Source organism: Limanda limanda, chromosome 6 (assembly GCF_963576545.1).
Source record: "Limanda limanda chromosome 6, fLimLim1.1, whole genome shotgun sequence".
NCBI classification, from domain to species: Eukaryota; Metazoa; Chordata; class Actinopteri; order Pleuronectiformes; family Pleuronectidae; genus Limanda; species Limanda limanda.
The window spans coordinates 62154-350511 of record NC_083641.1 but is presented as its reverse complement, the minus strand read 5'-3'; the positions used below and the strand labels follow the sequence as shown (position 1 = coordinate 350511).

The window sequence follows — 288358 nt, the reverse complement described above, 5'->3', positions numbered from 1 at the left end:
AATCAGAAGCTGCATGCATACCTTTTCATTTTATTACATCATCATGTAGACATCTCACAGATGGTATTTTACAATATTTTAAAATTACAAAATATTAATCCATTTTCATCAAATCATTAAATAAAAATTACAAACTACTAATTTGTATTTCAAATATCATAAATACTGCCCATTTCTGAGTCTATTGTAGATGTGGGCATGAAGAGTTTACCCCAGACCTTGACTATTTATTTTGATATTTTTGGTTTAAAAAGAAGCAGATATTTTAAATGAATGTGACTATGGGGTGATCAAACTGGGTCCCAAGAAGCCGCATCTTCTGGTGCTGACATTTCTGTTTTGGAAAGGGTAATGCTCGAGCTGTCTCTAGCTGCTTGACCGACAAGTATTTCACTGTGCTTCTGTTGTTCCCACAGGTTGCCAGGATTTGCCATGGAATCTCAACGGTAAATTCATATTACTTTGTTACTTTAAAATATTAATAGATAGTTAACTATCTATCTAATTATTATCTTTAAACTGACAGCATTGCTTCTTTCGAGAAGTGATTCTGTTAAAGCTTACTTGAACTTTGTTGCCTTCAGCCTTGTGTTTTTTACTATGTATTTTTTATCTTTTATAATAAAGTTGGTTTTGAAAAATAAATCGGGGTCTAAATGCAGTGTTATGGGTAATGACTCGTAGACCGCAACTTCAGTTCACACAGTTAACTTTACTGTTAGTACATAACTTCGACAGCACTCTCAGAACAACAACATCCCTTTCGGTCAGCCTGTCGTACAACTGCTGTGCATACTTCAGTAACTACAGCCACAGCTGGTGTGGCTTATACACAACATGCGGGTCTAAAACATTATGAATTCCTTATTGAATTCTCTACCACATCCGGCCCACAGGACCGTGGGCTGCACTGTCACTTCACAGCAACAACGTTCATGGTTCGGTCCAGCTCTTTCGGTTTACGAACGATATCGATTTATATCAAAATATACATCAAATAACTACTTCTTTCATTACTGCTTCAGAAGGTAAAAAAGATTAGTGGTATTACCTGTCTTTGTGGGACCATGCTTTTTTTTTTTTACAACTTTATTTATCATTTCTCCATGTTGAAAACATTTACATCATTAATTATGCATTTCTTACAAAAGTTGCACACCTGCCCCCCGCCCCAACCAGATGGCATCCCAACAAATAAATCCACAAAAACACTCACGTATCACACTGACAGACAGAACACCAAAAGAAGAAAGCAAATATAGACAAATACAAAAAAGAGACAGGCCAAAGGAAAAAAAAAAATAATAATAATAGTAATAATAAATAAATAAATTTAAAGAAAAGACTCAAACCAATCTATGTTGATCATTATGTTCATAACACCAACATCCAGGACCTTTAACATAAGAAAAAATTCCCAACAGTCAGAATATAAGCATTGAGAAGACTAGGAAGGCAATCAGAGAAGGAAAGAGGGAAAGATAAATACATATTAAATAAGAACAAGGATTCAGGCAAAAGGCAAACTCTTGATATGTGTCATGAACTGTGACCAGGTTCTGTCGTATTTAACCTCCGACCCGTGTACTGTATATCTAATTTTTTCCAGAGCCAATCCCAACATCACCTCTCTAATCCAATGAATATAGGCAGGAGGATTCTTCCCCTTCCAATTCAGCAGAATCAGACGTCGGGCATGCAATGATGCAAAGGCAATTGCATTTTTATGGAGACGGGACAGCTTTAGCTCCTCCCTTACTACACCAAAGATAGCTATCAAAGGGTCAGGCTGCAGTGTTTTGCCAGATATTGCTGAGAGTGATTGGAAGACTGAGGACCAGAAGCCATACAAAGATGGACATGACCAAAACATGTGTCCTAAAGAAACAGGAGAATATTGACATCTAGGACAGTTTGGTGTAACATTAGGGTATAATTTAGACAGTCTATCGTTAGAATAATGCAACCTGTGGACAACCTTAAATTGAATCAAGCCATGTCTGATACAGAAAGATGATGTGTGTATACGCTGTATGGTATTTTTCCAGGGGTCTTCTGGTATTACTTCTCCAACCTCTCCCTCCCATGCTGCCTTAATTTTGTCCCACGAATGAGGGCAGCCATCCAGAATTAAAGCATATATTTTTGATATTGCTCCTTTATTGAGTGGATTAACATTGAGCACTGAATACAGTAAATCTTTAGAGGGTGGGGATGGGTACCCCGGGAAAAATTTAGAGGCAAAACTTCGAGCCTGAAGATATCTGAAGTAATGAGACTTTGGTAGATTATGATCTCCACATAAAAATTTAAATGATGCAAAGCCATCATCGGTAAAGAGATCCTGAAAGTAGACCAAGCCCCTTCTGTGCCAAACTGCAAATGCCTGATATATTTGAGATGGTGCAAAAAGATAATTAAACATTATTGGAGAGAAGCTACATATATTTGTCAAATTAAAATGTTTTCTGAACTGACGCCAGATCTTAATCGAATTTTGGACCACCAAATTTGAGTTCAGTCCAGGTGCTTTGATATTTACTGTGAGAGGGGCAGTTAGGACCGAAATCGGAGAAACTGGGAGTGTAGCTCCCAGTTCCATATCAGTCCAGACCGGACCCTCCTTATCTGCGAACATGGTAATCCAATGTGTCAGCTTGACAATATTAGCTGCCCAATAGTAAAATAAAAAATTAGGTAAACCCAAACCACCATCAGATTTCACTCTCTCCAGGCTTGCCTTCTTTATACGTGCAGGTTTTTTATTCCATATGAACACAGAAATAAAGCGATCCAGCCTAGCAAAATAGGATTTTGGGAGAAAAATGGGAATCATTTGGAATAAATAAAGAAACCTGGGCATTACAGTCATCTTCACTACATTTATCCGCCCTGCCAATGAGAGTGGGAGATTTGACCACCTATCCAAATCAGTTTTGGTACGGTCCAAAATCGACCTAAAGTTATACTGAAAAATAGCTTTAATTGAACCTGCTATTTCTATTCCCAGATAAGTAAATTTGTCATTTTCAATTTTAAAAGGCAAATTTTCATAAGTGGTCTGTTTTGCCAGATTATTCAGTGGAAATAATAAAGATTTTGACAAATTAACTTTATACCCCGATATGCTACTGAATTTTTGCAACCAGTGGAGAAGGTAGGGCATGCTCTCAGTTGGGTCTGATATTTGCAAAAGCAGATCATCAGCATAAAGCAAAGTTTTATGGTTTGTTTCACCCCTGGATATACCTTTTATCCTGTCATCTGATCTAATAGCAATCGCCAGTGGTTCTATCGCAATATCAAACAGAAAAGGCGACAGACAGCAACCCTGTCTTGTACCTCTGTGGAGCGGAAAATATTCCGAAATCAGGCCATTTGTCCTGACTGCCGCCATGGGTGTTGAATATAGGACTTTGATCCACTTACAAAAAGTTGGTCCCATTCCAAATTTTTCTAAAGCTGCGAAAAGATAGGTCCATTCAATTCTGTCAAACGCCTTTTCAGCGTCAAGGCTTACAATAACTTCAGGTTGTACTGTTGAATGGGGGGAAAATAACACATTAAATAATCTTCTCACATTAAAAAATGATTGCCGCCCAGGAATGAAGCCTGTTTGGTCCTCATTAATAATGGTAGGAATAACAGGGTCTAATCGTTTTGCAAGAGTTTTAGTTAAAATTTTATAATCACAGCACAAAAGACTTATTGGCCTATATGAGCTACACTGTACAGGATCCTTATCTTTTTTTAGTAAAACTGAAATTGTGGCCTGGGTAAGCGTTTGCGGCAATCTTCCATTAGCCAAAGATTCATCATAGACTGATTTCAGAATAGATGCGAGTTTTGAAGAAAATTCCTTGTAAAACTCTGTGGGGAATCCGTCCGGACCTGGCGCCCTTCCTGTTCGAGACAATCTGATGGCACTCGTTATTTCCTCAAGCGACAATGGCTGCTCTAGAGATGACTGAGCATCTGGAGAAAGCCTTGGGGTATCAAGAGAATCAAGAAACGAGTAAATCTCAGATGAGCTACCATCTACCTCTGACTGATATAGAGTAGAATAATATTGCTTAAACTGGTCATTAATGACTCTGGGACTGCGAGATATCGAGTCAGCGCCTGTATTAATTCCTGGGATAATTTGTGCAGTTGACTGCTGTTTAAGTGCAAGGAGTCTCCCCGCTTTATCTCCATGCTCATAATATACCTGTCTGGATTTAAAAATATTTTTCTCGGCTTTCCATGTCATAAGCTTATTGAATTCAGTTTGCAACAGTAATTTCTCCTTAAAAAGATCTGGTGTAGGCGAAAGAGCATAACGCCTATCAATATCTGCAATTTTGTCAGCAAGCTCTTTAAGTTGTTTGGAACGCTCCTTATTCCTATGTGCCACATAAGAGATAACTTGGCCCCTAATATAGGCTTTCATAGACTCCCATAAAATTCCCCTTGAAACATCCTGAGTATCATTAATTTCCAAAAAGAAGTCAATCTGACTGTTGAGAAATGTTCTGAAATGTGTACATAAAAGTAGCTGGGGGTCAAGCCGCCAAGTTCGTTGAGGCGCTTCATTGGCTGGAAAAACTAGATCCATCTGTACTGGGCTGTGGTCTGATAGCACTATACTGTGATATTTACTGCTGGAAATTAAGGGGAGTAGCTGGTTATCGACAATGAAATAATCAATCCTGGAATATCTATGATGAACGGAGGAAAAGAAGGAGAATTGCTTCGTAGTTGGATTTTTTGTCCGCCAGGGGTCTGATAAGCCATAAGAGTAGAGGAGGGAATTAATAACCACTGCGGCTGATGAGAGTATTATTTGCCCTTACACTTGACCTGTCTAGCTGGGTATGAAGGACGCAGTTGAAGTCTCCACCTAAAATTAACTTGTAGGAATTAAGGTCCGGAAGAGTTGAAAAAAAATTAAGAAAGAATTGTGCATTGTCCCAGTTTGGTCCATAAATGTTAGCCAATATTACTGGTGTATTAAATAGCTTGCCCACTACAATAATATATCTGCCATTAGCATCTGATATTACTTCAGAGTGTTCAAATGGGATCCCCTTTCTAATCAGGATGCTGTTCCCCTGGCTTTGTAATTAAAACGTGAATGATATATTTGTCCAATCCATTTACAACTTAGTCTTTTTTGGGAATTAATATTTAAATGTGTCTCCTGTAGCAATATTACATCAGGTTTTAGTGATTTCAGATGACTAAATATTTTGCTCCGTTTAACCATGTTATTCAGGCCTTTGACGTTCCAGCTAATGAACGAAATTGCTCCTTGTTGATTATTTGCATTATTCAGAATCATAGAGCAACAGTCTGTAGTGAACCGGTCCTGCATGTTGGCTATATCTGAGTACTTTAGTGCATGTTTGAGTCAAACCATAAACCACAAATGAAACCAAAAGAAAACGGACAAAAACAAACAAATAGACATATATAAACCCCTTACCATCCTGGACTCCCGGGCTGGTCTTCCTTAAACCTGAGACTGCCCTGAAAACTCTCCTCTCTCTTCTAAGCATATAACACGTCTACACTAACTTAAACTCTTGCATGAACTCTGCAAAGGCAGAACAAAAAATGTAAAAGGGCTTTCTTCTCGATACTATTCTTGCTGCGTGTGTGCTGGCACCATTTGTTCACAGGCTGATAAGGTTCTTAACACTTACAGTTGGAAGATTACCCCACCAGAAAAAAAAGAGAGTAAAATCAACTAGAATTAGTACTGCTTGTGGTGGGTGAATTGGGTGAAAGCGCTTCCTTCAGCAATTCGGCAACGGCACTCTCCGGTCGGATGTTTCCGAGTCCCTCTTCCACTCCAATCAGTCTGCAGTTATCTCGCCGCTGCCGGGACTCCAAATCATCGGTCTTATCTGTCAGCCGGGCGACTTGTGTAGACAGCGTATTAACTTTAGCTTCAAGTGCTATAACTCGGTTAGCCAGACCATTAGCTTCCTCCTCGAGATCACCAATGCGAGTTGAGAATGTGGCGTTTTCTTTCCGAATTTCTTCTGTCACCCTCGTAAACTCTGCGCGCACCTTCAGGATTTCTTTCTTTAAGTCACTTGCCAAGCTGTCTATTTCCTTGTGCAGTTTATCTGCAGCCGCTGTCACAGACGATTCGATCTTGGTGAGCACACTCCGCTCCGACTGCTTAATGGCCGCCATGATTGCCCCGAGACCCGGCCCTGAACTTGCTTCCGCGGTCGGATCAACATCAGGCGAGTCCGTGGCGTCCGGCCCTGACTTCGGCTTTTGACATTTAGGCATTCTGAGCAGCTTAGAAATAAATAAAAAACGACTAATTCGAGGGACCTGGCACTTTAGAGACACTTTCGCACCGGAAAGGACGAGAAGGAGAGGAGGAATATTAAGTAAATGTTCAATCTAAGCAGAGCTCACCAAGACACGTCTTCACATGTCGCTGCTCCGCCGTCCCTCCTCTGTGGGACCATGCTTTTGACACATTTTGCAGTGCATGCAACTCTGTTTGTTGTCGGACTTTAAAAAGCTAAAATATCTCCACACTACCGGAATCCTCTGCAATATCCTAGTCTATAGAGCCATGGGCTGTGTTTGGTGGGGTGTCTTCTTTGGTAAATGCTGTCACTCAAGTTTATTTTATCATTTTCTCTTTATATCTCGCAATTACTCCTGACATACTGGTGTGCAAGGCTGCAGTAGCCTATATATTAGCATGTCTGCTGCTGCAGGCTGCTACTCCTACACTCTGTGCTGTGTGCGTCAACCTGGCCTGATGGGGCTATAACTCTATTCCAGCCACATGATTGGTTCTGCGCAGCGCTATTTTCTTTATCATTGGCTGTTCGTGTTATCTGCCAAAACTGATTTTAAGATTATTTTAATAACTTTTTTAAATCAACATGGGCTGGCCCCCACATGCATTTCGCTGCTCTTGACTCCCTATAATCCTAGTCGTAACCTGATATTGGCCAGCCTGTCCCTGTTGGCTGTCCCAAGATCAGGGTTGGCTACTCAAGGTGACTTGGTTTTCTCTGTCAGGGCCCTGAGGCTCGGGAACTCCCTGCCTGATGAGATTAGGCTCGCCAACTCACTAACTATCTTTAAATCACTACTCAAAACTTCACAGTGCTTGCTCATTGTGGGACCTGTTGGGTTTTTCCATAAACTTAAGGTCTTGTCTTTATTATGTGACGATTTGGCTCTTAAATTGGACTGAACAGAATATCTTTTATTACAATCGAATCTTCATATCGCCATGTACTTTTGTGCGAAGCAATTTCTAACATCATTTAGATGAGTGCTATAGAAATAAAGTTATTATTATTATAAACTATTAACAGTCAGGGGATCCAGGCGGGTCAATGTTTAAATTCACTTGCTACAGAGACTTGAGCTCTGTGTGGAGTGTGTGAGATCGGGCGTTAATGTGAACCTCTAAACCACTTAGGGTCCACAGGTGAAGCTCCTGCAAGTGACTAGGAGGCTCCATGTGTCAGAGAAGATAGCTGCAGAAGCAGCCAGCACATAAAAGCACTACAGAACAAATCCTGAGGTGTTCCTCACCTATTTCAAATGATGTGTTAACATATAGATAGATAATTTACAAACCTCTCTGCATACCCTAATATAAAGTGTAATAGCTAATTTATGGGGCCCAGGAATGGAAAATCTGTACAATACAGATAAAGTGCGGCAGACAGACACACATCAGGTTTCTGGTCATTTGATTCTATACAACATAAGAAAATTTCCCTGAATCAGTTTCAATAACAGTGTTACAGAAGCATTTCACATTTCAACTGTAATTAAACAGTGTGCAAAGAGTAAACAAATGTTAACCTAGGGAACTGCATGCAAGATTTAACACAAGTAAAATAAACACAGACACAGCTTAACCTGCCACTTAGAGAGTGAGGGGTTCTTAACTTAATCTAAAATGCATTTAATGATTTTAATTGAATACTTTTTAAATTATTTAATAACCTTTTCTAAATTAGATATATCAATTATATGCCAGTTATTTAGGAGTTGTAAATAGTTAATAAGTGTAAGTACAATTTAATTCTACTTTTCTTTATGCATTTACATTACATTACATTTCATTTAGCTGACGCTTTTATTCAAAGCGTTTTACAATAAGCACATTCAACCATGAGGGTACAAACCCAGAACAACAAGAATCAAGAAAGTACAATTTTCTTCAAGTAAACCAATCTACAACGTTCGTTTCACCATTTAAGAGCCAGGACAGCAAACAGTCTTGATTTTGATGAGTGTTTAGCGCACAGTGATGGAGCAACTGTCAGGCCTGGACTGGAATGAGGACTCAGAAGCAGAGAATATCACGTACCAGCACACTATTGATTTCAGAACCTCAATGCAGAGTGACAAACAAGAAGGCTATGAAAATCTCACTAACTATATAATAATATAATACTTGGCAAGCAATAACTGGGGAAAAGAACTTCCTAATAAATACAAAACATACACTAGAAAAAGAAAAAGCTTTTAAACATAAACCACTCCCGAAGGAGGACAAACAAATGGCAAGAGCAAGAAATCAAAAGCGCTCCCGAAGGAGGAAAACCAAACTACTAATAAATGGGGCAAAAGAAAAGGCTCACCTAAACAGGAGGCTCAACAAACTAACTAAATCTCTCTTAACATAAATCGCTCCAAAAGGGAAGAAAAACAGTTTACAAACAACACAAAACAAAGCTAAACTGGAAAACTTTAACAAACAAAAAATCACTCTCAAGGAGGAAACAGAAAACAACTTACGTGGCGTAGCAAGAAACTCTTTGGCAAAAACGACAATCACTGTGGGTAAGGCTTAGGTGCACGAACAAGAACGAAACACTTCGGCACAAGACAAAGGGGAGACGCAGACTATAAGCACATGAGGGTGAAGGGAACAGGTGGAAACAATCAGAGACAATCAGACCGCTGACACATGAGGAAGGGCAAGTGACCTGAAACGAGAGGAGAGTTAGGATTTCAAAATAAAACAGGAAGTTACGAGACAAAAACCCCAAGACAAGACAAACCTCACCGCGGTGTGACAGCAACAAGCCGATTGGCAGATGCAGAGCGGAGTGAACGGGCTAGGGCAGGGGTGGGCAAACTTTTTGACTCGCAGGCCACAATGGGTTCCAAAATTTAACAGAGGGGCGGGGCCAGGAACAGATGGATGGAGTGTTTTTGTGAAGTAATATAAATGACATGGAAAAATCATTACATGAAAGGATTTGGCCTTTACCAAGTAGCAAAGCACTTATTTGCAAGGCTATAACAAAAACCCGCCTTCAGAAAACGGCTTGCTAGCCTTTGCTATTTTGAATGCCCCCCAAAAAATATGCCTTGGTGAAAAAAATGTTGCTGAGTCTGTAAATTAGTCGCCAACGTCTTAGCTGCAGCCACCCGTTCTTGCGTTGACTGCTTGCTAGTGTAGATAGCATGCTTCGTAGCAAAGTGACGGCTGATGTTGTACTCCATGAAAACTGCAACAGTTTCTCGGCATATCAGGCATACGGCCTTCGATTGGACATCAGTGAAAAAGTATTTTGTTGTCGACTCTGTGTTAAAAACTCGGCACTCATTGTCCACTTTTCGTTTCCTTGATCCTCTCATTTTACAGAAGGGCTCACAGGGCAGAGTGAAGGGAGATCATGTGACCTTTTGAGCCCTATACACCACACTCCCGGGTAAATTTAATTTAGCTGACGCTTTTATCCAAAGCGACTTACAATAAGTGCATTCAACCCCGAGGGTTCAAACCCAGAACAACAAGAATCATAAAAGTACGATCTCTTCAAAAATAAAGCAAAACTACAAAGTTCTATAAGTACGCGCCATTAAAGTGCTACGAAATTGTTAGTTTAAAAAAAAAAAAAATTACTTTAATTATTTTTTTATTATTTGGACAAGTTCGGCGGGCCGGATTAAAATATTCTGTTATACAACCTTTGAACCAGCGGTATGGTCCTTAAAAAGTTCTTTAAAGACATTTAGTATATTAGTTGTTGACCTATGACACACCGCTATACTGACTGTCCATTTCTCATTTCTCCTTCCCTCAGTTTTACCTTCAATCCAAAGGAAGGTATTGATAATCCAACTCTAGTGATCACTGATGATCCAGGTAACATTTGATACGTGCCTTTACATGGACAATAGTGTCTCTACCAGTGTTGATTATCTTTAATTAACCCTGTGCAGAATCCGGTCAAAATGTGGTGCCCAGACTGTGCCAGCTGAAGCGTCTAGAGGGACAGAGCTTTGGTTTCTACCTGCGGATGGACCAGAGCAACTGTGGATTTGAGATCAGAGATGTGGAGCCATGGAGTCCTGCAGAGCGTAGTGGCCTCAGAAACCGAGACAGAGTGCTGGACGTCAACGATGAATATGTGGGCAACATGGACTTGTACAGGGTCAGTGTCCAGTTAATAATCTGCTGTGTACGGTAAAGTAATGTAAGATAAGATAAGAAGTAATTTATTAGTCCCGCAATGGGGAAATTTGCAATGTAACAGCAGCAGAAGACATCACATAAGTAGCATGCAGTACTTGGGTGAAGGAATATAAAGAAATAGAAATATACAATATAGAATAAATTTCAATGTTATTAAACCGGTATATACAGTGTAAGGAAATATATTATGTACCAGAATATGTAGAATAAATGGATGGCACATAATGGTTTATATTACAGTTGAGAAGATTTAAAGTGACAGTCCATAGTGGTGGCGCACAGGCACGTGCACAGATAGACCCCTAGTGGTGCTCAGGCACCTGCCCTTTTGCCCTGGATGAGAAAAGTGCCCCTTCTGCTGGAGCCCAATTTTTTCTTCATTCATCAATATTTAAGAATACTCTGTCATCATTTCCCCCCCAATGTGTTTTGATATCTGACGGGGCATTAATTTGAGTTCTTGTGAGAATTTCACCCCGACATGCTCCGCGGCGCTCACAAGCCCCCGCCGGGCCCCTCCCCATTCCCTCCTCCTCCTCATGCAGCGCCAGGCCAAACGGCTGCAGTCTCTTCTCGTCTGACTGCAGAATCAGACATACAGGTAATGACGGTGTGTGTGTGCAATCCCCCGACGTTGTTTGGTGATAAATTAACCACAATATCACCGCTGCTGAAAACATTACGTAGCGACTGGTCCGACGTTTCCTTAGAAAATAAACTAACAAAAAACTCACGAAATCCGTGATTTCCAAGCCTTGTTCAGCTGTTTACTGACGTTTGTCATGTTTAATGAAGAGAGAGAGGGAGAGAGATACAGCCATGCAGACAGACAGACAGGCATGCTGGCAGACAGGCAGGCAGGCAGACAGGCAGATAATTTAAAGGCAGTCTTAAGTTGAGCTACATGACAGTCTGTTGAGGTATATTGTGGTATATTATTAGTGTAATGCTGCTTATACTTTACATTACATTATTACATTACATTTCATTTAGCTGACGCTTTTATCCAAAGCGACTTACAATAAGTGCATTCAACCCAGAGGGTACAAACCAAACAAGAATCAAGACAGTACAATTTCTTCGAAATAAAGCAAAACTACATAGTGCTATAAGTAAGTGCCATTTTAGTGCTACCAAAGTGTTAGTTTCAAAAGTGTTTTTTTTTAATTTTTTTTATTCAAGGTACAGTCGGAAGAGGTATGTTTTTCGTTTTCGGCGGAAGATGTGTAAACTTTCAGATGTACGGATGTCGAGTGGGAGCTCATTCCACCATTTAGGAGCTAGGACAGCAAACAGTCGTGATTTTGATGAGTGTTTAGCTCGCAGTGAAGGAGCAACGAGTCGTTTAGCTGAAGCAGAGCGGAGTGAACGTGCTGGTGTGTAGTGTTTGACCATGTCCTGGATGTAAACTGGACCTGATCTGTTTACAGCATGGTATGCGAGTACTAGTGTTTTGAACCGGATGCGGGCAGCCACTGGTAGCCAGTGTAGGGAGCGGAGGAGCGGACTCAGAAAACAGTAAACAAAAATGTGTGTGTACTGTGTTGTCAGCTTTATAGAGATTATGTAAGTCACTTTTCCACAATATTGATTTATCTCATTTACAAAATTTGCAGCATAATGCCAAGAAAAGAGAGACTCCAAAAGCAGAAGGACAGGGAACTGCAGCAAGCAGCTCAGGGTAGCAGTTGGATCAGGCCATCAACTAGTAAAACAAATAAGGGAGAATCAGTAAGTTTTTATATATTTATTATTACTATTTTTACTTTCATAAATAATTTTGGCGATGGGTGCCCTTTTTTTTTGGTTTGAGCACCTGCCCCCCAAAATGTCTGTGCACGTGCCTGGTGGCGCATTTAGTTTTACTTTTACCTGGAGCAGAGCAGGTTGTAAACTGCTGCAGGAAGGAACGAGCTGCGATACCTCTCCTTCAGACACTTAGGGTAGATCAGTCTGTTGCTGAAGGAGCTGCCCAGTGCTGTGATGGTGTCCTGCAGGGGGTGTAACTGGTTGTCCATGAGAGAAGACAGATTCGCCATCATCCTCCTCTGCCCCACCACCTCCACTGGGTCAAGCTGGTATCCCAGAACCGAGCTGGCTCTCCTAATAAGTCGGTCCAGTCTCATCCTGTCAGCAATTGAATTCTGCTACCCCAGCAATCTATTCTAAAGAATATGGCAGATGCCACTACAGAGTCATAAAAGGTCTTCGGGAGCGCCCCCTGCACTAGAAAAGACCTCAGTCTCCTGAGCAGATACAGTCTGCTCTGGCCCTTCTTAAATAGTGCACTGGCATGATTGGTCCAGTCCAGTTTATTAGGGGCAGGTGCCTGATCAAACCTAGTAAGATATGTTGTGCATTTCATGGTGCCCACAAGATAAGTTAAATAGACATCACAAAAACTAACCTTTCATTGGGCTTCACCATGGCAATTTCCCCAGCTCATTATTTATCACAGTGCTCAAGTCCTGGAGGGAACTGTTACTGTTACTAATCCCAGCAGTCATTCGGCAAAGCCGTCTCAACGACACACTTAAACGCTCATGCAATTTATGCAAAACTCACAAAGACGTAGGGAGAAAATGCTTATTCTGCACAGAGAGGCACTTGCTGGCAGTCAAGTTCATGATGAAAAAATTATTATATTGATTGATTTGCTACTGAATACATTTTAAGAGATTTAACACATAGGGGTAGATAAATAGAGAAGCAACCTCAAACAGTGCGTAGGATTCTTACTAAAAGTGTACGTTCGCACAAAAGCCGGATTTATAAAACTGTGTGCGCGAACACCTGAACGCAATGTTCGCTTTATAAATCACAGTCCACCTGAAAACGTTCGTACGTGGATCTGCCTCCAAATCCGCCCTCCACACGCCCCCTTTCAACCATAAATGGTCAATGCAAAGCACGGCATGAATATTAAATTATGCAGCTGACATCGGTTTCCACCGTGAGTCCTGACGGAGTCACGGCATCAAGCGATGAGAAGAGGAAGTGAAACTTTCTGACACTGACATTGAGGTGTTTGTTACTGAGGTGGAGGACGCGTTTATGGGACAGCAGTGATGTGACTAATAAAGAAAATACACTGATACTCTGCCGCTGCTGTGGATAATACAATGTGTGGGATCAGAAATCGCTGAACCCTCGCTTCCTCCTCGTCCTTCCTTTCGCATGCACACATCACGCAGAACCCCGCACCACTGTCACGGCAGTATTTATTTATGTGTTCAGGCCTGTTTTGTGTTGCGTACGCAATGGTTATAAATGAGACCACTGGGCATTTTGCTGTTTTTTTATCTCATTTAAAATCTCTTTTACTACACTTTGCAGATTAGAATACGGTTTGGTTGCCTCTGTTCTATTTAGATGAGCCAGGAAGCAAACATGCTTTCACATCTGTGTTTTGAAATGATCGAGTCAGGATCTGATCCAATTGGATGTAAATAAGTAGGGAAGAAATAAGCAGGGAAGATAACTCTGTCAGGAGTCTATGAGATGTGAGACTACAAAGATCATGTTGAGATAAAGAAAGAACAACAATGAGACTTCAAAGTGACAGAGGTCACAGAAGGGAAACTGAGCAACTAATGTCTACATTGAGTATAGCAGTGCCCACGCTCAGAGCAAAAACGCAACTACTGAAAAATGTCGGTATTATTCTGGCCTCTCCTTGTAGTGATCTCAGGGATCAACACTGGACATTTTATTTTCTATGGTCGTCGTCCACTAACCAGAAGGTCGGCGGTTCGATGTTAGTCTCCCCTATTCAGTGTTGAATTAGATGAACCCCAAACTACTCATGACAGCTTTGGCGGTAGTGTCTGCAAGATTTATGAAAGGAAAATTCCTGCACATAGATGTGTTTGGTGAATGGCAATGAGTGGTAATCAAGATAAGAAATGCTTATAATTATTACAGACCATTACCATTTTACTGAAGGTCAAAAGATTAAAGCACTCCCTCTTAAGAAACAGGCTTGATCCACTACTATTCACCTGTTTCTTTTACAGTTTCATGACATTTTATCAGATTAGACTCATCTAAAGGTTTTTGCAGGCATGTATTGGGTTTCCTTTATCTCAACCTGAGTTTAATCCTATGAATGAAAAAATAAATCTTGTATTCATTTGGCATTGACCTGATATTAAAGGAACAGGGATTTAGAGGCATTAGTGATAAAAAAGTGTATATTATCTGAACCATTCGTCTCTCTATGTTTAACTGCCAGTTGGTGAGGAAGATCCAGTCATGTGGCTTACACCTGTTTCTCCTAGTGTTGAGGAGAACAGAGTATGAACAGGTATGTATGAGGATGAAAAATACACTACAGTCAAACTAGGGCTGGGCGTTATGATTTCAAATCAATTTCACGATTATTTCAATCTTTTACCTCCATTACAGTTAATTAATTATTATTTGATAACCCCCCGGTGCATCACTCGGCTAGTTACTCTGTGTCAGTCAACAAGTGATTCTGTTCCTCTGTTCTTTTCGCATATTTATGTTGCTGAATAAATTCAGCATCACTTCTTCTGCAGCAATGAAGTTTGAACACATAATCTGTGGGAAGAACTGTGTGTGTGGTTTTTCTCTGTCACACTTCACTTACACTGATGATAGCATTTATTTGGTTATTAATAGATGATGTCTTATCATAAATCTGGATCATATTAGTCACTAACCCTGAAAAGGGCTCTTGTCGGTACCCTTTGATGTAGGAAGAGATGTCTAGATGATAGTAATGTGTGTTATTAATGATGCATCTCTTTTCCAGGCAGTTTCTATGAGTCTGGACCTGAAGATGCTGGCCAAGTTGTCAAAAGGGGACCACTGGTCCAGACCCAGACTGTGTCACATTAGGAGACAACCCGAGTGTGGCTTGGGAATGACCATCATCCCTGTCGAAGGTGCAGACACACTACTGTCATTGTTAGATACAGAATTGACTACTCATCCACAACAATGCATCCACAATCCACACCTAATCTGTGAGTTTGTATAAATTTACAATTAAATACCATCGGATGTGATGACCCACTGATCAGTAATGATTTAAATCCCTGCACAGATTTTTCTGCTTAAAGGGATAGTCCGCCATACAATTAAAATTCACCCATAATCCACTCACCACTATGCCGATGGAGGGGTGTTTGAGTCCACAAAACACTTTTGAAGTCTCAGGGGTTAAAAGTGTTGCAGCCAAATCCAATAAATTGTAAAAAAACAGCAGAAATTTTAATATAATGCCTCCGTACTGCTCGTCTGGTTTAGGCCAAGTGTCCAGAAGCACAGACATTGAAATTTGACTTGAAAATGCGCCACCGTGTTTTATGCCTAAATGTCATCTGATATCCTCCTCGGAGGCGCTTTCACATTCTCATGGACACACCAGAAAACTGCACACAGTCTCTCCCAAGGGCACACGTGGGGTGCGCGTTTGTATCGCAATGTTCTGTTGTTTTATTACGTCTGAAGAAGGGGTCACTTTGGCTGCAACACTGTGTGGACTCAAACACTTCATCCACCCCTCCATCTGCATAGTGGTGAGTAGATAATCAGTGACTTAAACATTTTGGGTGAACTATCCCTGTAATAGAAACACATACTGTGTTCTGCCTGAAGCTGAAATTATTATGTATGTCCACACTGTATCAAATAATAGTTTATCTGACTTGCATGTCTGTCTTTACAGCTATATCACAGGTTGCCTAGATTCCATCACCAAACAATAGTTCCAACTGTTGACATTTATCTGTGTTTATGGATTAAACAAAAAAGATACTGCATGTTAAACAGTGAGTTTACAAATGTTGATAAGTGAGTCTTTTTAACAGCAGTCAGTACCAAGCTTTATGCTAAGCCAGGGCGACTAGGTATTGACCAGCTCATACCCAACGCACTGCCCGAAGATATCCATCTTCTCATCTTGCTGTCAGAAAGAAGGCAGTAGTCATTCCCATTTACCAAAATGTTGAACTACAGCTCAGGTTTCTCGTTATCTCTGGTTAATCTTGCTTTGAAGAACAAGAATTGAATGCCACCCCGTACAGCTGCTGATGATGATGATAATAATGATGACAGTATGGGCATGTCACCAGGTTCGAAAGGCCAGTACACTGTGAGCACAGTGACTGATGGTCCAGCAGAGAAAGCTGGTGTCTGTACTGGAGACAGACTGATCTGGATCAACGGAGTCCTTGTGTCAACGCTTACATACTCCTCTCTCAGCAAAACTGTATGGGTCTAGTCTTTACAACCACATCTACCCTGTCTACTACGTCTAGCCTTAACAGGTATTTGACTCCTGCAGTGTTTTTGGTTCTCAGGTGAGGAAGAGTGGAGACTCAGTGACAGTGCTGGTCACTGACAGTGAGAGTGAAGCTTGCTATGTGAGGAGGAGGATGCCCATCCTGCCTGTAGTAGCAAAATGCAATTGCCTCCCCTACTCTGCCAAGACCATGCACCTAACTAAAGGACACAATGGATATGGCTTTCTTCTGAGACAAGAAAAGCTGGAAGGCACGCATTGTACAGGTAAGACTGACGGACACTGTTGAAAACATGACATACAAAGGCACACAATCACAAAAGCTAGGGCTGGGTGATATGAAAAAAACATCTTATCAGGAATTTGTTTTTCATATCAGTCGATATTGATATATATGACGATATAAATCAAATCACTATTTCTTTCATTTCTGCTTCAGATGGTAAAGAAGATTAGTGGTATAACCTATCTTTGTGGGTACATGCTTTCGATACAATTTGCAGTGCACGCTACTCTGCTTCTTGTCAGACTTTAAATAGCCAAAATATCTCCATGCTAACGAATTCTCTGATCCTAATCTTCAACAATGGCCTCATCTATTGAGCCTTGGGCTGTGTCCGTTGTGGTGTCTTCTTCAGTAACGTTGTTGCTCGAGTTTTTCTTAACATTTTCTCTTTTCATTTTTCTCTTATCTTGCACACATACTGGTATTCACGGCGGCAGTAGCCCAAACATTAGCCCGTGTGCTGCTGCTGGCTGCTAATCCTACACTGTGCTGTGTCTGTCAACCTAACCTGACGTGGTTCTAACTCTATTCCAACCACATGATGGGACCGGCGGCACGTTATTCACATTATGGTTGGCTAGAAGTGTTGGTGTCCATGGATGGAATGAGTTCTACCAACATTGTGTCGACCATGTCTTATATTTCTATAGAGGAAAAGTTATTTAGTGATAATTGTCTTTATCATTTTAATCGCCCAGCCCTAACGAGAGCCGCTATATAAGGACCATTTAAAAAAAATGTCAGTACAAAACCGGTTTTAGAGAATGAAAAAGTTATCATTCATTTGAAAGTTGATGCATTTCCTGCCAACTACATCACCTGGATAATTATTGTGCTGTAGAAATTTCATATATTTAGGAAATAGATTTTACCAAAGAATAAATAATCTCAACAATTTCAAAAGTAACAGACTCATTCACTGAGAGGACAATAACTGATTATTATTGAAAGCATTGGATTATAGGACACTGAAAAGATACTGCTCACCGCAAAACCAACAAATAACTTAAATGGACAGTTGATGTTATAAAGCAAAACATTTTTAAACTTCATTAAATTTCAAGAAAAGCTGCGAGTGTTTTTTCTTAGGAGTTCACAGTGTGAGAATAAGAACTATTGTGGGGACAATAATGACAATATATGCTGTAATTATAAAATAGTATAAGTATAAAAAAATGATCTTTTTTTTCAAACGGTGGTGCTAATAATTCCGTTACACTAATGTATATGTGAATGGCATAATTGAACTGTAAAGAGCTTAGAAATAAATATATATTTATATAGAGCTTTTTTTTGTCTTGATGACCACTCAAAGCAATTTACAATACAGTTTCGCCATCAACCAATTTACACACACATTCAATCAGTGGATCTATGTGCAGCAATTCATCTGTCATACATCACTCATGCACTCCCTGCACAACTGTGATACTTGGGGTACAGTATCTTAGCCAAGGACACATCGGCATGTGGAATTGGGGAGACAGGGAACAAATTGCTGACCTTCTTGTCCTGAGATACAGTCGTAGTCTTCCATTGTAATTGCACAGTATTTAAGACCTGTCGTGCCCAATTGAAACTTGGCTCATAACCAGAGCAATCAAGCCTTTGCAGTAGCTGCCCCAAACTTGGAACAGTTTACCACTAATCTCCATATTAGATCTGCCACCCTCTCTAGCACACTTAAAATCATTGTTAAAATTTTATTCTATTTAGTTTTCTCTTATTTATCTTTACTATTTGTATTTTAATGTATTGCGTTTTGCTGTTTTTTTGTTGCACCTCTTACTTTGTGAAGCACTTTGGTCAACTAAGTTGTTTTAAATGTGTTGTATAAATATGACATTAACATTGCGTGAAAGCAACCACATTGCATGTCATAATTTTAAATGCTGTAACATAGAACAAACCATGTAAAATAAAAACATTTTGAGACTTTTCTCTCATTAATAATCAGGTTAGTCTAACATGTGGTCCTTCCTACTTAAAGGATACATAGTATGAAAATTCGGCTTTTTTAGTGCATCTATACTTTCATTTGGGTATCTGGCATGTCTCCCAACCCAAAAAATCTGGAAAAAAACAACTCACGCGGCCTGTTGTAGTTTCTCTATGTCAGAAACGATACGCTTGAGTGCGTCCAATGGGATTATGACCGATAAGTACGTCATTGTCGAACCATGCCCATGTAGGGAGTCTCACTACATGGCACATCCCAGGCTCTATGTCATCGCATCAGCAGATCCGCCGCTGCCTCGGACACCCCCGGATCGCATCGTGTCACCGACGCTTCCCCTGTCGCTTTTGCGCCGCATGTTAACGCGCCGCTTACCTTCAGCCAACTACACCGTATGTCAAGTCCCGTCCTGTCCGATAGTCCTCCCTCGTGTGTGCTCTACCTTGTTGATTGTCTGCTCCTTCCCAATTGTTTGCACCTGTTCCTCATCACCTAGTGTATTTAGTCTGTGTGTTCCTGTGTCGCGTTGCCAGGCACTCAAAACAGGTCAATCTGAGGAGGACTGTTTTAGACAGGGTAAAAAGGGTGCTGTTTTAAATGTAAATTTAGGGCGGCTGTGGCTGAGGGGTAGAGTGGTCGTCCTCTAACCTGAAGGTCGGTAGTTCGATCCCCAGTCTGACCCATCTGCATGCCGAAGTGTCCTTGGGCAAGATGCTGAACCCTGAATGGCCCCTCATAGAATAACAAAGTGCTGCCAATAGATGCACTGTGATGGCCCAGCCTGTCAGCCGTGCCACACATGGCTGAGGACAGCCAGGCAGAGGCAATCCAGAGGCGTGGTGTTGGAGGGGCGGTACTACCCCAGGGGATCCTCCTGGAGAGCTCCTCCCCTCCCGGGTGTCTCTGATTGTCTCTCACAGGTGGACTGAATCAAGAGGCAATCAGGAGCCCTTTTAAAAACCAGAGGAAATGGGGACAGACTCTCTTGAGCCACTGAGGGAGTAGGAACCAGACGTTTTCACAAGGAGTCTCATGGTAAGAGGACAACGGCCAGCCTTTTGTCAGATGAAGAGGATTAACTGCTGTCTTTCTCTCTCGTCACCCCAGGAAGAGCCCGCTGGAGCCCCAGACCCCAACTGCCAGACCGGCAAAGCTATTTGAATTATCTTTATGCGCCCTCCTCCCTTTTCCCCCTCAGTTCTAAATAAACTCCTAATTTCTATTTACCATACACCCCTGCGTCTGACTGCTCTGTTTCCAGTTTGTATACCCACTGTTCTCCTCTTGCAAGGCCGGGCTCCCACATATGGTGGAGAATGCGGGCATTCTGAGTCTTCGCTATCAGTGGGTATACAGAGTTGGAATAGAGCACGTCTGATCGGAAGAGAAGGTCAAACATGGAAGAGATCCTGAGAGCCATCCTGGACTCACAAGCCACTCTGCAGACAGCTGTGGTAGAGCTGTGTAGAGCAACGGGGAAAGCGGAAGAGCGGAAACCAAGAGAGGTGCTGACTAAACTGACGCAAGATGATGACGTCGAGACCTATATTACGCTGTTTGAAAGGACTGCAACGAGAGAGAAATGGCCAAAAGCAGAATGGGCGAACATCCTTATGCCTTTCCTGACCGGCGAAGCTCAGAAAGCCTGTCGAGATCTTTCAGCTGCAGAGGCCGTGAGCTATGATAAGGTAAAGACTGCTATCCTAGCTCAATATGGACTTAGCCTCCCCGCCAAAGCTCAGCGAGTGCATGACTGGAGCTACGACCCTGCTCTCCCTGTCCGGGCACAGGTGATGGGGCTAGTCCGTCACACCAGGAGCTGGCTGGAAGAAGCAGAAGGACCGCCCATAGTGGACAGAGTGGTGATCGACTGGTGTACAAGAGGCTTGCCAAATGATGTCAAGAGGTATGTCGCCCAGCAGGGGCCTCCCAATGTGAACACATTAATAGCCTTATTAGAAAATCACCGAGTGATGGCTAATCTGATGCGGTCAGAAAACAAGCCGAACAATTATAAAGCCAAGACAGAGAGAGAGATGGTAGGCAAAGCTGTCAGTTCCCCACCAGCCCGAACGCCCCCTGGCTGGACCGGACCGGCTGCAAGACAAACCCAGTGGCCTCCTCCAATCCCACAATGTTTTTCCTGTGGCAGAGAGGGACACCTAGCCAAAGAGTGTCCGGATCGGGATGAGCCGATGCCGACAGCCGGGTCTACCGATAACAAGGGTCTCTACTGCCACCACCTCACTACCTGTTGGGCCCATGAGGGAGCACCAGCCCCAAAGTTTCCGGTGAAGATTGCGGGGAGAGACACAGAGGCCCTCTTGGACTCCGGAAGTATGGTTTCTCTCGTTCGACCACAATTCGCCAGTGCCCCCTGGGGTGAAGAGATGGCCGTGTCCTGCATCCATGGGGATACCCGGAAGTATCCAACCTCCAAAATCCAAGTGATTACTCCTCGAGGACGATTCACTCTGCAGGTTGGGGTAGTCGAGCAACTGCCGGTGCCTGTGCTTTTCGGCCGGGACAGCCCCCTCTTCTCCCGCTACTGGCCCGCAGAGGCAATGGACCCAAAACGGCAACCCAGAAGACGACCGGAGAAGAAGAGACAGTCTTCCGTCGCTTGTCCCGCCTGGGCAGCAGTATCCCCCGATGGCAGCCCAGCAGAGACTACTAATGACGACAGGGAGGAAGCCGTCCACACCCAGACCACAGCAACAGACCCCGAAAAGGCAGCTGAGATGGAGCCCCTGGAAGACATACAATCAGACGAGGTGTTCTCTCAATTTCCAGAAGTTGAAATGGAGGGAGGACTCAGACCAGGACAATTCGGCTCGGCCCAGCTGCAGGATCCCAACCTGACCCAAGCCTGGAGAGACGTCCAAGTAATAGAGGGTCAAAAGCAGGCTGGGGTGAGTCAAGTGTCGTTTCCACATTTCATGGTCAAGAATAAGCTGTTACACCGAGTAACTAAGAAGAACTGTGATATCTGTGAACAGTTGCTTATCCCCAAAGACTATGCTTCAAAAGTGTTGTACCTAGCCCACTCCCACGTACTAGGGGCACATTTAGGGAGGGAGAAGACGTATGAACGTGTTCTCAGCCGTTTCTACTGGCCGGGAGTCAAAAGGGCCGTAGAGGAGTACTGCCGACATTGTGCTGAGTGTCAAATCAACTCCCCAAAGATAGCGTACCGAAGTCCTCTAATACCCCTTCCCATTATTGAAACACCCTTTAGCAGGATTGGCATGGACATAGTGGGGCCCTTACCGAAGTCTAGCCGTGGCCACCGCTACATCCTAGTTATACTGGATTACGCAACCCGTTACCCGGAGGCAATTCCTCTGCGGTCTGCGACTGGGAAGGTGGTTGCCAGGGAGATGTTTCTGCTTTTCAGTAGAGTGGGCCTGCCGGATGGAATCCTGACAGACCAAGGGTCCTGCTTTATGTCCAAAGTGATGAAATGCCTGTGCCGAAGTCTAAAGGTGAGACAAATAAGGACCTCCGTCTATCACCCTCAGACAGATGGACTTGTAGAGAGGTTCAACAAAACCCTAAAACACATGCTGCGCAAGGTAATCGACGTTGATGGTAAGAACTGGGACCAACTGCTGCCATATATCCTGTTCTCTATACGGGAAGTACCCCAGGGTTCCACTGGATTTTCACCGTTTGAGCTTCTGTACGGTCGGAGACCCCGGGGCTTGCTGGATCTGGCCAAGGAAGCCTGGGAGCAGCAGCCGTCCACCCAGCGCAGTATCGTGGAGCACGTGGAACAAATGCACCACCGAATGACCCAAGTCTGGCCATTAGTCCGGGAGCACATGCAGCAAGCGCAACAGGCAAATGTATACAACCGGGGAGCCCAGGTGAGAGAGTTCAAACCAGGAGAGAAGGTAATGGTTTTACTTCCAACAAATGATTGCAAGTTTTTAGCCAAATGGCACGGGCCTTATGAAATACTGGAACGGGTGGGGCCTGTGAATTATCGTGTACGGCAGACAGGCCGTAGGAAAGCCAAACAACTTTACCATGTAAATTTGCTGAAGCCATGGCATGAGCCTCTCCCTGTCCCCTCTAATGTCCTGCTAGCTAACCTGCCTCCCCAGGTCCTCCCGCCAGTGAACATGAGTGACCAGCTGTCATCCAGTCAAGGACAAGATCTCCGAGAACTGCTCGATAGAAACCGAGATGTCTTCTCCGAGGCCCCGGGTCGAACAACAGCCATCGCCCATGACATCAGAACAGAGCCGGGAAAAATAGTAAGGCTACGACCATACCGAATCCCAGACGCCAGACGGAAGGCCATCAGAAAGGAGGTGAGGAAAATGCTTGACCTTGGGGTGGTGGAGGAGTCACACAGTGCCTGGTCCAGTCCGATAGTCCTTGTTGGGAAGCCGGATGGCAGCATTAGGTTCTGCAATGACTATAGAAAGTTAAATGAGATTTCTCTGTTTGACACCTACCCTATGCCCCGGGTAGATGAGCTGGTCGAGAGGTTAGGACCTGCCCGGTTCATCTCCACGCTAGATTTAACCAAAGGATATTGGCAGGTTCCACTCACCCCACAAGCAAGGGAGAAGACAGCTTTCTCAACGCCAGACGGCGCCTTCCACTATCGAGTCCTCCCGTTTGGTCTTCATGGAGCCCCGGCAACGTTCCAGAGGCTCATGGATAAAGTGCTCCGGCCACACCAGGCCTACGCTGCGGCGTATCTGGACGACATTGTTATCCACAGCACGTCATGGGAGAACCATCTGCAGCATCTAGCAGCTGTTCTCCAGGCCTTACGAGAGGCGGGACTGACAGCCAACCCTGGAAAGTGCTCCCTCGCCCTGGAGGAGGCGAATTACCTTGGGTACACTGTCGGACGAGGAAATGTGAAACCCCAGGTAAAGAAGGTGGATGCCATAGCAACCTGGCCCCAACCCCAGACAAAACGTCAGGTGAGAACTTTTCTAGGGTTATTGGGGTATTACAGACAATTCATTCCTAACTTTGCCTCTTTAGCGGCCCCCTTACATGAGCTGACAAACAAAAGTGCATCCAACCGGGTGAAGTGGACGGAACAGACACAGCTGGCCTTCCATACCTTGAAGAAAGCCCTCTGCAGCGAAACCATGCTACACACCCCCGACTTCGGCAAGAGGTTTGTACTTCAAACAGACGCGTCAGAGGTAGGCCTTGGGGCAGTCCTGTCCCAAGTACATGATGGAAGTGAATACCCCATAACCTTTGTAAGCCGCAAACTGCTTCCCCATGAGAAGAATTATGCAACAATAGAAAAGGAATGTCTAGCTGTTAAATGGGCCATAGAAAAACTAAGATATCACCTACTGGGTCGAGAGTTTACATTAGTCACTGACCACGCCCCACTGAAGTGGATGGCATTCAACAAAGATAGGAATGCCAGAATAACCCGTTGGTTTCTACAGCTACAGGACTTTAAGTTTACAGTGGAACACAGAGCCGGAAAGCTGCATGGAAACGCTGATGCCATGTCGAGAAGGGACGACTGCCTGTGGTCGGCCGCTCCCCACCGTGGATCGGAGCTGAGGGGGGGGGGTATGTGATGGCCCAGCCTGTCAGCCGTGCCACACATGGCTGAGGACAGCCAGGCAGAGGCAATCCAGAGGCGTGGTGTTGGAGGGGCGGTACTACCCCAGGGGATCCTCCTGGAGAGCTCCTCCCCTCCCGGGTGTCTCTGATTGTCTCTCACAGGTGGACTGAATCAAGAGGCAATCAGGAGCCCTTTTAAAAACCAGAGGAAATGGGGACAGACTCTCTTGAGCCACTGAGGGAGTAGGAACCAGACGTTTTCACAAGGAGTCTCAGGGTAAGAGGACAACGGCCTGCCTTTTGTCAGATGAAGAGGATTAACTGCTGTCTTTCTCTCTCGTCACCCCAGGAAGAGCCCGCTGGAGCCCCAGACCCCAACTGCCAGACCGGCAAAGCTATTTGAATTATCTTTATGCGCCCTCCTCCCTTTTCCCCCTCAGTTCTAAATAAACTCCTAATTTCTATTTACCATACACCCCTGCGTCTGACTGCTCTGTTTCCAGTTTGTATACCCACTGTTCTCCTCTTGCAAGGCCGGGCTCCCACATAACTGTATGAATGTGTGTTTGAATGGGTGAATGTAAAGCTCTACTGTAAAGCGCTTTGAGTGGTCATCACAAAAACCAAATGATCCCTGTGGTGTTTTGACCAAAATATGTAACAGACATTTCATCAAGATCCCAAGGAACCATATCAACTTGTGGTAAATTGGCATAATATGTCTCCTTTAAATCTGCTTTGACCCAGTTCATGTGTTGAGGGAGGTGGATTTGGGAAGTCCAGCTGAGGTGGCAGGGATGGAGGATGGAAACCTGCTGCTAGCTGTAAATGGGGAACCTGTTGAATCTATGGAGCATGATGACATTGTCCAAAAGATTAGAAAGAGTGGTGATGAAGTAATCCTCACATCATTATCCAAACAAGGAAGAGACTTTTACAGTGAGGTAAGTACATATGATAGACTCATACACATGCTGTCTTCGAACTTTTCTTTAACGACCTTCTGTCTCTTGCAGGTAGGCATTTCTCCACTTCTGTTCCATGAAGTATGTAGGCCTACACTCCAGGATGACAGGCAGCTGACTGTCTCCCTCTGCGCTAAGAACCAGAGGGAAACTCTTCTGACAAATGGACAACTGACAAATTCCACAGTGCTAGCTCAGGCCAGAGGGGACAGAGGCTCTGTGCCGGATCACTCAGGACCTGTGACTACAAAGGTATATTCCTGCTGTTCATTACCTCATCACAGATTGATATTTAAACAGGTACATATAACTGATTCGCACCTCAAACTCAGGGAACACACAAAGCCATCAGATTTATAAAGCTGGTAATATAGATTTTGTCCTTCTCAATTATACAATGGCAAAGATAATTGTCTGTTTTGTAAACTGTAATCCAGCAGCATCAGAACATCAATCATTACGCTCTCTCTTACCTTCTGTTTAAGGTGCTCAGTCTATCAGAACATGGGGTAATGTTGGTGTCAGCTGTTGTCTGTCTCCGTGTGTCTACTACATCAAATTACGCTTCTTTTGACCTTTCACCTGACAATTTTGTGTCATATAATGGGTTTAGAGAATAATTCAGACATTGCACATTTCGCATCAGGAACACCCTGTTATCAGTTTGCGTTGCAAATTCTTTTCAAAATAGAAGAACCCAGTGCAGGGTTACTCCTGATTTACACCGGAGGCGGAAGCAACGCCGAAGTGCCGCGCTAATCCCTAGCCCGCCGGCGCTTGGTTGTTTACACCGGACGCTGAAGCGATGCTGAAAAGCCAGGCAGCACTAATAATATCACTCGTTGACCCAGTAGTATAAAAGCATAAAGTCACTTGTTGCTCCAACATTAACTGCAACAGCGTCCCAACATTTGTCCTTTTTGGTGTTGTCTTTATACAACATGTGCAGAGGATCATACAGCTAACTGTACTTCTCCACTTCAATTATTAATTTAATGTCAACCATCTTCAATAAGCGCAGCGCGGTGCTTCCGCCTCCGGTCGGACCCGCACAAAGGTTTAACATGGGAGTAGATGGGAGACAGCTGTTATTTAAGGCTTGGCGCTGCGCTTACGCGTCGCTTCAGCGTCCGGTGTAAACCCGGCGTTAGGCTTATGATGTATGTTAACCGTTTCCAGACAATAGTGGAGCTCTTTGATACAGAAGAATGAATGAGAGATACCAGATTGTTGCTATATAGACAATACCTGTTTGTAGAAGATATTCATATTGGTTTAGTCTTTCAATGGGATGTGTTCACAGCAAGGTAAATATAGAATATCAACAGCTTCATCCCTTAACTATAGCCTACATTTCCGTATACAACAAACCTGCCTGTTATGCTCTTTGTTTGCAAACAGGTTTCAATCACAAAATGTTACTTAATTACTAAATTGTAAAAACAGACTTTCACTTTGCCAATCTTCAAGTCCTGCTGCCCAAAATCATCAGACTAAAATATAACACTGGAAACTGAAACAAAATATTTATCAATCAATCAATTAATCAAACTAGATGTCAACCACACCATCAGAGCAAAATAATGTGGTGAAAAAGGTCCTCGGCTGAAGAGTTTGAGTCCCATCCACATTTAAGGCTTCCTCTGTGTACATATTAGTAATCCTTTATAAATAATTTATTATATATTAATACATATTTTTTATGGAATCAATACTGGGATATCACACCTAGTATGTGTATGTAAGATGCAAATGTATTTTTGTGTTAATCTATCTGATAATTGTAGAAATCTATGTCTGAATGTGCCTTTTCAGAACCATTAATCTTATAACCTTCACACTGTGCTTGTGTATTGTTAATGGCCTGAGGAAGTGCACATTTGTATTTGGTGCAATAGGTTCAATATTAGTCAACTTTAAATAACCAGACAAATGGCTGCTTGCGGTCAGTGGAGCGTGACTTAATAGGCAGGCCGCACACTGAGTTAAACATCTGCAGCAGTTGGCAACTGGTACTATGCACTTGCATGCTATTTATGAAAAATACAACATAATTTCAGTAAATCTTTCAAACTAATATATGAACCACATACAACTCTAATAAGGCAAATTCAGTTCAAATGTATGAAAAACATTGACTATAAAATCTATCCAATCTGGTTAGTCATGGATACACAAAAGCTTAATTGCAGATAAATCAGGTAGGATGTATGCAAAGTTTTCTAATTTAGTCAAGCGTCACCAAACTACGAACAGGTCAACAGCTTTTTGTGCAACAACATCTTAAGGGTTCTGTGGACTGAGTTCTTTACTTGCTGCGGCTTTATTATTTCAGGCCTTTTTAGAAGTTTCATAAGGAAAGTTGCAACCAGCTAAGGTCAAGCATACAGGCCTAGTTAGAAGTATGAAAAACAAGTATGCAAATATCCACATTTGTGTAGGTAAAAATTGTGTTTTAACATGTGCATGTAGCTTAATTAATCAATTTAAATCAACAACATAGGTACACCATAGCAGGTAAGGTGTATCCTGATTTCCAAAATGTAATGTCCTGACACACCACAACAACTGTGACAACAAAATGACGGTTTTATGGTTATTGTGATTATTTGTTTTGTGTTTTTCAGCTATCAAAGCGAACAAGTGATGCTTTTCTGTAGGAGGAATAAGCAGAACAAAAATCACATAAGCCACCACTTGACAGAGGAAGATAAGGAGAGCTAAAGTTTAAGGACATTTCTTTTACATCAGACTTAGACGAGACACTCGGAGGAGATGTTGCTGTTTGCCACAAATCACCATTGCGTAATCAGGCGTGTTAAGGCACATCAAGGTTAAGAATTACTGAGATTTTTTCAGTCAATTATAACAACCATTGCTTTGTTGCGCGAAAATCCTTGTAATTAACTGTATGCTAAAAGCTGTGCAATATCTTTTGAAATATTCAGCTCCATATATAGAAGTCTAACATATAGAAACATTGTTTGTAATGGCCTCTGTTATCTGATCAGCTGTAACATGCACCTGTGTCTGGTTATATCAATGCATTAAATCATTTAATGATTAGTAGGTGATAAGATATTTTTGATTGAGGTTTTCATGAATTGTAGAAGTATTGTGTGAAGTTATCTTTAGTTTTTCCATTATGACAGAAAAATATGGACGACAAAGTTTGGCATTCTATAAATGTCATGTATTTAATGTTTTCATCAAGAGTCTTTTGGGCCTCACACTTTCCAAAAAGAAAACTGTCCATTGGATACGCAGTCGTTAGCTTTGCACTGCCTTAACCCAGAGCTAAATAGATACATTTATGTACTTTATATGCTGAAACATTTATTCAAATTTCAATGCACATGATTAAAACATAAAATATACCAACATGGTATAAGGAAAGTATATGAATACAAATAGTTGTTGAGTTGTTGTTAGTCTCTTACACAAACTTTGTCAGTTGTTACTCTACAACATTCCAAAATGAGCAAGTACTTAATTCCAAAACAAAATGAAAAACTCTAACATTTATTATCCCTTTCATACTTGTAATAAGGAAAATATAGTAAACATTTGATAATATTAAATTACAACACAAGAAAATGAATTACATTCGTTGTTTGTGAAGGCAGGTGATATAATGAAACACAGTGGAAATAATCCCTTACAATTGAACACAGCAATATAAAGTTTCCCGAAAACACAAAAAATGTATGAGCCCATTAGGAATTAGTGAAAGGGTTCTGCCATATTCACATTCTAATAGAGAAAGCAGGCTCCCTTTAGCTCAGCAGGATGTTAAGAAACAGTGCTGGAGAGGTTCTGTCACTATACATATTGTGTTTTTGTAATGAAGTGGCTGGTTGAACGCGAAGGCTCAGATTTCAGCAATCATTTTAGACATTAGCTGCATTCAAAGTTGCAGCTGAGGTAAAAATTCAACTAAACGGCTCAGGAAACCACACACCATATACACATAACACACATAGGAGATGGGTTCGGAATTAGGTTTTTTGCAACACTGTAGGCGTCAGCTATTATGTCCACTAATATCAGACTCAGACAATGAACATGTTACAAATTAAATAACTTGTGTTTACAGTGCTGTTTTGTATTTGACTGGCAGTGTGCCTGTTTTGTGTCTACATTTCTTTTTCTAAATGCTGATATGTTCCACGAAATTTCTATCTTGTTTTCTAGACCTTTCTGAGCTCACTGTATATTAAGGTCTTCAGAGGACCTTGTCGTCCTAGGTAGAAACATGCAGACTTTCCAACTATAAGGTTTCTTGAAAAGTGGGACAAAACATGATTCAATATTGAAAAAAATTTAACCTTAAGATCAGGCAAATTAAACTATTTAACTACATGTATTTATCTATCATGTACTAAGCTACTGCAATATGCATTGATACAATCTCCCAACTTTTCTCCTTTACCTTTATTTTGTGTCAACACCATCAAAAACACAGATTCATTTTCAATCGCATACAAAAAGTATAACAAAAAAAAAAAAAGGCACCTAAGGTGACAGAGCCCTCAAGAAAATAACTTTCAATATCTATGTATTTTTATTTTTTGGTTTCTGTAGAATAGAATTTTGACGACTTTAAACAGCAATTCAAATGTTTTTAAGATTTAAAAACACCATCTCATGCCAGGAGACGGATTACATTTTCATGTTTAACCAACAATTCCTCAAAAAATATGAAATTTACTGAAATATCATCAAATTGTTCATGTTACAGATTTGACATACCTTACGAAGATTACCCATATCTGAAGGTGGTGACAAAAAGTTGAATTTGTAGTCATTTTAGCTCTAAAATATTGAATCAGTCAAGTACAACATTAAAACAAACCAACAATGGATTAGTTGTTTGTGAACATTTTATTCACGTTTGTTCTTATTTCAAGTAATTGTGTCTTACTTGTCAGTGGTAATACATGCAGAATTACAAAAGATGTTTCGGACTTTTTCGTTCAATTTTCTGAAGGTAGTTGGGACTTTAGGTAGATGGCCTCAGACAAAATTGCCTCATTTTATTCAGCAACTAGTATTATTTTAAAAATCTTCCCTGAAGATAGAAGTTTCTTTGATTTTGCACAATATCCATGAATTGGTTCTGCTCTTTGATTTCATTCACTGAATTCTTTCATTAGAACATTTTGTAACAGAAGTGTTTTCTTAACTGATTCAGAGCTGTTATTTATACTACGCTGCTTTCTCTCTGTTATGGTTCTTGGTGATTCACATGCTCTTCTGTGTTTTCAAATTTGTATGCCATGTCTGCTTTCTTAATTTGGGCATTTCTGAGTTTTCTTTTTATATTTTCCATTTCTCTTGAAGGTATCTGCCTTTTTTTGACCCCCTCTTTTCATAGCTTTCTTTATTCTCTTTGGCTATGCTTCCAATTGTGTATCCTTTTCCTCTGTTCTCTTTTAGTTAAATCCATAATTTGCTTTATTTTTCTCAACTAAACCCTGATCAAGTTTATATCAGTTCACTAAAGCTGTATTTGACTCATATTACTCCAAAAAATAACCATTTTCTTTTTATCTTGCTAGATGCTAAAATAACCTACCTCAGGAGAATAAAATGATCTAAAAATTCTAAACAATTTCCTCAGAAATTGGAAGACTTTGTTGACATATCATGGTTGTGACACAGGAAATACAAACATTCAGATTTAAAATACTTTAAAACTATAAAATGTAATTGAACCTGTCAGCCACACATAGGTGGAACGTAAAAATGAATCATTGATAGTGACAGCTGCCCCTTGTATTGACTGATTTTAATACATTTCAATGAATAGAAAGACACTTAGTGTCATATATTTAATATACACAATTAATTGAAGGGGATAATTGTGACATTATATTAATAATCCCCCATAAAATCTTTATTTGAAAATATTTTCATTTTCAAATCCAATAGCAGTTTTAACTGCTGGACATGTTTTGTCCCGTGTCTCAAGAATCAGTGGAGAAATAAATGTGTATGGCTAGGTTCTGATACAGTTCCATTTTAGATTTCGTACTCTGTAAGATTATGGAACAACTAACCTATCGCTTACCCACTATAGTGAAGTGTTTGGTTTTAGTTACAATTGAGGCTTGTTGAAAGTCAAACCCAAACTTAAGATTTGAAAGGATTTTGATTCAATCAACCAGATATAATACTGGGTTTTGATTTGATTAAAAATGACTTAACTACTGCTCTACATTGCACAACCTGCTAAGAACTAATAAAACACAAGTCTACTTCTCAGAAGCTAAACATAAATCCAGGGAAGATATACTCAACTTGTTGACACTGTACTTTGAACACAGCCACTGTGGTTGGGCAGTGACTCGCAATCCTAATAAGGTCAGATTATCAGAGGCTGAAAGTTGACAGCCAGGAAACTCTTGGCTTTTTGTAAGCCTTTGTAATAAAAACGTCTGGTGATTCAAAATGTCAGGTAAATGGTTTACACTTGGCAAGTGCAGGAAAGATCAGGTAGTGTGGGTGGAGGGGCTCTGTATTTTTCTTATTTTAGTAGAAAAGCTTGAACAGACATTCAAGTGTTTTCAATTATTCCCCACACGAAATGTGGGGAACAAAAATATATTAAATTTACTTTAGAGCTCTGTTACAGTGTATGTGTAGGAGGTGCAGGGTGACACTTAACTATTACATTAGCATTTAGAAAAACACAGAGATGTCCATACCATCATTTATTTTATCATCCATGTGCTATTTGTTTCTTTTTTATGATGAGGTGCTTGAATGAAATAAAATTGCAAAAACGCCTTTGAAGAAGGACATTGCTGGTTTAAGTGTTTCTTCCCCATGTTGTATTTGGTTTTCATGTTAATGTTTTGTCCATAAAATGAGGACTGTTCAGTTATTCTAGTCCAGAGAAAAACAGGGAGAAGAGAGCTGACAAAGGCAGTCTCCAAGTAGAAGACTGGGGGTTTCCCACGGTGACCCAGAAAGCCACACCTACTATCATTCTTCTGTAAGTGTTTCTTCACTTTCAGTCTCAAACTGTTGGTCATCAGCACACTAGTTCTGTAAACAACTGGATGACTCAAAAAGCCTCAGTTTCACAACCAAAAGTACAAAATAGTGAAGAGCCAGACTACATCAAACCCTCATTTGAATGCTGCTATAGACACAATCTTACCTAAACACCCCAGTTTTTTTTTCTTTCATATGTGTGGGTGTGTGTAAGAGAGAGACTATTGATGACATGCGTCTGAAACTATTCCCTAAAATATGCTATTCAGATTACTTTTAGTTATTGATGATGGTCCCCTGTCTGTCTCTCAAGACTCTTTGGGTAATGTTTGTTTCATTTGGTTGTGTATGTGAGAGTTACCTTGCTGTCACAGCAGTGACATTAGCAAGCACAAATTCCTGCATAAAAATCAGATAATAGTATTCAGTTAAGCTGCTTTTTGAGATGCACTAAACTCCGGAGATCCTCCACACTTTTTCCGGAGAAAGTATATATCTATGTGTGAACGCAAATGTCGGAGTGAGAGCCTTCAGATTTTCAGCGGACATTCTCTGCCTGGCCACATAGTATAAGGCACAAAGTCTACAGAAGTCGATGTGAGAACACAGCAGGGATCTCCTGCTGGATTTACTGTAAGTGAGAGGGGGGATTGGTGACCCTTTTAACATGCAACAGATGAAAAAATGAAAACTAAAAGAAAACAAATATCCACAGTTGAAAGAGCAGAGCCACACTTAGAAAACACAGTTGAAGATGTCGAGAGATTGTGGTGATAAAAGCAGACGCCATTGTTGATGTGCTGAAAACAAAATAAATTGATTTCCGCAATGGAGTTAATACATTACATCCTGTCTATACATCCATCCTGCTCCTGAATCCTGACAGAACTATTTAGCCATAAACGGCGATGTAGAGGTGGCACTGTAGAATCAGCTGTGAGTCAGTGACCGGAAGCTTTCTTAAGACTGGTTAGTTGTGACATCTGGTTTGGAAGCTTTGAGTAGTATAATAACTTTTGGTCTTACCCCAATTTCAACTCATGTCCGGTTCTCAAAAAGCTTAAAAAACTAGGTGAATAATTAAATAAAAATTAAAGTGCATTGAAAAATCTTTTATCATTCCCTCTGGTCATCAAGGGCATACATTTTATCTCCGCCAAGGTGGTTATGTTTTCACTCTGTCTGTCTTTCTGTTGGTTAGCAGGATTAAACAAAAACTACTGGACAGATATCAACCAAACTTCCCCAATTTTTAAGGTCTCGACCTTACTATGCAAAGTGCCTTGAGAAATTGCATATTGTGATTGTGTGCTATACAAGTAAAATATAATAGATTTTTGTTGCACACCCGAATTTGGCAGATCAAGAAATTTTTCATTTTACTTTCTCTGTAGCGTATCCCACATTACTTATTCAATCCACAGAAGTAGTGGGGGGTGCACATACACAAACTTCATTCTCATGTGCAAAAGATTGTGAGTGACAGGTACACAGACTAAAGTGAGAGAGAGAACTTGAAGTTAAGGAGTGAACCCCCATTCTCTGAAACATGAGTGAGGTATCTCACTATGGGACACGCCCTCCGCGCTGTCCCCCAGAAGCAATTTTACACTCCGCCAGTCCTGACTGGCAGGCAGACGTGACGTCTGTCACTAGAGGAGGGACCTCCTACTCTATATAAGACCTGATGTCACTTCATCGCCTTTAGTCTAAAAAATAAGCACACCTCTTCCTCGCTCGAGGCAAGGAGGGTGATCTGGTGAGATACCTTACTCATGTTTCAGAGAACGGGGGTTAACTCCTTAACCTCAAGTTCTCTTTCAACATTCGTTTGGGTATCTCACTATGGGATATAGCGACTCCCGCATTGCCAGATCAGCTTATCAAAGACCAATAACTAACGAATCATTCCGTCAGACATGGACATTTGTGACTGACCCCACGCTCACTGTATGAGACCATGTAGGTACAGTAACATCCAGATTATAAAATCTGGTGAAGGGGCCTCCCCAACAGTACATACTATACAACTTCAATGCAAGCCAGAATTATTTCAATATGGTCGACTGCTAAACCGAAGCCGCCATGGTTTGATATTGAAGCAACTTTCTCCAAACCGTACTCTCCTGTCAACTTACTTGACAAACGCAGGAGTGAATTACCAATTATGGCGAAAGACAATTATCTAATTAATAATGTGTGTAGCACTTGGAATTCTTTACGGAAATTATTCGAGACTAAACATAAATTGAGTTGTTTAACAACACTGATTGATAACCCTGAATTAACCAGGGGAGGCACTGGACCTAACTTTCAGAACTGGTATGAAGCAGGAATTTACCATATTTATGACCTTTGGGATAGGGGAAAATTTTAAACATTCGAATCATTACAGGCTACATATAAATTACAAACAAAAGAATTTTACAAATACCTCCAGGTCAGACACTATGTGTATACTAAAATGGATACTCTCAGTCTTCCAGGTGACTTTAATGCACTAGAAAAGACTCTCTTAGATAGTCTTAAACAGGGTCATTTTGTCTCCAAATTTTACTCCAAATTGCAATATCTAAAAACAGACAGACTATCATCCCTACGGAAACTATGGGAGACCCAGATGAAAACAACGATAGACAGTGAAATATGGGAGGAAATCTTACTTTTACCATCGAAAATATCCATATGTAACAGATTCAGAGAAATGCAATATAATATCCTACAAAATGTCTATATATCTCCTTATATGTATAGTAAATACACAGCAGGGGCCTCTCCAAACTGCCTAAAATGTAAAACTATTTTAGGGACAAGATTTCACTGCCTCTGGGAATGTGAAAAGATTCAACGGTTTTGGCAAAATGTATGCGATGAGGTTGGTGAGATAATTAAACAGAAAATACAGCCTAATCCAATATTATGTTTATTGGGTTATATTCCTGAATCACTAAGACCACATAAAAACACTGTACATTTTCTGCTTATGTTGGGCCGGAAGGCTGTTATGACCAAATGGGTAGGAGATGAACCTCCTTCAATATATCTATGGAAGTCTCTGATGTTAGATTATATTTCTCTGGAAAGACTAAGATTTCGTATCAAAGGTCAGAATGACCTTTTTACAGCTAAGTTTGATAAAGTGGTGAGGTACCTGGGAGCTCAGACTGCAACTGCCTGAAATGTAAGACCTAATTAGGACTTTTGAGATCATTGCTGTAGATGTATTTTGGATTTGCTACATATTTCATATAATCTGTATGTACTGTGCTGGACTGTTATAATTTCTGAAAATGTTCAATAAAAAGAATGTTCAAAAAAAAAAATCTGGTGAAGGTATGAGGCGTTGCCCAGCTGGCCGCCTCACATTTATCTTCAACAGGCACGCGCCCTGGAACAGTGCCCATGACGCAGTCATCCCCCGAGTGGAATGTGCGCAAAGGCCTATGTTTTTTTTTAATCCCCTCCCCTGCTGTGGCAATTGCCTCAACGATCCAGCATGACAAATGCTGCTTCGTAAGAGGCTTCCCCAAGTGCGACGTAGCCCAAGACACAAACAGCTGCTTTGATTTCCTGAAGTCAGATGTCCGGTCCACATAAGTGGGAAATGCGCGCACCGGGCAGAGCGCATTCAGCCGTCCCTGCTCTAGCGTGGAGAGCCTAGGAGGATGGAATGCCGACAGTTCAATAGGGTGATATGCTAATGCCGAGTTAAAAACCTTAGGCACAAATGCAGGATTTGGTTTGAGAAAAACCTTTAAACCCCCCCTAAAAAAATACATTCATGACGGATTCACTGACAGTGCGTGAATGTCGCTTACACGCTTTGCAGATGTCAGCGCCAGAAAGAGAGCCGTTTTAAACGAGAGCATCTTAAGCTCTACCTGCTGCAGTGGCTTGAAAGGTGCGCCAGACAGTGCTTGGAGCACCAGTGATAAATCCTACGGTACGGTTAAGCTCCTTGACACCGGCCGCATCTGCTGTGCGCCCTTCATGTACTGGCAAACGAGAGGATGCTGTCCTGCCATTTTGCCCCCAAAGCCTATGTGACATGCTGAAATAGCAGCTAATTACACTTTGACCGCGGAGAACGCCAGCCCCTTGTCCAAGAGTTCCTGTAGGAATGTCAAAATGCCAGATGTAGGGCTCTGAAAAGCATCCACACCTGGTTTTGCGCACCAATCCTCGAACGCATGCCATTTGCCATCATATGCAATGCCTGTAGAAGGGGCCCTGGCGCTCTGAATGGTTTTGATTACACTCTGTGGAAGTCCACACTAGACGAAAAGCAGTATTATTGTCACAGTGAACCTCTTCGGACAGGCCTAATCCCCTGCTGTAACCAACTGTTTCCATGATGTTACCTCGGCGTTCGCCAGTGAAGATAAGGTGGGTCTATCGGCGTTTGCGGACCTTAAGGGGGATATGGAGAACAAAGGAGAGAGCCGTGGGGGGGCTCGCTCCTCCGCGCGGACCGATCGCGACGTGTGATCTAATTAGCATATGAATCGGAGTCCAGCCGCTGGCTAGAACCTCTCTCTACTCACCATTGGAGGAAACCACAGACCCTTGAAACTAATGTCACTCGTGATTGGTTGGTAGAAGTGTTGCTATTGGTCACCTTATGGGTCATTGCAGTGCACACGTGGGGTCACAGCATTCCGCACGTGGGGTAAGCCCCTCCCACACAATATTAATAATAAAAATTTATATATTAATAATTATTATTATTTATTAGTAAGCCTTTACTAAAAGCACTGCAGTTAATTAAAACTAAACATTCATGTGATGCTTGATGTTATAGGTGAACATATTGTACAGGGAACAAATGTGAACAAGGTATATGTGGAGTCAAAGCTTTATTTACATACAGCAAATATATTGTACAAAAACTCAGGTGAGGCTTGAAATGTTTCTCTGCAGCCTCTGGGTCATGACTTCTTTGTGGGACTCTGTCTGAATCTTCTCCAGTGTGTAGACGTCTGTGGTGTGTAGCTGTGAGATCAGTGTAGCTTCCAGTCTTATATGAAGTGTGGGACACAGGTCGGTACGCTCCTGGCTGTGGAAGGATGGATCCATGTCATTTGTCCCGCTTCAATCAGCTGTAAACACATTCATTAAAATTAGCACAGTTCAATGACAACATACACCTTTACATGTAACTGGAAAATTATTTAATGAATATAACCTTACCCTCTTTCTTCTCCGACAACTCCTCAATGCTGATGTAAGGTCTGTTCGGATCATACTGGCTCATAGTGTGTCTTTGTACGTCATGGACAGGTAGCTGGAAAACAACGAGAGTAACATGAGTTTATTATTAATAAACGGAAATAGCCGCGCTGCATCACCGTTGGAAGATCCACAGCAAAAAAACACCAAAAACAATTCATAAACAGTTACTTACATTCAATGGCTTAATTTTCTGCACTTTAAATCCGGTCTTTCAGCGTCTCAGCCTCACGCCTCTTTGTTTGTGTGTGTGTGTGTGTGTGTGTGTGTGTGGGGGGGGGGGGGCTGAGGCTGTGAAAACATACAGAAAAGTCACGTTGATGAAAAAACTTAACGAGAACAAACTGTTACATCTAAGTAATTCATACATATTTACACATGCACTAGATCTGCTCCAGCACTCGATGCTGTATTCGTATTTTAGCAACTTTCTCGCTATCCCAAAGTTGCTGGCATGCTTTTCAGATGAACGAGTTAGCTTGGTAGCTAGCAATGGCGGCTCCGTTTAGCTTAGCTCTCACCTTAACTCAGGGACTTTGCATCCGTCTTCTCCGCCTCGACTCGTCCACACCGGGCCGCGGCTCTGCTTACCAACGCACTCATCTTCTCCTCCAGGGAAAAGCGTCGTGTCGACTTCAGCAAGTTATTTACCCCGAAAACAGACTCACTCGTACGGAACAAACATAACACGAGCGACACTCGATGCTGCAATGCATTAACGAGGCTGTGATTGGTCGAGCCAATCAGCTGATGACGTGAGCGGGTGACGTGAGGTTTTCACAGTAAATGTCCACAAGTAAATTTACATACATGATTCTCGCTGTTCTGTGTTGGTAACCTCATAGTTGAATGCACTTATTGTAAGTCGCTTTGGAAGTGTTGACTGTTTTAATGGAATACTGAGAAAGTTTAATAACAACAATTAGACAATTGAAGTTCAAATTATGAAGGAATTTCAGCTCTATATTGTGTCTTCTTTATATTTTAAATAATAATCGAACTGAGTGGAGATGTATGTTGTAGCCAAACAGCCGGCTGCTGTGTTTTGTCACTGTGCAGTCCATGGGGGATTAAATATTACACTGAAAAAATAAATCATTAAATCAATGAATGTTTCGTAGCAATTTTGAAAGTAGTGGTAAAAAGGTAGAATTTATAATTCATGGAAAACAGCTTAGTGTGCCATTGACATAAATGTCAACGGCAAATGAATATGATGCCAGTATTTTGGGAGGACAGATATTTTTATGGAAAGCCGGGAGAAGTTTGGAGATCACAGGGCACAGACACATCATACCCAGCCTCATTTCTTCCTGTTGAGCGGATTGCTGGTAGATGTGTGGTTAACAAATCCTCTGTGTATTTAACCAGCAAAATTGAAAAAGTGACTGTAATCATGCCACTCTGTACAGTGGTTGAGATTCAGGATTGTTTTGGATGACAATGAAATAAAGTGAATTGTTTCATTTGACAGCATTGACCTTTGTGCGTGGTAAACAATGTAATTCATTATAGCACACTTACTTACTTAAGAACAATTTAAAATTCAGGTTTAATATTTATTTTAAGCCTGGTTTACTCAGCCAGATAGTTTGTTTGGTGCCTCTTACTAAAAGGTGTTATCTTCACTCAGGGAAACTGATTTGCATTTGTGAAGCTCAGAGCACTGTTGCTCAGTGTAATTTGCATGTGAAAGCGTCCTCTAGGCGTTGGAGCAGGGGGGGTCACCTCACAACAGCTCTGAGGCTTGACAACTGCAGGAAACTTTAGCGTTTCCTTTGCTGCCTGCAGATACGTGTGAAAGCCGTTAACCGAAGGATGTGCCAACACTTCTCTGCGACACAGATTGACACAAACGCTTCTTTTCATGCAGTGCCAGCTGTGGTCAGATTCAGCCTCTCACGGGCCAAGCCCATAGCGCCATGCGCTCTAGATGAGGGTAAAAAATCTCTCTGTGCGCCTGTGACAGGAGATCCCTCCGTAGATGCAGAGGCCACGGCAAAGCGCACAACAGCTGTTAGATCTCCGCTAGCCATTTTTTTCCCAGCCAGCGGGGAGCTATAAGAATTAAGGCATGACTACTCTCCCGCACTCTGGCCAGAGTAGGTGTGATCAGGTGGCATGTGTAAACGACCCAGTGAAATGACCAGCAGAACTGAAGCCATCAGCCCTAAAGGTCTGAGGCACTACATGAACTTTAGCAACGCCCCCCTGTGAAAAAGTGCCAGACAAGCTTGGAAAGCTTTTATCCTTACCGCGGACAGACGCGCTCTGAACATAACTGAATCGAGGGACAGTCCTATGAATGTGATTCTCTGAGTTGTAATCAGAACACTCTTTTCCCAGTTTATCGCAAAACCCAGGGCCGCCAGATGCGATGTGAGCTGACTGGTGTGGGCCTGAGTTTGCTGGGGCGACTGTGCTGCTATGAGCCAGTTGTCTATATCCAACGCTGCCTCGGTGCATTTCACAAACACTTGTGGGCTTAACGAAAGACCAAACGGGAGCACCCGGTATTCGTCTTTTATGCCCTGGAAGGCAAACCTGAGATATTTCCTGTGAGGAGGGTAGATAGGGATGTGAAAATATGCTTCTTTTAGGTCTATGGCCGAAAACCAGTCGCCTGGACGCACAGCGGGTCAGCGCTGAATGTGTCAGCATTCTGAATTTGTACCGCCTCATGTGTGTGGTTTCAGTGCCCGCAGGTATACTATCGAGCGTACACCCCCGTCCTTCTTCGGGATCAGAAAGTACCTTGAATAGAAGCCACTCTGGCTCTGTTCTCGAGGAACCACCTGAAAAGCCCCTTTGTTCTGCAGAGCCGCGATTTAGTTCTGCAAGATATGCGCATTTTCTCCCTGCGCCTGTGACTGCAATATCCCGTTGAAACGGGGTGGAGTGGACGCAAATTGAAGCCTGTAGCCCCTGGTCATATTCTTCATTACCCACCTCGATACCCCACAGGTTCGCCACTGTCGGGTTCGAGCATCCAGCAGCTCTAGTGCCTGAGTAGCGGTGGGTAACGCAAGCTGTGTGGTTCCAGTGCTCATATTTCCCTTTGCAACATGCCGGCTGGGTCGCTGTGCCATAGGTGGAGTCATACTGCCCCCTCGTGGCGTTGTGCGAGCCCGCACCCCCCTGTTCCGTTCCTCTATCATTTTGATAGTTTTTGTCATTTTTTGTTTGTTTTATATGAACAAGTTAGGCTGTGCCCTCAGCATTTGGCCTGGGTGTGCACCGCATATGACATTTATTCAACATCAACACAGTGGGAAAATTAATTTTGTGATTGTTTAGGCACAGTCTTGTGCTTGTGCACCGTGTGCTTTTGGAAACACACGGCTGCGGCTCCACAGAGCTCTCTGCCGCGCCGATTTTTCCTTTCTTTGATTTTACATGAACTATGAGTGCCGACATGGCCTCCGCACGCCTTTTTTGGGGTCTGGAATAAGCTCCTTGGAGCTGAACCCCTTCCGCCGGGAGGGAAGCAGGTGTCTGGCTGAACCTGTTCCCCCCAGCTGGCGGAGGTGTGCTAGGTAACGCGCCTCTTCTTCTTGGCCCCCAGAGTGGCAGGATGGGCAGCTGGATCTCCCGCTGTCACACTGGAAGCGAAAGGTTTCTTCACCCAGACGCCCTTGAGCTCCTGCGTTTTGTTCTGGCCCAGACCGCCTGCCTGAGGGTGCGTCTGACGTTTCGGGAATTGGGAACCTGGCCGTGCCACTGCTTGGGTGAATATTTGCCAATGTGCGGCTGGGGAAGTGGCCGGCACCTTCCTGGGGAGGCAAAGCTGGAGCGCTTCCTCCTCTCTCTTTTTCTCCTCACAGCGTTTTTGCATCGTAGCTAACGCCAGGCCGAATAAGCCTTACGGGTCCACGGGAACATCAAGGAGCTGGCTGTCTCGTCTGCGAATTTGATTGAGTTGGAGGGGTTGATGGTGGTGCAGTCATGTGTGAACAGTGTGAGGAGCATGGGGCTCAGCACAAAGACCTGTGGGGTACCCGTACTTGTGATGATGGTGAATGAGTTATGGTTGCCAATTCTCACATACTATGGAAAGTTTGTGCGAAAATAATGTTTTCATGTGTACATAGAAGAACCAAGGCCCAGTGTGTCCAGTTTGTTGACCAGTTCGTGGGGGATAACAGTAAAATGCAGAAGTGAAGTCCACAAATAGCAGTATCACGTAACTGTTTGGGTCTTCAAAGTGTCAGTTTATTTATTTATGTATTACACAGAAGCATTTACTTAACTACAACAGAGAAACACAAACACATTTGACGTGAACAAAAGAGGACCAAAACAAACAATAAAAAAGACTACAAAAGGAGGGGTAAGGGCAAACATAGCAAGATATGAATAAGGGAGTTGTAAAGAAGAATCAGCTCTGAATGAAATGCAGTAATGGGGATCAGGTGTTGTGCAATAGTATGGATTGTCATTACGGGTTGATGCGAGCGTTTCTAGGTTTGTATGGACTGTAAACATAGAGCCAATTGTTGAAGTGAGTGTGGCCTTTATGGTGTTAAATTGGAAGCAGCTTTTGGTTTTGACTGATTTATCAGTAAGTGCAATAGACAGAATTGGGAGGTCCTTGCAGATGATCTGTTCTATATCAAGCCACGAGGAATTGGAGTTATTTGGCCAGTGCTGGATATACTAAAGTTGGTAAGAGAGGAAGTAATGGTAGTTTGTGCATAAAGTCCACCAAATTGTTTAGATTTCGAGTGTGGTTATTTTTATCCTGAGCCTTTTGCCTTTCCAGTAAAATGTGCTCGCATTTGTGTTCAGAGAAGAGAACAGGGGTTGGATTTACAGGGGTAATGGAAAACAACACTAGACGAAAAGCAGAGTTTCCATTCAAGGAAAGCTCTTGGAACTCACCTAATCCCATGCAGTTAGTGCCTGTTTACAGGACATGAGTTCTGCTTCTCCAGCGAAGATAACGGGCGGAAAAGGGAGGAAACATACCATGGGGGGGTCTGGAGAAGAAAGGGGGAGAGCCACAGGGGGGCCGCGGAGCGAAGGTTCCAGCTAATTAGCATATGAATCGGAGTGAAGCTGCTGTTGATAGCTTCTCTCGATTCACCATAGGAGGAAACCACAGACCCTTGAAACGAAAAGTCCCCTGTGATTGCCTGATAGATCTGCTGCTATTGGTCACCCTGGGTCATTGCAGTACACACATGGGTAAACCCCTCCCACACAATATTAATAATAAAAATGAATATATGTATATGTGTTAGTGTCGTTGCGTGTTCGTTTATCCTAAATATGAGAAGACCCGGTTTGGTCTTATTCAAGTATTTATTAAGAAGCAATGAAAAGGGGGCGTCAATTGATGCAGCGAAGCTAGGTTGAGGCAGACCCACAGGCTCTTCAAACAACTCCATTTTAAATTATTTTAAAACACCCAAACTCAGTCCAAACCTGGTCGGTCAGCTTTATTATGTTCCGAAGAACCAGAAACAAGAAACTGAACTCAGCTGGTGAGCAAAACTCGACATCTATCGATGAAACAATTCCCAGCGGGGACAGCGACGAAGAAGCACCTGTAATGGCGGCGGCAGAAGAGCACCTGGACGGTGTAAAAGACTCCCTCAATCTTCAAGAGATACGAAACGGAAATCAAGCTCTCTCCAGTAAACTCGACGCTAAAACGGCAGAAATTAACCAATCTATCTCTGGAATAAAAGCGATGCTGGATACATTGAACACCCGCACAACCGAGGCTGAAAGCCGCATCAGCACCGCGGAGGACCAGCTGGTGAGCCTCGATTCTCGCGTCCAAAAACTGAGTGAAGAAAATTCACTCAGTTTTCTTACTTTTTATTGGAGAAAGTCGACCAGCTGGAAAACTACAGCCGTAACAATATACGGGTCGTTAACCTGAAGGAAAACTGCGAGGGCAAACGACATTATGAACTTTCTTGCTAGTTGGATCCCAGCCACTCTCGGACGAGAGCATTTCACTGAGCCGCTGATCATAGAGCGAGCACACCGAGCCCTTACGCACCGTCCACCTGCAGACCAGAGACCAAGACATGTGTTGATACGCCTGCTTAAATGCCAAGACCGGGACAAAATCCTGCACATCGTCGCACAGAGGTCACGGAAGAACAACGGTCCTGGCATGTAGGAGGACAAGCCTGTATTATTCTTTCCTGACCTGAGTGCCAGCTTGATGAAACGCAGAAAGGAGTTTGACCAAGTTAAGAGGGAGCTTCGATCCAAGGACATCCCGTTTGCCCTGCTTCATCCTGCAACAGTGAGGGTCACGCTTCCCGACGGAGGAAGAAAATTCTTCAAAACACCAGAAGAAGCGGCGGCATTCCTGCGCGACTCCCCGGAACGATCATGACGGACCAGGCAGACAGAACCAACAGGTGGCTGAAACCCAGCGGCAGCCCCGGAGCTGTCCATCATTAACACTGCCGTCACTGTTGTTATGCTAAAGGTGCTGAGATATAAAGTAAGTGATGGCAGCAATTCAAGTTTAAGTTTACTTCAGATGGATTGGTTTCATGTTAACCCAGCCTGTTTGCATTATAACAATTTCAGAAAAGGGTGTTTTCAGCGTTTTTTTCATAATTTCTTGTTACACCTAAAATGGATACTATGCATATTGCAAAAATCATTTTCAGACAGAGCCTTGGGCTGGTTTATTTGTTTCTGAACCATGCCAGACGTGTCATACTTGACAAGTGCAAAGTGCACAACCCAGTTCGATAGGGAAGATAATGTAAAATGTTCAGGATTAGACACTTGGGGGGGAAGAGGGGTGGCTGAAGGGGTTTGTTTTCTTGTTGAATGTTGGTGCTTTCGTTTATCTTTTTTTCTTTCATCACAGGAGATGCACTGGCTCTTGCACAGTGCATTTACAAGGAGGCTATGACACTCTGATGTACACAGTTAGTATTAATGAATAGGGTAGTTAAGTTTGTTAGCTTTAATGTGAATGAGCTAAATGGACCAGTTAAGAGGAAGAGAGTTTTGACACAACTTAAAAAACTGCAAACGGATATCGCTTTTTTACAAGAGACCCATCTTACCACACAGGAGCATAAAAAGCTGAGAAGAGAATGATTGGGACACGTGTTATCATCCTCATTTAACTCTAAAGCCAGGGGGGTTGCTATTTTAATAAATAAAAACAATCCCGCAGGCCGCTATATCCTAGTTGATTGCCAAATCTACTTGGAACCCTGGACACTGTTAAACTTATACGCATCCAACTATGATGATGAATCCTTTATTCAAGATATTTTTATGAAATCGATGGTATAAATTTTATGACAATAATTTACAATTATTTTAGGCTATACTGCACAGCACAGGCAAATGCCCACATCAACACAGGTGGGACTTACAGTCAGCAATTAATTTCTCAACATAGATCTAACTTGTAAAACATAAAAAATAAAAGTTCAAAGCTTACAATAAATCACATAAATCTTCCATTATTATTATTTAAAGATTGGCACGGCGGCCTATTAATAGACAGTATGCTCACCATATTTAGTTGTCCAAAACACCCCACATCACGACCATGTCCGGATTCTCCTCCTCCTCCCTGTTTCGGGTTTTACTGCGTGTGTCTGTGGCAGTTCTGTGTCCTTTGGCCACCCACGACCTCACGTACGGGACTGGATTGAATTTAGCCAGGGGGGGTCCAACAAGATTTAAGAAGAGTAACGATGATATGGTGGATGTGAGCAGGGAGGTACGGTTGGGAGTGCAAATTAAGTTCATTTGCGAAAATCCGCGCTCACATTCAGCACTCGCAATAGGAATGCTGTTGACAGAAACAAGTAGCTCCATCAGTTCATCGGGGATGTCTTTTCCATCCGAGTCTCTGTGTTTCCTGTAGGCCCGTATGACTGCGCGCGGGTTGGTAATGTTAAAGCGCTGGCACAGCGACTCAACCTCAGTCTCTCCATACAGCGCACCTGCGTCCTCGGGCCAGTACTGTGCGTAATGCACCTTCAGCTCCTCAATTAACTTGTTATATCCAGTTTTATCAGGCAGCCGGCCTCCTTGAGACAACATACGTTCCTCCAAGTTCTTAGCCACAGTTAGGAAAAACTGCTTCGGGTCGAGTTTTTGGTCACTTGATTTTCCTCCATTCAATGTGACACCATGGAGAGAGTTTTCCTCAATTCCCCTCTGGCTCAGTTCAGTGTAGCGCCCTGGCCGATCCGACATGGCCTCAAGTACCCTGATTTCCCGACAAATTGTCTTGTGTGCCGAAATAATGGTAATGTCTCGTTTTTGAAGCTCGACTGAGAGCTCTGATAATTCTTGCAATGCATCGCACATGATGCCTAAGTTGTTCACAAACGCCTGCGAAGATATGCGCATAGCAAGTCCACTGTATGTTTGCTTCGTGACGCTATCACGGGAGGGATCTTCTGATGCAGTTTTGAAATGCTTGTAAAGTGCTGGATAGTTCTTCCACACTGCTTCAACGGTTCTAAAACTTGATGCCACCCATCTAGTGTCTAAAATCCGACCTATTTTGCATAGCTGGACATCTAGGCTCTCTGCAGACTCCCTCAGCTGCATTCGGTTTGTGTTAGATGTGCTATACAGTGAATATAACTTGTCCATCAATATTTTAAAGTGATTTATAGCTCCCATCTCTTTCACTACATCCGCGACTGCGAGCTCAAGCCTGTGGGCTGAGCAGTGCCACACTGTAATGTATGGGAAAATGGCCTGGAGCCTACTCGCTAATCCGTTTTTGCGTCCTAACATGACAGAAGCGCCATCACAACTTACTCCAATAAGGGTTTTAGAGAGAAAATCCTGAGTCAAATGCAGGCGCTCTAGAGCAGATAATAGTTGGTGGACAATGCCTTGAGCAGTTAGATCATCTAGCTCTACCAGTTCAGTAAAAATGTTTGTAGGCTTGTCCATATCTGGTAGCTGAACCCTAATATATATTATCAAGCAACTCTTTTTGCTTAAACTGGTTGACTCATCCAGCATTATACTGAGTTTGGGTGCGCACTGTACTATTTTTTCAAACAGTTTTCTTTTCATTTCTTCCGAAATATGTTTCTGTATGTTGCACACGCAAAATCCTCCCCATATCAAGACCATTTAACTCTTGGCAATCAATCTCATGTTCAAAGCCATAAGCGGGACGGTGGCGTTTAGCCTCCTTATACGCGGTCCGAAATACGCGAGCTGTGGTGGCAATCTGTTCAGACTGACTATTAATTATAGCCTGTCCTAAAGTGTCTTTTTTAGCATTCTCAAGAATGCTTGCTGCTGCCATGTGAGCCTTGGTACGGGCATGTTCAAATACTTTTTTTCTGAGTGCGCGTTGCTGTTTTTTAATATCTGGAGCAGATGAGGTTACTGTGCATGAGACCCACTCTTTTGCGAGTTTCATCCCCCCCGTCTTCTCTGGCCCCAAAGTCCCGACCGCCTTACACGTTGTACAGCCCAAACCTGAATTTTCCATAAGAAGCCAGGGGTAGCAAGTCTGTTTCACCTTGAACTGAGCTGCTGTCAGTGTGCATCCCATCCCTGACCTGTCGCTGGATGTCCCACTCTCTTCTCCACTCAAAGCGTTCTCCTCTCCTTCTGAATCCTGCTGTGAGGTTCGCACCTGTTGCTCCGGCTGTTGGTGGACCACCTGGCTGACTGCTGGCGCTGTAGCTAGCTCCCGCTCCCCCTGACGGGGATCCTGACCTGCTGCTTCCGTGGTACCGGCCTCCTGCCCTGGCTTGGTTAGCTCCCGCTCCGGCTGGCGGGCATCCTGACCTGCTGCTGCCGTGGTACCGGCCTCCTGCCCTGGCTTGGCTAGCTGTCGGTGAAGCTGGCTAGCAGTCGCGGCGCTGGTCTCCTGCTGCAGCCGGTTTTGCTCGTCAACATGACCGCTGCAACTGTCCTTGTCGAGGCTATTCTTACTCGTTTCGAAGCGTCATGCAACTCTTCCTTCTTTTTGAAAAAGGACAGTAAATTCAACTGTCTTTTTGACATGTTTGCATTGAACAGGTAACTCTTTGTTCCTCTCTGCTGCTTGCTCCCCAGATGCGGCAAATTTCAAAAGGTTTGGCTGCGAAGCGGGGTGCATCAACAACAGATCTCCGAGTCTTTCAAATGACGTCGTTTTATCTTAATAAACAACATGAAATACATGGGATTTGTTCTGTAAATTATTATATATTTATATGAATATTATTGTTTTATTTTATACATTTTTTTAATAATAACAGAGCTGCCAACTTTTCAAAAAACCTTGGAGTGAGATTTTTTTCGGGGGTGACCGAAATATAGCCGCGCAAGCAGAAACACAAGTTGCAAACACAAAAATTAAATGAGAGATTTATTACAAAACGTCACATCAGCGGCGGTGTGTCTTTAGCCGCCACCCCCCCCCCCCCCGGTCCGCCGCGAACCTTGTCCGCGGCGGACCTCCTGTCAGGGGGGGTGGGCGTGGCGGCGCCGGCCCACACTGACTTCGCGATCGCGACGTATTGGCCACTTGTAAGAAATCACAATTGTTTTTGGTGTGAGAAATTGGATGTGTGTCTCACGCCGAAAGCGCAAGAGTTGGCAGCTCTGTATTAATATTTTTTTCTATTCGAGAGGTACCGGATCAGCCCAAATAAGTCCCGGAACACGGGCAGGCCAAAACCAAGAGGTGCCGGATCCTGTTCCGGCCGGATCCGGCACAAATTAACCCCTGTTCATAAGCCTTTGGAGAGTAGAAGTGCAGCATAGTAACGATTGCTTCAAAGTTTCTGAAAAGACAGTTTTTTTCCTCTTTTGTAGTCGCTCTGGGAACTATAATGGAAAAAGTATGTGTGAAACCTATGTTGTACTTAAAAAATAAGTTGTATGACCTATATCTACATACATATACAACATGTCCAAATACTTTATGACCTACACTGTTTTATGATCTGAACCATGCAGACCTGAAAACTGTCAGACCCTTTTTATCACTTATTTACTCTTCAAAGAACTTGAATATATGTCTTCTTATCTCCAAAGGAAACATATGTAAATCAGTTGTCTGTGTTTAGATTCCTCTTTCAACCTGCGCCTACAGAACCAGTCTGAACTGGTTCTGAGAGATAGCCTAAAGGCTCCAGTATGCTACTCCGAATCCGTTACGAATGGACACTTTTTCATTTATAGTTCTCCGGTGCTGAAAACAATTCACCGCCAGAACAGTAGGTGGCGCAACGGAAGACGACCTTAGAGAACGCTACCCCTATGTGCGTAGAAGAAGTCCACGTTTGTTTGTTTACCTCCTCCCGGCTTTCCTCACACACAGTGACGATTAAATGAACACAATTAAAGTTGCGACAGCGGGTTTTTGCGCTGTTACCATCGCAGTTATATAGGGAATAATTAAGTTAATAAATTAAGTTTGAGGTCCGGAAATGATGTCGTTATGAAATGCTGTCTTTAGCGGACCAATCACAGCCAAGGGCTGTCCCGAGGCTCTCCGCCATGCCGCCGTGTAGTTCCAGGGTTATTGCACAGTGCCACAGTGGGTTGGCTATTCAGAAGTGAGACGGCGAGAGGGAAGAAACTGTTTTTGTGCCTGGAGGTTTTGGTCAACAGAGATCTGTAGCGCCTCCCAGAGGGGAGGAGATGTAATAGGTTGTGAACAGGGTGAGAAGGATCTGCAGTGATCTTTCCTGCCCGTTTCCTGACTCTGGAGGTGTTCAGGTCCTGGATGGTGGGCAGGTTGGCACCGATGATCTTTCCTGCAGACCTTACTGCCCGTTGGAGTCTGTTCTTATCCAATTCGGTGGCCGATCCAAACCAGACAGTTATTGATGTGCAGAGAACAGACTCGATGACAGCTGTGTAAAACAGGATCAGCAGCTCCTGAGGCAGGTTGAGCTTCCTAAGCTGGCGCAGGAAGTACAACCTCTGCTGGGCCTTCTTGATGATTTTATTTATGTTGGGTTCCCACTTCAGGTCCCGGGAGATTGTGGATGCCAGAAACCTGACGATTCCGCAGCCAACACAGTACTGTTGAGTATGGTGAGGAGGTGCAGTGCTGGGGGGCTCCTCCTGAAGTCCACTGTCATCTCCACGGTTTTGAGCGTGTTCAGCTCTAGGTTGTTTCGACCGCACCACAGGGCCAGCTGTTCAACTTCCTGCCTGTATGCAGACTCATCATTATCCCTGATGAGGCCGATGACTGAAGTGTCGTCTGCAAATGTAAGGATTTTAACAGATGGGTCTCCTGAGGTGCAGTCGTTCGTGTAGAGAGATTAGAGCAGTGGGGAGAGCACGCATCCCTGAGGTGCACCAGTGCTGACTGACCGGGTGATGGATGTTATTTTACCCAGCCTCACCTGCTGCTTCCTGTCTGTCAGGAAGTTTTTGATCCACTGACGGGTGGAGACAGGCACAGTGAGCTGGATGAGTTTGGTGAGGAGGACTTCTGGGATGATGGTGTTAAACTCCGAGCTGAAGTCCACAAACAGCATCCTTGTATAGGTCCCTGGTGAGTCGAGGTGTTGCAGGATGAAGTGCAGCCCCATGTTGACAGCATCATCCACTGACCTGTTTGCCCGGTAAGCAAACTGCAGGGGGTCCAGCAGGGGGCCTGTGATGCCCTTCAGATGGGTCAACACCAGTCTTTCAAAGGATTTCATGACCACGGACGTCAGGGCGACGGGCCTGTAGTCATTCAGTCCAGTGATGCAATGTTTCTTAGGGACTGGGATGATGGTGGAGCGTTTGAAGCAGGACGGGACTTCACACAACTCCAGAGATCTGTTGAAGATCCGTGTGATGATGTGGGCCAGCTGATCGGCACAGGCTTTCAGTCAGATGCTTTCCTTGTCTTTTGTCTCTGAAAGAGCTGGCACACATCCTCTTCAAAGACCGTCAGTGCCGGTGGGGAGTCAGGGGGGAGGGGGGAGGTGATTACAGGGGGTGCAGATGATTGTGTGAAGTCTGGGTTGGAGCGAGTGAGAGGTGTAATTGTGGGGTCATCAAACCTGCAGTAACACATTCAGATCCTCAGCCAGTTTGGGGTTCACCATGGGCTGGGGAGAGGTTTTCCTGTAGTTGGTGATGTCCCGCAGGCCTCTCCACACTCACTACGTTTACATGATGGCATAAACCCGATTTTGGCTGAAACCCGGTTTCTCTATCCATGGGGGGTTAACTGCTCTATCTCAGGGTACATGGCACTGAGAAATCCGACTCTTGTCCGAAAGCATTTCATACCCCGCTACGATAGGTGGCGCTATTTTCATTACAGCTAGTGGTGACTACCAACAAAAAACAACAACAGCCTTCAACTCAGCATGCGAGAAAGATGACGAACGGAGAGCAAGGTGAAGCTACGTCCCTCTACATGATGTTGTGCATGTTTACTCTAGGAGTACTGCGAATGCGAACGGCGCATTTGATTAGAATGGTTTGTTTGTGCCGGGTGGCCGGCACCGGGCAGCGACATTGTATCTAACTGTCGACTTCCGGGACACGGCCAGGGAGGGGGGGCAGGATCTCAAGCATGCGCAAAGACGTCATCTCCAGTTGTTTTCTAGCTTCCAGAGTTACATGCGCGCGTTGTCCGATATACAGCCAAATCCGATCTACTTATCTGGGGGTGGTTATCCGACTTCAGTCGGACACAAGAAATCTAGATTTGTGGAGTTACATGAAATGGATCTTCGATTGAAACCAGACAACGGCAGAAATCGGGTTTCAATCGGACACATGTAACCGCAGTGACTGATGCAGGGTCGTTAGCTGAAAACCGTTTTTTCAGCTTTTCAGAGTAGCTTCTCTTTGCTCCTCTGATCTCCTTAAGGCCGGCGCATGCTTCTGTGTTTTCATGGGCCCGGAAGTGTAAGAGCCCTTCCGGGCTCCTTAAGTACTTACGTATCCCTTCTTACGTGCGTCGCCCAATTTTTCTAACTAGACGGCAAAGTTCCGCAAGCATCACGTAGCCGGCAAGGCAGTGATTGGTATGCTAACTACATCATTTCCGGAGTCGTATTTCCGGTTCATGCCCAATAATACCTGCTGAAACCACGGAAGATTTAGAAGAACGAATATGGACCAAATAGAAGAGCACTTGGCAGAAATGATCCGAAACTATGACCACTAGTATAACCCAGTCACTGACCGGCGGATTTGTCCGCCAGAAAAAGGCTCTGAGGAGCCGCCGTGGCGATGTAAATAAACAGCTCTTCTTCGTGCCACACATGAAGAAGAGCAGACTTCGACAAAAAACATTGCTCCGCCTATTGTTCTGGCGGGGAATTGCATGGCAACACGCGCAACGCTTGGAAAACCATGAATGACAACGAGTCCTGCGTCACAACTACGTGAAAAACGGCAGACGCCGTTGCAGAAGCATGCGCCGGCCTTCAGTCAGTGTGTTTCTGGCCTGGTTGTACAGGATCCTGTCCCCACTCCTGAAGGCCTCCTTTTTGGCTTGACGAAGCCGCTTGAGCTTTGCTGTGAACCACAGTTTATTGTTATTAAATATGCAGTACGTTTTGGTGGGTACACACATGCCTTCACAAAAACTGATATATGATGTCACAGTGTCAGTGAGTTTGTCCAGTGATGTAGATGCAGCCTCAAAAACACTCCAGTCAGTGCAGTCAAAGCAGGCCTGTAGCTCCAGCTTTGACTTGTTGGTCCATTTCCTGACAGTTTTTACCACAGGCTCTGTAGATTTTAGTTTCTGCCTGTAGCTTGGGAGGAGATGAAGCAGGCAGTGATCGGAGAGTCCCAAAGCTGCACGGGGAACAGAGCGATATGCATTCTTTAATGTTGTGTAGCAATGGTCCAGTGTGTTTTTGTCCCTGGTGCTGCCTGTATTTTGGCAGTTCACGGCTGAGATGTGCTTGGTTGAAATCCCCAAGGATAATCAGAATAGAGTCTGGGTATTTTCGCTCCGTGCTGGTTATCTGGTCAGCCAGGTGCCGCTGTGCCTCGCTAACGCAGGCTTGAGGTGGTATGTAGACACCGAACAGAATACAGGAAAACTCCCGCGGTGAATAAAATGGTTTGCAGTTAATGGAAATGGATTCCAGCTGAGGAGTGCATATCTTCCATAGCACTGTGGCATCTGTACACCAACTTGTGTTGATATAAAAGCAGATTCCTCCTCCCCTCGTTTTCCCCGTTAATTCGGTAACGCGGTCCGCGCGGTGGAGTTGGAAGCCCAGCAGATGAAGGATGCTGTCAGGGATGGACTCACCCAGCCAGGTTTTAGTGAAGCACAGGGCAGAAGATCCTGATAAATCCCTGTTTATCTTCTTTAGGAGCAGCAGTTCGTCCATTTTGTTGGGCAGAGAGCGGACATTTGCCAGGTGTAACGCCGGGAGCGGAGTTCAGCGCGCTTCCCTCGCCTGCGTCTCCTCCAAGCTCCAGTAAAGAGCAGCTACAGAGGCTTTTCAGGTGGCAGGGGTGCAACATTACAGCTAACTATCTAGCCAGCACCCACAGCGGTTAACAAAAAAAAACAATTTTTTGCTTACCAGTAGTCATCCGTTAAATATAACATTAACATTTCCTCGTGCTGCCTGTCCAGAGTCCTGCATGGGTCCAGTTTTGCATACCCCGCACCTGCAAAGCTCAGTACCAGAACCGAGTTGCTACGTAAAGTTATCTCCAAGTAAAATCCGGACCCGTGACTTACTCGTGATTAGACAGACTGTTACTCACTTCAAGACCTTTATTTTGTCTTGTGAAATTTAAAGGTACAGAAATACAAGGATTTCAACTGTGTTAAATGTGTCAAATTTTTTGCATTCATTATTCTCATACTGACATGTTGCTGCTCCTGAAACTGAGGTTGCTGTGCAGAAGATGAATAGCCTGTTTGTTTACTTGTGCCAAGCAAAACTATTTTAGCCTCTTTGGCAGAATAAAATACTAATGTCAAAAACAGAAAATCATCAACACTCGCTTGTTTAAGCTGTGTTCTGCGTTCTTCAATCACAAATCCAGCCAAGGAAAATTGTCTTTTGATGGCTGCACTCAATGTCGGGATGGCGAGTACATTCTGTTCGATTTTAGCATGCTCCCTCCACCAACACAAAACATTGAAAGCATCCCTCCTTGGGTGTTTTAAATAAGATGTAGGATGCCTATTCATCCAGAGCCAGCATACTTTCATTGTTAGAGTCCTCCACCTCAGGTAAATCCTCACCTGTTGATATGGGACGGGGTCTATTCTCTATTGGTATGCATGGGCCTTTGGTACATTTCAGAAGGCTTCCATGTTTTACCTTGAGTCCTTGAGAAAATGGGTGTTTTCATGGTCATTTTATATCTGCTATACTGGCCATTCTACCAAATTGATGCAAAGTATGGTCCCCCAACAAGAAAAAACTATTTACAAAAGAATTAAGTATTCAGACATAGATATTTACAAAGAATGTTATGGTCTTTTTAAACCCAAGACATTAAATGAGATAGGGATAAGCTAAATATATACAAAATCACCATTTATAGGGTACTTTCTATTGGGAAGGAGCTGTCCCCCACCCTGACATCTAAATTTCAATCTGTGTAAATAACACTTATTACATTTTTTAGATTTTTTTCAATGATCTTATTTCAAAGATCTTTATGATTAAGTTTAAACAGAACTTGGAAGATTTAGATTTATTGTGGATATAATTTTTAAATTAAAAAACGATACTCAAAAAATCATGTCCCCAGTTTTCATGTCACTACCGAAACACAAGAGTTTTAGTCCATTGGCTGAGCCTGGTTTTAAGCCACAACCCTGCATTTTTGACCAGGCAGTGACACTGCATCCCTGTCCCTTATGGCTGGATGGTAAGTAGCTAAATCCCATACTTTTGATATAAATGTGTTCCACAGTCTGAAAATTAGCGTGTAACCTTAAGAATTGTCACTACCGAACACATATTCTCTTCAATTAAGTAAACTTTTTTGGGGTTTATGCAAAAGTATTATGATTTGATGTGTGTACACCTCTTCAAAGATGTGTATACTAGCCATGTGCTTGCTAGCATTCTTTAGTTAGCTATAATTGTCACTACCGAAACAGTCACCAAAACATATGGTAAAGTTCCAACTAGTTTAACTGCACATTATTCAACAGTCTGAAGCCAATCTCACTGCTGCAATTTGCCAACTCATGAGATGCTAGTTCTGCACAAATACTTTAATGCTGCAAACTGCTCACTGGACCATTTTTACATATCCATTATTCAATTTTTCCAATTATCTGATCAAAATTTTGACCTTGAGGTTAAAGCCACGCACAACATTGGGCGAATCCGCTTTTATTGGCCGCGACTAGAGGACAAGATCTGGTACACAGTGGACAAGGTCGTCACCTAAATCCCTCCACCAGAAAACGTCACACAGAGGCATGTCCAGATCACCCCAAGAGTGTTCACCACAGTATGTGAAAAGTTAAATTTGTGAATGGATTTGTGATGGTGTCTGACACTGAACCCCCTTAAACATACAGTACTACATATTATCAGTTGTTTGTCAATGTTTTCTTCTCTTTTACTGAACCCACTTGGGGTAATGTTTGTACTTTAAATGGTTCTTGATGAACAATTGTTATGTCCTCAAGAATAAAATGATTCTATTGACCACAAAACATTTGTGTTTTTAATATTCCCAACCTAAAGCATGTTATGAGTTAAGATGAATCAATAAGGTTGAGGAAATATGATATAACCTTACAAACAAAATACTGTTCTCACTACCAAAACAGTGCAGTCACTACCGAAACACTGGATGTTTTGTAAAAAATAAAGTATATTGAGTTATCAACTAAAATGTTAAGATACTGATTGGTTTAATGTATGTTCAATTTCATCAATCATCAACTCTGGAATCAATATGATCAGTTTTATGCATTTTGCAAAGAAATATTGCATTTAGATTTTGATGAATTGTATAAATTGAACCTTGAAATTTGGTAAAAATTTAATTTTTATTGATTTAATTGTGAAAACCTTCAAGAAATATTTGTAAAAATACTCTTCAGAGAAAGGAAGGAAACACAATCTTAACAGGTTAATAATAATACTTTTTTACTATAGTTTATTACTATGTTTGGGTAGTGACAATTTTTGTCACTCCAACTCAGTCTGAAAATACAACATAAAAATTGACGGTTCTTTTACTACATATGTGTACTTTAGATATGGTACAATATATATACAGAAAAAGTTTTGGGAATAAAACATACAAAATTTCAAAATATTTCCAACCTGACTTTGAACCAATTCGGTAGAATGGCATACATCAGAAAATGTTAACAGTGATTTAACATAGGCACAAATAGTCTGATCTTGGGCTTAATTAATACATCATTCATACATTTCAAAGTTGTTCTCACAAATGGCTTATAACTGAGCCATAAAATATAAATGATTAATCAGCCATTCCCTACAGCTTGTCCTATACTACGTCTTACAGCTTAATTATTATCATTATTGTTGTTGACGTTGATGAGGTGCAGAGTTGGGCTGCAGAGACGTTATGGTTGGTTTTATTTTGAAGGGGACTGCCGGAAGTGTTTGTTTTGTGATGTCAGAGTACACTTTTTCAGTGGTTTTCCGGCAGCTCGTCCCCTGCCACGTAGAACTACGAAGGACCAGCGGCTTCGAAGTGACTTGATCCTTGATTTGATAGGACCTTTGTTGGAGACCAGTTGGTTCAAACTAACTCCGTGTCCCTCTGACTTCAACTGTAAGATAACTTTCCATACCTTTCTCACTTATTGAACCGTCAGCAGTGCTTTGTCATTGCTGCAGCTCATTTTCACAAACTTATTCTACCTATCAAGAAGAGCCACTGGAATTAGAAGCTTAATGTTCACAGACATCCTGAGCAGGTTAGTGTAAGGCTTGAGGAGAAGTTGCAGCTCAGAATTATTGTGTACTGAATCTGGAGCAGCGGCTGGTAAAGTCATTACCGTGTGTGTGTGTGTGTGTGTGTGTGTGTGTGTGTGTGTGTGTGTTCGTGTGTGTGGGGGGAAGGGGGGGGGGTAAAGTTACAGCTCACTTGAAGCTGTTGTTGACGAGACTAGGCGAGTGGCTATATAGATTTCAGTTGCTATTAGTAAAATATCATATCATTTTATTTAAACACGTAGGATCCTGCTGACTAAATGTGTTCAGATTGTGTCATGTGTTGCTGCTGGTAGCTGAGCTGCTATTGGTTTCTCACTCTGTAGGATTACAGATTACAGGAGTACAAAATATTTATGTTACTCTGGGGACACTTAAACTAATCCTCATTTCAAGTTGTCTACATGTTATTTGACATTGTGTTTGACATTTCTGAAAAGATTTAGCTGGTTGTGGATTTGAAATTGCTGTAGCATATCATTCATAACCTTTACTATTCGACTACAAGTTTTCACTGTGTTTGTATGTGGCTTCTAGAGAAAGAGAAAATAGTGGAAAAGCAGCCAAACTTAATCGTAACATTACATAGTCAGTTTGGAATACTGAAAGCCAAGTTATAGTTTTACCATTTGACGGGTCATATCTCCCTTAATATAGGTCATAGAGCAATGGTTACCATATCATTGCAAAGCTGTTCACAGTTGTCATGTGATATTGTATCCAACCTCCAAATGTCTGTCTGGAGAATTGGGTCCAGACTTTACCATCAGTTCATGTCTGAAAATACAAAAGACTTAAAAATGAAAAAATGAATAAAAATAAAACAAATATATCTTTATGAAAAAATGCATGTACTTGTATTCAAAAGACTCAAAAGTATTTGTGGTAATAAGAACTGATGCTGGTGTTGATGTGCTGTAAACAAAAACGTGATCTCGACGGAGGAATTAATATCTTTGAAGATACACAATGTACTTGATTTAACCAGCTCATAGCAGCAAGGTTACTGAATTTATACTCTCTCCTCTTTCTCTACCTGCCTCTTTTTCCACAGCCAAAATAACTTTTTACCAAACTACAATTCAATCCTCATTTTCTAAAGAGAGGCTATAATATAAAAAAAACAAATCACTTCAATGTTAGAAATCAATAATTCATTTGTATAGAATTCTTTTTCCTGGGTGGAAGTAGATTTTATTTTGAAGTCTTCTAGAGGCTATTATGTGAGAACCAGGGCTGTGGTGGTGGGGGTGGGTTACATACCTTTTTTAAATAATAAATAGCATTTACACACACTTTAATCGTAGTTTACTCATTTTGTGAAATTCAATAGCATTGTTTCCTGATAATTACATGACAGTTCAGAGCACACTCACTTTGGCACCTTGCCTCTTCTCACTGTTGCCTGGCCCCCGACCCCTGCTCTCCATCTCCTTAGTGTACTCTTTTGCACTAGTAAACAAGCAGGGGGCGCAGTTAGGGCTGGGCGATTTTTCGATCCCGATTCGGGATCGCGATAAAATTTTGATCGATTTCGATTATCTCCTCGTGACATGTATTCGATCTCACGTGGCAAAAGTAAGCGCAACAACAGTGTCGGAGTCTGCCGTCTGCAGTTAGGACACGACACGCCCCCTTCCCATTGTGAGAGCTGCTGCAGTTGCGAGAGACAGAAAAAGAGAGAACGAAGTTGGAAAAAGGAGAAAAAATGAGTGAAACTGAAGTCGGGGACAGCGAAAATAATGCCGAATGTGAGAGCGACATCACTACATCACCCGGAACCGAAGACATTGTCGAAAAAAAGCGTAACGCGACGTCAGTTGTGTGGACGTGGTTTGGATACGGCTAAAAGGACGAGGAGCAGACGAAGCCGGTCTGCAAAATATGCCGGCGGTCGGTACCAGCCAGGACGGGAAACACCACAAACCTTTTCAATCACCTGAGACGGCACCATCCCAGTGATTACACAGAGAGTATGACTCTGCGGGCTCAAGTTTGCACGACACCAAACAAAGAGACAGGCAAGACCACTACGTCTCCCGTTAGCATCGCTAACGTTAGTGATGCTATGTTAGCAAAACAACAGTCCATCCAGTCGTGTTTTGCAGCCATTGCCCCATATGAAAACAATCGAAGCAGGAAAAAAATATAACAAGCCCTATTACTTATTGCTTAGCTACAGATATGATGCCCCTGAGCACAGTGGAGAGGGACGGCTTCAGGAAACTGATCAAAAACTACATATCGTGTTAAGAATCGAGATCGATCAATATGGAAAAACATATCGTGATACATTTTTTTCCCATATCGCCCAGCCCTAGGCGCAGTAACTCACTGCACTCTATCATCTTTTCAATGACGTTATCTTTGTGAAGTGCCATAAAAATCCATCAAGGATGATGAATCTGCAGCAGCATCACCCACTGGGTCGTAGTCTTCGTTGCCGTCGTAGTCTTCGTGGTCTTCTTCGTGGTCTTTGTCTGCTTCTCCGTCCGTTTGTCGGTCTGCTTCTCCTTCCTTCTCTCTGTCTGCTTCTTTGTCCGCTTCTCGGTCCGCTTCTCGGTCCGTTTCTCGGTCCTGCTCTTGCGAGTCCACTTCGGGATCAACTGATTGTTGCTGGGAGAATAGCTGTGCTAGAACCTGTTTTCTGGTGAAACGCGCTTGACGTGACATTGTGTCATGGTCAGGGAGAACGGCACTCAGAGAAACACTACGTATTCTCTCTGGGTCTAATCGACCACCCGAGAATACAATAGGAATCAGCTGTGGGTCTACAGGGTTGCCCCCAGAAAACTTGCTAAGCCTGGTGGTAGGGCTGCTTTAGAAGCCTTCTCGCGGTCACCTCAGCTACGGGGGGGGGGGGGGGTTTGACGTATACTCAGTGAAACACTGTGTTGAAGGAGCGTTCTGATGTCTGAGTGTCAGTGAAGGGGTCGGGGTGGGACATGTGACTGTGTGGACCAATAGGATGGGCTTGTCCGGGGATCGGGGCTCAATGAGGAAGTAAAGTGTTGACGGAAGAAGCTATGTTATTCAGCGACCCTCGGAAGAGGCACAATTTCTTACGGTGTTTAAAGTTTTATTAAGGTGTACGGTGACAAGGACGGTTCAATAAACGACCTGAACATCAGTTAAGTCTCATCAATCTTTCGGGGGATCTGCTACACCGCCTTTGGTATCATGTTTCTGGTGCATAACATTTCTTTTTTTTTTTTTTAAATAAATAAACAAGCGACGCTTAGCCTGGCAGGGGGGGGAGGGGGAAAGCCTGGCAGCCCGCCAGGCCTATAAAGCACTGGAGGAAACCCTGGTCTAAATGACCCCGCAGAGAAGCAAGTGTAACCCCCTGCTTGGGCACGGATTAAACCTTAGAACCCACACAGGGATAGAGTGAGGTCCCAGGGGCTCATCCTGTGGATGGAAAATATGACAGATTGTTTTAGTAGTAAAGAAACAGTGATTGCGAGGATCGAGAAGTGTCATGCTGATCGTTGCGATGTCCGGGTTTCACCGCTCCTGACAGAATACACTCTACACGATTTCAGAAACCTGGTTTACGGTGACACAAGGCGGGCGTGCCAGGGCTGTAAGCACTGTGAATAGGGCTGCAACTAACGACTATTCTGATAGTCGATTAATCATCGATTATTGAAACAATTATGAATGACACAATTTCTCAATTGCTCTTATTTAGCAAACAGCTTTTAAATTTAACTTGAGGTTGTTTGAGGCATGTAGGCATGTGATGACTGAAAATAAAGATCATGACTTCATTAAAAAAAAATGTATTTTAATAAACTGCTGCATATAAGTGTACTGTTGACACAAAAGCAAAGAAAAATCCAGTTTTTGTCCATTTAAAACCAAGGACAAAAAATTAATTTAAATTCAAGTTTCCCTTTTTCCTGTGAACCAAGAACAGGCCAAGTGCTGATACTAAAAATAAATTAAAAATCAGGTATAAATTTTTCCTGTTAACAAAAAGGACAGGGAAAGTATCACCAACGAAACTACAGTCTTCTTCGGACTAAATATTTGTGATTAAAAAAGACGTTTGTCAGGCAATAGGATAACATTAGGCTTTTAAACTCGTTAAAAAAAAGTTTCAACCATATTTTTGATATTTTATGATTTTTCTGTAATTAAGTGTGAATGTTTATTTAGATGCATTAAACCACTTAAACAACACATGGATGTGATGCATATTATGGTACTTTGTTTTAAACTTATGATTCTGTATGAAATATCTGTTATGTTTTGATTATATTTTAAGGTGAATACGCAAAATGTAACATAGGTGAACCATTAAACTTAGATATTAACAAAATAAACCAGAAATATCTGGAGCAGGTAATAACTGCCTTGGCATTATATTGTATATAATGACTTTATTAATATTAGGTTTTAATATGCACAAAACTAGTATATTTGTATTTACAGCAAAATAACTTTCGTAACACAAATGCTGTCCTGTGGCGTGACATGGAAAATCTGATTTTTGAAACGGCAGTTACATGGACAACTATAGGGGCCCTTAGTTTATCCCACTACCAGGAAGCCCCCCAGATGTTGGAATGTACTGTGTATGTTGAAAGGTGACTGTTAACCTATGATTAATTTCATAAATTTCACTCTTTCTGTCAGACAATGAATGTGTCATTTTTTGAGAGTCCTGTAGTGTGACGGCTGCAGTTAAAAATTTGTAAAAAAAAAAATTGTAATTTTTTTTTTTTTTTTTTAAATTTAATTAAACATATTAAGGTTAAACTGTGTTATTATTCAGTTAGCATAATAGCTAAGGTCAGACTTTTATAGCAATGACTCAAAATGGCCACAAGGATGAAAATGTCCTGTGGTGTGACAGCCCTCAAAGGTGCCTCCTCCTCAAATGCGCGTGTCGTGCTTCCATGGAGAGCAGGTCCGCCGTACAAATATTGCAAGGTAGCTTTTTTCGGGCTATGTTAAGGATGAAGTTCTCCTGAACTTTTGACTTCCTGCAACGGACACCGCCATTGGTCCATGTTTGGTCGCTATTGCATATGCGCGACTTTCAGAGATAGGAAGGAAGCGAGATGGCTCACTCTTACTGCCATCAGATTCAGCACCTCCGGTAAAACAATGTTTTGTTCAGCTTCACGGCACGAAAAAAACACGCGCTGTGACGTAACCAACGGATCATCGACGAGTAAATTCGTGGGCGACTATTTTGGTCATCGATTTATGTCAACGACGTTGATTAATCGTTGCACCCCTAACTGTGAATCAGCCAGTGTGGATGGAGAGAGATGCCTGGATGGTCCTTGGAGCTTGGGAGAAGAGCTGGAGCTCGGTGGATTTGTATCCGAGCTTTACGGACTGTGACTCAGCCGCTGTGGGTGGTGAGAGGGGTCCCCACGGGGAAACATGAGCTCCTGCTGGGTGTAAATAATGGATAAAATCCGTCAAGGGCATACATGAGCTCCTGCTGGGCCTGGAGAGCGAGCCCGGGCCTGGTGTGTGATGTATGGGCCCGCAGAGACACACACATACTCTTGGTCTATCCAACCCAGGAACAACACGAGGGTTAATGGCGGATAGGCACATGGTTAGGACACTCATGAAGAGGACGATGTCCGACTTGAAGGACATGTATATTTGGGTGTCATAGGCATGGTATGATAGCCCATTAAAATGGCTGTTGACGTTTCCTAATGGGATCATGTAGAGTGAAAATAGAATCTGACCAAGAAAGGAACCTTGTGGCACTCCACACAACAGTGGAGCCAAGAATGAGTTGTTATTTCTGATGGAAACAGAAGTTTGTCTTTCTGAGAGATATGACTTGAATGGTATAATCACATTCATGTGAGCAAGAGCGATGCAGCGAAAAAGAGATATGACTTGAACCAACTAAGGGCAATGTCGGATATGCCAATGCATTATTGATCAGAATGTTATGATCAATTGTAGGGATGAGCGAGTACAGCATTATCTGTATCTGTTAACCATATGAATTATCCGTATCCGTACTCGTAGTGGGCGGGGCCTAACCCGGAAGTGGGCTGGTTCAACATAACTTTCTTTTTTAACTTTGAAATTATTTTATGATTTTTTAATTTGTATTTTTTTTAAATTTATTTCCACACCGCACGCGTGTGTGTGTGTGTGTGTGTGTGTGTGTGTGTGTGTGTGTGTGTGTGTGTGTGTGTGTGTGTGTGTGTGTGTGTGTGTGTGTGTGTGTGTGTGTGTGTGTGTGTGTGTGTGTGTGTCTAAGAGAGAGACAGAGAGAGAGAGGGGGGCGGGGAGACTGTGTTCTACAGGACAAGATTGACAGGAGACGCGGGTCTCTCCTGCTTCGGATGAGGATAATTAAACCAAACACGGTATAATCACATTCATGTGAGCAAGAGCGATGCAGCGAAAAAGAGATATGACTTGAACCAACTAAGGGCAATGTCGGATATGCCAATGCATTATTGATCAGAATGTTATGATCAATGGTAGGGATGAGCGAGTACAGCATTATCTGTATCTGTTAACCATATGAATTATCCGTATCCGTACCCGTACTCGTAGTGGGCGGGGCCTAACCCGGAAGTGGGCTGGTTCAACATAACTTTCTTTTTTAACTTTGAAATTATTTTATGATTTTTTAATTTGTATTTTTTTTAAATTTATTGCCACACTGTGTGTGTGTGTGTGTGTGTGTGTAAGAGAGAGACAGAGAGAGAGAGGGGGGCGGGGAGACTGTGTTCTACAGGACAAGATTGACAGGAGACGCGGGTCTCTCCTGCTTCGGATGAGGATAATTAAACCAAACACGGTATAATCACATTCATGTGAGCAAGAGCGATGCAGCGAAAAAAAAAAAATCTCCGACAGGCAGACACGCAACGCGAGTCGCTTTCTACCAGCACCATGTCTGAACAAACCCACGTGTAACAGAACTCTACTGGTTAATAAGTAAGTACAAACTGAAATAAAAACAAACTTCAAGCTGAAGAAACCCTAAACGTTAACGGAAAGGACCCGCAGACCTGAGTGACTGAGAGACAGAGCTGTTCAGTGAGTGTGCGAGCAGAGCGGTGTGTGAAGGGGAGGAGCGCTGTGACGCTGTGTGAGGATTTTCATTCAGTCCGAGCACAGATATTGACGAGTATTACTCGTATAATACTCGTGCTCGGCAAAAGTGCTTTATCCGTACCGGATACTTGTTTCAGCCGAGTATCCGGCTCATCTCTAATCAATGGTGTAAAATGCTGCACTGAGGTCAAGGAGTAATAATACCATGCAATCACTAACATTAGCAGCCATTAGTTAATCATTAGTAATTTTAAGGAGAGCGGTCTGGGGCGTTTACAGAATCCTGACTGGAATTTGTCAATAATGTATTCTGTAGCAGGTCCAGTAATTGGTTCAGAACCACCTTTTCAAAAAAAATGTATATATAAGGGGATTTTGAAATGGGCCTATAATTTTGTGGGAGTGATTTGTCAAGATATGGCTTCTTCAATAAGGGTTGAATGGTGCCTTTCGTAAAATAATCAGGTACTTGGCCAGAGGAAAGGGAGCAATTAATTCTAAGAAAGCTAGGGCCAATAGTACTTGTTACTTCTTTTAGGAGTGATGTGGGTAGGATGTCCAGAGGTCTTTAGGATGAGCGCATGAGCAACACAGTGTCGATGAAATCAAGAAGTGAAACTTCCTGAAATTGCTTAGTAGAATGGGACGGGCAGGATACTCTGCGGTATTTGATTGTGGTCACTAGTGCAATGTTGATTCTAATATCATGGATTTTTTGCTTAAAGAAAGATAAAAAAAAGTATGTACAACAAAGGTCCCGCACTGAACAGCTCCATATGATAATATTTGATAAAAGTCATAGCGGCCCCATAGCTGTAACAGGAAATGTCATGCATTACTTTTAAGTGTCCTGCAGCTAACCCTTTCACCCGATTCATGTGAAATTTTTGTCAGGAACTTGTGAGTTTTCATCAGGGGCATTATGGCGAATCTTGATGTCTCACTAAGAACTTTCAAGTAGCTGTAACTTCCATGTTTTTGCTCCAATTAATGTCAAACTGTATATTTGTGATAAGGAACCCGCCCTGAGGAGTTTGTTTACATTTGCATAAACATCAGGTCTGGTGAAAATTGATGTACTATAATGTGCTCAGGAACATTCGTCCAGAAATGTTTCGATAGCGCCCCCTACATTTTTTCAAAGAGGGTCATCCTAATCCTTTACTTTCACTTAGAGCAGGGGTTTTCAACCAGGGGTCTGCGGCCCCCTGGTGGTCCGCCACGGCATTGCAGGGGGTCCGCGAAAATCGCTTTGACATTTCCAGATTACTCCCTTATGCATGCCAGTTAAAGGTAGATGTAGAAGAGCAGTTGATCTAGGTAGAAAAACTCTCAGGAGGTCTTGGAGATGTAGTTTGTATGATGGGAATTTTTATTTTCCCCAAAAGAATGCCCAAAAGGGCAGAATTAATAATGAAAATATTAAATAAAACAAAAGAGAATTGCAATAACAGTCAACTTTACCACGTTCGCTGGTTGAGAAACAATTTCTTAGGCGAGCTCTAAAACTTACGTCTATCCGGTAGCAGTTCTCCCGACAGAATGTGAATATGTATGACACACAGCCCCTTTGTTAAGTTCTAGATAAGTTGCCAGAAAGAATTTCCACAGCTTGCTGCAAAAGCAATGAGGTATCTTATGCCCTTTCCAACAACCTACCTGTGTGCAGTGTTGGGGAGTAACGGAATACATGTAACGGCGTTACGTATTTAGAATACAAATTATGAGTAACTGTATTCCGTTACAGTTACAAATTAAATAGATGGTATTCAGAATACAGTTACATTGTTGAAATCAGTGGATTACACGACGGTACTTCTCTGTTTCACGAGTTTATTCACTCTCTCGTAAATCCACCGGCGGCAAAGCCCCCAGGAAGCAGCTGGAGACCAGGGCTGCCGTAAGAGCGCCCCGGTCCCCAGCGGCGTGAAGAAGCCTCACCGCTACCGGCCCGGGACCGTTACAGGCCCGGGACCGTGGCTCTGAGAGAGTTCCGTCGCTACCAGAAATCTACGGAGCTGCTGATCCACAAGCTGCCCTTCCAGCTCCTGGTGAGAGAAGACCGACGTGCGCTTCCAGAGCTCCGCTGTCATGGATCTGCAGGAGGCCAGCGAGGCACGCCTGGTTCACACCGGACGCTGAAGCTCCGGGCAGCGCTAATAATATCACCCGTTGACCCAATAGTATAAAAGCATATGGTCACTTGTTGCTCCAACATTAACTGCAACAGCGTCCCAATTTAATGTCATCCATCTTCAAGAACTTAGCCGCTGTTTGCTCCGTTCAATGTCGCGTGTCGAGGGTAAATTACGTATTCTCCACTCAAGCCTATGGGGAGACCCCCCCCCCCCCCTAATCAGAAGAAGTCCACTCTGTTTATTTACTTACTCCCCACTTGCACACAGTGTAGGCTACGATGGCAACTAAATAAAATAAAGTGACACCCAGCAGGTCAAAATGCTGATGTAATCGTTTCTTAGCGCAGCGGTTCCCAGGTCTTGTTTCCGAACTGTGTTGCTAATTCCACAGCTTGAAGCTCCATGCAGCTTGAAGCTAGACGGAGCTAGCTAGCTCCCCTCCCAGCTAGCTTCAACCCCAGCTTCCACACACAGTCAGCAGGGACTCCTGACACTAACTACTACCCAGTGTTTGCTTCTAACCTGACGGTATTATAGAAACAGTGTCATGATAGAAGTGGATTTAAAGTCGTGACGGCGGGTTTTTGCACTGTTACCACCGCAGTTAGCATGGTGGCTAGCCCGCTAGCCTAACCCGCTAGCGCCGTTTTGAAAGCTCGTTATAACCGTATGTGACCGTGCACACATACCGTCAGTACTCTAACAAGCCACCGGTAGCCGGACAACTCCGCTGGCTTAACACACACATCACATTAATCATAGAATCGTAGTTGTGTTTGTGTTTATTGTGAAGCAGAAGGTTTGAGGTCCAGAAATGTGAAATCCGGAAATTACGTCGTAGGGAAATGATGTCGTTAGCGGACCAATCACAGGCAAGGGCTGTCCGTGGGGTCTCCGAAATATACACGGACAGTTAGAAAAATCAGAGGTGCACGAAAAGCTGTCCGAGGCGCTCGGAGAGGGCGTTCCACGACGGATAGGGCGGTCTTATCTGTTCGTTTTTTCTTAAACGGAGAAGTATAAAGGAGCCTTTAAACAGCAGATCATGCCTGTTGTATAATGACAGTTCGAGTGGTGGAGTGAGGTTTGAAGCACTTATCTTAGTGCGTGTTCTCCTGCGGTGGACAACCTCAAACTTAGCCCTGACTGGAGTTGATGTTTTGGGCCTTGCCCTGATGCATTGCCAGTCTGACCTAGTGAAATATGACTGACATACGTTCGTACTACATACACTCAGGGGTCGGGTCAGCTCAATTTAGGCCAGTGACACAAACTCGGAGTCGGCTCAATCTGGGGCAATGAGGCTTTCAACTCTTCTCATGTACATTTTTTGAATGTAGAAGTCAAGAGTGCCCTGATCCATGCGATGAGTTTGACACAACAATTCATGTTTACAGGTGATGTTGGGGAGAAACACAATTTCCTCTTGAGGCTTGGGGTTTTCAATAGGGGAGCTCATCATCAGACGTGCTTGGATCAAACATGAAATTCACAGTGCTGTTGGCAAAGATCTTTTTACATGTCTCATCTTTGGAAGGCATCTGATGAACCTCCCTCTTCCTGGGTGTATGCATTTTGGGACTCGAATCTAGAAAGGTTGAGTTCAAAGATGATTTTTTGGCATTCCTGCCTTAGTAAATAGTGACAGTAGAGAACTCCGGATTTGAAGTACAGGGCCCAGTTTTCATAGTAGGAGTCAGCTTTGGACCGACCTTCATTGGATGACTCTTCCTTCCCCATTCACCATAGTTCCTCCGCAGTGTATTCGGGTTCATTTAATACACTTTAAAATAGTTTTCTTCCATAGCCATCAGATTATTGTCTTTTAGTCGTTGTTCTGAGGTGTTGATGGCGTTGAAAATCTGGGAAGTACCCGTTTAAGTCATGATGGAACTTGGTCATTAAGGACTTTGCATGTAAGGAGGAGAATTTTGAATTCTATTCTATTCTGGAATTTACTGAGAGGCAGTTCAGAGAGGCTAATATGGAGAAGAAATATGATCTCTTTTCTGACTTCCTGTCAGTACTGCTGCATTTGGACCAACAACTGGAGGCTTTTTACAGACATCCTAATAGTAAAGAATTATACGAATCAACTACAGTACTCCTATTCCTGTAGAGGAATTCTGAAAGTCTGTCAGAGCAACTGTTGAGTTACTAAAGTAAGAATTGTGGTTCAAAACGTCTTCTATCAACTGGAGCCAGGGTGACAGAGTGTCATAGCTCTACCGATCCATCTATTCCTTTAACTCTGAGGAGCAATGATTAAATTCACCACATGCTCCCCATGAATAGTACAGATACACTGTTTAGTACAGAAACCCTAGAATCACATCTAGCACCAGATTTATATTAAAGGGACTATTCATCTTAAAATGATCTCATTATCTACTCATCACTTTGCCGATGGAGGGGTGGGTGAAATGGTTCAGTACACAAAATACTTTAGGCTTGACAGGGGAAAACAGTGTTTTAGCCAAGGCGACAGCATCTTTAGCCGTAATAATACAACAGAAAGAACTTAACATGCCTCCATACTGCTTGTGTGCTGCTATCCAAGTGTCTGTAACCCCCAACATTCATATTTGAAATAGTAAGAAGGTAGTTTACATCGGGTTTCAAGCCTAAATACATAATGTTGTTTAATTACGTCTGAAGAAATGGTCACGATTGACTTCAATTGCATTGGATTTGGCTGCAATGTTTGAGTGTTGGAGACTCAAACACTATATCCACCCCTCCCTCGGCATAGTGGTGAGTCTGAGGAGTGTTGTAGTTCATTTGTTTTGTCTTTAGTAAGTGTACTGGTGTGTTTAAGAGTTAGCTGACTCATAACACAGACAACCCAGAGCGTCAATCTCGTACACTTCCAGCATCTAGGTCTCCAATATTCATCATGAAGATTATGAAACAAGATTTCTTGCACAATATTATGAAAATTAGGAGCGACCTGTCTCAGAAGGATGCTGAAAAATGAGTCCATGCATTTGTCATTATTACTGTAATTCTTTATTATCAGTATGTCCCAGTAAGTCTGTGAAAAGTCTCCAGTTCATCCAAAGTGCTGCAGCAAGACTGCTGACAGGATAGATCATATTACTCCTGTCTTGGCTTCTCTACATTGGCTCCCTTTAAAATTTTGAACTACTTTTGTACAAAGCTCTTAACAATCAATTCCCTTCATATATGAAAGAGCTCATAACACCATAAAGTGACCCCGGATTACCCCGTATAGAAAAAGGGCTGCCCATAGATCCACTGTATGAATGTCTGATTTGGTGTACGTCATTGTACTGTAAAGCACTTTGAGTGTTCATCAAGACTAAAAAACTTCAATATAAATACAGACCATTTACATTTACTCCCGATCTGCAGGATTCATACAAAAATTATCATTAAATGTTGCAATCATTAATGACATATTTACATATTTTATACTGTCCTTGCAATGAGTTGCATATCTTCAACGCTTGAGAGCAAGCTCAAAGTGTGCAGTCCTCCAATAAACCACAAGGAGTAACTTTTTCTTGTTTACTGAAGAACCTGTACTGTAAAACTGTAACAAAGCATATATTCAAAAAAAGAATTGGAATACAAAAAAGGCACAATGTAAGAGCATAATCAAAAGATACAAAACAAGCTGAGTCACTGTGCTAACCACCACTAGCATGCTAGCTTTAACCCGTTTGTACATGTTATTGAACAAAGGTACAGCAATTGTGATTCATTAGTTAAAGTTTACTACCACTCTTTTCAGAATTACGTAAATTGTTTTTAAGTAACAGCCAGTGGCCAGAGGAATTCTTATGAACACGATATCTCAAGGATGTCTTTAGGGAATCTCTTCAAACATTGTGGGTGCACGGTAGAGAAAGGTCGCACTGACAATGGCTCTGCATGCACTACGCAATTGTATGTTTATTACTGTTTTTAATACGCAGACGGAGGAGGAAAAAGAGAGGCAAGCGTGCCGCTATCCTGTGTAGATCTCGGACGAGATACTGCAATCACCCGCTGCCAAGCATTCTACTTGCGAATGTTCAATCACAAACTGCTGTGTGCTAGCGTTCACTGAGACCTGGCTGGATCCTATGGTGTCTGACTCATCCATCCCCTCGGCCGGTTTTTCCATCTACCGGTAGGACAGAACCTCGAAGTCGGGTAAGAGTAGAGGTGGAGAGGTATGCTTGATGGTTAACTCACGCTGGGGCTCGGATGTTGCTGCGCTTTCAGCACACTGCTCACCAGACCTGGAGCTGCTATCGATGAAAGTCCGCCTCTTTAGACCTTCCTCTGGAATTCAGCTCTGTTATAATCATAGCTGTGTACATTCCAACGCAGGCAGACAAAATATGCGAGTTAGAGGACCTATACGGAGTTATTAATGGACTTGAGGATGCTCACCCTGAGGCAGTCTCTATTGTTGTTGGTGACTTCAATAGGTATAGTATGAGGAAAGTTCTGCCGAAAATATCATCAACGTATTAACTTTCCTACCCTGGGCTGACCAGATTCTTCATCATTAATGCTCGCAAATATACAGAACCGCTACAAACCCCTTTCAGCTCCGCTTTTGGGAACAACAGATTGGCAGATGTTCTGTGTTGCAGCGTATGGGGACATTGACGAATACACAGACACTGTCTCTGGATATATCTCTAAATGCATCGATGATTTGGCAGCTGTGGCTGAGGGGTAGAGTGGTCGTCCTCCAACCTGAAGGTCGGCGGTTTGATCCCCAGTCTGAACCATCTGCATGCCGAAGTGTCCTTGGGCAAGATGCTGAACCCTGAATGGCCCCCCATAGAATAACAAAGTGCTGCAAGTAGATGCACTGTATGAATGTGTGTGTGAATGGGTGAATGTGAAACTGTACTGTAAAGCGCTTTGAGTGGTCATCATCAGACTAGAAAAGCGCTATATAAATACATATCCATTTACCAAATCCAGCATGCTGTTCGTGGACTACAGCATGCTCGGCATTTAACACTATGGTGCCTGCCAAGCTCATCCCTAAGCTCAGGAGCTTTGGTCTTAAAATCTCCCTGTGCATCTGGATCCTGGACTTCCTGACGGGCAGACCCCAGGTGGTAAGAATGGGCAACCACACCTCCTCTTCACTGACCCTGAGAACCGGGGCCCCTCAGGGCTGCGTACTCAGTCCCCTCCTTTACTCCCTGTACATGTAGGACTGTGTGGCAACACACAGTTCCAACATCATCCTTAAATTTGCGGACGACGCTCCCATCCTTGGTCTTATCTCTAACAACGATGAGACCGCTTATAGAGATGAGGTAAGGGGCTTGGTAACATGGTGCCAAGAAAACAACCTTTCTCTCAACGTCTGCAAGACCAAGGATATGATTGTGGACTTCAGGAAGCTGCAGAGGGGGGGTCACGATCCCATACACATCGATTGAGCTATAGTGGAGAGAGTCTCCGACTTCAAATTCCTCGGTGTGTTCATCAATGATGACCTTACCTGGTCCAGGTGAAGACAGCGGAGCATATCATTGGCTGCCATCTCCCTTCCATGCAAGGCATCTACAACACAAGATGCCTGAGAAAAGCACGGAACATCATAAAGGACCACAGCCACCCAGGCTATGGAATTCTCACACTGCTGCCGTCTGGTAGACGTTACCGGAGCATTCGAGCACGGACTACTGGACTCACAAACAGCTTTTTCCCCCTGGCTGTAAGGCTTCTGAACCAGCAACCCTGACCCACTGAACAGTCGCCATCACCATGGACATTCTGCTCCCCCACTCATACAACTACACCTACTACTTACTTCCTACACATATATGCATATTATTTAACTTAATATTCCTCACTCCTTCACTCTGTAAACTGCTGCTAGCCCTTCATTTAAATTTAAATTGTTGTACTATGCTATATGTTACTATGTCATATGTTATTTTTTATATCTTGTATTGCCCGTCGATGTTGCCTGCCAGGTCAAAAGAATTTCACTGCTCTGATGACGCAAAGTTATTTGGTGCATGTGACATTAAACACTTCATTTGATATGGTTTTGATTTGACTCAAGAATGACGATTTTGGCTGGTTATGTGATCTCATGGTTTAACACACACTTCCTCATAAAACAGGTGTCATCATGAGGCTTTATTGGTTAATTTGTGTAGTTAAGTGACTGTTTAGTGAATCTGACTTGTGTACGAAAAATTTAACAAAAGTCTGAGTTAAGGAGAAGAATATGAAGATGTGTACCTATACTGCACAGCTGCTTAAAACATGGCTTGAAAGCTTGTTCATTATGTTAAGTTTCTTTCTCTTTCAGGTTCTGTAAGTACAGAGAAGACATAGAGCAAGCTGTTGCAGAGACATCATGAGGCAGCTTAAAGGCAAACCCAAGAAAGAAACATCCAAGGATAAGAAGGATCGTAAGTTGGCCATGCAGGAAGCGCGACAGCAAGTGGCCACTGTTGTCCTCCCTACATTGGCTGTGGTGGTGCTGATCATCGTGGTCTTTGTCTATGTGGCCACTAGGCCTGGTGCTGTTGAGTAGACATTTAAGTTCCATTAAAGAGACATAAAATCCTAAAGTACTGGGCTTTGACAAACCGACAGGCTATACCCAAAGGACCAATAATATGGCCCTGTTGTGGCCGGCCTACCATTTGTCTTCATTAAAGCCCCCTCCAAAGTGTTTTTTGTTTTAAGTGCAATTCAATCTGCGAACAGAAGAAGTCCAGCTGAGTGCAGTTTCATTTTCACCCTGGTGCCTCAAGACAAATGAAGATGACCCGATCATCTACAGCAGCAGATGGAATCATGTTGATCTCTTACATAATTATGCAACATCAGGCATACCAAAGGACTTGCATGCAACCTGTCAGGAGTTTCAAGAAGTGATTTTTTTTTAAAAGATTCTGGTCTCATGTTGTATTCTGGCCAGCACACTCTTGCAGTATCTGCATGAACAATGTTTGGAAAAAGAACTTAAGAACGATTCGGTAGTAGTAGAGTGTTTTTTCTAAAGCCCAGTATGGTCATACTTCAGAAATTATTCATGTATAATGTCAGAATTGCCTTATGTTATTGAATCATTCTTGACATTTGTTCAGAAATAACAAGGTGCCTTAACAGAGCTGCAACTTTTACTACATTACTTTTGTTCTGTGTTTTAAAGTTCTTGATTTCTGCATATTTATCTGTTTCTTTGTCCCCAAACAAAATTTGTCTCGGTCATAAAGAGTAATTAGGTAGTATCTGACTTGACTTGTCTCTGTTATCCCAGTCTATCCAGTAGCCTAGTAAACATTTTGCAACCAAGTGTACAAATCCTTTGCTATGGGCTCTGTTTTAATAACCTTAGCACATGGTTTACGACTACATCCACACTTATGTTTTATTTTTATACCACATCACTTTTGCTAGATTTCTGCCTGGCATTCACACTATTCCACCATTTTTTGCCCAGAAACAAGAGTTTTGCTAACTCAGGTGACCCTGTTTAAGGTTGGAAACTCTGGGGAGTTTACTCTGGACATACCGTAATATATACTTTTGGAAACGATGATGCAGGCACACAAATTTGCTTCCTAGCTTGGTCCTATCAGTCATGGTGTGTTCTTCCCTTATTTGACCTCATATTAGACTTCTAGAAGAAAACAGAGAGAGAACAGTTTTTTACAGAGAGTGGAATGCACCTGCTGCTCAATGATGGTATAGAGGCATCGCTTCCACCAGCCCCCCACCTGTTTTTTTGAGGTTTTATTATAATAATTTTTTTCTTTTGTTATTCTTATGTCCTGCCAACTTCTCTTATTTTCATCGGCTATTCTTTTTGTTTTACCCACTGTATTTATTTTCTCGCAGATACTCTCCCATATCGAGTTATATTATTTTTCTTTGCTATAGCTCAACAACATGTTTGTTTGCCTCATCCACTAACACCTCCAATTCCATGGCATTAAACTTTGCTTTGTGATTGCGGTCACTCTGCTCTCCGTAATGCTCCATGGAGGAAACCAGTAATGGACGCAAAACACTCATTTAAATACTACTGCCTCTTCCGCACTTGTTATCATTACCGCAATGATTTTTTGTGTCACCCGCAAAACGGCCACCAGCCTTGCAGGGATTGGGCCTTCTCTAATCTCCTCTGCCCTGGTCTACAGTGATAGTGGGGCGTGTTGTTTTGTCCATGATGGCAGTTTGGAGGAGGGGAAGATCTGTGTCTGATGAGGGACACTAGACGAAAAGCAGAATTACTGTCAGAGGAAATCTCTTGGGACTCACCTAATCCCTTGCACTTATTGACGGTGTCCATAACGTGACTTCCGTACGCCAGCAACGACAACCTAAGGGGAGGGGCATAAACAAACCGTGGGAGGGATCTGGAGAACAAAGGGGAGAGCCACGGGGGTTAGGGTTAGGGTCAATTATTGTGTGCATGTCGTTATGCAAGGTTTCCAGCTGTAGAATGGTTTTGTGGTGTTGGTTGATGATAGCTCTCTCAGCCGACAGTTGAGCCGAAAGTTCTGCTATGATGCACTCCTCCATGGACGTTATCAATCTCTCCATATCTGGCAGGGCTAGCAGGTTGCTAGCCTCAGGGTCCGGTTGTTCCACTGCTAGCTCATCTCTGTCGGCTTGTTTTGTCTCTTTAACTTGTTGGTCTGCCGATTGGCCTGCTTTTCTATTCGTCTTCTTCATCTTCTCAGTTAAGATCAGCGTTAGCACCGATAGTTGGATGTAATTGGATGGATTTAAGAAGGAATTTGACAGAATGTGAACAGAGTATTCCCGGCTTGCAACCTACTCTGCCATGCGTCAAACCGGAAGTCCTCCCAACACATAGTTTTGATAGAACAACAACATCCATGCAGAAGTTCAGGTAGTAGGGTCGCATGTATTGTTTTAAACATAATTGTATAGTCTTTAAAAGCTGTGCTATAGTGTGTGCTGGTTTTACTGATCATTTCCGGCTTCATCTTATGTTCTTGTGAGGAATATTTTATACCAAAAAGCGCATAATTCATTTTAATTCTGTTTCAACGTTTGATAAAAAATGTTGGGATGTCCTTATTTATTTCAAGGGTGATTTTAGATGGAGAAAGAGTGATTTTAGCAGTCTGAGGCAGTGGTGAGACCTTTGTTAGACTCAAATAATAATCTCGTGTCAGCAGCACACCCTCAATGTCACACGAGACATCACCAGATCTATGAAATATCTAAAGACTGACATAGTGCAACTAGGACATTTAAGTGAGTCCACAGAGAGTGGGGACTGTGCAATTAGGAGGCAAAGGGATTTAGGAGAGCTCCATCTCCGTTCTAGAGAGGGGGCGTTTGTTACTATTTTTTCTTTTCTTTATTTTTTTTGTTTTGATGGCACACTAGTCTCGTATGGTAGAAGAGGAGTTGAAGTTATAACGATAATATTACTTAGGCTGGGTTATGAGTAATGCTTCCTCTCTCAATATTACTTCATGGAATGTTAGGGGAATGAGAAAATTAGTTAAAATTAAGCAAATATTGTCCAGACTTAAACACCTCCAAGCAAAAGTCATTTTTCTCCAAGAAACTCATTTATTATCAGAGGAGATTGTGCGCATAAGGAAGAGATGGCCTGGTCAAATTCTAGCTTCTTGCTACTCCTCACAGGCAAGAGGAGTAGCAATCCTTATCCATAAATCAGTCCCCTTTAGGATTCACAAACTTATCCAGGATCCTGCGGGTAGATTTGTGGTGGTTGGGGGAACTCTTTTGAATCAAGAAATTATTCTTGTAAACGTTTATGGGCCCAGCAATGACGATGCCACATTCTTTAATAACCTCTTCATGACCGTTTTCTCTCTTCGAGGTGAAATAATTATGGGTGGAGATTTTAATTGTGCTCCTAACTCCCTTCTAGACCGCTAATCGAGAATTGATTCCTCCCATACAAATACCCGAAAGGTGATAGGCCACTTCATGTCAGAACTGCATCTTTGTGATATCTGGAGAATTAGAAATCCCACCACACTAGAATATTCATGCCACTCAAATACACCCCAAACACAATCCCGCATAGATTATATTTTAATCTCTGGGACTCTGGCGGCCAATGTACAGGACTGTGGACACAAAGGCATAGTTATTTCAGATCATGCATTACTGTTCTTGCATTACCGCCTTACTTCACATGCCAGGTCTCAAACAGTGTGAAGGCTTAGCCCGAGATGGCTCCATGATCAGAATTTTCTACACTTTGTGGAAAGGAATATTGAGCTTTTCTTTGCTACAAATACAGATGAAACCTCAGCATCTATTAGATGGCAAGCCTTTAAAGCCTATATTAGAGGTGTAATGATTTCTTATACTAGTAGCAATATAAATAAGACGCATCTCCGTATGACTGAACTTGAGCGAGATATTTAAGATCTAGAAAGGGACCTCTCAGTGAATAACACACCGGATAATGTACAGAGGCTCTCAGAATCAAGGGCTAAATATAATGATGTTACAGTAAGTAAGGCCTTAAACAGTATCACTCGGTTAAAGCAGACTTACTATGATCAGGGAGAATCAGCGGGTAAATTACTAGCATGGCGGATTAAAACACTGCAAAATGAAATGGCTATAACTGCGATTGAAACTGAAAGCGGGACAACAACTAATCCAACAGAAATTAACAGAGCTTTTCAAAAATATTATATGAACCTTTATACATCATAGTCCCTGGACACTAATGACCTACACCCCTTCTTGGACCAGCTCTCCTTTCCTACCTTAGAGGAAATGGTAAAAGAGGAGCTAGACTCTCCCATTACAAAAGAAGAACTGTTTGAAGCGCTGTCCCATATGAATGGTGGGAAAGCATCAGGTCTGTCTGGACTACCCATTGACATCTACAAACGCTTTAAGGAGATGCTTGTTCCACCACTCTTTGACATGTTAGTCGAATCAATTGAAGCCGAACATATACCACCCTCCCTATCCAATGCCTTAATAACATTGAAACCCCCCATAAAATGTTGGTCATATCGTCCTATTTCACTAATAAACTCAGATGTTAAGATTATAGCAAAGGTGTTTGCGAGACATCTTGAAAACCACCTTCCGTCTCTGATCGCCTCTGACCAAAATGGTTTCATAAAGGGTCGTCAAGGTTTTCATAATATTCTAAGCCTACTAAATATTATAGACGTGAGGAAGGAAAACCCAGACACAGCAATAGTCTCCCTGGACGCCGAAAAAGCGTTTGACAGGGTGGAACACAATTATCCTTTTGAAGTGCTCCAGAGGTTTGGGTTTGGTGAATACATCTGTATGTGCGTGAAAATGTTATATCACTCCCCTAACGCATCAGTCATGACAAACTTTGTAACATTCCACCCTTCAAACTCCAACGACGGACCAGACAGGGGTGCCCCCTTTCGACCCTTCTGTTTGCTTTATCAATCGAGCCACATGCAATGGCAATTAGACAAAACAGCAGTATAACAGGTATCAGAATAGGGAATGTGGAGAATAAAGTAGGACTATTCGCAGATGACATAGTTTTATTCCTGACTCAGCTAAAGAGCTCAATTCCAAATGTCCTTAGATTAATGAATACTTTTGGTTCAATTTCAGGATATAAACTTAATGAATCCAAGTCAAATATCCTCTTTCTTAAACAATCAGAGATAATTTCCCCCCCAATACAAACCACATTTAAGAATAGATTCTGATTTGTGGGGGGGATCTGAATGTAGTTTTAAATTTTAACATGGACACAACGAGCCTCAAAAAATCGAAAATACAAATATCAAAATACCTAAATACATTATTGGAGGAGATGGGATTGGTCGTCATATGGAGGAATCTACACCCGATAGAGAAGGATTTCACACACTATTCGGTGGTGCATAAAGTACATTCTAGAATAGATTATTTGTTTGTGGGTCCAGGAAATGTTCACAGGGTTAAAGAATGCCACATGGGGGGTGCAGATGTGTCCGATCATTACTCGTTGTACCTTGACATAGGCATCAGTAACCGGAAAAGAATAACTAATTGGAAATTTAATGTGGGTCTACTGAATAATGAACAAAGGAAGGACAAATTCAAATTGGAAATGCAAAACGATGTTACGTAAAACGACAATGAGATGGTGGAGCCAACGATGGTTTTGGACGCATTGAAGGCAGTTATGAGAGGCAGATTAATCTCGGAATCGACCTACGCAAAAAAAAATGAAACTAGAAACGTATACGAAAAATATAGAAAAACTGAGAGAATTGGAAAGAGAATACCAGAATTCGGCTGACTTGGACACACAAAAGAAAATTAAACTCGTAAAATTAGAGATAGATCAACATCTAACAGAGGAGATAGAGCGGAAGATTCTTTTCTATAAGCAAAGCAATTATGAGACCACTAAATTATTGGCGAGACGGACCTGTAAGCAACTCGCGACTAGTCAAATCCATAAAATTAGGGACCCCCTTACGAACCAATTGATAACAGAGCCAGAGGAGATAGAAAGAACATTCCAGAGATATTATGAGGAATTATATACACAGCCAGAGTCCGCACAAAGAGAGGAGATTAAGACTTTTTTAAACACACTAGACCCACCAAAGACTGACACAGAATGATACACTAACGAGGGATATTTGGGGGAATATATTGAGGGAATTATGCGGAAATAATCAACCAATATCGTAACTAAATTTGGACTACAAATTATATACATCTATTATTGCTAGACGATTACACACCTTTACATGGGATTTGATCGACGAGGACCAAACAGGATTTGTGAGCGGGCGACAGACACACGATAACATTAGGAGGACTCTGCACATTATAGATCAGGCAAACAAACAGAAAAGAGACCAGTTCTGGTTAGCGTAGATACCGAAAAGGCGTTTGACGGTAAATTGGACTTTCCTATTCACAGTGTTAGAGAAGTTTGGATTCAACGATAAATCAATACAGATTATTTGGACTCTATATCAACGACCTACAGCTAGAATCAAAATGAATGGAAGCCTATCTAACAAGTTCGATCTACAGAGATCAACCAGACAGGGATGCTGTTTGTCACCAACCCTGTTCGCATACTTTATTGAACCATTGGCCCAAGCCATACGCGAAAATGGACGAATCCAAGGGGTGACAGTGTGCGGAGTAGAACATAAGGTCTGCCTCCTCGCAGATGACGTCATTGCATTCCTTGAACGGCCTAGTGAATCGTTGCTTGAATTGCTAGATCTCTTGAACGCATATAGACAGCTATCAGGATACAAGATAAATATTTCTTAAACCCAAGTACTCACTATCAATTATACACCACCAAAGGAGATCAGGGAAAAATACAATTTAAATTGGAATCTAAAGAAAATTAATTATTTAGGGGTAGAAGTGACTAGAAACTTATCAGGATTATATAGGGCAAATTATGATACGATTAACTGAGAATTATTAAAAGATATACATAGATGGACCACCCTAACATTGGATTTTAGCTCAAGGATTGAATTAATAAGAATGAATGTATTACCCAGACTTTTATATTTGTTCCAAGCATTACCAATAGAGATACCTCAAACACAATTCATATCATGGGACAGGATGATATCAAGATTCATATGGGGGGGGGGGGGGACGGACCAAGAGTGAGATTCAGAACTCTCCAGCTAAAGAGGGAGAAGGGGGGCTGAGTCTGCCGAATCTGAAAGAATACTTCCACGCGGCCCAGCTGAGATATGTGCATTGTTGGTGTAAACTAGATTATGAAGAAAAATGGAAAGAAATGGAAAAATCATTTGGAATGTGTCCGATACAGTGTATTATAGGAGATAGGGAAACATTTAAGAAGGTTAGAAATTCGATCACAAAATTTACCTTGGAATTATGGTTCAAATTACTTAGAGATAATAAGGCGGAGAAGGATGCAAATTTATTGAAATGGGTGGCTTTAGATAGCAGTTTTAAACCAGCTTTTCAAGACTTGAAAACGATTAATGGCCTGGATTGGCGGTAATTTTACAAATATTTACAGATACGGGATTATTATGGGAAACGGATTGGACAGGAGCTCTCTCTAGAAGTGAACAAGGTGGTACAAGTAATGATTGATACATATAAATGGAAACGGGTCAGGACTATAACTACATTATATAAGGCGTTGATGGATGGCAAAAACACAACAGGGTATATAAAAGAAAAATGGGAAAGAGAATTTGACATGGAAATATCTGAAGATGAATGGGATCAGATGTGGGAAAAACATAAGACAACAACCTGTTCGCGAGCCTGGAGAGAGTTTTCCTGAAAAATCTGATACGGTTCTTTATCACACCTAAAGTATCAAATAACTATTCTGAAACAAGAAAGACATGTTGGAGGAATTGTGGGTCATCTGAGGCCAACCACGCCCATATATTTTGGAATTGTCACAAAATAATAGGGTTTTGGGGAATGGTCCATAGGATAACACAAGATATTCTGGGATACGAATTTCAAATGAATCATGTGCTGATGTATCTATGTATGTACACAGAGAATGATGTTCATGATGGGGACTTGTATCTATTCAAGATACTCATGGTTGCAGGTAAAAAGGCCATTACAAGGAAATGGGGGACAGAAGATCTACCCACTCAGACCCATTGGGTGGACACAGTGGGGGAAATAAATATTATGGAAAGACTGACACACAGGCTAAGGCTGACAGGACCACAGATGGACAGTAAATGGAGGAAGTGGACTCTATGGCAGTTGACACAGACTTGACATGACAGCAGGTTTTCCATTTTTTGTTTTTTATTTCTGGTTGTCGATGTTGTTGATGACTTGTATTGTTGAATAAAAAGAAAATGGTAAAAAAAAAAATCACATGAATAAATGTATAGCTGTCAGTAACTGCAGAGCCTTTGGTAAAGGCTTACTAATAATTCATATCAGTAAATCAATTATTAGTAATAATAACTATATATGAATTATTATCGTGTGGGAGGGGTTTACCCACGTGTGTATTATAATGATCCAGGGCAGGGGTGGACTGGGACAAAAATTCAGCCCTGGCATTGTCTGTCCAGACCAGCCCACTACATTATCAGCGGACACCACATAGAAGTCCACAAATCTCGCTAAACTTACCAAATTCTAACAGTGGTCCCAAATGTCCACATATAAAACAGAGGGAGAATGACTCCTAAAATATATCACAACAACCTGTAATGGAGAATAATTGATCATTTAGTGTACATGATCACACCATTAAGGATCAACACATAAGCACAATAAAACTTCTGAAAATAATTATTAAAATGACAAATAATGAATTACTACATCCATAATGATTATCAATTATTAACAATGACAATGTGTGATAATAACAATAATATTAAATATTTCTCACCTTATCAGTGGAGCAGCTTTTTAAGCAGCTCACTCTTCTCTGCAAGTCTGTCTATCTAGTCTAGGTCCTGGGAAAGATTTGTATGTGCTTCATTTACCGGAGAATATCTCAACTGTTTTAGACTTATATGACCCCACTGAACAACGTGGGATGTGTGCCAAAATCTCTATCCGGGACGAAAGTGCTGAAAATGACCACTATAGGTAAGGCTGGGCGATATGGGAAAAAATGTTATCACGATATGTTTTTCCATTTTGATCGATCTCGATTCTTATCACGATATGTAGTTTTTGATCAGTTTCCTGAAGCCGTCCCTCTCCACTGTGCTCAGGGGCATCATATCTGTAGCTAAGCAATAAGTAATAGCGCTTGTTTTCATATTGCCTGTCTCTTTGTTTGGTGTCGTGCAAACTTGAGCCCGCAGAGTCAAACTCTCTGTGTAATCACTGGGATGGTGCCGTCTCAGGTGATTGAAAAGGTTTGTGGTGTTTCCCGTCCTGGCTGGTACCGACCGCCGGCATATTTTGCAGACCGGCTCCTCGTCCTTTTAGCCGTATCCAAACCACGTCCACACAACTGACGTCGCGTTACGCTTTTTTTTCGACAATGTCTTCGGTTCCGGGTGATGTAGTGATGTCGCTCTCACATTCGGCATTATTTTCGCTGTCCCCGACTTCAGTTTCACTCATTTTTTCTCCTTTTTCCAACTTCGTTCTCTCTTGTTCTCTCTCTCGCAACTGCAGCAGCTCTCACGATGGGAAGGGGGCGTGTCGTGTCCTACCTGCAGACGGCAGCCGGCAGACTCCGACACTGTTGTTGCGCTTACTTTTGCCACGTGAGATCAGGGGCAGCTCCTGGCATAGGCGAAGTAGGCGGTTGCCTAGGGCGCAAAATGCCGAGAGGGCGGCACAAGGGACTGATTTATTAAGACGTGACACATGCAATATAAACCAATACATTCTCATCACAACATCATCTTCTAAACCCGGGGATGCACCGGAGATAGAAGCGCCGCGAAAGCTGTTCGCTTCCTTTCCGCGCCCATGTTAAATAATTGGGCTGTTCGCACCGGCAGCGTCGTGCCGGGAAGCTGCGGGCAGCGCCGCGGCCGCTCGCGATCTGCAGCGATGGTTGCGGGGTCTGTTCTATTTTTTTCGCTCGCTGCGAGCAAATCGGGCCGGAAAACACATTGAAAATTGATATATTTCAAACGATATAACATAAGTGATATATTATATACATGATTAAATATACATCCCATACTTTCGATTTCTCCGCTGTTCTCCTGGAGTTTAATTTCCTTGTTTATTGCCGCCACATGATAAAAATGTCCCCATCTTCAATTATGTACTTAATCCCAGTGTTTGGAGTGTAACGCGTTACTGTAATTCCACTACTTTTAGCGGTAACCAGCATGTAACAAAGTATTTTTTTTTAAATCAAGTAACGCAGTTACAATTACTGAAATTTAAATGAGTTTGTTAGCCTCACTACGGAGTCCCTCTGGAACGGACTCTGGTGACATCAGTAGATTTTTTTTTTAATTAACGAAATTAACGAATTGTTAATATGTGGCCTCAAATTAATTATTGCATGGTAAGTTACCAGCAAGACGGAGACGAATGGATCCCAAAGCTCCATTACGCACACGACGCGCTTCTGTGCGCTTTGGAGAGGTTGCTTTGTTATTTAAGATAAACATTAATTCGTTAATTAAAAATAATTCCACCGATGTCATGTCACTACAGTTATGATGTCGGAAATGGCAACAGAGTTGTTAGTGCTGTTGTGGCGATCTCAGGGTAATCTGCCGTGACTTTAATCCAGGACACCGGCAGAGTTGTTTATATTTTTAATATAACTGGTTTGTCACCTGGTTTGTTGACAAATGGGTCCGACAAATACCGTGCTGGTTTGTGTTCAGCAAAAAAGTGACGTGACCGAGACAAGCGTCTTGACATGCATAAAGCAAGAGTCATAACGCAGAGAATCCGGTAATTTTTCAAAATAAAACGTTTTTATTTTGAAAAATTACCAGATAATAGATAAAACAGAAAACATGTAAAATGTTTATTCTTTCTGTGCGGCCTGGTACCGACCTGGTGTTAGACTGTGGTATGAGTTGAAGATGAATCAAAAAAGGATTAAATTATCAGGTGCACGATTCAGAAAGCGCAGCAAAGTAGGGGAGGAGAAGAAAGAACAATATAGAGGTAGAATCACCCCAATTGTGGACATCATTAATGTTTATTTTTGTCGACATGACATGATATGCTGTCAGTACAGCTGATTTCAGACTTTTTATATTTTAATTATATATTTTTATTATTTTTTATAGCTTAGAATTTTGTCTGCCTGTGTGTGCATCTGTATACAGTCCAAAAGTTCTTGGGGATGCATGACAATTTGCGTGTGTATGTTGGGGGGGCGCCATTCTGAAATCCCGCCTAGGGCGCCAACATTGCCAGGGCCGGCCCTGCGTGAGATCGAATACATGTCACGAGGAGATAATCGAAATCGATCAAAATTTTATCGCGATCCCGATTCGGGATCGAAAAATCGCCCAGCCCTAACTATAGGTGACACTATTATTACACTACAGGTGAATGGGACTTTTTTTTCCCCTTTATAAATATCCTCACCAATTTCTACCAGATTAATCTTCATATTAAGAGAAATACTTTTTGTATTACACTTTGTTTAAAAAATAAAATAAAATATGCAATATCTCATTAAATATGGTACTTATAAACTCTTGAAGCTACAGATTTTCTTAGGTGATCACAATGTTTACAGTGTAAGAATTCTGGTTTGATATTTCTAATTGTGTCTCTGTAGATGTCCAGGATGGATTTTGTGTGTGTGTGTGGGGGGGGGGATTATAAATACAATTGTATACAAACACAGGACTTTTTTAAAAGAAAGAAAACAAACATTTAATTGATAAACAGACATTTTATATCCTACTATGCTATTATCATTGGAACGTTAACTTAAATTGAAAATACAAAACAGCAGTTTTATTCCCTGTATTGCAAGGTAACACTTCAGGTCTGGGTACTGGTAGGAGTCCAGGTATGGGGATGATGATGAGAGCTCATTAGTCTAGGTCCTGGGGAAGATTTGTATGTGCCTCATTTAGCGGAGAATATCTCAACTGTTATAGACTAATATGACCCCACTGAACAACGTGGGATGTGTGCCAAAATCTCTATCCCGGACAAGTCCTGAAAATGACCACTATAGGTGACACTATTATCACACCACATGTGAATGGGACTTTTTTTTTTCCTTTATACATATCCTCATCAATTTCTACCAGATTAATTTTCATATTAAGAGAAATACTTTTTGTATTACACTTTGTCTCAAAAATTAAATAATATATGCAAATTAGGCAATATCTCATTAAATATGCATACATATAAACTCTTGAAGCTACAGATTCTCTTAGGTGATCACAATGTTTAAAGTGAATGAATTCTGGTTTGATATTTCTAATTGTGTCTCTGTAGATGTCCAGGGTGGATGCTGTGTGTGTGTTGCTGTTAACATTGGAACGTTAACTTAAAGTGAAAAATACAAAACAGCAGGTTTATTCCCTGTGTTGCAAGGTAACACTTCAGGTCCAGGTACTGGTAGGAGTCCAGGTATGGGGATGATGATGAGAGCTCATTCAGAGATAGGATTTTTTACAACTATTGCCTCCCTTGCATTTGCAGTACTTGCAACAACGGATACCAGCTACCCGACAGGGACTTCCATTCTTGTGTACACACTTGCCACATGAGCAGGGATCTGGCAAACCTTCAGGTTTTGAGATTACAATCTCAGGGACTAATAAACTGCCCTTTCTTACAAAACCATAAGCATCTGCATTAGAGATTGAGGTGGCGTCTGTAAATGGTGCTTTGACCCAAAGCTGCTGTTGATAATAGGCTCTTTGTATATGTTTTCTTGCATTAGTTGAGGTGCAAGCAGTCCTCTCAAAGTCCATCTTGAGGACATTACTATCGAACGCAGCAATGCGCAGGTCGTCAAATGTCTCCATGTCTGTTAATGGTTTGAGACATTTGACCAAGAATGTTTCCGCCATTTGTATTGCACTCTCTGTTAGCTGTGGACAGTTGACATTGAGAATCAGAGAAGAGTTGTCTGGTTTGTGGACAGTGTTCAGAGCTGCAAGTTTAGTTAAATGTTGCTGGTTGTATCACACCCAGTCAGCGCATGTAGTGCTTGGAGGAACCTTGCTTGACAGCCATGTGCTCTGCTATGACCTCAGGTCACTATCGCTGCCAAGGAAACTTTTGTTGAAAAAAAAGTTGGAGGTGATGACGTGATGACAGCAATATTTAGAACAGCTAGGAAATGTAAGCTTTTAAAGTTTAGGTTAATAAATAACTGGCGATTCCTGTATGTTGCTAGTTGTATGTAATAGGTAATAGCCATTTTATTTATATCAAATCAGAATGCTTACACTCTTCTATGACCTTATAATCATGGTCATTGTGAACATTGTGATCACCTCAGAAAATCTGTAGCTTCAAGGGTTTATGTATGCATATATAATGAGATATCGCCTCATTTGCATATTTTAATATTATTTTTTAGACAAAGTGTAACACAAAAAGTATTTCTCTTAATATGAACATTAATCTGGTAGAAATTGATGAGCATATGTATAAAGGAAAACAAGTCCCATTCACATGTGGTGTGATAATAGTGTCACCTATAGTGGTCATTTTCAGGACTTTCGTCCCGGATAGAGATTTTGGCACATATCCCACGTTGTTCAGTGGGGTCATATTAGTCTATAACAGTTGAGATATTCTCCGGTAAATGGAAAGCATACAAATCTTCCCCAGGACCTGTACTAATCACCGAGTCAGAGTCCAAGGCCAGTCTTTCTCTGTGGCCATCAACATAAATGCCTCCAATTTGTCAGGTGAGAGGGTGCTTCTGAGTCTGTTTTTAATAAACTTCAGGATTGAAAATGTGCGCTCACAAGCCACCTGCTTGAGGGATAATGTAAGCAGGTATTTATAAGCAAGGCCTAGGGCAGGGTATGCATCTGTTAGCATGTTGAAACGGCGAAGTATCTGGTAGCAGCACAGTGCACCACTCGCTCATCATTGTCGAGTCCTCCTCGCTCGTCTCCCGGCGCACCTGCTGCTGCTGGGCTGGTGAACCCGGCACCAAATAGGTCCGTCAGTTTGGCACATTTAGAAGCCTCCACCTCCAGAGACTTCAGCTTTTTTTTCCAATGCTTCTCAGCGCCACCCGGGCGTTTTTTACTCTTATTATCCATTTTAAGTTTCTGTCTCAGCAGCAGCCCGTCCTGCGACTCCCCCCCCCAATGCCATAAGGCCCCCCCCCACCCTGGTTTGTGTTGTGATTGACAGCACTGTCAGGGCTCTCTGAGCCTTTTAGCCCATGATTGATTGACAATGACAAACAATAGACCAATTATATGTGTCGATGCTGGCAACACACTGCTAGCCCTCTGTAGCCAATTGGCCGGCCCAATTGGAGGGAATTTAGAGAGGAAGAAGAGAAAAAAAACAAAAAAACAAAAACAACATAGCGGACCAGACCAGCCCACATTGGGTCAACGGCCCACCGGGACGATGCCCGGTATGCCAGATGGCCAGTCCACCCCTGATCCAGGGTGACCAATAGCAACAGATCTACCAGCCAATCATGAGTGACTTTTCTTTACAAAGGTCCGCGATTTCGTCCAATTGTTGAGTGAGATAAGTTCTCACCAGCAGTTGCACTGCGATTCCTATGCTAATTAGATCGCTCCGCGACTCCCTGCTGGCATTGCACCCCTCCCCAGCCCCCCACTGCCCTACCAGGAGTACTTTTCCGTCAATTTGTGTCACAGGCGAACGCGGACTTCACATCCTGTAAACAGGCACTAACTGCCACTCGAGCAGTCTCTTGATGACACTCTATGCCTGCCTTCGACTAAGTGATGAAAATTGATGGTTACATGGTGCACCCTGACGATGCGAAAATATTCCCATATTTTCCGTGGATCAGGGACAGACAGTACAGAGTGAGTAGTGACACTCAAACAGAAGGAGAAATCACCCAGCTACTGGTGCCTAAAAGCCGTCCTGGAAAACCACTTCCCGGCGGCTCATTACAAACCAATAGGTGGTCACGTTTGGCCATACGGGGGGATGAGCGCCAGTAGTGCACGTCTTGCCCGTGAATGTCAACTTGAGAACCAACTACCCATTCTAAGAGCACCATTAGGCCTGTTACCATTAATGGAGGTTCCATTCGAGCGCATTGGAATGGTCCCCATTGGGCTGCGCACCATCTCTTCAAAGAGTGTTCCGCAGGCACTGCGTCAGGTCATTTCCTGAGTTGGGAAACCCCAAAAGAGATACTGACTGACCAAGGCATCTCGTCTATGTCACCAACACTAAGGGAACTGTAGGGATTACTGGAAAATTAAATCTATTCAGACCAGCGTATAGCATCCACAGACTGATGGTCTCCTTGAAAGGTCATTCACAAGGATGAACGTAATTGGCATAAATGGCTTGACCCTCTGTTCTTTGCAGTGTGGGTGGTGTGCCAGACCTCAACAGGATTGTGTCCCTGTGAGCTGCTATTTAGCAGAAAAACATAAGGCGCGCTGGACCTACTTAGAGAAAACTGTGAGGAACGTCCAAGCCAGTGTTAATTTTGGCAGCTATTTTTGATTTAGTCTTAGTCTTTAGACGAAAATGCATATTAGTTTTAGTCACATTTAGTCATTTTTATCCTTCTTAGTTTTAGTCTAGTTTTCATCGACGAAAACTCAGAACATGTTAGTCTAGTTTTAGTCGACGAAAACTAATTACATTTTAGTCTCGTTTTAGTCACATTTAATAGCCACATTAAACTCCTTATCTTCCCTTCTCAGGCCCAGGGACCCCCTGTGTTGTGTCTACAACTGCATACTAGTCTAGCTTTCAGTACTTAGGTTGTCCATTAGATATCCCTCCTATAGGTCTATAGCAGGGGTCGGCAACCTTTACTATCAAATGAGCCATTTTGCCCCCTCTTCCCCCAAATAAAATTTGTCTGGAGATGCAAACGTATTTGATAACAAAGCTAATACAATTTTTATATAAAGTTACACTGTGGCGTGCTATACTAAACTGTAGATAATTGCATTTATGAAAACTGTTGACATTTTATTGCTATTTTTTACCTGTTACAACATAGGAAAACAGCAAATGCTTATGAAGAGGAGAAGAAAATACACAGGCAAGTGTAGGTCTACTTGGAAAAAAATTAAACGCAGAACTGTAGGGCTATTTGAGTCATCCCCATATTTCTGGGAAATGTATGAAACAGTGTTAATTTCGTTGACGATAACGATAACGAAAAATATTCGTTAACGCCCCTTTTCCCATGACTAAGACGAGACGAAGACGTAACGAAATGGATCTTTGAAAATAAAAACTATGACGAAATCTATTTTAATTTTCGTTAACGAGACGAGACAAAACGAAAATGTTGGCGGTTGACTAAGTCACAACAATTTTTAAAAACATAATCGTATCAGGCCGTCATGAAGTACCCGGAGCGGCGAGTGTGTGTGTCTGTGTGTGTGTGTGCTGCCAGACAGCGCACCGGTCCCGAGGCTCCGCCCCCGCGCACTCGCTCAGAGAGACACAGTGAGATCAGAGCTTGTTCATGTGAAGCAGGCCGCTCACTGACTCACCGGCTGCTTCTTAACTATGGAAACAGTGAAAACACAGAGTTCCTCTGGTCTCAGCTGCTCTGAGATCAGCGCCGCAGCTTCTGGATCAGAGCAGAGGCTGCAGTTGGTTTCTACCGAGCTTCAGTTTCCTCCTCCAGTCTGATCTGCTTTCACTTTTTGTTTTCACATTTCGCCAACTAAAATATATAGGCTGCAGCTATATGTTTTTATTTATTTCAAAATAGGGTTTTTCTTGTTTCATACATTTCCCACAAATATGGGGATGACTCAAATAACCCTACATAGTTCTGCGTTTAATTTATTTCAAAGTAGGCCGACACTTGCCTGTGTATTTTCTTCTCCTCTTCATAAGCATTTGGTGTTTCCCTTTGTTGTAACAGGTAAAAATAAATAAAATGTCAACAGTTTTCTTTATTGTTGTTCTATAATTTCATAAATGCAATTATCTACAGATTAGTATAGTATAACTTTATATAAAATTTTATCAGCTTTGTTATCAAATATGTTTTGCGGCTCCAGACAAATTTTATTTGGGGGAAGAGGGGGCAAAATGGCTCTTTTGATAGAAAAGGTTGCCGACCCCTGCTATAGACCTATAGGAGGGACATCTAATGGACAACCTAAGTACTGCAAGCTAGACTAGTATGCAGTTGTAGACACAACACAGGGGGTCCCTGGGCCTGAGAAGGGAAGATAAGGAGTTTAATGTGGCTATTAAATGTGACTAAAACTAGACTAAAATGTAATTTGTTTTCGTCGACTAAAACTAGACTAAAATGTAATTTGTTTTGTCGACTAAAACTAGACTAAAATGTAATTTGTTTTCGTCGACTAAAACTAGACTAAAACTAAGAAGGATAAATATGACTAAATGTGACTAAAACTAATATGCATTTTCGTCAAAAGACTAAGACTAAATCAAAAATAGCTGCCAAAATTAACACTGGTAGGAAATAAGAAGTTCCCTATTTTGAAATAAATAAAAAACATATAGCTGCAGCCTATATATTTTAGTTGGCGAAATGTGAAAACAAAAAGTGAAAGCAGATCAGACTGGAGGAGGACACAGAAACTGAAGCTCAGTAGAAACCAAATGCAGCTTCTTCTCTGGTCAAGAAGCTGCGGCGCTGATCTGTGTTTTCAGCGTTTCCATAGTTAAGAAGCAGCCGGTGAGTCAGTGACCGGCCTGCTTCACGTGAATGAGCTCTTATCTCACTGTGTCTCTCTGAGCGAGTGCGCGGCGGCAGGGGGCAGAGCCGCGGGACCAGGGCGCTATCTGGGAGCACACACACACACTCACAGACACACACACTCGCCGCTCCGGGTACTTCATGACGGCCTGATACGATTATGTTTTTAAAAATTGTTGTGACTTGAGTGTGACTGAGTCAACCACCAACATTTTCGTCTCGTCTCGTCAACGAAAGTGGAAATAGATTTAGTTGTAGTTTTTATTTTCAAAGCTCCGTTTTCGTTACCTCTTCGTCTCGTCTTAGTCATGTGAAAAAGGTCATTAACGAATATTTTTCGTCATAGTTTTCGTCAACGAAATTAACACTGGTCCAAGCCCCAGTAAAAACAAAATTCAGTATGTCCTGGACCTGCAATCAAAACTCCACACACTTGGGCAGTTATTGCATGAGAATTTGCTCCAGGCCCAGTCACATGAACAGCACCTGTACAATAGAGGTCCTAGACTGAGGCGATTTAAACTGTGAGAAAAAAAGTACTTGTATTGCTTCCCGTTCACACGGCAAATGGGGGTGCCTGGAATAGTAAAGACCCAAGAAGAGTCCAACAGTGCCTGCAACAGTATAGACAAAAGGATGGGTCTATACGGTTCCAGGTACTGTGTGGACTACGTTTGGACGCGTATCCAATGCCCCGGGTCGACGAGCTCCTGGATAGGCTAAGTACTACTGGTAGATTCTCCTGTCTCCAGAGTCTAAGGAGAAAACGGCCTTCTTCACTCCTACCTGGATGATGTCATCATCCACAGTGCAGGGCTCAAGGCCAACCCAAAAGAAGTGTGTAGTTGGATGGAGGGATCTGGGGTACCACTTGTGTGGCGGCCTAAGTCCAAAAAAGAGGTGAGGCGGTTCTTGGGTCTGGCGGTTTTTACAGGCGGTTTAGCCCCACGTTTGCTGACCTGACCAGTCCACTGACCAGAAAAGGTGCCGCAGATCCAGTCCAGTGGTTGGAGCAGTGCCAGCAGTCATTTAAGAGGGTCAAGCAGGTCCTCTGTGGGGAACCACTGCTCCACACATCTAACTTTTCTCTCCCTTTTATCTTGCAGACTGACACTTCGAACAGAGGGCTGGGTGCTGTTTTGTCCCACCAGGTAAGAGGCTGGAAAAGTTCGGATAAGACGTAAGAATAAAGTCACAAACTAACCTGTACCAGAGAGTCTGGCGCTTCATTGATGGGGAACCCTTGGTATACATTAGCTACTGTTACAGATGAGTTTTAAAAAGTTGGTATACTTCTCTCTTTTACTGACCTGTTTTTTTTTTTACTGCTTTTCTTTTTCTTTTATCCATGTGTGATTTTAAAAATGGCACTTGAAATCTGAACGGAGCCAGAGCTGATTTTAAAAGAGCTGCTCTTTTTAAACTCATGGATATTAAAAGAATGGATGTAATGTTTTTACAGGAAACCCACAACACAAAAGACAATGAGAGTGACTGAAGGAGGGCTTTTAATGGGGAAGCGGCTTCAAGGCACAAGTCCACCTGCAGTGGAGGGCTGGGAATAACCCTAACCCTTCTATAAAAATGTGAAGCCTGTGTTTTTAATGTCTAAGTTGCCCACCAATGGGTGGACAGGATGGCCTTTTAAAAAAAAATTATGACACCTGTAGAAGTGATGATTTTATGTTTTTAGGAGGGGATTTTAACTGCACATAAAATCGCACCTTAGACAGGAATCATTTAGAGCCACATCCCACATCAAGTCATAGATTGAAACAACTGACCAAAGCACATGAGCTGTCTGACGTGTGAAGGGTTTCTAAGTATAGTCAATCACAATACACCTGGAGTCACTCAAAGGAAAATGTTTTATTCATGGCCAGACTGGATCACCACTATTGCTTTAGACAGCATTTAATTTGTTTTGGATTTCCCACAGAGAGAACAGGCCTGCCTTTAACAGCATTCAGCAGTGGTGGGACTTTGAGAAAATCCAATAAAACAACTTTGCCAGCAGTTCACCACAATGTCACCAGAGATTTAACCTGGACTACGTGGGATCTGTAGAGACAGGTAGAAGAACTACAGGCTTTAGTAGCTTCTAAAGAAAATCGAGGGTATTTAGATTCCTTCAAGTCCAAACAGTCAGCTATAGCAAACCTGCTGTGCGTTTCAGAACAGGGAGCTCTGGTCAGGTCTCGGGTTAAGAACATCTCAGATGGATTCCCCCTCCCAGTTCCTCTGTGAGTTGGAGCAGAAAAATGGACAAAGGAAGACCATTCACTGTCAAACAGGTAGCGGCTCTGAAGTCTCAGACTCGTCCGAGATCAGGAAGTTTGCTGTCGGTTTATATAGAGACCTCTTTAAGCGTGAGTGGTCAAGTAATCCAGATGTGCACAGCAGCTTTCTAAAGAGTCTCCCTCAGTTCAGCATGAGTGACAACACTGAGTTGGCAGCAGAGCTAACACTGCAAGAGCTGCACAGAGCCAACATGAGCCTGCAGATCGGCAGTGCTCCAGGGATAGATGGCCTTCCTACTGACTTCCTTAAATCCTTCCGGTCCATTATAGGACAGGATCTGCTCAAGATGGTAAACGATAATCTCCAGAATGGGAGACTCCCTCAGAGCTGTAGGAGGGCCATCATCACCCTGCTGCTGAAGAAGGGAGATCTACAGGACCTGAAGAACTGGAAGCCGGTCTCTCTGCTGTGCATGGATTATAAAAATCCTGTCCAAAGCTCTTGTCCTCAGACTGAGGGAGATAATGGCGTCTGTCATCCACCCTGACCAGACTTACTGTGTGCCGGCAGGCTCATAAGTGACATTGTCATTTTGATTCAAGATGTTTTGGACCTCTTCAGTAGGGATGAGCGAGTACAGCATTATCTGTATCTGTATCTGTTAACCATATGAATTATCCGTATCCGTACTCGGAGTGGGCGGGGCCTAACCCGGAAGTGGGTGTGATTTAACCCGGAAGTGGGCTGGTTCAACATAACTTTCTTTTTTAACTTTGAATTTTTTTTATGATTTTTTTATTTTTTATTTTTTTTAAATTTAATTCCACACCAGGTGTGTGTGTGTGTGTGTGTGTGTGTGTGTGTGTGTGTGTGTGTGTGTGTGTGTGTGTGTGTGTGTGTGTGTGTGTGTGTGTGTGTGTGTGTGTGTGTGAGAGTGAGATGCAAGGGACGTTCACTGTCTCCCGGAGAAACAAACACTCTGTGTCCCCAGCACAGAAAGACGCGATCCACATTCGTTCACAAGTCACACAGACTGGCCTTGCTATTTTCACCTTACATTAACACTTAAAGTTTAGTGCAGTGTAATTGTTTGCCGTGATAATGAAATGCCAGTGTGATAATAAATGACAATTTCAAACCATACAAACTGTCATGTTGTACTGTATTTAATAGAGGTTTACTTTACTGTAAAGTAAGTGTAAATGTAAAGTGAAAACAACAAAACCAGTCACCATGACCCGTGAACAAATACAATTCACGTCTTTCCATACTAAAAACACAGAGCGTTCACTTCTCCGGGAGACAGTGAACGTCCCTCGCATCTGCAGCGCTCCTCTACTGAGCCAATGCAGGTCTCGTGAAAAATTTTCCAAAGACTCGTACCCGAAGACCCAGTCAGGAAATGAACGAATCATTTCTGCTTCCTTGACTGAGCCTATGGAACAGTCCCGATGCGCAGTGAACCTGAGTGACTGAGAGACAGAGAGCTGTTCTGTGAGTGAGTGAGTAGAGCCGTGTGTGACGGGAGGAGCGCTGTGACACTGTGTGAGAATTTTCATTCAGTCCGAGCACAGATAATGACTCCGATTACTCGTATAATAATCGTACTCGGCAAAAGTGCTTTATCCGTACCGGATACTCGTTTCAGCCGAGTATCCGGCTCATCTCTACTCTCCAGTTTATTGGCAGTAAAGACTGGTCTTATTTCCATAGACCAGGAACACTTTTGACCGGCTTGAACACCAGAATTTATGGCAGACCCTGGCTGCTTATGGGTTCAATCCAGGCTTTGAGCTACTCTAACTGGTTGGCTGGGTGCTCCTTTTAACATCCAGAGAGGTGTGAGGCGGGGTTGCTCTCTCAGGTTTGTTGTCTCTGCTACTTGAGCTAAAGAGGTTTTAAAAGGTGTGTTTCCCCCAGTGCAGTGTATCTATTAAATTGTAAGTTTATGCAGGTGATCTTATCGTGCTTGTAAACACACTAAAAGATATTGATATTTTAATTGACATGGTAAATCACTTTTGTTCCGTAAATGTCTTCTGCAAGGTTTAACTGGGGAAGAAAAAATGCTCTGATGGTTGGAAAGAGACTGGGGGATCAGCTCATGCTGCCTGGAGGCCTGGTCTGGAAAAGGTAAATGGTTTTGTATATATATAGCGCTTTTCTAGTCTTGATGACCACTCAAAGCGCTTTACAGTACAGTTTTACATTCACCCATTCACACACACATTCATACAGTGCATCTATTCGCAGCACTTTGTTATTCTATAGGGTTTCAACATCTTGCCCAAGGACACTATGGAGATGGGTCAGACTGGGGATCGAACAGCCAACCTTCAGGTTGGAGGACAACCACTCTACCCCTCAGCCACAGCCGCCGAAGGTGAGGACTCAAATACCTTGGAGTCTTCCTGGGAGTTTAAAAGACACTTATTCCAAATAATCTAGTCTCATCTACCCTGTGGCACCGGCTGGCCTGTGTTGATCCGCCACCTTCTCTCCTGACAATAGTAAAACAGTCTTTAATAGATTTATATTGGCGCAGGATGCACTGGATCCAACAGAGTGCCCTTTTTTTACTGAGGAGGAGGGGGGCAGGGTCTGGTCCATCTTGCCTGCAGAGGCGCTGCCTTCCGCCTCCAGTTCCTTTAGAGTCTGCTGAATGGACCAAGGGACACTCTGTGGAGACCTTCATCCCGGTGCTACCTGTAACATTTGAACAGCCTAGGTCTGGATTTTAGCCCGTTTACTTGATTTTACAAAATAGTTTTTACAGTCTTGAACCTGCTAAAAAGAGCAAGGCAGCAGTGGCTGCTGCAGGAGACTGTCTTCTACGGGACTGTGTTTGATCATCCCCGCTTGGCAGAGGTCCCCTTGTCCAGAGTGCTGTGGGGGGTCACCACGCTGGGCCAAGTGGTGGACCTGGACAGGCCCCAGCTGGAAAACCCCACAGGACTGGCCAATAGACTGGGGATCAAATCTACAAGGGTTATGGAAAAAGAACTTGACCATTGGAGACATAATCTTACAGGTCAGGACATACTCCTTGGAGGAGCTATCTTGGTCTGGACCAAGGATCCAGACCTCGTGTTTTTTTATTTATGGTTTTAGATACACTCGCCAGCACAAACAGAAAAGCTAGCTTTTAAACTTTGTTTTAGGGTAGGCCAAGATGGCAGTGTATGTAAACAGGAAAAGGAAGGCAGAGGAAAACCTCCATATTGAGTCACTCCCTGTCTGTGTTAACATGATCAAAACCAGAATATTGGTTAATTTTGGCTTTTTACAAAGCAACAGTTGACCTCGACTCTTATAATGATCTCTGGTGTTTCCAAAAGATTTTATATTCTTTGGCTGCTGGACAACTTGTTCATGCTGATTACTTGTTTGAACTATTTATTAATTTATATATTTACTGCTGAAACGTACTATTTAAAATAATTTATTAAGTGGTGACTGGTAAAATGTGTACAGTTAAAAATAGTTTCTAATAAAGTTGTTTTAAATCTTTATATCTCTATCTCTGTTTCTCTCTCTTTCTTAAACTGCCCTCAAAGCCACTCAATGCCATCCATTCTCACAAGGTAGGACCTATAGTTTTTAGCTGCGCTAGAGTATAGACCTCTCTTCCCCAATGGGAGTAAAATATGACTAATTAGTGAGATACTCATGCAGAGGAGAGGGGCCAAAGGGGGACAGTTGAACTCTTAAGTAAAAACTTTCACCGCTGTTTATCAGCAGTGTGTTTATTTCAGTTGGTCAATCACTTGAACAGTGAATCGGTGGTTGTGGAATCAAAACCAAGTGATGGCAGAAGTTTTATTTTGCCTTTTACTGCTGCTGCTAAATAGAAACATACTGAGTCCTCTCTCTAATAGTTGCTGAATTCAAAACACCCCCCCCCCCAGATGGTTACAGGATGTTACCAGAAAATCAAGCCTTCTTCAGGTTTCCTGGTAACATCCTGTAACTACATGGGGGGTTTTATTTTGAAAATCCAGCCTCTATTAGAAAGAAAGGACTCTGTTACCAGGTAAGCTGAAATTAGGCTGGATTTTAACAATAAAAGACCACAGATAGTCAAAGATCCTTAGCAGGAAACATGAATAGAGGCTTTTAATTTGCCACGTGTAATGGAGAACATCAACATTGATTAGAATAGATTGCAACATGAAAGTAAATTAATTGAAGAGTTATTGTCAGTTATGGTACAGTATCTGAGTAGACATATTGTGTATCAAGAAGTGTTGTTGAAAATAATAGTGCGACGATCAGCTGCCACCCCGATCAGGATCCACCACTAGAATCAGATGCCACCATATTCCACGACCCATTGTCACGATCACTGATAAAGCTTAGCGTAAATTGAGTTAGGAAGACTTAACCTGCATGTTGATCAGCTGATTGTGGACGTTCCTAAATGTCCAATCAGGTCTGCAGCTCTTTCAGACAATAATTCAGCAGCTGTCAAACTTTAAAATCCCTTCTCCTCTCTTCTGTAGCCAGCCGTCTTTCAGTAACGCGCATAACCCCTCCGCCACCCCAATCTCCTCCAATATTAATCAGAATATTCATCACCTCTTCCGAATCCCGACCTCAAATGATCGTATGCTTATTCCCACATTGTGTTGGCAGCGATCATGGACCTTGATGATGGATCCCAATAGTATCAGTGGATCATGAGAATGGATCGTGGATTTCGGCGGCACCCGATCATGATGGCAGCTGATTGCAAACTAAAAATCTACAAGACTGCCTGACAACATACCTATTACTCGTGGCATCCATTGCACTTCTGTGCATCCTGGAAGAGGGATCCCTCTTCCTGAGGTTTCTATGTTTTTCCTGTCAAAAGGTTTTTTTAGTTTTTCCTTACTCTTGTTGAGGGTAAAGGGCAGAGGAAGTCACACTTAGCGAATACCAATAGGTCAATGCTCATAAATATGAGCCATCCAAAACAATCGATTGACTGATGAACCACCACCAGTGTGTAAACCCTGGGGGATATTCCTGTTCGCACTCTGCTCCACCTCTTCTAATCCTGATGACATCACACAGGGGTCTAAAATGCCAAAGACTATAAATATTCACATTACTTTTGTGCATTTGTCAAAATAAACATCGTTAAATGTGAATCAAGTCTCTTCTGATTTAACTGCTATTAGGATCCACCATCAGATGCTACCTCAATCATGGTCCACCACCACTATCCATGATCGGCTGCCAACACGATTTAGGATTCGCCAATATGATAACAATCAGCCAACAGGATACAGGATCTGCCATTACGATCACAGCCTTTGATTAGCAATTCACCATCATGATCCATGATGTGGCCACAGCTGCGGCCCTGGATCTACTAACGATAAAGCACAAGGACTTTGGGGTAGAAGTCAAGTAAGTGGGATTCATTGATGAGACCTCAAGGTCTTTAATGTGATAATGAGGGAGAAGAGGAAAGAGAAACTCTATGTGTTGTTTGTCCCCTGAACAATGTAGACCTATAGCAGCATAACTAAGAGCAGGTCCAGAACAACCTGAGCCAGCTCTAACTATAATCTTATCATAAAGGAAGGTTTTAAGCCTATCTTTAAATGTACATAGGGTGTCTGCCTCCCGAACTGAAAGTGAGGGATGATTCGACAGGTGAGGAGCTTGACAGCTGAAAGCTCTGGCTCCTACTCTACTTTTAGACTTAACCGTAAGCCATTGTTGTGAAACTAAAACTGAACAAATGTGTTCTCTTTCCTGGTTCTTGTCAAGACATGTGCAGCAGCATTTTTGGACAAGTTGCTAAGTTTTTAACAACTTACTGCTGGAGCCTGATAAAAAGAAATTGCAATAATCAAGTCTGGATTTTCAATATGCGTGAACGAGTTTTTCTGCATCTTTGTGAGAAAGGACATGTCTGATTTTTGAGATGGCACTTAAGTGAAAGAAGGCAGTCCTAGAAATAAGTTTTAAGTGAGAATCAAGGGGAAAATCAAGATGAAAGATGACTCCTAAATTCCTGAAGCAAGGGCAGTGTCCACAACTGCAGCTATATGATTAGATAATGTATCTCTTTAAGCTTTTTAGGGCAGAGTATTATAATCTTTCTTTTACCTGAGTTTAATAAGAGAAAATTGCGGGTCATCCAGGCTTTTATATCCTTGAAACGTGCTTGGAGTTTAGTAAATTGATTACGATGTTCTGGTTTTATTGACAAGTATAACTGGGTGTCATCCGCATAGCAGTGGAAATTTACAGAGTGTTTCCTGATAATGTTTGCGACCCAAAGTCGCTGTAAAACTACCCTGTTACCTGTGTTAAAGGTCAAAGTATTAGCTGTTACATGACTTGTATGGTGGCCAGGTGGCTTACCAACATGATTTTCATGTTTTGTCTGGAGATACCACTGAAGATGTGCTGGCTTCATGCCACTGTTGGCTGATCTCTCCCAACAGAAAAAACACAGTGTAATAACCCAATCTATGTTATTGTTAATATTGTTGAAGTGTCTTTCCGTTATTTTATTTTGAAATATTTTCTTGCTCTAAGGTCAAACAATTTCATTTCCGTTTTGTATTACATGATTTTATTTTGAAAGTGTTCCGGTAGAGACGCGGACTTCCTGTTATGAATCTGTAACTTCACAAAGGAAAAGCTTTATGTTTTAGCGACCCTCCGAAGGCTCAAATAAACCTGAAAACATTCGTTAAAGTCTCGACCCTCTTTTGGGGGATATGCTATGAATGGATGATAATTTTAAATATATATATAAAAAAAATAAAAATCTTGCGTACCCCCTGGAGGGCCTTCACGTACCCCCAGGTGATGCGTACCCCCATTTGAGAACCACTGATCTAGGCAACCATGCTGGTTATGCTGTTGTGAAACAGGAAGAAGGAGGGTTCAAACCGACTGAGAGGGCTGATAAATGTGACCAGCCATGCTCAGCCCATTTGGCAGAGCTCAAAGCCTTAATCGAAGCCTTTAAGATGGCTAAAGGCAAAATCGCTATTGTGTACACTGACTCCGCCTATGCTCATCGCGTCTGTAATTTTGGGGGAACATGGTTTTAAAAAATCAGACGGTACTCCAATTCTACACGAGGAACAAATCACTGATTTAATATCTACTATGAGACAGCCCAAACGCCGTCATCAAATGTCAAGCTGTGTGGAAAGGTAATGATGACATTATTAGAAATAATAATGCTGTCGAGGCAGGAAAACTCGCTACCAAGAACCAATCACCGTTGGTGTGATTAGAGCCTGTTACAAGACCAGAAGACATCATTCTGATACAGCAAACAAAGGAACAAGTGAGGACAGTGTCTGGCTGCAAAGGGGGGCAACAAAGGACGAAAAGGTACTACACCCTTGGTCAACACGCCACAAGTGCAACCACCAGTTGCACTTGTGGCGTGTTGACCTTGTTCGTATCTTAATCGCACAGGTTTGGACACTGTGAAGGAGGAGGTGATAAGGAAAATAAAGCAACAGTCATTTATAAGTCGCCATATTCACAGTCAATGGTTGATAAGGTGTTAAATGAGGCATATTATGAAAATTCCACTTTTGTAGTGCTTCTACACGTTAATTTGGGTATCTGGCATGTCTACTGTCCCCAAAACTCTAAAAAAAAACAACTGTAGGGAAAGGTGTATATTATCAACATATTCTGTCTTTGGTTTTTATTATTTATTTTTGAATTTTCTTATAGTCTTTAATATTTTTATTCTCTGGTATTTCTCATTCTCACTCATCTGCTGCTGTCACAAGGGAATTTCCCCGGTGTGAGATCAATAAAGTCTTATTTTATCTCTTATCCTGTCTTCGGGAATGACCAAGATGCTCATCTGTGTAAATGAATACCCAGAGACAAAAACCACATCACTCAAATAAAGAAACATCAGGATACAAAAAGAAAGAGAAAGAAAGAAAATAACAAAATAAACAAAGCCTAAAAGAAAGAAACTTTGTAAAACATATAAGAAAACCAAAATTATAACTTTTTTTAATAAAATGACTTGCCAGCTCATTCCGTTTCAAACTCCACTGCTAGATGAAGGTGAAAAGAATTTTGCCTTCATTGTATCCAGGTCTTTCTCATAGCTGTTGAAGAACAGCAAGAAAATAAGTGCTATATGACACAGTTGGCTTCTCCTTTTACATCTTCGGTGGTGGGGAGTTGGCTTGGAGAGACAAACTTGCCCAAATAACGTTGTAACGCAGGACTCGTTCTCATTCATGGTTTTCCAACCGTTGCGCGTGTTGCCATGCAATTCCCCGCCAGAACACTAGGCGGAGTAATGTTTTTTGTCGAAGTCGGCTCTTCTTCGTGTGTGGCACGAAGAAGAACGATTTATTTACATCGCCACGGCGGCTCCTCAGAGCCTTTTTCTGGCGAAAAAATCCGCCGGTCAGTGACGGTTATACTAGTGGTCATGGTTTTGGATCTCTTCTGCCAAGTGCTCTTCTATTTGGTCCATATTCGTTCTTCTAAATCTTCCGTGGTTTCCGGGCATGAACCGGAAATGCGACTCCGGAAATGATGTAGTTAGCAGACCAATCACAGCCCTTGCGGGCGGGTAACGCTTGCGGGACTTTGCCGCCTAGTTAGAAAAATTGGCCGACGCACGTAAGCACGTAACAAGGGCTACGCTAGCACGTAAGGGGCCCGGGAGTGCTCTTGCGCTTCCGGGCCTGTGAAAACGCAGAAGCATGCTCCGGCCTTTAGTCCGAATAGACAAGTTTTGGTATATTGTTGTTCGAAAGATTTATTCTGGTCTAACATAAATTCAAAAGTAGCAAATGAAAATGACCGGCAACTAAGTTCTGTCCAGTCTCTTTCGTCTTTTTCTCATGTGTTTTTCTCCATTTGGCAGCTCTCCTGCTGGCTGCCCTTTATCCAGGGAGAGTATTTAGCCAACTAACCTCAGTTATGTTTATTAACTCTTCCTGGTTCAGCAGGAGGTGTTCACAAAACCACCTCCACGTACACATGCCCACCTGCAGAAACAGGCGTCGACGTCCCAGCTGACGCGATCCGAGGACAGAATTGGGGGTCGACATCGTCTCCGACATGGATCCGGGCACAGGACCCGTTGTCGGCGTCGCAGCCGACATCGATACAGGAGCCAGCATATCCTCTTATCCAGGTAAAGTAATTGGCCAAATAGCCTCAGCTGTGTCAATTAACTCTCCCTGGTTAAGCTGGAGGTGGTCACCTAACCACGTCCATGGAATCATTACATTATGTACTCTTCCCCTTCACTGAAGGATCCTTTTTCTCCAAAGGGCTATGTAATTTTACTAAATTCTTACTCCAATTAAATAGTTTTGTAGATAAAACATTGGGGGATTTGAGTTTATAGGCATTACATTTGCTTATTGTATCACTGATTACAAGGCAAAAATACCTGATGTTGAAAAGGGAATTTCTGACACATGACACAGAGAGCTTCTCTTTCCAGCTTCTCCTTCCTCTTCTCCATCCTTATTACATCAAAGTAACTCATATCACATCAATACATGTTTCTAACTTGACCCCTTCCCCGGAGTCCCTGTGCCTTATCGCCCGCAGATCCAGGGCTACAGCTGTGGCCACATCATCATGGATTGTGGATCGCGTGTCAGAGGTCGTGGTGATGGATCCAGTTTGGCGGATTCTATATCAGGCAGGCTGATCGTAGTGGGAATGGCGGATCCTTTGTCGCGTTGGCGTCGGATAGTGGTGGTGGACCAGGACCTTTTTCCCATGAGGGCTGAAATGCCCGGGCATTCAGTTTTTTAGACAGCGAACATGCCATCACCAATACACCTGAGTGGCTGCACTTCTCAGAGATTCATGTGGGAAACTGTGAGCAGCGCCGGCTGGGAGGCTTCTCATTATTATTATTTAATGGCGATTGACACCCAGCCAATGCTGCATTACTGGCACCTAGTGGCTGGGAGTTGTTAACATCAGTCAAGCTAAATAATACAGGCTGCGTGACGGCAAAACCTTTGAGCCTTAGGTTGCCGACCCCTTGTCTACGCTGAGGTACTTTTATATCTAACTCAGAGGCACCAACTTCAACCCTCATCGACTTCAACCCCTTTGCGTAGTTCACCAGTGGCAAGACCTAGGACACAATGTGATTTAGGAATGCATGCTTTAGGCTTAACTCTCCAATAGGATTGGAACACTTACATGTAACATAGAGAGTGACAGAAAATCTAGCCTTTCACGGATGTGCTGTTGGAAGGGGTAACGCAAGTAGAGGAAGATATATGCGGATGCTGGGGGAGACATCATTAGACTAGGGGGTGACAATTGCTCATGTCATTCTGTACGCTTTTATATATTGTTCCTGTTATGGAACTTGAAGGAGCCGCATTTAAGTTTATTTTTATGTTTGTAATATATTTTTATGTTTGTAATGGGGCATGCACAAGTGTGCACTCCTCCACAGTTGAGGAGGATGCCCCTATAAGTTGGTGGGAATTGTGCATGGTGGGAGAGAGAAAGTGGGCGACAGCAGATACCGTCTTTGACCTCAGCTTCAGCGGTATGAAAGCTCATGGTATGGGATACCATGAGCCATAGGTTGTGCAGGACACATCTAACGACCCCTGAGCTGCATCCATGGCTTGTGTGGTCATGGATGTCATTGTGAGCACCTCTTGAGGAGTTTGAGGGTTGGAAAGTTGGAGCAGAACTATGTGGTTAATATATTTATAAATATTTGTATAAGCTCTCATGGCTGCAAATTAATCAGTTAAAATCAACTACAGATGCGCAATTTCATGGCACTAGAAATTGTTGGGAGCAACCGATCAATTATGGACCAATAAACATTTTAATCAAAAGCCAAAACTGTTATATTTCAATAGGTCTGTTTCTCAAATACTCTATTGTAAACTAATTAAACTCTCTCAACTGGATTAGTCTAATGGTTATTTAATACATTTGGTCATTGCGTTAGTAAATCACATTTACTTCACCACTACCACATGAGGTAAATTTGACTTAAACCCATATTTATACATATAATATGTAATGCCTATTCTCCATTTAGATTTAGAAAAATCTGATTATTGATTACACTAACACATTTAGCTAAGAAATGCATGCTTTAATTTTGAAAAAATGAATCTCCTCCTACCCTTAAGTTGTTTTTGGCTCAAATGTAAGATTTGTTTTCCATTGAAGAGATTAAGTCTGGTGAAATATAACAGTGGATATATCTTAAAAGACCTTTGGTCACCATTATATTCTAACTTTGAAAACTTTTAGAGTTGAAGAAAAATCGACCTGTACCCTTTTTGAGCCTAAGCTCAATTTGCAGTTTTTTAAATTTCTGTTGCTCTTTATATATTTTTAGTTTTCCACTGTTTGTTTATTTATTATTATTATGAATAACGTGTTTTCCCTTTCCTTCATTGGGCTGTCTTGTCTACCTGGGTGCATGGGGGATATGAATGAGATATAGATAGATATAGATAGATAGATAGATAGATAGATAGATAGATAGATAGATAGATAGATAGATAGATAGATAGATAGATAGATAGATAGATAGATAGATAGATAGATAGATAGATAGATAGATAGATAGATAGATAGATAGATAGATAGATAGATAGATAGAGTACTTTATTCATCCCCGAAGGGAAATTAAGTTGTCATAGCAGCCGGTATATTTGAATACAATAAAATACAATACAATAGAATAAAATAAAAAATATTGAGGTAGAAAGAATAAAAAACAGAAGCACAAGATAAAATAAAATAAAATATGTAGATAAAGTGCAGTGGCAAGATGATGTTAATAGTACTGATGATATGATGGTAATGTTATTGTTAGACAGTATATAAGAATAGTACAGTATATATAGTATATAATATAACATAATATACATTTATATATGATAGTAATTATACCAATATAAAAGCAGTATATAGTAATAATGTCAGCAACAGTATATATAATAATAATAGTAATAGTGATATAATAATAGTAATTATAACATGTACACATGTATAAATATGTGTATATAGACTTATGTTTACAAAGAATATACAGAGAGTATGATATAATATATGATATATAGTAGAGGTATGAATATAAGTATTTGACTATACAATAGGTAATATAATATACTATGAGTGTAAGAATATGTAGACAGAGTGTGCAAAAGACAATATTATTGTATAAAATGATATATAATATCAATATGGTTTATATGAACACATATCACATATGATGTGAAGTAAGTGTATATGGAGCGGAGTGTTGTACAGGGTACACAGTGCAAGGAGACAGGTTTAGTGCAGTTCTGTGATGGGGGCTCTGACAGAGGGAGAGCAGTTGTACAGTCTTATTGCAGTTGGGAGGAACGATTTCCTGTATCGTTCCTTAGAACAGCGGGGTTGAATGAGTCTGTGGCTGAAGCTGCTCCTTAGCTTGTCCAGTGTTTTGTGGAGGGGGTGAGAGGGATTGTCCATGATTGCCAGCAGTTTTGCCAGCATCCTGTCCTCCACCCCCTCCTCCAGAGTGACAAGCTTAGAGCCAAACACAGACTCTGCTTTCCTTATGAGTTTTCTCAGTCTGTTGGCGTCCTTTGCCTTGATGCCCGCACCCAAGGACACCACAGCAAAGAAGATGGTGCTCGCCACAACAGACTGGTAGAACATCTGCAGCATCTTGTTGCAGACATTGAAGGACCTGAGCCTCCTCAGGAAGTAAAGCCGGCTCAGGCCCTTCTTGTAGACGGCCTGTGTGTTGGTGGACCAGTCCAGTTTATTGTCCAGTGTGAAAATGAGTCAATGTACTTTTAAACTTGTAACCTGTTAACCTATTGATCGTAGCTATCGCACACTTAAAAAGTGTCTGCTCATTGTGGGAGCTGTTGGGTTTCTGACAACAATATTGTATAGTCTTGACCTTATTTTGTTTAGTGCCATTAGATAATGTATGTTTTTAATAATAATAACAATAATAAATGTATTTGTAGAGCACTTATCTAAACAAGGTGTGTTTGCTGCCTTGTAATTTAAATTACTCAACACATGTCAATGTGAAAACTGTATTTAATTAGCAAATTAGCTGATTTTCCGGGCTTCACCTCAAGATAACTTTTGCGATACAATGTTCTCTGCTTGGTGCTACATTATGTCATTTACATACCTCTCATTTCCTTAATATCCTATACTTTAAATACTGAGTGCTATTGCTTGAGAAAAGTCTGGAGGACTCTGACTTTTAAATGAAAACAATACAACACTATGATAAGTCTGATCCTATTTTCATGCCATTGAAAGACGCTGTCAAGTACCACGAGTTATCTACATAAATAACGGATGTAAAAATGAACATATTTCAAAGTAAAACAAAATAAAGTCACAAGAATAGGTGTGTCGCAAGTAGTTGAGCAGAGCATATGATCAGGTACACTATGTAAGAATATTACTGAGTCCAGATGTGTAATTTGATGCTTTAAACTATTAGAACTAGAGGAAAGCAAGAGGTTCAGACCAGACCTTACGTGTTTACATTGTAATAATAGCTTGTAGACACATTTGGCCAATAACAGTGAATATTTTGAATGCAGCAGGAAGTTGTGTTTGTCGCTGCAGTTAGCTTGACCGCGATCTCTAACACAGCCTACCAGTCTGTGTGAAGAAGACTTCCGGTGGTGTGTCATGGCGGTGGCATGGTGAATTCTACAGAAAGGGATAAATCTTATTCCCCGTCCTGCTCTCCAGCCAGTTCAGGGAAGATATTATTGTAGAAAGAAGCGTGTCCGCTCCGGCCTTGCCCCTTGGATCAGTCAGCACGCCGCTGCAGTTTCCATCCGCCCGGTCATGGCGGCTCACAAACCCGTGGAATGGGTCCAGGCCGTGATCACCAGATTCGATGAGCAGGTAAGATGGGCTGATTCGGGGTATGGGTGTAGCAATCTGCGGCAGTCCCACGGGCCTAGTAGTCGGGTTGACGGTGCATCGGCGCAGACAAGGTCCATTTAACTAAGTGGTTTATGGAGTGATTTAGCTTATGCACTGAAGTGATGTCTGTGTTAGTCTGAGCTACATAACGACGGCGAGGATCTCTCTGTAGCTACCACATTCTCCACCGTCTTACAGCACATTTATCCCACATCTGTCCCATATGTGTCCCTTGCTAATGACGGAGCGAGCCGTCAGCTGATACTTCATAACGGCAGCACACAAACGTCTGTGAATTTGTTCTAGTTCACAGCCAATGGCTTTTTACGATAGCACGAGAGCTAATATTAACAGGCCTAGCTGTCTAATGTAAACAAATAAGATGTGACTGAGTTAGCACCGTGCAGCATCACTGAACCGGGCATCCAAGAGATCAGGGGGGTCGGCCCCCAGTCCAGATCCCCTGTTTGAAGTCACTGTTTGCTTTTTTTATTGATAGCCCACAGTTTAGTGAAAATACTTAAAGGCTTCTGCACACTGGAGGACAATTGGCCCTATTATAGACCCGATGTGACCCTTCCGACAATCATGAGGGTGTTTCCAACTGGAGGTCAGTTGTTGCAGATTATCTGCCCAAATAATCCCATAGTATGAAGGGTTTACAAAATGGTCTTAATGCTACTGATCGAGTCTGATCTTGAAACTCAAATATCAATCATGTTTGATATTAACGAGAAATGGCTGTGACAGAAACCTGCAAAAGCCAATAAGAGTGAGCTGTCAAGGAAGCATCACCAACCTGATGTTGTGTACTGGTGCATCTGCGACTAAAGATACCAAAACATTACAAAGTCACCTCCAGCTAGCGCTGCAAAATGTATGAGCTGTGAAAGACATGATTTCATCCAGTTTTTGGTTCTTTGTTTCCCGCTGCAACACATGATATTGGGCCATCTATGTTTTTCATTTGAAGTGACTTTCAATCACGCAAGTTTTCCAACCTCCAGTTCAGAAGATGGCAGTAATGCACCCAAAAGTTGTTTGCCAACCGCCATAAAAAACAGAAGAAGAGTCTTGTGAGTTTCAGTGAGATTCCAAGTCTCTGGAATCTCCACTTTGAAATCGTATCCTACAAAGGGAAAGTGTGTGGTCTTACGTTCTTGCCAAAGCATCTGGTGTGTGTGTTCTGACAATTATAAGAATTAAAGATTGGTTAAATCTGCCATTATGTCAGTGGACTAGCACGTTTTTAAAATTGGTCAAGAGTTGAAAATCGTCCCCTCAAAGAAACACAGAGCAACTGCAAAGAATGTACCATTTGTAGCCGTTATGTTTACATTTTTTGTTTGGATATTTAAGAAGTACAGGTGTCTGTATTCTTATAGTACATCCCTGTATGTTTACAGATTTGAGTTACAAACATAAAGTAACATCAGTAGTAAGGGTTAAAGTTTATCCCGCAAGCTGCCTTCTCAATTATCACTTTCAGGTAGTTGAATATGAAAGGTGAAACATCAACAGAGAAGCTATATCTTTACATTTTCAAAGAGCTTGAAGTTCCAGTGGACATTCCCAATGAGCTTCATTTCATTGTTACGCCGGGTTTACACCGGACGCTGAAGCGACGCGTAAGCGTCGCGTAATCGCTAATCCATAGCGCGCCGGCGCTTGGCTGGTCACACCGGACACTCTTAACTCCGTGGCGGTCATCCTGCGACTCCTCTCCGTGATCACACATACAACTGATATTTGTTTAGGGGTGGAACGATTAGTCGAAGTCGTCGACAAAAATCGATGACAAGAATAGTCGCCAACGAATTTACTCGTCGATGATTCGTTGGTCATAGCACGTGTTTTTCGTGCCATGCAGTTGAACTAAACGTCGTTTTACCGGAGGTGCTGATGAAAGCAGCTGAGGAGTGAGCCCTCTCGCTTCCTTCCTATCTCTGAAAGTTGCGCATGTGCAAGAGCGTCTAAACACGGACCGATGGCGGCCTCCGCTGCAGCAGCATCGCGCACCAGAAAGTAAAAAGTTGAATTTAAATTTAACATTTTTTATTAGCACTTTGCCTGTCCTTGCTTTTAAATGGACACAAACTTGATTTCTTTGCTTTTGTGTCAACAGTACCCTTATATGCAATAAAGTTTATTAACAGAATTTTTTTTGGATCGAAATATCAATCTTTATTGCCTTTATTTTCAGTCATCACATGCCTCGAACAATCTCAAGCTAAATTTAAAAGCTGTTTGCTAAATAAGAGCAATTGAGAATTTGTGTCATTCATAATCCGATTAGTCGATTAATCGTTTCAATAATCGGTGACTAATCGACTATCAGAATAGTCGTTAGTTGCAGCCCTATTTGTCATTAACTGCAACGGCGTCCCAGCATTTGTCCTTTTTAATGTTGTCTTTATACAACATCTGCAGAGGATCATACAGCTCACTGTACTCCTTAAATGTAAATTACGTATTCTCCACTCAAGCCTATGGGGAGAGTACGTAGACACCCCCCCCCCCTCTCTCTCTTTTTATCTTTATGACTGCTTGTGTGGCTGTAGTGGGGGCAGAGGGGGACATTTAATAATGTGATCGGTAAAATTGGAAAAATTAAAACTCCAGGACAACAGAAGGGGAATACAAACCATGGGATGCATATTTGATCATTTATATCAGATAAAATATTTCATCAATATCATTGAAAATCATTTTTCACTGTGTTTCTTGCAGCGATACACTCGCGTCAAGCGCAAAAAATAGACTCGACGCCGAAACGATCGCTGCACGGCGCTCGGCAGCCTTGGCGCAGCGCTGCACTTCAGCCTCTGGTGGGACCCGCACAGAGGATTAACATGGGAGTGGATGGGAGTCAGCTGTTATTTAAGGCATGGCGCTGCGCTTACGCGATGCTTACGCATCGCTTCAGCGCCCGGTGTAAACCCGGCGTTATACAGTTCACACTTACTGGTTGCTATTGTATTTTTGATATATTGGCAGGATTTGAAGCAGGGCTGCACGATTAATCGTCATAAATCATGGCCGCGATCCACACCCAGATGCGACCTGATTTCTAACTGACAGTAATTAGTCTGCATTTTAGGGAGTTTAGCTGTAATGAAACAAGAGCTCCTACTTCATACAATGACAATGCAGTGATGTAGAGTAGCACAGAACTGACAGTGAGATAGAGTAAGTGAGAGAAAAGTTTTGGGACAAAAAACCACAACTAAATGTATCTAGAATTAAACACAGTTAAAGGAGGTGAGAACCAGATAAGCAACCTCACTGTGCTTGTATGTGGGAAACAATGTTGGCCTTTTGAGACTCAGTATGAAAATCTGTCTTGAATGTGTCTCCTTGTCCACTAATGATCAGATCTCAATTCCCTCCTCTACAAGAAAATAAACACCGGTCATTTAGCATTGCAAAGACCAAACAATACTGATCCATCCCATTCTGAGTTAACAGAAGTGTCTGATGGCAATGCTTGTGTCTGTGTCAGTTTGTGTGTGTCCGCACAAGCAGAAGAGAGAAAGAAAGAGCAAGTGTCAGGAAGGGCTGAATGAATAATGAGCTCCACACTGATCTGCAATGAAGAAAGATTTTACCCATTAAAAAAGATAGAAATCGTTTTGTGGTCAGTGTTGATACACAAACAAGTCAACATATCGGCACTTAGAAGTTTTAAAATACTTTTGATTCTTTGTGACATAGGTCTGGGTGGGGGAAATAGGCATCATACATCATTAATGTACAAATATTTGTTACATTCTCTAAAATGTGAATGACTGGGTTTTATTGCGTGTGTGTCTCCAATAGTCTCAACGTCCAGAGTTCAATCCGTATATTTACAAAAACTGTTCCGTCTCAAACGATCTCCAAACTTCCTTCCCCCAAAATTGCTACAACGTGATATCTGCGCCACTTGGCAACACAAAAAATTTATAATGAGAGGAAAATCTGGGAAATTGAAACTCCAGGACAACAGGAGGGATATTCAAAGTATGGGATTCATATTTGATCATTTATATAATATAAAATATGTAATTTATATCGTTTAAGTAATTTTTCAGATTGTTTCCTGGGGCGATTCTCAGTTACAAAGTGTTTTTTTGGAGAACACTGAATAAATGCATCATGTTTTCAAACTCAAAAGTAAACGTTTGAATAATCATGATTTCAATATTGTCCAACATAATCGTGATTATGATTTTTTCCATAATTGAGCAGTCGTAGATAAGGGGTAGGGCTGGACAGGTATTGTTGCTTCTTCCTTATCCTTTCAAAACATAATTTGTTATATATATCTTTCTCATTGAATTTCTGTTTATTATTTATTGTTGTTTTTATTCTAAAGGTATTTGTGTGGTATGGTTAAAATTGTATAACATTGAACTATCAGTTGATATGGACATATAACGCTATTTAAAATAAATAACCAGAAAACAAATTGTACATTTGTGTTTATGTACAATGTTCTAATGTACAAATGTTTTTTCTTATGCACAAAACTGATTTTTTTACTTGCTAGTACAATTGTCCTGTGCCAGTGCACTTTACCTAAAACATTGCGTGCGTGGGTTTATGTGTGCTTATCTCTGTCCCTCTTTACACACAAACTGATGTTCACATGGAATTATTCACCATCTAGTCCTATATTCTAAAATAGTTATTCCTCGATGATGTTGAATCATGTCTCTGGATCATTCCGGTCACTTTAACTCAGATATCCTGTCTATACATGTCACGTCTCGTGTTGTGTAGCAGGTTTAAAAATGTGTCTCATAAACTCTATAGCAAATAAAGTAAACGTCAGTCATGTACGTGTTCTATTTACTTAAATCAGGGACGGTGTTTATTGTTAAAGTGTAAAGTGAGCGCAGGTCAGAGAGGGAGTGAGGAAGAATCAGATGGCCATGTTTTGAATGGGCGTCTGGCCTGAAGATGCGGTGGTTATAATTATTTAACGGTGGAAACCCGGTACAACAATGAATGTTGCTAAAAACCTGAATAATCATTATGTTGAGTGTTGTGCCAGTTCACACCTAAAATGAACTAGTTCATAGTTAATTTTTAAAAATGTTGAACTATATTCACGTTTCCAAAAATTAATTAGCTCACCACCATTTGTTCCGTTTTTTTTATTGGGATGATTTAGATGACAAACTTACAACCTTATGATCCTCTGGTCACTTTAACACTGTGCCCTGAAAGTGTGTCACGTCTTGTGTTGTACTAAGCTGTAAAATGTTGGCCAGTCATTTTTCATGATGTTTAAATGCAGCCTCACACACTCTGAAACGAATCAAACAAACGATAAGGAAACATCTTCCTGATCGGGTTCTAATAACTTCTGATGAGTGTTTATTCGTTAAAGTGAAAGCAGGACACTGGAAATATTCATCATCTGTAAACTGATTCATTCAGTTCAGCGTTCTCAAAAAATATCAAGGGCTCATTGAACACGTTCACGCACAACAACACTGCCCTGGATCAATACAACAAACCCCTCTGTTTTTGTAGTTCTAAGGGACGCACAATAAATATCTGCCCAATATATTATCGACTCAGAGACTGAACATATTGTTTATTCAAATTTTCAGCTAGGTTTATTGTTTTATTGGTATTCCACCGTGCTCAATAATTATAACTCCCCTGCTTCAGGAAAAACGCTCATTAAAGGTCCAGTCGTCCTGCTCTCAGAGTCTCTGTCAGAGTCTGTTTCTTCCTCACTCCCCCTCTGACCTGTGCTCACTTTACACTTTACCAATAAACAGCTTCACTGATCACAAGTTATTAGGACACATACAGGACTGATGTTTACTTTGTGTTCCTTTGATCCGGTCTAGGGTTTATGAGACACATGTTTAAACCTATTATACAACATGTATCGTAATATGGCGCACATAGTCAGGACATCAAGGTTAAAGTGAAAGGAACGATCCAAAGACATAATCCGACATCATGGATTAATAACTAAATACATGTGATTATCTGTTTGTGTGAAGAGGAACAGACAAGAGGGGGCACACACATACACACTCCTGCAGGGAGAAGTTCTTCCCGCATGATACGATGCAACCCAGTGTTTTTACTTCACTCTTGCAGAAGAAGCGACAGTTTATCCAGGAACATGAATATGAATTCATCAGTTTTTATAAAGAACAGTTCTACGTGAGTGATTAGAAAATATCAGGGGAGCAGAGTCACTGGTTGACCAGTGGAGTAATCAGCCACAGTGCAGTGGAGCTGATGTCATATAAGATAAAATAAAACTTTATGAATCCACACAGCAGGAACATTCAGTTGTTACAGCAGCATGCACGTCAATATGCACATTATACACATCTTTTCGCTGTGGTGGTTTGTACATAAGAACATTGTACATAAACAAAATGTGCAAAAAAGTTATAGATATTTCGCGATATCGACTCATATGAAAAAAATTATGGTGTTAAGATTTTTTTTCATATCGCCCAGCCCTTCTCTCAATGGATTATTTTTTTCTCAAAGACAATCTCTGGACCTACGTATGACTCTTAAATATAGTTAAATAAAGTTAAATTGAATGGACCACTGCCTCTTGGTCTCGGAGCGGTGAAAGAGGAAGCTGCAGTTGCAGCTTGATTGACATGTTTCGCAATTCACATTTCCGCTCTTGCCAAAGCGCATCAACTAGTTTGCCTGTTTGGGCGCTACGAAACTGGTCCCAGACCATCTCCAAGTGTCGTTTGAGTGATCAGATCAAGTGATTTACTGATTGGATTAAGGACACATTTGGGTGAAGTCAGACCTATACATATCGCAGAATAATAGTGATCAGATCAAGGTTACCATTCAGTGGTGTGGATTTAGATTTTTGATTTAGACGAGACAAAGTAAAAACCATGTACATTACAAGTTTTGTTATAGTAGCAGCATATCACATTTACACCACAAATATATCACCTTAAACATGACAACATTGCAATGTAAAACAAAGCTGTAGGCCAAAAAAACAATGAAAATGCCTGCCGTCTGACAAAACATCATGCACAATCATATTTTTTAACATGTTTCCATTTTGCAGGCCAATGAGTGCACTAAACGACAATATTGAGACAAATATCGTGATCTCAGTTCTGAGCAAGAAAATTGTGATTCTCATTTTTTCAAATCAAAATGTAATCTTTTTGAAATTGAAAGGGCAATCTGGCATCCAATTTGTGTTGACAAGCAAAACAAAAAACATTTGTATTTTGCATTTATGGAGTAGGATTTGTGCAGTCAGAAGTAGTTGCATCTGGTGTGAGTTGACATCAGGGTTGGGCGATATGGGAGAAAAAGGCCTATCAAAATCATGATCCATCACTGTGATTCTCTAATGGGGTAGAGTAGTCATCCTCCAACCAGAAGGTCAGCTGTTCGATCCCAGTCTAGCCCATCTTCTGCATGCCGAAAGGTCCTTTGGCAAGATACTGAATCCGGAATCGCTATATATATTCAGAACATTTATTTCTGTAATTTCTGCCTCCAATGGTAAAAAAGATTAGCGGTATTACCTGTCTTTGTGGGAACATGCTTTTGACACAATTTGGATTGCACGCAACTCTCTACTTCTTGTCAGACTTTAAATACCAAAAATATCTATACACTACCGAATTACTTGGACCCTTCTTTCAACAATGTCCTCATCGTCTGTTGGGGTGTCTACAGTAATACTGTCGCTTGAGTTTTCCGTTAACATTTTCGGTCTCAGACTCAGCTGGCATCTTTGACTTTCTACAACAGTGAGCAATCAGACACGTGTAAACTCAGACCAGGTAAATAGAATTTGTAAACTAAATCGTGGAATGTAGAGCTGGAGGAAATGGTGTGGGCACTCTTGGTTTGGAGCACAGGTGATGAAGACACAGAGATTACTGAAAGAGATGGTCAAATTTATAAAAAATAACTTTTTACGGTCCAAACATGTAGGAGAAGACTGGAAAAGAGAGGCACTTCTTTAATAAAACCCTGTTGTTGGAATGGTAATAATGCATTTCCTTTTTTTTGGTGTCTGCATAGACCACTTACTGTGTGAGGTCTATGTTAGCAGTGAAACAAAGCAGAAATACTTTAACACTGTATACTTAAGCATTTGTTTATTTATCGCAAGTCATATCGTCATCGCAATATTCAACCACGCATATTGCATGTTTTCCTAATATCGTGCATGGGGTGATGGGGGTGGGCTATTCATGAAGGCCGCAGTCATCTCACCTGCTTTGAGAGCATTGAGCTCCAAGTTGTTGTCACTAAACCAGGTCACCAGGTGGTCAGTCTCCCACCTGTAAGCAGACTCTTCCCCGCCAGAGTGAGTCCGATGAGGTAGGGCTGCACGATTATAGCCAAAATGATAACCATGATTAACTTCCATGTTGTGCTACATTCCAGCTAATGAACATGTCTTCGCAACAAGATAAAACTTATACGGTTCTTATTCACCTGAAGCAAAATATAAATAAACCCTAACCCTGATTAAGTTGAACTATTTTGATTTACATATTTGAAATCACTTGTCTGTTATAATGCAGACAAGTCTCTCCTCCTGCAAGCTCCAAGAGGCCATAGCTTCCCTGAGTCCCTGGGCAATCGACTCTCCTGTGTGGTCTTGTGGGAAAAATGACGTCTGCAATAGGGTTGTCACGATACCAAAATTATGACTTTGATACAATACCTGCCAAAATAACACGATACCCAATACTTAGGATACCATAAATACGATACGATACCACAAATCGGTACAATACCACAAATACGATACAATACTGGTATATTTATCTATGATGGTAATAAATAAAACATCTGTAAGGTTCCCTTTTTCACAAGCTTATTCCTGGTCAGCTTTTTGAACACTTAAGAAATGGCTTTCACATTAGGATTAGCCTACAGTAAGATATTAATGAAAACTACATGGTGACATTATAGCATTGATTATACACGGCTATGTAGGCCTATTGTCCGTATCTGACTGTGGCGGGGTCTCTCTTAAAAACTCCTCAAAAGAGTGTGAAAACACAGGCTTAGTCAAAAATATTGTTGTTTAAAATTTATTTCAACCGGCTCCAAGATGCTCTCGTGGACATTTACAAGAATTACTCAAAAACAAGAAAATACTTTTAAATCAAATCAAATCGACAGGAAAAACTCTTGTCCCATGCTCTCCTGACCTCTGATGTTACCTTCTCTGTAACTCACTTCAGACTCACCCTCAAGGGCTTTGAGCTGCCCTTTTAAACCTGTAGCCCCTCCCACAGGGCTTAATTACCAATTTCACACATTTTTCTTAAAACTAGTGCTTGAAACAAACATTACGAGTTTACAATGACCTCTTTACATTTCACCAAAATAAAACATCTTTAAACAAATCACATGACTTCTCTAAACAAAACTGTATCAACATAAACAGTACAACTCTTGTTAATTATCTTAAGACAAAAAACAACCGAAAGCTATTTAACTGGACAGGAAGTTGTGTCCGGGTTGTCCCATCCAGCGTTACGCTGACGGCGAGCTGAATGCACCCTCGGTCGCTCCACAGCTAAACAGAATAGATGATGGTTAGATAGTGATCAACCAGGAACTGTAACAGGAAGAGTGAAAATGTTTGTCTGCGTGTGCGCTTGTGTGACTGTGTGCGCGTGTGTGAAGACCGCTGGCGGTCAGTGACGGAGCCGCTCCGTCACACTGACTATATGACTACATAGTTATTTCCATAAGTATGGGTTACATAATTTTACATATGTGTGCAGGGTTTCCTCCAGTGCTCTATAGGCCTGGCGGGTCGCCAGGCTTTTCTCCCCCCACCGCTAGGCTAAGCGTCGCTTGTTTATTTATTAAAAAAAAAAAAAAAAAAAAAATGTTATGCACCAGAAACATGATACCAAAGACGGTGTAGCAGATCCCCCGAAAGATTGATGAGACTTAACTGATGTTCAGGTCGTTTATTGAACCGTCCTTGTCACCGTACACCTTAATAAAACTTTAAACAACTTAGAAACACCGTAAGAAATTGTGCCTCTTCGGCAGCTGCAGCTTCAGTATCTGTGTTCGGATCCTGTCTGACCTGCTCTTGCTTTTTGTTTTAATATTTCGCCAACTAAAATATATGTTTTTAAGCTATTGTAGCGTCCCCGCTTCCACAGGACACGGAACTTCTTCGTGGTTTAGTAACTTTTATTATCCTCTACACGAACATGTGCACTTCTCGCTCTTATTCCGTCACTCGCAAACATCAACAACACTTCACTTCCTCATTGAGCCCCGATCCCAAAACAAGCCTAATCCTATTGGTCCAAACAGTCACATGTCCCACCCCGACCCCTTCACTGACCCTCAGACATCAGAACGCTCCTTCAACACAGTGTTTTACTGAACGTCAAAACCAAACATAAACATAAACCCAGTCCGTTACACTATTAGGTAGGGATGGGCATTCGATTAAATTGTCTTCATCGATCGTCGGGAGAGTTGATGACGAATTTTCGATTAATCATTAATATTTTTATATTAAAATTCACTATTTATGGGCTGTTAAAATGCAGTGAAAATAGAAAAAACACAGCGTGTTTCCTCATTGAGATCTTTATTACAAGATGAACAACTCTTGTGGCAGTTAAACGGGATCGTTCAATGGTTACACTTGAAAATATGCGCTGCTGTACTCTTCAGCCCCGCTGAGAGAGCAGCTAGCCGCTGAGAGCTAGCTCGATCTGACGGTTCTCGACCTCCTACTCCGGCCGTTGTCGCGTCCTCACTCCCGGAACCCCTCCACCAGACCCGGCCCTGTCCAGAACAGAACAGAACAGAATTTCGTCGAAGACAAAAAAATGTCCTCGATGAAATTCTTTATGATCAATTAATCGATCGTCGATTAATTATGCCCATCCCTACTATTAGGCTGCAGCTATATGGTTTTATTTATTTAAAAATAGGGTACTTCTTATTTTATACATTTTCCACAAATATGGGGAGGACTCAAATAGCCCTTCAAAGTTCTGTGTTTAATTTATTTCAAAGTAGGCCGACACTTGCCTGTGTATTTTGTTTGTTATCTTGTTGCTTGTCTGTTTGAGTAGCTGGCTGAAAGCAAAGAAGTAGTACGCTTACCTTTTATTGGTAACCTAACTGTTATGGTTCTTTGTTTTTGAAATAAGAGGCCTGACTGCTATGTTAACAGCAAACTTGAATTTTTTTTAATATTAAGCCATGGTTTAACTGCACTATAGGCTGAGTCCTTGTTCACCTGAAATGTGCACTTTATAATTTTATTTTGTACCGCCCTGTTTGGCAATGTTGTTTTTCAATAAAATAAAACATTTGCATAAAGCAAGCCAATCCACTTTTCCATGTTGATAAGAGCATTAAAACGGAAAAAAAAATGATGGAAAAAAAATAAATGAAGGGACAGTCAGAATAGATACACATTTGCGATTAATCGCGATTAAATATTTTAATCGTTTGACAGCACTAGTTAATAAGTATTGTTAATAAATGTCTTACAATAACACATAATTGTCATAATTTCAAATTTCTTTCATCTTTTAACATTTTTTTTTTTTACAAAAACACGGTCGGCCGTCGGTCGCCGTCGGTCGGCTTCTCTAGCGGCCCTACCACCAGGCTTAGCAAGTTTTCTGGGGGAAACCCTGTGTGTGTGCACTGTATGGGCGCGTGCAAACACACACACACGCCCGCGCCTGTTTTTTTCATGCTGGCATGATATGATACTGATTTGACAAATTAACGTGACGTTACCTCTAGGCCTGTCGCGATATGCAATAAATCAATTAATTGCGCGATAAATTAAAATGAGCGATAATTTTTTACCGGCTGCAATAAATTCAGGGATTAAAGTTTTCCGTCGCTATGACGGATGTCCGTCAACTCCGCTCGCATAAGGCTAAAAATGAGATCGATGCAGATCCCATCCGGCAGTCGGCCGCGGCTGCCGGTGGACAGACTCTTGTCTCCGCGCTGCCCACGCCCCGCGTGCGTCAGGGCTCCCGTGCAGGTGTGGGAGGATCTCCTCGCGAGCCCTCTCCCAAGCGCTGGTTGGCCCCGCCGGGCGCATTTCCTCCGTGGTGCGCCGCGACGGCTCCGGGGCGTTCGGGGGGACAAAGGCAGGCGGAAGCCTGCCTGCGACAGCCCCAGCCGCGGAGACACGGGGGTCTCCGAGCGGTCTGACACAGGGGTCTCCGCGGAGACACGGGGTCTCAATTGGCTCAGGCACCGGAGTCACGAGTCAGAGTGTGTCTGTTTTGTATTTATTTTTATTTATTTAAGTATAGTGTAAACTTTTGTTAACAGTTCATATATTATTCATAGTTTTAAGTTAAAAAGTTTTTGTATTTATTTATATTTATAATCTACTTTAAACAGTTCATATATTTGGCAATAAAAAAGTCTTTCTTAAATGTCTTCCAGATGTCCAGTTCCAGTGTTCTTTAAAAATAAAAGTTTATTGATCTTCGAAAGGGTGTACTTGCATTATTATGCCATTATCATTATATAAGTTGAAAATGGTGTCAAAACGGCAATATTATCGCTTATCGCAATAATTTCTGGGGCAATTAATCGCACAGAAAAATGTGTTATCGTGACAGGCCTAGTTACCTCACTTTACCGTTCAACATATGAACACTGTACAGGGAGCCACTGCAGAGGGGCTGAAGAGCCAGATGCGGCTTCACAACCGCGGGATGCCGACCCCTGGCTACGGGAAAGAACGATTGTTTTAGTGTTCTGCCGTTAAAGAGATGCGGACGTCAAAACATTAGTTCTGCTATAACATTAGTTTCGCCTCACATTTCCCCCTCCCGGTCGAGCGCCCCACCTGTTATGTCTCCGCGCCGGTGGCGCCACACAGTTTGAGAATCACTGCGTTAACAACACTGCATTATGATCATGTACTACTCATTGTCAAAATTCTGTGATGGGGAAAATCACTTGTGGCTAAACTAGGCTAAGGCTACTCGTGTTGGGCTGTATATGGGTGAGCTTGGGGGTGTTCATGTTTATTATCACATTTGCTAACCTGTCGTTCGTTGAACTCTCTGAAAAGTTCGGGGTTTCTGTCTGAGAGGTGCTTAGCCATATTTGACGTGTTGCCTCCCTTTGCCTGAGTGGATTTGAAGCATGTTTTACAGAGGGGTCTCTGTGTGTCGATGGGCTTTCCTTCACTGTCTGCTTCGTATCCGAAGTACTTCCAGATCTCACTTCTGGCATCTCTTTTTTCAACAAGCCGAGGATGGTCAGAAAGAGCTCCTGCACATGAGGCCATGTCTCCCCTGAGATCACTCGCTGTGAGTTAGGGCTGCCTGTTGCATGTGTGAGAGTTGGGCAGCCCCGCCCTTGCAGTCAATGCGTGCAGGCAGCCTGACAGGGAGCAGAACAGTGAGTGCGCTCTGATTGTATGCTATTTTAATGAAGAACCGATACAAAACGTATGCAAAATCGTATAGTTTTGAACGTAACGGTACTGGGAGTACCGTTACACCGTGCAACATTAGTCTGCAAGCATCAACTCTTCATTGCAAAATTACCGTTGATGTAGTGAATTGTCACGGACATGTACGGCTCCATTGTTCTGCTTGACCATTGTTCAGTTGTAGTTGCAAAATACTCAACAGATGTGACATCCCTTTGTATTTCCCCCTGACGTTTTTCATACAGTGCAGGTAATGGCTGTTTGGAGAAATAATCGCGCGAAGGGATCACGTATCTCTTGTCTAGTCCCGTGACAATTTTTTCTAAAGCCTTCATTGCTCACAGTATTTATTGGACACATGTCTTTGACCAGATGAAATGGGATTGCATCCTTTATGTCAGTGTGTCTTTGGGAGGTGGATGGTTAGGCTGTTGCGCTATGCAGGGTCACAGTTATGGTTTTCTGGGTTGACGTTGGACATGGACGAAGATTCAGTGAGGTAACGTTAGTTGGGTGGTTCAACAAGTTAGTTGTATTGCTGTGTGGCGCAGACACAACTCTAATGCACTCAGTGCAAATGATTTGTTCTGGGTTAACATCACTTGCCCTAAATCCCAAAAACTTCCAGACAACGGATGATGATCCTTTTTGAGGGAATAGCTCCTCGCCTTCTGCTCCTGACATTTGATTAACCCTAACCCTAACCCTAACCCTAACCTTTCACATGACACCTGTGACGGTCTACTCTCTGTTCTGTTGTCTGTCTCTCTACTAATATCGGAGTCGACTGCAGACAGAACTTTTTTTGAGGCAGCTGCTGCAGGGTGGGCGCATGACACCTCCCACCTCTCGTTCTCTCCCTGGTGGTTGGCTGTCTGTAAGTTAAGGAAAGGGTTTGATTTGATATTTAGCAGAGCACGCATTTTAAACGTCAATATCGCTGACGATCATGCTCATTTAATTGTGGCAGCCAAAATTGTGATCGCGATTAAAATTCGATTAATTGTGCAGCCCTATGATGAGGGTGGTCTCGTACACGAACTTCAGGAGTTTGACGGATTGGTGACCGGAGGTGCATCTCTTCGTGTACAGGATGAAGAGCAGGGAAAGAACGCAGCCTTTCTATATTATCTATGTTATACATTTAGACAATCTCAACAAATATTAACAACTAAACCGATTTAACACCTTTTCCCACTTTCTTTTGTTCAGTGAGAGAAATAAACTCTTGCGTGCTGCCAGAATTGACTACAATAAAGATTGAAAAAGCTGTGCAGGTTTAAATAACTCTACTGTTAATGCGAGAAATGTTGTGCAGGTTAAAATAGAAATGCTACGTCACAATTTCATTTCTTTCTTCATTTCTACAATTTCTTAACAGGTCTGGTTCCGTATAGAGCAGCGTCTGGGTCTGGTCCGCACTGCGGTCCAGCTATTGGTGACCTATGCTAGTGATGATCGTGGGCAATTTTTTTTCGTCTGCAGCCACCTTAATTACGAAATGTGGACGCACATTTCGCAAGACAACATATTTACGCAATATGACGTCGCTCAACTAATATGCAAGCCCAGGCTGTAAAACATTGCACAGTTAAAGCAGCTGTTTAAATCCCTTGAAGGTGAACTTTTTGACATAGTTGCATCGCAGACCGCTAAAGTAAATGTAGAGACCCAAGATGAGGCACAAGGATAACGGAAAAGTCAGAGAACCCAAACACTAAACAAAAAAGTAGAAGAACTCCATTATAATAAATGCAAAAGGCTTCAGCATCGCTTCATGAAATGTGATTGATTGAACATAATCAATCAATCACATTTTATTTTTATAGCCCATATTCACAAATCACAATTTGTCTCATAGGGCTTTAACAAGGTGTAACATCCTCTGCCCTAACCCTCAAGAAGAGTAAGGAAAAAAAGGACGGAGAGAAGTTCAATAGAGGTTTAAAGGAGAACATCATCAAGATAAAAGTAGTTGTGCAACATTGATTAGAATAAACACTTTATAGAATAATGGGAGGTCAATGATTTGATGGATTATTGTCAGTAATGGTTGAGTATCTGAGGAGAAATATTATATATCTACCAATCTTGTTGTAATCATAGTACATGTCCGTAGATAAGGTTTTGTCCTTATTTTCTATAAAATTTAAACTGTAATGCTATGGTAACTGTTAGACAAACAAAAGCATCCTTACTGACTAGAAGGCTCAGTTATTTCCAATTCTATTTGTTACTATTTTGGACCTGTTTGGACTTCCAACTGCTGTAAGTTCAGAGATACAATCTTTGCCTCATTGCAGGGCCAGCTAGCTGTCGCTTGTATTCCTTCTCAACCAGGTCTACAGACACACGCACACATACAGTGCTGTGTACTGTTATGTTGAGTCATTGTTATGTTGAACAGGAATACATTTACTTTGCAAGTAATTCTGGGACTTATTTCTTCTTTCATAGTAATTTTCCTTCATACTTTTTTGCCAGTATGGCCGTGAAATAGGTCTTAAATTCTATTCAAAGTGGTCTTAAAAAGGTCTTCTAACAAAGTGGTGTAAGACATGAACAGCCCTTACGCTTCCATAATTGTTCAAGTATCACCCAATGAATCACCCAGAGACTGAAATTCTTGTATATATATGCCATTTTGGACTGTCAAAGTGACACCACCTTCATTTTGCAAGAGAAGGCAATTGTACACTGAAAATTCCTGTAGAATTAAAGTTGTCCATGTTTTCCTCCAAAGGTACAGTCGTCCCAAGCCAGAAGCTAACTGGGCTAAAGATTAGAGGCTTTTATTCAGCAAAGGAAATCCCTCGCCCTGGTACCTATACAAGAGAGATCATTCCTGCAAATTTCATGCAAATTCAGACCCCCAAGACAGCAAGGGCATGGCCTCACCTGGAGCACCTTGCTCTTTTATAGATTGCTCTTTTAATCAAATTTGACGTTGCTCTGCTTATAGGCCACAACTGTTTTCCAGCCCTGTTACCAAGAGAAGTAGTGGCTGGCAAGGACCTTGAGCAATTTGTTCAAAGAACCGACCTTGGCTGGAGTATAGTCGGCTGTATCAATCCTTAATAAGCCAATTATCCAATACCATAAGGATTACATAGCTTTCTTGTTCAGCGAAGGCTGTAGGCGTGTTATTGAATGATCACTTGCTTACAGGACCAGAATTGACAAATACCCTACTAGGTTTCCTCTGTCGGTTTCGTAAAGGGCCAGAGGCAACCATGTGCGACATCGAACGCATGTTCCATACATTTCACGTAAGAGCAGAACACCAAGACTACTTGAGACTTCTCTGGTGGGACAATGGAGACAAGCCATCAGTCTACAGGATGAAAAGTGCACTTATTCGGAGCAGCCTCATCACCTGGCGGTGCAAGCTACAGCTTCAAGCACATTGCTGCCCAAGGCCAAGGTCGCTTTAGTGAAGCATCAATCTGTTTCAGCGAAATAAACTTTTACGTAGATGATGGGTTTGTTAAGTGTGTCGACAGAAGGAGCAAGCCTTCTAGTCAATGAAGCAAGGCAGCTTTGCAGCTCTGGCAAGCTACCAATTCACAAATTCATTTTTAACAGCCAGGGGTAATTGCATCAATCCCCAAGGAAGAGTGCACTGAATCCATAAGAAATTTGTGTCACTTCAGATCAGTTCCAAGTTAGAGTAGTTGTGCATGTACACCCACTCTCAAGAAGGAGAATCTTGTCGACCATGGCATCCATCTACAACCCACTTTGCTTTGCCGAGCTTTTCATTCTCGTCAAAAGAATGAAAAGTGGCGTATTGTTTTGTATCTTGGTATTTTAAAAATATTATAACATACTTTCTCTGAGACATGCATTTTCGTGGTGACGTCATAAAAGTTAATATCGCTTTATACAGCCTCTGATTGGTATCTACTTTGCTTGTTGCAATCTGAATATTGAGGTTCAGAAAATGTCTGAGCCATCGATCTTTAGCATAAATTGCTACAATTTCTTTTGGATCCCTTGGCTTGATCAAATTTACAGTGTTCAAGCTAACTATAATACCTGAGTAACGTGAGCAGCCATCACAGTTAATTTTAGCTTCTACAGCCGTGGTCAAAAGTTTTGAGAATATACAAATACACAAATATACATTTTCACAAAATCTGCTGCCTCAGTTTTTATATTGGCGATTTGCATATACTCAAGAATGTTATGAAGAGTGATCAGACGATTTACAATTTATTGCAATGTCCCTCTTTGCCATGAAAATGAACTTAATCCCCAAAAGACCCTTTCCACCCTTTCCATTTCAGCCCTGCCACAGAAGGATTAGCTGACATCATGTCAGTGATTCTCTTGTTAACACAGGGGAGAGTGTTGACGGGGACATGTCTGGAGATCACTCTGTCATGCTGATTGAGACAGATTAGCAGACTGGAAGCTTTAAAAGGAGGGTGGTGCTTGAAATCATCGTTCTTCCTCTGTTAACCATGGTTACCTGCAAGGAAACACGTGCAGTCATCATTGCTTTGCACAAAAAGGGCTTCAGAGTCCAGGATATTGCTGCTAGTAAGATTGCACCTAAAGCTACCATTTATCAGATCAGGAGAGAGGAGAGATTCAATTGTTGTGAAAAAGGCTTCAGGGCGCCCAAGAAAGTCTAGCAAGCGTCAGGACCGTCTGCTAAAGTTGATTCAGCTGCAGGATCGAGGCACCAGTTATGCAGAGGTTGCTCCGGAATGGCAGCAGGCAGGTATGAGTGCATCTGCACGCACAGTGAGGCAAAGACTTTTGGATGATGGCCTGGTGTCAAGAAGGGCACCAAAGAAGCCATTTCTCTCCAGGAAAAACATCAGGAACAGACTGATATTCTGTCAAAGGTACAGGGATTGGACTTCTCAGGACTGAGGTAGTAATTTTTTCTGATGAATCCCCTTACCGATTGTTTGGGGCATCTGGAAATAAGCTTGTCTGGAGAAGAAAAGGCGAGCGCTACCATCAGTCCTGTGTCATGCCAACAGTTAAGCATCCTGAGACTATTAATGTGTGGGGTTGCTTCTCAGCCAAGGGAGTGGGCTCCCAAACAATTTTGCCAAAGAACACATCCACGAATAAAGAATGGTACCAAAACATCCTTTGAGAGCAACTTCTACCAACCATCCAAGAACAGTTTGGTGACGAACAATGCCTTTTTCAGCATGATGGAGCACCTTGCCATAAGGCAAAAGTGATAACTAAGTGGCTCGGGGAACAAAACAACGAAATTTTCGGTCCATGGCCGGGAAAGTCCCCAGACCTTAATCCCATTGACAATTTGTGGTCAATCCTCAAGAGGCGGGTGGATAAACAAAAACGCACAAATTCTGACAAAGTCCAAGCATTGATTATGCAAGAATGGGCTGCCATGAGTCAGGATGTGGCCCAGAAGTTAATTGACAGCATGCCAGGGTGAATTGCAGAGGTCTTGAAAAAGAAGGATCATTACTGCAAATATTGACTCCACATAAACTTAATGTAATTGTCAATAAAATCCTTTCACACTTATGAAATGCTTGTAATTATACTTCAGAATAACATAGTAACATCTGATAAAAAAGATCTGAAAACACTGAAGCAACACACTTTGTGAACCAATATTTGTGTCATTCTCAAAACTTTTGGCCACGGCTGTACTTTCAGCCTATGCTAAGATTTTATCGGTTGTGCATGGGGGAAAAAAACTATAGTGTTTCAGAGTTGTTGCACCATTACTTTATATAGCAATGAGATAGTTTAACTAAATAAACCCACACGTGTTTGTTCCTTATTGCCTTATTAGTTGGCAATTAATTTAGCCATCGATAAGTCGGGTCTGTTATAATACACAATTGGTATATGTACCCTAACCCCCCAGATATCACAATTATCACTTAATTTATCTTTTATAATGTGCCAAATAATTGCTATACTGTTGTAATGGGCCTCTTTTCTACAAAATGTTGTTGTAATCCTGAGCATGGAAAGTCATCAAGGGTTTAGAGAAGCTGAGCCGCCACCTCCATCATCCTTGTGTTTTGCTATTCTATTATTGTAAGTTGTATGTTGCGATCATATATTTTAACCCCTCGTGTTGTTCTTGGGTCGGATTGACCCCAGGTGTGTGTGTGTGTATGGGTGTGATCATCCGCAAGCCCTGGCTGGTCAGGTAGAGGGTTAGGGTGACCCAAGGATTCTCCCTATCCAATTCTCCTTGATGTGGTTGACACCAATGGATTGTCATTCTCAATTCTTCTGGTGGGCCAGTTAGACAGACACACACACTGGGGGTCAATCCGACCCAAGAACAACACAAGGGTTTTAGATAGATAGATAGATAGATAGAGTACTTTATTCATCCCCGAAGGGAAAGTAAGTTGTCATAGCAGCCGGTATATTTGAATACAATAAAATACAATACAATAGAATAAAAATAAAAAATATTGAGTTAGAAAGAATAAAAAACAGAAGCACAAGATAAAGTAAAATAAAATAGGCAGATAAAGTGCAGTGGCAAGATGATGTTAATAGTACTGATGATATGATGGTAATGTTATTGTTAGACAGTATATAAGAATAGTACAGTATATATAGTATATAATATAACATAATATACATTTATATATGATAGTAATTATACCAATATAAAAGCAGTATATAGTAATAATGGCAGCAACAGTATATATAATAATAATAGTAATAGTGATATAATAATAGTAATTATAACATGTACACATGTATAAATATGTGTATATAGACTTATGTTTACAAAGAATATACAGAGAGTATGATATAATATATGATATATAGTAGAGGTATGAATATAAGTATTTGACTATACAATAGGTAATATAATATACTATAAGTGTAAGAATATGTAGACAGAGTGTGCAAAAGACAATATTATTGTATAAAATGATATATAATATCAATATGGTTTATATGAACACATATCACATATGATGTGAAGTAAGTGTATATGGAGCGGAGTGTTGTACAGGGTACACAGTGCAAGGAGACAGGTTTAGTGCAGTTCTGTGATGGTGGCTCTGACAGAGGTAGCGGAGTTGTACAGTCTTATTGTGGTTGGGAGGAACGATTTCCTGTATCGTTCCTTAGAGCAGCGGGGTTGAATGAGTCTGTGGCTGAAGCTGCTCCTTAGCTTGTCCAGTGTTTTGTGGAGGGGGTGAGAGGGATTGTCCATGATTGCCAGCAGTTTTGCCAGCATCCTGTCCTCCACCACCACCTCCAGGGTGACAAGCTTAGAGCCAACCACAGACTCTGCTTTCCTTATGAGTTTTCTCAGTCTGTTGGCGTCCTTTGCCTTGATGCCCGCACCCCAGGACACCACAGCAAAGAAGATGGTGCTCGCCACAACAGACTGGTAGAACATCTGCAGCATCTTGTTGCAGACATTGAAGGACCTGAGCCTCCTCAGGAAGTAAAGCCGGCTCAGGCCCTTCTTGTAGACGGCCTGTGTGTTGGTGGACCAGTCCAGTTTATTGTCCAGTGTGACACCCAGGTATTTGTATGCAGACACCACCTCCACATCCGTCCCACCGATGCAGACAGGAGAGGGCAGGGGCTTGTTCCTCCTGAAGTCCACCACCATCTCCCTCGTCTTCGCCACGGTGAGCTGCAGGCGGTTCTCCCCACACCACTTCACAAAGCGGTCAACCAGGTCCCTGTACTCAGCCTCCCTCCCGCCCTCAACACACCCCACAATGGCTGTGTCATCAGAGAACTTCTGCAGATGACACGACTCAGTGCAGTGCTTAAAGTCAGCAGTGTATGTGGTGAAGAGGAAGGGGGACAGTACAGTTCCCTGGGGGGCCCCGATGTTACTGATCAGACGATCAGACACACAGTTCTTTAATCTCACAAACTGTGGTCTGCCCGTCAGTCATCGAACCAAGTGATGAGGGGAGCACTCACCTGCATGCCCTCCAGTTTGGCCTTCAGCAGTCTGGGCTGGATGGTGTTGAAGGCGCTGGAGAAGTCGAAGAACATGATCCGGACTGAGGTGTTGGGTCTGTCCAGGGAGGAATAACCCTTCTGCAGCAGGTAGATGATTGCATCATCAACCCCAACATGGGGCTGATATGCAAACTGCAGGGGGTCTTGTGATGGGAACACCAGCGGCCTGAGGTGTGCCAGGACCAGTCTTTCCATGACCTTCATGATGTGAGAGGTCAGTGCCACCGGCCTGTAGTCCTCCAGTGCAGCAGGACGTCCTTTTTTTGGCACTGGGACCAGGCAGGATGTTTTCCAGAGCACTGGCACTCTCTGAAGGTGTAGGCTCAGGTTGAAGAGGTGCTGGAGAACTCCACAGAGCTGGCTGGAACATGCCTTCAGCACCCGAGGGCTGATGCGGTCCGGTCCTGCAGATTTCCTCTGTTTGAGCCTCTCCAGCTCTCTCCTCACCTGGCCGGCAGTGATGTGGAGTCCAGACTGGGGGGTGGGGGATGTCAGTGGTGGGTTTGAGGGTGGAGGAGATGAGGGTGGTGCAGAGAGGTGTGTGTTGCAGGAGGTGGTGGGGGGCTGTGGGTGATGTGAGGATGTCCTGGGGGTGGGAGGTGTGAGAAGGTCTATGGTGAAAGCCGGTGGGGGGAGGTGGTGACGGGGGTGGTGGGGGGCAGGGGGTGATGGGGGGAGGTGGGGGGTTGTTGCTCGTTGCTCGGAGAAGCAGAGGAGGCAGTTGAGGGTCCGCTGGGGGTGGGGGGGTTGGAGTTGAACCTATTGAAGAAAGTGTTCAGCTCGTTCGCATGTCCTTCATCCCCAGCTGCCCCCCCCCCCCCTCTCCTCTGGAAGCCGGTGATCTCCTTCATCCCACTCCAGACGTCCCTGGTGTTATTGTCTTCCAGTTTTCTTCTGAAGTTGTCCTTGCTCTCCCTGATGCTGTGCTTGAGCTCCCTTTGTACACGTTTGAGTTCTGCTCTGTCCCGTGATCTAAAGGCCCTCTTCTTCTCGTTCAGAAGGGCCTTCAGGTCGCTTGTTACCCACGACTTGTTATTTGGGTAACAGCGAACCTCTTTAGTGGGGATGGTGTTGTCAATGCAGAACCCAATGTACTCAGAGACACAGTCAGTCATGCCATGAATGTCCTCACCATGTGGCTCATACAGAGCATCCCAGTCTGTGGCCGGGATGTAAAAACTAAAAACTAAAGTAAAAACTAAACGACTAAGGTGGATTCAGGTAATCACAAGAAATGAATAGTTTGAAGGAATTATTTTACAGATTTTGTGGGTGACTTATAAGGCGTTTTCCAATGACAGCAGTTGAAAAAATAGTATTGTACTAGGGCTGAACGATTAATTGCATTTGCGATTTAATCGCGATATGATAAAACGCGATTTCCTAATCGCAACGTGCGCGATTATAACGTGCGAACGAGAGTAGCGCACTGGGCTGCCGTCCGCACCCGCAGCCAGAATGCCGCGGGACAACACAACTCCGCTGATCCAGAAGATAGCGAAGCAGGCCGGCATCACCTACGTGGCGCAAACACAGAGCGCGCTCATCTCGCTGGTGATCGCGTTGCAGGCGGCGGACCTGAAAATCCCTCCCCGAAAAAGCAAGCCGAGCTCCGGGGAGGCGGGGCTCCAGAGCCCCCCGGTCACCTACACGCACATCTGCGAGACAGAGGTGTTCAGCATGGGGGTGTTCCTGCTGAGGCCCGGCGCCTCCATACCGCTTCACGACCACCCGGACATGAACGGGATGCTCAAGGCTTTACAGCGCCTCATGTCTGCTGTGTTGTGGCTCCACACACACTCTGTCTGTTACATGACTTGTGTTCGAAAGGGTTAAAAATCACAGTCTGAGGAGTGGGACCATTTCATTAACTTCAGGAAACTGTTCATACATGCAGTTGTACTGTTTGACTTTGTGGCCTGTGCATTTCTCCATTTTTTATTTATAACTATTTTCTTTGATTTTACAAAATATTTTCAAAGTATAGTAGAGGCAAATTCTATGTTTCAGTTGTGTGAAATGTTTCTGACTTGGGAGCAGTAAGACACCTATAATTGTAAATATTATTTGACACTAAATGTATCTAATATTGTGTTATCTGTGTCATATTTAAATCATTCATTACGTTTTGTTGGGGAAAAAAATTTGGATCAAATTAAAAAATCGCATATTAAATCGCAATCGCAATATTGGTGAAAAAAATCGCAATTAGATTATTTCCCCAAATCATTCAGCCCTATATTGTTCACTGCTAAAAAAAGACTTAATCGTCACAGTTTAACAAGTCAACTAAACTTCATGAATATCAAGAGGACAGCACATCAATGTGATAAAGGACAAACATAGCAAGTAAATGTGGTAATTGGCTACTGAGTTTACCGAGAGTTTGCCTTTCACACATGCACAACATAGCTGTTTTGTTTTTTCTGCACAGACGTGTTCAAAACAGCAACAAACCCTCTGCATAATTCATGCCAGGGGCGAACCAGCCAGGACCCACCCCTAGGGCTGGGCGATTTTTCGATCCCGATTCGGGATCGCGATAACATTTTGATCGATTTCGATTATCTCCTCGTGACATGTATTCGATCTCACGTGGCAAAAGTAAGCGCAACAACAGTGTCGGAGTCTGCTGGCTGCAGGTAGGACACGACACGCCCCCTTCCCATCGTGAGAGCTGCTGCAGTTGCGAGAGAGAGAACAAGAGAGAACGAAGTTGGAAAAAGGAGAAAAAAAGAGTGAAACTGAAGTCGGGGACAGCGAAAATAATGCCGAATGTGAGAGCGACATCGCTACATCACCCGGAACCGAAGACATTGTCGAAAAAAAGCGTAACGCGACGTCAGTTGTGTGGACGTGGTTTGGATACGGCTAAAAGGACGAGGAGCAGACGAAGCCGGTCTGCAAAATATGCCGGCGGTCGGTACCAGCCAGGACGGGAAACACCACAAACCTTTTCAATCACCTGAGACGGCACCATCCCAGTGATTACACAGAGAGTTTGACTCTGCGGGCTCAAGTTTGCACGACACCAAACAAAGAGACAGGCAGGACCACTATGTCTCCCGTTAGCATCGCTAACGTTAGCGATGCTATGTTAGCAAAACAACAGTCCATCCAGTCGTGTTTTGCAGCCATTGCCCCATATGAAAACAATCGAAACGGGGAAAAAATATAACGAGCACTATTACTTATTGCTTAGCTACAGATATGATGCCCCTGAGCACAGTGGAGAGGGACGGCTTCAGGAAAGTGATCAAAAACCACATATCGTGATAAGAATTGAGATCGATCAATATGGATGATCGATAGAAGCCCGCAGAAACTGCAGAGGATCTCACTTTGACGTTTGCGTTCACAGATGCATCTGAAAGCAGCTCTAAAGAACAGTGGCTGTAGCTTAAAGGAAAATGACTGCCTCATCATCCTCTCTTGTATTTTCTTTCAGCTTCCCATTAAAGTTGGCCACCAGAATACTCACACCAAAGTCAGCACAGAGCACAACAAAGAATGTCTGATCAACATCTCCAAGTACAAGTTCTCCCTCGTCATCAGTGGCCTTACCACCATCCTTAAAAATGTCAACAATATGGTGAGTGGACTTCTTCTTCTTCTTCATCATCTCCTTCTCCTCCTCCTTTATCTCCTCCTTGAGTTTAGCCGAGGCATGTGGACAAATTCTGTAGCACAGTCATCAACTGTCATCACTGGTTTTTGAAATCGTTCAGACATATTAATGTTTGTAACACTTCAGAGCATAATGCTGTCAAATACATTATTAGCTCAATGTGAAATGTAGAACTGAATTAAAGAACACTGAGCATTATAAGATTCAGAAAACACACTAAGAGTATGAAGAGGAAGTGGGTAAAGAGATAAGGGTTGATGACAGAAGTGTGGGACATATCTTTTTTGGTATTAATTATTGGCAGAATTTGTTAAATACAACTTTCAAGATTAAAATAACTAGTATTGAAGTCTAGACTCGAGAGGTGTTACCTTTGTATCAAAATCTAAAACCTGATGAAGCTGATATAGGTCCTCAGCAAAAGAAATAAGTGGCAATTCTTAGAATAATACGGAAAACATTATTCTTAGATATAAGAATATAATTATATAATTGAGCTTTCCCATTGCTGTGTCCTGTCATTGATATCACAGCGGATATTTGGAGAAGCTTCTGAGAAGAACCTCTACCTCTCTCAGCTCATCATCCTGGACACACTGGAGAAGTGCCTGGCTGGGGTGAGTCCGATCTTGTCGTAAACAGATTTTGGAAATTGTGTGATCTCATCTCTTTGAAGAAGTTTTGAAGCAAGTTTTCACTCTTCTTGTGCTGCCAATGAAATCTAATGTTGAAATGATGAAAGATGTTATGCTGCTGGGTTCTGCTCACCCAGTTACAAACCTCTTGCAATGTATTCATGGTATCAATCAGGGTCTCCTCCACTCTGGGAGATTCCTTGGTTGTTTTTTTTTGTTGCAGTCATTTGGTGGTTGTCAAGTCCACATTTTCTAATGAAAGCCAGGTACCTTTTGGATAAAGGTCCAACTGTTAAGCTTTTATCATTAGTGTTAAATTATATTGTTAAAACCACTGTGACTATACTTCTAAGGATATTGTTTAATGTAAACATATATGGCAATTAAGGATGTAACGATTCATTGATCTGGATCTATATATTGATTTAATGAGCAGTGATATAATGTATGGATTCAAAAGTGAAAACATTGTTGAACATTGATTCATACTTCTGTATTGTCTGAAATGTCTGAGTTTCTGTGACCATTTCCTACTCCCTTGCGTTTGAGGCTGGAACACTTGTTTTAGTCTACGAAAAAGACAACACCACAGGAAAAAGGCAAAGGATAACAAAACCACAAGCACTGACTTATTTTCGCTATGGCCACCATTTCAGGCTGGTCTGCACTTGTTCTCCCTGACAAACTGGTTACTGAGTTTATCCATAGTTTCCTGCAGAATGTCTCACATTCAGACAGTCTCTGTAATCTTTCTCAATGAGACTATTGAGAATGCCTATGCTCCTCATCAATGGCATTATTGATGGATCATACTGATATTGTCAGATATGGACCTGTCCATTGTCTCTTTTCTCCATCCCTTAGAGCAGTGATTTTCAACCTTTATTGGGCCGCGGCAAATTTTTTAAATTTACAAAATCCTGGGGCACACAACCAAACAAAATGACACTCTATGGCCTAACACAGTACATATAATACATATAGTTAGTAATATAGCTTCTAAATGTATAAAAAAGTACTTTTTGATTTGAAACAGATTTATGAAACAATCTTTGATTTAACTAAACTTTATTTAACGTAGACATATTATGCCCATTTTACCACAAGTTGAAATGGTTCCTTGGGGTCTTAATGAAATGTCTGTAACATATTTTGGTCAAAATACCACAAGGATCATTAAAAACAGCACCTTTTTACTCTGTCTAAAACAGCCCTCCTCAGATTGAACTGTTTTGAGTGCCAATAGTTACTCCCGCCGTTTACGTTTATTTCTTCACTTTGACATTCAGAGCACTGGGCAGAAATCACATTGCGTCAACACCCACCGTGGGCCTTCGCGATTCTTTGTTTTAATTAAACAGTCGGATTCCCTGGTCCGCCGGAGGGGGCCCCCCGCGCGAACGGAGGTTTCCCCCAGCGGGGGCCGTAGCTGAGGTGATCCGCAAGAAGGGCCCTACACGCGTCCAGAGTCGCCAGCGCCCACCGCCGCGGACGAGGAGCGACCCCCTAAAAAAAAGTCGAGGCGGGCCGCACACCGAGCCTCCGGCAACGTGGAGAGGAGGGCGACGGGGCGACTGCTCCCCCAGCCGCGGCACGTGCCCAGCGGTTTAACCACAAATACCAATGAACATCGGCCAATGATATTGGTGAAAGTCAAGATTATAACCGATGTGTGGATGTCAGTAAACGAGGCGAATATCGGCCGCTACCAATGTTCGGTGGTTACATCGGTGCAACACTAGATATTAGATAATTTCCCACGGCACACCTGGCGATCTCTCACGGCACACTGGTTGAAAACCACTGCCTTAGAGAGCCACAAAGAAACTGTACCTGCTTCTCTGTGCTAATCATTTTAGGTGAAACCCTGCAAAATGGACAAAAGAAAAGGAAAGTTGAGGCCAAGAGATTGAGATGTAACTCATTGTGTAAAATGGCCATTTAATATTGAAAATTAAATGGAGTAGTTTCGTAGCAGATTTTATAATACGGGCATATTTTGGTCCAAAGAATTTAAATGGTTCATTGTTGATTTACACCCTTAATCAGAATATGTTGCAGTGTATATACTCCTTTTAGAGTGGAGCTCATGTTTAAGCAATTAACTGTATTGTACTTTTGAAGTTCTGCCTAATCTGAATCTGACTTGTTTCAAAAACTATATACAGTTGCAAGCAAAATCATTCAACCCCCATCGGGTATTAGGTTTATTGGCAGATTGTACAATTTTGCTGTTTGCAATAAACAAAATAGACAAGAACAGTTGAAATACTTCAATGAAACTAATATTACCATGGTTTCATCAAAATTCAAGTTTGACTAAGTCAAAAGAATTGTCGAAAAAGTTCAGAGAAGAAATCATTGCCTTGCACAAACAAGGAAAAGGATACAAAAAGATAGCCAAAGCACTGAATGTCTCTAGAGATACAGTTGGAAGCATAGTTCGCAAGCTCAAAGTTGATGGAACAGTGGCTACACTACCTGGATGTGGCAGAAAGAGGAAGCTATCAGAGGCTGCCATCTGATTCCTGAGGAGTATCAGAATATATTAGGAAAAAACCTCATGATGAAGCTGAAGCTTGGGCGTCAGCCTCATGTCCTGTTGGACCTTCCAACAGGACAATGATCCAAAGGGGGGGTCTTCAACGTTTTTCAGGCCAAGGACCCCCAAACAGGTGGAGAGATGGAGCAGGGACCCCCTACTATATATTTTGTATAAAATTGTGTTTTATATTAAACTGGGCCAAGTGCCATGTATAAACATAACTACCCTGATATTGTGCATTCAATACTAAGCTATTCAAATATTACACAGGTTCATATATTCATGTTTTTAATTTAAACATGTGCAAGGTACAGGGTGGCCATGCCACTGCCATTTATACACATACAGTGGGTACGGAAAGTATTCAGACCCCTTTACATTTTTCACTCTGTTTCATTGCAGCCATTTGCTAAAATCAAAAAAGTTAATTTTATTTCTCATCAATGTACACTCAGCACCCCATCTTGACAGAAAAAAACAGAATTGTAGAAATAAATTTTTTCAAATTTATTAAAAAAGACTGAAATATCACATGGTCATAAGTAGTCAGACCCTTTGCTCAGTATTGAGTAGAAGCACCCGTTTGAGCTAGTACAGCCATGAGTCTTTTTGGGAATGATGCAACAAGTTTTTCACACCTGGATTTGGGGATCCTCTGCCATTCTTCCTTGCAGATCCTCTCCAGTTCTGTCAGGTTGGATGGTGAACGTTGGTGGACAGCCATTTTCAGGTCTCTCCAGAGATGCTCATTTGGGTTTAGGTCAGGGCTCTGGCTGGGCCAGTCAAGAATGGTCACAGAGTTGTAGCTGTCTGCTTAGGGTCATTGCCTTGTTGGAAGGTGAACCGTCGGCCCAGTCTGAGGTCCAGAGCACTCTGGAAGAGGTTTTCTTCCAGGATATCTCTGTACTTGGCCACATTCATCTTTCCTTCAATTGCAACCAGTCGTCCTGTCCCTGCTGCTGAAAAACACCCCCATAGCATGATGCTGCCACCACTAGGGCTGCAACTAACGACTATTCTGATAGTCGATTAGTCACCGATTATTGAAACGATTAATCGACTAATCGGATTATGAATGACACAAATTCTCAATTGCTCTTATTTAGCAAACAGCTTTTAAATTTAGCTTGAGGTTGTTCGAGGCATGTGATGACTGAAAATAAAGGCAATAAATATTGATACTTCATTAAAAAAAAAGGTATTTTAATAAACTTTGTTTCATATAAGGGTACTGTTGACACAACAGCAAAGACAAATCAAGTTTTTGTCCATTTAAAAGCAAGGACAGGCAAAGTGCTAATAAAACAAATAAATTAAAAATCAAGTATTCATTTTTCCTGTTAACAAAAATGACAGGGAAAGTAACAGCAATAAAAACATCAACAAACGAAACTACAGTCTTCTTCTGACTAAATAATTGTGATTTAAAAAAAGACGTTTGTCAGGCAATAGGATAACATAACGCTTTTAAACTCGTTAATAAAAAGTTTAAACCATATTTTTGTAATGGATGCTAGAGTCCTGCGCGCAGGTATATACGTGTATATATATACATCTGACAGAGGCGAGTCCGCATCGTCTCCGTTACGATGTCACACGTGCCTCCTCCTCACACGCGTGTGTCCTGCTTCCATGGAGAGCAGGTCCTCTGTACAGATACTGCAGGTAGTTTTTTTCGGGCTGTTACGGGTGAAGTTCTCCGGAACTTTTTACTTTCTGGTGCGCGATGCTGCTGCAGCGGAGGACGCCATCGGACCGTGTTTTGACGCTATTGCACATGCGCGACTTTCAGAGATAGGAAGGAAGCGAGATGGCTCACTCCTCAGCTGCTTTCATCAGCACCTCCGGTAAAATGACGTTTAGTTCAACTGCACGGCACGAAAAACACGTGTTATGACGTAACCAACGAATCATCGACGAGTAAATTCGTCGGCGACTATTCCTGTCATCGATTTTTGCCGACGACGTCGACTAATCGTTGCACCCCTAGCCACCACCATGTTTCACTGTTGGGATTGTATTGGGCAGGTGATGAGCAGTGCCTGGTTTTCGCCACACATACCGCTTAGAATTAACGCCAACAAGTTCAATCTTGGTCTCATCAGACCAGAGAATCTTATTTCTCATGGTCCGGGAGTCCTTCATGGGTTTTTTGGCAAACTCTATGCTGGCTTTCATATATGTCTTGCACTGAGGAGAGGCTTCCGTCGGGCCACTCTGCCATAAAGCCCCGACTGGTGGAGGGCAGCAGTGATAGTTGACTTTGTGGAACTTTCTCCCATCTCCCTACTGCATCTCTGGAGCTCAGCCACAGTGATCTTTGGGTTTTCTTTACCTCTCTCACCAAGGCTCTTCTCCCACGATTGCTCAGTTTGGCTGGACAGCCAGGTCTAGGAAGAGTTCTGGTCGTCCCAAACTTCTTGCATTTAAGGATTATGGAGGCCACTTTGCTCTTAGGAACCTTGAGTGCTGCAGAAATTATTTTGTAACCTTGGCCAGATCTGTGCCTTGCCACAATTCTGTCTCTGAGCTCCTTGGGCAGTTCCTTCAACCTCATGATTCTCATTTGCTCTGACATGCACTGTGAGCTGTAAGGTCTTGTATAGACAGGTGTGTGCCTTTCATAATCAAGTCCAATCAGTTTAATTAAACACAGCTGGACTCCAATATTAGTACAACCATCTCAAGGAGGATCAGAAGAAATGGACAGCATGTGAGTTAAATATGAGTGTCACAGCAAAGGGTCTGAAAACTTATGACCATGTGATATTTCAGTTTTTCTTTTTTAATACATTTGCAAAAATTTCTACTTTTCTGTTCTTTTTCTGTTAAGATGAGGTGCTGAGTGAACATTAATGAGAAATAAAATGAAGTTTTTTGATTTTTGCAAATTGCTACAATGAAACAAAGAGTGAAATATTTAAAGGGGTCTGAATACTTTCCATACCCACTGTACATCTTGCATACAACACTGAGCTATTAAAGTAATTCACAGATTCGTGTTTTTATTTTTAACATACATGTAGAAGAGACAGTGAATCCTCAAGCTATCTGTGGATTGCACACATCCACATTAGTGAGATGTCGGACCCTGATGGGTAGCACACAACTTATCTAATCTTGGATGGATGGAGGTTGTCAGGCAGAGGGTCAAAACAGCCTCACAATATGTTGGATGCATGTTAATGTGTATTGAAAGACATTTAAACTCGGAAAAAAAAAAAAAATTATAAAAATTTAAAAAAATTGTCTAATCAACCAAAGATTTCGCGACCCCCCTGCAGTACCTCCGCGGACCCCCTAGGGGTTGCGGACCCCCTGTTGAAGACCTCTGATCCGAAGCATACCTCAAATTCCACCAAGGCTTGGTTTCAGAAGAAGAAATGGAAGATTCTAGAATGGCCGTCACAGTCGCCTGACTTGAACCCCATCGAAAATCTCTGGTGGGATTTGAAGAAGGCGGTTGCAAAACGCACACCCAAGAATATTACTGAACTGGAGGCCATTGCCCTTGAGGAATGGGCTAAGATTCCTCAGGAATGCTGTCAGTAGCTGGTGTCTGGCTATGCATCACGTTTGCAGCAGGTCATAACAGCAAAGGGGTTGAATAATTTTGAAAACTGCAGTAGTCATTAAAAGTAGCATTTTGTGTTGAATTTGGATAAAAACCGTTGTAATATTAGTTTCATTGAACTACTTAAACAGTTCTTGTGTAATTTGTTTATTGCAAACAGCTGAGAAATTTTATATTTTGCCAATAAACCTAATGTGCAATGGGGGTTGAATAATTTTGCTTGCAACTGTAGAACATTGCAAGTTTGCAGGTAATCAATCAATCAAATTTTATTTGTATAGCCAATATTCACAAATCACAATTTGTCTCAGGGCTTCAACATGCTGTGACATCCTCTGTCCTTAACCCTCAACAAGAGTAAGGACAAACTACTAAAAACCCTTTTAACAGGGTAAAGATACGTAGAAACCTCAGAGAGAGCCACATGTGAGGGATCCCTCTCCCAGGACGGACAGAAGTTCAATAGATGTCAAGTGTAGAGGAAAACATCATCAGGATAAAGGTTTTAGCAGCATTGATTAGGTTAAACATTTTGAAAGATAGCTGGATGTCAGATACTTGAAGGTCAAGTATCTAAGGAGAAATACTATATGTCAAGCAGTCCTGCTGCAATCATAGTCTATGGTCAGCAGCCACCACGATCATGATCCATCAAGATCGGATGCCACCATAGTCCACAGTCATTGTCCACTGCCACCAATTACGATCCATAATCAGCTGCCACCTCGGTCGTGGTCCCCCACCATTATCTGATGCCAACGCGATAAAGGATCTGCCATTATTATAACGATCAGCCTGCACGATATAGAATCCACAATACTGGATCCACCATTGCGACCTCGGATACGCGATCCACAAATCGTAATCCATGATGTGGCCATAGCTGCGGCCCTGGATCTGCGGGCGATAAGGCAACGGGACTCCGGGGACGAGGTCAAGTCAGGAACATGTATTGATGAGATATGAATTACTTTGATTTGATAAGAATGGAGAAGCTGGAAAGAGAAGCTCTGTGTGTCGTGTGTCATAAATTCCCATTGCACCTTAGCGTCATCAGGTGTTTTTGCCTTGATACAGGCTGAACTTGAGGGTACACTGAGGCTCAAGGTAAATCTGACTGGCTACTGGTTTGTATGGCAGTACTATGAAAGCCATGTGGCCCACTCAGTAGATCAGACATCATAACTCTATGTCTTTTTAAACTAAACGCTTCCCATTTTAGAACAAAGGACAAGTTACGTTTCGCCGCACTAATTAATGCATACCAGTTGATGTTATTCGACGGTGTCAAACTCAAATACACAGTGGGCCGAAATTAAAAAATTGCTACAAGGCAAGGGCCAGAAGGGTTCAACGTTTATGGAAAACTTTTCTGAAAGTACCATGGTGCACATTTTGAACCTGGAACTAACAAGGCCCAAAGAGTATTGCCGATAAAACAACATTAAAGATCAAATAAATGAAATAAAAATAATAAATAATACATAAATAAATATACAAGTAATAAAATCAGTTTCATTAATTTCTTATGGCTCTATCTGCAGTATTTCCAGAGTAATTTCAAGTGAAAACATTTTCTACAGGCAAACAGCCAAAAATAATTTACTTCAAAGAAAAATCAAATGTCCTGTAGTAGCAGTAGAAAAAATATGCAAAAATGCAAAAATTAAACTGCATTCAAAACTGAAAATGCGTCAAAGCATTGTTCGCTGCTCTGTGATGCTCACTGCTCTGAGCCAGACACTTGGTGTCTCATCTTGGATACAAGTTCATCAATTCCTGGGGTCAGGCTCTGAGCTGAGGAAATCCTCAGGATTGAGCGAAGGTGCTCATCAATAAGACGAGTCCTGTGTGAAGTTTTGTTTATCTTCATCAAAGAGAACAGTTGTTCACACAAATATGTGCTGCCAAACATAGAGAGCGTTTGAGCAGCCTGGGAGCGCAGCTGGAGCATTGTGTCATTGGGATGAAATGTGGAAACTGCAGTGCCCACAGACTCATATTTTGCATTCAGTGTTTCACTACATCGGAGCTCAATCAGCTCCATTTTGAGGTTTGATGGTGCGTTTTCCACGTCAGCTGCAAATGGACTACTGAGCAGTTCAAACCTGCTTTTTTGGGCTTCAAAAACTGCAAAGGGCCGTGTTAAGTCAGCACCAAGTATGCCGAGTTTTTCAGCAAACTGTAGTTGGGAAGGCAGCGACCTGCTCTTTCATTGTTTGGAAGTGCGGAAAATGGCTCAAGTTTTCCTGCAGGATCTGCGTCTCCCAAGGGGGCAGCTTGATTTTAAAAGCCCTTACTGTAGCGTACATGTCAGTGATGACACGGCCCCGCCCCTGAAGCTGCAGGTTGAGCGCATTCAGGTGGCTCGTGATGTCACACAGAAACGCCACTTCACACAGGAACGTTTTATTTCGGAGCCCTGTTGGGCCTTTCCCTTTGCTTTCCATAAAGTCACAGATCTCCTCACGCAACTGGAAAAATCTTTCCAGCACCTTTCCCTGGCTTAGCCATCGCACCTCTGTGTGATAGGGCAAGTTAACCTATTCTGCACTAAACTACTCCAGAAAAGACTAACTGGCGGTGATTTAAACCTTTGGCTCTGATAAAGTAAACTGCTAATGTTATGATGATCATCACATATTTCATTTTCAAGGCTTTGCCACACAACGACTCCTGGTGTATGATGCAGTGATAAGCTGTCAACTCACTTGTTACGTTTTCGTCCTTCATCTTTTCTCGGATCCTCCCCACCAATCCACTCTTTTGACCACACATCGCAGGCGCTCCATCTGTTGTCAGTCCCACAAGTTTATCCCAGGGCAGCCCCATTTTATTTACACATCTGGACACCTCTTCAAAGAGATCTTTCCCCGTAGTTTTGCCATGCATTGGGTGTAATCCCAAAAACTCTTCTGTTATGCACAGGCTTGAGTCCACTCCACGGATTAAAATTGACAGCTGGGCAGTATTAGAAGTGTCGGTGCTCTCATCCGCAGCTAGGGAGTATGCAATGAAATCTTTTCCCTTTCCCACAAGTTGTTGTTGGAGATTGGCAGCAAGGTGACGCACACAGTCAGCAACGGTGTTTCGGCTTAGGCTCACATTAAAAAATGCTTGCCTTTTTTCTGGGCACACGGCGTCGCAAACTTTCATCATGCAGTTTTTGACAAATTCCCCCTCGGTAAAGGGCTGGGCTGATTTTGCAACCTCTGCTGCCACAATAAAACTGGCCTTAACAGCAGCCTCGCTTTGTGATTTGACTTTAGTGAACATAGCCTGCTGTGGCACCAGACTTCTTTTTAACTCCTCTACCTTCTGTAGCCTCTGTGTCGTGTCCAGATGCTTGTATCGGTCTTGGTCGTTTCATGGTGTCTCCTCAGGTTGTATTCTTTCATTACAGCCACACCGTCGCCGCACAGAAGACACACAACTTTGCCCTTTGCATCCGCGAACATATATACTGTGCCTCCCACCTGTCTTGAAAACTCCTGTTTTCAAGACAGTTCCAATTCCACCTTTCGTTTAGCAATTTTTTGGCGATTGACGTGCCGACACACGTGCAGTGCATTGTGGGTTTTGTCATTCACCCTTGACCCGCCAACTCATCAGCCAATGAGAGCCTGCCATCCCACACAACCCCCCAGCCATTGGTCTTGAACTGTCACCTGCCCCATCCCGACGTGTTCACTGACCTTCAGGAATTCTCAATACTTATTTTGTATTGAGAACTTGCAAAACACTGCCAGCGGGCCACCTCTAATAGTGAATAGATTTGATCATGCGGGCCAAAGATAATTAATTTGTGGGCCGCATGTGGCCCGTAGGGCTTGAGTTTGACACATGTGTTTTAGACCTATAGCAGCATAACTAAGAGCAGGTCTAAGACAAGCCTGGACCAGCTCTAACTTTAAGCTTTATCAAAAAGGAAGGTTTTAAGCCTTCTCTTAACAAACAGATGGTGTCTGCTTCCTGAACTGAAAGAGAGATTATTCAACAGGAGAGGGGCTTGATGGCTGGAAGCTCTTGCTCCTATTCTACTTTTAGAGACTTTAGGGACGACAAGTAAGCCTGAATTCTGGGAGCGGAGTGCTCTACAGTAGTGGGTTGATAAGGTACTACAGCTCTTTAAGGTAAAATGGCGCCATATTATTAAGGGCCTTGAAGGTGAGGAGGAGAATTTTAAATTCTATTCTAGATTTAACCGGAAGCCAGAGTAGAGATGCTAATGCTGGAGAAATGTGGTCTCTTTTCTTGGTTCTTGTCAGGACACATGCTGCGGCATTTTTGACAAGCTGCAGAGTCTTTAACTGCTTACTGCTGGAGCCTGATAATATGAAATGTCTGATTTTTGAGATATTACGCAAGTGGAAAAAGGTGGTCCTAGAAGTTTGTTTTAAGTGAGAATTAAAGGACAAATCAGGATCGAAGATCACTCCCAAGTTCCCCCCTGTTTCATTGGAAGCAAGGGCAATGTCGTATAGCGCAGCTACAGTGACTATAAAAAGTCTACACACCCCTGTTAAAATGCAAGGTTTTTGTGATGTAAACAAATGAGACAAAGATAAATCCTGTCTGATTTTTTTTCATCTTTAAAATGACCTATAACGTGAACAATTCAATTGAAAAACAAACTGAAATCTTTAAGGCGGAAAATTTTAAATTAAAAAACTTACAATAACCTGGTTGCATAAGTGTGCACCCCCTTAAACTAATAATTTGTTGAGGCACCTTTTGATTTTATTACAGCACTCAGTCTTTTGGGGTTTGTCTATTAGCATGGCACATCTTGACGTGGCAATATTTGCCCACACTTCTTTGCAAAAAGGCTCCAAATCTGTAAGATTGCGAGGGCATCTCCTGTGCACAGCCCTCTTCAGATCACCCCACAGATGTTCAATTGGATTCAGGTCTGGGGCTTGGCTGGGCCATTCCAAAACATTAATCTTCTTCTGGTGAAGCCATGCTTTTGTTGATTTGGATGTATGCTTTGGGTGGTTGTCCTGCTGATAGGTGAAATTCCTCTTCATCTTTCTAACGAAAGCCTGAAGGTTTTGTGCCCCAACTGACATGTATTTTTTTTACTGCTCATAATTCCCTGCACCTTGACTCTGACCCTGTTCCGGCTGAAGTAAAACAGCCCCAAAGCATGATGCTGCCACCACCATGCTTCACTGTGGGTATGGGGTTGTTTGAGTGATGTGCAGTGTATTTGCGCCAAATATACCTTTTGGAATTATGGCCAAAAAGTTCAACCTTGGTTTCATCACACCATTACACTTTTTCCCAGATGCATTTTGGAGACAGCATTTATGCTTTTGCAAAAAATAGCCAGGTTTGGATGTTTTTCTTGGTAAGAAAAGGCTTCTGTTTTGCTACCCTACCCCATAGCCCAAACATACGAAGAACACGGAAGATTATTGTCACATTTAGTACACAGCCAGTCCTTGCCAGAAATTCTTGCAGCTCCTTTAATTTGGCTGTAGGCCTCTTAGAAGCCTCCCTGACCAGTTTTCTTCTCGTCTTTTCATCAATTTTGGAGGGACGTCTAGTTTTTGGTAATGTCACTGTTGTGCCATATTTTCTCCACTTGATGATGGCTGTCTTTACTGTGTTCCGTGGTATATCTAATGCCTTGGAAATTCTTTTTTACCCTTCTCCTGACTTACACCTTTCAAAAATGAGATCCCGCTGATGCTTAGGAAGCTCTCTGCGGACCATGGCTCTTGCTTTAAGTTTCAATTAAAAGAATGTCAGGAAAATCCTACTAGAACATCTGAACGTTATTTTGGATTAATCAGAGTCACTGTACTTGATGGCAGGTGTGTACTGACTACTATTTTACATGAGTTTGAATGTGATTTGTTAATTTTTAATACAGCCACATCCCCAGGTATAAGAGGTTGTGCACACTTATGCAACTAAATTATTTTAGTTTTTATTTTTCCACCTAAAATATTTCAGTTTGTTTTTTCAATAGCATTGTTCATGTTAAAGGTCAAATTAAAGGTGGAAAAAGTTCTGACTAGATTTAACTTGGTCCCATTTTTTTACATCACAAAAGCCTGGCATTTGAACAGGGATGTGTAGACTTTTTATATCCACTGTATGTCATTAGATAATGAATCTCTAAGGTGTTTAGGGCCAAGTATTGAAGTCTCTTTAAGATCAGCTTGTGGAATTGTTTTCAAATTCTGTACAGCTTTCAGCTCCTGTACCTCTCTCCATGATTGTTAGTTTTTAGTTCAGCCATGAGTGTCCCTCAATTTTAGGAGGATCATATCAGCAGACCAAGGCGTTTTTTCTGACTGGCCTCTTCCCTCCTCTTTATTCTCTTCCCCCTCAGCAATCCAAGGACTCGTTGCGTCTGGATGAGACCATGCTGGTCAAACAACTTCTGCCAGAGATCTGCCATTTCATCTATACATACCGTGAGGGCCACCAGCATGCCGCTGAGCTCCGCGCCTCGGCCTCAGCTGTCCTCTTCTCCCTGAGCTGCAACAACTTCAATGCCGTCTTCAGCCGTATCTCCACCAGGTAGCTGTGATAGTGTAACCCAGTCTTTCAGAACAGCTCACCGTCCTTTCAATGAGAACTGCAAAAATATTTTCTTTCAGATCTTTGCCATCAAATTAATGTTATATCAACAGAATACTTATTTTCTTGTCTCACAAAAAAATGTTTTATCAGATAAATGCTGCATTCTTTAGCACTTTTTTCAAGCCCCTACATTTAGGTTTGTGTAAACTTAAATGTGTAGGGAGAGGCGGTGGACTAGTGGCAGAAACTTGGACTATGGGCAGAAAAGGTCTCTGGTTCGTCTGTGGTTCAACTCCACGGAGAAACAACAAAAAGACGAACCTGGATTAATCTGTCCAAAAATCCAAGAGGATTCTCCCTACCCTGTCTAGTGCCCCTGAGCAAGGCACCTTACTTCCCCAACATCTGCTCCCCGGGCACCGTACATGGCTGCCCACTGCTCTGTGTGTCCTGCACCAGATGGGTTAAAAGCAGAGGTTAAATTTCCCTCCTTGCACGAGTGTGCTTGTGCATGTCTGTGCATGTCTGTGCATGTGTTTGGGACAAATAAAATAAAATAAATGTATGTATGATAGAGATGTCTGCACACGAAGCACCAAAATAAGAACCCACTGTGCTATTTTCTGGGAGATTGCATAATCATAAATGATTTCTTTACACATTGGGAAATATCTACAACATATGAATATTGGCCTTATATCACTCATACTGAGTGTCATTATGTAGTTGATCTTAGTTCTTCCGGAAGTTCCCCATCTGTTTCTGTAGAGCTGTCTTAGTGATCAACAGTAGCACAATTTACCAGGGTAGTGTCCAGAAAGTGGAAATTATCAATGAATTCTTAAGCTGATCATTATAATAGACTGTATTTACAGTAGATTTTGAAACCCAACCAGAAGTTAAGCATGAATTTTGCAACATCAACCATACAAAAATTAAAATGAAACTTTCATTGATTTCCCTGAGATTGTTTTCTGAATACTCCATACCTATTAATGTACACTTCCAAATGAGGGCTAAAAAATATTTTTTTTTCATTTCTTGATCTGGTTGACTAAATCAAGTGAGGCAGAATTCATGTGTCCTTGTGTGTTTTTGGTAGACTCCAGGAGCTGACAGTGTGCTCCGAGGACAATGTGGATGTTCATGATATAGAGCTGATGCAGTACATCAATGTTGACTGCTCCAAGCTGAAGAGGCTGCTACAAGGTTTGCTTATGACGTTCTTAAAGGTTTCGGTTATTGAGCTAAGACTTATTTTCTAAAAACTCATTTTCTGAGAGCTGATCTTGGGGGTTCACCACTGGAAATTCTACTAGACTGTAACAATGCTGTCCATGGTTAGGGCCGGGTAGAGTATTGGGTTAGTTCTTTGCTGAGTTGTTGCTGCAAGGGGGCCTGACCTTTTTAGATTCGTAGAAACGAAAAAAGACACTAAGATTGAGGTTTGTGATGTGTATTTTGCGTTTGTTTCTGTTTGTTCTAACTTTTATTATCTTTCAGAAACTGTACTAAAGTTTAGAGCTCTCAAGAAGCCTGCCCAGCTAGCAGTCATCAACAGTTTAGAGAAGGTAATTGTTCTACCATCTTGTAATCATTTTGAATCCGGACAAGATTTTGAAATATACAGTGGATATAAAAAGTCTACACACCCCTGTTAAAATGCAAGTTTTTTGTGATTTCGCCTAAAAGATTTCAGTTCGTTTTTCAACTGAATTGTTCACGTTATAGGTCACATTAAAGGTGGAAAAAGTTCTGAGAGGATTTATCTTTGTCTCATTTGTTTACATCACAAAAACCTTGCATTTTAACAGGGGTGTGTATACTTTTTATATCCACTATATATATGTATGCTCTACCCCCTGGCACCTTGAGCCCAGGGTCACATTACCCAGGTTATTGGTCATTGTATGTCATGAAAAGTTTAGAAGACATTACTATTCTCCCTATAGGTTCAAAAAATGCTGAAAAGGTTGTCAATGACCAGCTAGTCTGCTGTAAGTGAAGGTTACTCTGCCCCATCTGTATTTTGTTGAGCAAATCAAAGGCTATCTTGACAGAATTAAGAAAAAACAAGGTGCTCAGAAACCCAGAACCAAAAAAAACTTGATTCATTAAACACAATTAGAGAAATATTTTACTGCATAAAAACAAGTTGTGTACACTATGAGCTTCGCAATAATGGCTAGTTTATTCCTTGCCTTGAAAAGAAACAACCTTGGCTCCATTATTTGAAAACTTCTCTTGTTTTTTAGTTGCTTTTATTCTCAAGGATCACGAGTAACAAGCCAGTAGGAAAAATAGGAAGCTAGGGGGGTCCTAGCCTGAATTTGGTGCCGTAGATACCTTCTAATGGTGCTGTGCATTCACAGACACTGATGTCGCCTGCAGACTGTGGATATAACTAATGGCTCTCATTCACCAGCAGTTTTTAAGAAGAAATGTATTCTTAAAACCCACTTAAGCAGTTTTTACGAAGATTCTAATACTCACCAATGTTTTTTTTATCTGTGACTTGTTCTTAGGTAAGAACAGAATGTACGCACACTGAAGAGCACTCTTACCCACAGATGCTTAGCTGAAGTTTCACCCGTAGTGCTGTGTTTCCAATGATTCAAGCTCCAGCTAAGATAATATTCAGAAAATTCTTGAGAAGATATTGGTCAGTGAGGCCCAATGAAACTATCCCTGTTCTGTTCGCTTTATATATGCTTTTGTTTGTTGAACAAGTGGTTTGATAAAGAAAGAAGATTGGCCTCTAACTTTTTTCTGCACAAAAACAAACACGCTCTCATGTTGAGATGACGTCACCTAAACTAGTTCACTTTGTCCACTGAGCGTGTATGTACACATGTGCTGATCCAAAAATAGCTTTGTATTAAAGGTCCAGTGTGTTAGATTTAGGTGAAAGGGATCCATCGGCAGAAATTGAATATAAAACTAGACTTGTGAGCAAGTACAATGTGATCCCGAGCCTCGCCACCGCGGGGAAGGTACGCCAAGAGAGAGGATGTCAGAGCTTGCCCCTGCATCCATCTGCTGGTGCAGGAGAAAAGAGATAAGATCGAAAATGTGAAGTCGATCTTATGAAATCTCTAGAAGTATGAATTTGAAGTATGTGTGAAAACACCAAAAGTCGCGCCAAATATAATTTTCAAGGTTTTTCTGTGCGTCTTGGCATGATACACATGTGTGCCTATTTTCATAACTCTAGACGAAAGTAAATGAATAGGAAGACTCACATTTAAAATTTGTAGGGGGCGCTATCGAGGCATTTTTGGACACACGTTCAGGACTCTTTCGAGTTCAGTTTCCCATAAAGGCATTTCAACACGCAGAAGAAGAAAAAAAATCTTAGCATAAACAATAGGTCCTTGCACTGTCGTTCTCAGGACCTAATAAACACAAATGAAAACAATAGGTCCTTGCCTGCTAATCCTAGTTTTCACTTGTGTGTTTCCTCTAAATTGTACTAATTATTGTTTTATTTACCCTAGAATGGGCACTTATATTTACATACTTTATAATTCAATCAAGAGAGGGTCCTCTATGGAGGCCGCCATGTTTTTTACAGTAGCCCAGACTGGACAAACTAAACACCTTTTGAGTTTTTATGATGACTGAAGACTTCCACAGGTTCTCTTTCATGTTTGGAATGGGAGGTTGAGGTGAGGGGTGTTCAGCTGCTACATGCAACTTCACTAGATGTCACTCAATACTACACACTGAACCTTTAAAATATAACCAATTATACAAATCAAACAGGGCGTTAGGATTAAAGTCCCCTGTCACTGGTTATTTTTAGTTTTGTTATTTATACTCATACTGTGATTGGTAAATCTTGGAATGTGCATTATTCTACTACTGTGGTACTTTCTCTGCAGGCGTTTTGGAACTGGGTGGAGAATTACCCTGATGAGTTTACCATGCTCTACCAGCGACCACAGGCCGATATGGCAGGTATGAACGGAGAAAAACATTTAGTAACACTATCTTTTAATTCAGATTCACTTTGATCAAATCTCACATTTACTCTCACATATTAATTTTGATGTTTTACAATATATCGTAGTTTTACCTCACACAGACTGCACATATTTGGACAGTTAAGATTAAGTTTCAAAAAATTTAAAGTTTCAATAGTACCTGAATACTTGGCTTCTTGGGCTTGGGCAGCTGTTTATCTGCTCATTAGTTTGTGCACAGAAGAGCTCAGATCTGGCTCAGAGCTGACTGAGTATTATGAATGAGGTTGGTTTCCCTGTCAATATGAGTAATAAAGCAGTTACTATGCAAGGCTTTCTTGGGTGTGTGACATAATTGGTGAGTTTTTTAAAGCATGCAAAGCCCTTAGAAAAAATTGTTTCCTATTTCATGGTGAATTGCATCATCACTAACACAATTTCTTGAAGATTTAAAAAAAAAAAAAAAAAGCTTCATTAAGGTGTTATGACTATTCCGACTAGATTTGGGGCACACATGTTGAACCTACAAAATGAAAATGCCTAGTTAAGCAACCTATGCTGGGACCAAGATCGGAATTTGGTCTGTAGATATCCTCAGTCCTAGACAATTTGAATAGTTTACAGCTTAAAATGGAAAATGGTCTGTATTTATTTTGAGTTTTTCTAGTCTTGCTGATCAAGTTAAGCGCTTTACAGTATAGGTTATTGATATTCACACACACATACCTACAGTGCATCTCTGGGCAGCCTTTTTACTATGACTGGCAATTCTGGGTTCTGTATCTTGCCCATGGACACTGGGATCAAACTACTGACCTTCTGGTTAGAGAATTACCGCTCTACCCCCTGAGCGACAGCAGTTGTAACTTGCTGTTGCTAGCAGGTTGTCCTATGGCCGTGACTCAACAATTATAATTCACAATTATAATGTAATGAATTAAAATAAAAAAAAAATAAAAAAACACTAAAATTTGACCAGTTTCAAAGCCAGGGAGTAAAACACGTTTTTAATATGAGTTTTAATAGTATCAAGAGTCTTGATGTAGACAGGCTGACTGTTCTAAGGATTTGGGGCAACTACAAAGATCTGACCAAAGAAAAACAATAACTACAAGATAAATACATTTTTTTAATGCTGCTTAAAGAGCACAGTGGTTACCAATTTTTCCTTATACAGAATTTATATTTCAATTAAAATTGATGTAAATATGTATTTTCAATATATCCTAACCCTAATCCTAACACATTTATGAAGAGGTAGAGTTTAGATTTCTTATGGCCCAGGGAAAGAAACTGTTCTTGAGACTATTTCTTCGACATCATTATATCAGGTGATCATTGATTGGTGATATGTAACAAGTTGCACATTTTTACAAATGACAAAGAGTTTTAAGATAGATTTTGTGTTATGAATTATAGACAGTACAGTCAGCTGTTCAGGTTTTTATTGAATAATGGCACATAAGGGTTAACATGACTGTGGTAATGGTGTTTTGGATTCCCTATAGGAAATCTGTGAAGTTGCTTGTATTAACTGTGTCTGTCTGTATATATGCATGTTGGTGTGTGCTCAGAAGCTGCAGAGAAGTTGTTTGATCTGGTGGACAGCTTTGCAGAAAGCGCCAAGAGGAAGGCAGCTGTGTGGCCACTGCAGATCATCCTCCTCATCCTTTGTCCAGAGATCACTCACACAATCTCCAAAGACACTGTTGAAGACAGCAAAGTGAACAAGGTGGGAGGAAAGAGCATGTACGCATGCAAGCACGCATGCATAGTTAGAGCAATGACTGACTCCAGAACTAATATACACCTTCCTGTCCTGTTTTGTCTGCAGAAGCTGTTTTTGGACAGTTTGCGGAAAGCTTTAGCAGGTCAGGGTGGTGGCAAGCAGCTGATGGAGAGTGCTGCCATCGCTTGTGTCAAGCTGTGCAAAGCCTCCACCTACATCAACTGGGAGGATCACTCCACCATTTTCCTCTTGGTCCAGTCTATTGTCATAGATCTCAAGGTCTGAAATTGGCTTTTCTATTGTCATGTTGTGTTTTTTTGTTTGTTTTCCCTCTCTGTATACAATTTGTTCAGCAGCTAGGAAATTATAATATTCAACATTAAATAACAGCTATGCATGTGTGCAGAAGAATAAAAAAGTCAGTGTAAGAATATCACTTTAAATCCCTTATAGGGTTATTGTTTGAATCATATCGATTCTGTTTCTGCTTATTTGATTCCAGTTTTAATCAACTCTGATATGGTAAATAATGTATTTATAAATAATAATATGTGTCAAATATTAAGATAATATATTTTGAGACCTTTAAGAAACAAAGACATGAGAAAAGTGAGTCACTGCATCAAATACTCTGAAGGAGCAGACTTGACCATGTCAACATTCAAATGTAGTTTTGTAATAAATTAAATTAACTTTAACTAAAATAAGTCGTTCTCCACGCATTTAGTATTTCTTTGAACACACTATCTAGAAGCTTCAGTGCATATCATCAAATAAGTGCAGTGGTATTCTGCTTGCACCTGACCATGTATTGATTCCCAACTGCTCTTCAACCACATCAAGAATAAATGATTTGATGCCAAGTGATAAATCTATCTCAACAACTCAGAAATCAGAGACCAGTTTTTGGAGGTCTTGATGACATAAGTAGAGGTGTGCATCTTCACTAGCCTCACAAATCTTTTCGATTATGATTCATAAGTCAACAATTCAATTCACAATGATGCATCTCGATGCATTTCAATGTATCGCATCCAAAATTTTCTATGTTACTGCACATGGCTGCTTTTTCATCCATTAATTAAAATTGCGCGTGCGTTCGTTCGTCGGTGTTTGTTTGTCTGTATGTGTTTGTTCGTCTGTGTGTTCGTTCATCTTTGTGTGTGTTTGTCTCTGTCCCTCTATAAACATAAACTGATAATTACGTGTATTTAGTTATCAATCGATGATGTCGGATCGTTCCGGTCACTTAACTGTGATGTCCTGACTTTTTGCGTCAAGTTATGTTGCATGTGTCTCATAAACTGTAGACCAGGGGTGTGTCCAAACTTTTATTCCTGAGGGCCACATACAGAAAAATCTACGAAGGACTGGGCGACTCGGTAGACGTGATCCGCTGCCGCCCTGTCGCCCGGGGCCGACTGTTGTTAGTGCGCCTCAACCGGGGGTGGTGGCGGCAATGTCGCCAGCCCACAGGGCCTGTATTGAAAAACGGACAAAGGAGTCTAATGTGCGCAAGAGTTTTGAAACCCCATTGCGCAATGAAGAGTGCCAACGTTTTAAATTTTTATATTGCGTATAGCATTCTATTTTGATAAATATGGAGCTGAAATAAGTATATAACGTGTATATACATATATATATATAAGGAGATATGACCAGAAAAAATCCGTCCTTACGAAATGCTTACTTTGTAAGCCCATATCTCCTTTAGTTGTTATCTGAGACAGATTCATTATCGGTTTTACATGTGGGAAAATCTGCATGAACATTTTCAATGTTTGGCCCTAAAGTGTTATGATTTGACACTGGAGGTTCTTGTGAGGTGCTTGTGCTGGCTGCGCTGGCTGACACTTGCACACAGACACGGCAAGAAGTGTTTGGTTATATTCGAGGTGCAACCCAACCTTCAGCTAGTTAATGCCCCACATCAACTGCACTTTTTTTTGTTGTCGCTTTCTCTGTCTGAAAGTACTGATTGACTCATGACCGTTTGCTGCAGTTCAGCTTTTTCACTGCGGCTCGGACATTAATGCTAAGCTCATTTCAAGTCATAGGTACTGTTGTGTTGATTACAGACCTAGACAGACAGGTGCTGGCTGATCAATAAAAAACTCCTAGAAGATAGCCACCTCCTTGCAGACATATGTAGCCTTCATACTGTTTACTTTAACTGTCTTACCGTTTAACTCTGTCTGGATGGTAAATTCTCAAATTATTTCTCCCTTTTTTATGATTTCCCTTCATATTTTCAGGAGGGGTTGTCATTCATAGTGTTCCATAGCAGGGTATCCGCGGTGTCTTGAAAAGTATTAAAAAGTTGATATATCAATTTAGGGAAAATCAAGACCCTTAAAAAGTCTTGAATCTTTTTCAAATTCAAGACTCTTTCGATGTCTAGCCGATGGTTTTGACACGAGAGATGGTTATTGAATCGGGACATCGCACCCTTTTATTTTCCTTCACACTTCAAAACTTCTCTCTCGACAATACCCCCTTCCGTTAGAACCCTCCCTTCAAAACAAGAGTCCCAAACAACACCCTGCTTATAACAGGAACTACACAGGCAACGTCTGTCTCAGTGCGCGAGACCGCAGCGCGAGTAGCGCTTGTCGTTGTTGAATCTTCCATGTAGGGGACAGCTAGCTGCAAATAGTGCTCTATTAATTATCTTTATGGCTGCAAAGGAATAGGCAATGGGGAAGTGGAAATTCGCAGAGTCGTGGTTGGAACACGAGCAGTTCAAGCCCTGGTTGAAGCCTTTCGCTGGGAATGACCGGGAGGCTTACTGTTCGGTCTGTAGAAAGAAAGTGAGTGTAGCTTAAATGGGGATCAATGCGCTCCGGTCACATATGCAAGGCGCTAGCCACAAATCTGCTGCGGCACGCAGACAGCGGTTGTCCATCGAGCATTGGGCAGCACCTTCCTCGGCTAACGTTGTTACACGACCCAGTACGAGAACGACAGCTGAAGCTAGTATCTAGCTGCTAGCATTGCTAACGTTAACTCCGTTGTCGCCGCTTCAACTTGTACAGACCTCAGAGTGACGCTGGGAGCCACACCACCGCTTCGCGCAGAAGTGTTGTGGTGTCTCGACACAACAGTAACACCATGCACTGAGCTGCTGCAAACTGAAAAGTTGTTGGAAACCAAAGCAACTGAATTGAGCCACTCCCACAGTTCAGTTAGTTTCGTCCATGTTCAAAGTTTACACGCGTTACATTTCTGAGTTCTATTATTATATCATAATACTGGGAGAATGAAGCAGATGGCAATTTCCTTCAGGGCAGATACCAGACTAGTTTCCCTGTGTATGTCAGTTAAAGACTTTGTTGCACTAAAGACATGCCACATGGTGGTTCTTTTTGAGCAAGTTTAGCATTATATCAGTGACAATGTTGATCTGATTTGTGTTTGCAAAATAGTTTTATTATTTAAAGTATTAAAAAAGTGCCTATTGCAGAGTTGACTGAACCATTTATTGCTCAGTGTGTCTGTGCAGTGTTTCTCACACCACACGTAGATTCTGACTGCTATATTAATATCAATCTAGCCTCTTAATTTGTCTCTCAAAGTGGATCAGATTGATGCATCTTTACTTTGAAATGTACCATTTCCTCTTCCAAGAGGGTCCATCCACCATGATCTCTACAAATCCTGTGGGAAACACTTTTGTGTGCATGTGTGAGTGAGTGAGCGAGCATGTTATTGTTATAAATCAATTGTGCCTTTTGGCTTGGTAACTCAATTTATTCTTTTGAGCTTTTCATCTGAATTCTGTTGTGTTGATACAGTGCTACATTGAAGTTCTGGCAAACTTTATTTAATTTTGTAATCTCAAACTCAATTGTGTTGCTGATTTTTTTTTACAGCTCCTAGTGGCGCTGGGGTCTTGAAAAATATTAGAATGGTCTTGAAAAAGGTCTTGAAAATTATTGAATTTATTCTCAGGATTGCTGCAAAAAATTAAAGTAACACTAAAATCATATGTCAGACCTTCAAGAACGTATTATTCAAGTTAATCTTTACTGATGTACATTGTATAATTTGTTGAGAACAACATGACGTAACAACTGTCAATGGAAACCAAACTCATCGACCCATTAAGGACTGGATTAAAAACCAAACCGAAATTAAGTGAACATTTTAAATAACAGAGTGATCTAAATTTCATCACACCAACTCGCAATGTGACCCAGTCCCTTTGCCTGTATGCACTCCTGACGACTTCTAGCCATGCTCTGATGAGTCAGCGGATGTTCTTCTGCGAGATCTTGTCCAAGAACTGGATCAGGGCATCACTAAGCTCCTGGATAGTCTGTGGCGGTACCTGGCGGCGTCGGATCAACGATATATAACGTCACATAGGTTTAAGCCAGTGGAACGTGAAGGCCAGTCAGTGGCATCAATGCTTTTGTCATCAAGAAGCCCCCTACCCAACCTCGCTACAAGGGGCCGGGCATGGTCCTGCACCAGGAGGAACCCAGAGCCCACTGCAACAACGTAGGTCTGACAATCGCTCAAAGGACTTCATCCCAGTATCCAACAGCAGTCAGGGTAGCCTTGGCTATGACATGAAGGTCTGTGGACTCTCAAAGAATATGTTTCCCTAGACCATCACTGACCCACTGCCAAAGCTGGTCATGCTGGATGATGTTACAGGCAGAATAACATTCACTACGGCGTCTCCAGACTCTTTCTTTCCTGTCACGTGCTCAGTTTCAACCTGCTTTCATCTATGAAGAGAAGGGGGCACCAATATGATCCTGCCAGTTCTGGTGTTCTCTGTCAAATACCAATTGAGCTGCACAATGCTGGCCTGTGAGCAGAGATCCTTATAGAGGAAGTAAGGCCCTCATGCCACCTTCATGGAGTCTGTTTCTGACAGTTTGATGAGACACATGCACACCTGTAGCCTGCTGGAGGCCATTTTGTAGGGCTCTGGCAATGTTTCTCATGTTCCTCTTTGCATAAAAGAGCAGATACAAGTCCTGCTGCTGTTGATGCCCTTCTACAGCCTTCTTTGTCCAACTCTCCAGGAGTGGCCAGTAAAGGCCTGTCTCCTGGTATCTCCTCCATCCTCTTAAGACTGTGCAGGGAAACACAGCTGGACTACCTGTGCAACCTGATATGGCTGCAGGTACCGCCTCATGCTACCAGTAGTGACAAGGACATTAGCAGAACAAAAAACAAGACAATAATCAGTCAGGAAGGAGTGTACAGTTGTCTGTGGCCAGCACATGCAAAACAATTCCCTTTTTGGGGGCTTGTCTTGCTTTTGCCTCTCCATTGCACCTGTTGTCACTTCCATTTGCACCAAAGCAGGTGAAATTGGTTCACAATCACTTGTGCCTCTTAAATGGACAAATTGAAATCCCTGAAGTTTATCTGACTTGTTGTTCTACTGTGACGAAAGAGTACCCTTAAATATTTTAAGCATTATTAATGCCCCTTTACCAGGGGTCAAATTAGAGATCCAGATAGGGATGGATTTCCTCAAGGAAAGGTCCAGAACATAATAATGCCATTATTTCTAATACAAAAAATGTCCGTCCTAGAATGAAGTGTTTCATTTTAGAGGAAATAGTAAATTAAATAGTCCCTTCTCTTCACATTGCCGCTTTTAAAAAATCTTAGAACATATGAAAAGTGCTGGTTCTGAACTGCCGATCGAAAGAGTGAACATTTATCATTGTATGTTGTCTGTCCAGTCTTGATTAAAACGTTGTTTTTATGGGGGGGAATATGCAATGTGAAGTAACTTTTCTCGGACTCTCTTACGATATTCTCCCTTCTCTTGCCTCTCCCTTACTCTATGTGAGTGAGATACAGACATGGTCAGAATTGTCATTGTTATTCACAGATTCGGTTGTGGTCATGTGAGTTGATTTACAACACTTGCAATTGGTCTGCGAGTCTCCATGGCCACCAAACCAGTGCTGTAAAGGCTTGAAAAGCTGCACCGATCAAAATAGAAACACACTGTCAAAATTGTACAATTCTCAAAACCATTTGATTTTACAACCAGGTCTGATTAACACAGTGTCTGTGTCAAGATCTGCACTGTGGTCATCCTTTTACTGGCCTCTGCAATTGAAATTTGTTATTACATTACCTAAAATTACCTTTGGTCCTCTCTGTCCCACTAGGCACTGCTGTTCAACCCAGCCAAACCTTTCTGGAGGGGCACAGGCAGCCAGAATGCTGATGTGGAGCTCATGATGGACTGCTTTGTCTCCTGTTTCCGCATCAATCCTCACAACAACCAGCACTTTAAGGTGGACTGAAAAGTTATTTTATCGTTAAAATAACTATCGTTAACAGCATGTAGCAGTCACTCTGATTTGTGTTTCCCCCTTGTCCTTTAGGTCTGTTTGGCCTCCTCCTCCCCCTCGACCTTTCACTTTGTCCTGGTCAACTCATTGCACAGAATTATCACCAATGTAAGTCTTGACATCTTTTACACAACGTGATGATAGAATGATTTGATGTGTTATTTTACCTCATTTATGGTCCTGTGTTGTCTACTTTTAGTCCCATCTAGACTGGTGGCCTAAGATTGATGCAGTGTACTGCTACTCTGGAGAGCTTCGCTTTATGTTCTCAGACACTCTCAATCGGGTGAATCAAGGCATCGGTACCCATGCTCCACTACGTATGACACCGGTGAGTAGACGTAATGCTACATTACTACTAAGGCTGAACAATTTGGCAAAATAATCAATATTGCGATTGCGATTTAATATGCGATTTTTTTTTATTTGATCCTCTTTTTTTCCCCAACAAAACGTAATGAATGATTTCAATATGACCAACACAATATTAGATACATTTAGTGTAAAATATTCTTTAAAATTATAGGTGTCTTACTGATCCCAAGTCAGTAACATTTCACACAGCTGAAACATAGAATTTGCCTCTACTATACTTTGAAAATATTTTGTGAAATCAAAGTAAATAAAGTTCTAAATTAAAAAAACGGAGAAATTTATTTCATTACCTATATTATTAGTTTTCTATTAGCTGTATATTGCTTGTGTCTTTTTCCTTCTATAATATTGATTATTGTTAAAACCATGAAACCGATTCTTCTTCATTTTGCATGCCAAAGTGCCCTAATGTAAAATGCTGTTTCTGAACCCCAAAATTGCTCCTTCTCATAGAGAAAGTGCTGCAAAGACTGTAGATCTAGTGTATGAACGTGTGGGTGTATGCCAAAAACTGTACTGTAAAGCACTTTGAGTGGTCATCAAGTACAGACCGTTTTCCATCACTTGGACTCAGAGATTAAATTATTTGATTTCAGTGTTTAAAGGTTAAGGTCACTGCTACCTTATATGAATTTAAAAATAAAATGATAGGTAGATGAAAACTGCGTTTGTTGGCAGAGACTGCAGCCTAGAACCTCCTAGGTTTAAGCATGGTAATTGTCTGTTTAGATTGTCAGCCTGTCAGTGTCGTTTTATCCCCTTTTTGCATGTGTCTGCATAGTGTCATGACCCGGCTCAAGTGGCCAAAACAAAAAGGGAGACACACCAGTATACAAATTAAATCAAACCAAATAAACATGCCAAATCAAGAGTTAACAAATAGAGATGTGGAAGTCAGTAAAGTCAGTGGTGGAGGATGTGCATGAGTGACGGATGTAGTTGCAAATGCTGTAGGGTGTAAGAAAGAAATGAAGATGACCTAAAAGAACAGAACCAAAACGTCAAGTGCCTGGGGAGTGGAGCAGAAAGAGACTGATCTAGATCACATCACTTAGCCACCTGCAGAACAGACAGATAGTTCACTCCCATATCATAACCCAAGAGGGCACCATGGGCCATCACAATAGTGATTGTCTACCAGAACATTTTATCCAGTTTCAGGCCACTTTTTAGATCTTGGGGATTTTTAGCTTTTTACTTTAAATGGATAAAGAATCAGTGGATGTCTGTAGCATATGTTTTATTAGGGACAAGCTAGGCAAACATTAGTTGCACCATCAGTCTATTTATAAATTGAGCACACTACAGCAACAGTGAACAATAGGTATTCAAAACAGCTGAAATGCTAGACTTATACCCTTCCCTCAAGTTTTGGGAGTATCATACAGATGCTTTGCAATTCTGTTATGGTGATAAACTGTGATCAATCTGACACATTTCAGACACTCTACGAGAGAGAGAGAGAGAGAGAGAGAGAGAGAGAGAGAGAGAGAGAGAGAGAGAGAGAGAGAGAGAGAGAGAGAGAGAGAGAGAGAGAGAGAGAGAGAGAGAGAGAGAGAGAGAGAGAGAGAGAGAGAGAGAGAGAGAGAGAGAGAGAGAGAGAGAGAGAGAGAGAGAGAGAGAGAGAGAGAGAGAGAGAGAGAGAGAGAGAGAGAGAGAGAGAGAGAGAGAGAGAGAGAGAGAGAGAGAGAGAGAGAGAGAGACCCTAATTCAATATATTCTATGGATGCAAAACAATTAAACAAGGCTCTCAATGTAGAAATATTGAATATATTTCTGGATGCTCCGACACTCTGTTAACCTAACCGGTCGGTGTGTGCTCCCACCCACAGAGTCTTACATTCAAAGGGAAGATGACAACCAGCCTTAAGTTCAAAGAAAAAGCCACAGACCTGGACACTCGAAGTTACAAGTGCCTCCTTCTTGCTCTGGTTAAACTCATCCATGCTGACCCCAAACTCATGTTGCACGTGAGTATGCACAATATGACTCCTTTTCCAAGACATAATACTTTTCTTAGTCGCAGGTTTGATGCAGTCACTTTTTTCAGTGTTCATTGGTGTTTGGAATGACTAAAAGCTTGCTGAACTTTTTCTTGTGTGTATTGTTGTGAGGTAGAACCCAGTAAGGCAAGCTCCAGAGATGCAGAGCAGCACAGCAGAGCTCATCACCGGCCTGGTACAGCTAGTGCCTCTAACCAACACCACCCAACTATCACAAGAAGCTATGGAGGTCAGAGACCATAGCCACCAGTAACACTTCTCATTCAAAGGCACAAGACAAGTGTACCATGTGTCCGATTCTGACATGAGGAATATGTGTTTTCTCACCATTAACCTTTTTCCTCAACAAAAATTAAACAGATTTTCAATCAATAATTGCACTCTTTAGACTATAGCATTGAAGTCCTTTGAATAATAGAAATTTCAAGTGCAGTTTACTAGAATCAGTACAGGCTGTGATATGCTGACTTTTTTCAACACTACCTACTGATGTTTTATATGAAAAGCCTGACAGGAGTTTGAGGAATAATGCCTTTTAAACAGCTGAAATACTTATAATATAAAACAATTGCAGTGTTTCCCCTATTATATAATACAGGCCTGGTTGGCTGCCTGCCAGGCTTAAGAAAAATATCCAGTGATTTCGACAAACGCTTTTTGTCTTCCACCCGGTGTTGAATCCCAGTCAGTTACTTTATCGAGGCTCATTGGTGACTTTAATTCTTATTTCCTTATTGATTTCTATAAGTGGCTTGATTAAAAGTCGTGGGCACACTCTCAAACACACACCATGATCAGAGCAGTGACATGAGCTGTTTTCTGGAGGAAGTTCAGAGAACTGGTCTGGATTATCTGTGGAGGTTGCCTTTTCACACAGCAGGTGTGTGCCCTTATCTCCAAAACTTCTCCCGACATCTTCGTCGGTGTCAACTTTATGTACGGCACGGCTTTTTTATCCGGAGATGTTTGTTTTGTATTTGTTTCTTTCACTTTTGCGTGTTAGAAACATCATCAACACGCCTCTCACTCGTGGTGAATTCTGCGGATTACCGTCTGCTGTGTTCTCATATAGGCTCCTCCAAACTCTATACTAGGGGGCCAGCCAGGAAAAGTCAGCAGAAAGTCTTGAGGCTCTCAGTTGGACACTTGCATTCACACATACGGCCCTCCAGAGAAAGTCAGCAGGATCTCCGGAGTTGAGTGCATGTCTGAAAGCAGTTTTAGTGGACATAGTCAACCAGATGAAATTAAAGTAATTTGAGTTTAGAACTATGCTTGCCAATGTTTGTGCAGTAAAAAGCAAAAGGCCAGTTAAGATCTTGATCAAACTAGCTGTTCAACAAACATGTTGGAAGGGGTAGTTTTTAACTGTTTGGTCCGCAGGCTATAGGAGACATGTTCTAAACAACCAGATCGCAGTGGTTTTATACCAAATTGTTATTGAGAAGCTAAAACAGAGAGGAGGAAAGACGACTGTATTAACAGGTAATTCAGATTCATGTTTTATAAAGTAAATCGAAACCAAAATCATCAACCCATTGAGGGCTGATTCCAAACCACATCGTAAATCAAAGTAAAAAATGAACATCGCAGGCTGATCCAGCTACTGGATCCCTGCAACTTATAATGTAACTCAGTGGTGTGTTTGGCCCAGTGTACCTGTATTTACTCCCGACAACTTCTGGCCATGCTCCTGATGAGTCGTTGGATGGTGTCCCTCCCAAACTTGGATCAGGGAGTCAGTGAGCTCCTGAACAGTCTGTGTTGGTACTTGGTGGCGCCCGATGAACCAACACATACTTCACATAGGTGCTCAATTGGGTCAGGAGGAGATGAAGGCATCAATGCCCTTGTCATCCAGGAACTGCATACACACTCTGGCCACATGAGGCTGGGCATTGTCCTGCACTAGGACGAACACAGGGCCCACTGCACCAGCGTAAGTTCTGACAATCGCTCTGAGGAATTCCTCCCAGTACCTAACAGTAGTCAGGGTGCTGGGCTGTGGTCAGAAAGATGCACACCATTAGTCCTCTGGAGGTAATTTTGTAGAACTCTGGCAGTGCTTTTCATGCTCCTCCATGCACAAAGGAGCAGATACAAGTCCTGCTGCTGGGTTTGATGCCCTTCAATGGGCTTCTCTGTCCAACTCTCCTCCATGCTCTTAAGACTGTGCGTGGAGACACAGCAAACCTTCTTGCAACCACACGTATGGATGTTCCATTCTGGAGGAGCTGGACTACCTGAGCAACCTGATTGGGCTGCATGCACGGCCTCATGCTACTAGTGGTGACAAGGACACTGGCAGAACACAAAACTAGATAAGAATCAGTCAGGAAGGATAAGGACAGATCAACTGTGCCACACATGAAAAAACATTCTCTTTTTGGGGTTTGTCTTGCTTTTGTCTCGCCATTGCACCTGTTGTCACTTCCATTTGCACCAAAGCGGTTGAAATTGGTTCACAGTCACAGGTGCTTCCTAAATTGGCAGATTGATATCCCTGAAGTTTAACTGACTTCTTGTTAAACTGTGACGATTAAGTGTTCTCTTCATTTTTTTTAGCAGAAGCAAGCAAGATGAAGTGCAGGAATGAATCAGGTCATAACACAGCTTATTTAATGCAATGAAATATTTCTTTGATTGTTTTTAATTTGATTTAAGTTTTTTGCTTTTGCGAGCACCACTGGGCCTGAAAAATATTCTAGGGGAAACACTGTATTGGTTACAAAGTTTAAGGTTGACCAGTATTTTTCATTGAGCTAAACAGTGATTGAAAACTGGCACATTAAATCCAACTGGAAAAAAATAAACATACAAACAAAAACGGAGTCATATGAATCTGTTTGGTCTGGAGGATTTAGAGATGTGTATAGATTTTTGGTCAATTTGGTTTATTAGTTTTTTTATATACACAATAAATGGAATATGAAAACAAAACTTAATAACATGGAGCCTGCTTACGATATGGCATGATTAAACATACTTGTGAAACACAATTATATGTGAGACATTACATTGATGAAGTAAAAGAATGTGATACTTTGTCAACAATTAAAGATCTTAAGGCTTTTTAGCTTTTAAGTATTATTTGCTATAAAAGTGTGTTAAACAAAGCTTTGTTTGGCTCTCCTAGTTATTTTTATTCTGTCTGTCTCTATTTGCTATAAAAGTGTGTTAAACAAAGCTTTGTTTGGCTCTCCTAGTTATTTTTATTCTGTCTGTCTCTAGGCACTGTTGGTTCTACACCAGCCAGAGACGATAGAGCTGTGGAATCCTGATACCCCCATTGAGACCTTTTGGGACATCAGGTAATCATCAGTCTTATCGTGTTTCTATAAATATATTAATCAACAATGATACAGATGGAGTTACTATTTCTGCTGTGACTGTTTTTGATGACATTGGCGCTTTGCAGCATCTTTGGAAACCCCCCCCTTTAAAAATATTTTCTTTTGATGACATTGAACTCGAAATCAGCATGCACAGTATGTGTACAAAGAGAAGTATATTAGATGGATGGGATTTTAACATTGCCACAATGCTTATCTATCCAGTACATGTGCTGCAGTTTGAGTACTTTAAATGATCTGAACCTGAATGTGGGAATGTCTGAACAAGTAAAGATGCTGCTCTGACCATTTCAGATTGAATTTATGAACATGCCTATAACAATCAGCTGGCTAATGGTTACTGGTTTTGTTAATCCTGTGTGGGATCTATGTTGGCTGAATAAATAACACAACTGAAAACTATCTGACATATTGTTTATGTGCGTGCTGCCCCCCCCAATCGCACACAGGCTCTTCCTCTGATTTGGGAACAGCAAAATGCATCATAAATGAATATCTTTGTCAAAAATTACTTTCATCTCGACTTGGACTTAAATACCAATGACTCAAGACTTGACTCTGATTTGACCTTGTTTACTTGTAATGACTTGACATCTTTCATTGGAAAAAATATGACATTTATTTATCCCTGGGATTTCCCTACTTTTATTTTGCAGCTATGTCCTGTGCCGTATTACCCTGCCATATGTCCTCCCTCCTCACTCTTCCGCTGAAGTGCTCACTTCACATGTTAACAGTTAAACAACCATTAATCAGAAGTTATTCAGACATGTACAGAACTTGAAGTTTACTTCGTGTTTGTTTGATTTGAGAGTTGAGATTATATGATTGAGATTCATGATCCCACACCAATGATTAATGACTATAATAAGCTAAGGAAACATTATCCTAAGAAAACATGTATTTCCTCCTGTATCCTGGAGTCACTCATCAAGAAAAGTAGTGGATGGAGTTTTCCACTATTACATCTTTGAAACTTTGATCTTCTGCGTTGTGTTTTTCCAACGGGAAGCCAGTTTAGTGCTTTATTCACCTGTATGTGCGTAAAAAATGTGTTCTAAAAACCTTGCGTGTTCTTGTTTGTGTGTGTAGCTGCATGTGTGTGTGTGTGCATATGCATGTAAACTCAAAGAAGTGCAAATACAGAAATGAGTCTGTCAGGCTACTTAGGGCCCGAGCTTCAACATGCTCAAAAATCTTTTAAATCTTGCATTAAATTAGAAAGTGGTGAAAATGTACGTATTCTGGAGTATTCGGAAATGGGCCTGGCAAACTGGGTCAACAGCGCCACCTGGAAGGCAGCCCTTAGGTTTCCACATAACCGATTTTCACCAAAATCGGGACACAGGTGTATCGTGACCAATCATCAAAAAAGCCTCAAGGAGCATTATGAAAAATGCAACAGGAAGCCCACCATTTTAGATTTAGTGGCCATTTTGGCCATATTCCACATTTTTACTTTGACGTACTTGTCGTACAGCTTTCATCAGATCAACTTAAAATTTAGGTGAGTCTAATCAGAACAAGATGGAGATCTAAAGTTATTAGAATCTCAACTTTTCGTCATACTGTGTGACCGTGGCGTGGCGTCAAAGTTTGATTAGGCGCCATCAAAACACAAGCTTCTGTATCTCAGACATATACGGTCCAATCAAGTCCGAACTAGACATGTAAGACAAGACTCGCAACCTGATGACATCTAAAAAGAAATCATGACTTAAAATCACTGCGCCACCTTCTGGCTACAGGAAGTGAAGCGTTTATCCTTGCTGCAGAGTGCAAAACGCATGCAACGCGGAGACGTGCGCTTGGTCATCGAACGCTCTCTCTTCACCGACCGCAACAGGCTTGAAACTGCCTGGGCCTGTTAGTGCTACAACGTAGCCCTAGTTGTAAATTGGATTTGGGGTTGTTTTGTTCAAGTTTATATTTTTAGGCCATGTTTTGTGCCTAAGTTCAGACAAGAAAGGAAAAATATCCATCCTTGTTCACTATTTTCTCATATATACATATATATATATTTAGGAGTAAATAAAAATGAAGATTTCTTCTCTTTTCTGCTTCTCCTTTGCTATGCATTTCCATCCCTTCTAGCCTTCCTTTTAAACAGTGCTTTACAACAAATGGGCATGTGTTATGACTTTGGAACAAATTCCAAAGTCATAACACATGTCAAGCATTGGTTAGTTTTTTTTGTAATAAGTCCTGCTTTGATGAATGAGAACATTATCAAATACTTTAAAAGCAACTGACTCACTCACTCCCCCACACAGACCTCACTCATTCATTCAGTCATTCACACCTCACCCACACCTTGCACCTCACCTGCCCATCCACTCAGATCAACTTGCTTTATTAGCATGAGTGTTGGATTACAGTAAAGTAAGTATTCAGTAGTGTTTAGAAGAAGTACTTTGAAAATATGCTGTTTCATCAATGAAATGATAAACATTTTGTAAGTAATTCACTGTTTGTGTTAATTTAGTTCACTTTAGGCCGGCGCATGCTTCTGCGTTTTCACGGCCCCGGATGCGTAAGAGCCCTTCCGAAGTCGCATTATCGGTTCAAGCCCGATAATATCGGCGGAAACCACGGAAGATTTAGAAGAACGAATATGGACCAAGTAGAAGAGCACTTGGCAGAAGAGATCTGAAACTATGAAAAGCCGCAGACGCCGTTGCAGAAGCATGCGCCGGCCTTAAGAGTCGGCAAAAAAAACCCAAAAAATATTCATTAGTCGAAGAGTGAGCAATGACTTATTAAGGACTTAAAAAGTAAGGTAAAGCACTTGGACTTGGTAATCCTTGACTTGGGATTTACTTCTCTGTCTTTACGTTGGTCTTGACTTAGGACTTGATTGTTAGGACTTGAGACTTGATCAACAATGACTTGATACCAACTCGGGTAACTACAGTAATAAACAGTTTGGGTCACACCCAACCAAACTTGATCTCAGAAAGCGAATTGTGGGGACACTTTTATGATCTTTGTTTTCAATTTATTCTTAGTCTTTAGATTACAGGAGTCTGACCACTCCTCTTCATTCTTTTTACGTAGTGGTCAGTATGTCCATATGTTTGTCCAGCCATCTTTAACCACTTCATTTCTGGAGCATAACTCAAAAAGCCATTGGAAAAATTTCATGAAACTTATGTTCATTACATAGTGAAGAGATGCCTTTTGATAATTTGGATTCATAAAAATGTTTCAATCAAAATTCACGAAACATAATTAAAGTAATATGTTGACAGTGACGGTAGTAATCAGGCATTAGGCAGTGATGTGTTGCATTTTTTCAAGTTTTGTGACAATTAAATTACCCTCTGAGCTGGTGTAGTTGGGAGCAGGTACAGGGTATGCTTTGTGTATTTCTACAAGTTTAACTTTCATTATAGTTTTATAATAATTACTACTTTAGTCTGGCAAGTCTTTTTTTCAACAGTCTGCATTAAGTGAAATATTACTACTTAAAGTGTCATGGCTCCAAATGATCTACTTTCAGGTTTTGTGGATGCCAGTGGAATATCTCCTGGTGACTCCTTTGTGTCTTGTTTGCTTCGCTTCAGTTCACAGGTGCTTTTCCTCATCTGCCGTAAGCTGATTGGCCAGCAGATGGTTAATGGGACAGAAGTTCTGAAATGGCTGAGGGAGATCCTGATCTGCAGGAACAAATTTATGCTCAAGAACAAGGTACAGTTCTGTTCCTAATTGCAATAACAGGTGGAATTTACCAATCAATAAGTCAAGGAATGTGTGTACTTTATATTTGGTCCTTGATCATAACAGGAGTGTGCCACTATGGGTAGTGGGATTCCTATTTGCCGGCAAGCACAGACAAAGCTGGAGGTGAGTCTCTACATGTTCCTGTGGAGTCAAGACACGGAGGCAGTGCTGGTGGCCATGTCATGTTTCCGCCACCTCTGTGAGGAGGCTGACATCCGCAGCGCCGCTGACGAAGTGCCTGTCCAAAACATCCTGCCCAACTATGCCACCTTCAGTGAACTGGCCTCTGTAAGCAACATGATGGGAACAGGTCAGTACTGTTAGTCAATCTGAGGTCTTAAAGGTAACCATTTAATACTACACTACTAAATAAGTTTGTAAATGTGTCTTACAAATTATGCTCTAGAAGAGTGAAGTGAAATGTTAAGCATGAGAAAACAGTTACAGTACATGTGTGCATCTGTAACTAGACTTCCTAGTGATTTTTTTAGGGTTTCCCTTTTCATTCAAAAGTCTTCTTCAGTTAGGGCTGGGAGATATGGAAAAACATATGACAATTTTTTTTTCATATCAATCGATATCTATATATATAGTCAAATAACCAGAAAATAACTTTTTTGCACATTTGTGTTTATGTACATTGTTCTTATGTACAAACATTTTTTCTGATGCACAAAAAGATTTTTTTTGTACAATCGTCCTGTGCCACTGCACTTTACTTGTAACATTTAATACAAACCACTGCAGTGGTGTTGATGTTTATTGTTAAAGGGTAAGAGAGATGGTCAGCAGGAGATGAGGGAGGACAAGCGGCAGGGTAATACAGCAAAGTACAAGGATACTGGGTCTATAATGAGCGTCTGCCGTGACCCTGACGCAGCAGAGGCAATAACTGAGCGTAGCTGAAACGTGTGGGGCAGTGTGGCCTAGGGGGTAGAGTGGGTGTTCTCCAACAAGAAGGTTGCCGGTTCAATCCCCACTCTTCCCCATCTGCATGCCAAAGTCTCCTTGACAAAGATACTGAACCCCTAAATGGCCCCTCATAAATGTTGAGTGTACTAAAAATGGAAGTCGCTTTGGAAAAAAGTGTCAGCTAAATGACATGTAATGTAATGTAATGAAACGATGATCTATGAATGAGATTTATGACATGAACTGTTTTTTATAAAATGGATGCTACAGCCTTTTGCTGTGCACATAGAACAAATCTACACATTGTCTCTTGATGGATGGAAGAGGACAGGAAGATAAGCTCTCTCTCAGAGGTATAAGAGCAGAAGTATAGAGTTTAGTAATACTTAATTGCAATCATGATGAATGTTATGAAGCTTCGTAAAGAAGTATATATTAGATAGCTGCTGGCGTTTCTGTTAACTGTGTGGTTCTTGTTTTCACAGGACGATCCACCTTGCAGAAGAGGGTCATGGCCTTGTTAAGGAGAATAGAGCACCCCACACCAGGAAACATTGAGGTAAGATTCTGTTCAAATTCCAGTTTTTTTAAATAATTCCCCATAAAATCCATATTCACCTTATGTTATTATAATTAATGTAATTCAGACAAACAGAAAAACAAAAGCCAGGAAAAAGAAGTCATAATAAAAAGGTCATGGGATTTCAATAAATAAAAACAAATTTTCAATTTATATATCCATATATAGCTCAGTAAGAACGCTGTAACGTGCCATCGGAAGTGTCCATATTCACCTTCTCAATATACCAACGATATGGTTCAAACTAGGGCTGCTCGATTATGGAAAAAAACATAGTCATGGTTATTTTGGACAAAAACGAAATCACGATTATTCAGACGATTATTAATATGTGCCCTTATTTTTTTAAATGACTAACCGGAAGTACCAGTCACTTCCGGTTCCGGTAAACACGATTACGGCTGCGTGTCTCACTCCTCCCTGAAACCATGCAGAATATCGGTGCCTGGTTATTCAAACCCTTAATGATGGCAACATTAACACTCTCCATAAAAACACTTTGAAACAGAACTTTGAAATTTCCTCTCAATATTAAATGTCCCCATCTGCCCCCCCACTACAAGCACACAGACAGAGAGAGAAAGAGAGGGGTGGGGGGGGGCTATGAGGACCATCATAATTTACCCCCAAACCCCGACATTGAACAGGTTCCATAAAACAACAAGGGGAGAATCGCGAGCTGAGCCGGTTCGGCTCAGGTGGGTCCGGTGTGAACAGCCGGGCGGATGCACGCTGGAGAATGAACGCTGCGCGGCCGCTACACTGTGTGGTGCTGCTGCTCGTCGGATTCGAAGAGTCGATCAGATGAGGCTGCCCTCCCTCTGCCATTTTCCACTCGCGCTGTTTTTTAAATACCTCCGGTCCCCACGCACACAACTCGCCTCCTTCACTTCACAGCTGCTTGAGAGTGAGTGCCAGTCAGCGGGACCGCGCTGAATGCTCCGGGGGAGGGACTGAATTGCGCATGCGCGTCGCTTTAGAAAAAAATGCCAAATAATCGTTTCAACTCGATTATAGTAGTTTGGAGATCGTTTGACCCAATAATCGTAATCACAATTATATTTCGATTAATTGAGCAGCCCTAGTTCAAACCCATATACTTCAATGTGTGTCATATCAATTTTGCAGTGTGCATTATCTCTACTTCTATATTGTATTATAGACTTAGTTGTTTATCTGTTGTTTTTCTACTTTCAGGCTTGGGAGGACACATACACAAAATGGGACCAAGCCACCAAACAGATTCTCAACTTTCCCAAAAACAAGGCTGATGATGGGCAGGTAGGGATGTTACATAGTAGATAACTAATCTCTTTTCCTCTTTTAAATGTGAACTGAAATTCATTAGTCTGTCTATCGTATGTGATCAAGCAGCACCCTGACCTGCCAGGGTGGTGCCATCATATAGGGTCTAGAGCAGGGGTAGTCAACCTTTACCATCAAAGTGCCATTTTACCTCTTCTTCCACCAAATCAAATTCATCTGGAGCCACAAAACAAATTTGCTAACAAGCAAAGCACGTCATGAATATTAAATGCTGACCACTGGGTTTCCACGGCGAGTCATGATAGTCACGGCATCAAGCGATGAAAAGACGAAGCAAAACTTTATGACACTGACATGGAGGTGTTTGTTAGTGAGGAGGAGGTGAAGGGACAGCGGTGATGTCACTAATAAAGAAAACACACTGATACTCCGCTGCTGCACACAATGTGTGAGAGTGAAGACGATAGAAAGAACCGAGCCTGAAATATAAAAAGATCATTTTCAAAGGTGGGGGCATAAAAAAACACCCTCTCAGAATGTGAGGGAACTTGTTGTATTGCCTGTTTGTATTTAATTCATCCAAAGCAGCAGGATTATTAAATTCAGAGACGGCTGTGATGTCCCAATTCTATAGAATTTAACAGAGCCTAAATAAACTGTTGGTTTTAATGTAAATAATGAATTGGATCAATAGTCTGGCTTCAGTTCACCATGTCACATCTGCGTCGCCACTCTCCCGTCTCCAAAATATTCGTATGCATGGGTCAGAGTTTGCATGAAAATATGCACATTTTCCCATCAAGTTTGTCTTTACAAATCCCAACGTTTGCATGAGAAGTGGCGTACGCATGTTTCAGACCCCGTTTTGTGCTTACGCAACGGTTCTATATGAGACCTCAGGCAGTGGTGTATAAAGTACTTGAAAGCCATACTTGAGTAATAGTACAGATATCTTACCTGAAAGTGGCTCCGGTAAAAACAGAAGTCACCCGTCAGAAAATGACTTGAGTACAATTCTTAGCTCAAGTAGCTCATATTAAATGTACTTAAGTATAAAAAGTATCTGGTGTTAAAATGTACTTAAGTATCAAAAGTAAAAGTACAAGTACCAAAAATTTAAAATGCAAAGTGCTTTTTATAGCCTACATAGACAGAAAAACCACCCAAAATTCTTCTTCAGGATTTATTTCAACTGACTGAAAAATTGAAACAACAATATACATATAATGTATAATTTTAGAAATTTTGAACCCCAGATGCTAAGGTTCCAATAGTATTGGACAAGTGCATCTGAACTTCTAGGGTCAACAAAGAATCAACACAACAGAATAAATAAGTGGCTCTTGTGTCTGCCTTAGAACACTACTAGACCACAGTATAACCACTAAACAATTCTGTAAATATCACTAATCATGCACCTTTCACTTTCTAATCAGTAGCAGGAGTGATACATAATGCCCCTTATGATAACTCAGCAAAGGGAAACAAGTTCTAGGCACACAAAATGATAATTTGCCTCTTTTTTTTAACAACTTGCACAGTGCTAGTATATAGAAGAAAAAATCACATGCCACAGTCTAGTTTTGCTGCCAAATTTCAGACCGAATAATAAAGACTGAACTGAACCGAGCTCCTGCATGAGCAACTGGATAATTCTAAAGGGAATAAATGGAGGGGGAATGTGGTCGCTTTGATTAAGTCCCTGCCCTTTCTACACACATCGCTACTACCCATTGGATGGTTTAGTGAGGTCCTCGGATTGGCCCTGCCAGAGTTGGTCACTGCCTTGGCGGAGCGCCAAGAAGACGATCAAACTTGACTTGAAGTAAAATTCGTAACAAAGTTTCTGAAGGTGAAACTGCGGAGGGATCTTACCAGTACAGCCTGCTCGACCCCGGTCGACTGACCAGCCTCCGGACGCTTAGGGTCTCGCGCTGCCCCCCCCCGATGGCAAACACGCCGCCGGGCCTGCACATCTTCCGAGGCAGGGGGCACGCGAGTGAGAGAGAGAGATGTGCCGTGCGTAAAGATGTGCGTTGCGCCAACCCTGCTTCTCAAGTAATGAGTCAGTTTTGAGAATGTAAGAAGTAGAAAGTACAGATATTTGTGTTCAAATGTAGCGAGTAAAAGTAAAAAGTCATCAAGAAAATAAATACTCAAGTAAAGTACTACTTCGTTACTTCCCACCACTGACCCCAGGTCCTGATAACTAGTGATGAGTGTTAAAAAGCTCAAGTGAGAGTGGAGGAGAACACAGAAACTCAAGCTTGGTACAAACCAGCTTCATCTTCTGCTCTGATCATTTAGCAGCGGTGCTGATCACTGAGCAATTGTGACCATAGAAACTATTTCAACTGTACGTTAACATTAACAACTTATCTGAAGGTGCATAGATAAAGAAAGCCCACTGCTTCTAATAGGCTACTCCCCACATCAACATTCAAATTTGCTTTTCAATAAGCTGAATTTATATTTATTTAAAATATTCAGATTCACACACTCATGGCAGTTATTAACGTCCTTGCAGACATATGTAGCCTTTGTATCCAAAAATAGAAAAAGTATTTACCTTTTAGGAACCGTTAAGCAGACCCAAAATTCTTGCACATGAACATGTCTTTTCTGAACATAGACATTGTGTTGAATAACACATGTATCGATTTCTTGTCTTCGGTGATGTGCTGCGGCCTCTCAGTATCTTTGTGTCCCCCCACAGCAGGAGTGGATCAACATGACAGGCTTCCTATGTGCTCTGGGTGGTGTGTGTCTTCAGCAGCGCAGCACCCCAGGCCCAGCCACTTATAGCCCACCTATGGGCCCAATGAGTGAACGCAAACACTCCATGATATCCATGGGCCCCTGCGAGGTGTCCAATTCCATGGTCTCAGCTTCATCTTGCTCCTCATCGGCGTCCAGTGAGACGCCTGTTAGCCGCTTCTTGGACCGGCTGCTGGCCCTGCTTGTGTGTGGCCACGACAGGGTTGGTCTCCATGTTCGCACCAGTGTTAAAGACCTGCTGGGGCTGGAGCTCAGCCCTGCCCTCTACCCTATGCTCTTCAACAAGCTGAGGAACAGCATCGGAAAGTTCTTTGACACACAAGGACCAGTAAGTGCAGATGTAGCTGTTTGTAATCATGTTTTTCATGCTCACACCCTGGCTTGCACTGTATTGGTATGAAAACAGTGAAACAGTTGAGTGTAGTCAATTTGTAGTCATCTTTTAGATGCTCACATCCCAAATTTGTCTACACTTATGTAGTGTTAGAGGAAAGCACTACTAATTCATGTAGAAATTAAAGCTACAAGCAGTTGGCTGGGATGTCAGGGATGCTGACAGAATGTTAGTTGACGCAGCACTGTGTGAATGAGTTTCCTGTGTGTGCAGCATGTAGCTGCGAACGTGACATATTGACATTTCGAAATAATGGCTTTGTCAGCTTTTCTGTACAAGAGGTACACCAAATTTCATGAGAATTATATATATATGAAAACATTTCAAATACTGAAAAAATGTAATTCTAAGTGTTATTTTTTTTAGCTTCACATGCTGTAGATGGCAAAGCAACAAACACAGGAGGAGGAGTAACCACAGATAAGAGGAGCAATTTCTAGTGATCAACCTTGCTTGACTGCAATGGTGCATTTAAATATATAAGAACATATTGTTGCCATGTCAAAAGATTTCATTTTTGACATAGCCCTACTTATACATGATTTAAATTGTGTTCTGAGCACAGCTGTTATTGGGAGCTGCACTGAATCTCGTATGTGGCCCCTAGCACACTGGGGCTAAGTTTTAGAAGTATTTTAGGTGCAGTGGTTAACAGGTTTTAATACCCCTCCTCTCACCCAATATTGACTGGGCTTGGCTCCAACTGGATAGATGGATGTACTAACTTAACGAAAATATCCACATATCTAACAAGAAATTAACTGAGGTTATAATACAAGAAAGAAAAAGAAGAATGTCAATATGGGAAATATTTATATAGATCTTTTCTAGTCTTAATGACCACTCAAAGTGCTGTACAAAAAAAAATTGCCCTTCACCCATTCACAACCACATTCATACAATTAAACTATGTGCATCACGTTCTCTATCACACATTACTGGCACAGCCAACGGAAGCAATTTAAGGTTCAGTATGTTTCCCAACGACACTAAGGTATGCGTAATGGAGACTGGGTTTGAACAGCCAACCTTCTGGTTAGTGGACGACCGGTTCTACTTACTCAGCCACAATTGCCCCTGAAAAAAATGAAATGATAACAATGACGATAAACAAAACATTCAAGACACAGAACAGGGTTGATAGTAAGTCTATCGAAGAATCCAAACTCCGATACATCAAGCAACAACAACAAAGAATATATGCTAATTATCAACATTTTCAGATGATGAAACCAATAGTATAAATTAGTTGAGGTTATGTTAAAAATAATAATTTCATTTTGACGCCATAGGATTTGATTAATGGATGATCTCTAACTTTAGAGTTAGTTATTCAAAATCTCAGCTCTTCTTCTTTTCCAGGTTCCTATCAACGACACTAACACCCAGTTTGTGGAGCAGACCATAGCCATCATGAAGAACTTGTTAGATAACCACACAGAGGGCAGCTCCGAACACTTGGGACAGGCCAGCATCGAGACCATGATGCTCAACCTGGTCAGGTCAGGACCTTTCCATTGGCCCAGAAACTGTCTGAATGGAGTTTTCATTGTTGTACATCACTGACAGTTCAACATTAGCCTGGGAATTAGTACTACTCCAGTCATCATTTAGTCTGTTTAGTGCACTTATATTCAGTAGTCATTGTTGGTCATGATAGCAGGGAAACCTTTTAGAGCTCAAGGATTCTGTTATTGTGGTATTGGCTGAACCCTATGGTAACTACTGGCGCCTTTTACTTTTATCGAACAATACTGTGCTTTTTGAACTGATGCAATTCAAGGGAGACTTTTAACTCCCAAGTTTTTTACTGATTTTTGTTTTACTTTTTTATTTAAATAATTAGGGATGGGCATAATTAATCGACGATCGATTAATTGATCATAAAGAATTTCGTCGAGCACATTATTTTGTCTTCGACGAAATTCTGTTGCGTTCACTGCCAACACTGCGAAGCTATACGTCTCCATTAGCGCATGAGTAGGAGGTCGGGATATCCGAGTTGCCTGAACGCAGCACAGTGATGACGTTAGCAGCTGTAGGAAGCAGCCCGGAGTTATTCTCGACAAGCCCCGCTGGGGGACCGGCGGCTGGCCGCTGGGAGCTAGATGGATTTGACGGTTCTTGACGTCTCAGTCCGGTTGTTGTCATGTCATCAATCCCGGAACTTCACCCAGACCGGGGTCTCTCCGGGTTCCCTTCCCCGTAGACTGAGGGTCCGTGTGCGGACATTCAGCCGAGCTCCGCAGCTAGCCGCCGCAGCTAGCGGAGGCTAGCTCCGGACGCTAGCCTCTTCGGACCCGGACAGGGCCGGGACTGGTGGAGGGGTTCCGGGAGTGAGGACGCGACAACGGCCGGAGTAGGAGGTCGAGGGCGGCGGAGTCCAGCTAGCTCTCAGCAGCTAGCTGCTCTCTCAGCGGGGCTGAAGAGTACAGCAGCGCAGATTTTCAAGTGTAACCATTGAACGATCCCGTTTAACTGCCACAAGAGTTGTTCATCTTGTAATAAAGACCTCAATGAGGAAACACGCTGTGTTTTTTCTATTTTCACTGCATTTTAACAGTCTATAAATAGTGAATTTTAACATAAATATTAATGATTAATCGAAAATTCGTCATTAACTCTCCCGACGATCGATTAAGACAATTTAATCGAATGCCCATCCCTATAAATAATATAGAGGCTCTCTCCTACTCTGCTTTTAGAGACTTTAGGGACAACAAGTTATCCTGAATTCTTGGAGCGTAGTGATCTAGTGGGGTGATATGGTACTATGAGCTTTTGAGGTATGATGGTGGCATATTATTGAGGGCCTTTGCGTGGGAAAAAAGTCTGCATCTTTTTGAGACAGGACATGTCTAATTTTTGAGATGTTATGTAAGTGAAAGAAGGCGGTCCTAGAAATTAGTTTGAAGTGACAATCAAATGATAAGTCAGCATCAAAAATCACTCCCAAATTCGAAGGTCACTCCTAAATTCCTGACTTTCATTGGAAGTAATGGCATTTTCATTTAGCGCAGCTATATCATTAGATAATATATTTCTAAGATGTTAAGGGTCAAGTATTAGAACCTCTGTTTTATCTGAGTTTAATAAGAGAAAATTCATCCAGGTTTTTATTTCCTTGAAACATGCTTGAAGTTTAGTTTGATTACACCGTTCTGGTTTTAATGATAGCTATAACAGGGTGCCATCCACATAGCAGTGGACATTGATAGAGTGTTTCCTCATGGAAGCATATTTGATGAAAATAAAATTGGGCTGAGCACAGAGCCCTGTGGAACACAGTGGTTAACTTTGGTGCCCATAGATGACTGATCATTAATTTGCACAAATTGGAATGGATCTGGAATAATAGATTCCTTTAATACCAATTAACGGTTCTAGTCTCTGTAATAGAATTTGATTGTCAATAGTGTAGAATGCTGCACTAAGATCCAACACAACGAGGACAGACACGAATCCCTGATCTGAAGCTATTAGAAGGTCATTAGGGACTAAAAGTCTTCATTACTTTCCTGGAGAAACTCAGACAGCCGATTGGCTACAACCTTTTCAAGGATTTCACACCGGAAGGGGAGGTTAAATATCGGTCTGTAGTTGACTAAAACCTCCAGGTCCATGGTGGAGTTTTTGAGAAAGGTGCTTGATTACAGCTAGTTTCAAGGGCTGTGGTACATGTCCTGATGATAATGAGAGATTGATTGTGTTCAGTAACGTACTATCAATAAGGGGCAGACTTTCTTTAAGTCATTTTGTATGAATGTGATCTAAGATACAAGTTGTAGGTTTAGAAAATGAGATTATTTTTGTAAACTGATCAAGGGTTATCAGAGAGAAGCTGTCTAAATAATTTGTAGGATTTTCATCTGTTTTCAATAACTCCTCAATTCATTTACTTCTGTTGTGTTAAAAACAGTTTCTTCTAATAAATGTTGGATATGCTGTTATTTTGCTGACGTTCTCAGTTGCACGCAGCATCTGTTGCACTTCTGTCCATGCTGGGCCAGGGATCCCTATCATGTGGCTCGCTCTGAAGTTTATTTTTTTCCATACTCTTGTCGAGGGTTAAGAGCATAAGATATCGCACCTTGTTAAAGCCCTATTAGACAAGTTGTGATTTGGGAATATGGGCTAAACAAATAACAATTGATTGATTTATCGATTGTTTGAAAAAAGATCAGGTATGTTTAGAAGACTGATATTTATGATTGTGTGCCGAACCAAATCTGGATCTAGTGAATTTAAATGTGGTTTAATAAGGGGACCTTTTGACCTTGGCGGAGATATGCACTCAACTGAGAGCCATTTTAGGTTTTATCTATGATTTCACTGCAAAATTCGAATAAAGTCAAATTTCCTTTAAATCCTGCAACATCACAGGATTGGCTTCTGATGTTGTCGGTTCTATTTCCATGCTCAACTGAAGGTTGTACTTACGACACTGATAAAAATATGATTTCCTCATCCTACCTGTGGGGGACATCAAGTCACTCCAAGAGCAAGTCTTGCATTGTGTAACAGAATATAACCAAAATGAATTCTACAGCAGTGATTCAAAATAATTAAAGTTGGATACTGAAGTACAAATGATTCAATACTGGTGATATACATATGAGTTACTATGGGTCAGAAGAATAGAAGAGAAATTAATAGTAGTCATTTTTTTTTTAGCAGAGTGGAATATTGTCTTGAGCTCAAAAAGATGTAGCAAGAGAACCATGCACACAGTGACACATGAATGAAACATAAAAAATTACATCCGGATGTATGCAGTACTGTGGAGCAACATGTGCAGCTTTAGTTCTGATCAGAAAATGCTAACAGTACCTTAAAATGATAGTCTTTGTCCCTGTATATTTTTTGACCAAAGCTTGTGGAGAATCTTTGAAAGTAAATTTTCACTGTAAAGTGCTCTTAGAAAAGCGAGTATAGTGTTCTGATGTGTACCAATCTGCTCCCTCTCTGCCCACAGGTATGTGCGCATCCTGGGAAATATGGTACATGCGATCCAGATCAAAACCAAGCTGTGCCAACTGGTGGAAGTTATGATGGAGAGAAGAGATGACCTATCTTTCTGCCAGGAGATGAAATTTAGGTCAGTCAAAACCGCTAATGGTTACACACATCAGTCTAGAAATTTGACACGGCCACCTCCACATTTCCAAACCATCCACCTGTGCCAGTGTTGTACTTTCTTAAATGGGATGCATGTATTTATTGAACACGTTCACATTGTGAGAAAGGGGTGACTTTTTTATAGTAAATTTTACTCATACTACAGGAACAAGATGGTAGAGTACCTGACAGACTGGGTGATGGGAACCTCCAACCAGGCTACTGACGATGACATCAAGTGCCTGACAAGGTTCATGTCTGTTTCCTGTGCATAGCTACATTGTAAGAAACTGAGAGCTGCCTCCTCAATGTGTGTGTGCGTGCGTCTGTTTGCTGTGCAGGGACCTGGACCAGGCCAGCATGGAGGCAGTAGTGTCTCTGTTAGCTGGTCTTCCTCTACAGCCAGAAGAGGGCGATGGAGTAGAACTGATGGAAGCCAAATCTCAGCTCTTCCTCAAGTAAGAACTAATCTGCATTTAACCCCCTTCATGGCACTGCAGCATGTGATCCTAAATTTATCTTGATGAAGAGTCCATTGTTATTTTAGGTGATTTTAGAATTTTGAAAAGGAAAGACTGCAGCATATAATTCTCTGTCGAGGAGGTAATGTTTTAAACTACATTTGTTAGTTAGTTGGATTACACAGAAACTACTGGTCGGATTACCACAGAATCTGCAATTTATTCAGGGACTGAGTGCAATTTGCTGCAGATCCAAATAAAAAATATGGATCTGGTGAATTAAAATGTGGTTTCAATAGGGGACTGTTGGGCCTTGGCAGGTGTATGCACTCTACTGAGTGCCATTCTAGTTTGGAAAGTCTAAAGTGACAAATGACACTTTGGCCGGTCCAAGATAGAAGAGGAAACACTGAAGCTCTTTTATTGTTTCTTCCTTTCCTACAGCCGCTCTGCTGTTAATTTTCCTATATGCAATGTTCTGTCCTGCACATGCTCATATGCAAAAAGCTCATTAGAAGCCCAGTTACCTCTATATTTGGCTGAGAAGTCAGTGTTGTATGTGAAGCTGCATGATAAGCCTGTTTTATTAAATTGTGATGACAATACCATGCTTAGACTATATTGATACAACTTTAATTTCTCAATTTTGATATGAACAATGATTTATCATACATAAATACCATCTATCTAAAAATGGGTTGTTAAAAACCCTTTAAAGGCTTCTTGCTCCTAGGTTTTAGGTGTCCTGTGTTCATTTCGTTGACGAAACCTTTTTCCCATGACTAAGACGAGACGAAGACGTAACAAAAACAGATCTTTGAAAATAAAAACTATGACTAAATCTATTTTAACTTTCGTTGACGAGACAAAAATGTTGGTGGTTGACTAAGTCATAATAATTTTTAAAAACATCGTATCAGGCCGTCATGAAGTACCAGTAGCGGGCGAGTGTATGTGTGTGCTCCCAGATAGAGCACAAATACCGGTCCCGGGGCTCCGCCCCCACTCACTCGCTCAGAGACACAGTGAGATCAGAGCTCGTTCACGTGAAGCAGCCAGTCACTGACTCACCGGCTGCTTCTAATCAATGGAAACAGTGAAAACACACAGTTTCTCTGGTCTAAGCTGCTCAGAGATCAGCGCTGCTGCTTCTTGATCAGAGCAGAAGCTGCAGTTGGTTTCTACTGAGCTTCGGTTTCTGTGTCTGCCTCCAGTCTGACCTGATCTGAACACTTTTTGTTTTCACATTTCGCCAACTAAAATATATATTTTTAAGCTATTAGGCTGCAGCTATATGTTTTTATTTATTTCAAAATAGGGTACTTCTTATTTCATACATTTTCCACAAATATGGGGAGTCAAATAGCCCTACATAGTTCTGTGTTTAATTTATTTCAAAGTAGACCTACACTTGCTTGTGTATTTTCTTCTCCTCTTCATACGCGTTTGGTGTTTTCCTTTGTTGTAACAGGTTAAAATAGAAATAAAATGTCAACAGTTTTCTTTATTGTCGTTCTATAATTTCATAAAAGCAACAAACTGTAGTTTAATATAGTATAACTTTATATAAAACTTAATTAGCTTTGTTATCAAATAAGTTTTTGCGGCTCCAGACAAATTTTATTTGGGGGAAGAGGGGGCAAAATGGCTCTTTTGATAGTAAAGGTTGCCGACCCCTGCCACAGACCGATGCTAGGAGGGATATCCAATGGACAACCTAAGTACTGCAAGCTTGACTTTTATAAAGTTGTAGACACAACACAGGGGGTCCCTGGGCCTAAGAAGGGAAGGAAAGGAGTTTAATGTGGCTATTAAATGTGACTAAAACAAGACTAAAATGTAATTAGTTTTCGTCTACGAAAACTAGACTAAAACTAAGAAGGATAAAAATGACTAAATGTGAAACTAATATAATAAATCAAAAATAGCTGCTAAAATTAACACTGTAGGTGTCACACTGTTTTAGGTGTCACACTGTTGCCGTGTTTTGTCATATTTGGGCTTAGTGACCAGCCTTCAGGAACTCTGTAAAAAGCAGTGTTGGCTCTGGTATTGTTCAGCTTTACTCACAAACGTCATTTTATGAGGTGAGTGGAGTGCATCCAGACTGTCCTGTACTCCACAAGAACAACAGTGCAACTACTGCACATCCATAGTCAAGACTGTCTATGAACAGATTTGAGAAAAGACAATCTCAAACTTGCTGTTTGTACATATCCTAATAACAAGTAGAGTTGGATAGCTGAAATATGTAAAAAGGAAATTATGGTAAATTATGTGCATGGCGAAGCCCTTTGCTAAGGATGATCTGTTATTGTTTGAGCAGGTACTTCACTCTATTCATGAACCTGCTGAATGACTGCAGTGAGGTGGAGGACGAGGGCCAGGCAGTGGGGGGACGAAAAAGAGGAATGTCTCGCCGATTGGCCTCGCTTCGCCACTGCACCGTCCTGGCCATGTCCAACCTGCTCAATGCTAACGTAGACAGTGGTCTCATGCACTCAATTGGTAAGTCACCCACAATATAAATGGGGGGAAATTTTGCTAATACTTAAGAGTCCAGAAGAGTTTTCCCAGGAGTGCAAATGTAGGTTTCCTTTTCCTCTTAAGGTCTGGGCTACCACAAGGACCTGCAGACTCGAGCCACCTTCATGGAGGTACTGACTAAGATCCTGCAGCAGGGAACAGAGTTTGACACGCTGGCTGAGACTGTTCTTGCCGACCGTTTTGAGAGGCTGGTGGAGCTGGTGACAATGATGGGAGACCAGGGAGAGCTGCCCATCGCCATGGCTCTGGCTAATGTGGTTCCTGGATCTCAGTGGGTCTGTACCAGCTGTTAATTTAGGATTGGTTTCAAACAGTATGTTGATATTGTGAATGTTTGCTATATGCTGAGTGTACCTATTCGAATATGTCTGCATACATATAGAAACAAGCTATTAAATGTTGTATTAACTTATCATAAAACATTTTCCTCCAGTGATATGTATATATTCAGGCTGCATAGCGAAAATTCACTGTGTGTGTGTGTGTGTGTGTGTGTGTGTGTGTGTGTGTGTGTGTGTGTGTGTGTGTGTGTGTGTGTGTGTGTGTGTGTGTGTGTGTGTGTGTGTGTGTGTGTGTGTGTGTGTGTGTGTGTGTGTGTGTGTGTGTGTGTGTGTGTGTGTGTGTGTGTGTGTGTGATGTTTTAATCCTAGGATGAACTTGCCAGAGTCCTGGTGACACTGTTTGATTCCCGTCACCTCCTCTACCAGCTGCTGTGGAACATGTTCTCTAAAGAGGTGGAGCTGGCTGACTCCATGCAAACTCTCTTCAGAGGAAACAGCCTAGCTAGCAAAATAATGACCTTCTGTTTTAAGGTAGAGGACACAGCCAAACTTGTGTTTTCAAATTACTTGAAATGCCAATTTACAAAATCAAACACTGCCCAAACCTGTTTTATGCTGAATTATGCTAGGTATATGGGGCAGCATACTTGCAGAAGCTACTGGAGCCTTTATTAAGAGGGGTCATAACCACTCCTGACCACATCATCTTTGAGGTGGACCCCACCAGGTAAGAACCTACACCACTGCTCTAATACTATTCATTGGTAGCATTTAGTTTTTTGATTGAAATAATCCAGGCGAAGTTCATAAATATTCAAACTGGATATTGTAGAAGATGTCAGAGTAAGATAGGTTATACCAGATGTAGACCATGCACAATTATATGCAAACATTTTAAATACACTTGCATTAACTTTGAGAGATATACCTTCACCAAGGCCAAACTCTCCCTTCATGAAACAACATTTAAATACACTGGATTCAGATTTATTTTCAGATCTACACAAAATCACACATACTCATAGATATCAGTCACCTTACCATGCCTGATTTTTTCATCATAATAAATACATTATTTTCTTACAAATAAAGGAAAAAATTGCAGCACCTCCTGCTGTGTTTTTTTTTCACATCGGCTCCTTGGAAAGTCCAGAGGTCCAAAGTCAGAGATTTACATTCACACATACAGTCCCTCTGAAGAATGAGTTTTCCAGTCCAACAGAATATTGGAAGCATTAGACTTATACAGCACTTTTTAAAACACAGTAACAAATTAATTAACAAAGAAAGACAACAAATCGAAACACAGAAATAGAATAAATAGTCAATCAAGAAAATCAAGAAAGGCTTTCTGATAATTTTTTTTTATGTGCTTACATCAGTGATAATAAAATGTGTTTTTTAAAGAAGGGTCTTTAAAGTTGGAACTGATTCTGCCAAACTGATTTCTTAAGACAGATCATTCCAGAACTTTCTGTCCAGTTTTTAGCCTGATCAAGAATTCTGCATAAGGATTTCAAGCTACGCAGAGCCTTGTATGGGATCAGAAGGTCTATAATATACTCAGTTATAGTAATTATTAGGGCTGTCAAAATGAACGCGTTAATGCGGGATGATTCATTTGTGGAATACGCGTTCATGCGCAGAATGACCCTTTTTGTTTTCACATTTCGCCAACTAAAATTTATATTTTTAAGCTATTAGGCTGCAGCTATATGTTTTTATTTATTTTAAAATAGGGTACTTCTTATTTCATACATTTTCCACAAATATGGGGAGGACTCAAATAGCCCTACATAGTTCTGTGTTTAATTTATTTCAAAGTAGGCCTACACTTGCTTGTGTATTTTCTTCTCCTCTTTATACGCGTTTGGTGTTTTCCTTTGATGTAACAGGTTAAAATAGAAATTAAATGTCAACAGTTTTCTGTCCAGTTTTTAGCCTGATCAAGAATTCTGCATAAGGATTTCAAGCTACGCAGAGCCTTGTATGGGATCAGAAGGTCTATAATATACTCAGTTATAGTAATTATTAGGGCTGTCAAAATGAACGCGTTAATGCGGGATGATTCATTTGTGGAAAACGCGTTCATGCGCAGAATGACCCTTTTTGTTTTCACATTTCGCCAACTAAAATTTATATTTTTAAGCTATTAGGCTGCAGCTATATGTTTTTATTTATTTTAAAATAGGGTACTTCTTATTTCATACATTTTCCACAAATATGGGGAGGACTCAAATAGCCCTACATAGTTCTGTGTTTAATTTATTTCAAAGTAGGCCTACACTTGCTTGTGTATTTTCTTCTCCTCTTTATACGCGTTTGGTGTTTTCCTTTGTTGTAACAGGTTAAAATAGAAATTAAATGTCAACAGTTTTCTGTCCAGTTTTTAGCCTGATCAAGAATTCTGCATAAGGATTTCAAGCTACGCAGAGCCTTGTATGGGATCAGAAGGTCTATAATATACTCAGTTATAGTAATTATTAGGGCTGTCAAAATGAACGCGTTAACGCGGGATGATTCATTTGTGGAATACGCGTTCATGCGCAGAATGACCCTTTTTGTTTTCACATTTCGCCAACTAAAATATATATTTTTAAGCTATTAGGCTGCAGCTATATGTTTTTATTTATTTCAACATAGGGTACTTCTTATTTCATACATTTTCCACAAATATGGGGAGGACTCAAATAGCCCTACATAGTTCTGTGTTTAATTTATTTCAAAGTAGGCCTACACTTGCTTGTGTATTTTCTTCTCCTCTTCATACGAACAGAATGACCTGCTCCATGTACCCATACCTGCCCCCAGTCACTCACTCAGAGCGACACATGCAATGAGATCAGAGCTCGTTCATGTGAAGCAGCCGGTCAGTGACTTTGAAGAAGAACAGTGAAAACTCAGAGTCTGTCTGGTCACAGCTGCTCAGTGATAAGGGCTGATGCGTCATGATCAGAGCAGAAGCTGCAGTTGGTTTGTACCAAGCTGGAGTTTCTGTGTCCTCCTCCACTCTGCTCTCACTTGAACTAAAAAAAACACTTATCACTAGTTACCAGGACCTGATCAGTACATGAAGTCACTTAGAGATGCTAACAGTCAGGATTCAGAGTTAAAGTGTCGAGGCGACACGCAGACATGATCCGACACCATCTATTCAGAACCGAACACATGACACTAAATAATGAACAATGAACGTGAACAAGTTCATTTTCATCTGCATGAACTGAACTTGGAACTCGTTCTTTTTAAGTGTAAACTGGCTCAACACTGCTTCTGCAGAAGGGCTCAGATTCAGATTTCACATTTAATTGTGTAAAGATTTAGTTGTTTATTTGGTTTGAAAACGAAAAGAAAAAACTTTTATTCAACCATCCCATATTTGCTAAAAAAACAATTGTTTAGGATAAAGGTTCTTTGAGTTTGTTTTGTGGTATGTTTTTTTTACATTCTTTTTTTCAATCTTAACTATTATTTGGACTAGTCATCAATAAATATATTCAACATTTTTTACAATCCTAAACAAATACAGGCAACCACAGAAACATGGCTAAAAAAAAGTTTGTGCATTTAAATAAAGACATTTTTGCTATATATCTGACACTTTTTGTGACATGTTGCTCAAAACACAAATTGACACTCAAACAGCCACAAGGATGGCTTGAATTAGTTTGACAAGATTTAATTTATTCTGTTTTTTCCAGGTTCATTGCAAACACACACACCTCATATATATATTTGTGTGTGTCTGTGTGTATAACAGAAGCTGCCGATTTTCTTTTCAGGCTGGAACAAGTTGAGAACCTGGAGGAGAACCAGAGGAACTTGCTGCAGATCACTGAGCGGTTCTTCCAGGCCATCATTGGTTCATCCAGCGAGTTCCCCCCACAGCTCCGCAGTGTCTGCCACTGTCTCTACCAGGTAGGGTTCGTCATACCACCCGTTCTTCCACTGAACTAAAGCTTCAATCAGCACCCCTATAGAGTCAAATATGAGTCATTAAAGTGCATTCATATATTTTAATGTGGGTTTGGAAAACATAATAATTTTTACATGATGAATCTTTAGTTAACCTTTGCAGCTGTATAAATATTGTATACCAATATGAAAACACTTTGAGCACACATTTAATTAACATTTTTAGATGTGTGTGTGTAATTCAAATTTGTGCTGGATTATTTTCAACAGTGATGTTTCACAAAGTTCGAAGAGATGGACAAACAAATTTTATTATCTGTATATGGGAGCTGAAGTTACAAGCGCTAATTGTGACCCTGTTTTTATAACTGAGCTGACACCCTAATCAAACTTTAAAATTAGGGCAGAAGAAGACACACGCCTACCCTGCCTCCAAGTTATTTTTCGTGATTACCTAGCCTTATTGGTAACATTTGCCTAGCTATGATGTTATCTGGTGTCATGAATTTGACAGGGCTAGGAGGAAAGCATAATGAGCCCCTAGAGCTGTGTAAGGACCACTACTTGTACATAGTCATTACTTCAAGGTAAGGGTGCAGTCAAACTACTACTCCCCTGCTGACCTGTGCTCATGCTGCACATTAACGTACCAGGCCTGAGCACAGAAAATGGTCTGTATTTATATGGATCTTAAAATGTCTTGATGAACACTCAAAGCTCTTTTAAAGCTCTTTACAGTTTTTGCATTCACCCATTTTGACACATTCATAAAGTGCATCTGTGTGCTGCAATTTCTCACACACTGCCATCACAGCCATCAAAGGACATTTTGGCTTGTTGAATGAGGGAGACTGGGATCCTACCGCTGACCCTCTTGTCAGTGGACGACTCACTCTACCTCCTGAGCCACAGCTGCCTCGGTCTGTCTGTACCCTAACCCTAACCCAGTGATTCTCAAACTGTGTGGCGCGCCACACAGAGGCATAACAGATGGGGCGCACGACCGGGAGGGGGAACTATGAGGCGGAACTAATATTTTAGCCGAACCAATGTTTTAACGTCCGCATCTCTTTAACGGTGGAGCAGTAAACAAATCGCTCTTTCGCTGTAGACAGGGGTCGGCAACCCTAGGCTCTGAAGCCGCGGGCAGCTCTTCATTCCCTCTGCAGTGGCTCCCTGACAGCGCACACACAGGCCCCGGGGCTCCGCACCCCGCCCCGCTCACTCGCTCAGAGAGACACAGTGAGATCAGAGCTCGTTCACGTGAAGCAGCCGGTCAGGGACAAACAAGAAACAGTGTTCAAAAACCAAGTTGAAAAGAAAGTACGATGAAGCCTGTCTTGCTCTTCTGTTCACAGTCAATGTGGTTGGACATGAGGAGCGACCAGTGTGTATTTTATGTCTGAAAACTCTATGAGACCCAACAAATTAAGAAGACTCTTAGAAACATTACACCCCAGTCACTTGCATCTGTTATTTTTGGTTGAGCTTTATCATCTTTGTAACAAAGTGATTAGAATTGAATTAATTTTTTCTCTATTATTGCTCTATTATTGCAAAAGTACAGACTGATGGAGGAATGCAGTGATAAATGTCACCAAAAGTACTTCAATAAGGTTGAATTTAAGCAAACTTATTGCACTATTTTTTGAAAAAAGCGTCACAAAAAGTTGTTTGAAAAAGCATTTTTATTTGCACACCAGAAATTTCTGAAAGTAATGTGGTTCTAATGTTCATGTGTATATTATGTAAATACACATGTTAAACTTGGCCCATTTTGTTTGGGCAGGGGAGCGGTTTGGGCATGAAACATATTCTAGACCGAAAGTGGGGCATGACAAGTTTGAGAACCACTGCCCTTACCCAAGAAACTTTATTATTTATTATTTTATTACCTTAACACTTTGCATGTGTATGGTTAAGGGCCCAAATAAGTATTGTGTTCTTGACACGCAATATGTTTAGTATTAATAAACTCTGAAAAAATACGCAACTAGTGCCTTGCAGTCTTTGGAGGCTGGGCTAAAGGGTGTCTGTGGGGCCAAGTTGAACATGTCTATGTCCATGGATAACTTACAGCAGTGGTGAACCTCCAGCAATAATATCTGGCCCGCCAGATCATGTTATTAATTCTTTTTTTTCCGTTTCTCCATGTCGGACTAACAAAAACATTCACAGATGTTACTGGTGCTGATCTCTGTCATGACAGCAACATTCAGTGTTTCTATTTAATTATTTACACTGGCGGCCCGCCATATTCCAATTTGTCTATTTTAGTCTTCTCATAATAACATAAGAAATCTCTAAGTTGATTTGTTCAGCGCTGTTTGGAGCACTATTTCCTGCGTGGTTGCTCGCACTTTAGTGCTACCACATGCTCACGCTACAGCAAGTTAGGGTACCACCGCCTCATAGTTTGAGCTGCTCCACGGAGAAACAACAAAAAGACGAACCTGGATTGATCTATCCAAAAATCCAAGAGGATTCTCCCTACCCTGTCTAGTGCCCCTGAGCAAGGCTCCTTACTCCCCCAACATCTGCTCCCCGGGCGCCGTACATGGCTGCCCACTGCTCTGTGTGTCCTGCACCAGATGGGTTAAAAGCAGAGGTTAAATGAATGTGTTTGGGACAAATAAATGTATCTTAATCTTAATCTGTTTTTTATGAGACTGACCGATGTGCACATGCATGTCCACTCCTATTACCACTTTAGACTTAAGTAATTCTGTGTGAAATATTGACATTCCCGGAATGAACAAAGCAAAAACACAATTAGGGGTGGATATTTCATGTAATTGTTGCGGGGATGTAAATTATATATATATATATATATATATATATATGTATTAACTTATATTATTAGAGTAATAATAACTATAATGGTTAAACCAATGTCCCACATATTAACGTTGCACACACGCAACAGGTTAGGGGTAAAAGGCAAAAGTAGTATTTTGCTGAGATTTTAAAATGGATTGAGAGTCAATGTTACAAATGTCTGGTGGTAGAGAGTTCCAGAGCCAGGGAGAAGAGCGGCTGAAGGCTCTAAATCAAATGGTTGTCAAACGGGTAGGTGGTACATTGAGGTGGATTTTAAAAATGTTGTGTTTGACTGGGAGCCAATAAAGCTGCTGAAGGAATGATGTGATTAATGAAGGGGGTTCTGGAAATGATGTGAGCTGCAGAGTTCTGGAGTAGTTGAAGTTTATTAAGAAATTTATGAGGGAGACCAAAAAGAAGGGAATTACAGTCATCTATAGGGGAAACAAGGGTGTGAACGAAAATGGCGGTGCTGTTGGGTGATAGGGATGGGCGGAGGCGATTAATGTTGTGTATATGGAAGTATGCAGACCAGGTAGCATTATTGATGTGGGTTTGGAAAGATGGTGTGCTGTCAAGGATGACACCCAGACTCTAACCTGAGGGGGAGAGAGAAACTAAAGAGTTGTCAATACTGAAGGGAAAGCTGTCTGATTTTGTTAAGGTGGATTTGGTGCCAATAAGGAGAACTTTGGTTTTATTGCTATTGAGTTGGAGGAAATTGCAGGAGAACCAGGATTTATTTTGCTGTAGGCAGTCAGAAAGGGAGGTGGGCGAGAGGATAGAGTTAGGTTTGGTTATCAATCAATCATCATCAATCCAATTTTATTGGCATAGCCCAATTTCACAAATCACACTTTTTGTCATAGGGCTTTAACAAGGTGTGACATACTCTGACCCTAACTCTCAACAAGAGTAAGGAAAAACTAAAAATGTTGACAGGGTAAAAAGAACGATACACCTCTGGACTGACAGAAGTGCAATAGATAGCACGTGTAATGGAGAACATCAGAAAGATACGGGTATATGCAGCATTGATTAGAATAAACAGTTTGTAGCATAATGGAAGGTAAATTAATTGATGGCTTACTATCAGTAATGGTAGGGTATAGCAAGCAGTCTTGTTGTAATCATAGTCCACAATCATTATCCACCGCCGCCATCAGCAGCTGCCACATTGATTCCAACACGATACAGGATCCGCCATTACGATCACAATCTCTGATTCGCGATCTACCATCATAATCCACAATGTGGCTGCAGCCACGGCGCCTTGATCTGTGGATGAAAAGGCATAGGGACTCCGGAGAATAAGTCATGTCAGTAACATATATTGATGAAATCATAAAGGAAGGTTTTAAGCCTTCTCTTAAACGTACAGATGGTGTCTGTCTCCCAAACTGAAACTGGGAGATAATTCCACAGGAGACGAGCTTGATAGCTGAAAGCTCTGGCTCCCACTCTACCTTTAGAGACGATAAGTAATACTGGATTCTGTGAGTGCAGTGCTCTATTCGGGTGATATGAAACTATCAGCTCTAATGTATATTGGTACAATCAGAGTTTGCTTCCTCTTCACTCCCCCCCTGACCTGCGCCCACTGATCACAAACACTAACGACAAAATGTGTGAATACATAAGCAAAGTCATCTAAGGTAAATAAATAATGACATATGCATAATGAAAAAAACAAAACTATCTGTCCTTTCCATAAGTGATCAGCAGTTTCCAAATCCTTTTGAATTCCTCTAGTCTGTTGAGTATCAATCAGTATTGTTAATCAGGACTTCTTTTCCAAAGCAAAAGAATAAAAGTCTGTGCACAGAGAACCTTTTGTTTCTGTTTAATCAAGAGTGGGTCTGGTTTTACTTAGATCACTTGAAAATTTGAAAATATGTGCCCAGAATCCTTGTAATTTAGTCATAACGCTTAGCTATGGAGAAGATCTGCTTCTGATTGGTCACATTTCACAAAGCTGCGCAATACTTTTCGAAAGATTTTATGTAGTTTTACTTTTGAATAGTGCACGGACTGACACGGACAGAGAAACGCCCTCTCGGATTTTTCTAACTAGATGGCATGGCGGAGAGCCTAGGCTGTGATTGGTTCGCTAACGACAGCATTTCCAAACGACACCATTTACGGACCTCAAACTTCCTGTTTCATCCCCTATATCACAATACCCAAACACAACTACGATTAATGTGACATGTGTGTTAAGCCAGCGGAGTTGTCCGGCTGACGGTGGCTGGTTAGAGCACTAACGGCATGTGTTTACTGTCACATACGGTTATAACCCCTGTCATAACGGCGCTAGCGTGCTAGCCACCATGCTAACTTCGGTGGTAACAGCGCAAAAACCCACTGTCACGACTTTAATTCCAAGGTTATCATGACACTGTTTCTCAAATAACGTCAGGTTAGAAGCAAACACTTGGTAGTAGTTCGTATCAGGAGTCCCGACTGACTGTATTCGAAGCTGGAGGGAAGCTAGCTGCCTCCGTGTAGCTTCAAGCCGTGGAATTAGCAACGCAGTTCGGAAACAAGACTGGGGAACCGCTGCGCTAAGAATTGATAACAATAGCATTTTGACCCGCTCGGTGTCACTTTATTTAGTTCTGTTAGTTGCCATTGTTCACTGTGTGTTAGGAAAGCCGGGAGGAGGTAAACAAACACTCAACGACTTCTTCTACATATTGTAGTCATGAGGTAGGCTTCTCTAAGCTTGTCTTCCGTTGCGCCACTTATTGTTCTGGCGGTGAATTGTTTTCAGCACCCACAGCTTTTCGGAGAACTATAAATCAAAAAGTGTCCGTTGGATCCGTCCGTCCGTAACGGATTCGGAGTAGCATACTGGAGCCTTTAGACGTTCCGCGGCCTCATCGTTATTGAGATGGGTTCTCACATAGTGTCTAACCTGAAGATATCTAAAGATGTCCTTCTTTGACAACTTGTACTTCTCCTTAAGCTGCTGGAACAACAAACGCTCTCCGAATGTATAAATCCCCAATGCAACAAAGTACTAATTCTTTCCATTGGTGAAAGGCACCATCCAATGTTGAAGGATGAATGAGGGATTTGGATGGATATGGATTGACCAGAAGTTGCTTATTTATTTTAATTAGAAAACTATTTTCAGAACAGCCTTTGAATTGAGACAAGTTTTTTATAAACCTCAGTGGTTAAAATTCCGTGAATCAATGAACACAACAGATGCAGTATTAATAAAAATGCAGTTTTCATACTCAACAAGTTTCTGTACTCAACATTTTCTTTCTCATTCTTTTTACTTTTTAAAAATTACATTTATGCAGTGTGATGTTTGAGTGTGTGACTGATCACATGGCTTTTTTTTACTACCTGTCGTAGTTTTGTTGGGGGGGGGCTGCTGTATTTTTTATTTCTACACAAAGTAAAACACAATGTTAGTTATGTGGTGTTGGTGTGTTTGTAAGTGAGTACAAGAGAGGAGCGCTCGCTATGTGTGCGTCTAGCCGGGCTGGGTGCACTGTGACTCGGCCACTGGATGCTTAAAATATATGATCATAGATAAATATGTTACACGTTAGTATCCCTGTGGACAGTAGTGATGGGAAGTTGGGATCATTTTACCGACTCAGTTCTTTCAATCTCGTTCAGTAAAATGAACAAATCTTTTTTCGAGTCATTCGTTCATTTCAATGGGGGGGGAAATCCCTGCATTTAAATAATGTATCATGACAGTTTGGATGATTTGAAATGGTCATTGGTTCATCTGCCGGATATGAGTCTTTGGATCCTTTTTCACGTGACCTGCTGATGCGCGGCCACGAGAAAATGAACGAATCTCTCTTTGAGAGGACTCGTTACTCCCGAGTCTTTGTAAGAATTCGTTCAAAATGAACCAGTGTTCGAATTACGTTGGAGCCAGAGGGAGCCGAGCTCCCAGAGAGTGAGGACTAGCTCCCATGAAAGCAACAAAGTCAAAAATCTGAGGGGGTCTCTCATATCTAAAGTAGGGGTGCAACGATTGGTCAACGTCGTCGACAAAAATAGTCGCCGACGAATTTACTCGTCGATGAATCGTTGGTTATGTCATAGCGCGTGTGTCTCGTGCCGTGCAGCAGAACTAAAAGTCATTTTTACTGGAGGTGCTGATGGAAGTAGCTGAGGAGTGAGCCATCTCGCTTCCTTCCTATCTCTGAAAGTCGTGCATGTGCAATAGCGACAGAACACGGACCTGCTTTGCATGGTAGCATGACATGTGCATTTGAGGAGGAGGCATCGTAACGGAGACGATGCGGACTCGCCTCGGTAAAATAGCCTGTTAGCTAGCTTGCTATATACCTGTGCGCAGGATTCTAGAATCCATTACAAAAATATGGTATAAACTTTTTTTTTAACAAGTTTAAAAGCGAAAGGTTATCCCATTGCGTGACAAACGTGTTATTATGATCACAATTATTTAGTCCGAAGAAGACTGTAGTTTGGTTTGTGGATGTTTATATTGCTGTTATTTTCACTGTCATTTTTGTTAACAGGAAAAATGGATACTTGATTTTAAAATTAATTTGTTTCTATTAGCACTTTGCCTGTCCTTGGTTTTAAATGGACAAAAACTTGATTTTTCTTTTCTTTTGTGTCAACAGTACCCTTATATGCAGCAAAGTTTATTAAAAGACATTTTTTTAATGAAGTATCGATCTTAATTGTCTTTATTTTCAGTCATCACATGCCTCGAACAACCTCAAGCTAAATTTAAAAGCTGTTTGCTAAATAAGATCAATTGAGAATTTGTGTCATTCATAATCCGATTAGTCAATTAAATGTTTCAATAATCGGTGACTAATCGACTATCACAATACTCGTGGACAGAGTGGCTGTAACAACGACATGATTGTCTTGTGTGGCGCTGCTGGCACCGCAGCAGTGAACTTATTATAGGTGTAGGGTTAAGAGCTCTGTGTGTGGCTGGCCTATCAAGGAATTATGTAGACACAGCTAGGATTTTCCTTAATCACGAGTACGGATATTGACACATTTAACTATGATATGTATGAAATAATCTAATTGCGATTTTTTTCCTCAATATTGCGATTTAATATGCGATTTTTTTATTTGATCCAATTTTTTTCCCCAACAAAACGTAATGAATGATTTAAATATGACCAACACAATATTAGATACATTTAGTGTCAAATAATATTTAAAATTATAGGTGTCTTACTGCTCCCAAGTCAGAAACATTTCACACAACTGAAACATAGAATTTGCCTCTACTATACTTTGAAAATATTTTGTAAAATCAAAGTAAAAAAGTTATAAATAAAAAACGGAGAAATGCACAGGCCACAAAGTCAAACAGTACAACTGCATGTATGAACAGTTTCCTGAAGTTAATGAAATGGTCCCACTCCTCAGACTGTGATTTTTAACCCTTTCGAACACAAGCCTTGAGCATCCTGTTCATGTCCGGGTGGTCGTGCAGCGGTACGCCGGGCCTCAGCTGGAACACCCCCATGCTGAACACCTCCGTCTCGCAGATGTGTGTGTAGGTGACCGGGGGGCTCCGGAGCTCGGCCGCCCCGGCGCTCGGCTCGCTGCCCCGGAGCTCGGCTTGCTTTTCCGGGGAGGGATTTTCAGGTCCGCCGCCCGCAACGCGATCACCAGCGAGATGAGCTCGCTCTATGTTTGCGCCACGTAGGTGATGCCGGCATGCTTCGCTATCTTCTGGATCAGCGGAGTTTTGTTGTCCCGCGGCATTCTGGCTGCGGGTGCGGACGGCAGCCCGGTGCGCTACTCTCGTTCGCACGTTATAATCACGCACGTTGCGATTAGGAAATCGCGTTTTATCATATCCCGATTAAATCGCAAATGCAATTAATCGTTAAGCCCTACTATGATGGTACTTGTGCCTGAAAAGTACATTAGCCGTACTGGATAGTTGTTTCATCCGAGTATTCGGCTCAACCCTAGTATATAGGCAAGTTTTGGATAAGATATATCCATTGAGTCAGATTCCACTTTGCTCAAAAGATTAGTTGATCAGATTCAACATTGGGGCACACACTCTGGAGAAATGAGCAGATATGAAACTTATCGGTAGCTCACGCAGGTTTTAGTTTAAAATCAAGTACAGGGTTTCCCCCAGTGCTGTATAGGCCTGGCGGGCCGCCAGGCTTTACTCCCCCCCCCCCCCCGCCAGGCTAAGCGTCGCATGTTTTTTTTATTTAAAAAAAAAAAAAAATCCGTCATTCGCGCACATCAACAACACTTCACTTCCTCATTGAGCCCCGATCCCCAAGCAACCATCCTATTGGTCCAAACAGTCACATGTCCCACCCAGACGCCTTCACTGACCCTCGGACATCAGAACGCTCCTTCAACAGTGTTTTACTGAACATACGTCGCCTTCACTGACCCTCAGACATCAGAACGCTCCTTCAACACAGTGTTTTACTGAACATAAGTCAAAACTGAACATAAACATAAACCTAGTCCGTTACACGATTAGGCTGCAGCTATTTGGTTTTATTTATTTAAAAATAGGGTACTTCTTATTTCATAAATTTTCCACAAATATGAGGACTCAAATAGCCCTACAAAGTTCTGTGTTTAATTTATTTCAAAGTAGGCCAATACTTGCCTGTGTATTTTGTTTGTTTGTTATTTTGTTGCTTGTCTGTTTGAGCAGCTGGCTGAAAGCAAAGAAGTAGTACGCTTTTCTTTTATTGGTAACCAAACTGTTACAGTTCATTGTTTCTGAAAGAAGAGGCCTGACTGCTATGTTCACAGCAAACTTGAATTTTTTTTAATATTAAGTAGGGCTGCCACTAACGACTATTTTTCTATCGATTAATCTGACGACTATTTTATCGATTAGTCGATTAATCTAAACGATTAATTTTCCTCCAAAAAAATCAAATTGACCATTTCAATTCAGTTAATTTTATTTTGATAACAAACTATGTCATCGTATAATGCAGCACAAAACAAAATGTAAACAAAGGCTCAAATATTAAAGTGCAAAACTGTAGGTTTAAACTAGCAACTCCAACGTGATAAAAATAAATAAAAAAGAGGGCTTATAAGTTAAGTCAGCAGTGCAACTCAAAAAGATATCAAAGTATCTATTTAACCCCTTATCAAAATAAAAAAGTTAGGTGTGCATATTAAACAAAGTGCAACATGTTTAGAGTATAAGAAACAATGGTGTCCAGCCCAAAATCCGACTCAACACCCCCCCCCCGCGGGTGCCTTCTAGCAGCCCTACCACCAGGCTTAGCAAGTTTTCTGGGGGAAACCCTGAAGTATAATCAGAATCAGAATTCATTTAATTGCCAAGTATATTTGCACATACAGGAAATTGCCTTTGTGTGGTTGGTGCACTCTACAAAAATAACAATCAGACATTAAACAACAAAATATATATAAATATAAGATGAAACCATACCAAAATATGCCACTAACTTGGATATTTCGTATAACCAAAACCTTTGGGGAAGCTTTGGCGAGAAGAATTCTGTGAGAATATACCTAAAAAGAACTATATAAAGTTGGATGCTTATGTGGAAATGGGCCTAGACGATGCCTTGAGCTAAACCAGAGAAGGACGCCCAGATAAAGCCTCCATGAGGTCTGACAAGAGTGTAGTGGAAGGGGCTATAGTGTCACTATACTCAGAGATGACACGCGTCAAGACTAAGATTTGCATCAAAATCAAGATCGAAATCTCAGAGGTGACCACTACATTCAGAGGTAGCAGCACTGACAACCAAGAATGAGGCAGTGATAACAGCTACATGTCCCAAGCCGATGCACCTACTTGGGTTTCTACACACATGCAAGTTGCCCACTTTATCACAGAGGGATCAATCAATAAATCACAATTTGTCTCATAGGACTTTAACAAGAGTAAGGAAAAACGACTAAAACCTTTAAACAGGGTAAAAGAACGTAGAAACCTCAGAGAGCCACATGTGAGGGATCCCTCTCCCAGGACGGACAGAAGTGCAATAGAGGCCACGTGTAATGGAAAACATCAGAAAGATAAGGGGATTTGCAGCATTGATTAGAGTAAACAATTTGTAGCATAATGGAAGGTAAATTAATTGATGGATTATTGTCAGTATCATGGTCTCCCCTAGGCACACCAACAAGTATTTGTTTGTATTGAGTTTAGACTAGGGGTGCAACAATTAGTCGACGTTGTCGACAAAAATCGATGACAAAAATAGTCGCCGACGAAATTACTCGTTTTTATTTCTGTTTCATGTATTAAGAATATTCTCATATTTTTAATTCTAATTCAAAAGTCTGACCCTGTAAATCGAAATTGAATCGATTCGGGAAATGAGCGGTGATGCCCAGCCTGAGTTAAGAAATTACCAATGTAAATGGAAACTGTCAATAAAAGGTACAATAGGTGTTTTATTGCAGTGCCTAAAGGCACAGTGAAAACGTTTGGGTGTGCCTAGATTATGTGCTGGTGCAACCAAAGGTAGTCTGGAGCCCTGCCTCAAGGACAGCATCAAGAACAGAATCAGTCTGTTTAAGTAGGATAGGGGCGGTTCTTCTTTTGCCCCAATTAGACATTTGTCTTATTAGCTAGTCACATTTCTGGCAAATTCAGCCGCTTGTAACTTGCATCTGGTAACTTCAGTGTCACATGCTCAAATAGTAAAATAATGTTTCTGTCTGTCGGACTTTGTGAAACCTCTGTGATGAAAATAACCATGTCCAAATGTTTAATTACATATGCACAAAATCTATCTGAAGATAAGGTCATTTTTATCTATAATTTATAAGCTCTTTGCTACACATACCTGTGTGCATGAAACATTTTCACAAATATATTTAATATTTCTACAGTTGTAAAAGTTAATTACACATTCATAACCATGATTTTTTTTTTTTTTTCAACTTCACTGTTTTATATGTGAATGCATACTTTACATGCACAGGGCATAATTTGAATATAATTGCACAAGTTAAAAATGACCCTCATTTAACTCCATATATTTCACATTTCAAGCTTCTGCATCTCAACCTTCCAGGTCTCCTCATGCTGCTCAACTCATTGCTCTCTACATCACTTGTGTCATCACAGTGAACAGCTGTACTGAATATTTAACCTGATAATTCCATTGGAGCCATCGTAGAGAGCAGGATTTTCATAGCCTCAAAGCTCCATGTGCTTGGTCTTTACACCCCAAGATTTTAAAGCAGCTGAACAATCATGGAACATTACAACTTGATTTAAACTAGAACCCTGTTTTCCTAGCTTTTGCCATCGGGACTGCTTCCCAGTTGGACCAAAAACCGATACATTTAAGATAATAAGTTTACTGATGATGGCAACAATTATTGAAATGAGGCTCTGCTTGAAAAAAAAAACTAGTTGAGATTGAGTAAAAGGTTTTTTATGTTGGTAACAATTGTATTGTGGGCGGCTGTGGCTGAGGGGTAGAGTGGTCGTCCTCCAACCTGAAGGTCGGCAGTTCGATCCACAGTCTGACCCATCTGCTTGCCGAAGGGTCCTTGGACAAGATGTTGAACCCTGAATGCCCCCCATAGAATAACAAAGTGCTGCGAATAGATGCTCTGTATGAATGTGTGTGTGAATGGATGAATGTAAAACTGTACTGTAAAGCGCTTAGAGTGGTCATCAAGACTAGAAAAGTGCTATATAAATACAAAACCATTTACCATTTACCATATTGTTGCCGCAGTTCCCCTGTCAAACATAATGTCAACAACCTGTGATCACACCTAATCCATTACATTTCAATGGTGTCAGTCTTGAGTCCCACAAGACCTTATTTTTTTTGCCTTGATGTCAGTTGCAGAATACAATAATTTGCAAAATTCAGCTACAGGTGTATCTCAATAAATTAGAATATCATGGAAAAGTTTGTTTCGTTAGATAATTCAATTCAACAAGTGAAACTCATATATTATATAGATTCTTTACACACAGTGAAATATTTCAAATGTTTATTTCTTTTAATTTTGATCATAATGGCTTACAGCTAACCCAAAATGCAGAAAATCCCAGAAAATTTGAAAATTACTTAAGACCAATAAAACAAAGGATTTTTAATATAGAAATGTCAGCCTATTGAAAAGATTGTCTATATATATAGGCGAGTTTGCTGGCCAACCATGCACAGGATACCATGCTCATTAAAACAGGTATTGGTACTTTTGGCAGTGTGGGCAGGTGCCAAGTCCTGCTGGAAAAGGAAATCAGCATCTCCATAGACCTTGTCAGGGGAAGGAAGCATGAAGTGCTCTAAAATGTTCTGGTAGACGGCTGCGTTGACTTTGGACTTGATGAAACACAGTGGACAAACACCAGCAGATGACATGGATCCCCAAATCATCACTGACTGTGGAAACTTCACATTGGACTTCAAGCAACTTGGATTCTGTGCCTCTCCACTCTTCCTCCAGACTCTGGGACCTTGATTTCCAAATAAAATGCACATTTTACTCTCATCTGAAAAGAGGACTTTGGACCACTGAGCAAAAGTCCAGTCCTTTTTCTCCTTAGCCCAGGTAAGACGCTTCTGACATTGTCTCTGGTTCAGGAGTGGCTTGACACGAGGAATGCAACAGTTGTAGTCCATGTCATGGATACGTCTGTGCGTGGTGGCCCCTGATGCGCTGACTTCAGCCTCAGTCAACTCCTTGTGAATCTCCCCCATATTCTTGAATGGCCGTTGCTTCACAATCCTCTCAAGGCTGCGGTTATCCCTTTCTACCACACTTTTTCCCTCCACTCAAGTTTCTATGAATATGCTTGGATACAGCACTCTCTGAACAGCCAGCATATTTAGCAATGACCTTTTGTGGCTTACCCTCCTTGTGGAGGGTGTCCACCATATTCAATTTTGTGAGATACTGAATTTGAGTTTCTAATTTTTATTAGCTGTAAGCCATAATCATTAAAATTAAAAGAAATAAACGCTTAAAATATTTTACTCTGTGTTTAGTGAATCTATATAATGAGTTTTACTTTTTGAACTTAACTATTGAAATCAAAATGTTTTCCCATGAAATTCTAATTTATTGAGATGCACCTGTAATCATCTGAAATTACTTAAGGCCTTTGCATCTTTAGAAATGTTGGAAATGAGAGCAGACACAGAGATGCAACAGGGTGTTCCAGCTTCCATGCCTGCATAGCATTGCTGTAGAATGATTTCTATCCCACATCAAGACAACATCTGCTTAGCACATATATCAGTTAGTGTGTTTAAGCTGGAATTCCAGTGTAAAAATACTGTATGAATTGCATTGGCTACAAAGATGAAATATATTGGCTATGCATTGTTCACTTTACGATCTGAATTTCTTACAAAATGATATGCCGTCTTCTATTACTCTATGAAGCCATTTTTACCTCTGAAAGGTGACAGAATTTTTTAAAGTTTGTGAACTTTAATATCCTGCTCTATTTTACCTTCACTGTGAACACGACCCTGAGATTGTTAAACTACCGACTCATCCATGTCCCTTTGCAGTCAGGTGAAAACTGCCACTATGCTTACTGAAGGTCATGGTTTGACAAAACAAAAAAAATTCACAATCAGAAAGCATAGAAACAATTCTGACATCCCAAAAATTGACACCCTCCTTACCCAATATGTGCTTTGTGAATGATATTATTTATGATTTTGAGGGAGAGTATCTCAAACAGGTACTAAATGGAAATATGTTTGAGTACTGAGAATATGGACACAACTCTGACTCCAGTTATTGAGTGTAACCTTAATCCAAGCAATTAAATGCTGCCGCCACACCTTCACAGTTCTGTCTGATCAATCTAAAACTGTTAACAAAATGCTATATATGCTTGAAGTCCCCGAAGCAGTGATAAACACTTTTCTTTCAGGAGTTTAGATTTTTCAGTTTTTAACTAGATAGGAAAATGTGTTACTGTGTGTGTGTGTGTGTGTGTTGTGTGTGTGTGAAGCTGGTGTTGTGACCATGATTGTGCTCATCTCTGTTCTGTAGGCTACTTGTCACTCTCTACTGAATAAAGCAACAGTAAAAGAAAAAAAGGAAAACAAAAAAGCAGTAAGTTTGGAGAATTTATTTTCCCTAAGGCACTTTCCCCTGAAGCAAAAAATCATTTTTTTTGCATTTTTCCCATTTGATTTTTTTAAGTTCTTCATCTCTTTTTCTTTCTTTTTTTAATTGGTATTTCTCTGGAAATGTTCTTTACACTCAACCTTGTTTACAACCCTCTCTCAAAATCGCTGTACTAATATCGGCACCATTTGATTTATTTTCAATTAACTGTTCCATGCAATAGGGACATTCTCTCTTGTCTCTTGTCTCTCTCTTGAAACTCTGTTGCATTCAAGGAGACATTTTTTTTCATCTGCCCTCAAATCACGTCTCCACTTCTTGTATGACTCATTTTGATACATGGGAGCCTGCTGTTTGTGTGTAGGAACTGAGTTTACTTGCCTTTCAAAACAAAGTGTCATAACATTAGGCCTGTTATGCTGCATAACCTATGCACAGTGAATCGCAACTGTAATATATCGGACCACTAGATAATCTTTATTAATCTTTTGTTTTACAACAATCATAAAAAAATCACCTCCTGGAGTAATTCTGCCTAAAAAGCAAAAGCACTACATTTCTTTTTTGCTGCTAAATGTCTGCTGTGATCCACACCTGAACACTGCTCTTCGGCTTTAGAAGGTATGCTTGGTTTTCACTGAGCAGAGTACAGTTTCTGACACAATAATTCTCATTTAGAAATGATTATATTTGGGGTTCTTTTGGTAGATATGCACCAAGGCCATCATTTGGTTTCTCACGTACAGCTTTCTAAGCTATATATATTTTCAGGGTTGCCCGGGACAACACTGAGTCTCTTAGGGTCATTGTAATAAAAGATTAACAGTGTACATACATAGTCAATCTGAGCAAAATAAACCCCAGAGTGCTCAGTATTGGATTAAAATGATATCTGAATGGATACAGTTTTGAGAAACAATTGTATCAGAGCATCATATATTTGAGTTTAATGTAAGGGTTTGTAAGGTCTTGACCTTACGATGTAAAGTGTCTTGAGATAATGTATGTTTGACGCTATACAAATAAAATTTAATTGCAGGTTCTTTAGGGTATACTTGATAGTCAAGTGCAAGCCTTGAGGAGCACGTGTACTCCTAAATGTTTACATTTAATAATAATAAACTAAGGTGGGTAATGAAAATTGTTAATTATTAAGGGATATGAAGATAAATTTACAATTAGATTAAAAATACACTAGGATTTTAAACTTTTTCTTCTTCAAACATTATTTACAAGTGATGGTCTGATCAACATGATTTGGCCCTGATCACAATCTGAGTCCTTTAATGTGTGATTTAATTATCTGCACATCTGACAGTATCGTTTTTTTTTTAAATATGCGCATTGATGATCAACTTAATATTAGAAAAATGTATGATTGATATAATTTAAATAATTAATATAAGATACTATATAAATAATCCAGCACATCTTCAATCATAATTGCTCTAAAAAAGTGCAAAGTTGAGGCAAAAGTTATCCATGTTTAGGCCCCCAAATATATGATTCATTATTAGAAAGGAAAATAAAATAATTCTTGAATTTCAATGGGGTCCTTGCAGCGGTTGATGCTCGGTCCATGATATAATGTTTTATATGGCTAGTTAGTCTGTAGTTGTCAGAGGCTTCACCTCTTGTCGCGTTCTTGATTATAATTAGTCTCATTAGCAAACATATTTCCATTGACATTTTTTACACAAAACGGAAGATCATTGGTGAAAATGGAATATAAATGACCCTAGACAGCTCACTTGTGGAATCCCACATGCTATGATTAGGTGCAGTGCTAGTTAAGTTGCCTTTTCTGTATGGATGCAAATGAGGGGGGTAGATTGTTGTCAGAAATCTAATCCATCACTGTTTGAGTACATTTTTTTCTATGTACTTACGGTTGACTGTTGGTACTAATACTATGGTCGTAATTAGACATAGATTACAAACATGGCATATTGGAGTAGTAATAGAGTTGACTACAAGTTTAAGCATTTTGCTATTTTTGTAGATATTTCAAAGACAGAGTTATACAATTATCTTTCTGTAAGATTAATTCGCATCTGCAACATTACAAGCTCCTCCTAAAGAGTAATAAAGGTTATTTATCAGCCTCTTTGATGTATGATCAGGGTGGCCAGGCATCCTGTCTCCATATCTGTCTCAGACTCCTGGAGTGACTCCTGGCATGAAACATCTATCTCAGAGATCCCTTATCCATTTTAACAACACACAAAACCCCCGTCTTGTGGACCCTTTGTTAAGTGACACTGAAAGAGGAAGCTATAAACAGCAGTTCCTTGAGCAACGCCCTGATACCCACGTAAATCCATTTGTTCATCCTTCTAAACATCTTGATTGTTTCTTCTATTAATCATTGCCCAAATGTAGAAATGTATATCACACTATCTAGGTCCTCTAAGCAAGGGGGAGTGGAATCAGCTTGGGACATGAGTTATTTAAAAACTGTTTCATTGTCAATGTCACTGAATTTTCTTATCTGATCAACTTTTTTTTTAAATTAGCTCGTTTTTCCCCACTATTTATTTGTTCATTTTACCTATGTTTAAAAAAATATTTGTTCTAACCATAGAGCACACCACGACCTGACAGTCAATTCTTTAAGTGCTGCATGTCTATTTTCTATTTCCATGAAAAAGTTCATGAATACAGTGAGTGCCATTTCAGGGTTGTTCTAATTACATTCTACAGACAATTTCCCCTGTTCTACCTAATTTACAAATGCTTATTTATTGAAGTGGTTGTAAGATCTCTTATGGATGATGTTATTAGCTTCTTTAGGGATTTTAGTCTTATTTGACAGGGCCACCAGATTATGATCACTGAATTCCACTACCTAGGAAACAGCTTTAGAACAGTGTGATGAAGAGTTGATAAAGAGGGTTAGGGTTCGCATTTTGTGAGACACTTGTTAGAATGCCAATCAATGTTCATGTCTACCATTCAGTATATTTAATGGATTTCCACTATATTTCTGTACTTCCATCAGATGCTAAACCAACCATGCTACACATTCTAGAGAGATAGTCTACATCTGTATTTGGAGGCATCTAGCGGCATCCAATGATCGGTTTGGCATGTGGTAAATGAACAAGGACCTATAATCCTTCCATGTATTGGATAGTAAAATCATCCCTCGGTAAAGCAGGAATATAACTTTAGATTCAGACAACTACCCCACCACCAGTATATAGATAATACCAGACCAATGCCATTATAAGTAAAATTGAGGCTCAGAAGAGCACAAAGTCCCTTTTTGCTTGCCTACATCATCTTTGGTAGTAGTTCTTTTCTCCTTAGTCTGACAGCTTCAGAATAATCCTGAACGTGTGTCCCCTTCAGTTCATTTGTCCTTGGCTGTGGCACTGGAAGAGATCTGGTCCCTCTCAGAGAGTATAGCCTGGCGGGCTATTCTCCAGTGGAAGCTCTTTGCTGTGAAGCAAATGCAGTAAGTGCACGAGCTACGGTTGCTGATGGCAGGTCTTCGTGTTCTTGTCTGAGACATTCAGAGCAGACCTGTTGTGTGTCCTTGCTTGGAATCTTTTACCACAGCTGTACAAGCGAGAAGCATCACCTGCACCCAAAGTGAAAGGAAGCTTGGGAGCTGGATCCATTTAGCTTGGTGTGCTACAAGGAGGCAAATAACCCTATTAACTAGCTCCTATGGGCTGGCAGTGTGGTGACCGCAGGCTCTCTGTGACCAGGGTCTTGTGTAACTTGTGTTGTCTGTGATGGGTGTCTGAAGTCAGAACAAGTAACTGGTATGCCCCTCAGGGCTGGCATATTGGTGCAAGACCTTCTGTGAATACATGAAGGGGGTCCCCAATAGTGGCATCGAAGTGAATGCCAAGAAATAGAACCTCCTCGGCAGAGTTAGCAAGGTTTAAATTGATGTTATAATTTTTCAAACTTTCTCTCAATGTTGTGATGATATAATTATTAATTAATTTGGCCATGACAATCACTTCTTCTCCCAGCCCTGACACATTAAATGAACATGTATGTAGAGACCTTCTTGAAGAGAACCTTGTCATTAGTTTTCTTTCTAATTACTTAAGTTCATGTTTCAGAAATACAAAGTTGACTGCTGATTTGATTCACCGCCATTCACCTGCTTTCAAGAATTGAAGTGTTAACAGTTTATTTTCATCAATTAACAAAATGCAAAGTGAGCGAACAAAAAAAATCTAAATCAAATCAATATTTGGTGTTAGTACCCTTTGCCTTCAAAACAGCCTCAATTCCTCTAGGTAGACTTGCACAAAGTCAGGGATTTTGTAGGATCATAGTCAGGTGTATGATCAACCAATTATACCAAACAGGTGCTAATGATCATCAATTTCACATGTAGGTTGAAACATAGTCATTAACTAAAACAGAAACATCTTTGTAGGAGGCTTAAAACTGGGTGAGGAACAGACAAACTCTGCTGTGAGGTTGTGAAAGACAGTTTGATGTCACAGCAACAAGACACAAGGTAGTTATGCTGCATCAGCAAGGTCTCTCCCAGACAAAGATTTCAAAGCAGACTGGGGTTTCCAGATGTGCTGTTCAAGCTCTTTTGAAGAAGCACAAAGAAACGGGCAACGTTGAGGATCATAGACGCGTAGTGGTCGTTCAAGGAAACTTAGTGCAGCAGATGAAAAATACATCAAGCTTATTTCCCTTCGAAATCTGAAGATGTCCAGCAGTGCCATCAGCTCAGAACTGGCAGAGACCAGTGGGACCCATGTACACCCATCTACTGTCCATAGAAGTCTCATCAGAAGTGGTCTTCATGGAAGAGTTGCAGCCAAAAAGCCATACCTCCGACATGGAAACAAGGCCAAGCGACTCAACTATGCACGAAAACATAGTAACTGGGGTGCAGAAAAATGGCAGCAGGTGCTCTGGACTGATGAGTCAAAAGTTGAAATATTTGGCTGTAGAAGAAGGCCGTTTGTTCGCCGAAGGGCTGGAGAGCGGTACAATAATGAGTGTCTGCAGGCAACAGTGAAGCATGGTGGAGGTTCCTTGCAAGTTTGGGGCTGCAATTTCTGCAAATGGAGTTGGAGATTTGGTCAGGATTAATGGTATCCTCAATGCTCAGAAATACAGGCAGATACTTATCCATCTTGCAATACCATCAGGGAGGCGTATGATTGGCACTAAATTTATTCTGCAGCAGGACAACGACCCCAGACATACAGCCAATGTCATTAAGAAATATCTTCAGCGTAAAGAAGAACAAGAAGTCCTGGAAGTGATGGTATGGCGCCCACAGAGCCCTGATCTCAACATCATGGAGTCTGTCTGGGATTACATGAAGAGACAGAAGGATTTGAGGAAGCCTACATCCACAGAACATCTGTGGTTAGTTCTCCAAGATGTTTGGAACAACTTACCAGCCGAGTTCCTTCAAAAACTGTGAGCAAGTCTACCTAGAGGAATTGGTGCTGTTTTGAAGGCAAAGGGTGATCACACCAAATATTGATTTGATTTCGATTTCTCTTCTGTTCATTCACTGCATTTTGTTAATTGATGAAAATAAACTGTTAACACTTCCATTTTTGAAAGCATTCTTAGTTTTACAGCATTTTTTCTCACCTGCCTAAAACTTTAGCACAGTACTGTATATTAATACTTGACAATTAATATCTCTTCCGAATACACCTTGGTCAAGAAAATTATGGTCGAATAACAATTGTCAACACGTATTATAAATGAACATTTCAGACAGACTGAGCTCATCACACATTAAGTACTTTGCTTCTCTCCTTTCTACTTTGGCAGCACAAACTGTCTGACTTCACATTTACTTTTTATATCTCCATTATTTTTACATAATAGTTTATTCATCAGCTTTGTAGTATCAGAATGGCAGATGTCAGATATCAGATGTAGTACTTGCTTACAGGCGCCAGTGGTCTGCACATTGGTGAAGTGCATTCGCTGCATCAGGTTAACTGTTGAAAAAAAAAAAGGCAGCTTAAACTGAATTAGAAAAGACATTTTATTTTCATACCAGTTCCCAAAATACATTTGGTAACTTGCACACATGTATAATTGGCTGCAATAGTTGAGCCCTGAAGTGCTAAATTAATCATTACATTTTATTTTCATTTAGCTGATGCTATTATCCAAAGCGACTTACAATAAGTCATAAACAATCAAATCATAAGCCTTTTACTTGTTGTGCAATCCTCAGCAAACATTAATATAGCCTTATCAACATCATGACTATGGAGGTGATGTTCTGACTATCAGTTGGTCCAACTTACGTACATCAACTACTTCTACACTTATTCATGTTCCCTTGTGGATGAAATTATATTTTTCTTTGGTGACTCATAATCATAAAACTAAAAGATGGCAAGGCATTAGGCGCAAGGTTTATTTGTGGTTGGCAACCAACGTCAAGGTGCATTACTGCCGTCTACATGGCACAACAAAAAAGTCTGAAATTCAACAGAGCAGTGGATTTGACAGAAAATAATAGACAAACAGCTGTGGAGCACTTCAACTTCACTTGGATGTTTGTTTGGCTCAGGAAAATAATCCTGTACCTCACACAATATGTCAGCTCTAATTCTGTCCTCTCTAATCCACCTTTCTATGTCTTTTGTAAAGGCTTCTCATTTTTATTCTTCAGGAGCAGAGAAAGTCTTTCTTATCTTTCGCTTCCTTTAGTGTCTCTCTTGTGCCGTTACTTGAGTAACACCTTTCCTCACGCTTGTTACTGGAATGAATTAGCATTGTTTAAAAGTCTATGTATCTTCCCCCACTGTAATTCCTCCTGAGCAAGACATCGTCACCTCACTCTCCACTATTACAAATATTGAAAAAATTATTCACATCATTCCCTCCTGTGCTCTTAAATGTACTGAAATCCATTTTATATATTTTTTCATACCTTATTCTCAAACCTGCTCAACCATTTGTCTTTTGTTCCATCTATTCCACATTCTCCCTATATTGTACCCTGCTCCCGCCATCCTATTTCATGTAGGTGGTGAGTCAGCGCTTCCCGCAGAACAGCATTGGTGCTGTGGGCAGTGCCATGTTTCTTCGGTTTGTCAACCCAGCTATTGTATCCCCATATGAGGCTGGCATCTTGGATAAGAAGCCCTTGCCCAGGATAGAACGAGGTCTCAAACTTATGTCCAAGGTAAGTCTGTTTCCTATAATAAGCAAACTTTTGGAGCCTGGGAATGTTAGTTTGTATGTTCTTGTATGTTGGGTCTGTCTTTGTATTTGCTTGAAGAATATAGTAGACAACCATCGGAGGTAAAAGAAGAATAGATTTGCCAGGAGAGTTTTAATGTTTTTTGTTTTTTTTCAGATTCTGCAGAGCATTGCAAACCACGTCTTGTTTACAAAAGAAGAATACATGAGGCCTTTTAATGATTTTGTGAAGAGCAACTTTGATTCTGCAAGGAGGTAAGAAATTTGGGACATTTTGCTGCCTATACACATTTGTTCTTAAACACGAAATGGATTTGTATTTGGTAAATGGATTTGTATTTATATAGCGCTTTTCTAGTCGGATGATGACCACTCAAAGCGCTTTACAGTACAGTTTCACATTCACCCATTCACACACACATTCATACAGTGCATCTACTTGCAGCACTTTGTTATTCTATGGGGGGCTATTGAGGGTTCAGCATCTTGCCCAAGGACACTTCGGCATGCAGATGGTTCAGACTGGGGATCGAACCGCCGATCTTCAGGTTGGAGGACGACCACTCATCCCCTCAGCCACAGCCGCCCGAAATCCAAAACCACTTATTTTTCTTCACATATAACAAATAATCCAGACCAAATCCTGACCATTTTATCTGCTATGGATATTTTGTGTCGCTTTGGTTAAAAAAGGGGTCAGTTTGTGGCTCTTGGTGTAGCAATCATTGTGCATGTTTCATGACTGGGCTCACTGGTTATTCACAACCTAGTTAGTTTGCAGCAAAAAACACTAACAGACCAATGGCATGAGTATTAAATCATCTCAGGTGACGCCACTCAGCACCTCCGGTAAGTCAACGTTTAGTTCAGCACCACGGCACGAAAAACACGCGCTATGACGTAACCAACGAATCATCGACGATTAAATTTGTCGGCGACTATTTTTGTCGACTACGGGGATTAATCGTTGCACCCTACTGCCAGATCTCTAAACTGTTAGAAACAGACTCCGTGAGTTTGGCATGAGGGTGAGTCAGTGACGGTCTGGGGAGGTATCTCCTTGGAGGTTCGCACAGACCTCCATGTCATAGCCAACGCCACCCCCTGTGTTAGGTACCGGGATGAAATCCTCAGAGCGATTGTCAGACCTTACTCTGGTGCAGTGGGCCCTGGGTTCCTCCTGCTGCAGGAAAATCCCCTGCCTCATGTGGCCAAATTGTGTAGGCAGTTCCTAGATGATGAAGGCATTGATGCATTTCCATTGAAAATCAATAATTTTGTTGGGTGCGTGCGTGTGTTAGGGAGCAACAAGGGGGAAAACAAGAATAGGGAAGAAATACAAAAGGGGAGCCTTGCTTGTCACCACCCTCCCAGCACCCCTCCCACTCAACCTGAGGTTAGAACCGCGAACTACTACTCCCCCCAACCCTGCAGTCTTTAGAGGGTAAAGGTGATTGGGTGGAAGAGCATGTGGCAGGGGGCAAAAAGACAAAGACAATGAATAAATAAATGAGTTAGGCCATTAATTAGTAATAAACCAAAGTAAAAAAATAGAGGCAGTTTGAAAAGACCTAATGAAAACAGTGGGCTGTTTGTTTTTCTGGTGTGTGCTGTGTTTACTGTGGAGTTTGTGCGTGAGTTACAATGACATTCTTGTTGAATAGCATTCTGTAATAGTTAATACTTAAAATAAATGCAAGGGCTGCAAGTAGCATTGGCAGGCCAGAGCACCTGCACACATCGGGTCTAACTGCGGTCGCGTTGACAACGAGCGTGCGTTTTGTGCAACGTAGGAAGGCTAAACAGGAGGGAATGAATTCTCCACAGCTATGAGGGGTAGCAGGGGAGCTTGTGCTTGAGACTAAAGTCTCTTGGGCAAACAATGTCCTCACACTACCACCTGGTGACAGAAAGTTGGTGTTGTGCGTACCACTGAGAAGCTCTAACTTGACTACATCTCGACTTGGCATTTGCCAAATCTACACTTGTTTCTCGTACTTGACCAGGTAATATTCTATCTTAAAAATGCAATCTCTGTAGCAAAGCGTCAGATCTTAACAATCAGATCCCATGATCCCACTGCTACCTACCCCGGCTGCTGACACTAGCATCAAATTCATGTGGCTACACTCTGTCTTAATCTGCCAACTACCAAGTATCTGCTTCTTTCTTGTACTCGACCCGATCAGATCTCAGGATCTTACATTACAGCTCCCGTTAGCACAGCTTCCACTCAACTGAAAAATATAAAATATCATTATAATTTAACTAAAATAGGCAGCCTTCCTAGCTGGTGTTAAGCCTCCTTCACCAATGTGACTTACACCATGAAAGACCAAAAAAAAATTATCAACCGTGAATGGGTGAATGGCAAACTGTACTGTTAAGCGCCCTGAGTGGTTATCAAGACTAGAAAAGCGCTATACAAACCATTTACAATTCATCAAAACCCATCCATATTCCCAGTCAGCCACAAATCGCCATTTTTATATTTTGTCCCACTCCCATACTACAGGTACTATAATATACCTTATGGTATTAACAATAGGCCAAACAAAAAATAAATAAATACAGCTCGCCAGTCCAGTCACCTAATCTCTATCCAGAGAGCCCCCTCTGCTGGCCAAAGGGTACCTGTGAGACTAGACCTCCTAAATGTAAGGTACCTTTCTACCTTTCTAAGTATTTTATACTGAGTGATCTTATTTCTTCATCCAATATAGACGTTTTATCATTAACTGAGACCTGGTTGTCTTCTTGTGATCACTCCCAGCTGCTAGAGCTTTGCCTACCCAACTATGAATATCTAAACACACCCAGGGATAATGGCCAGGCGGCTGGCCTAGCTGTTTTAAATAAATTCTTTATTTGCTGACCCATTATCAGGAATACATTGTCTAGTTTTGAGGCTTCTATGGTCAAAATGTATAGCACTGCTCCAGTCCCTGGCCTATTGATTTATTGCACTCCAAAAACAAATGTAAACTGCCTCCCTATAATAATAAAAGTAAAATAGAAAGCGAAAACTATTTCTCAAAACTAATCACCAGCAATCACTATAATCCCAGATGTCTTTTAAAAACCATTAATAAACTCATAAACCCTGTTCCTTCTGGCCTGCTAGCTACTTCAAAGTAGCAGTGCTTTCATAGCACCGCCATATAATTCATTAGCCAGTCAGATTCCCCTTTAGCCTCAGTTTACACTCAGGTTCGACTTTTAACGTTATTGCGATTAAAAGTCTGAAACACCTGATTACAGAGTTGAAATGTGATGCTCCTGGTTTCAAACATGTGACATAAATAAATGATAATGACGAAAAATATATAGATGAGATTGAAGGGGAGAGGAAATACAATTTATTAAGTTAATTTATTAATGCACACTTTGAAGTTAGAGGCGTTTGTCTGATATGGCGTGTACGTTCGTATGAACTCACCATATTAACAAATGTAGAAGAAATGTAGGATTACAAGACACAGCTCTTCTTAATAAAGCCAAGTGATCTGCTGTCTTTTCTTAATTTGTATATACCCCCAAAGAGTCTTATAAAATCAATTTTTGTTTGTTTTTTCATTGTTTATCCCCTTTTTTCCCTTCACATAACGCTAAGTTGGTACATATAGCAGTTATTTGTGGGCCATGTTGTAGTTTTCTGACCTTGTAATTGTAAGTTATGGTTTGAGGCTTTTACTATTTATCTTAAATGTATATATGTATCTGTGTTGCAATCTTTAGTTAATAGTCACTGGGTAAATGTGCATGAACTACTTGATTTAGAGGGCAAGCATTATCTGCTTCTGGGAAAAGGCACTTTAGCAACTTCTTTTTGTTTGCAAATATCTTTCTCATTAAAATAGTGTAGTAAGTTCAAATAAAACTGAATGTTTTTCTAGAGACGGAAATACATGCATTTACGTATTACCTATTAAACCTGCCTCCCATCACTTTATAATAATATAGTTATCTGTTGACTGCGCAAACTATCTTACTACAAGCCAATCTCATAACAGATCAATCAAACAACAAGCGTGATTTATAACAAAGGGAGTTAAATAAAATCTGGCAAAATTTGTTGAGAACAAAATGTAGTAACAAGGGTCAATGGAAACCAAAATGAACCCGTTGACAGCAGGATTCAAAACCACACTGAAAATCAAAGTAGCACATTTAAATCACAGACTAATCCAACTTGCGTGAATTTCTCCTACAAGCTATGGCCACATGAGGCATGACATTGACATTGTCCTGCACCAGGAGGAACCCAGGGCCAACTGCACCAGTGTAATGTCTGACAATAGCACCGAGGATATCATCCCGGTTCCTAACAGCAGCCAGGGTACCGTTGGCTATGACATGGTGAAGTGTAGATGTACACCGTCAGGCTGAAAGCCGTCCTTGTTTTTACAGAAAAAAATCGAATTGTCAATAAAATGTATTCCATGGCTGAGGCATGCTTCTTTGATCCATATATTCAGGTTGAGCATACTGAGTCACATTATTAGTTGGAGTGATCAACCTGTGATTTAAATTGTTTGCTTTGACTCTGTTGTGATTTATTTTTCTTTTTTTTTTAACTGTTCACCAGCTAGTGCATTTACACAGACATATATAGAGCTATAGATAATTAGTAGAGGCTTCAGTCAATCATTGCCAGGCCTTCTTAGAGATGCTTCAGCACAGTTTTCACTATCTGTTTCAAAAGCTTTTGATTGCAATTATTATTTAATTTGAGATAGTGGGATCTGCTGATTGACAGGCTCGCAGAAACATTATTCAGTGGAGAAAATTCTATTTTTGACTTCATCTCTGGACCCTATACATTCAAACTGTTAAAGGCAGATTCAAAGGTTTTCGTATCCCGCTTACCTCGCCTGGCTAATGAAGTGAGATTTGTAATCAAATATGAAAATGCTTTTGGGGTTATATTTAGTCCCTACTTTTCAGAAAAAGTTAGCCCTCTGCATGGTCTTTGTATGGTTTCTTTGATCTTGACTGTATAAACATGCACAATATTCAATACTTAATTACAAAAATGGTGCCAAAATTGAGAAAAATGCTGACGGTACTTGTTATTGATAAGGGCTATAGATGGGTTGATGGTGTTTTTCCAGTTTTATTTCATGATTATATATTCAATTTACAATAATCTAAAATAAAGAAAGCAAATCCTCACATTGGAGACAATATAACCGACAATGTTTTTGCTTGAGTAATTAGCGATGCATAATCAAAATTATGTATTTTCTCTTTTCTTTGGGTTTCATTAGGGTTACTATTTTAGAATAATAGGAAGTTTAAACTTCCTTAAAATGGGGATGTAAAACCCTATTTATGTAAATACTACTGTGGTGCACCAGACAGAAAAGGTATCTTCTGTCTGTAGGTCGAGTTAATCCTCTCCTCTCTCCACCACAGGTTTTTCTTGGACATAGCATCCGACTCTCCACCCAGTGACACTGTCAATCATAGTCTGTCCTTCATCAGTGATGGTAATGTGCTGGCCCTCCACCGCCTGCTGTGGAACAACCAGGAGAGGATTGGCCAGTACCTTTCCAGTAACAGGTCAGAATACATCGTTTTATCTTCATCAGACAACATACTATTGAGTTCTGTTGTATGATCTCAATACTAAAACTAAATTCTTCATTCATATGGTTGTGAGAGTAAGAATTACGATCTGACTTCCAGAGATCACAAGGCTGTAGGCAGACGGCCTTTTGACAAGATGGCAACCCTGCTAGCCTACCTAGGACCCCCTGAACACAAACCTGTGGCTGACACTCACTGGTCCAGTCTTAACCTGACTAGCTCCAAGTTTGAAGAGTTCATGACCAGGTTGGTGAACTACTGGCCTGTAACCTGTCTCCTAATTTACTCTTTTCTTAAGCTCCCTTTCTTCCACATGCAAGTAAGTCCAGATTTATGTCACTGAGATGCTGAGATTCATTTTCTGTTTTCATTCTGTAGTTGATGTCTTCTACCTTTTTGCTAAATGTATAATGGATGTTGTGATTATATCGCTGTTTTCAGACATGACCTTCATTGAATTCAATTAGTGGGTTGAGACCAATAATTATTATTTCACACCTATTTTTGTTTATTTTGAGAAGATTAGGCTACATGTTGCTATTCTATGAACTTTTGGAGACAGAGACTTCTGTGTCGCAGACCCCTCCCTCTGGAACTCCCCTTGCCAAAATACACGAAGAATCTTGACATCTTCAAAAAATGTGTCAAGCACTACCTCTTTACTAAGGCCTTTGGCCTCAGTTTATGTTCCACTCTGCTGTTTATTTCTCTTCTTTTTGTCCTATGACAGAGATAAAGCGTCCTTGGGTGCCTTGAAAGGCGCTATATAATTGCAAGCCACTATTATTATTACTTTGATTTATGTGTTTTCCCCGCATATTCAAAATCTTTTTAATTCCAGCAGAACCAACTTGTCCATGCATTTGTTACCACTAGACTGGATAACTGATTTCTTTATCATCAGGATGTCACAGTAAGTCTGTGAAAACCCTCCAGCTTGTAGAAAATGCTGCAGCATGAGTGCTGAAAGGAACTAGAAGGAGAGATCATATTACTCCTGTCTTAGCATCTCTGCATTGGCTATAATTGGATTCAAGTTTATTTTTTTATTTGGATTGGAAACTCTAACAAAGTTTACCCCTAACACTCCAGAAATGTGGACTCAAACACTTCACCCACCCCTCCATCAGCTTAGGGCTGAGTAGATAATGAGTGAATTTTCATTTTGGATGAACTATTCCTTTAAGGCTAGAAATGTGCCATATAAATCCATTTACTATGTATAAAAAGTCTCTGCTCTTTAGGCACCAGGTCCATGAGAAGGAAGAGTTCAAAGCATTGAAGACGCTCAACATCTTCTACCAGGCCGGAACATCCAAGACTGGGAACCCAGTGTTCTACTATGTGGCTCGCAGGTAGGACCTGAATGTCCATTTTCCTTTTCTGTTTATTAACATTTTGATTTTGTTGTGGATTGTCTGGAGCTTTTTATATTTTTGGAAGTGCAAGACAGTGCTTTATCATATTTCTGCATTTCTGTTAAATTTATAGAGCTTCAGCATAACTCATCATTGTTTGAAAAACTCTAGACATTATCAGTTGGAAACATAAATCTGCCAAAACGGGCCAGTAGTGCATACTGCTTTACCTTGTCCATGGCTAGAACATTCAATCCAACATTCGGTCAACATGTTCTGTACACATCTTGGTATTCTTATTATGCAGTAAACTTGAACAGTTATAAATATGGTTTGATGTAATACAAAGAGTCTGTGGTAAAGTATTCTTGTATTAGTGTACTTTACAATGTCAGGTGTTTCTAATATATTGCCCCTCCATATGTAACTTTGAGAAAATATTAGACATACCCTACAGTATATTTCAGTCCAATAAGATAAACTACAGGAGACTCTATGTTAATATTAACTAGTGAATACTACCATGATTACACACACACAAATCATCTTGTAAAAATCTTATTTAAATTTTTTACCTAAGCCAACTAGGTTATGATTTTAACCCTGTCAGTTTGTTAGTGTCTTTGCTTGTGAGCAAGGTAACGCAAAAACAACTGGATGGATTATGTCGTTGCGTGTTCGTTTATCCTAAATATGAGAAGAGCCGGTTTGGTCTGATTCAAGTATTTATTTAGAAGCAATGAAAAGGTTTGAACAGCAAAGAAATGGGCATCCAACAAACTACCCCGGCACTCTAGCAGCACCGGGGAAGTCACGAGTCGCCAGACGCATCAAACAGCCGGTGTCTGTAATATTTTATAACAGTAGGTAGAATCTGATAGGTCAAAACCAAGGGGAAGTCTTCCTTGGTTCTTCCTCGATAGTGCGCAGGCGTAGTCCATCCTCTTGGCATTGGAGTAAAGAATATTGTGTTCCTGCTTTATCAAAACAATGTTACTCTGTCCGACTTCCAGAACTTATCAGCTGCTTGAACTCTGTGTGATGTTGAATGAAGCTAAGGGAATTATGCTTTAATATCAAAAGTTAGAAATGAGAACAAGTAAAAGATTCATGATTAACACCAAGCAGCAACGGTTACTTATAAATCATTTGTATGAAGGCATAATATCTGACCCAAACTGCTTCTGCTCCCACCCTCCTTTCTTCATTGTTTAGAGTTTCAGTTCCATAAACATTTTCAGACACACACACACAGACAAGGATTGGTGGAAGGATGCGTTACGAGTCAGGGAAGAACGTATTCAATTCTGGTGCAGATTCAGGGGGCAGGAGCAAATAATAGTTTTTCCCTTTATTTAACTTTGTGGGATTTTTTAACATTTTAACACAAGTATAATTCATGGATTTTGTTTTTAATGGTATGTTTAGGAGACTGATACTTATGAATTCTGTGCAATTTAGTGCACGTCAAAATATGAATCTAAACTAGTAAATTTAAATATGGTTTCATAAGAAGACTGTTCGGCCTTGGCGGAGGTATGAACCCAAGTGAGTAAACAATAATAATAATTTGTCAGAGAAACTAGTAACTTAAATCTTGTTCACCAAGGCAATACAATTTTTTAAATATAAAATCTAAAAATGAATAAAATGCTACCTCGTTTCAAAAAGTTTGTACTTTTGAAAAACACTTGGCAAAATTATTTGAGCGATTGTCAAATCAGTTCACCCATTCACACAAACAGATTCATACAGAGCTTTTAAAAGAATCAGTGGCAACTTTGACATGCGCATTACAGTGGCCAGGGATCGCGCCACTGATGTTTTGTTTTGTGACTGACATGCACTACCCTATAAACAGGTCTGAAGTGGGCGGTAAACGTTTACATGGCTTTTTAAATACAAAATACCTTTAGATGCTGGTTTACTCACTTATTAGCCATATTTGTTAAGTTTGAGTTAAATTCAACACCATTGTTAACTGAGCATTATTTGACAGTTCAGAGCGCAACCTCACCTTGTCCCCGCTGCTTCTCACTGTTGCCTGGCACCGAACCCCTGCTCTCCTGAGTCTTTAGCGTACAGCGTACCCCCGCTGCTTGAACACTCTCAAAGTCCAGTATCTCGTGCCCGGGTCCTTCCATTCCCCGGTCGCTATCCATAGATGCCCACCGCTCCATGTAGTCACAGTGTGTGTTGTGTTCCGTGTGCTGTGTTCACACGGATGGGTTAAAAGCAGAGGGTCAATTTCCCCATTGCTTGTAGTGCATGATTATGGGATAATAAAGGAATCTTAATTGTATACAAACAGTTCCGTATGAGGCAGCAGCTCATAAGAACGGGGCACAGTCTACGGTGGACTTTTCCTTTTAACAGTCATACACAGATCAGCTGTTCCTCAGATGTAAGAGGCTGTAACCTAAGGCAACAGAGGGCTCTGGTCTTAGCCCTGTTGGTTTGCAAACAGGGGTGACTTGACTGAATGTTTGGTCTGTGGTTGTGTATGCCCCCTGGTTTTTAGGAGAATACTCAATACTGCAACTATCAACGTGTTGAGCACATAGGCCCGGTCTTTTTAGCGCCAGTGATGTCATCAAAGATTGAGTGCAGAAGCATTTAAACATATAGCGACCGGGACGAATAGGGGTTGGGAACCGAAACTTGGTTCCAAATTTGAACTGAATCCAAAAGTATTTGTTTCCCGTAAACAGCAATGTAATTTCAGTTCAGCTTATCGGTTCCTAAACTGCAAGGAGCAGTCTGAAAGACTGTACAGTGTTTAATGTTCTGCGGTTTACGAGCTTGAGTGTCATCTTCAGCTAGGGCTATTAGCACCTTGCTAGTACCTCCAGTAGAGCTAGGGAGAACATGTTTCCTATAAATAAGATGTAAAACAAGCAGTTCAAAACATTATTATCCTGAAATGGTTCCACTGCGACTGATTTCCATTGTGTTGTTATGAAATATACTGTATGAGAGATTAATATTCATTACAGATCTTATAGTTGACAATGACTGATGTAACATTAGTTTAAAGGGATAGGTATTATCCACAAATATGACTGTGTTGTTTAGTAGAGATGAGCCGGATACTCGGCCGAAACGAGTATCCGGTACGGATAAAGCACTTTTGCCGATCACGAGTATAATACGAGTAATCGGAGTCATTATCTGTGCTCGGACTGAATGAAAATCCTCACACAGCGTCACAGCGTTCCTCCCGTCACACACGGCTCTGCTCACTCACTCACAGAACAGCTCTCTGTCTCTCAGTCACTCAGGTTCACTGAGCATCGGGACTGTTCCATAGGCTCAGTCAAGGAAGCAGAAATGATTCGTTCATTTCCCGACTGGGTCTTCGGGTTCGAGTCTTTGGAAACATTTTCACGAGACCTGCATTGGCTCAGTAGAGGAGCGCTGGAGATGTAGCGAGGGACGTTCACTGTCTCCCGGAGAAATGAACACTCTGTGTTTTTAGTATAGAAAGACGTGAATTATATTTGTTCACAAGTCATAATGACTGGTTTTGTTATTTTCACTTTACATTTGCACTTACTTTACAGTAAAGTAAACCTCTATTAAATACAGTACAACATGACAGTTTGTATGGTTTGAAATTGTCATTTATTATCACACTGGCATTTAATTATCACGGCAAACAATTACACTGCACTAAACTAAGTGTTAATGTAAAGTGAAAATAACAAAACCAGAACAACCACCAAAAATGGCAAACATTATAGGTTGCAAATGGTTGGTTGCTTTTTTATCAGTCAAATTTACAAAATGCTGTGTGAAGTTTGACGACTTCAACCAGGCCTAATTTGTTAGACATCAATATCAGCCCCATTGAACTAGGCTAGCTATCTGAATGGTATTCTAACAATTACATTTTAAACTTGATTTCCATTTATGCTGGCTGTACATTAACTTGACCATTTTCACAATGAATGCATGAATGTACGTTGTTGTGTTATTATTACAGATGCATTCATATAAAAGCAGTGTTTTATTGTTAATATGTTTTGTATGCAAAAATCTTAATTTGTGAAGTAACAAGCAACTATAGCCTGATAGAAAATGATAATGGAGTAGGTTTATGGGGAGTGTCTTCAGTACAGCCTGGAAATCCTGCTGCTTTTCTACAACTTAACTCGAGGACTTATTATGAATAGGATACATGCTTCCAATGGACCTTGCCTACAAGTCAGGCTTAGGGTTGGACAATGCTACCGGCAACCTATTACATTTGATTTTCCAACTTCACTTAAAGGTTGCAAGGCTTCTGTGTGACAAATTTGCATAAACTTTTCCTCACCTTTTAATTGTATTCAGCCCACATTGTAGCAAGTAGGCCATAAAGCATCCCTAACATTGGCATTGGCTTGGTGTGTTGGCTATTTTTAACTGGTTAAGTGACAAGTTACGTGAATGGCATCCTTTCAGATGTTCTCTCCTCCTCCATCCTGTGACCCTGGATGATTAAACCCAGCTGTGCAAGGACAGGGCCCTTACCCCAGCCAATCCATTTTGTATGTTCATACAGTTTCATAGACATTTTTTTTTTCAGATTGTATTTATTGTCCCTCTTTTGTGATCCTGAGGTTTGTGTGGATACTGCTGTCTGTACTACAAATTGTCCCCCACCTTTTGCTACAATGAAACAAAGCTCCGAACAATGGCCAGAACTATGGAAATAATGTGCAACAGCAATGTTGACATTTCACTACAATCTTTTTTTTTCAATCTCTTGTAACCCTTGTAAAAGCTTTGTTGTTTGGACAAGTATGTGACAGATCCTTTGTAGCTTTTAAAAACAAACAAGCACTCTTTGTACGGATCTGCACAGTGGGGAGGCATTATGTTTTTGGATTGTCTGTCCTTCCGTCAGTCCATCCATCCCTTTCTTCAAATTTGGTACAAATATTTACTTGGACTCAAGAAAGAACTGAGATTAGGTTAGGCTCACATTGGCCTTACAGACACATTTTTGCCTTGTCAATCAATCAATCAATCAATCAAGTTTTATTTGTAAAGCCCATATTCACAAATCACATTTCGTCTCATAGGCCTTAACATGGTGTGACATCCTCTGTCCTTAACCCTCAGCAAGAGTAAGGAAAAACTACTAAAAAAAACTTTTAACAGGTGCCCAAAGTTTCCTCATTGCTCAAATCAGCCTATGACAAAACAAAATGTTTATATTTATGTCTTTATAAGACAAGGTGAATACACTTAGTATAAATTACCCACAACATTTCCAGTTTATTTCCGTTAATTCCTGTTTATTCCCGTTAATTCCCGTTAATTCCCATGGAAAGTTTCCAACTTTGAATATTCCCGGAATTTTGCAACCCTAAGTAGGAGTAGTAGTTAGTTTTTTGACTGATATGACAATGTGGCTCTTGTATGGTGATGGTGGTGGTGGTAGTGATGATGATGAGGAAGAAGATGACTATGATGTCTCTGATGACTATGTCCTTCATGATGGATGTTTGTGTGATGGATGGCGAGATGCTGATCAGGTATGCCTCTACACTGCACTTTATTCGTACTGCCTGACTTTTGCACTTGACCTTATTTATTCAGTTTTTATTATGTACATCCAGTTTACAATATTCCAACAGAACTAGCATACGTATTATGAAGAAAACATAGAGCACAGTAGTCTGTTAATGTGAAAGCTTTACACTGAGTTTGAATCATTTATTCAGACATTTTGAGAGGTTTTCTGTTATGTAAGTTTTTTACAGTTTCTTAAAGTACAGGAATTTGAGAAGCATTGTAAAACAATCTTTTTAAACTTAATTGTAGTGAGGAACATACCGGCCTCTACAAATTTCTAGGTGCAGTGTTGAATTAATAATTTAATCTATTAAACAGTGCATTCTGTGTCTAGCTAAGGTGTTTTAGAAGGTGTGGAATGTTGATGTCTTTACTATAATGGTCAGGGTGACAGTTAGCGGAGTCTTGACAAGTGGGCTGTGACCTTTAATATGTGAGTTATTGGTAGGGATAGGGGGAAAAATCGATTCAGTTATGAATCGCGATTCTTGTGAATGACGATTTGTAAATCGCTCCGCTGCCTCCCAAATCTATTTTTTTTAAAAACATATATTTATTGGTTTTATACATTTAAATCAATTTACATACATACAAGAACCTTCCCCAAACTGAACCTATGGCAGTATAAAATAACACTTAATAATACAAATATCACATAAATGGCTAAGTTATAATTAAATCATGAATTCAAGAAGGACGAAAAATTACAATGAAAATACTAATTTAGTTTCTGTAACCTACTTTTAATTATTTTATTCAAGGATTCAAAAAACGTTGCCTCTTATAATCCTACAGATGGCGCAATGCAATCTATTCGTTCATGATTTCCTTCCGACAAAAAGGGGGGGGGGCAACCTCACCCCAGAGCATGTTGACCAGCATTTATTGTTTAAAAGTAATCTAAGTGGCATACATTTCTTAATCTGTCAGTTTGTGTTCAGTTGACAGGGGCTTTACAATAGTAGGGGACATTTTTATTTATTTTCTCTTTTGGGTGCCTGGCAGTCATTAAGTTAATGTTAATATTTAGGAAATAAAACTTGGAAAGCTCTAAGTGAATTTGACTGTGTTGTATTTGAAGGTATGATTCAACTGTTTTCCATGGTCCAGTATTTAAAAAAGAACCAAAAGAAATCGTAACATCGAATCACAATACTTACAGAATCGCAATACCCACAGAATCGCAATACATATTGAATCGCCACCTAAGTATCGTGATCGTATCATATCGGGAGGTCCATGCTGAATCCCGTCCCTAGTTATTGGGGGTTTTCTTTTTCGAGGACAGTGGGTGTTCTGTTGTGTTTGTGTATGTACAGAAACTGTTGGAACTTGTGGATGACGTCCAGACAAAAAACATTTGGTCACCAGATTTGTTCACTCTTCTCTTGATATATTACTGTCTCAAAAAGGGCAGATTTGGCTTAGTGACTCGATGTGATCTCCTCAGTCCTTGCAGGCAATTGGCCTTCACATCTGTCATCAACCCAAAATTGTGGCTCAGTGAACAGTGCAGAGTGCCATTCCCTTCCTGGTTTTGCGAGGTGGGTTTGCCCACAGATGGGTGTTGTATAACAGGGACAACATAAAACAGTTGCACGGGTTGTCTTAGCCCATCTCAGGAGCCTCATTATATTTTCTTCTTCTTCACTGGACCAGTCAGCCCAGGCAGCCGGTCCAGTGATCCAGGCAGGATCTGTAATAGATAGTTATGTGACAAATCAATACTTTCCAGGTTGTGTGGCATATTTGTGGGCACGGTCCAGAACCTGTTGTGACTAAGGTTGAGAGCTTGAAGAATGGGCAGTGTGTTGTTGATGAAAACCACTCTCTCTAGCTCATTATCTGACAAATCCAATACTTTCAGGTTCCACTGGTAAGCTGTGTCATTTTTGTCCAGTGACGTACATGGTTACCCACTGCTCTCATGACCCACAGAGACTGCGAAAGAACAGGGGGCAGGTTTTCCATGCTGTTGAAGGACAGGTCCAGCCTTCGCAGTTGGGCATACCTGCTGGGTTGGCTGTCCAGACCCAGCAAGCTGTAATAGAAATGCGATCATTAAAAAGTGCTTTCATGTCCCTGATAATAAATCCCTCATTTTGTTTAAATCCTGTAGTAACACATTTGTTAATGTACCCTTGGAGTCTTAAATGAAAAATCTGCATAGTGACAGAGCAGGGAGTTGAGTCCTATATTAATGGTGTATAACAAAGTACCATAAGGGTCAGAAGATACAGCTTGTTTTCACCACATCGTTTGCTTTTCTATCAGCTCCATGATAAGTACAAGAGTGCCCCCTTTTCCCTCTGGCTATACTTTTTTCAAGTAGCATTTTTGTAACAATCCTGGCAGAAAGATCATTTATATTGACATTCTTCAGGTCTGGGTGACATTTTTACCTGGTGATAAAACATCATCTGGGTTTGTGGTTTGAGAAACTCTTAATTGATACTGATTAGTGGCATAGTTGCCTTAATGACAACTATAATTTCAGATAATCCGCAGGATTTAATTTACCTGACTCACGGTTGTTACATTGATGTGTGGATTACACATGATTGAATATATACAAAATTATTGAAAATACTTTTGTTTGTGGTAAGTCTCCTGTACTTTTTATTTCAGCAGTTCCCTTACTATCTTGTTCATCATTTCCATCCACCTGGTAAACAAATATTTTAATTTGTGTTTATTTCCAAATGTCATACCTGGTGTCATATAAAACTAATTTTTTATTTTTATAGCCCATATTCACAATTTCAAATTTGTTTCATAGGGCTTAAAAGGGTGTGGCATCCTCTACACTTCACCTTCATGAGGAAAATCTACCAAAAATAAATAAGGGTGGGGGGGACTCAGAGAAAGCTGCATGTTAGGGATCCCTCTAACAGCAAGGACAGAAGTGAAATAGATGCCATGTGTAATAGGAGCACATCAACAAAATAACAATATTGACAACATTGATGCAAGTGTCTAACATAAATGGAAAGGTTTATCAATGTGAAAAATATTTATACAAAAGGCAATTTCTGTCAGAGATGAATGGAGACAGGGACACAAAAACTTAAAGGAATCATGATGTTAATGTGTTTCTTTTAATGATTTCTGACCGGCGCTGACAGGCTATTCTGTGATGCTCAGACGTCATGTGTTTGTCCAGTTTGTCCTTTCTGTAGGACTGGCAGGGAGACTCTATAAATGGCCGGGTCTGGTTTCCTCTCACAACTGCCTGTCTATGCTGTCTACGTATTCGACAGAACATTCATAAAACCAAAAAGAAAACTGAAATAATCCCCTATTCATTCTCTATGAACTGTAATTTATCTATCTATCTATCTATTTATTTATGCATGCATGTATACATGTATGTATGTAATGTATGTATTTACTGACTTCCATACGTAACCTGGATCGTTGGAATCCGGAAAAATTTTTGGATTCGGTACTTATGTTTATCACGTCTACACGAAGCCCTGTCACGAAAACACGTAAACGCTGGAGTGGAGTGGTTGAAATCACTGTAAAGACGTTATGGAGCATGCGCATAAAGAGAAAGAAGACACAAGTCGAGATCCTACTAGCAATCTCCGCATAACGACTTCTCTACCACCTGAAATCACTGTTACCATTGCAATCAAACAGGACTAGTTAGAATAGAGCACCTAGCCATAACCCTCGTTTGTGTTAAGTTACCGTTTTGAAACTTCCGTCTGTAATAAAAATATTTTCACGTCAGATTTGCCGGTTAAACAGTGATAGAAGGAAGTGACGCAGCGGGATTAATAATGGTTCAGGCTGAAGTTGCGAGGTGAGATGCGTTCACGGTTAAACACAACAAGCGGAGAAAGCAGAATCGCGGGCTGACCGGCGCTGAGAAATGCGCGTCCCGTGTTAACAGCCAGGCGCCTGAGCGCTGGAGAATTGCGTCCGGTGTAAAACTTACCAGGATCAGTCTTGTACAACCAGGGGGAGATTTCCCCTCTGACAGCTAAGCTGGGTCAGAACCTGTCATCCGGTGGTGACTGAACAGACTCTTGTCTGGGGCCGGGCGTGCAACACGTGGGCTCTTCTCTGAACTCGGACCCGGAGCAGGAGAGCTGCTCCGGCTGCTACTCGCATATTTTTAATTGCTCTCAGGTGGTTGATGCGACATGTTTTCAGATGGATGCTCTTTGTCCGCTGTTGGGAGGTTGCTCACCTGTGTGCGCGCGCATGTGTCTGTGAGTGCGCGCATCTGGATGGAACTCCTCCGTGCGCGCTACAGAGAGCAGAGGAGAACTCTAACAGCGTGACCATGTCGAGACAGAAATGCAAGCTATAGACCTGTCTTATAGTAAATGTAACCTTAAAATGATTTATGTAGAGATCTGGCGCTATATTAAAAAATAAAAAATAAATAATTAACTTGACCTTCCAGGGGGGGCGGGAGGTCCCGTTGGGGGGGCGCAGCGCCACCCTAATAGAATGGTAGGGGAAACACTGGGGCACACCGCACACAACAGCCCAGACCATCAAAAGGCTCTCAACCCCGCACGATAATAGCACGGTTGCACTTCGCACAGGAAAAGGAAAAGATTTTACGGCTCAGGAGGCAGCAGTCAATAGAATTCGGAGGAAACCAAATGTTTTTTTCCCCCGACCAAATAGCGGAGGCTAAACTGCATTTTCCCATCACTCTCTTCTCAATGTGATAAATGTGGCCCTGCAGAGGGCTCACTGGCGCAGCTTTTTTGGTTTTGCCCTACTCTGTATCATTTTTGGATTACAATTTTTCAGTGGCTTTCAAAAGCTTATTCTAGAGACATTCAGCCAAACCACAATCTGGCCATCCTTGGATGCTCTGCAGAGACTCTTAAGCTTCCTTATGATACGGAAATTGCTCTACACCTAGGAATGGTGGTTGCTAAGAAACATGTTCTTCAGAATCAGATTTTAGGTTTTATTGGCCAAGTAAGTTTACACAAGCAAGGAATTTGACATGGTGAAGTGGCTCTCAGTGTGCTTGCACAGAATACACATCACAAAACAAAACAATACAAACAGTACGATGGTCTAGGAAAAAGAAAGAAAAGAAGTGCTGGGAAAAATATTAAACAGTATTATACAGTAGGGTTGAAGTAAATAAATATAATTAAATATAATTATAATAAAATATAATTCCGGGAGTAATTTTACAGTGGTATTTATAAAGATCCAGGGTTATTGCAGAGTGCCACAGTGGGTTGGCTGTTCAGAAGTGAGATGGCGAGGGGGAAGAAACTGTTTTTGAGTCTGGAGGTTTTGGTAAACAGAGATCTGTAGCGCCTCCCAGAGGGGAGGAGATGGAACAGGTTGTGTCCAGGGTGTGAGGGGTCTGCAGTGATCTTTCCTGCCAGTTTCCTGACTCTGTAGGTGTACAGTTCTTTGATGGTGGGCAGGTTGGCACCGATGATCTTTCCTGCAGACCTTACTGTCCGTTTGAGTCTATTTTGGTCCAATTCGGTGGCTGATCCAAACCAGACAGTTATTGATGTACAGAGAACAGACCTGATGACTGCAGTGTAAAACAGGATCAGCAGCTCCTGAGGCAGGTTGAGCTTCCTAAGCTGGCGCAGGAAGTACAAGCAGATCAAATCATCAAGAAGCTGGGCCTTCTTGATGATTTTATTTATGTTGGGTTCCCACTTCAGGTTCCGGGAGATTGTGGATCCAAGAAACCTGAAGGATTCCACAGCCAATACAGTACTGTTGAATATGGTGAGGGGGTGCAGTGCTGGGGGGCTCCTCCTGAAGTCCACTGTCATCTCCACAGTTTTGAGCGTCTTCAGCTCTAGGTTGTTGCGACCGCACCACAGGACCAGCTGTTTAACTTCCCGCCTATATGCAGACTCATCATTATCCCTGATGAGGTCGATGACTGATGTGTCGTCTGCAAATTTTAGGATTTTAACAGATGGGTCTCCTGAGGTGCAGTCATTTGTGTAGAGAGAGAAGAGCAGTGGGGAGAGCATGCATCCCTGAGACCACCAGTGCTGACTGACCGGGTGCTGGATGTTATTTCACCCAGCCTCACCTGCTGCTTCCTGTCTATCAGGAAGTTTGCGATCCACTGACGGGTGGAGGCAGGCACAGTGAGCTGGGTGGTTGATTGCGAGCTGAAGTCCACAAACGGCATCCTTGCATAGGTCCCTGGGGAGTCAAGGTGTTGCAGGATGTAGTGCAGCCCCATGTTGACTGCATCATCCACTGGCCTGTTTGCCCTGTAGGCAAACTGCAGGGGGTCCAGCAGGGGGCCTGTGATGCACTTTAGATGGGTCAACACCAGTCTTTCAAAGGATTTCATGACCACAGACGTCAATGGGACGGGCCTGTAGTCATTCAGTCCAGTGATGCAGTGTTTCAAAGGGACTGGGATGATGGTGGAGCGTTTGAAGCAGGAGGGGACTTCACACAGCTCCAGAGATCTGTTGAAGATCCGTGTGAAGATGGGGGCCAGCTGATCTGCACAGGCTTTCAGACAGGAGTGTGACACCCCGTCTGGGCCTGATGCCTTCCTTGTCTTTTGTCTCTGAAAGAGCTGGCACACATCCTCTTCAAAGACCGTCAGTGCCGGTGGGGAGTCAGGGGGGAGGTGATAACAGGGGGTGCAGATGATTGTGTGGAGTCTGAGTTGGAGCGGGTGAGAGGTGTAAATGTGGGGTGATCAAACCTGCAGTAAAACACATTCAGATCCTCAGCCAGTTTGGGGTTCTCCATGGGGTGGGGGGAGGTTTTCCTGTAGTTGGTGAGTCCTGCAGGCCTCTCCACACTGATGCAGGGTCGTTAGCTTAAAAACAACCTGTCACTGGTTAGTGAAAGCTCCCTCAGTGGCGAAATGCAAGGGGCTGGACTGACACAAACAAATCAAATACTGTTTGGTTCCTGATCCACCAATCAAAAGAGGAGTGTTATCATTTGAACGCGAGTTGCACGTACGCTTCCGAGTATAAAAGTAGCTGCAGGCATGGTCAGCGCTCACCCTTACTGAGACGACAACCTGCAGAGCTTGTGCGATTGCTCTTGTTTCCTCTATTATTCAGATATTCATTGCTTTATAAACAGTCTTTTTAAAGACTCACCCCTTCCTTTTCATTCTGTGCTTTCTCTGTCTACATTGGGAACTGTTCGTTTTGTTAGGAACCATTGCCTAGAACAGCCTTATTCATTATTCGTGTGCAAGTCGCTCACAGCCACACATACACACTCACAAGACCACGACGTTGCAATTACAACTTTGTTAACATCACATACACTGTATCAGCAAACAAACACAACCATGGACAAGTTTCTGATTCGTAAAAGTTAGGCAACCGATGCGCCAGTTGCGAAGAAGTCAAAGCTTCGCAAATATGACGACAGCTATTTGCAGTTTGGTTTCACCGTCACTGGCACGACTGAGCAAGGTCCTCAGTGTGTTTTGTGTGCCGAGGTGCTGGCAAATGACAGCATGAAGCCATGCAAATTAAAAAGGCACCTCGACACCAAACACCCCGACTTGAAAGAGAAGCCTGTGGACTTCTTTAAACGTAAACGTGATGGCCTCCAGCAACAACAAACCACCATCTCCAAGCATAGCACTGTCTCCAAGCAGTGTCTGGAGGCATCGTATGTAGTTGCTCATGGAATTGCTAAGCTTGGCATACCCCATACAATTGCTGAAACACAGGTTTTGCCGGCCGTGCAAGACATGTGTAGAATAATGATAGGAGAGAGTGCAGCTGCTAAACTCAGCGCAATACCTATGTCAAATGACACTGTGTCACGCCGAATATCAGAAATGTCTAGTGATGTCAAAGAGCAACTAATACACTACATTCAAATCAGTCCTTACTATGCACTGCAGCTGGACGAATCCACAGACATCGCTGGACAGGCCCAGCTTCTGTTAAGCGTGTTCGTTTATCCTTTAAGAGAAGATGAGCCGAACTCAGTTGTTCAATCAAAGTATTTATTTAGAAAGCAATGAACAGGTTACAGCAAAGCAATGGGCTTCCAGTACAATAGTTGTATCAGAGCGACACGAACATCCATCATCTGTCCATTTTATAACAGTAGATCTTCATTCCTCCCGCCTCGGAAGTGCGCAGGCATAATCCATCTTCCTGGCTTTTGGAATACGGAAGTAGACAGGGAGACACTCCCAATGACACTTTAGTTGCTAGGCAACCTGTTTACTTCATGAAAGTCCTTGACTCAGCAGATGCCATGACGGGCAAAAACTGTTGTCCAGCGAAGCAAAGAATATTATGTTTCAGCTATATCAAAACAAAGCTGACTGTGTAAACATTCGCAACAACTGAACCCAAACAATGTCACAAAATTAAGTCAACAGAGTCGCTCTGTCCGACCTCCAGAACTTATCAGACAGCTGTGAGACTGACCAACAATGTAACGCACACACATTTCCAGCTAGTTTCAAGATTGAAGATTCTGAGAATCAAAAGGTTATTGCTAATAATCTGTATGAAGGGCTCATATCTAACTAAAAATACTTCTATCTTTATTATTAAGAATTCTGTCAGCAAAGACTGTAGTTAAAAATTAGAAATCCTGACACTTCTCACTTACGTTAGGTATGTGCGGGAAAAGCAAATTGAGGAGGACATCCTGTTTTGTTTGCCTCTTCAGACCCGTACAACAGGGGAGGCAATCTTTGATGTCCTTGACTCGTTCATCCAAGACTGGTTTGGGCTGGGGAAAGTCTATTGGCCTCTGCACAGATGGAGCATGGTCGATGACAGGGTGTGAGCGTGGCCTCACTTCCTTAAGCCTGGATATTGCCTTAGTTATTTCTTCAGGGGTTATAGGTGCTGTGAGAGCATTGTTTTGCTTTTCTCCAATAGATGGCAGATCAAGTGAACTAAGGAACTGTCTTTTTGCATCTTCATCCGATGAGGGTGGTTGAGAGTATAGTTTTTCGTAGTAGTCTCTGAATATGTTCTTTATTTCTACTTCATTATGTCTGAGTTGGTCTGTGGAAGAGTCTCTGATCTTATATATCGTGTTAATCCCTTGTTGTTTCCTAATTCTCCTTGCCAGAAGCCTTGTGGCTTTAGGGCCTGTTTCATAATAATCTTGTTTCAGAAATCTAAGTTTTTTCTCTATTTCGCTCCCTAATATATTATCTATTTCCCCTTTAAAATCTTTTATTTCTTGTTGGATTTGGGCTGTGTAAGTAGTTTAGCGTTGTACCTCAAGAGTTTTTAGTCTTTCCACTAAGTTGAGATACTTTGCCTGCTTAAGTTTTTTTTATCTTGACGTGATGGCTATTAATTTCCCCCTTATCACCGCCTTCAGTGTGTCCCATAAGATTGTTGGGTTGATTTCTTCTGTGTCGTTTTCCTCAATGCTTTTCTTCATTTCATTTTTTATTTGTTCTATCGTTGTCTTGTTGTTCAGTATGCTTACATTCAGTCTCCAGGTAGTATTTTTCTGCCTTTTATTCAAAGGTACATTTAAGTGGACTGCATTATGGTCTGAGATGTCAGCCACACCAATTCTACAGTCTTGTACCTTGTGTAAATCCCAGTTATTCATAAAAATATAGTCAATTCTAGAGTGTGTGTTATATAAAGTAGAGTAATGTGTATAGTCTTTTTCCCTCGGATGCAGTTCACGCCATACATCAACCAGTCCATGTTCCTTCAACGACATGTTTACAAGTTTAGATATATGTGTCTTATTTCTTTTTATGCTTGTTGTGTCTACCCTATGATCCATTATCATATTAAAATCACCAGCACATATCACTATACCTTCAGATTCTAAGGCCATGACTGAGAATAATGATTTAAAGAATTGTTTAGTACTCTCTGGAGGAGCATATACATTTATTAATGTAACCACCTCTTTCTGTAATTTCCCCTTCACCATAATATATCGTCCCTCTGTATCCTTCATTTCTTTGAGACACTCAAAATTAGTCGAGTTTTGTATAAGTATTGCCAAACCTCTTTTGTTGCTTTGTTTACATGTACTGTAATAGGTGTTTCTATAACCGAATTTCTTCAGCTTTTCATGTTCTTCCTGGGAAAGGTGTGTTTCCTGCATAAAGACAACTTGGGCCTTAAGTTTTCTCATTTTCAAAATTATCTTAGATCTTTTAATTGGATTGTTCAACCCATTAACATTTAACGACACTAACGATATGCTGTTCATTTATAACTTTGGAGTATGACGTTATACATTTCTTTCGGACCCTTATTGCAGCCATGAGAATAAACAACAGCCCAAAGAACATAGAGCAACTCAACACTGAAAAAAAACGAACTAACACAGTAGGCACTTGCCCCCCACGTTTCCCCCGTGGGTTGAGGGGAAGTTCCCATGAAATATGGGGGCCCCTCCTTGGTGAGGTCTATTCTTGTTAGACAGATTTTCTTGAACATCTGTCTCATTATAGCTCACACATACAGCATCCGATCAATCTTAACAATGAGGACTATTAAGTCCATCACCCAGGTCCAACTATATACAAACTCTTAGACTATTTATCTTCAGTGTCTTTTATGTGTTATCTTTCACTTACTTATTCATGTAGATGCACTCACATACTTTATTAGTCCATTCCTCGGTATTTCTGCAGTCTTTGTTTTGCTCGTGTTGCGGTGTCCTCTTTGTTTCCCACCCGTTGCCATGGCCACGCTCTCTTAAGTTTCTCCTCCGTCTCTGCGGAAGGCGCTCCTCTCGCCGTAGGGCTGCTCTCCATCCCCGTCTCAGGTGCACCTCTCCCTGCCGGGATAGTTGTCGCTCTGATCCCTCTCTCGCTCAGGTCTTTCGCAGCCTCTCTCGCAGTTTCGTATGTTTTCGGGCCGGTGTCCCAGTGAATCCTCATTCTGGTCATGGGTGTCTGGAAACGGATTCCTCTCTCTTTTAAAACTTTTTTAATTCCTGTGTACTCCTTTCTTTTCTGAATTATTTCCGTGGCGTAGTCATGATCAAAGAACAACGCTCGGTTGTTATGTTGTGGTTTTTTCTTCCAGGCTTCCCTCAGTACCATCTCTTTTGTTGTGTACTGGAGGAAGTTCACCACGATAGATCTCGGGGGTTTGCTGGAGTCCGGTTTTGGTGCCAGAGCTCGGTGCGCGTTGTATTTGCAGGTCCATCTCTGCCGGCATGGCGAGCTCATTTTTTAACAGCTGTTCTATGAATTGTGCAGCTGAGCTGCCCTCCGTTCCCCCTTCCAGGCCAAAGATCCGTAGATTGTTCCGCCGGTTTCTTCCCTCTTGGTCGGTCAATCTTTCTTGAAGTATTTTCTGCTGCTTCAGTGTTTGGAGCAGCGCCTCTTTCACCTCCACATTCCAGTTCTCCGTCTCGTCAATTCTTTGCTCAGCCTCCGCGATTCTCACCGTTTGTGATGCTAGCTCCTTCCCCGTGTCTGCTAGCGTTTGGTTAATGTCTCTCTTAAAATCCTCGAGTTCTTCCTTAAGTTCTCTTTTCATTTCTTTTTTGAGTGTGGCGAGCTCGCTTTTCATCTCCGTTCTGAAGTCGTTGATTTCTTTAAAGATGTCTTTCAGACCTGCACGCAGCGCTTCGACAGCTCCGGTCTCCATGTTTTCGTCTTCTTCCCCCGTGTCCGACATGTTTCCTCCGTCGTCCGGCAGTACGGGTTATTTAGCTGGGTTTTTGGTATTTTTTCGTCCTCTTGATCTTTCTCCCCTTTTCATACTCAAAGCCAAAACGTTAAAACTCGTTTTAATAACCGAGTTCAGGGTTTTTTATCGAGTTTTGATCGGGAGCTAGCTGTCTATGCTGCCATCCCGAGCTGGGACCCACGTGACTCCGGCTTTGCAGATTTTAGTTTCTGCCTGTAGCTTGGGAGAAGATGAAGCAGGCAGTGATCGGAGAGTCCCAAAGCTGCACAGAGAACAGAGCGGTATGCATTCTTAAGTGTTGTATAGCAGTGGTCCAGTGTGTTTTTGTCCCTCGTGGGACACTTGATGTGCTGCCTGTATTTTGGCAGTTCGCGGCTGAGATTTGCTTGGTTGAAATCCCCAAGGATAATCAGAATAGAGTCCGGGTGTTTTCGCTCCCTCTGCTCGGCTCAGCCAGGTGCCGCTCTGCCTCGCTAACGCAGGCTTGAAGTGGTATGTAGACACCGACCAGAATAAAGGAGGAAAACTCCCGCGGTGAATAAAATGGTTTGCAGTTAATGGAAATGGATTCTAGCTGAGGAGTGCATATTTTCCATTGTGGCATCTGTACACCAACTTCCGTTGATATAAAAACAGATTCCTTCTAACTTGGAAGTCTACTTCTACATCCTGCTTTATACACTGGCTCTAGGAGATCTGCGTCTCCACAAAGGCAACACAGAAAAGATTTGAGAGAACATGGGGACCTGCTCAGTGGAATATATCTTTACATTCACAGCAACTCTGACCTACCTGACTTTATCAGTGGATGTAGTATATCACTCTGTTCACTTGTTCATATTTCTTGGCCTTATCTCCGAGATAACTCTATCGCAAGAACTTTTCCAAAGGACCATACTGTATTTGTAATTGAGGAATCTGTCTCGCATCTTTTTTTGCTTTTGCTTTGTTCAAGGTAAATTGACTTTATATTATATGTCCTTTCAACTCTTTGTGTACCTGAACATTGTAAGGTATAGAAAAAGAAGTAACCAGAATTAAACAAATGTAAATGAAAAAATATAGAATATGTACATAAAATATACCTTTCACCACAGAACAAATATTGTCTGTATAGAAATAAAGTAAGCAGTGGTACAGGATGATTGTATCGACCCGAGGGTGGAGGTGCTTGTGTATAATCCTCTTTAAGGTCTTTGTCGGGTGAAAGGTCAAGGTTACCGTCCTGAAGGGGTTTGATTCCCTGGGGTGTGCAGTCTTTGGTACAGAGACCACACAGAAGGTTTTCCACAGGGCTGGGACTCTCTTCTGACTGAAGCTCAAGTTAAAGATGTACAAAACCACCTCACAGGGCTGCTCCCCAAAATCCCTGAGTAGTCTGGAACTGATGCCAGCAGGGCCTGTAGCCGTCCTCACCATGATCCTCTTCAGAACTGCATCTTAACCTGATCAGCTGTTGAGAAGATTTTTGGAAGATATCAGGGTGGTAGATCTCAACTTACGTTTGGAATTAAAAAGTGATCTTGAGCTTGAAAAGGTTGATGATCACTGGCCTAGAGGAATGTGAGTATTTACATGTCTACGGAGTGTACATTTATTTTGGCTGATACATTCTTCTCGATGCAGCCAGGTCTCATTGAGAGACAGTAAATCATTATTATGATTGAGATTTATTAATTTACTGAGCCTTGGATGGCAATGATCTTAAAATCCACATTCAATAAAGATGTTTTATTGTCTTTTTTGCAGAGGTTGTGTTAATTGTGATTAGATTTTTATGTGAAATAACTCTGTGGGGTTTTGGCTGTCTGACTGGTCTAAAGGTAGCACAGACACGTGTATAGGACTGCAACTTTGCTTCCTGGTCCCACCTCTGGGTTATAATTTTGAATCGATAAACTCAGTTATGAGTTCATGTCTTTTAACTCTTCATATGTCTCTGAAAGCGAAGACAACATTTTATTAGATAAATTCAGCCTGGTGATCTCAGATTTATGTGGCCAGATCCACCCTGTAGAAATGGTGAAATACCTGCCCCGTCTGTAATAGTTATCAATGCTGCTTTTGAAGCTTTCATTTATTTATTTAGATGACCATTACCAGGACTCTATCTGTACTGCCTGCCACTGTAGCTGCAGTACCACTTGGGCCCAGGAAAAAATTCCCTAAGGGAACAATGAGGTATAATTGATTTGATTTGATTGATTGGTTTTCTGGTCGATCTCCTCTTTTCTTTTCACTGGTGATGTGGATGAATTGTCGTGGCCATTTAAGTTTTGTATCAACCTGTGGAATGCATAAGAATGTCACCTGTGGCTCAGCTTGTACTTTCAGACTTGTCGGTAGGCATGGGGAAGGTGGCTACGGTTAGTTGTATGGACTGTGCCGGATGTGTAGATCGATGATTCATTTGATCAATCATCTATAGGACAGTCATCCCCTTCACTTTGTCTTGGCTTTTGGGGTAGCTGCTTAGTATTGTGTAGCCCTGTAGTTGTGGTTGAGTTTCTGTCTTTCCTGGTTACAACCATTGCTACTGATGTTGTTAAGTTAATCCAAATCTTGGGATTTTTTTCTGGTCTTGCTATTTCAGGGTCTCTGGTTTGATACCACAGAAGCTAAATTGCTCTTACAAGAAACAAAAATCTTGCAATTTTGGTCTTGCTCATGTGTACAAACTCACCACTCACCTAAACATGCAATTCATTTAGTAAAGAAGGCCTTAATTTAAATTTGAGTTTGTCTTGTGTTTATTTATCTCCTTTCTTTAGGTTCAAAACAGGGCAAATCAATGGTGACCTGCTCATCTATCACGTCCTCCTTACCCTCAAACCCTACTATGCCAAGCCCTATGAGATAGTAGTAGACTTAACTCATGTAGGACCCAGCAATCGCTTCAAGACTGACTTCCTATCTAAGTGGTTTGTGGTCTTTCCTGGCTTTGCTTATGAGAACGTAGCAGCTGTTTATGTCTACAACTGCAATACATGGGTGAGAGAGTATACCAAGTACCACGAGCGGCTTCTGACAGGCCTGAAGGGCAGCAAGCGACTCCAGTTTATTGACTCTCCAGCTAAGCTGGCCGAGCATATTGAACCTGACCAGCAGAAGCTGCCTGCTGCAACACTGACTCTGGAGGAAGATCTTAAAGTGTTCCATAATGCCCTCAAGCTGGCCCATAAAGACACCAAGGTCTCAATAAAGGTGAGGATGAAGCCATAACCGTTGTAATTATAGGTGCTGAATACTTCAACATTATTATATTTTCATATTTTCTTGTTAATCAGGTGGGTTCGACAGCAGTTCAGGTGACCTCAGCTGAGCGAACCCGTGTCCTTGGCCAACCAGTCTTCCTCAATGATGTCTACTATGCTTCAGAGATTGAGGAGATTTGTCTCGTGGATGAGAGCCAGTTCACTCTCACAATGGCCAATCAGGGCACACCTCTTACATTCATGCACCAGGAGTGTGACACCATCGTCCAGTCCATTATCCATATACGTACACGCTGGGAGCTGTCGCAGCCCGACTCTATCCCACAGCACACCAAGATCCGTCCAAAAGATGTTCCTGGAACTCTGCTCAACATTGCTCTGCTCAACCTTGGCAGTTCTGACCCCAGCCTCAGGTCAGTCATGTAGGGCAAGTAGATATTTTCCCCAAGTTGTCTTAACAGCTTTAATGGAATAAGTGGGGCTACAAAGGGAAGGATACTCTAAACCATTTGATTAAGAAACCATTTTCTTTTCTTTTTTTCCCCAAAAAGTTTTATTTTCTTCTGCACTCTTAACTGTTGTTAATAGTAAAACAATTTCTTTCCAGAGAAAGCTCGCCTAGTTAGTAGTATTTTTTGTATCAGGAATTTTAGGTACCAACATGTCATATCACTTCTGTTTTGCCCTGCAAATATGAAATTACCTTTTGTGTTCCTAATAATGTAGACACACAAGGTAAGTGAGGTTATTCTACATGCCCAAAATAACTTCAGACATGTAATGAACTTAACACCTGACTTATTGTCTTTCTCACATCCAGGTCTGCAGCTTACAATCTGTTGTGTGCTTTGACCTGCACCTTTAACCTAAAGATAGAGGGCCAGCTGTTGGAGACGTCAGGCCTCTGCATCCCAGCCAACAACACCCTCTTCATAGTCTCCATCAGCAAGACTCTTGCTGCCAATGAGCCCCATCTAACACTGGAGTTTCTGGAAGAGTGCATCTCAGGCTTCAGCAAGTCCAGTACGTCCACCTAAAGGGATAGTTCACTCAAAAATGAAAATGTACTCTATCTACTCACTACTATGCCAATGGAGGGGTGGGTGAAGTGTTTGAGTCCACAAAACACTAACGGAGTTTCAGGGGTAAACTTTGTTGCAGCAGAATTAATTGAAGTCAATGGTGAGTCCTTCAGTAGTAATAAAACAACAGAAAACATAACATGCCTCTATACTGTGTTGTGTCATCCAAGTGTCCGCAAGCCCGACATTCATATTTGACTCGAAATTGTATAATTTGCATGTTTTAATCCTAAATGTCAACTGATATCTTCCTACGTGTTGCATTCGCGGACCCTCTGACACACCATTGTGTGACTATGGCCGCTAGCTAAGCCGCTTCCTGTGGACTTTTTGGCTTGAAACACAGTATAAATTCCCTCGTTTTGAGTCGAATATAAAGTCAGGGATAGCTGACACTTTAATGACACCACACAAGCACTATGGAGGTATGGGTTTTTTTTCTGTTTTATTACATTTGAAGGACTCACCATTTACTTCAATTGTATCGTATTCGGCTGCTTCAAAGTTTACTTCTGAGACTCCAGAAGTGTTTTGTGGACTCAAACACTTCACCAGCCCCTACATAGGCATAGTGGTGAGTAAATAATAAACTTATTTAAATTTTTCATTGAACTATCCCCTTAAAATAGCACACATACATGATGTAAAGCAGGTTTCAATGTGACATTACACAGCACAGAGAGTTGCATGAAATTGTAGTGTTAGTTAAAGCATTATGTGATCCCACACATCAAGGTTGTGAACAAGGTTGTGTTTGTGATTATATAAATAAGACCAAACCTAGTAAATTGTGTCTTAAATGGGATATATTATGAAAATTCCACTTTTGTAATGCTTCTACACGTTAATTTGGGTATCTGGCATGTCTACCGTCCAAAAACTCTAGGAAGTTATGGTTCCTCTAAGTCAGAGGAACCATAACTTCCCCCATCTCATCCCACTACACTCATTATAGTTACGATATTTGTCGAAGCACTTCACTTCCTCGGATACACCTGGAATAGCTAGCTAGCAGCAAATGAAGCACTCAAGATGCGCTGTGGTCGGCCGCACAGATCTGTACATAACGTCCCAGCCTCAGAAGACACGAGCGAAATGGATTGAATTCATATTTGAGGCAATAGGCAATGGGCAATGTCCAGGACATAATTGGCAAAAGTCTGTTTTGTGTGCGCCCCGATAGGCCCCGGTAGGCCCCGGGTTCCTCCCGGGGCTGCGCCTGTCTGAGGGTTGCTCTTCCATTACTCGGAGACCCCCGTGTCTTTCCGCCGCGGAGACACCTTACTGAAACTTTTGAAAGGTCCTCCAGACCTAAGATGATATTACACAGCTGTTTTCCAACACAGATTACTCTTGTATGTTTCTTATTCAAAAGAGGAATGGTTTATCTACAAAAAGGCAAAACTTAAACACAACTCTGAACTTGTCTGTACCTTGTGTTATAAAGTAAACCGGGAGTTGTGTTAAGTCTCTGTGTCGGTCTGTTTCAGGTATTGAGCTGAAGCATCTCTGCTTGGAGTACATGACACCTTGGCTGCTCAACCTAGTTCGCTTCTGTAAGCACAACGATGATGCCAAGCGCCAGCGTGTTACTGCAATTTTGGACAAACTCATAACCATGACCATTAATGAAAAGCAGATGTATCCCTCTATCCAAGCCAAGATCTGGGGAAGCCTGGGCCAGGTATGTGCACCACACCGTGTTTGAGTAAAAAATGTCTTGTGGTTTAGGCATCTGACTTTGCCATTGTTTCCTCAGATAACAGACCTGTTGGATGTGGTGTTGGACAGTTTTATTAAGACAAGTGCCACAGGAGGTCTGGGCTCCATCAAAGCAGAGGTCATGGCTGATACTGCAGTGGCTCTGGCTTCTGGGAATGTCAAATTGGTCTCCAGCAAGGTGAGACTCCTAGTTGTGAGCTCATATTGCATTCTGGAATAATGTCTTTACAGTTACCCGTACTCTCCACATATCTTAACCTGGAAATACTTTTTAAATTAATATGATGCTATTAGTGATCTCTACGTTGTCAGAGACGTTGTGCACCTCTGATTTTTCTAACTGTCTGTGGGCATTTCGGAGAGCCTAGGGACAGTCCTTGGCTGTGATTTGTCCGCTAACGACAGCATTTCGGAACAACATAATTTCTGGACCTCAAACTTCCTGTTACATTCCCTATATGATAATAAACCCAAACACAACTACGATCTATGATAAATGCGACAAGTGTGTTAAGCCAGCGGAGTTGTCCGGCTGACGGTGGCTGGTTAGAGCACTAACGGCATGTGTGTACGGTCACATACAGTTATAACGCCCTTTCATAACGCCGCTAGCGTGCTAGCAACCATGCTAACTGTGGTGGTAACAGCTCAAAAACCCGCTGTCACAACATTAATTCCACAGCTATCATGACACTGTTTCTCAACAGCAACGCAGTTCGGAAACAAGACAGGGGAACCGCTGCGCTAAGAAACGATAACATCATATTTCTGTATGTAATTTTCAGAAATGTATAAATTTGATAAATAAATTTATTTCAGCACCAACATTGTTTTATAGATCAAGTGACAAGTTGAATGAATAAATTACTTTTCTTTAAAGGGCCCATATTGTGTAAAATACATTTTCTGGGCTTTTACTATCCGTTCTTACTTGAAGGGGGTCAGTAGGGACCCTGAAAGTATGAAAACAATCACTCTGCAGACTTTTTCAGTCAGTCCATTCTAAGAAATATGTTATCGAAACGTCTCGTTTTGTACTTCCCATCCCTATGATGTCATTCGAGATCACACTCGTCTCTCAGCCCCACCCAGCCAGTACTAGTCCAGCCTTTGAAACCCACCACCCCCACTCCCCACCCCCCCTCCACACCGAAAGGGACACCAAGCTGACATGTAGACGAGCTAGCAGCTTGTTAGCTACCACAGGCTAACCACAACAAACAACACTGAAGAAACACTGCAGCATGGAGGTATGCAAGGAAGAGAATGTGTCCGTGCACGTTCCTTCTAAGAATGTTACTGTTTTATTTATTTATTCTGACATGCCGTATTGGTGTGCTCAGTACGAAGTTACGTAGATGTGAGTCCGTATTGGCTGACAATCCTGCTAAAACTTGAACATACATGAGGACGGTGTAACTTACCGTTCAGAAACATCCTGTTGTAACAGACTGTAAATATGTTGTGTCACTCAAAGTGCAGTCAGCAAATCAGAGGAGGGGCTCAAGAGGCAGGCGAAAACAGCCTGTTCTGTCTGCAGCTCCTGAGAGAGGAAGAAAAGAGGACATGGAAATACACATTGCGGACAGTTTTTCTACTTTACACCACTGATAAATCATCTTAGGGGTACCAATAACTCAAATTAAATCCCAGAAAGTTGTAAAATATGGGCAAATTCAATTAAAAAGTTTCACCACACAACTGCACATGATTCAGTCAGGCCTCTCTTTATCTCTCTTGCTAGGTTATTGGTCGGATGTGCAAGATCATTGACAAGACATGCCTGTCGCCAACACCCACGCTGGAACAGCACCTAATGTGGGACGATATTGCGATCTTGGCACGCTACATGCTCATGCTGTCCTTCAATAACTCCCTGGATGTTGCAGCCCACCTGCCCTACCTGTTCCACGTGGTGACCCTGCTGGTAGCTACAGGGCCGCTGTCGCTTAGGGCTTCCACCCATGGTTTGGTCATCAACATCATCCACTCCCTCTGCACCTGCTCACAGCTTAACTTCAGTGGTGAGCAATGACATAATCTGTGTGTTTAGGCCAGCACCCTGCTACCATTGTTGTATCAGACCTGCATCAAACTTTAAAAGAGCAATCCAGAGGCTTGTGAACTCAAGCCACTTGAACAGTAGGGAACACACACATCACAGTGGAAATTAACGTATGTTATTGTGTTTAATGATTCCAGAGGAAACAAAGCAGGTGCTGAGGCTAAGCCTGACCGAATTCTCTCTGCCAAAGTTTTACCTGCTGTTTGGCATCAGCAAAGTCAAGTCAGCTGCTGTCATTGCCTTCCGCTCCAGCTACAGAGACCGTTCCTTTTCACCAGGCTCTTATGAGAGGGAGACATTCGCCCTGTCTTCCCTGGAGACCGTCACTGAGGCCTTATTGGAAATCATGGAGGTAAGTAAGAGAAAGTCAAGCCTACTCGACATAGGCTTTTCAATAATACTCTTTCCTTAGTGCAATCATTCGATGTAGGACAACCTCATATGGTCCAGCATGTGAGTGTTAGAAGGTAGGAAATCAAATTTATACTAATGTAATTGTCTTTGTGGTTTCTGTGTTTACCACACATTGACAGCTGACTGACGCTAGATTATCAATTGTCAAAAACATGTACATGCTCATTCTTGTCTGCACCTCACTTGTTTGTCTTCTGTCTAAGATAGTTTCCAACTCTGGCCAATGTTCTCAATCTGTTTGCACCGTTTTGTCTTTTTTCAGGCTTGTATGAGGGACATCCCAGCCTGCAAGTGGTTAGACCAGTGGACAGAGCTTGCACAGAAGTATAAACTTCCTTCATCCTATTTTAATGCATCAATGCTTAAAACATTACACTGTGTATCATATGTGTTTGTGTGTGGTTGGATTCTAGGTTTGCATTCCAGTATAACCCGTCTCTTCAACCAAGAGCGCTAGTGGTTTTTGGCTGCATAAGTAAGAGAGTGAGCCATGGCCAGATCAAGCAGATCATCCGAATCCTCAGCAAGGCAAGCCCTCTGCTCAGCATAGACCGGGTGAGAGCCCACCTTCACCTATACAACCATATCTGTCAGACCAATGGATACCCTGGAGGAGGAACACATTTCCATTGCCTTGATGTGTTTTGTCAAATTGTGGTCAACTTCAAGCACTTAATTCATTTTTTAAAGCACCTCATAGCCAGCAGATTTACTCAGCAGCTATCAGTGGAGAACCATTTTTTGGAGAACCTGCGGACTTTTACACTAAAACTGCTTAGTATAGTTTATGTTGTTTGTCTTAAAGGTAAGGTTGGTAAGTTTTTTTCTGAAACACTTTTTAACGTATTTGTGGAAATCCTCTTCATTGTCCCAATAGCCATCAATACATAAAGTTAAGGAAAGGTTTTACACTCCTCGCTCTGGCAGGAGTGTAAGGCAAGTCTATACACCATATGTGACAGCTTTAAGCAAGTTGTCAAGCTCTCCGCAACCCATCAGGGAGGGTCCTTACTTTAAAAGGGGAGGTCTTCTGTAAAAGGAAATATAGCTGAGGGATGTTATTGTTATTGACTTGTCATTAACTGACCTACCTGCGATCACTGCAAATGACACATACACAGCTAAAGCAGAGACAATTACCAGAAAAGTTGGCTTCTAGCAGTTGTTAGGGAGTGTGTATTCATATGGCCATAGCTTTGGCAAGAGGGCTGATGGGAGGGGGTTCATATAGGTTGCATATTTTCAAAATTTAAAACTCTCTTGCTGGCTTCTTCAGGCTTACCAAACCTAGCTTCAAGCAGTCCAGAGGTAAATCACTTGCATCTTCCCAAGTTCACTAATTCCGACATTAACCTTCCTTTTATTGTAATTAAACAAGAAAGGCGTTTTTTAAGAATTGTATGTTTTCAGGATGTCCTTCCGACCCATTCTTGCAAATGCAATGTCTCAGATATGCCTTTCCCAAATTTTCATATTGGGCACAAACTTTCTATTTGACTCAAGGACGAACTGAATAGATTTGGTAGTCAGAGGGCAATGTCACTGGGATCTAAAAAATATGTTTTCGTCTGTAATTTAATTATTCATATTCATTAAGATTTCCTTTATTCATCACGAATCAATCATGCACATACAATCATGCTACATTCAACATCTGCTTTCAACCCATCCGTAGTTGGACACCGCATACGGAACACAACACACACAAGGGCAGTGACCACACAGAGCAGTGGGTTGCTATATATTGGATTGCACCCGGGGAGCAGATGATAGAGGGGAGTAAGGTGCCTTGCTCAGGTTCACTTAGACGGGGGGATAGGGAAAGGAGTTTCCATCTTTCGCGCCCTTTGGACTTGAACAGATCCGTTGTCTGGTCCATCCTGTGGTCTAGGTTTGCCAGTCCGTGGCGTCGCACCAGTGCCTTTCCAGTCGGATGTCCCTCTTCTCTAACCACTTGTCCACAGGCCCTCTTCAGTGTCGCAATAAAGAAGTATTGACGAAATTAAAAATCAATCATTGATATTATTTTAATTATACACATATAATAATATCATATAGAGAACCCACTTTCCAGAGTCGTGGCTCTGTACGTCATCGAAGCCTTTAGTTTCTCACCTCCTCCTTTTCACAGTCCTTTTATCGTAGCCACTGCACTCTCTGTTTCGTAGTCCGCCTGTGAGTACTTTGGGCTGGTAGTAATACGTATAAACACTTTCTTTGTGGTAAAGTCTTTGAAGAGTTCACGGCTGTATTGCAGCACTTTATCCAACACAACTGAAGAAGAAGGATAAGTCTGTGTCCACCCTTTGCCGAGGTCTCTCTTACTTCTGTAGCAGGAAGACCTTGACTGCATCCACAAACACTTTGACATCTGCCTCGTTGTCGTTTTGTGTTCACATGGGCTCTTGATAATGTGAAAGAACATATGGGACAGCACCGGGCTCCAACTCAATTTTGAAGGGTTCCTTTAATTTCCCTAAGCCGAAAAAATACTGGGGGATACTGGTCTCTAAAGTCCTCCTGCTGGGCTTGAACTATGTGGACCCTCTGTATAAATGTGAGAGCTTTTATTGCAGGGAAACCTAGTAGCGGCTGAGTCAGTCCCTCAATGACATAAATGTCGTGCTCTGTTGTTTCCTTTAAAAGCTCAGCTTCCATTTAAAGTGGCCTTTAATCCAGTCTGTGATTTTCTGGACCATACAGCACTTTATTTTGTGTCTGCAGAATCCCATATTTTTGATAAAGTGCTGCTTGGAATTGCTGTAACCATTGTCCGGTGTCTGGTTTGAAAACAGTCTTCTCCATTCAATTGCAGCATTTTGTTACACTCCTCTGTTCCCTATGAGCGCATTTCTCCCAGGAAAGCAAAGTCTTCCTCTTTACTCTCTATATGTGCCTCTGTAGTTTCATGAACACCACCAGTTGAGCTGCATTTCTTTGTAAAGTGCCCCTTTTCATCACAAATCCTGCACTCAGCATCACAAGCAGGGCAGTCCTTGCAGAGATGTTTCCTCCCCTGTCTCTACCTGCTGCATCCAGATGACTGGGTGTCTGCTTTCTCCTTTGCTGCCTTTGTTCCCCTGGTGTTTAATTTGTGTATTGCCTCAAATTCAATTTTTAATTAAATAATATTGTATTTGTATAGAGCCTTCATCATAATATACAATATCTCAAGGCATTTTTACATAGAAGGTCAAGACCTTAAAAATTATATAGAAACCCACAGTTCCCACAATGAGCAAGCACTTTGGCGACTGTCGAGGGAAAATAACTGGAAGAAACCTATCAGAACCAGACTCAATGTGGCCATCCGCCTCGAACGGTTGGGTTGTGCAGAGAAAAATGGGGAGGAGAGCGGAGATGGGTGGAAAAGAGTGGAGAGAAGAGAAAGATTTTTGAGAGAGAGGAGAGACACCAGGAAGGGCTGTGTATCATCAGGTTTCAACTCTGACTACTTAAAAACAATAAGAATGATGATTATGGATGTAAAGATGTATTAATGATAGCAGCAACAGTTAAAAGAATAATAACAATTGTTGTTGTTGTTCTTGTCTGAATCCTGAAGCTCTGGAGTCAGAGATACTTGCAAAGAAAGAGAGACAGTGAACTGCTGTGTCCCTCTTGGCACTGGCTGTTGCTTTTTCACTGATGCACTCTGTCTCACTCTTGTCATTGCTTTTCCTAATGTCAACTGTAAGATCATGAAAGTTTAGTGTCTCGCATAATAATAATATAATAAACTTTATTCATATAGCACATTTTAAAAACAGAGTTTACAAAGTGCTTTAACAACAAAGCAAGAAAATGACAATAAAAATAAGTGAGCAAGTAAAATAAAAGGTGAAAAGAAAAACAATATAATTACAGTTTCACATGAAAGCAGGTCTATAAAAATAGATGTTAGAAAGTGATTTAAATGAAGTCACTGATTCTGCAAGCCTTATCTCCTCAGGTAGGCCATTCTAAAGCCGAGGGGCCCTGATGGCCCAAGGCACGGCCACATTTTGTTTTCAACCTTGACTTTGGAACAGCAAGCAGGGCTCCAACTGAGCATCTAAGGCTGCGTGCTCCTCCTCGGTAACTGGCAACAGGCTTTACATTGATTGTTCAATCTGATTGATGGGTTTAGGTGACTTTCAGGGGTCTCAGCGGAAGGTACATATACACTCCTGATCAAAATCTTAAGACCAGTCAAAAATTGGATGAATTTGCACATTTAACTGAAGTAGGCTGTTCATCAGCTGATCAAAAGTCTAACCCTAAGACCACAGCTCAAAAAAAAACAAAAACCTCCTAAAACAGAAATTAAAGTGTCAAAAACTGACTCAGTAATGAGTAGCTCCACCATTATTGTTGATCACTTCAAAAATTCGTTTTGGCATGCTTGATGCAAGTGTTTCCAAAAGGCTAGTGCGAATGTGGCGCCAAGTGGTGAAGATGGCTTCACAAAGGGCATCCACTGTCTGGAACTGAACTCCATTTTTGTAAACTTCCCTTGCCATCCATCCCCAAATGTTCTCAATTGGATTAAGATCACGGGAACACGCAGGATGGTCCAAAAGAGTGATGTTATTCTCCTTGAAAAAAGTCTTGGTCAGACGGGCATTGTGAATTGGAGCGTTGTCCTGCTGAAAAACCCAGTCGTTACCACACAGACGAGGGCCCTCAGTCATGAGGGATGCCCGCTGCAACATCTCCACATAGCCAGCTGCTGTTTGACGCCCCTGCACAACCTGGAGCTCCATTGTTCCATGGAAGGAAAAAGCACAACAGATCATGATGGCAAATGACTGTCTTACTGCGTCCAACCTCAGCAGCGATGGCACGTTGTGAGAGGCCTTGTTTTATGCAGTTCAACAATCCTACCATGTTCAAAGACTGTGAGCTTTTTTGCCTTTGCCATCAAGAGATCTTCACAGTGGGATTACTTGACAGGAAATTACATGGAATCCAAATTTTTGCACAGATTTTGGCTTTTAAAGGCTGTGGTTTTAAACTTTTGATCAGCTGATGAACAGCCTATTTGAGTTAAATTGTTGTTTTCAATTAATTGCCTGCTCACAACTTTTGGTCTCTTGTTCCCATTTCTTCTTTTTGCATTTTGAAGCTCTACTTAGAACCTTCATAAGATCCAACAGTGCAAAATGCAAATTCATGCAATTTTTTAACTGGTCTTAAGATTTTGATCAGGAGTGTATCTGTGTGTCATCTGCATAGCAGTGGATGGAGACGTTTTGGGGTGGATGATTTGGCCAAGAGGAAGCATATAAATAGAAAATATAATTGAGCCTAAAATTTGGATTTTGAATTCAAGTGTAAAATTGTATTCCAACCACAATTCGGTCCCTTATCAGCTGTTCTCTTAGGAGCAATACACTTAAAATATCTGTGGCGTCATCACCGGCTGCATAAGTAAGGGGCATGTGTGTCTTTGTGAAGTGTATACAGGAGACAGAGATGTGAAACCATAGTTGAAAAAGTGTTATTCAATTTTAATTCAATGCTACTATTATAAATATTAATTAAAACATTAATGAGAAAATCGGGAGATCTACAACAGAATACTTCTGAAACAACAAGATTATCATATTTGCTCATGATTTGAAGGTTAATCTTTTTTTTTTTTGTATTTTGAGAGTAATTAATTTGCCAAAAATGAGATAAAATACGCAATATACCATGTAAAAGATGAAACAGGTTGACAACTTTTTTATAGATATTGTAATATTGTTAAAATGAATTATTTTAACCAGAGTTTAGTGAAAATCTTATATTGTAAAAGCCCTAATACAAATAATAGAACAAAGGGATCAAATTAATACATTAATTAATTAATACATCAAATTAATACATTTTGTGCAGTCCATACACTGTTAATAAAATGTTCTGGCCATTACTCAATGCCTCACCTCTGGAAAAAACATATTTACTTTACAGTACATATTTATGACAATTTTTCCTGCAACTTGACTGTTTGGAGGAGACATACAACTGCAAATTTGTCATTTTTGTCCATTGTCTTCATGTCACCATAACAGGGTCTAGAGAGCTGTCTGAAGGGACCGGACAATTACAACAGCCAAGTATTAATTGAAGCAACAGTCATTGCTCTAACCAAGCTGCAGCCTCTTCTGAGCAAGGTATACAACCACTCGCAAATCCACTTGCAGCCACAACTACAGATGTTATTTTGTGTACAAAGGAGTAGGCTGTGCTTACTTAATACTTACTACAAATTAATAAACTGAATCCTCAAGTTTCAGACTTAAAATTGTTGCAGTATTTGAAATGTTATCAAATTGTATACCTGCTATTTCAATGTGTGGTGTTTTGCCAGCTGCTACTGACTAATTTGCAAATAAAATGGAATTGACAGGACAAGACTGAATATATAGAAGTTAACCACCAAAGTTATTCTTCTCACATCTGGAGAAGATAGAAAGAAGGTCCCACAGACCTGCATGTATAGTAGACGACCAGACATTATGAACTCCACTGCTGCATCACTGGACCTGCTGGAGGCCCCCCGTTCAGCCACACAAGGCTCCATTTCAAGCTGACGAACTCTCCAACCCCCCCACACACAGCGCAGTGTCATTTCGGAAACATTTAGCTCTTCTTAAGAGAAAGTCATGGTCGAGGCGTTTTTTTCATAGCATTACAGTTTAACATTTTATAGAGAGCAACAACTCAAGAAGCAAAGACCAAACTCTCTGGACGTCCTGATGACATTATAGTCTAACTTTGGTGAAAATTTGACCAATTTTAGAATATGTTTTTTTCTTGTAAATTTACATGATCTGTTATAGTCACTAATAATGCTGTAATTGTATATAGCATACTGCTTTAAAACAATATGACAACACTATTTATTTTAAGGGAGGGACGGCTTGTCGAAATCAGAATTCCATAGGTTTCTTGTATGACCAAATCAACAATCCAGGTTTCATAAGTCCTTGTGGTGGTTGAGCCCAAACGTGTGTGGACATCTCAACGAATAACCCATTTATTTATGTCCCTGAAAATATCAGCACAACCGTCGCCTTCTGTTTACAGATGGCACACTGTCTAGGAATTACTGTGCATATGAGGCCCTCCTGTGTGTATTTGCAGGAGTCCCCCATGCACAAAGCTCTGTTCTGGATCGCAGTAGCTGTGCTTCAGCTGGACGAAGTAAATCTGTACTCTGCTGGAACTGCCCTGCTGGAGCAGAACCTCCACACTTTGGACACAATGCGCATCTTCAACGACAAGGTAAATAAATGCATTAACACATGCCTAACCTTAACTTTGGGAAGGACAAGGTCTGCAGTGCTTACCCATTCCCACATTTTGATGTTTGATGCCAACTGAAAACCAGTACACTTAATTGTGTAGTTGAGACAGTAAATGGTTTTAAATCGTTGACACAGTACACTACTTTATATGTCTCTTCTCCTCCAGAGTCCAGAAGAAGTCTTCATGGAAATTAGACATCCTTTAGAGTGGCACTGTAAGCAGATGGATCATTTTGTGGGCCTCAATTTTAGTGCCAATTTCAACTTTGCACTGGTGGGCCACCTACTCAAAGGTAAAGCAACTGCTGAGAGATAAACATTCAATGGCAGTCATCCAATGTTAAATGAATACCTTGTTGTCTTTGTTAGGGCACTGGGTGGACATATTCACATGAGCCACGTTGACACCAGAAAAAACACAATGCAGCCATCACTGTTTTTTAGTAATGTATTTCAAAAGAAATTCAATAACCTTCAGACAGTTAGAGTGAGCACCGCCGTATGTGATATTACAGCTGTGTTTGGGTGTAATGTGTCTTGCTTCAGCACTATTGCTTTTTTGGATCAGCATGCTGTCCCTGAGAGTCTGTTTTCATGTGTTTAACTTCTATAGGCTACAGACACCCATCACCCACCACAGTAGCGAGAACAGTGAGAATCCTGCACACACTTTTGACTCTCATCAGTAAACATCTGAAATGTGACAAGTTTGAGGTCAACACCCAGAGTGTTGCCTATCTGGCTGGTAAGTAACACTACATTCACACAGCGGGCCCCCCAAGTACCCTGATCAGATTTTTCTCTATGTGACGCAGTTGCATAATTACATTAGATTAGATTGTTTAATTACAGTGTGAACAGCAAGAATCACATGGAATCTGATCTTTTCAAATCAGATTTGAGCCTCTTTTAAACGTAGTTCTAAATCAGATAAAGATCAGCCATGTGATCCTATTTCAATCCGACTTTTACGTCACTCTACAATGTCTAGATCAACATTGCTCATAATTTTGCACAAGAGATGGGGTGGTCAGGAGTCCCCCAGTGAAAATAAACATGGAAGACCGCTGTGACAGAGGTAGTCACTGGAGGGACAGTTAGGCTTTAGACAGAGTAATTTTGACACATTTGTTCAAGCAAAACTTGAGGGGTCGTATTATAAGAGGTCCGTAATGGCAAGCATATCAAAAGAAAATTGAAACCCTAAAAACTCCTTGCATTTATTACAGACTTCTTTTCCTTGTTTACTTCCGTACACGGTGTGCTACGTGTCACGACTGTTTGTGCTTTTGCACATAAGGGTCACATTATGGCCATGCACAATTCACATTCGAGTCTGAAATTGGCCACATTTGAAAAGATAATGTGAACAGCTACATAAATCAGATCTGGGAAAAATTCTGAATTGAGCGGTAAGGCTTGCAGTGTGAACGTTGCTTAAAGCACTTACTGTCATACTGTATATGCATCATCCATCCATAATATCTACTATTAAAATTATGTTTCAATGTATCATATTCTGCTACTGAAAAATATTATAAAGCAACGTTCAAATTATTTGCGGTTCTCAATTACACCTACTTTGTCTCTCTGCATACAGTCATTTATTTTAGGGGAGAGCTTTAACTTACAGAATATAGTACAAATATCTGAACCTTTAACTTTTATGGTGGTGGTTGGTTTGAGTATGCCCTGATGTTATTAATGATTATTGTTGCTATCTCTTTTATGGTGTGGTACAGCACTCCTCACTGTATCTGAGGAGGTCCGAAGCCGCTGCAGCCTCAAACACAGGAAGTCACTACTTATTTCTGATCTGTCCATGGACCCAGTACCCATGGATACCTACTGTAGTCACATCGCTGATCCCAGCTGCAGGTGAGCCAGTAACGGAGAGGATTACAAAGGATGGAGTTGGCTGATGTACCTATAAAAAGTATCCTACATATTTTTGGTACAAACCTTGGCCTCAGCCTGGCACAAGTTAGATTAAATGTTAGATTGTAACACTGACCAAGCTGTTGTGATATCCTTTTCTCATGCAATTTACTCACATATTTTTTTCTGTTATCTGCTCTCTGGCCAGGTATTATAACTTGCTTTATAAAGTGAAGAGGACCTAGACTTATGTCCTGATGTACAATTGTCTCTTGTTATGGAAAACCTTTTTTTAGGATTTATAGCCTTCCACAACTGCTCTGTCCAACACAAAAGAACTTTGTTTTCCCTCTCTAAGTTAAGATGGAAGATTGAAATAATCAATTATTAAAATGGTTTATGGTCTGTATTTATATAGTGACTTTTTTTATTCCTGATGACCACTAAAAGCGCTTTACAGTAAAGTTTTACAATCACCCATTCACACACAAATTCATAGAGTATCTATGTGCAGCAGTTCTGACATTGTCTCTGGGTCAGGAGTGGCTAGACACAAGGAATGCAACAGTTGTAGTCAATGTCATGGATATGTCTGTGCGTGGTGGCTCTTGATGCACTGACTCCAGCCTCAGTCCACTCCTTGTGAATCTCCCCCAAATTCTTGAATGGCTGTTGCTTCACAATCCTCTCAAGGTTATCCCTGTTGCTTGTGCTAATTTTTATACAACACTTTTTCCTTCCACTCAACTTTCTATGAATATGCTTGGATACAGCACTCTGTGAACAGCCAGCGTCTATAGGAATGACCTTTTGTGGCTTAACCTCCTTTTGGAGAGTGTCAATGACTGTCTTCTGGACAATTGTCGAGTCAGCAGTCTTCCCCATGATTGTGTAGCCTACTGAACCAGCATTAGAGACCATTTAAAGGCTAAGGAAACCTTTGCAGGTGTTAATTAGCTAATTAGATTGGGACATCGTTCACACTGTGTAAAAAGAATCTATATAATATGAGTTTCGCTTTTTGAATTTGAAATATCTAAATAAATTAACTTTTCCATGATATTCAAATTTATTGAGACGCACCTTTATACACAACACTTTACAAAGTGAGAATGTGTCATAGTTTGGATTATGACAACCAATGTCCGGGTTTTAGATTTTAAATGAGACGAGCCTTTGTCTATTTACCTTTCTCAGAAGTCTGCGAGAGACTCAGCCATGGACCTCACCTCAGGTTTCAGAGCGCTATCTTTCAACCCATCACTACCCTACAGTGGGCCAGATCAGCCCACGTACACGCAAGTCCATGAGCCTTGACATGGGTCAGCCCTCACAAGCTAACACCAAGAAGCTTCTGGGTATGAATTCTCTCTCTGCTCTTTACAATACATGTTGATCATTCTTTTGGTGAAGTATCCCTAGAAAGGTTCATAATAAACCTTGAGATTGTTAATGTAATTATTGTGTTTCCTTGTTGCCTAGGCACCAGGAAGAGCTTTGATCATCTCATATCAGACTCCAAAGCACCAAAAAGACCAGAGATGGAGTCGGGCATGACCACCCCTCCCAAGATGAGGCGTGTAGCAGAAAACGACTATGAGATAGGTGAGCGTATCGTCCTAGCATATCCTGATAGATATGGAGATATTTAATGTAATTCCTCCATGTTACAATTCCAGAGACACAAAGAATTGGAAACTCTCACCTTCGTAAAGTATCTGTATCAGAGTCCAACGTTCTCCTTGATGAGGAGGTGCTGACTGATCCAAAAATCCAAGCTCTACTCCTCACTGTGCTGGTGAGGAAAAATAACAGTTCAGATCAAAATCATCATGACTGATAGTAATTTAATGCTATTTCTTTTCATCTCGGACTCTGTTAGTTAACATACCGTTGCTCTGTTTTCCAGGCAACCCAGGTCAAATATACTACTGATGACTTTGACCAACGGATTTTGTACGAGTACTTGGCTGAAGCTTGTGTCGTCTTCCCAAAGGTTTTCCCAGTTGTGTAAGTGTAAATATACAGCCTCTCTGGGTTAAGCTCTATTCTAAGCTGTCCGAATTAGTTCTGATCACATAGTTCACATCACATAGAAATACCTTAATGAGCTGCAAGACCAATCACAAAACAGCCATAACCTGTGGCAGAGTTCTATCAGAAGCTCCAAAGAAACAGCATACGTTTAAGCTGCTTCAGAGAACAAGCTTTTGAGCTGGGATGCTACTGCTGTTGCCCTAGGGACAAGGCACCGGAAGTTAGGCAGAAGTGTGGAAGGGGAATAGGCGTCCATAAAGGCTAATATTAACCCGAACTCAACTGCTCTTCTGTTAGTCCATTGTGTCTTTTCAATCTGAATACAAAATTGGATTACGAACAACAGCAACTGGTACATCAGCGAGAGCTGTAAAGTTGAGATAATTGGCTCCATGACAACAAACTGGACTTTTCATATAGTTGGACAGGTTAACACCACAGTGCACTGACAGAAAAGGCAGAGTATGTACTACAAACTTTCAACTCCTAAGTCAGGGGTCAGCAACCTTTACTAAGAAAAGAGACATTTTAACCCCCTTTTCCACCCAATGGAATTTGTCTGGAACCGCAAAACATATTTGATAACACATCTTAGAAAGTTTTATATATAGTTATAGTCAGCATTGTTCCAGTTCACGCTTAAAATGAAGTAGTTCAAAGCTCAGTTTGTGCAGATGAAAATGAACTAGTTCATAGTTCAATTAAAAACATGTTCAACTAAGTTCACGGTTCCAAAAATGAACTAGTTCACGTTCAATTGTTCCACTTTAACGCTGAGTCCTGACTGTGAGCTTCACGTCTCGTGTTGTTTTTTAAATGCAGTCTCATAAACTCTGGAATCAAACAAACACTAAGTTACTTCATGTCCTGATCAGGTCCTGATAATTAGTGATGAGTGTTTATTAGATCAAGTGAGAGCAGAGTGGAGGAGGACACAGAAACTCCAGCTCGATACACACCAACTGCAGCTTACGGACCGGCTGCTTCACGTGAACGAGCTCTGATCTAACTACATGTGCCGCTGTGACCGAGTGACTGGGGAGTGAGGGGCGGAGCCCTAGGGCCTGTGTGTGCGCGCTGTCTGGGAGCACACACACATTTTCTCTGGCTTCTGGTATTTTACATGATGGTCTGATAGTATGATGATTTAAAAAATGAACGTAAACGTTCATCAAATGAAAAGTGATGAGCGTTGTACAGGGGGCCACTGCAGAGCGGCTGAAGAGCCGCATGCCGCTCCGGAGCCTCGGGCTGCCGACCCTTGTCCGAAGGGAATGGCTGGCCAGTGCTAATGCCAAGCAGCACTGTGGTAACTTTACAGAGCTAGAGACTGCACATCCTGACAGGATTTTAATCACTGCTGGGGAATTCATACAATCTTTAGCCACCAAAGTTACATCATCATGTGAATTTTTAATAGAGGGGACAACTGTGTGTGTGTGAATGGGTGAATGTAAAACTGTACTGTAAAGCGCTTTTGAGTGGTCATCAAGACTAGAAAAGCGGTATATAACTAGGGCTACGTTGTAGCGCTTGCGGGCCCAAGCACCCGCACATTGAAGCCTGTTGCGGTCGGGGGAGAGAGTGGTCGATGACCAAGCGCACATCTCCGCGTTGGATGCGTTTTCCTCTCTGTAGCAACGATAAACGCTTCACTTCCTGTAGCCACCAGGGGGCGCTGTGATTTCAAGTCATAATTTCTGTTTAGATGTCATCAGGCCGGGACTCTAGTCTTACATGTCTAGTTTGGACTCGATTGGACAATGTATTTCCGAGATACAGAACCTTGGGTTTTGATGGCGTTTAATCAAACTTTGACGCCACGGTCACATGGCCTTAAAACCATATGAATATCTTCAGGGGGGGGGGGGGGGGGGGCTGTTGATGCACACATGTAGTTTGAGTGAGATAGAACCATGAACACTGAAGTTACAGCAATTTCGTGTTTCACGGCGAGTTGATGAACTTTGATGCCACGCCATTAATACTGTGTTTGACGAAAAGTCACAGTAATCTTATATCTTCATTATCAATGTCTTGAGACCCATTTGATACAGTTTAACATGGTTGAGGTCAGTGGATGAGGAGAAATAACTCCAAGTGTAAGACATGCAAAAAACAAGACATTTCCTGTTGCCACCATGGGGCGCTTTGATTTTAAGTCATGATTTCTGTGTAGATGTCATCAGGCCGGGATTCTTGCCTTATGTGTGTAGTTTGGACCCGATTGGACCGTGTTTGTCCGAGATACAGAACCTCGTGCCCAAAGTTTCCTCAGGGCTCAAATCAGCCTATGACAAAAACAAAATGTTTATATTTATGTCTGTATATGACAAGGTAAATACAGTTAGTATAAATTACCCACAACATTTCCAGTGTATTCCCGTTAATTCCTGTATATTCCCGTATATTCCCATGGAAAGTTTCCAACTTTGAATATTCCCGGAATTTTGCAACCCTAGATCAATACAGGTGTGTATGCCCTCAGATCAGATAGCCCCGTGTGTCCACATTCTTTTAGCAGGGGGAACGCCAATCTGTCCTGGAAGGCGGATGAAGGACCGCCTCCTTAGCTGATGTTCTACACTACAGTTTCCCTTCAAATCGAACATATTTTTTCTCTTCTACTTCTGTTTGTAACCACATCCACAATATCAACACTGATCACCACATAATGATCGATACTTTCCTTAATAATTCAAATATTTATTGAATCTTTATTATGCAGGTGCATGAGATTCCTTCAGCTCCTCTCTCTCTCTACCTCTCTCTCTCTCTTGCTTTCTTACTTGTGTGGACACACATGTTCACACACACACCCAAAGTGACCTTGGACACACTTGAGTAATCAGATCTGGTAAAAACAATATAATTTGGACTTCGTGAACAGAAATGATGTGCATGTTTATTTGAACATTAGGCGTGCAAGTAAGATATGTCCTGAGATCTGATCACGAGAAGCATGTAGGGCCACATGTTAATACTGTGTATGAATGCATGCACCCAGAGCTGTCCACTTGTGATTGGATCACAAAAACCCCATCTTAATACCAGGTGTATATGGGGCCAAGTAGTGGTCAGAGCTGGGCAGAGTTTACCTTTAGTGTTACATGTCCGGGGTTACACAATTTGGAATTAGCAAAGTCAGCAAGATCTACGCTCGACTTCTTTCTGCTCTGTCCCTGTCCGCTTTTACCAGTGAGCAGCCAGTTAGTTCCACTGAACAGTCGGGTATTTTCTCACTCAGCCGTTTCTTTGTAAGGCATAACACACTGCACTCCATGTATTTACGCTGTGTCGGGCAGAGAGTTTGTCCATTTTGTTGTTAAGCGAGCGTACATTTCACATGACGACCGAAGGCATGCAGGGGTTTTATCTCCATCTCTTCTCCATCATTTTTTTTTTTCTTTGTGCTGTAGGAGCTCCTCACGTGTGTATACCACGGCACAGTCTTGTTGTTGTCTTGGTGGTGGTTGCAGTGTATGTTGACTTGCACGTAGTTGTTTGAATGGTTCAAAGTTAAAAACTTCAAAATGAAGGTGCCTGTTGGCTCGAATTCTATGGTGGGAGGGCAATAGTTTGTTTAAAAAGCTCTTAAGGGTGAAGTTGGAGACAGAGCTGGTGTGTCGGCAGCCACTTGCTGTGGCGATCACACACTCACGGTAAACGGTAACAGTTTGTCTATGTTTCGATTACATTGATCCCAGGCTTCCCAGGTTGTGTGGAACATGCCACCATAATACGGGAGCTGGTCCAGACTGCTCAGAGGGAGAAGAAAGGACCTGCACATGTGCTTCACACTGCAGAAGTCCACCACCAACTTGCAGCAGCTGGAAGAGTGAATTACACTAGGCTCCTCCACCTCAATGATTTTATTTATATTATTCTAAGGAGCTACATGGATGATATCATGCTCTGTCTCGAAACTGCATTGTGCAGGTTTAGGGTCTTGAAGAGGCTAGATGAACTGATCGCTTGTGCGACAATGAAATAAAGGAAATGTAATTCATTCCTTGTAAAAAGGGAGTGAAATTTTGGGGCCACCGTCGCCTCGGGAGAGAAGGCATTCCTCGCCAATCTGAAATCAGCATACATCTAGCCTCTCAGAAAAGAGTTCCTGAAGTACCTCTCAACAGCAAACCTTTTCAGATGGAAAGCACTTGTCATCTACCTCTAAAGTCCATCAGGGAATCTGTGGATTAGAGATTGAGGGACACTTCCTCCAGGGGAATGAGCTGGAGGAACTGATAGACAGGATCTAGATAGGGTGGGCTAGGATTAGATGGGTTGACCCACCCATTTTGTGGTCTAGAGGCTCTCTGCCCTCTTCCTGCAACCTGTGGTTGGACACAGTGCAGGCCTGTGACCTGATCAAAGACTCCCATTAACACTCACTGTTAGAGAGCAAAACCACACACACACAGGGCCACGGTAATAAATATATTACGTTAAATTGCGGTTGCAGTGGAAAACGTTTATCGTGATCCATTTGTCCCGGGTCAAATTGATCTCTATAAGCAGTTGATTACTGTAACCGAATTGCATAGCTTCTGTACAATAGCTCAGAAACTGGTAATGCCACGCACACACACTGACTGCGCTGCTTACTTTTCTCTCTCCTTCTCACTATCTGTCACACTGACACGCAGATATCCAGACACATGTGTAAACTCAGACAAAACAGAATTTGTAAACTTAGACAATCTATGGAGAGCCGGAGAAAATGGGGGGGAGCGCATGGCTCAATTCAGTTTGCATGATAGAGACACAGAGGAGTAGTAAAATATTGAAAGAGTGGTTTTAAAAAAAAAAACTGTTCCTGTACCCGGCCTACAGCCAAAGATTCAAAGGAACAAACCCAGTGATCAAAATTCTGTTCTTCAGAATCTGAGAGCATCCTGCAGGACTGTTTATCAAAGACAGGATGGGATGTCTTTAAAGCTGCAGCAACACTGGAGGATTATTCTATCAACATACAGGAGTATTCTGAATGTGTGACTTGGTAAATTAGCACCTGTGTTGCTAACTTGTATGGTGGGCACAATGTTGACAAGTTTCAAACCAGAAGTCCTGGATAATCAGAAGTGGGACGTCACATGCTGCATGCCTGATCTCTTGAATTTTGATCAGGGAAAGAGATATACGTAATACAAAACAGCTCTGTACAGACTGAGGAAAACCATCAAAGAGGATAAAAAACAGTACAGGGAGAAACTGGACAGCTTCTACCCTACTGCTGATGCCGGATTGATGGGACTCCTGCAAAACATCACAGAGTATAAGGGCACCACCACAGATATCACCAACTCCACCTTAACCCTGCCTGAACAGCTCACCCTGGGGGTATGTGGGATTTCTGTTGGTGTTCTGGGCACTTCTAAGGACCCTCTGCTGATACATGTCCTGCAGAGATGGGAGGGTCGTTCCAGTGATGTACAGGGCTGATTTGACCACTCTCTGCAGGTGTTTGTGGTCTGTTTGTTTGCTGTAGCCATATCATGCTGTAATGCTGCTGGTCAGAATGGACTCAATGGTGCACTGGTAAAAGTAGCAGAGGAGCTGTGCCTACCTAGGGCGGCTTTGGCTGAGGGGTAGAGTGGTTGTCATCCAACCCTGAAGGGCGGCGGTTCGATCCCTAGTCTGACCCATCTGCATGCCGAAGTGACCTTGGGCAAGATGCTGAACCCTGAATGGCCCCCCCATAGATCACGATGTGGTATGTGAGAGCCACTGCAATGGACTGCAAGCGCCTGCAGAAAGTGATAAAGACGGCTGAGGATTGTCAGGACATCACTACAGGACCCACCCACCCCAAAAATGGACTGTTCACACCTCAGCCCTCTTGTAGAAGGTATAGCAGTGTGAAATACAGGATGTCCAGACTGAGGAACAGCTACTATCCAACAGGCATCACACTGTTAAATACTCACTAGCCCTTACGCCACCCTGGACAACCTCAACCCACAGATCTTTCACTCTGCCTTTCACCCTCCCACCCTCTCACCACCCTATAAGCACACACACACACACACACACACACACACACACACAGACAAATCCCATCCCACAACCCAACTGCAGACAATGTGTGTTTTTGCACAGACTGGATAAGCACATGTTTTTTAATAATTTAAAAGCACGGTATTCACACTGTAAGGCAAAAATGTATATATGACAATTAATGCTTTGAACTTGAACTAAAAACAGTAAAAAAAAAAAAAAAAATGTAATCCAAACATGTATGAAAAGACTGTGGCCTGGCTCTGCGCCCTCTCGACAGCTCCACTTTTCCTGGATCCACCTTGACCACATGTGGGCAAGTTGCAGTGGGAGGAGGGGTTGAGGCAGTGGAGCGGATAAGGCTCTGGAAGTCAGCACAAGAGTATTGATTGATAATTCATCATGCCTACCCAATAACCTAGCGCTGATAGGCAAGGAGCTACACAATTTGAATTTCTTCAAATTTATTGCAAACGTTCACTTGGACTCAAAGAGGAACTAATTTGATTTTGGTGGTCAAAAATCAAGGTCTCTGTTACCTCACAAAACCCTTTTTGCCTCATAAACTTGTTATTTTAAGAATACCTCGTGAGAATCCTTTTAAATTTGGCTAAAAAATTCACTTACATTCACCAATTCAATAATTTAATTTCGGTAGTCAATGGTCAAGGTCACAATTATCTCAAAAAACATGTTTTGGCCTGGTGAACATGATATCTCAGCTCTTCTTCACATATTGACCAGTTGTCGCTTGGATTCAAAGATGATCTAATAAGATTTCAGTGCTGAAAGGCAAAGGGCATGGTAAACTCATGAGTTTGGGGAAAGTAATACTTGTTGACTGAAACTGCACTGAATGGCGGGGGCACAGTGGTGTTTAAAGTACTTAAAAGCCATACTTGAGTAAAAATACAGATATCTTACCTGAAAGTGACTCCCGTAAAAATAAAAGTCACCCAGATGCTGAGGTTCAAATAGTATTGGACAGAATAATAAAGACTGAACTGAACCGAACTCCTGCGTGAGCACCTGGATAATTCTAAAGGGAATAAATGGATGGGGAATGTGCTTGCGTTGATTAAGTCCCTGCTCTTTGTACACACATCGCAACTACTAAACTTGACTATCTAGAGCAGAGGTCTCCAACCTTTTCAAGCCCAAGATCAATTTTAATTTCAAATGTAAGCTGAGATCTACCACCCTGATATCTTTCAAAAAAACACTTAAGAGAGTCAAATTTATTATTTTTTCCATTTTGTGTTAAAGGCTGAATGTACAAGCATAAATATACACGAAGAGAGGCAGTTGTGCAACTTTTTCTGTTCAATGCACAATATTCAAATTAATATCAATTCATATTTACAATGCACAATATGTAGCTTCTCAGTTTCACATCATGTTCAGCAGAGGAGCTGCTACTGCAGCACAATGTTTTTACATATAGGCTTTGATTTGAATATGAACCACAAATATGATTATTGCCTTGTATGAAAGATGTCCCTTGTACTCAAATAAATACCATTACCACACAGTATGAAGCATTGTATCTTCCGCTCCTGCAAATATTCCACAATAAAAAAAACTTTTTAGACAAGGGAATGGATTCCATTAACAGAAACGCTGGAGGGCTTTTATTTTTAAAAGGCATACAGAAAGTTTTGCAACCATTTGTTTGTGATATAAATTCATCAGATAAACATTAAAACTCAGGTAAGATCATTTTCTCTGTTTATACTGCTGTGAACCACAATGTGTATCTGTCTGTCACAAATGTATTTACAAGCCTTTCCGAACCCGTTTCAAAGTAAAAGCACTCCAGCGTTTCACCTCCTGAATCCACTCATTTGTTCAAACGGGGCTTTGTTTGTTATCGAAAGACCGAAAAATGCACATCTTCATACCGTAGAGTCCTGACATTTTATTTAGTACATAAATCAACTTGTTCTTGAAGGAAATTCAGGAGATAAACCTGCAACTCCACCACCAGTAGCGAACACACAGCGCTTGTGAAAAACAGACAACCGCTGATCTGCGGCGCGACTACAGCCACAGAGTCCAGGGAATATTTATACTTTGTTACTTCCCACCACTCCGGGGGCATAAAACACCATGCTGTAATTTGACTTTATTGTTAGAGGTCTGTTCAGCAAATACAATCTTCACACCAACAAGTTGCACTTGTTTTGTTGCACTGTAGCAACATAATGAACACTGCGTTTTTACTTTGTAGATAAATTGCTCAAGAGGAACTGATACAATTAATGTTTCTGCCATGACTTGTACCTGTAGCGCCTGTTAATTTTGCTGTAGGTCTAAAAAAATTTACAAAATGATCTGCTAGACAAGATATTATTGCTGGCATGCTTGCTATGGCCTGGGGGCTGCCAATTGCACTACTAGACAATCTGCTTTGTTGAAGTTATCTTTACAAATTCTGTACCGGTTTTTTGTCATTTCCTAGGCTTGTACTTGTCTCCCAGGTTGTTATTCTGACCAATTTCACATTTCGTCAGTCTAAGGAATACTTTGTGTGTTAATTTGCAAACGTTTTTTTTTTGTTTTCATTTAAGTGAATTTTCTTTTTTGAACTTTTTTTGAAATGCTCTCAGTCAACTTGATCTCTTCCTCTCAACAAGTTGACAACATCACCTTCAAATATTCTATCCCTGAAAACACGTGCAGACACATATCAGTCAAGTTCCACCTACTTGTAAGCAATAGATAAAACCTGTGTACTTTTACATGTCCTGCAGAGACTTTGTTAGATATATTTTGTAGGATCCTGATGATGCAATATTTAGTTTTTCGTCAAACATACTGTTTGATAGCGGCAGGTTTGATGCTGCTGCTAAATTAAAAGAAACTTTTGTAACTTGGCCACACATCATCTGATAGAGTCCAGGTCAAATATCAGTCTTTGCCATAGCACCACCCGCTGGGAACAGAAAATATCTCCAGTATTTCTGACTTTACATTTTTCCCTTGCTCTGACATGTCATTTATTGCTGCTTGTTTCCCCTGGGTTTATACCTTTTTTAATCTTTTCACATACCTACTGATCATGTCTACTTTATGTACCTCAATGTGATTTCATAAATTCCCTTTGGCTTCTATGAAGTACAATGAATCAATAATTTATGTACCTGTCCGTCCATAAAGTCAAAATCTAAGAAATACTTGTGCTGTTAAAAAAGCGAAACCACCCATTTCACCAATGCCACATTTGAAATGGGCATTCAGAGTTCATGCATATACAGAACTGTTTACAGATGAAAATGTATACAGACTTATGAAAGGTTGTTTTATATATGTTTCATCCTCAGACACAATCTGCTGGATTCAAAAATCAACACTGTGCTGTCCATGTGCCAAGACACCAATCTCCTAAACCCTGTCCATGGCATTGTCCAGAGTGTGGTTTACCATGAGGAATCTCCACCACAGTACCAGCCATCCTATTTACAAAGTAATACATGCTGACATTTTTACTTTCTGACCACAACCTGCTGCTTAAAATAGGGACCTACATCAAGCTTTGACATTTAATTGGAATAGATAACAGCTCTATGCAACTGTATTCTCTCCCCTCCCTCTCATTTGACAGGCTTTGGCTTCAATGGACTTTGGAGGTTTGCAGGACCCTTCTCTAAGGTATGAATAAATATGTCCTCTTGTTGGTCTTACTTTTTTTTTTCCTCAGGTACAATAACCATCTACAACGAAGAAATTCAATATCACCACACCAATTTGCAGGTTGTTGCCATGTAATACACATAGCAGTATCAGAGAGGATGCATATCATTTGCAGTCCAGTTTTCAGTTCTTACCATGTCCAACAGCTATTAAACAATATAAAAAAGAGTAAAGCAACATTGTCTCCATCTTATTCTGTCACCACAATGGAGTTAATAGGTTAATGAATGGACCTTGTACTTTAATAGTATTGCATTCATTATCATAGGCAGGTAGTTTTACAGAGTAAAAGCAAGTGTACCTGATATGCTAAATGTCTGTGCAACATTTCCTGAAAGGTTCATGGAACCTTCGATTGTACTATGTACTCAATATAGTGTTACAGATTGACAATTCTTCTTTCACAAACTGACTTTGAAAAGTACTGACAACAGCATGCAGATAGATATATAAAACTATCCCCCTGCACCTCCCTAGCTGGCTTGTTTTTGCCCACTGTCTTGCTAATCCTTATCTATTTAACATAAATCATGAATAAGGCAGTTTAAATTGCACATACATAAATACAATATCACACAACATTAGCATAGCTCCATTGCACTAGCATACAGCTTAAGTCTTTCAAGAGAACAACGTTCCCCTCTGGAACATTTGGTTTCTCTTGCTACTTGGGATAAAGTTTCAGTGTCTTAAGGTACTCACGTCTCCACCCACTCCAAAAGGTGTCCAACAGGCTTTTGATCTTGCATTCCTCTTTAAAAATGTCTGCTTCTTCAAAGTTAGCAGGAGGAAGGTGATGAGAAGTGCCAGTCTTAAAGAACAGAAGCCCCTCTAAGAGTGAGGATGAGAGGCAACTCTGTATCTTAGGATACTTGAGATGAGAGGTCTTATGTTCATGACTGCTGTCACCTCAGCCATCAGTGTTGTCTGTAATCTGTAGGATGACAAATGTGCCAACCATGACACTGACGTCTTTGACAGACTGAGAGAAAGAGTGAGCTATTTGGATGAGGTATTCTTCTGCTACTAAGTAGGGTGGTGAACTTGGAGAAGTTCTAAAGGCAGCGATAGTGCATCAAGTCACCGTCTGGAAAGTGTCAGAGCCATCTTATCTACTTTCAGTTAAGCGATTTCCATGCCAAGTATATCTGCACACAGTTCTAGCCTTGGAATGGTTATGCCAGGCTCAGCAGCCATCTTAACTTTTCTGAAGGCAAAATGAACAGTTCAGTTTGTCCTCCCTGGCCCAAAATGAATGTGTGTCCTGCACCTTACCCCATCTCGCAGGGATTGAAAAAGGTGCTAGTAACCCAGGGAGAGAGAGAGAGAGAGAGAGAGAGAGAGAGAGAGAGAGAGAGAGAGAGAGAGAGAGAGAATATCTAAATTTGTGTTGCCAAAGTAAATAGTTATTTGAAACTTAATGTTTTGGTCTGTTGCTTCATTGTAGAGCTGTGTGCAGAGACCTTTTCCTGCTGTAATTGTCACTGTCTTTCTCTCTCACTCACAATTACATATACCTATTTGCCTCACTGGATATTTCATGCCCGTCAGTGGGAGATATGATCAACCCACTAGGAGAAGCATATAAAACTGAGATCATTTCATGTTGCCAGTAGGTTTTGCTAGGATTACAACTACATATTGGTATGTAGATTTCTTCATACCAGGACTCTTATCAAACATGGGAAATTTAGGGGAAATTGGACATAGTATATGTCAGATGCAACAACTGAACTGCATTATTGTGGTGGCATGGCAACAGCATTCATGAAAAGGCTTTAGATTGAACTGACCAAATTGTATATTTATCTAATTCTGTGAGAGGTTTGCCCATCAGCCATTTTGCTGACACCTATGGTCAAAAACCATATAAAATATTAAGTTGAGCCACTCTTGAAGAATTATCAACTTTTAGTAAGGTTCGTAGTCGTTATTAATTGTATATAATAGTGTGGCTTGGGCTGCATTTTTCTGTTGGAATCCAAGCTTGACCAAGACCCTAAGGCATTCTGTTTTTTGCGTCCGAAACCGACTCAAACCCGCTACAATTAATGTGAGCTGCAGTGAATTTGTGTTACCCTGTCCTTCCAATGCCTGGATGTAGACAGACATGTGCAATGTAAAAGTCAGAGGGGAATCTCACCACTGCATGTACCTCCCCCACCTTCAACCCCTCCTGTACTCTGATTGACAGTATTTGTAACTGATTTATCTAGATACATGCTTGAAACCTACTTGCAGCATTTAAAGAGTTCACACATAGCCATTGGAAACTGCTGATCGAACGCTTATTTAGCTCCAAGCTAATGTAAACATGAATGTAAACATTGAGTTAAAAACATTTTTAGTACATGCTGCCTATTCCGCCGGTGAAAGAGTAATAGTAACAGTAATATGCAGCGCTAATAAGAGACTAACGAGGGTGCTCAGCTTCCCCAAGATGAACATGGAAATAGTATGCTGAAGCATTTTGTGTGTCATTTGCTGATTTGTTATTAGGATACAAATGTCAACAGGCCGTAGTGATGCATGTGTCAGGGTTTGTCGATAGCCACACCAACCATTGGCACCAATCAAAAAAATGTCACCTGAACACACGCAAATTTCAAGCACTTTCACACACACGACTACACAAAACTATGAAGGAACACATATGGAATTATGTGGTAAACAAAAAAGTGTCAAACAAACCAGAATATGTTTTATATTTATATATATTATTGAGAATGCATTTGAGAGCATTTGCAGCCAAAATACCATCATTTGACCATTGCTTCATAAATATACTGCTGAAGAGGTTAGGATTCAATAAATGTTGCTCCCACGAAGGAGAGTGGAAACCGTGGCACCCATACATTTTTGTGTCTGTCCAATATTGTGAAATACAAACAAAATCTGATCAAAATTATCTGGTAGGCCAGTTTTAGCCAACCACTGCCCTCTACTTTGGGCTGTTTAAAAAGAGTCACATTCCCAACAAAGTTATATCTACAATAATGTAAACATATACACATTAAGCTTGAGACTAAGCACTTCAATGTACATTATTTGATATCAGATTAAATTTGCTGAAAAGCACAACTGATGTGGGACTCTGCCAGTACTTATAATATGAATGGAAATCATCAGATTAGACTAGTCCCCCCTTGATTTAAATCACTAGTTGAAGACAGCCAACTGAGATTATTCAAGTTGGGTATTCGTTTCTTTCTAGGGGCATTTTGGTTGCTAGAACTAGCTGCATAACGCTGCTTAAAAACATTACTTGAGTTATTCAGTCTGTTTGTTGAAGATGTTCACAATGCAAATCCAGACAAAGAGTGAATCTGGGTTGGTCAGAGTTCTCCATTCTGCTTAGAATTGGTGAAGTTACAGCTCAGCATCTTTATACATTGTTACCATTTTTGGATACATTAGCTTGGAGGAATAAATTGGGGGAATAAACTGTCACTCTGATAATTCATATTAATATATGATTTGACTGACAAAATTCTTGGTTTTGTACAGACCTAGATTCGACTTACTGAACACATATTAGATCATAAGTAGTGTTAACACTGTTGTTTGAAACTCACATCACTCAAGCTATTTTCATATTCTCTGCTAACCTTGCAGCAAACCCAGATACCAGACTATGCCGAGCTGATTGTTAAGTTTTTGGAGGCACTGATTGATAGCTACCTGCCGGCAGCTGACGAGGAGCGAGGAGAGGAGCAGTTGAGGACGCCCACCTCCCCCTACCCGCCCACCAGTCAGAGCCAGCTCAGCATCACTGCCAACCTCAACCTGTCCAACTCTATGACTTCACTGGCCACTTCGCAGCACTCACCAGGTCTCACTAGGTCTCACATGTAGACAGACCCTCACTCCCTGAATGGAAAATGTTCCTGGAGCAATTACACTTTTTTTTAAATAACCTTCTTGACCTCTAAAGATGTTTAAAGATGTTTATCAGATGTTCACTCAATGTGTGACATCCACACTTTTATACTATGATATCCAGTTTCCCTGAACTCCAGAAGTGATGGATTTCTAAATGTCTAAATGGTCATGTTGCCTCAATGAATGCAGGGAGAAAGCAAGATACTTATGTTACAGCAAGATATATTGGAACCAGGAGAAAAATTAATGAAGTACTGTTTTTCAAGTGTGATTAGCACTTGAAAAGAGATGTCACTTTTTTTGTTTTTTTGACATTTGCTTACTGATGTCGGACTGCTACCGTATGAGAGAAAATAAAATCAGTGAAGAAATAATAAGGAAACGTCAGCACAGTCAGTCAAACATTTGAGTTTGTATGTAAAAGGAAGGAAATATAAAAACATGACTTCAGTGCTGCAAATAAAGTGACAGCACTTCACTGGATAAATAAGTTTTTTCTCCTTTGTGTCCAGTGTAAATAAAACCAAAATTAATATATATTGTGTTTGATCCTTTGCCATGTAGAGTTTTAGTTTCTTCTGCATCTCTGTTATGAGCTGCTTTCACTGTCATGTTTCTGACAGAAACAGATCATACTCTCTTTGTATCAGGATAGAACATTTAGGAATGACAAAACTGTTTAGTAATTCACTTCGAAGTAAACAGTTGAAGCATGATGTTTGACCCTTACGCTTGTGACCCACTGAGAAGGAGCTGGCAGTTCACTTTGAGCCACCAGTTAGAAACCTCTGATTTAGGGGAAACTCAAATCAAAAAAATGTAGATGCTGTCCTGAACTGGTCACAAACAGTGGATAATTGCCTCATATCAAGCTTTTAAAAAAGTGTATTTTTTGTGTGTTCCCTTTGGTCCTCCAGGCGTGGACAAGGAGAATGTCCAGCTGTCCCCCAGCTCTGCTTTGTCCACTGGGGGTCGCACTCGCCACGGTTCAGCCAGTCAGGTCCAGAAGCAGCGCAGTGCCGGCAGCTTCAAGAGACCCAGTATCAAGAAGATTGTCTGATCCGCCAGGGAATGCCGTCCCATCTATTCTCCCAGCTTCCTCCATCTCTTCTTTCTCTCTGCCCCTCCTTCAGCCTGCAAGGCCTCATACTACACTCGACATTAAAATGTCCTCCCTCTTCAACTTTGTTGCTTTGGCAGTAGAACAAGTGATATTGTGTTCTGCATTGAGGAGAGATTTGCTTGAAATATGTTATGTGAGCCAGCCTATGGTGGAGGACAAGGTTCAGTTCAATTGTTCCTCTTCATCTTTTTTTTTTATTACCTTTGTATCTGGAGATAAGTCTTTTGGAATAACTGGACATTAAGGTTGACATTGGGACATGTATTGACTGTACCACATCCCTCTCATGACTAAACAGTTCTTGTCGGTGATGTGATCCAAATGACGAGACATTCATCCCGGTCCTGCTTTGACATGTCAGTCCCCCTCTCCCACTTCTGTACATACTTTACATAGACAGATTATGTATAACCAGTCCCTAGTGCTAATTTCAATGTTGACTTTTTCTCCATAGTGTGCCTTGGTCAGGGTTTTTCATTGTGTACAATTTGTAAAGTAAAAGAGTAAAAAACCTTGCTAAGGATAAAGAACAGGTACTAATTATGGAGGTGAGCCTTCCATATCACCACATGTTCACACAAGCTGTGTCATGACCAGCCTCCAATGATCGTCAAATATACAATCATCCATATACCCTATTGCCTAAAAGTATTTATCCTGTATTGCTAGATATTGCTACACAAATCTTTAAAAACACTTTCAAAGTTTAAATATGAAGGTTGTAAAAGACTAGGGGTAACACAACAGTGTAAATACCGCCAACCTTTTTTGTGCACTTGCTTTTATTGACCTATGTAGTTATTTAATGTAGGTTACATTTAGTATGAACTGAATTTTCAGCAGCAAAGCATTTTGATTTGTTTACACAGTGAAAAAAAAGTGTAACAGGCAATAATCCTCAACTCATTTGTCAACCACCAATTTTATTTTTTACAGTGAACAGGAGCAACACAACACTGTTAATGTGATAATTACGTTATACTAATCACCTCCACTGACCATTTGAACAAAAAAGGGCCAATGCACAGTTAAATGCTGTATCCCTGTGGTCTTTTAAATGAAAAATTAACCTAAAAGAAGCTTCAACAGTTTTCAGTATAGCCCTTACAGAGTAAAAACAATTTTTTCTTCAGAAATATAGTATTGATCACCAATGTAAGGAAGTAGATTCATTGTGCGGTAAAAAAATATTTATACCACATTTCTCAAAAGACTTGATCAGTTAGCCTTAAATAATAATCTGATCAAAGACGTTGGCAGGACAAGGAATCTAACCAAACATTTAATTCATACCTGGACGTCTTAATGTTCCTGCAGCTACAAACATTTCACTTTGAAAATAACTCTTGTGATATCATGTATTCTCTAATTCCAGCGCAAGACAGTTGGGAAATGTGAAACACGAACACTCAACATCAGAAGGGAGTTCAGCGCCCTCCCTTCAAGAGATTCCACAGCTCCCACAAATAAGAATGCGTCCATTGATTCATCATTGAGTGAGAAATTGTGAATATCCTTTTAAGATCTGTAATTATAATCCCCCAGGTTATTGGTGGTGCAAATGGGATTTTCAAACCAGCTTTCTCTACCCCCAGAGCACATGCTCTGTGTTACAGTAGATGGAAACAGTAGTCTACTTTCAACGACTGTTCTGGGCACATTTACTACTCAGTTACACATAATCAGAGTGTATTCCGAAGAAGACTAGTATTTCAGATTTTTTTTTCTGAACATCTCTCTAAACTTGCAGGCAAGTCATTGGCTTAGTCATCACATTTTATTAAACATACAGAGATTCTACAACCGCATGTGCTTCTAATGTACACCATACACAAGGCAATCTGAGGCAGAACCCAACACACCGCCCTGAATAAAAACAAATTTTTGTCAATTTGTCCACCAGAGAGCATTTAATATTTGCACCGTAAAATGTTCAGCTGATTTGCAACGTTTAACATGAAATGATGGGGAAAAAACTGCTAGTGTTGGCAATTCATTTTACATTGGCATGACTTAATTGGTAACTCATCAACAACATGATGGTCATTGTGATGGATTATGTCAGCCAGCAGGTTGACTAAAATATATGGAAACTAATGGCTGCCTAGAGAGTAGAGACCTACTGACAGATTCAAAACACTGGTTTATTGTAAACTGGCAGACAGGTAGCAGCTGTGAACACATTTCCATAGATTGAGTTTTGTTTAGTTGACCATGTGCACAATGAGATTATGCTTATCTGTGCTGCACTGGCATCCTTCAAACCACACCTCAGATGTGGTTTATTTGTTAAAATGCCTCTATCCTGCCTAATCATGTATGCATGGTAAGAGTCAGGTACTACACAACTCGGATTTAATTTTTTTTTTCCAGTAACAACTTGCAACAACATGCTGCTCATTCAGTGTTTATGTGACTGTATGGACGCATATATGATCAGTTTATGATTTGAGTTTTTCTTGTGTAATAGTTGACTGAGGAGATGTTTAAGTTGTTTTTTTCAGTCCATTGAGGTTCGAAACATTCACGAGATGAATGCTATGGCAAGAGGTATTTTCATTAGACAGCCTCAGAAACAATATTTTGTAGTTCAGGCCCAAAGAACAGCATAAAGGGAAAAATGTGTGTAGTACTAAAGAGAATAAATAAGCTTGTCCACTTAAATCTTTGGAAGTGGATCGTAGCCTGAAGAATCCTGACATTTTTCGTGTTGGCCTTTATCTCAGATTTTTCAATGACATTGGTCGGGGAATCAGGACTCGACCTCAAATGTTTTTTAGGTAAAATATCTGAATATTTCAAAGAACTGGATGATTGCCACTCGGATTCATATACTTTAACTAAACTAAAATGTGTAATCTGTCTTTAATACATCTGATTGCAAAGGTCACACTCAAAAGGACAAACAGCATCCTGTCATGGAGAGATGAATCTGACAAAGGGGGATATTAGCAAACACAAGGTGTATATGGTGTAACTTAGTTGGGAAAAATAAAAGTTTAAAACCAATTAATGTCAGCACCTGGCCCTACATAAAAGTGTGAGTGATTTGCAGGTTGTCTGTTTTGGAAAGTAATAACTTATATATGCCACAAGTCCTATTTAATGTGCAGTTTTTCAAACTTTAACAGAAAACCCAACAATGACCAGCTAATGTGTTAATAAATGAGTCATCTTTCTCATGTTAATAGGCTTATCCCTTGAGTCACTTATGTAGTGTCAATACCTTTAAGTTGTCAAAGTCATATTTTCCAACACAGGATGCGTGAAGCAGTTATGGATCACTACAGAGGTCACTACTTTTTTGGATCTAATTTCAGGGTCAGTTTCCACAGAAGCAGAACAAAACTTAATCCATCTCTCTCAAACAATTTCACAGGCAAGGTTATTAAAGCTATTCTCCCTGATATTCTTCAAAGAAGTGTCCACAAAGCCTAAATAACACAATTGGCATGTGTAACCAAACGCTACATTGAATAATCTAAAGGCAAGCTTTATTTAAGCACTGTTTTATCAATTTCCATTGTTTCCAGGTTCTATTTATATTGGTATGTGAATGGAAATACTAAGGATTATATATCCTTAACCTCTTAAAAAAGTGGTTGACTTGCACTAATTTAAAAACAGTCATAGCTTTGTAAAGATGAAAACAAAACCTCAAAGGGTGGCATGTTTTATTTGATGTTATGCAAAATCTAATGTCTGTAGAGTATAAGTCTGAGCTTTGTTTTTAATGCAGTATGTGGGATAATTGTAAATACTTTGTGTACAATTTGAGATGGTATATTTACTACAGTGTACATACATGTGATATTGTATCATTTAGTTTTTTGTAAAGCAGTTAGTTTCTGTATAATAATCAAATTGAACTATTCCTGTGTTAGTAATAAAATGTTTTTCTCTCCACAATGGTTGAATCTATCTGAATGACACAGACAAGCTTTTGTTTTTCAACACAACAAGCTAAACAAAAAAGTATGATTTTACTTTGTTAAGGTTAAATATACTGGAAGGTGGGGTTTTTTCATTATTATTTTAAACTTAAGATTTCATCAGTGTTGTAAATACTTTTCCACATACAACATTCATAGACTGTAAATACAGACCTTTAGTAAATAAAACTATAGCCGTGGGACCTGCTATGCCTAGCAAGATGTTGGACTGGGTGAGCAGGCAGCAAGAAGTATTAAGAAGACTGTTATTTTTATATGCTTATAAAAAAAAAATCTCACACAAAGAGTTTATGAACCAACTTCACAAGAGGCCTCTCTCCTACCCGGAGACTGTGTTTCGCTGAGTTTGCCAGTATGTGACCTTAAGCTGACCATACCTAGAGCGCCCTGTGTATTAAATCAGGCCAGAGGGAAAAGATGGCCTTGAACGATCTATTCATCGCATCGACCTGTTGCTATGAATCAATGACCCCAACAAAAAACTGCTGTTACTGAAAGTGGCAGGACTAACAAAGCACATTTGCCAGTATGGGGACTAACCATTAGGGGTGGGGGCCCAATGTGTGGCAGGATGGCAGTGAGAGTCACGCAACGACACCCGGCAACGGCGGCTCAGCAGTGGATCTTGGTAGTGGGTACCAGACAAAGGCAAAGAGACAGACAAGAAAGGAGGCGCAGAGGGATGCGTGGAGGGGTGACGCATTCTAGCAAAGTACCTCTCATTGATTCTACCCTGACTAAAACACATGTTTGATTTGCATGTACATTATTACTATTATTAGTATTCAGGAACCCATTGCATTTAGTAGATCATAGGCTGAGGAATTGCTGCTTATTTAAGATATGTATGAGGGACATTAGACACCATTAGTAAGGACTGTGAAGATCCTATACTTAACATGGGTTCCCTACACATAAGCCCTATTCAACTCCTCACTTCTGCATCCGACCCAGCTTAAAGCTCACCAAAGAAGGACTGTAAACATGAACTTAGTGTTTCGGCAGACAGTGATTTTAAAGAGACTCTAGCCCTGGATTTTTTTAATTATAATATATTTGAATTTCTATCTCAATTATTTTATCTTTATCTTTGCTAGTCTGTGTGTTGTCTTGAACAGACTGCTTCCCTGAGAACAGTCTAATAATGCTGTGCCAGATTGAGCATGTGTGCAGGAAAAGTAAAACATTTAGTTCAGTCAAGAGAGAAGTCAAGGGTGCAGCAGTTTGACTGCACAAAGCAAGAGATGTTTGAATGCATGAGTAAAACTGCCTGAGATGGCTAATAATTGCATGGTTACATGGATAATGCTAAACATACATATAGAGTTCATTATTTGCAAACAAATAATACATTTTTGCTTAAAAAAAAACCACTTCAAACATAATTTATTTGCCTACAAAATATATTTTTCTGTGTACCAAATCTCTAGTTTCTCACTCGGAAATGAGGCACAAATATAACACCATACCTTATTAGCATACCCAATATCTCACATCAGCTGTGGGACATCAACCAGCAACAATCAGCTCTTTGAATGAACTGTGACAAGGTGTTGTTCTTTCCCCCCCGCCCCCCTGTCCTCTGTTTTCCGGGAACACTAATAGGCTTCATGCAGAGTAATGTGACCAATTGAATCAACCTCACCCTGGAGCTGAAGGCTGCAGATCAGAGGCGCAGAGAACACCCCACTCACACTAGGTCCCACACTGAGAAAACTTCTCAGGGGTGCAACTTCATAATTTTCTGCTCCGCACTGCTTTGGGATTTTACAAACTGTCCTCCAAGGAACTAGTGGCACTCTTTTCATCTGCCTTAGCATTTCTGCCTGCTTGGCTGACCTCTATTTAGCTCTTAGGTGAATAGTTCAGAGGGCCCCTGTGTAGCCCTGCCTGCAGATTCAGGTGAGTACACAATCCATTGTAATGATGTTGATATCCAGGACAGTGCATGAGTGCAGCTGAAGTCATTGTTCTTATCAGCTGTGATAAGATCTATGGTGGGGTCTGTGAAGCAGCCCAAGGTTCACGTAACTTGTTGATTCCATAATACAAAAAATAATGTTTATTATACTAATATATACTATATAGACTTTGTTAGCAGCAGTGATTACAGTAAATACATGTTTTTCATTTGCTAAACTTGGCTTTAAGTTGCGTTAAAAGGGAATGAAAGAGGTGAACAGCAGTAGACTGAATGTTAAAAAAAAACTCTATGCACCCCCAACATGGCCATAAAGGGATACTTGGTATAAGTTAGTGCTTAACTGTATGTTAACACGGATGGCTTAATCTGAAAATGGCTCACCAGCCCTCAAGGGCTTTATGCTCCCCAGAGCAGTTACACAAATTGTTGTCTGTTTGCATCGTCATACATCTGAAGAACTCACAGTGATTAATCTCCTTATTAGGAGATTAATCACTGTGAGTTCAGAATCAAAACATTCAAGTAATTATCATTGTCAAGCAGAAATTAAAGATTCGAAATTTTACTTCATTAGAAGCAAGGAAGCATATACAAATTCAAAATATACATATGTGAAAATAAGCTAAGACACAATACAGGAAAATTTCCCTCAAGCACCCCATGATCAACACTTAGACCTAAAATTAACATTTCTCTTATTATTATCATAGTATTAGCTGAAAACGGCTAGTAGAACTCAGTGAGACAGACGTTATTTCAGCATTCGAACTGACTGCATTTCAATGAACTCTGCAAAGAATTGAATATCATCTAATGTGCATAGAGAAACAGGATATGCCAGCATGGAGGGTTTGAGCTTAATGTGACAAGTAGCAACAAGTAGTTTACACACAACAAAGTCTAATCTGTGTCCCTGTCAATGTGGCAATACCCTAAATTAGCAAATTTATAATAAAAAATAACTGAATGAGGACGGTCTGCAATGAGCATTTCTGGAAAGTTTGATATAACTCATTATATATAATGCTATACCTTTATTTTCACTGACCATGTCTTTATTTAGTTTCCATTGGGTAAAATTATGGTTTTATATCTTGGGTAAAATAGATGTTTAACTTTTATTATGTTTAATTTAACACTTGACAGTTATAATACTTCCTGAATTGGAAAACACAATCCAGGCAGCAGTTGCAGTTCATGAGAAACATATTACTAGTGGTGTATAAATGCTCAGTTTTGTTGATTCTGTGAGTGAAGAGACTGTCTCTCCACTATGTTACATATTCCGTAAGTGCTGGGAATGGAAAGCCCAAATCTCTGAGCAGGATTGCAACAAGGTGCTGATGAATGTCTTATGTTGCTTGACCTTACCTCAACATCCCAGATCAGAGCTTCAACTACACAGAAAAGGGAAATTATGGTATTCTCTTACATCAGAAACTGGAGAGAGCATCTAGTTTGGCATCCTTGGAACATGGGTGGTAGGATAGAGTGAAACAAAAGTGGTTAAAAAATGTAGTTCCACCAGGCCTGACATGGGGTTCAACCTCTTAGCTGTGTGGATGTATTCTATATTTTTATGATCCATCTGAACCACAAAGGGGAGTTCTTCTCCGTTGAGCCAGGTTCTCCACTCCTTTAATGCCAATGTGTTATGGAGAACATCAGAAAGATAAGGGTATTTGCAGCATTGATTAGAATAAACAGTTTGTAGCATTATGAAAGATAAATTAATTGAGGAATTATTGTTAGTAATGGTCGAGAATCTGAGTAGACATATTGTATATCAAGCAGTCTTGTATTAATCATAGTCAATGATCAGCTACCACCACGATCAGGATCCACCACCACGATCTGATGCCACCAAAGTCCACAATCCATCATCAAGAAATTGACTGCCAGTTGCCCTATGTCATAATTCTTCTCAGCAGCAGACATTTTCTAGGAGAGTTGAGCCCTGGGAAAGAATGGCCCCCACACCTGTGACGGAGGCGCCCACCTCCACTATGAACTGTCTGGCAGGATTGGGGAGAGTAAGAATGGAAGCAACGGTGAAGCTTTACTTGAGCTCCGGAAACACTGCTTCAGCAGCTGAGGACCAGGAGAATTTACACTTGATAGAGGTGAGGACAGTTAGGAGGACTGCCTCGGACCTATAGTTCTGGTTGAAACGTCTGTAGAAATTTGCGAAACCCAGGAAGTGCTGCAGTTGCTTGCAGAATGTTGGCAAAGGTCAGTTTATGACTTCTTCCACCTTGGCTGAGTTCATCTGAATGCCTACCTCCCTGAGCATAAATTCCCAAAACTGAACTTCAGACACACAGAATTCACACTTCACTGCATTCACAATAATCTGGTTTTACAAAAGTCTCTGCCAAACCTTCCTCATGTGATCATCATGCTCCTGGAAATAACTAGATTATCATCAAGATATACAAAGTAGGGCAGAGTTGTGGACTCAAGTCACTTTACTTGGACTTGAGTCAGACTTGAGTAACAATTTTGATTACTTCAGACTTGACTTGACAAAAATGACTTGCAACACGATAAAATCAAAACTGACTTAGTATGTGCGTTACCATTCAGGAAAAGTTTGGCATGTATGAGTGATTGGTAGGGCATTTCAGGGAGTAGGGAATAGCCCAGCGGCGGACTGGCCATCGGGAGCACCGGGACATTTCCCGTTGGCCTGATGCTCGGTCTTGGCTGCCGACTTGCACCACAACATAACCTCCCGTCTGGATTTCTGTAATTCCCTGTATGTAGGCTTAGACAAAGTATCCATTAAACGCCTGCAGCTAGTCCAAAATGCTGCTGCTCGCCTGCTGACTAGGACAAAAAAGAGAGACCATATCACAGCCATGTTGCGCCTCCTACACTGGCTTCCTGTCTGTCACAGACTTGTTTTTAAAATCTTACTTTTAACTTTTATATCTCTTAACAGACTGGCATCGTCTTATTTATCAGAACTTCTTAATATGCACATTCCAGTTAGGGAACTGAGATCAGCCACTCAACTGCTCCTCGACAACACTAGTAACAAGAGGAGATCGCGCATTCGCAGTGGCCGCCCCAAACCTGTGGATCAACCTACCACTTAACATTAGATCTGCCCTGTCTTTTACACAATTTAAATCACTATTAAAAACACACCTTTTCTCACAGGCTTTCAGTTGAGTGCGTTTCAGCGCAGCTGATTTTATTTTTAAATTTTTTGTTTTAAACTTGTAAACTTTAGAGCGAACTCAGGCCCAATCACAGTGTTCAGAGCGCAGAGGTGCCGCATGAACCTCTGCCACACCTTGTAGTGGAAAGCCCTGCACACCAGTGCACTATCCCAGCGTAGACATCAGCGCGACCAGCCTTCTGAAAGTGACGTCAGTGAAAATGGACAGGACTTAGCGGCAGAAGAGGAAAGTTGGAGCAGAGAGAGAGAAGAGGAGAAAACTAAAAGCCTTGGCTGCAGAAGCAGCAGAATACAGTAAAATTACAGACATGTTCGCCAGTAAGGGAGCAGCAGGTCAGTCAAAAACACTTAATTAAACAGACACACACAACATTCTCATTATGGCTAGCTATCTATCATTAAATAGTTTCCACTTTGTGGAAGCAAATGGGGATCCAAAAAATGATTTAGAAAATAACGTTTGAAGTTTAAAAAAAGCTAAAAAGCTAAATCTTGGAATATGACAAGCGAGATTGACCAGGAATTCAGATTTTCTGTTTTATGGACTGTGTTGTATGTTAGGTCTTAGTTTGCCCTAAACTACAATATCAATGTTTAACTAGTCTGGTACCCAATACATCAACAAAAATGTGTACCACATGATTAGTGGTCTGGTGGATAAAGTGAACAGGGTGGCAGTGCCCTGGGATGGAGTCGAATTCCCGGCCTAAATTATTGTTTCAGTCCTCCACTGGCCTGGTTCACCAGCGCCCTCCAGATTAGTGGACTGCACTGATTATTAACTGTCCGTTTACATTGCACTGATTTACTCAGTGCAATGTAAACCGCCGGATTACTGGTGAGCCTTCTCTTTTACTGGACAGTTGGCAGCAAAATGTTCCTTCTGGCCACAGTTCAAACAGTAGTTCTCCTTGCGGTGCTGACGGCGTTCCTCCAGGGACAGATGAGTCCTACCCAACTGCATTGTCTCAGAGTCACTGGAATTAGTTACAGACAGGGTTCATAACTGGTTGTCTGGCTGAGTGATGTACGAAAGAGAGGCAGACAGAAAACTTTGGATGGAATCTCTCGCTCCTTCTCTCTCTCATGCGATTTTCAATATGAATAGACAGTTCAATGACAGCATTCAGTTCACTAGGTAATTCTTGGGCAGCATTTTCATCTTGTTTCATGGTAAAAGGCATTAAACAGAAGCAATCGTGCAGAATTTAATGAAGTAATCAGTCACTCGTCATTTTCCCTGATGCTGGTTAAGCAATCCTCTGACGTCCTCCTGGCCTGAAGATGTGTAGTCATAAACCTTCCTTAACTCTGTGGAAAAGGCCTCAGCAGAGACTGACTTCAATTTTGCTCAAACCGTGAGCAGGGAAATTATGATCTACCTTGGAGTGTTATATAGGAAAAGAGGAAGACTGAAGCTCGAAGGCCAGGTAACACTGAATCAAAAAGATTTGCAACCGCCCGACTCACCAGAGTAGCTTTAAGGTGGAGAAACCCAAGGCTCTGGACCAGGAGTGACTTGAACAGAAGGATTGGAAGGCGAAGCAGAAACTGCCAGACCTGATTCTTTAACAGGTATTTGTTAGAACATTGTGAGCTGCTGAATCTGGTCACAGAAAGCCTCCAATTGTTTATTATGATGTGCAGAGGACCTCTTGAGAGCTTCAGCAATGGCGGAAAGTTGCCTCTCATGTTGGTATTAAGCATTTGCCTGAGCTGCACAGCTTGTTTTTCTATTACTAGGTTAAGTGTGCTCGAACTAGTGTTACACTGATGCAGGAGGCCATTATCCTTCGACGAAGGCTGACAGCCACCATGATGTTGAGTAAACAACATCGTGATGAGTCCCCCCATACAACACTGACAGAGGGGTGCAGCCTGCCATGCTCTGCAAAGACTATAATTTCAGATTCTACTTGAAACCAGATATAGTGTCCAAAGATATAGTGATCAACCGTTTATATGCATCAAGAAACTTGGGGCAAAATTATTCTTATTCAATTGCTGATTAAATAATTCTGTTATAGTGATCAAGTAGTCCGCCACGGTCCACGATAAACTGCAAGCAAAAAATCACCATAATATATCATGATCCACCATCCACCATCACAGTCATGATCCACAATCCACTAAAATTACAAACAAAGGTCCACCATCATGGTCCTTATCTACCATAACAGTCATGATCCACTGATCCTTCATCACGTTGCCATCACGATCATCATCCACCATCACGATCAAGATCCACCATCAAGATTCACGATGTGGCTGCAGCAGCGATCCTGGATCTGCAAACTATAAAACACAAGGACCCCAGGGGGAAATTAAGTCTGTAATATGTATTGATGAGACATTAATGTGACGCTGAGGAAGAGAAGGAAAGAGAAGCTCCATGTGCTATGTGTCCCTGGACATGCTGGACCTATAGTAGCATAACTAAGAGCTAGTCCAATTGAACCTGCTCTAACTGTAAGATTTATCAAAAAGAGAGTGACAGTGGTTGGAGCTTGCTTTTCCTCTTAGCAGAAGTTATGGCCTATATCACTTTCTTGGCTCTTGTTGTTCTGGGTTTGTACCCTCATGGTTGAATGCACTTATTGTAAGTGGCTTTGGATAAAAGCGTCAGCTAAATTAAATGTAATGTAATTTAATGGCTAACAGGAGGCCTTGGCCCTCTTTAGAAAGGGGATAGAGATGGATGAAGACATGCAGCAACTGGCCAATTCGGAAACCGAACCTGCTGTCACTGCAGGTCCACTCAAGCCTCCTCATGTGAGACGCCTTTCCAACTTTGTGTGTTGTAAGCTTCTGGGTACACCTACAGAACTATGAAATCAAGATGCACGTTTCCTCATTCAGTATGTCCACATCCCTTAATAGCTTGTCTTTGATTTATCTGCCTCCAGCTGAATCCAAACAAATGGCAGGGTGTACTAAGCTGTAGCCAAGAAAGCATCCACCTAGTGTCTACCCCTTAACAAGTGGTAAATTGCTCCCCCAGCAGTGGATAGAAAAGGGAGGGAGCATGCAGAGCAAACCCCGGCGCCACAAGTGTGCCAGCAACATTTCATCCCAGAGGTTGATCTGGGAGGCATGCAGCAAAGGGCCACGTCCAAACTGAAACTGCTGCCACGGCAGGAGTTTCCTTATGTGGGGCACCTGCTGAACGAAGTCTCTGAACTATATTCCCTTATTCTTATGGAGAAGAAGAGTCAACATTGGGGCGGCTGTGGCTGAGTGGCAGAGTGGTCGTCCTCCAACCTGAAGGTCGGCAGTTTGATCCCCAGTCTGACCCATCTGCATGCTGAAGTGTCCTTGGGCAAGATGCTGAACCCCGAATGGCCCCCCATAGAATAACTAAGTACTGAGAATAGATGCACTGTATAAATGTATGTGTGAATGGGTGAATGTAGAACTGTACTGTAAAGCGCTTTGAGTGGTCATCAAGACTAGAAAAGCGCTATATAAATACAAAGTCATTTACCATTTAACATTCATTCATTGACTTCCTAAGGATGGAGCATCTTCTCTCCTGCGTTTGGAACATCTCTTGACCTTATGTTGGCTGCTTTGCCAGATAGCCCTGGCACCTCTACAACTAGGGGCGAGTAGAAGAGGGGGTCAGACATAATTTTATTAACAGCTTGTACAGGCTGTTGGAGCCTAGGCCCCCTGTCTTTTGATGTGGACTGCTGTTGTTCCTGACAATGAGTCCTCAACATTTCCAGGAAACGTAAAGGGTGAGCTTTCATCTCCAGAACTTTAATGCGTTGGATCACCCTTTGCCAGTCTAACTCCATTGAATAATGCATTTGTGCACAGTCCCCCATTTTTTCATGTGGTTCATGAGGGTCTACATGCACCATGGCTGCTTTAAGAAGCAGAATTCTGATTTTGAATTCAATTCAGTGTTTTATACATAACTGAAGGCCTTGGCTAGGCAAGCCAGTGTACCTTGTGAATATCTATGCACCTTGACAGCAGGGGATCATTCCCTATATACATGGAATATGTAACGGATATATCACCGTTTTGTGATATTAAAGCAACTTGGTAAATGGTAAATGGATTTGTATTTATATAGCGCTTTTCTAGTCTGATGAAGACCACTCAAAGCGCTTTACAGTACAGGTACACATTCACCCATTCACACACACATTCATACAGTGCATCTACTTGCAGCACTTTGTTATTCTATGGGGGGCTATTGAGGGTTCAGCATCTTGCCCAAGGACACTTCGGCATGCAGATGGTTCAGACTGGGGATCGAACCGCCGACCTTCAGGTTGGAGGACGACCACTCTACCCCTCAGCCACAGCCGCCCATCTTGTAGCCATTATACTCTTATGTAGTGAAACTCCTTTAATAAACAAAAAATAAATACTTATTCTAAATTAAGGATTATTATGTAGGACCAGTATGTTTTTTTGGGGATAAATATAAATCACTTTCTTTCTCAGCATTGGATTAGTTGTCTATGTGTTGAGTACAGAGCTGGAGTCTAGACAGGGTTAGCATAGCTAAGTATTTTAGATTGGAAGCTGGTGGAAAGATCTGTCCACACCTGTGAAGTTAAATCATTGACATCTTATATATAATATGTTTAATTCAAAGTGATTCTTGTTGGAGAGCAGCTACTCACAGTCATTGTGCAGCTTCCTGAATTCATGTTGCCAGCGATGTTGCCATGCTTGGCACCACCATGCCTGTTTCAGAGATCAAATCAACACTCACTTAGATTAATCAACCCCCAGCCAGCTCATGGCTTTCATGTCACAACATTGCTGATTCCCCCAGCATCAGCAAAAATACATACTTCTTACCTAGAAATCATCCCCTACTCGACATCATTTAAGCTTATATAGAACATACTAGTCATCATTCAGTTGGTGTTTTTTTCTTAGATGAACACAGAAAGTGCTCAGATGTTCTGTTGAACTATTGAACTAACTAAATAAGAAGTAATTAAAATCTAAGTTTCTCCATTCGTGATTTTATAAGTTTAAATAGGTATTTTAATATAAATTATCTTATGGTACTATGTTTCTTTCCAAACAATAATACTGATTATATAATGTTAATTAAATTCATTTTTAAATTACAACACAACTCCTCATACCCTCACACTAAAGTTTAGGTTTTGTTGAGTTTTATGTCTCTGACTTTTTTTTACATGTGTAATTATGCTAACTTCACAGCAAATACTGTAAAGCTACTTGTGCATAAAGAGTTCATGCATAAACTGCTGGTAAATGTATATCGTAATTGGTGAAGATGAGGAGTGGAGAGCCATGCCGTGCAGTAAGTTTAAAGTCCCCCACAGATGAAAGACACATTCCTACTCTGCATGTTGCTGTGTTCCTCAGACAGATTCCCAGCTGGGACCTGCTCTAATCTCCTGGCAACAATATTGACATAGAAATAGAAACCCTGGAGAGGACAGAATTCTAGCTGTCTGACTGCCTGCACATACATCTGGTGCTCAGAGTGCCTCTAAACATATGTCCTCTGTACAGTGATACTTTAAAGACAGGTTAACCCTGAGATTCCAAGGTACAGTTTTGCCTTTTACGAAATGTGATTGTTGTGAGGTTTTACCTGAGGTTTAATGAAAAGAGGGCTATTAATATCATATATTTTTCTCTGGACCAGCCAGGACTAGCCTACCTTAATCAATCAAATTTTATTTTTATAGCCCATATTCACAACTCATAGTTTGTCTCATGGGGCTAATGAGACTTAACTAAAAGAACCTAATAAACTTGATTCTCAAATTTTAAACAAGTCCAAAAGATTCAGTCAGGTTTAAGATATGAAGATTGATTTATTTTGATCTTGTTATTATCAGACCTTAAGTGTGACACCATTAAATGGTTTGCATTTGGGCATTCATTAAATTTGGTTATCGGAAAAGTATTGAATATTAATATACACATATTAATTGATTAAAGTTACCTCGGGGCACCACCCTTCAAAGGAAGGGAAAGGATAGGCAATGTATTAACTACGTCTCATGAAACTACTAACTACAAATTTGGATCTCTGAATAAAAATTAAATGAATAACAAAATTACCACATAAGTATTCAGCATTGTTGAAGGATATGCAGTTCTTGAAAGTGTAGAGTTTGGTAAAATCCACACTGATGCAACATTAATGAAGAAAAAATTGTGTAACTAAACGTTTACTTACCATATGGTAAATGGCTTTGTATTTATATAGTGCTTTTCTAGTCTTGATGACCACTCAAAGTGCTTTACATTACAGTTCTACATTCACACATTCACACACACATTCATACAGTGCATCTATTCGCAGCACTTAGTTATTCTATTTGGGGCCATTCGGGGTTCAGCATCTTGCCAAAGGACACTTCGGCATGCAGATGGGTCAGACTGGGGATCAAACTGCCGACCTTCAGGTTGGAGGACGACCACTCTACCCCTCAGCCACAACCGCCCATATACAGATGTGCAAGTGTGTATATGAATGTGCGAGTGTGTGTGTGTGTATATGAGTGTAGTCCCAACTATAGCTCACAAATACTAGGTTATGTAGAGCATCGGACCTATTCCCTCACATCAGTGGATCCTCACCTCCAGTCTGGAATATTATTTAGAAAGTTTCATCATTTCTTGTGATTGATCTCCTGTGCACCTGATGGCACAGTCCCGTTCACTGCAGTGATTTGATGACACACACAATGTTAGAATATATTATTAAAACCTCTTAATGACTCGGCTCCGTAACTCCGTGGTTAAATCGAATGTGAACGCAATTCGCTGTAAGTTGTTTCCTATAATTTTTAATTAAAAGGTTAGTGTGGAGCAGAAATGTCGCGCGGGCAAAACTAAGCTGTTGGTTTAAATGTAAATTATGAAATGGATCAATAATCTGGCTTCGGTTCACCACCTCACTTCTGAGTTGCCACTTCCCCGTCTCCAAAACGCTCATACGCATGGGTCAGAGTTTGCATGTAAATACGCAAATCTTCCCGTCAAGTTTATTGTTATAAATCCCAACGTTGGCGTGAGAAGTGGCGTACGCATGTTTCAGGCCCCGTTTTGTGCGTACGCAACGGTTATAAATGAGACCCCTTGGCATTTGTCTACACTATCTGCTTTGGCTATAAAAGAGTTAGACAAATTATTCAGATTACAATGACAGTACACTATGAATAACCTGTGCTCTTCCCTAGGTTGGTGAGAAAAGAAAATGTAGACATGTTATTTGTAAGGTAAAACGCAGAGAGTGTTGCTCATATAATGATAAGGGCATTTTTGGACTGTCCAAGACTTTTGTGTTCACTCATTGGATTCTACTCAATGTAGTACTCGGTCTGATCTGACACACTTAACTATTTTAACCTTCAGGAAGGTTTTGCTGCGGAAGGGTATAATTTTTTCCAAAATCCAAATGGATTGGACAGCTGTGGACTACACATGTTCAAGTTCAGGTTCAAGCTGTTTCATGGCTCAGGGCTGTAACGCTCAAGGGAGCCAGAGTCAAAGAGGATTTTCGAGGCACTGTCATTGTCTGCTCGGTTATAACCATATTTTGAATTGTACTCAGAGATGCTATGGTAATCATCTGAGCAGTCTAGTGGATGGTAATGTATATAGCCCAGAATATCAGAGTATGGCTTCCTGCAGCTTCTACTGTGGAAATGCCTATATTTGGGAAGTTGACGGACATGGCGGTTACGCTCAGTGTCCCACGCTGCCTTTGTCAATCCCCTTTGTTCTGTTGTGAGGGTGAAGTTTTTAGGCGGCGGATCTACTTGAAATCTTGGTGTTTGTTTTGACAGGCTCAGTTGCACCTCCTGTAGCCTTGGAAGTAACAACAGTTTCCCAAGCCACCTGTTTCATCTTCTTGATCTGCTGCATTGAATGTTTACCTTGCTGTGTCATCAGTATGATATGTGTGCGTATACATGGATGTAGGTTACGTAAGAACAAGGACTTGAAGGTGGGGTGTTCTTCTAGGCCTGGTGCATTCTTTCCCTGAAAATAAACATGCCTCAAACGTCTGAAGTAATCTCTAGGATTAACTCAATGTGAATGTTTAACTTGGGATGCTGTAACGATGGATGTTATCTCGTCAGCATTAGAAGATAATTTCTCGACTAGTGCTTGATGGAAATCTGTGTAGTTATTTGTGACACTGGAAGGAAGTGACTGAATAAACAGCTGTAGAGCTAGTTTTCAAAACAAGTTTAACCTTCTCTCTTTCTGTTCCATTTGGCACATCATTATGCTGAGATCTAGTTCCATAAAGTATTATCAATATAATCACAGTTGTCTGGATCAAATTGTTTAATATCTTTAGCTAGTAACTCAAGCAAATCCAAGCGAGGACACTGTGAGGTGCGCGTGAATCACCTGCTACAGGTCTCTCTGGTCTAGGGGCTAAACTATCCTGGAATGTTGTAGTCCCCCCTTCGGATAGTCTTGCATGGATAAATGTGTCAAGCGTCAGTAGCTGAGAAGTGTATGAAGCAGAATATCCACTGGAGGATAAACTACATGTGTCGTCAATGTCAGTGTCAGAGGTAGGAAGTTAGGTGGCTGTTCCCTCTTCCTGTCAGTGGAGGCTCAGGGGGTGACTTATGTAATTCCCAAAGACTTAGGGTCGGATGGGATAGGGAGTTAACTGTGCACTATCGGAGGAGTGTGAATCGGAATAACCAGAATCACATTGGCTGAACAACTGATGTGAGGCAGGGTCTTTTAATCTAAGTTTTAACAATTCCTCCTTGTCTGAATAGAGATCTGACTCAGCTAAATGCACGTCTTCTAAATAGTGCAGGGCTTTCTTATTAGCCGTTTAACCTCCTGGTGGAGAAAAACATTTTGCAACCTTAGGGCTTTTACCCCCTGTTCTAGGGCTGCTTTGCTCTGACAGGCAAGGTTGATTTGCCTGTGGACATTTAAAATCAAACATCTCAACAACAATGGATGTTTGTGCATCACACCTGTCGTCAAGTAGTGTGTCTGCACTCACTGACGTTCACCTTGCTGATGAATCCGGGATAGCCAGGGGTCAGGCTCTTTGCTAGGGAGGAAACAAACTGTACTACACAGGGGTACTCCATTGTTGGGTCCGTAATAGGAGGGTTAGATTTACAAGTTTTAAAATCAACGAAGCAGTGTGGTTGGCTTTGGTATTGCACTGGCAGCCACCTTGTAATGTAGTTTTGGTTGTACACTAGGCTTACTGAAAGAAATATGGTGTAAATCAGTTTACCAAATTTCTAGGTATGTTAACTGATATGCAGGGCAGTGATAGTTAGGGTTCTATAACTTCACAGGGCTGGAAGCACGATGTGGCTCTTTCTCAGGCTCTCTTCTTCAACTTAAGGCCAATTTATGCCTCTCCGTTTTTTCTATTACGGACAGATAAGACCGCCCTATCCGTCGTGGAACGCCCTCTCCGAGCGCCTTGGACAGCTTTTCGTACACGTCTGATTTTTCTAACTGTACGTGTTTATTTGGAGACCCCACGGACAGCTCTTGGCTGTGATTGGTCCGCGAACGACATCATTTCCGTATGACGTCATTTCCGTATTTCCGGACCTCAAACTTCCTGTTTACTTGTAGCAACAAACACGAACACAACTATGATTCTACGATTAATGTGACGAGTGTGTTAAGCCAGCGGAGTTGTCCGGCTGACGGTGGCTCGTTAGAGCACTGAGGGCATGTGTGCACGGTCACATACGGTTATAACGAGCTTTCAAAACGGCGCTAGCAGGCTAGGCTAGCCACCATGCTAACTGCGGTGGTAACAGCGCAAGAACCCGCCGTCACGACTTTAATTCCACCTCTATCATGAAACTGTTTCTATAATACCGTCAGGTTAGAAGCAAGATGAGACCTCTCCGAGAAACGGACACGTAGTAGTATATAAGAGCCTTTAGGCTGAAATGCTTGGCAGTAACAGCCAGTTACAAGTTCTGTTTCATAGGGCCGGTGACATGCTATGTCCTCATTAAAAAGCACTTAACTGTTGACCAGTTAACATTGAATATGTGCAATTCAACTGTTAACAGTTAAATTCTTAAAATTCAACAAAGATTATTCAACTAGAGTTAAGAGTAACGGTAGCAGTCTCTTAGCGTAACACTATTTGGACTTAAAGTGGTAGTTATTATTAATTAGTTATTAATAAACAGTTAATTTATTAATACATTTAATTTCACCACAATGCACTTGTTTGTAAGTATGGTTGAATGTCTAACTCCAGTGGCAGACAAGAGTCCACTTATTTCTTGCCAAAAATTAAAGAAATTATATTGCATAATTATGAATTATTGCCAACTGTACTCTGCCTCACACAGGGCATCATTATGTTGTGATTTTTATACCTTAAGCGTGACACCATTAAATGGTGTGCCTATGGGCATTCAAAAAATATTGAATATTAATGCTAAAGATATTTATATTAAATAGTAACTTTAAAGATTAAAGTAACATTGGAGTAACACCCTTAAAAGGAAGGGACAAGATAGACAATTTATTGATTAAGTCTCATGAAAGTACTCACAAAAATTGGAACTATGATTAATAATTAAATGAATAACTAAAACCAAAATTACCAGAAATCAGAAAAGTTGAAGAATATGGAGTTTTTGACAGTGTAGAGGTTGGCAAAACTCACACATGCAACATTAATGAATGTTTAATGTTAATGAATGTTCTTTAACACATTTCTCTTTCAAATAACTTATTTCCAAAATATCACAGTAACACAAATCAAACTTATAAACATAGAATTGAACAGTTTTTGCTTAGCCTAGTGTAATTATTAAGCCCAGTTGTTTTGCCCGTCCATGAAAAGGGGGAAAGGTCCTTTTTATGTGCTGTTTGAAATCCAGTGAAGTGGTCTTGCTGGTTTGTGGATTCTGTTGTTGTGGTTCTGCTGGAAAGACGTTGTCGAAGCAGTTTGTGCTGTAGTTCTTAGGCAGGCTCTCGCGCCGCTGCCTTTGGGAAGGTTTAAGCAGTCTGCTCCAGTCAGGCCTGCTTTAAGGTCGGTAGAGCTTGGGTAGGGAGGACGTTTCCCTGGCTGGGTGAGCTGGAAGGCTGCACCTCTCCTTCAGGAGAAGTGAGTAGGGAAAAAAAAGAGAGGAGAGAGGGAACCCGACTCATAGTTGGCTGATAATCTCATAGGTCATGGGGCCTAGAGTGACCAACAGTGTCTGAAAGTTGTGTCCAGGGGCAATTTGAACAACTAGGCTTGAAGATGAAGCACCCTGGGAGACTGAGTTCTGGAGGCTCTCCTTTGTCTTCAGAACAAAGGAGACATGTCGTTGCCGGCTTTGGCTACACATCTAGGCCCAACTATAGTTCACAAATAAGAGGTCCCAACATTGATTTGACAAAATCTAAACTTTAATTTAACGTAGACTTGAAGGCCAGTGACCTATTAGATCAGGGAGACATGCATTACTTCTTATCCTACACAAATATTAATCACATTATTAGAAGATCAGCTCTTCATCGTCAACATAGCTAGACTTTAACGTATGATAGAATAGTTTGTAAGCAGACAGAATACTACAATTGGTTACTCACATTGTTGAGGACTGAAAGCTTGAGTTCATAGCCCACTATGAACTGACTATGATTATGTGCCAATTCTTACATAATGTGCTTGGCACATTTCATGCCACTTCTGCTAACACTGCTAATAGTCTGCCAAAACTGGTATTTTCCTGGTGCATCAAAAATGGTAAATGTTAATACTTTTGGTAGGATGCATTAATGCATCATATCAAACAGCACGAAGAGCCTTCTGCTATGCTACAGCACCTTTGTGAGGCTGGAGTACACCAGTTAGTGGAGATAAATGCTAACATCAGTATGCTACCATGCTGCAGTTGTAATTTTTACCACAAGCAACATCTTAGTTTAGCTAGTTAGCACGTTAATATTTTGAATTTAGCATTAAACTCCACTCCATGTGCAGCTGAGGCTGAATGGAACTCTAGTGGTATCTGATCATAAACTGATATGGATGAATTTAACTTTGGCCTGATAATAGTAGTGGTTATAGATTTAGAGATCATAAAAAATCATCCTGTAGCTCAGAATGTAGAAAATAATCCACTTACAAGAAGGCGGTGATTCAATCCCCAGCACCTCCATTCTGCATTATTAAGTGTCTTTGGGCAGGATGCTGAGACCCAAATTGCCCCTGAGATGACAATGTATGAATGCCAAAATACACTTAAGCAGATTGCAACAGATTGCACATATAATCAAAAAATCTGGATTGTGCTCCAAGGTCCCTAAACTCTGAGCAACCTAGCTGTTAACATCTGAAACAGTTCACAATAGTCAAAGGTTTTGGTCTCTGCTCTCATTATTTGGGCCAGGCTAGGCTGGGACATGGTAAATGGTGTATAGTTATATAGTGCTTTTCTAGTATTGACGACCACTCAAAAGTTTTATAGTAAAGCTTTCCCATCCACCCAGTCCAACACACATTCATACAGTCCATCTATGTTCTGCAATTCTCTATCATACATCACTGGCACAGCCATCAGGGACAATTTGGGGTTCAGTATCTTACCCAAAGACACTTCTGCATGCAGAGACCTCTGATCCTCTGGTATATCAACAACCCACTCTCCCCCCCTGAGTCACAGCTGCAACATATGAGATATACCCCTGCACTTGACTAAGAGATTGACGTGATACTACTGATTACTGTATGCCTCAAACTGCTTGTGAAATGTGTTTGGTGGTCTTTCATCTTTTAATTTCAGGATAATCTTCACCTTGACCTATCCTGCCTGACATCCACCTGCAACCATGACAACCAAATCCACCAGCAGTGTTTTGGTTGGGAAAGCCTGCTCCTCTCCTCTCTTGTCCTCTCCACCTCAACAGCGCTTGGTCACTAAAGATGGACACTGTGCCCTAAGTTCCCCACGGTGTCCCTCCGGTTCATGGTGCAGGGCATCAGGCACAGCCTGGCTGCTGGCTCTGCAGGACTTGTGGGGACTGTTGGTGGGTCTACGGTGGAGATGGGTCCTGCTGGCCTTCTGCACCTCCTTCCTCACCCACTGGCTGCTGTTTGCCTGTCTGTGGTACCTACTGGCCCACCTCAACGGAGACCTGGCTGTAAAAGATCACGATGCCCCCCCCCAGGGCCATGTAGTTTGTGTAAAACACATTACTAGCTTCACCGCTGCCTTTTCCTTCTCCCTGGAGACACAACTGACCATTGGCTATGGCACCATGTTCCCCAGTGGGGATTGTCCCAGTGCCATTGCATTGCTGGCTGTTCAGATGCTGCTGGGGCTCATGTTGGAAGCATTCATCACAGGTACACCTCTCCTACTAAAATCTTCTCTTTAATCAGATTAATAACTGTGTATTGGACACAAGAAAATTAAATCTATCATCATATTGTCCAAAATAAAATAAATTAAAATTCTGGATATTTCATTTGACTACGGACAGAGATGGGCAAAAATACATCAAAATGTATTTTCATACAAAATACCCCTCAAATAAATGTATTAAAAGAAAATACAAGATACTGGTGCCAGAAAATGTATTTTGTATTTAAAAGTATTTCCTATATTTTAAATACAAAGTACATGTATTGTATTTTGTATTTAAAATATGCTTATTATACTATCTACTTATTTCTCTCTTACATTGGCAAGTGGCATGATAGGCCACATAGTTCTATATTACAGTGTTAAGTGTCTCATACAGTTTCACACTGACATCTTTATGACATAATAATCCTTCCATTTGGTTCTTGAGACCCAACTACTGTGTAGCCAGTTTAGTTGCCTTTAAGAACAACTAACTTTTCAAATATTTCTGGTGTTAACAGCCTCCTGTGCGGATGGAATATTATTCCTGCAAACGAGAACAGTCTCTCAACCAGAGCTGAAGAGGGGAGGGTTGTGTTAAATCGAACAAAAAGGAGCTTGATAAGTGGGTACTGCTGAAGAGAAAGCAGGTCTTTTCTTGTGTCCTCCAGAAAACGAGGGGTCTCTAACTCAGCTTTGCTGTTGCTTGTGATCTCCTGTCTTCCTGGTCTTGAGTTTCTTCAGCAGAGAAAACAAATAAGTCATCTTCCTCATCATCTTGGAGGTTGGAGGAAGCCGTTTCACTCTCTGCTACCAGGCCAAGATCTTCAGCTGAGTGAAGCATAAGCTGGTGGATTCGCCTCCTTTCTCCTGACAATCGTGGTGGTAGCCAGCGCATTTTGAAGAATGGGTGAACTCGTTAACTGTTTTTTGATTTGTGGAGAAAGTATTTTGCGTATTTTAAATACAAAATTACTCCACTCTAAAGTATTTTGTTACACATTACGTTACATTTTTAACGGCTCTATCAAATACAAATTACA

The 288358-nt window shown here is 41.4% G+C and overlaps 3 protein-coding genes and 1 long non-coding RNA gene across 5 annotated transcripts in view; 3 read left to right on the top strand and 1 right to left on the bottom strand.

Annotated features, from left to right (window-relative positions):
* The first annotated feature begins 8293 nt into the window (after nucleotides 1-8293).
* LOC133003609 (Na(+)/H(+) exchange regulatory cofactor NHE-RF3-like) lies at nucleotides 8294-28162 on the top strand. The gene is made up of 10 exons (XM_061073396.1): nucleotides 8294-8304; nucleotides 10083-10144; nucleotides 10222-10433; nucleotides 14709-14780; nucleotides 15255-15387; nucleotides 16579-16715; nucleotides 16807-17014; nucleotides 25298-25494; nucleotides 25567-25600; nucleotides 28143-28162. Exons 1-10 carry the CDS (start codon nucleotides 8294-8296, stop codon nucleotides 28160-28162), a joined length of 1086 nt encoding a protein of 361 aa, XP_060929379.1.
* Nucleotides 28163-37356: 9194 nt separating this feature from the next.
* LOC133003902 (uncharacterized) lies at nucleotides 37357-38001 on the bottom strand. The gene is made up of 3 exons (XR_009678311.1): nucleotides 37922-38001; nucleotides 37708-37801; nucleotides 37357-37616 (listed from the first exon to the last, which is right to left on the bottom strand). It is a non-coding gene; the product is annotated as an uncharacterized LOC133003902 (long non-coding RNA).
* A 67990-nt stretch (nucleotides 38002-105991) lies between these two features.
* On the top strand, nucleotides 105992-268811 carry nf1a (neurofibromin 1a). 2 transcript variants are annotated; one of them, XM_061073898.1, is made up of 57 exons: nucleotides 105992-106229; nucleotides 131117-131260; nucleotides 131830-131913; nucleotides 144397-144587; nucleotides 145693-145799; nucleotides 146094-146161; nucleotides 148475-148550; nucleotides 150130-150287; nucleotides 150390-150563; nucleotides 156434-156562; nucleotides 156653-156727; nucleotides 156819-156950; nucleotides 158827-158964; nucleotides 159113-159226; nucleotides 162229-162308; nucleotides 165917-166040; nucleotides 166137-166383; nucleotides 167471-167544; nucleotides 168763-168846; nucleotides 171551-171937; nucleotides 173366-173505; nucleotides 176979-177101; nucleotides 177288-177371; nucleotides 177463-177579; nucleotides 179909-180090; nucleotides 180193-180404; nucleotides 180780-180941; nucleotides 181040-181137; nucleotides 184193-184328; nucleotides 199146-199208; nucleotides 206224-206382; nucleotides 206557-206654; nucleotides 211818-211964; nucleotides 212091-212237; nucleotides 213236-213346; nucleotides 233301-233733; nucleotides 233817-234157; nucleotides 234565-234767; nucleotides 236317-236510; nucleotides 236586-236726; nucleotides 238293-238572; nucleotides 238751-238965; nucleotides 239290-239351; nucleotides 239441-239582; nucleotides 245066-245167; nucleotides 246141-246281; nucleotides 246471-246597; nucleotides 246918-247049; nucleotides 248047-248182; nucleotides 249380-249540; nucleotides 249665-249787; nucleotides 249862-249980; nucleotides 250092-250192; nucleotides 259543-259685; nucleotides 259824-259870; nucleotides 263528-263744; nucleotides 264712-268811. In XM_061073898.1, the coding sequence occupies exons 1-57, from the start codon at nucleotides 106170-106172 to the stop codon at nucleotides 264852-264854; spliced, it is 8328 nt and encodes a 2775-aa protein (XP_060929881.1). In that variant the 5' UTR covers nucleotides 105992-106169; the 3' UTR covers nucleotides 264855-268811. The 2 variants fall into 2 exon arrangements, with proteins under 2 accessions (XP_060929881.1, XP_060929880.1); XM_061073897.1 differs by having other exon boundaries at nucleotides 171548-171937.
* Nucleotides 268812-286797: 17986 nt separating this feature from the next.
* kcnj13 (potassium inwardly rectifying channel subfamily J member 13) overlaps nucleotides 286798-288358 on the top strand; it is a 14463-nt gene continuing 12902 nt past the window's right edge. Inside the window, exon 1 of the mRNA XM_061073732.1 lies at nucleotides 286798-287314. Within this exon, the coding sequence (XP_060929715.1) occupies nucleotides 286798-287314 (517 nt within the window). The remainder of the gene's footprint in view (nucleotides 287315-288358) is intronic.

Coding starts and splice junctions, on each gene's coding strand:
- LOC133003609 (XM_061073396.1), top strand. Junction 10,145..10,221: donor AGTGATCACTGATGATCCAG/GTAACATTTGAT, acceptor AACCCTGTGCAG/AATCCGGTCAAAATGTGGTG. Junction 16,716..16,806: donor ACTCCTCTCTCAGCAAAACT/GTATGGGTCTAG, acceptor TTTGGTTCTCAG/GTGAGGAAGAGTGGAGACTC.
- nf1a (XM_061073897.1), top strand. CDS start 106,170: ATGGCGGCTCACAAACCCGTGGAATGGGTCCAGGCCGTGATCACCAGA. Junction 238,573..238,750: donor CTCACAGCTTAACTTCAGTG/GTGAGCAATGAC, acceptor TAATGATTCCAG/AGGAAACAAAGCAGGTGCTG. Junction 238,966..239,289: donor CCTTATTGGAAATCATGGAG/GTAAGTAAGAGA, acceptor GTCTTTTTTCAG/GCTTGTATGAGGGACATCCC.